The 288,358-nt window shown below is 43.7% G+C and overlaps 3 protein-coding genes, 1 non-coding gene and 1 pseudogene across 15 annotated transcripts; 3 read left to right on the forward strand and 2 right to left on the reverse strand.

Moving 5' to 3' along the window:
• Positions 1–25,297: 25,297 nt before the first annotated feature.
• Positions 25,298–122,725, forward strand: TPD52L1 (TPD52 like 1). Of its 12 annotated transcripts, XM_077902275.1 has the most exons (9): positions 25,305–25,411; positions 30,100–30,262; positions 88,864–88,979; positions 98,125–98,273; positions 108,483–108,584; positions 112,356–112,433; positions 114,036–114,074; positions 117,110–117,170; positions 121,869–122,725. In XM_077902275.1, exons 3-9 carry the CDS (start codon positions 88,932–88,934, stop codon positions 121,995–121,997), a joined length of 606 nt encoding a protein of 201 aa, XP_077758401.1. In that variant the 5' UTR covers positions 25,305–25,411; positions 30,100–30,262; positions 88,864–88,931; the 3' UTR covers positions 121,998–122,725. The 12 variants fall into 12 exon arrangements, with proteins under 12 accessions (XP_077758381.1, XP_077758385.1, XP_077758393.1 ...); XM_077902255.1 differs by lacking the exon at positions 30,100–30,262 and having other exon boundaries at positions 25,298–25,411; XM_077902259.1 differs by lacking the exon at positions 30,100–30,262 and having other exon boundaries at positions 25,298–25,411; positions 112,419–112,433.
• Positions 122,726–127,634: 4,909 nt separating this feature from the next.
• On the reverse strand, positions 127,635–153,289 carry HDDC2 (HD domain containing 2). The gene is made up of 6 exons (XM_077902345.1): positions 153,111–153,289; positions 152,260–152,381; positions 150,133–150,235; positions 144,530–144,598; positions 132,171–132,309; positions 127,635–127,999 (listed from the first exon to the last, which is right to left on the reverse strand). The coding sequence occupies exons 1-6, from the start codon at positions 153,204–153,206 to the stop codon at positions 127,902–127,904; spliced, it is 627 nt and encodes a 208-aa protein (XP_077758471.1). The 5' UTR covers positions 153,207–153,289; the 3' UTR covers positions 127,635–127,901.
• Positions 153,290–154,581: 1,292 nt separating this feature from the next.
• LOC144319363 (uncharacterized) lies at positions 154,582–194,633 on the forward strand. Its single transcript, XM_077907746.1, has 10 exons — positions 154,582–154,701; positions 155,619–155,705; positions 160,293–160,661; positions 161,436–161,744; positions 163,248–163,428; positions 163,828–163,940; positions 164,256–164,300; positions 164,779–164,886; positions 165,733–165,842; positions 193,245–194,633. Exons 1-5 carry the CDS (start codon positions 154,582–154,584, stop codon positions 163,272–163,274), a joined length of 912 nt encoding a protein of 303 aa, XP_077763872.1. The 3' UTR covers positions 163,275–163,428; positions 163,828–163,940; positions 164,256–164,300; positions 164,779–164,886; positions 165,733–165,842; positions 193,245–194,633.
• Positions 164,788–164,890, reverse strand: LOC144289406 (U6 spliceosomal RNA). The gene has a single exon (XR_013357293.1). It is a non-coding gene; the product is annotated as a U6 spliceosomal RNA (small nuclear RNA).
• Positions 194,634–232,602: 37,969 nt separating the features above from the next.
• On the forward strand, positions 232,603–232,737 carry LOC144289530 (U2 spliceosomal RNA; annotated as a pseudogene).
• The last annotated feature ends 55,621 nt before the right edge of the window (positions 232,738–288,358 follow it).

Here is a 288,358-nt window from a genome sequence, read left to right on the forward strand (position 1 = left end):
ACTGGTGCCAGGCAAGGATTTCGACAATGGATTCCTATCTTGAATTCTTTGACTAATTTGGTTGGTGATACTAGGTTAGCCACATACCTAAAATAAGGAGTGCAATGGCGATCTCTAAGGTCTCTTTCAGCAGTTCAATTTGGATCTGTGTAACTGATTTTTAAAGTTAGTTCAAATGATCCAATTCTAGCCTTTCTCCAACCCGGACAGACCATGTCAAGCGCCTGTGTCTTTCTACAGGCTGGTTCCCTATCTTCTCCTGCTCCACTGAACATCTCCTCCTCCATGCTCCTCAGGCCCAGCATCCTCTCCCACAGAATACCATCCTGGCCGTGCCACATGGGACACATCACCGTGGCCTCCACTGTTGAACATTCTTTGCAAATCACTACTGAACACAGCACTTTGTATTTGTTTCCCAGCGCTGACATAACAAAGTACCACAAGCTGGATGGCATAAAACAACAGAAACGTATCCTCTCACATTTCTGGAGACCGAAGTACAAAATTAAAGCTTCAGTGGGTTGGTTCCTTCTGGAGGCCCTGAGGAAGACTGTTTCATGCCTCTCTCTCGTGTCCGGTAGTTGCCAGCAATCCTTGGTATTCTTTGACTTGTGTTGTCTTCACTTCAGTCATTGGATTCAAGGCCCACTCTTGTCTAGTACGGCCTTTTAGGGGGCCGAATTGTATCCCCCAAAATTCACAGGTTGAAATCCTAACCCCCAGCACCTTAGAATGAGACCGTATTTGGAGGTACAGCTTATAATGAGGTAATTAAGGTAAAATGAAATCATATGGGTGGGTCCTAATCCAACATGAAATAAAATTAGAGCAACATGATGACATCTTGTTGCTTCCTTGCCAGCCAGGAGGAGACTACAACCCTATGGTTATCAGACTGAATATAAGACACTTAATTAAATTTTAGTTTTAGATGAACTACCATTACTTTTAGTATAAATATGTTTCAAATATTTAATTTATGATATATATTATACATATCCTATATCATATATATGTGTCCCCTTATGCATATGTATATATATGTATAAATATGCATACCATGCATAATAGAAAGAACATAGACATTTGATCCAGATAGACAAGTTACAAATTTAGGCTCTCCTTTTTAGCTCAGGGAACTAGAAGTTACTTAACCTCTTTGCACCTCAAATTCTTCATCTGTAAAATTAGAATACGCTTACCTAGAAGGGTTGTTGCAGGATTAAAATGCCTGGTAGGTGGTGCCTCAGTAATTAGAACACTGTCTGATGTGCAGAGATCAATGGCTCAACAAATATTTTTGAAGAAGTAAAAAAATACTTTCCCCTCTTTCCTATATGGAGTTCTCTAGAAACTTGAGATATTTTCTGGTCAGCCCTAAGACAGGATCCAAGCTAGGCCACCATGCAATCTATGGAGTAGCCCAGACTTCCACTTGGAAAACCCGCTCCACATCCTCTGTTTCCCAGAATAACCTAGTTCTAGGATGCAGGGAATTCTTTACGATGAACAACCCATTTGATACAAGCATTGTTTTCCTTCTAAAAAATGTGATTGCTTGTTACAGTACAATGGCAGCAACATTTTACATTAAAATTGGAAAGTCACCTAACCTTTCAGAACCTGACTCCAACTGCTCCCTTCTACTTGTGGCGGTGATCCTAACTAATTTAAGTGAGTCTAAGCAGTTAAATAGCAATACAGGTGGACCCCATCTCTCTAAAAAATCATTTGAGTGGCACATTTATTACCTAGAACTGGGATCAAATTTTTCTATCTCCTTTCACAGTATGCATTTTTGTGTAGTCACTTGATAATAGTGAAAAATAAAGATGGAAGTACTGTTTATGGACCTGAGGCTGTTTCTTTGCAGAAATAAAAATCATCGTAAAAGAAGATATTTTTTCCTCATGTTTCTATTGCAACGATGGGTTTTGTTCTTGGCTTGGATTTCTAACCATGAAATTCACATCAGCTAAATGTGATGGTCTGGGTAGTGTCAAGAGGCCTGGATTCTACTTTCTGTTGGTGGGCGCTGTGACCTTGGCAGCAATAGGTAATAGAATCAAACTACAGCAATTAAAAACCTCCTTCAGCATTTTGCAAAGTTAGATCTTAAACAACTGCACAACGGAAATAAGTATACTGTGGATACTGTTCTTACAGGAGGCCCAGAGGAGTGCACACTGAACGGAAACTCCCTTCTCCCTTCCCTCAAGCAAATTACTCTTGACCCAGAGAATGTTATTAACAGTCCCGGGGTTGTAATTGTGACCCTAAATTAATATGCTTCTTATCCGGACCAGTAATTCAACATCCAATTCACACATCTTGGCTTGCCAAATTAGAATTTTGGTTTGCCAAGTTAGACGTGATTGCATACTTTAAGACGTTGTAAAGCTAGTTTCTCTTAGCTGATCTATTATTTAAACTGGGTACAGGAAGTGCCAGGATGAGGAGGACAGCCCCCAAGAAATCATCCAGGCCTTCCACGGAGGAGGTTGGATGATTTCCCCCTTTCCCCAGCGGCACAGAGGCCCTTTCAAGGGCCAGAAATAGATCCCCTATTGAGCCTCTGTTTATCTCCTCTGACCATAAAAAGCAGCTGGCCCTGCAGGAAAGGCTGGCGGCTGCAATTAACTCCAGGAGGCCGTAAGCCGAATCCGAGCAACAGAATAAAGACTGCTCAAAGAACTTTAGGAGTCATGTTGCTAGCTCCTTGCTAGAACCATTCAGTCCTCCTCTAAGGAAATCTGTGACCTAAACCCCACACACATCACTGTAAAATTTCCTGTGGCCACCAGAAGCACTCAGAATCATTCCATTATTCTTGGAGCTGCTTCATGAGGACTATTTATTGACGATCCACTACACAGCTAAATACCAATGCCATTTGGTTTGATGAAAAACATTTTTGAAAGACTCCATTGAGGGGTCCCTGGTTGGCTCAGTCAGAAGAGCAAGCAACTCTTGATCTTGAGGTCATGAGTTCAAGCCCTATGTTGAGTGTAGAGATTACTAAAAACTAAATAAATAAACTTAAAAAAAAAAGAATGGATTGATCCAGTTCTCACCTTTCATTACTTGGTATTTAAACTTTGCTCAGTATTAGGCTATAATTAATAATTACAAAAATAGAAAGCAGAATCAGGGGTTTGTGTTTTTTTCTTGTTTTGTTTTGCTTTGTTTTGTTTTTTAGATTTTATTTTTTGAGAGTGCACACAATTTGGGTGGGGCGGCAGGGGGGAAGGGAGAGGGACAAGCAGACTCCCTGCTGAGTGTGGAGCATGACCCCATCCCAGGATCCTGAGATCATGACCTGAGCCTAAGGCAGATGCTTACCCTTCTGACTGAGCCATGCGGGCAACCCCAGAATCAGATTTTTTAAGGCCACTGAAGTCAATAAGAGGTTTCTATTGGAACACTTCATACATTATTGCTAAAAAATTATCAGGTCGTTAAGACACAGCGTTAAATATCTCTCATATCTTTGCTAAGAGCCCTTAAGAACACTCTTCTTGTTTATATTCCATACAAATGAATTAATATAGGTCTGAAAAATTGCAATAATCCAATTCATTAGACATATGACCAGGAGCAGAACAGAGAAGTATCAATTGCAAACAACCTGAAACCTATTTCTAGATGGCTGCTTCAACTTAACTTGGTGCTATTACTCTTAAATAAACCCAAAAGGGTTTATCAAAAACTGCTTTGAGGCTGAACAAAAGTGCTTAAAGCTTCAGGTAGCCATGTTTTATTATAAAATTCTAGCTCTTTGCATCATACTTTTATTCCATCTGCCTAAAATGTGTTTTATAAGACAAAAGTAGGGGTGCCTGAGAGGCTCAGGTCTGCTCGGGGTCCTGGGATCGAGCCCCACCTTAAGCCCCCTGCTCAGCAAGAAGCCTGCTTCTCTCTCTCCCTCTGTTGTTGCCCCTGTTTGTGCTCTCTTCTTTCTCACTCAAATAAACAAATAAAATTTTTAAAAAATAAAAATAAATGTTCTGAGGGGTACTAGTGTAAACCCCCTACAAGGGATCCTTTCTCATGGAACACAACAAAAAAATCCAACCACCTGAAAAAGTTGAGAATAAACAAGATCAATCAGAATGTGGTGGGGAGTCAAAATGTGGAGATGCAATCCTCACGGTGGAGAGGGTCTCAGTTCTTGTCCACTAATGATTTTGCCCCAAAGGCATGCTTGTAGAGGGTAGCTGCTGGCATCCCAGTGGAACCGTCTGCCATCTTTATCTGCCTTCAGAACTACAGAAAGAAGACAGGGCAAAGGGGATCCCTGGAGGGGAGAAAGCTGGAAAAAGAAGAAATGAATGAAAAGAGGAAGTCTCAGCACAGAAACAGAAATCGTTAAAAACAGAACCAAATGAAAACTTCAGCATTGAAAAATGTGGTATCTGGAAAAATCTGCTGGATGAGTTCAAGAGTGTAATGGAAATAGCAAAGGGTCAGTAAACTTGAGGATAGGTTAATAAAAATTATTTTATCTAAAGAACAGAAAAAAAGAAGATTGAAGAAAAATGTATAGAATCTTAAGGATCTGTGGGACAATATAAAAGTTCTAATGTATATGTACTTGGAGTTCTAGGCAGAGAGAAGAGTTTACAAAGGAACATGACAAAACTTCTCGGAAAATGTTAACTCAGTGGTAAATGATACACATGTGGAAACTCATTGACTTGTATACCTTATAATTAAATATAGGGCTTTAACGTCAATTGTATGTCAACGAACCTGTCAAAAAGTTTTTAATTTACATATACCCATAAAAAAAGAAAAGAAATGTCTTTCTTTTGCTTCAAATTCTATTTTTTTTTTAATTGGGAAAAATTGGGGGCATCTGGGTGGCTCAGTCAGCTAAGTGTTTGCTTTTAGCTCAGGTCATGATCTCTGGATCCTGGGATCTAGCCCCTGGTCAGGCTTTCTGCTCAGCAGGGAGTCTGCATTTCCCTCTCCCTCTGCCCCTCCCTCCTGCTCATTCTCTCTGTCTCTCACACTCTGTCTCTCAAATAAATAAATAAAATCTTTAAAAAATATTTTTAATTGGGAAAAAATAAAATTATTTTGTTCTATATAAGTAACTTAAATATGATATTACTCATCTGGTTATGTATTGGGGTATTTTCCATTAAAAATTTAAAGATTTGAATTTTATATTTGTCTTCTTTATTTTGTGTGGTTAAAGTATTTCTTTTTTTAAATTTTATTTGAATTAGCATGCCTCAGTATGAAGTTTTTGATTCCTGACTATTTGAAAGAGAAGGAAAAACACAAAAGTAATCAGAAATCAGTAATCAGAAATAACTGTCTTATACTTAAAGAGTTCAAACCTAAGTCAAAAATTATATGACCCAACCTATAATCCAGAATGAATATGGAGTAATTCAAATACAGATGTGAAAATAGGCTTAATCAAAATATTTTGCTATTATAATATTATGACAATTATTTCCAAAACCATTTCCACTGTTTGAATTTTGTGTGTTGGGGCACCTGGGTGGCTCACCATTAAGCATCTGACTCTTGGTTTCTGGCTCAGGTCCTAATCTTAGGATCATGAGATCGAGTTCCTCAATTGGGCTCCATGCTCAGCACAGAGTCTGCTGGAGATTCTCTCTCTGCCCCTTCCCCAACCTGAGTGCTCGCACTCGCTTTCTCTCTCTCTCTAAAATAGATGAATAAATAAATTCTTTAAAAAAAAATAATTTTTTGTGTCCTTAAATGTATTACCTCCATGATGTGACAATAAGAACCTATATTTTGTGGATGTGGGTGGGAAAAATACGGTGTACTGATTAAGCATATTTTTGTTTGTCTTTGATACTTTGCTGTTATATAAACCTTAAATAGAAGAAGCTCAAGGCAATTAATTTTGTATACCTTATATCACAAATATTTTCTCTTTCTTACAGGAACCGTTTGGATTTTATCACATTTAACTGTCTTTTTCTCTATTAGAAGTTATAGTCTAAGACAAATAATCTTCATTTGCTGTTAAACCAAAAAAAAGCAAATTTAATATATTGTAGATATAAATTTGATAGCCTTGTCAGTATTGCTGGTGCTAATTAAAATTCATCAAATCATCATCGGGTAGCTTTAGTAATAAGCCTAGTCTCTCAGGCTATACCTGGAAAAAAAACAGAGCCCAAGATTAGATCTTCGGTAAAAAGTTCTTGAAGGTAATTAGATCTTGAAGGTAATAGTTTGAGAAGTAAATCCAAGAAACAGAGGTGAGCAGCTGGTGGGATGACACAGGAAAGAAAGGAAAGCCTCCTATTCACAGACGCGTTGTCAAGGTGGTCGCCTCTGCAGGCGCTGTGCTCAATCCCACAGGACACTCTAAGGAGCCATGAAGAATGAGTTTCAGAGTTGCCCACCCAAAGACAGAAGAAGAGATCTGGGTTCACCTTCTCTGATCCCCATTTGTCGAGGGTTGCTCTCTGGAACAATAACTCCTTTATCCTTTCATGCTTGTACATGAATCTCAAGGGCCCGGCAGTCTCCACAGAGCATCTAAAGTAGAGACTCCCAAGAGAACTCCCAAGATGGAAACCAGGTTACGCTTGCCAGCAGCTGATTCCCTTTGGGTGGTGGAGGTGAAAGGATGGGCTAAGGAGATGTGGGAACATGAGAGGCATCGATACAGAGTTATGGGATGAATATACCAACAAGAAGGGAAAGAAGACAATTTTTCAGACATTTTAGGCAAGAAAAACTACACTAACCTTCAACACACACTCATTTGTGTGTTTCTGTGTGCATGTTCTGGAGCTGGCTTCCATCACCTTGGGAGAGTCGATTATTTCACCTTTTCCAAACTCCATGTTCGGTAACATCAAGTAGATAATTGGAAATCAGCAAAGATAGGAGTGTTTGTATTACAGAATTGGCAAACTTTGCAAACCAGAGCATTTTGGAAATTTTTCAGAGGGTGGGAGTAGGGAAATGGTGCAGAGAGCTGGTTTAACAGCACAGCACTGCTGTGTGTGTCTGTGCATGTGTGTGCATTACACATAGACTTACATGAAAAAGACGTAACTTATTTGTACATCGTATCTGGTAAAATAATAAAAACAAAAATTTAAAAATAATGATTTCTTGGTTCTGTAATAGAAATTAGCCATGGGAACATTTCTGTGAATAAATAGACTTGAAAATGTGAATAAATAGTAATGCTACCACCCACCAACCCACAGATTAAATAGGAAAGAGAACAAGAACATTAGTTCAGATAATAGTCATAATTCTTACCCCTTATTATGGGATTAATCTAATCATATTCCTCTGAAATTCATATGTTGAAATACTACCCCCCAGGATCTCAGAATATGACTGTATTTGGAGACATGGCCTTTAACAGATTAAGTTCAAATGAGGCCATTAGGGTGGGCCCTCATCCAACATGACTGGCGTCCTTATAAGAAGAGGAGATGGAGACACAGAGGGAAGACCACCTGAAGGCACATGGAGAACAGGGCACTCGGTAAGTCAAGAAGAGAGGCTGCAGTAGAAACCAATCCTGCCAATACCTTGATCCCAGACTTCAGACTTCCAAAACTGTGCGAAGATAAATTTCTGTTGTTTGACCCAGTCTGTGGTTTTTTTTATGGCAGATCTTCCCACCCTAATAACCTCTTCCAGTCCATGTCTGCCTTGACAGTCGGAGGTAGGGATAGTACTTCGGCGGCCAGCCCCACTCAGCCCTGGAGGGAAGGCCTGAGACAGTCTATTTCTGCCTGACTGGTGCATTCATGAGAGTTACCATCCCTTCAAGGTGGGGACCACACAATTCAACTAGTCCTCCGGTCCTTTCAAGTTTCTCATTATATAGCAAGTGTATTGGGTGCCTGGGTGGCTCAGTTGGTTGAGTGTCTGACTCTCGATTTTGGCTCAGACCACGATCTCGGGGTCTTGAGATCAAGCCCCACATTGGGCTCTGTGCTCAGTGCAGAGTCTGCTTGGGATTCTCTCTCTCCCTCTCCCTCTGCTCCTCCCCCAACTTGAGAAAGCATGTGTGCTCTCTCTCTCTTGCTCATTCACTCTCTCTCTCTCTCTTAAATAAATTAAATTGAACTTAAAAACCCAACAGGTATATAATTAGAGAAATTCGAACCAAAACCACAGTGAGATACCCCCCCATGCCTGTTAGAATGGCTATTACCAAAAAGGTAAGAAATGTCAATTATCAGTGAAGATGTGTGGAAAAAGGAGTACCTGTGAGTTGTTGGTAGGCTTGTAAATTGGTGCAGCCACTATGGAAAACAGTAAGGAGGTTCCTTAAAGCATTAAAAATAGGACTACCCTATTATCCAGCCACTCTACTCCTGGAAATACACCCAAAGGAAACAAAAACACTGCATCAAAGAGATATCTGTACTCTCATATATATACCAGAATTATTTATAATAGCCAAGACATGGAGACACAACTTCAGTGTCTACTGACAAACGGATGGAAAAATAAGTTGTGGTATATATATGTACAACAGAATATTATTCAACCCTTAAAAAGAAGGAAATCCTGCCATTTGTGACAACACGGATGGAGCCTGAGAACATAATGCTACATGAAATAAGTCATACAGAGAAAGACAAACCCTGTATAATATCACTTTTGTGCAGAATCAAAAACAACAAGCAGGTCATAGAAAAAGAGATCTGATTTGTGATTAGATGAAGGCGATCAAAAGGTACAAGATTCTTCTGGTTATAAAATAAGTAAGTCCTAGGGAGGTGATGCACAGCATTATAACCATAGGTAACACCACTGTAGAATATATTTGAAAGGAGTTAACAGAGTAAATCCCGAGTTCTTGTTGCAATGGAAAAAACATATATTTTTTTGGTGTCGAGGGAGAGGATCTACATGAGACAATAGATGTTAACTAAACCTCTGGTAATCATTTTACAAAATCTATAACTTAAATCCTTATGCTATATACCTTAAACTTACACAACGCTGTAGGTCAATTATATCTCAATAAAACTGGAAAAACAAAACAAGTATGCTTTTCCTGTGCAGACATAACCATTTTTGGCCTAAATTCAAACAACTGAACTCATCATATTGCTTATAACTTCTTATAGCTTGTAGGCTCTTGCTTATAACTTAGGATCTGCACATTTCAAAACAATTTAGAGGACAATCTCATTATCAAAGGTAGAAAGGCTTGTTACAGGGAAATATTTGTTCAGAGCGCCAGAACACGCAAATGGGACAAACCTGTGCAAAGGCCAATGCTTCGGTTCTATAGTGATCTTTGCAGTCAGGAACCAAGGCTGCTCTAGTCACGTTTTTTTCCTAGGCTATTTATTACTAAAGTAAATATTCTAATGTAGGACTACTATCACATTTAAAATTTTAAGATTTAAAATTCTTACATGATATTTCTACTGTAATATAAAATAAAATGGAAGTTTTTGTGGCAAATACCCAAGATTCTAGTGAAATGCTCTTAGCAGCATAAATATTGGCTGAATCGAGACAGAGTTATTAAACCATAATAATTATAGCTATTACCCTGGAATCTCTCTTTGGTTCATTTTCTCTCTGTCTTTTTTTAATAGAGCACTCACTTTCTTGGTCTTGAGGCAAAGGTATTTTAATCCTCGCATCTCTAGAATAACCCTGAGTCATGTGATCAACGATGGCTTTAGGTTTGTTCCAGTAGGAACACCAGAGGGCTCCCAATCACAAGCTAGTGGCTCATTCTCTTAATTATTTTTTTTCTGATAAATATATATAAATACAGACATTTTTCTCACCAGCTCTAAGCACATGAATTTGTGATGTAAACTGTAAAATTACACTGCCTTAACCATGTAATCCTGGGCAACATTAGTCTCTCTAAGCCTGTTTCTTCACCAAATATAAGGAATGCAATATAATCCACAGGGTTACAGCAAATTATAATTGAGATCTCCTATATCAAAGCCTTCCTTAGCACAGGGCATGAAACAATGTGGAATTCCAAAGATCAGATCAAAACAAAACAAAAAAATAAACAATGTCCTTTATCTGAATTGCTTACCCATACGATGGAGGTGATAACAGCTCATTTTAAGGGGTATTGTGAGGAATACATGAGTTTAAGTATGTAAATTGCCTAGCAAAATGTTTTAAACCAAACTAGTAGTCAAGGAAGTAGAGCTATTAACCCCTGCTGGATTTGTTTCTCTTGAGCTAAGGCCATCTTTTACAAGCATATGTTTTCAAGTGCTTGTGATTGGGAGCCCTCTGGTGTTCCTACTGGACACTACAAATCTTGAATAGGGAGGTGTTAAGCTGATTTCCATCAGTATTTCCTCAAAGCCTTATCATTTACATGCTATCTTGCCATAACCTAATGAGCCGTTACTTATTTACTATTTTTTTTAAACTCATTTATTCCCTAAGAAAAAAAATCAATATATTTTTTCAAAACCAGGTTTCTTTTATCATAAATGGAAAACCAGCGTGCTTTAAGCATGTATAATTACACTTCATATAGAATTATTAATATAGAAGATTTCAATTTCAGTAGCAACCAGAATAATATCTCTTACAACAGTTTAGGGTACCTTATTTTTTATCAATATATTTCATTTATTGACAAAGGAAGGCTTCACAAAAGGAACCAGTTTAAAAAAAAAAACAAAACAGAATCCTAAACAATTATGAGACATTAATTGGATGGACAAGCAGACAAAGACCTTTCCCAACACAGATTAAAATACAAGTAAAGTGGCACCTGGGTGGCTCAGTGAGTTAAGCATCTGCCTTCGGCTCAGGTCATGATCCCAGGGTCCAGGGATCAAGCCCTGTGTCAGGCTCTCTGCTCAGTGGGGAGCCTGTTTCTCCCTCTCCCCCTGCCTGCCCCTCCCCTTGCTTGTGCTCTCTCTCTCTCATTGTAAAATAAATAAGTAAAATCTTTAAAAAATAAAAATAAAAATAAAATACAAGTAAAGATACAAAGTTGTGGAAACACTGAGTCATCGGGGAAGCTACAAGATGTTACAAATGCACCCAAAGTGCAAGTGAGTGATTGGCTGGAAGCAGAGGGCAAGAAGAGAGGGAGGGCCTGACCATAGCAAGGAAGGCCCCCTGTGTCATACAGAAGACTGCAAACTTATTTCACGTAAAGTCTCCTTTTCCCAAGAATGGAGTTCCATGAGATTTTAGTAAATGTTTTCCCTCACCAGCCCCTAAATATGTATGCGGCCGGTGGGAGTGGGTGGGTGTGTGAGTATGTAGTGTCAGTTTGGGGAAATTCTGAGTTTGTCCAATTTAAGCAGCATTTTCAACTGCAGGAATTGTCACAGCACTGTAAAACTCTAAGAGGGAATTACAATATGCAGATTTCCCAATATGTTTAATCTTGGATTAGTTTTTTTAATATTGTCTTATTTGTATGTATTTTTTTTTTATTTTTTATTTTTTAAGTAGGCTCCATGCCCAATGTGGGGCTTGAACTCATGACCCAGATATCAAGAGTCAATATTCTACCAACGGACCCAGCCTTACTTGTCTTTATTTATTTTAGGGACAATGTATATAATATCAGAGGGAATAAATTTTGAGAAATGCCCCTACATGATGGAGAGTTTTTTTTTAATATAAAACAGTAATAACATGATTAGATTTGCATTTTAGAAAGATCATTGGTAACAGTATGTTGGCTGAATGGAAGGAAAAAAGAGAAAAACCAGAGGCTGCCAAATGAATCACCAATGATCCACGTGTAGAAAACATAACACAATCACTACATGTCATGAATTTTAAACTAGGAGAGCTAAACAGTTTTGGGGCATTACAAATTTGAAGGCAGCAATTTGTGCCACTAAAAGGGAAGAATACTTGCGAAATAAAATAATGGACCTCACTGGAAGCAATGACAGCCTCGACTTCTCAGAATGATGTAGAAAGCAAAGAAAGCATCGTACCTTCTCAGCGGGATGGCCAGCAGATCTGAGTGACAGCAAATAGAGACTCATGATGATAGAAACGAAAGGCCTACCAAATGCTCAACGGCAACACACAGATAATAGACAAAATTATTTCCTTTGTATCTGAATAACTATGTTGTGTCCTTCAAAATCCTCTTGCTGCTTCTGGAGAAGATGACAGATGTAGTAGGGGCAGCAGTTTAGCTTCCGACGTAGAGGACCACGGTTGTGAATCTTCCCATTGTGAGTGACCAGAACGAGAGTGAGCCTGTGAGTGTGTGCGTGTGTCAGCCTGGGGCAGCACTCTGGCACAAGTGGGTTGGAGATCGGGGAGGTGGAGTGAAAAAGAATAATAAGGCAGAAAGCAAAACTCCTTGAATATAGGAGTAAAAAGGGGAGGAAATCTTTCTTTTTTTTTTTTTTTAATCTCCAGGACATTGAATTGTTCAAGCAGTTTGACGAACCCTGTTTGTTCTCAAATTGATTTTATTTCCCAGCATTTAGAGGGGCAGCTATACTCATTTGACAGTTAAGGGGAATAATTGCCCATTTTCCTTACTAAACCAGTTTGAGATGGCACATTGCTTGAGAACTCCTTCGGCTTGTCAGGTCGTGTTCATTTTCCAAAGGAATACTTCAGCTGTTGACCCAGCTCACGGACACAGCAGTCCTCTTCTTGCTTCTCTGAAAAAGGTGATTGGTTAACAAATAGCAATCTGTTAGATGCACAAGAAGCGAAGAATCTTAGTACAGATGTAAAGTCAGCATTTTTTTCATCAAATTCTTCAGCTGATAATATGTAACCCTTATTTCAAGTGAAGTTTATCCATTAAATTTGGTTTTCACTGTGCATTTTATTGAGTATTCCTTAATATTATTCCAGAATAAACTTTGATAGTAATGTTTTGACGGTCCCCAGGAACGGAGAGTAACAAGGTTAGAGGCTATCTGGTATGTGTGTTTAGAATAGAGGCTAAGGAATTGAAGCTGGGTTCATATCCCAGCTCCACTGTTAGTAGCTGTCTGACGTCAGCCAGCCAAATAACCCGAGACTCAGTTTGTATGTCTGTAGATGAGGATAATAATAGCAGAGACAATAGAAGAGAATTGGTATTTAAAATGATTAATGACTTAGTATTCTCCAGGCTTGATTGAAGAATAGCATCACAAACCCAACCATAAACATAATGAAATCCAGAGACAAATATTGAGAAGTCTCAGAACAAAATGTCAAAGAAACAGAGATTATATCAAAAGAGGCCAGAATAAAAACAGAGGTGACTTACCGAGTAATAAAATTAGTGTAGTAGCTAACTTTTCAATTGGAGCAATAAAAGCCATAGACATGGAATAATATTTTAATAGGCTGAAACAAATTGATTTTCAACCTGGGATTAAAAGACAAATTTTCTTTCAGAGGCCACTGAGAAAGGGACTTCTAAAAATGTACATGATCGCAGAGGTAAGATCTGAGAAGCAAAAAAAAAAAAAAAAAAAAAGATTAAAAAAAATGAAAAAAAATAAAACAGCAATAATGTTTAACCTAAAAGTTAAAAATAACATGACAAAGCTAAAATAATGGAATACAATTGATATAAAGTGGATAGAATTGATTGGTTAAAGCTTTCTAAATTCTCTATATTATGCGGAAGGATAAAGGTATTACCTAACATTAGTTTTTCTTAAATATATGTGTTAAAATATGAAAGATAATCTCTAAAAGAGTAGAAATGTGTATGTACTTAAAATGACAAGGAAGTGGAATAAATAGAAACAGAAGATCCAGAACAAAAATTAGAATAAAATGTATACAATAAGATGACAGAAATAAATTAAAACATGAATAATCACAATCAACATTAAGGGAATAGATTCTTAGGTATAACAAGAAAAACATTTGGCAGCTGGGGCAGCACTCTGGCACAAGTGGGTTGGAGATTGAGGAGGTGGAATAAGAAAAGAATAATAAAGATTTTTTACAAGACATGACAGCAAAAGGTTGAAACTAAAAGTTGGAAAAATTTATATCAAATAAATACAAACCCAAAGAAATCTAGCATATTAATATTTGTTAAAACAGATTTCTGAAGCAAAATAAAGAACACTTAAGTCAGGATAAAAGATTAAATTCACTGGAAAGATGTAACAACTCTAAATAGGAGACATTAGCCACTATATCACGATAGTGAAAAGCTTTAATACACAACTCAGTAAATGCTTGAATGCACAGAAAAGAATCAGAATATAAAAGATCTTTACAACGTAATGAACAAGTTTGATCTAAAGAACGTGTAGATATTAATGAATGAGAGTACATACATTCCTTTAAACATATGTGGAAAATTTACAAATATTGACTATACATTTGTTAGGTGATACGGTATGAGACAACAAATTTCAAAGCAGTCAAGTCATAAAGACTACATTTGTTAAACACAATATAGTTACACTGGAAATAGAAAACACAAAGATCATTTAATAAGACCCCATATATTTAAATTTTAAAAACATAATTCTGAAAAAAGTCTTATGTCAAAAAAGAAATAAAAATTAAAACTTAAGGGGATCCCTGGGTGGCACAGCAGTTTAGTGCCTGCCTTTGGCCCAGGGCGCGATCCTGGAGACCTGGGATCGAGTCCCACGTCGGGCTCCCTGCATGGAGCCTGCTTCTCCCTCTGCCTGTGTCTCTGCCTCTCTCTCTCTCTCTCTGTGTGACTATCATAAATAAATAAAATTTAAAAAAATTAAAACTTAAAATGACTTAGAACTGAATCATAATAAAAACACTGGATAGCAAATTTCGAGCTATCAGTATAGTGATGTTTAGAAGGGAATACATAACTTCATTTGTATGTGTTAGAAAAAAGAAAAGCAAGCATGAAGGAGCTACTCATTCAAGTTGAGAAGTCAGAAATACAACAGAGAATAATCCATGATGTGGAAGAAAGCAATTCCTACTAATAGCAATAGTAGGAATTAATGAGGGAGATCACCAAAAGAAACATTCTATTTAGATAAAAAATATTCATGGAAATAAGCAGACTGATGAAATTTGTGAGATAATTATGAAGATCAATACTGATAATATTAACTCATTCTATTACCTAGCTTTTACAATTTACGAAGCATTTTTACATATTGGCACAGATACAGAGAAGAGTCTTAAACACTGTTAGAGAATATGAGCAGAAGTGAAAACAATCTTTAAAGTAATTTAGAGGGTTTTTTGGGGGAGGGAGGGTAGGGGAAGGGCAGAGAATCCTAAGCAGGCTCTGTCTACTCCCAGCACAGAGCCTGACTCGGGACTTGAGACCGTGACCTGAGCTGGAACCACTTCATTGACCGGACCATCCAGGTGCCCCAAATAATTTGGAGTTTTATCATCAAATTGAATATTTTATATCCTTCTACTCCTGAGTATACACTTCAACAACAATGTTATAAAATTACACCAAAATAAGTTTACAAAAATGTACATAGTAGCCCCGTTTTATGATAAGCAAAAATAAGGAACAAATGACATTGGAGTGGAAAAGGAATATAAAAATTATATTACATATTTAACCCAACCAATATAACACCTGCTTCTTTCCTTAATGTAATTTTTAAAATTTAAATTAAAAATTAAATTTTTGAATTAAATAAATTAAATTTAAATTTAACAAAATAAAATTTAAATTAATGTTTTAAATTTAATGTAATTTTCTAAGCTTTACATTGAATTTTTAAATTACATTTTTATTTATTTAGTATTATTTTTTTTATTGGAGTTCAATTTGCCAACATATAACATATCACCCAGTGCTCATCCTGTCAAGTGCCCCCCTCAGTGCCCATCACCCAGTCTTAAATTATATTTTTAAATTAAAAATTAGTTTTTAAATTAAATTTATATTTAATTAAATTTTTTAAATTAAAAACGAATACGTGTTCATTAAAGCATAACTAGAAAAACACAGAACCCAAAGTACTCATAACACAATCATGATTAACATGGACTTCCTTCAGTTGTTTAGACACATAGTTTCCCCAGCTTTCAACATGGTTGGACTACATTTTGGTTATAATTTTTATGTTGGTTTTTTATTTAGAGAATCTCGTCTCATATTCCTTTGCATGCTACCAGATAGTTTTTATTGTATTATCAGTTCCTTGGAATTGTAATTTTAAAGGGCATTCCTCTTGCTCTTCCTCTTGACACCACTATCAGTAGATCCACCTCCTTCTTAAGTTGGTTGTAGGTGCCTGATGTCCTGTTGTGATGATAATTTGCATTTCCTTGATTTCCAGTGAATCTGAATATTTTTTATTGATTTGTTGGTCATTTTTATTTCCTCTCCTTGAATTGCCTTTTTGTTATGTTGGCCCATTTTTATTGGGCTAATATCTATTTGTTCTGCTTTGTGGTGCCTAAATTGTTCATTCTAACTCTAAGGTTTGATGGTGATTTTACTCTCTTCCCAGACAATGTAAGAAACTTAGAATGCTGAAACTCCTGACATACATAAAATTGTGTGCTATTTTAAAATGCCATACATATGTTAAACCCTGCAGAGCATTATTTTTTACTATATTACGCAATGTTTATTGTGCTTTATTACTCTTATTCACCATTTGTTTTTCATTCCATTCTACATTTATCATTCTACCTATCATTTTTATTCATTTTCTTTTTTCCTGAATAGCATCCTTTCCTATTTCCTGAAAATTTGACAGTCAGCTCCCATAGCCAGTACAAGCTAGCTCCAGCACTCCACTGGTTTCATTTCTATATTTTCTGAAGTCCAATCATCCATGGATTCCTGGGTTCGATCTTGATTGATTAAGTATTACACACACTCACACACACATGCACTTAATATACCATTGAATTTTATTTGCCTTCCTTTTATTTAGAACTTTTACATTAATAGTAATAATTTTGCATAATTTTCTTTCCTAGGACTGTCCTGTTGTGTTTTGGTATCGAAGTTATAGATATATAGATCTTTTCAAGTCTAGAAAGTTCATACCTTTTCCTATTGTTCTTGTTAATTTCCAACTTGCTAATTTGGCTTATTTTGATGATTAGAAGTTTTAATTTTTGAAGCCAAATATGTTCCTCTTTTTCCTTATAATTTCTTTCACATCTAACCTTTGAAAGTACTCCACAAACCTTAAAAGTTAATGAGTAGTCAGTTATATTTTCTTCTAGTTTTTCTTTTTTTTTAAGATTTTATTTATTTGAGATAGAGAGTGAGAGAGAGCACAAGCAGCAGGAAGGAGCAGAGGCAGAGGGAGAAGTAGGCTCCCTGCTGAGCGTGCAACTCAATCCCAAAACCCTGAGATTACAACCTGAGCCAAAGGCAGATGCCTAACTGACTGAGCCACCCAGTCACCCTCTTCTAGTCTTTCTTAGCTTAAAAAATTTTGGTATTTTAGTTTCCACAGAATTAATTTTGATGCATGAGGTGAAAAAAATGTATTAGTTGAAATTTTCAAAGTTCCTCCTCATCAGAACCTTAAGAAAAATGATAAAAATTCTTGGATTTTTTTTTAATTTTAAAGATGAACTTTTAAAAATGTACCAAAAACCATTTCACAGATTTTCACAATAAAACAGGATTATTTTATGCTTAAACAACTTTTTTCACTTATGAGATTAACTTATAACAATTCTGTATCCATGAGCAATAAAATAAAACGTACAGGGGCACCTGGATGGCTCAGTCAGTTAAGTTTTGGACTCTTGGATTCGGCTTAGGTCATGATCTCAGGGTGGTAAGATCCAGCTTCAAGCCCTGCATGGATGGGGCTTGCAGCTCAGTGTGGAGTTTGCTTGAGATTCTCTCCCTCCTCCCTCTCTCTGGCCCTGCCCTTGTGCATGCTCTCTCCCTTCCCCTCTCTAAAATAAATAAATAAATAAATAAATAAATAAATAAATAAATAAATAAATAAAATCTTTTAAAATAAGATAAAATTTACAGATTTTTTTTAAACCTAGAATATGTGCTTGACTGGAATTAGTAAATGTAAAACGTAGATAATTCCTGAGTTAGTTATGACTTAATACCACATAGGATGTGTTTAACTTACTAATTTTTCCCATACAATTTGCTTCAACTTATTGCAGGAAAGTTCTCTAGAGAAATAGATTTCCTCTCCCATATGAGGAGGACTACCTACCAAAAAACGAGAACTTCTAAGAAAGATCTCATGAAAATGTTTTTTTTCTCTGCACAATTCTGTAAGCACATTTTCCCTGGTGGCCTTCATTTAAAAGTGTAAATATTGGAGTATTTTTAAAAAGATTTTATTTATTTACTCATGAGAGACACAGAGAGGGGCAGAGACATGGGCAGAGGGAGAAGCAGGCTCCATGCAGGGAGCCCGATGTGGGACTTGATTCCGGGACCCTGGGATCACACCCTAAGCCGGAGGCAGATGCATAACTGCTGAGCCACCCAGGCATCCCAAATATTAGAATATTAAATATTAAAATATCAGAATATTCGAGGAATTGATATTTATGGAGTTTCAAAATGATCCTTTTGAAAATGGGTTTATTTTCTCCTTCCTCCACAGATACGTGAGAATGTTGTGCAATACGCCTTTCTTCAAATTCAAGTTTAAGTCGTTTCATCCCATTTTATAGATTGCCAATAACATTGTTCACTTACTCACATCCCTCGCAGAGCTTTCTGACTGGATCTCCGTTGAGACACGGGTACCTACCAGGCGCGTCCTTGACCTGGGCCTAAACTGGTATAACACAGCTTATGGTGGTGGGTTGTTACCAACCTCCAGCATAGTTGTTATGATGAATTTGTATTGTCTATCCTATTTACTTACGACCCAGTTTAGATTAGTTCCCAGTGTGAAAGTCACTTTGACGTCTTGGAAAATCACTGTTGTGGCCACTCAACAAACACTCCTTTGCCTTTTGCATTGCCGCTTGTCATCTATCCCAGAACTGCGGACGATGGATGCGTGTGCTGTCAAGACATCACCCCGACTTCTGCTTACCAAAATAAATGAGCCTCCTGGCTCTTTGCACTATCCCTGAGGACCTTATCAATAATCTTGGGGAGGTTCTACTTAACCTTTCTCTAATTTTTCAATGTCACTCATACACAATGAAGCCAGGGGTGCACATTGTGTCTGAAAAAGAATTGGAGAGCACCTGACTTCCTGTTGTTCTTGAATGAGAATGGTGTGGCAATACCCACTGATCTAGAGGTCAGGCTCCACGAGGGCAGCCGCTAGAAGCACCGCCGCTAACCGCCAGAGCCCTCTACTCACCAGCTAGCTGGAAAGAAATTGCACTTTTGAATAAATAAGTCAAGAATCTTCGAAAGAACGAGCAAACCGAGTGGTGAGGGAATTGGCTGCATGGTAGAGGCCTTCAGCTTCTCTTCCTGACCCTTTGTGCGTCTCTCTTGGAGTTCTCTTGTCTCCATCACGCCCACCAAGTGCTGTGCTGGTCTAGCCCTGCTGACAGCACTTTGCTTTTCTTTCTTCCCTTAGTGCTACTGAAAGAGTCGAACGTTTCCGAAAGGAAACATACTCCATGCTAAGCAGGAAAAAATACCCAAAGGTAAACCAAAGTAATGCAAGCAGCCTGAAAAGAGCCAATTTTGCAAACTATAGGTTCTGGAACCTATGAAAGCCACGTGCTAATGACAAGATGACTGGTGCAGGCCTAGGCTTGTTTCTATGCTCTCGATTCCTTGTGTCCGATGGTCTCAGTCCAGCCTGAAGGCCCACATAAGTAACGTCTTCCCAATCCTCTTTGATGCCCCTCTCTCAGGAAAAGAGTTTGGGCTCAAAACACTGTCACTCGAAGGTCAAGTGTATCATTGGGGGACGCCTGGGTGGCTCAGTGGTTGAGCGTCTGCCTTGGGCTTAGGGTGTGATCCCAGGGTCCTGGGATCGAGTCCCACATCAGGCTTCCCGCAGGGAGCCTGCTTCTCCCTCTGTCTGTGTCTCTGCCTCTCTCTGGGTCTCTTATGAATAAATGAATAAAATCTTAAAAAAAAAAAAAAAAGGTATCATTGGGCAGAACTGATAATGGATTGGTTTAACCTTAAAAATAAACAAAACCTTCTAGTACTTTCCTTGTACAGAGTTACAGGGCAATAAGCACATCATTCCTCCTGCCTTCTCCTGTTCTTCTTTCTCCTTAGGAATAAGGTAAAAGCCCTCTCAGTCCTTTCTCAGACAATGCATCTGTTTAGGCAGTAAATCAGGAATGACTGATGGACGGAAAGAGACAAGACATTTCTTTGTAGAAATGATGGGCAAAGCCCCGTCCTGGTGAAGCCTGGGGGCAGAGCTGTACTGTAGGCCTCACTGTACCACGCGGGGCAATCACTTTTATTCAGGATGATTCTGCATCTTCAAGGGAGAGTTGATGCCATGGTTCTCCTCTGGGGATGACTTTGGAGGAGAAAATCGGCATCTTCTGGAGCCACGCTCCGTAGTCACCACTGAGGAGTCGCTGCTGGCATCCAGCGAGGGGAGGCCAACGATGCTCCTATGCACCTTCCAACCCAAAAAAGTGGGTCACCAAGTGTTAGCCGTGCCGCGGGTGACAAGCCCTGCGCTGAGATCTTAGAAAACTAATACGTTTCGGGGTGTTTTAGAGATCGCTATTTAAAACTGAGTCCATTTTAAAGTTGTAAAGGCCTCGGGAATGAGCTTTAGTATTCACGTGTGGAGGAACCGGAGAGGATAGGCCCCTTCATAACGAAGAAGAAGCATCTGGATCCTCTGAGCGTCCACGCATAGCTTAGGGCTCCAGGGCCTGTCTCCGGAAATCCTGGAGGAACTTGGAAAAAAGCAGATGCGTCCAACAGGTTTCTGCAAAGAATTTTATATGGCGTAAGCGATTTATTGAGGGGTAACAAGGTTTTTGAAGGATAAACACAAAATGTTTGTGCTTTTCCCTCAACTGGCTTGGAGAAGGCTCCCTTACGGGCAGCTGGTTCTGGTTCCTTCCTCTCCGTTAGCTGCAGCGACCAGAGCGCTCCTATGTTGCTACATGATCTTCTCTTCTTCTGAGTCTCTAAGTAAACCTCTTCTCCCTCCTCTCAGCCCTGCTTGGACCCCCCCCCCCCCCCCCCCCCGTGTTGGAGAGTTACAGGGGAAAAGCTGGTCTGATGTGCTGGCCCTCCTGTCTTCCAGGAACCAGCTCCTCTTCGCAGAGTGTGCGGTGGGGACGGACAGGACGACCCACAGCTCAGTGACTCTAGACTTCAGCGGGTGAGGCTGCCCCGTCCCCGGTGGCCCCTGGCCGATGGCCTCAGGCCGCACTCCTCTGAGGTTCACTTCTTGGCTCCCTGCTTCAGGGGTCCTGGCAAGACCACACCCGCTCATTTCCAGTGGCTTCCACGGCCAAGCCCTGGCAGGTGGACCAGCGTGGGAGCCACAGGGCAGCCCCCCTGAGGCCTGGGGCAGCACGATGAGGGGCCGACAGCGCTCCTCCGGCAGGCAGAGCCCCCACACAGCCCCTGCCTCTCCCCAGGGCAGCCCTAGAACCTTCCATGGGGATTTGGCTGCACTGCTTCCTTCGTTTGCAGAGTCTCTGTCTCGCCAATCTCCTGGGAATGGTGGCTCACTAGCTAGTTCTCTCTCCCCCAACGCACGTTCAGAAGTACTTACTGGATATATTCAAGAATATTCACACCCCACAAGGCACTCACGGGGACCCCGAGGGGTCTTCCTATACCACTGGGGGGGGGGGGTTGGAAGTTCAAAGTGACACCCACTCTGTTCCTAACACTTCTCACACTATGTGGCCATCGGATTTCAAGGCCGGCCTTCCTTGCTCTGATGAGCGTAGGGAAGGGAAGGGAAGACACAGCCGGGTCGAAACTCTCCGTCGAACTTCTCTTCCCTCCCCAGTTCCCCTGGAAGCAGGGAGCAGGGGAAAAAAGAAAAAAGAAAAAAGAAAAAAAAGGAAAAAAGTCCTTACTCTGCTTGCTCACATTTCTTTTTCATCATTTTCTGTTGAGCGGGGTGGCAACTTTTTAAATTTAAAAGCTACGAATTTCGTACCTTTCATCTTTGCGCCATGGGCATTTTCTAAAACGGCCATTCTCAATCTTGGAAGCATATTAATATTACCTAGACAGCTTTTCAGAAAATAAATCAGAATATCTGGGGAGCAAGGCCCGGCTCTTAGAAATGCGTAGGAACCCCTCAAGTGGCGACGGTGCACAAGAGGGTGGGAAGCACTGCTCTAGAAACACAGAGGCCCAGGGGGCTGGGAGGGAAAGAAGGTATCAATGAACAGCTCATATAGCGTCCTGCCGCAAAATGCAGACGCCCAGGCACAGAGAGGCTAAGAAGCTTGCTGCGGGTTACACAGCGAGTAATTTCCAGGGCAAAGGTCTAAGAAAGGGCGCCCCAAAGCCCACGTTCTCCTCCAGAGTAGTAAGTGGTAAGGGGCACGAGCCAGAGGGGCACACTCCATCTGTCCTTTCTTCCTCCCTCCTCCTCCACCGCCCAAGGGCCCCCCCAGCGTCTTAGGCAACAGGGGACCAGAACTGGATCAGGCAAGGACTGCTGAAGGCGGCTTCCCTTTGGACATTTGAGACCCCCCAGCGAGTCAGCAGAAAGATTCAATTCTGGAAGGGCAGGCCAGCTCGTCACTGGCTTAATCCAACACCCACCCGTTGTGTCCCATGCGGGAGAGCTACCAGAGGTCGGCAACAAGAGTCAGGATGGCTGTTTCACTAAATTTTAAGGGAGTTAAGAAAATTCACCATCACGAGTGACAAGGAAATGGAAGGACAAGCCATACTGTCCCTTGGCTAAGCCATTACTTGGGGGCTAGCACAGCCCAGCCCGTTCATTCTTTCATCCTTCGAGACACCGCTGGTGCAAACATCCTCACCTTCTTCCGTCTCCCCACGGCCGGAGTTGGGGGAACTTCCTCACCGCCTACAAGCACACTGGCTGACCTCTGGCTCGCCACTCACCACCCGGCCTGCATTCCAAGGTATCTGTCTCCCCTTCTCACCAGACCATGAGCTCCCTGGGGAAGAGGGAGCGTGTCCTTGACCCGTCCCCTTAGCCTCTAGCACAGTCCCTGGCACGGAGAATATATTCAATAAGTATTTCTGAACAACTATTAATATGTTATGATCATGAACGTGGTAAAAGACATTAAGCGGGTAGTAGCTTCCAATCTGGTGAATCAGAAAAATGACTCCCAACTTAGATGAAGGTTAGGTGACCCAAGCTTTTGAAAAAGCTCCACGTCACAATTGGAAGTCATCCTAACCTGGTGCTTAATTTCCAGGGTAGAGAGGACCAGAACAACCGGATGGACCCTAAAAGTGATTTAATCAGTGGTGCTGATTACTTGCAGCATCCAGGGTCACTTATCACCAGAAGCCTGTGCTTGGCGTTCCGTAGAGCGATTTTTGTGTCGACAATTACAGACCAGAGGCTTTTTAACAAACGAAAGACAATGACATATTTATACATGTGCCACGAAGTCATGAGTGTACCTTTTTCCAAGTAAAAATGTAAGACTCTGTGTCTATTAGTCTGTACTTTCACAGTAACTTGAGCATGGAGGAAATAGAACCTACTAGCGAGTTGCTTATTCAATACACTTTTTTTTTTTTTTTTTTTAGAGAGAGTGAGCTAGAGAGTAAGAGAGGGGGGTGGGGGGGCAGAGGGAGAGAGAGAATTGTGAGGAGGCTTCGCAGGCAGCAGAGAACCCCTCTTGGGGCTCGATCTCTCAGCCCTGAGATCATGACCTGGGCCGAAATCGAGAGTCAGACACTTGCCTGACTCAGCCACCCAGGCACCCCGATAAATCTTCTGTGAGCTATGAATCTGCACAACACTTTTCGGCAGGAAACGGGGAGGGGTTGGTATAGGACACATTCTTAGCCCTGACGGACTTCAAGATCTATTTCATGGAGGAAAAAAAATCTGAAAAAGATTTTTCGTTTTACAGATGGAGATTGTGGAGATGTGAAGAGAGGTTCCTGAGGCCCAAAGGAAGACCCGAAAAGGCCAGACGTGAGCTGACACTTCTTCCCCGCCGTCTGTCCTGCTCACACTGCCAGGCCGGGCGTGCAACACAGCTGCCAGTGTGCAGTCTTTTCTCTGAAAATGTGACTGCTTCATCATTGACCTACAGGAACGGCTTATCGGTTTTGAATTAGAAAATACGCACGGCCTTAATGCTTAGTATGTGCGGACTCCACGTCTGTGGATTTGCCTCATGATTAAGATTCATTTGTGACAGTAGGATGGGTGCAGGGCTTTCACGGCCTGCACAGGCCTGGGCGGCAGAGGCCGGGGCCACGCAGGGCAGAGCCCTCCCTTGCTTCAGCCCCACGCGCACAGGCGCTCTTGCACAGGCCGCAGGCACACCGTTTTTTGGTGTTTTTATGGGGGGAGTGAGCTGATTTTGCTGTTTGAAAAATGGCTCCTGTGAAATGCTGTTCAGTTAAATCAGCTTAATAGGTTTCCCTGGGGGGTCAGTTCTTTTTTTCTCTCTCTCTCTATATATATTTAAAGATTTTATTTATTTATTCATGAGAGACACACAGAGAGAGAGGGGCAGGGACACAGGCAGAGGGAGAAGCAGGCTCCGCGCAGGGAGCCCCATGCGGGAGTCGATCCCGGGACCCCGGGGTCACGCCCTGGGCCGAGGGCAGCTCAAGCACTGAGGCACCCGGGGATCCCGGGGGTCGGTTCTAAGGCGTGGCCTGCGCCCCGAGCCCGCGGGTCCACGGAGCATGGACAAGGGCGCTCTGAGCAGAAGCCGCGGAAGACAAGGCTCCGTGTTGGTCGCTGGACACAAACGGGGCGCGGCGGGTCCCAGGAGCCCAGGAGCCAGACTCCGCTTTCCTACCGGGAGTGACAGCTCAGGGCTGTAAAGACACGGTTCCTGCTCCCACCCGGGGCGGGGGTGCCCGGGGCGCGGGGGGAGCAGAGGGCTAAGGGTGCGGGGGGTGCGGGGGCAGCGTGGGGGGCGCAGGAGGCGCGGGGGGGTGCCCGGGGGCGCCGGGGGGGGGGGCGCGGAGGGCGCGGAGATGCCCGGGGCGCGGGGAAGGTGGGGGCGCCCAGGCCTCGGGGGGCGCGGAGGTGCCCGGGGAGCGGGGAAGGTGGGGGCGCCCAGGCCTCGGGGTGCCCGGGGCGCGGGGTCGCGGGTCGCGCACCTGCAGGGCTGAGCGCGGCTTGGCCCGAGTGGGCGCGGGCGGCGTCGCGCGCGGAGCGGCCGGCAGGTGGCGCCGGGCTCCCCGCGTGGCGGGGCGGCGGGCTGGGCGCCGGGGAACCGCCGGGCCGGCCCCCACCGGGTCCACGCGGGCGCCCGCGAGCGCGCAGGGGGAGGGCGGGGGCGGGCGGGCGCGGCGGGGCCAGCTGCTCCCTGGGCTCGGGCGCCGCCGCCGGCTCCTCGGGAAGCGCCCGCGCCGCGGAGTCGGAGGCGGCCACGATGGAGGCGCAGGCTCGAGGTGAGTGTCCCCGCGCCCGCAACTCCGCGCCCCCCGCCCCGCGCCCCGCGCCCCGCGCCCCGGGCTGGGGGCGACCTGGGGCCCCGCTGGCAGAGCGCGCCCGCCCGGCCTCGCGGCCCCGGGACCTGTTGTGCGGCGTCCGGGGTCGGCGACGGGGCCCCGGCCTGGGAGGGGGGGTTGGGGGGAGCGGGGGAGCGTCCCGGCCCAAGTTGGCTGGAGCCTCCGCGGAGACCCGGGACTCCCCCTACCCCGGGGTCCTACCCGCCCGGGGTCCCCCTCCGACCCGGGGTCGCCCCCCCCCGCCCCGAGGTCGCCCCAGGGCCCTCCCCGCCCCGGGGTCCCCCCTCCGCCCTTGGGTCGCCCCCCCGCCCCGGGGTACCCCCTGCCCCGAGGTCGCACCCTCGCCCCGAGGCCGCCCCCCTCCGCCCCGGGGTCCCCCCTCCGCCCTTGGGTCGCCCCCCCCCCGGGGTACCCCCCGCCCCGAGGTCGCCCCCTCGCCCCGAGGCCGCCCCCCTCCGCCCCGGGTCCCCTCTCCGCCCTGGGGTCGCCCCCCCGCCCCGAGGCCGCCCCCCTCCGCCCCGGGGTCACCGGCACTGCCCCCGCCTCCCCCCCGCGCCGCCGCGATGGTCGCCCGCCCCCGACCTCCGAGCGAGAGCCGCGTGGGCAGGTGCAGAGAGGGGCACAGGTGGGCGGACTGCGGCTGCGGGCGCGAGTCGGCGACTGGGGGGCCCTCGGGCCGGAGCCCCTCAGCGCTGCGCCGCCCGCACCGCGAGCCGTTCTGCAAAGGCTCTTAAAAGAAGTAAAAGCCCATTTACAAAATAAAAAAACAAATAAAGGCAAGAGAGGTTCGGGATCCTCTGCGCTTCGCCCTCTAGGGGCGGAAGCTTCCTGAATGGGAAGGACTTGGCTGGGTCCGGACCTGGGCCTGGAGCCACCCAACAGGTTTGCTGCCAGGATTGCAGTTGCCTGAACAGGACGAACCATCCCGAACCATCCCGGCTTGTTCCATCAGCCAAGTTTCTGCGCACAGAGCGGCCGCTTCCTGGACCCTCCCCCTCCATCCCCCCTCCCTCCCCTCCTCCCTCCCCTCCTCCATCCTCCCCTCCATCCCCCTCCATCCCCCCTCCATTCCCCCTCCATCCCCCCCTCCACCCCCAACCCCCCCCCCCCCCGAAGGGAGAATTCAACCCAGGGTGGGTGGGGGGCTGTGGATCAATTGAGGCAGCGGCGGGGCTGGAGGCCTTCAGTCCTGGGCTGAAGCAGGTGCAATAACCCTGGGGCTTGCAGCCTGCCCCACACATTAGAATGATTTGCAGAGTGTCCACTAGGGACCCATCGGGGATCAGTCACCTGCCGATCTCCGGGGCCTGGGCGCCTGCTTCGAGGCCTCCCGGGTCATCGGTTCTTCACTGAGGTTGGAGACAGCGAGGCTGCAGGTGGGACCCGCTGGGGTCATGGGGTGGCTCGTCTTTGGAGGTTGACTTAACACATATTCCAGCGCTTTCTCTGCTTTTGCCGAGTCCTGAGCTGGGGAGAGCAAACACAGACTTGACTCCTGCTTCCTGAGGTTTATAGGAGAGGAAGTGACCGCAGTGAACTTGATAATTATTGATAAATAAAATGTCAGGTTGCCGCGGTGTCAATGCCAGGGAGGCGGCCGCGTGGCTCAGCGAGAGCCTGAGTCTGGCCCAGTGGGCGAGCATCAAAACAGCGAAGATGGTTTACTTTGCCCTCAAAGTGTCTGTTCTTTGGGCTTCACGCTGGTTGAGTGGCTTCGGCCCTGGGGTCCCATGAGGTTCTCAGTCCCCTTTTCCGAGGGGAAGCCAGCAGGGTGCGGGAATTCCTGGTGCCGCCAGGTAGGCGGGGTACATGCGGGGAGTGCCCCACTCCCACTCAAAGCCTGCCACTTACCCACCTCCCCATTTATCTGTCCCCTACCCCCTCGGCCACTCTTCCCTTCCCCTTAGGAGTGGGTGGGATCTGAGTGGGTGGGGAGCCCAAGTTTTAAAGGGCAAGTGAAGTTGCCTAGGGAGATTTGGGCTAGGGTGATGGGCAGCCAGGAGGAGGAGAAAGAACAGATTTAAGAAAGAAAGAAAGACTTAGGGAGAAAAATCAGGTAACTTGGAACAGGTATGTAGGATGACGGTACCAAGGCTGACTCTGATTCTCTACTTTTGCAATCAGATGGATGATATTTGCCTCTTAAGTCCTCATTTTCCCTGTACTTGGAGTTCTTCATTTTCAGCCTTTTTTTTTTTTTTTTTTGGCGGGGGGGGGGGGTCATTTAAGAAGTAGACCTATTAGGTTCTTTAAGAAAACTTTTCACAAATGGTTTATGCGGAGGGGAAAATGTTCTTACCACTTGGCACGTGTTTCTGGCCAAATGAATTGCCTCTTAGATTCGAAGAGACTCCTGTGGTTTCCTAAGTGCAAGTTTCTATCATCGGCACGGTTTATTTTAGAATTATCCAGTGTGGGAGTGGCTTGTTTTGTTGCCTCCTGACCCAGAAAAAAGCAAAATTGAGTGAGATTGAGTCGGCACTGCCACTGGGATGTTCCCTAGTACTTTCCAGAAGACTGCATGGTTTGTACGCGTAGCCCGATAAGTGCAGCCGCAGGTTCTTTCGGAAACTTTTCCATGAGTGAAATTCTGCAAATATGTTCTTAAGACTTTGTAAAATAATAGATTACTTCCAGCAAAATAAGAAGACATTCTCGGAAGTTGACAGAACAGAAAACATAAGAGGCAGGGCTATGCACTGAATGATTCTCTATGAGAAGTTCCTGGAGGACAATGTGGAATGACGAGCCCACAGGAGGCCACCATTCCCAGTTGCTTTCCTGGCACGAGAGAATTTTGCATTAATAAACTTGGTATATTAGAGACTTTGGTTAGGAATGTGGCATTTTTGTGAAACCTTGTGGTAATCCTTTGAAATAAAAATTCCTGATCTTTTTAGACTACCGTTCAGTATTCCATTAGGAATAGGAAATAGGAAATAACTTTGTGCATGTCTTTCTTAGTGTCTTTAATGTGAAAAGGAAAATTTTCTGTCCACTTAACACTGATATATATTTAGATTAATAATTGTGTTAGTTTTGGGGCACCCGGGTGACTCAGTTGCTTTAGCGTCCAACTTCATTTCAGCTCAGGTCATGATCTCAGGGCTGTGAGGTTCTCTCCTTCTCCTGCCCCTCTCTCTCTAAAAAATGATTTTAAAAAAATTGTATAAGTTTCCTGTGACCGCTCTAGCAAATTACTACAAATGTACTGGCTTAAAACAATAGAAATTTATTCTCAACCGTTCTGAGGGCTGAAGTCCAAGATCACTACCACTGCACCACAGTTAAACTGTCAGCAGGGCTTTGCTCCTCTGGAAGCTCTAAGAATGGATTCCTTGCGTCTTCCAGGTTCTGGTGGCTGCCGGTGTTCCTCGGCCACATCTCTGCAGCCTTGGCCTTGGGGGTCTCATTGCCTTCTCTATCAGGTCTCCCTCTGTCTTTTATAAGAATGCTTGTGATTCATTTAGAGCCCGCCTGGGTAATCCAGGAGACTCCCCATATCCCAAGATCTTAAATAATCACCTCTGCAAAGACCCCTTTCCCACATGAAGTAACATTTACAGGCTCCAAGGATTGGGACCTGATACCTTTGGGGGGGGGGTCATTATTCAGCCTACTACAGTAACATTTTTTATAGTAAGTCTACTGAGGAAGATTCTCAGAAATCTGTAAATGATGTAAAGTTATAAATGTCAGAGTAATCTGACCTGTTTGCAGGTTCCATTCAAGCGACAACGTCTTGTGTAACTTGGTTCACAGGACATTTATTTACGCTCACCTCGTTCCAGCAAGAACGTGTGGCAGTTCATACACGTATAAAAGACACAGCGAGATCATGGAAATTAGGAACAGGTGAATGACAATATGGATCAGAACAGAAAATGAGGCAAGGAACGAAGCCGTAGAAAACTGAGTACACTTATATCAGTTTTCTTAAGATTGCATGAAAAACAAAGTCTTGCTTTATAAACAAAGTAAGTTATTTTGTTAGAAAACAATAGAATAATCCCTCTTCTCTGTGCCAAATGGCAACAGGTTAAGTCTCTTAGGTTGGAGGGATCAGATTACTTAGGGAAAAGATTTGTTTAGTATATTTCAGGGACAATAATCATAAACCTCAAACTATGCAAGGTAGGTGTTACATCTTTTGATTTATGATTTTTTAAAAAAAGATTTTTATTTATTTATTCATGAGAGATACAGAGAGAGAGAGAGAGAGAGAGAGAGAGAGGCAGAGGCTCCATGCAGGGAGCCCAAATCGGGACTCGATCCGAGGACCCCGGGATCACGCCCTGAGCCAAAAGCAGACGCTCAATCACTGAGCCCCCCAGGTGCCCCTAAATAAAAATTTTAAAATAGGTAGTATTGTATTCATTATTAAAGTCAGTCATTTGCAGCATATCTTATACTGTTATTTTAATTAAAATTCTTATAAAATCGAATCATAGAAATGATAATTAGAGTATATTGGAACCTTTTTCACATCGTCTGCCCAAATATACTTCTTGTTTTCTTAAAACTTTGGGTGGCCAGATCTGAGAAGTTGCTTGAAAAAAAAGCGTACGCAAGAGAGTCCATTTTTGTGACCTGTGACAAGGTTTTTTTTTTTTTTTTTTTTATGATAGTCACACACAGAGAGAGAGAGAGAGAGAGGGGCAGACACAGGCAGAGGGAGAAGCAGGCTCCATGCACCAGGAGCCCGATGTGGGACTCGATCCCGGGTCTCCAGGATCACGCCCTGGGCCAAAGGCAGGCGCTAAACCGCTGCGCCACCCAGGGATCCCCAAGGTTTGTTACTTAGTGAGATGCAGTAAATAATAAGTAAGTGCTTCGGCAAATATTGATTTGTTAAACATTTCAACAAGCATTTATTGATTACTGTAGTAATCGCAAATACTGAACAAGCACTTACTACTACCAAGAGGCAACAGGGGATGGTGGTTAAGATTCCAGAATCAGAGCAAACTGCCCTTAATTTTGTCATTGTCGCTTATCGTGAATATGACCCTGAACAAGTTGCTAGGTCTCTCTGGGCCTTGGTTCCCATGCATTAAGTGAGAATAATAATAGTGCCTCTATGTTAGGACTGCATGGAGGATTTAAGGAGCAAATACATGCAAGATGCTTAAAACAGCTCCCGGCCCAGGCTAAGTACCATATAAATGTTGGCTGTTGCTCTTAGTAGCATATACCAGGCGCTTTGCGTGCGTTACCTTGTTGAATTCCTACAGGAACACCGTAGGATAGATACCATTACGTTGAGCTCCTCTTGTAGAAGGGAAACTAAAGGCAGAAAAAATTAAGTGTGGAAGGAAAAACTCAACTCCAGGTCTGCGTGAGTCCAGAGCATGAGCTTCACCACCTCACCGCTACACCGGCTCCGCAGTTACGTGCTGGACAGCATATGCCAGCGGAAGACAAAGATGAATTTGTCATCTTTCCTGGGAGGATAGCTCAGAAGAGCCATCCCCATGGGTAATGCACACAGAACTGATGAGATTACATATTCCCATCCCAATGGGATTTTTTTCGAATACTAGACTGCTGAATACTAGAACTCATTCACATTGCGGGGCGACAATAACTGTAATATTTTAGTGGGGTTCTTTTTTTTAAGATTTTATTTATTTACTCATGAGAGACACAGAGAGAAAAGCAGAGACACAGGCAGAGGGAGAAGCAGGCTCCCTGCAGGGAGCCCGATGCGGGACTCGATCCCAGGACCCTGGGATCACGGCCTGAGCCCAAGGCAGACGGTCAACTGCTGAGCCACCCAGGTGCCCCAATGGGATTCTTTTTTTTAACACCAGATGCCATGTTATACGCTAAAAGACTGTGTTATTTAATGAATAAAATGAAATCCTGAGGAAGATGGTGTTCTTTTCATTTTGCAAGTAAGGACGCTGAATGACAGAGGAGTTACTCAACTTTCTCCAGTTCGTACAGCTTGGATGTGTTAGAGCCCGGATTTGAAATCTGGAAGTTTGACTTCATACACTGGGATTTTAACCACTGTTCCGTGCTACCTCCTTAAATTGGCACGCGTGAGCAGTCAGTGTGCAGAGTTACAAATAATAGATTTTGCTTCATATTCATATGGTCTGTGGGGGGGCGTGTTAAAGGGCAGGATTTAATGGCACTGCCCATCCCACATATGGGCAGGGTCTAGGTCTGAAAGAATAGGACCGGAATTCCTGAGGTCTGCAAGTGTAAGCCCCATAGGGGTGCCTGGGTGGCTCAGTGCTTGAGCATCTGCCTTTGGCCCAGGGCATGATCCTGGGGTTCTGGGATCGAGTCCCGCATCAGCTCCTGCATGGAGCCTGCTTCTCCCTCTGCCTATGTCTCTGCCTCTCTATTTCTCTTGTGTCTCTCATGAATAAATAAATAATTTTTTTAAAAAAAATTATAATATGGCCAGCTGGGAGTGGGAGTCGGGTGGGGTGGTGATGTGCTCATCTATCAACAACTTGCTGTTTTCGTTCTGCTTTCAAGATGAATTCTCTTAAGTCGCGAGCCATGTGGTTCTTAGAACCACTATAGAATTTTAATTACTAGCTGCAAGGAAAAGCCAGTTCAAAGGTGGGACGGTTCATATATGATACTGCCCTTGGTGTTCCTTCATATCAGTGATCTCAGGACTGCAGAACAAATAAAAGACGTTAGGATGTGCATCTCGTTTCCAGAAAGTCGGATGCTGGCTGAAAGGACTAATCTCAATGAGTACCCCAAAAAGTAAGGCTCTTTCTAGTCTCATGAGTATTGTAATTACGTGTTAGCGTGAATATGTTTCATTTATTTAGCTGTCTCCCAAGCATATTAGTGCAATGCCTACCTTAACCAGGTACCTGGTAGGGAAAAAGGAAGAGTCGGTGGGCTTGTCCTTGAGCTACCGTAGCGATTTCGATGCTAAATTTTTGTGGTCTCAAGTGGCAAAAAGAGGGCATCAGCCTCAGTCCTCCCCCTGGCTTGCTCTCCGTGTATGCAGATGTTCACTATTCCTGCGGGTCTGGAGTGTCCCCAACACCCTGAAGCCACCTCTTTGATTTACTGAGGATGCAGTAAAGAACACATAAAGGGTGATCCCAGACTGTGGATGTTCAAGCCCGTCATTTTACCTTTCGTTGGAATATTTAAGAAATGCAATGTATTTAAGATGTGTGTATTAAATCAAGAGTCATCCTTAATGCACCAGGGAAGGCAATGAAACATATTAAATGAATCTGAGTTGGCTAAAAGAACGCTGTGGGTCCTCAAGGAAGGATAAATTTTAGATGGTTTCTCACAGCACGAGTTTACATGCGTTGCATTTTGACGCAGAGGAAATGAAATCCCAAAATACAACCACAAATATTCAAGGATACCCTTTCGTCGCCAATGTCTCGCTTCGTTCTCGAAAGACAAAAACCTGGCTCTTCGCTATTAGTGCTACGGCCAGATAACGTGCCGTGCACTGAAAATGTATGCGTATGTTATGCTTCCTCTCCAAATTTACCTGCGGTTATTTGCACCCTACAAAGTACATTTTTCTGATGTGTATCTGACATAGAGAATCCTGCAACCCCTTGGAAACGGCAAAATGCATTTTTCTTACCATGAGACATTTCTTTTGTCGGTCACCAGCAAGTGCCTCGTGAAGGACCCTGGAACGTGGAGCAGATTCATTCAAAAGAAAAAGTTTGGGTGGTGGGAGGGGATCTCTTCAAATCTCTTTGATTTCTGAGTCTCAAGCCATCGGATATTTGTTTTTTTCTCTGATTTTCCCTCTTGTAGACGAATGAGCTGAAAGGAGCAATAATGAGAGCTGAAAAGAAAATTGCCTGTTTTCCAACATGTTGGCTTCCAAGGGGGATTCATTTCTACATGAAGCCCTCGCAGAAAGATGGGGTCCCCTTACTTAAAAGAATTAGAGCAGGCCGCGAGCAAAGTGCAGTCCTTGGTCCCTGTTATTCCATTTTTGACACCCAGGGCCCCACCTGGAAGTTCCAACACATCCATGCTTCCTGCAAGGTTTATTTCAAAAGATTGGAAGACTTTTACAAGGACTTATCGCTTCTGCACATTTTTCCCAGTCCAGGAAGCACATTACTGGCAAGGAAAATACCTATTAATTGTGGGCCCACTGGGTACCAGGCAGGGTTCCAGTCATTGAAGAGATGCTCGCTGCACGGGTTCCCAGAGTCCACTCTCGATGACACTGTCCCTGAAAGAGGGAGGGAAGCATATGGTGAAGATGAGGGCTTGCATTTGTTTTTTTGTTTTCCCCCCACCGTGACAGTTTAGAGTATGTGAGGAAATAAGAACACACAATCAGAAATTTTTTGAAATGGGATCTTGCGATTTTGAAAAATCTGCATGCAGAAGATGTGAGGCTTAGGGCCCACCTGCGGGAGGGAAGGTGGGTGGTTACTTCCTGGCAACACCCCACACGTGCACTTGACAAGATTCCTTTTGCACCTTGGAGAAGAGCTTGGCCCCTCTGGCCAGAAACTTGTGTTTGTAGGCGCCAGAGAGGAAGGCCTCGCATTTACTAATAAATAGTCTAATACATTTGAAAAGCAAGTATTGTATAGAAAAAAAAGAAAGTGAGGTGGATTGGGTAAACAGTAAGCAGATGCCAAACGGATACCTGGAAAGAGATTCAGATATACGTTCGAAAAGTATTGGGGTCACAGTATTGCCAGTAGCTCCCCCACTTAACTTCTTATGGGTATTGATGATGCCAGGTCGTCGAGCACAGTGGTCAAGAAAGAATTTTATGGTGCACGAAGGTGCTTTCATCGTAGCACAGGACAGGACGTGGGCGAGGAGTGGCCGATTGCATGCTTTAGAGTCGAGAGAGAGAACGGGTCTCTAAAGGGATTTCTCCCCATCAAAGAGGAGCTCTAGGGTCCCAAAGTCTGGACCTGTGTCGAGCTAAAGTGGCTTGTAGTCCTCGCTGGTGAAACAACATCACGAAGGCGGCCGTGGGTTCCGTGAGGGGTGTCCCGCTCAGCCTGTCGCAGGGGTTCGTCAGTGGGCTGCAGGTTGTGAGGAAATTTAATTTTCGAGACATTCCTCTTGCCTTTGTCCTCCTCGTCGGTGATGTTACGGGGTTGCTGCCTTCAGGGAAGAATTCTGAGCCCATCACAGATCACTGGTGTCCAGCACCTACCCTTTATTATCTTGCTATTGACGTGAGATGTTGGAGTCTAGGAGCTCACAATCGAGAAGGAACTCTTGAGACGTCTTTGTTGCCAAAAAAAGAGAAAAAAAAAAAGGTTTTATTAATGCACAGAGATGGGAAGTGCACCACCCCTGCACTGGAGTGGTGAGGAGTGGCTGATTTTATACTCTCAAGTTGGAAGGGAGCAGGGATAGTGTCTCTAAGGACTTTGGAAGCGAGTTTCCAGGGCCCTGAGGGGTCTCGTTTACTCTTCTCTAGTAAACTCTTAAGTCGTGAGACCCTTCAGATGTGTGTCAGTGGGCTGGGTGCTTGGGAGGGCGATTGCTAACAGCATCTCTTGGGGGTGGGGTGGGTAGAGATAAAGGAAGGTTCCAAAGAGATTTTCATACATTGAAGGAGACGCCCAGGGTCTTGGAAGTTGGCCTAATGTCAGGCTAAGGTTGTCATTTGCCTCTGGCCAGGTGGTAAGGTGCAGGCAGTTGAGTCCCTGGAGGAAGGCCACGCTGCCTGTCCCAAATACTCGTCAACGGGTGCTAAGTTGTAAGGAAGTTTAATTTTTTCCTTTTTTGCCTTTGTTCTACACATCACTATCCCCCCAATCTTACGATTAGGTCCAGATACAACTTTTGATGACCTTTGCTCACGGAGGCCGTTATAAAAGAAAATTCAACCGAGCAAATTTGAAGGTGTAAGTGGCTGTTTCCAACACTTCATGAATTAGGCTGTATCCCAGTTGGCGAGTAGAGAGGGGCTCCAAGGGGCTGTGTAAAAGCCTTTGGAAGGTTTTATAGACATAAGGGGGTGGGGGAGGAAAAAGGACATTTCGAGCAAAGAGTGGATCGGTTCAGGCAAGGTCACCTTCCCCATCTGTGGGGGTCGGAAGAGGTCCATCAGGCGATTACCCCACTCACGTTGACGTGTAACTCCAGACTAACTGGTTAAAGGTTATATTGGGGGAAGAGGCTGAAAATGCAATTTAGGTGAGGTAGTAAGTCCTGACGTGCTGGTGTGGGGCTTGGTGAAAGCAACTTCATTGGCGTTGTCTCTCTTTTTTAACAAGGGTAAAAATGCATTTACATTTGTCTTCATCCCACATTTTATGAACTTTGATCCAGGAATTCACGACATGTACAGGTACGAAACCTACCTTCCTGTGGACATCTGAGCTCTGGGAAAGAAAGAACTTGGTGCCATGTCCTGTTTGATTCATGAGGGCCTCGATATCCTCTGCTCTCCGGCAATGCCCTGTGCCTGACGCCACGGACCTGGACTGTGTCCTCCTTACATCTTTGTCTCTTCTACTTGTCCCTTTTCCAAGGCTGAGGGAAGATAAATATTTTAGATTAATGTAATGGGACCTATTCTATTTGATGGAGGCATGATGGTCCCATAATAACTTTGAATTTGGGTTCCAGTTGAGTTGAAGAAAGAGAAAATCAGCTCTCCCTCTTTTAAAAAAAAATCAGTTTTGATTTATCTTTCCTTTTTCAAGATTTTTATTTATTTATCTGACAGAGCACAAGCAGGGGGAGCAGCAGGCAGAGGGAGAGGGAGAAGCAGGCTCTCCACTGAGCAGGGACCCCAACTCGGGGCTGGATCCCAGGACCCCAGCCTTGTGACCTGAACCAAAGGCAGACATTTAACTGACCCTGGTCACCCAGGCGCCCCTTATCTTTTTTTAAAAAATATTTATTTATTTGAGAGAGAGAGCACAGGTGCACACGTGTGCCAGTGTGAGCAGGGGAAGAAGCAGCGAGGAGGGAGACAAAGAGGAAAGACCCTAGAACCGGAGACTGAGCCCGATCCCAGGACCCTGAGATCGGGGCCTGAGCTGAAACCAAGAGTCACTCAACAGACTCTCCCTCCCTCTTAAAAAAAAAAAAAAATCCAGTGATCACTTCTCAGTCCTCATCTTAGTTGACCTACCAGCACCACTTTGCATAGATGCCCCCTGCTTCTCCTTGAAGTGCTTTGTTCTCTTGGGTTCCAGGGCATCCATCGACCCCCTTCCTACCGCCGCCCCCAAGCCCAGTCTCAGTCTCCTTTGTGTTTCTGTCTGTACTTCCCTCCCTTGTGAGCTCTTCAGGACTCACACTTCTAAACTCCATCCAGACACTACCAGCTCCCGAACTTCTTTCTGATTCCCCTCAACCTCAGACTACCCACTTGATACGTCTGCATGAGCCTAACAAGTATCTGGACCTTACATGACTGACATTGAACTTCTGGTCTCCTTCCTCCAACATATTGTTGGTTCTCCCAAGGTTATCCCCTTGTCCGTGGATGGCAACTCTGTGTCAAAGGCAGAAGCCCAAAGCCCAAGAGGTTTTTGTTTTGGGGAGGGGGGTGTTCTGATTGTAGCCCATCCCCAGTCTGTCATGCCAGTTCCACTTCCAAATAGTTGAACAGTTTCCCACCCCTCTGTCGACACTGCCGTGGCCCAGGCCACCATCACCTCTCATCTGGTTTCCATAAGAGTTTCCTAGTTGGTCTCCCTGCTTTGGCCCTGGCCTGTCTCTCCAGTCCATTCCCAACATGGTAACCAGAGGGATCCTCCCAAAACCTTTGGTCCCATGCCACTCCTCCCTCGGAAACCCTGTGATAACTCCTCATTTTGTTCAGAATAACGAGCAGAGTCCTCCCATTGGCTGGAAGGAAGGCTACTTCGTGATCTAGATTTCCCTTCCTCCCCCGGTTACTTCCCTGAGCGCAGGTCCCAGCGCCCGCCTTGGTATTTCCCTTTGCTTGGTCTTCAGCGCCTCTTAATTTACTGATCCATCTGCCTCAAAAACTCCTCCTCAGACACCGTGCTGACTTGCGGTGTCCTCTTCTGGCCAGCACCTGGCCCCTGGACCCCTGTTGTCAGGAGAGAGTTCTCTATAGCTTGCTCAAGGTTCTGCACCGCTGGTCCTCTGAGCAAAGGCATTAACAGCTAATTTTCTCTGCACGGTCTTTGCAGGGATGTTTTGCGTAGCAGGCAGCCTCGGAGAGTAGAGGCTGTCTCCCGAGGGGCAGATTGATTTACCGTCCAGGGTACTAAGGATCAAGTCCGTGTCTCGGGACCAGGAGTTGGGCAGACTTGCTAGCAGCCACTGTATGAAGGCAGGGCCTCCTAATCTCAGTGTTACCTTCCCAAAACACACCCCGCCGTGTAAACAGGCAACACCTGACCCCCATCCTGTCACCCTTCTGGAATTAGGGCTCAAGGAGCTGATGCAGTGATGTTACTATGGCTACTGCTGTGGCTGTGAGTAATTGTCTCTTTCCTGTGATCCAGGCGTCTTGGGTCTTCTGCCAAGATCTGTGAAAACTGGCAGGCCCATTTCCTTGCTTGTGCGAGTAGGGGAAAATCTGACCCTTCATAATCCTTGACCCCTTTCCTGAGCCATTAGTTCTGGAGGGTCCTGTTGTAGCCTTCGTCTGTCTGAGCCTTGCTGAGTATGTCCATAGGCCCACCTAGAACCCACGCTTCCTCTTCTAGACCGTACTCTGGATACCTGGGCCCCCAGAATTCTCTGTGCAAAGAGCCCTCCGTGTTGCGTCACCAGGCTTGCATGTGCCTTCCATGGGCAGACCACGCTGCCAGTATGTACATTCCTAATCCTGAGGGACTGGGAGATGGCGGTGGGAGGGGCTTGGACATGCAAACTGAGGTACAGGGTCTTGAAGTGTGATCCCTTGACCAGCACCGTCCCTTTTACCTGGGAACTTGTTAGAAATGCAAATTCCCACCCTAGACCTACTACATTAGAAACCTGGGGGTAGGACCCTCTGTGTTTTAGCATACCTTCCAGATGATTCTGATGCACACTCCTCGATACCGGTTCCGTTGCTAACTCACTGGACTAGGCCATCCACATGCCTGTGCATAAAGGGTGTTTATGGTGGACAGACCCTCAGATAACCCCAGGACTTCTAACTTCTGGTATTCCCACCTGTGTCTAATCCTCCCCCCTAGATTTCAGACAGGACCTGTGACTTGCTTCTAGCCAATAGGACATGACAGACATGATGGCGTGATACCCTCCTCGCTCATGTTATTTTAATAAGACTTGGTTGGGCAGACTGGAGGCAAGACTCTTCTTGTGGGTTGATGAACTAAGTAGCCGTGTATTAAGCTGCTGTTCCTTGAAGCAAGTTTGCTCCCATTTCAATGGGGAAAGTTTGCAATCATCAACATTTTTAATCTCAAATGTCATTCCCTGAAATTTTACTCCTGGAGCTTGGTACTTTGCATTTAGTCAGTGACTGTGTACTTCTCCAGGCTGAAGAGGGCCTGTGGTCCATGGCGGAGAAGCCAAGAGGAATAAGCTAGATGCAAGGAAAAGAAAGGCTCTGTCATAGAAAGGGACCCTAGGCCACAAGGATTGGGATTCATGTTCCGTTTCAGTCACTCCTTAGGTACGTGCTCTTGGCCTCCCTCACATCTCCGCTAGCTGGCTCCTCCACTAAGTGGTGGAGGTGGTGGCCGCTCCTTGGGCTTTGGGATGACCAGACACAATGCACGTGAGGCGGTAGGGTGACAGGTGAATGAGCCCCAGTCCTTCCTCTGCGAGCTGACCGTCCTATTTTTGTTGTAGTAATTAGGTGTCGTACCTTTCATGCATTCTTTTCCCGGAAAACTCTCTGGATTTTTGTACACCACCTACCACAAAGTTAAAAATAGCCTGCCGGAGCTTCGGAGAGATGAGTAGGTTGGAGATAGAAATAACTATACAAAGTTGATAGAATCTGGACATCTGGCCCACGTGTGAAATTGTTTTCTGAAGGAAGCATCAGTTTTGCCCCCCAGAGTGCACTGACGGATGATAAATATTTTAAATGGTTGCTCTTTGGGTCCTTCTGCATTTACCTGGATGAAAGGTTAACGATGCACGTAGCCAACCTTCAAAGCAACATTCGTTGTTTGGACACAATCTGAGGATGAAGAGGTTAAAAAAAAATTTTTTTTATCTTCCCCTTGCTTCTCTCGTAACAATTTAATAAGTCTTTGGAGAAGATGCCGCAGAACTCGTCTGCTCAGTTGGCAGATCTTATTTCTGGTGTCTGATAGCCGGGAGGCCGAGGCCCGCAGCACAGGAGCCAGAGGAGCGCGGAGCGTGGACACGGTTGTGCGCGCTGCAAGGTGGCGCTGAAAACCCTGGTGTCTGTTGCTTAGCAGCGTGGGGTTTGAGATGTCTCCATCTTCTGCAAAGCTTCTAATGACAACTGTAGATTTCTGCTCTTGCCATTTTAATGTTAAAAAAAAAGGCACAAATGAAAACTTGCAGTATACATATGTGTGTGTATATATTTACACATATAATAGAATAATAATAGTAATAATAATGATTTGAGCAGGTGCTGCTGACCCAAGATTTTCAACTGCACTGAAAATTGCACTTGTGAACGTGGCCCATTACCATCTCCTTTACTTTGCCTTATTTTTCTTTGTAGCGCTGTGGCCTTTTATATTATGCACGATTCTTTTCTTTTTCTCCCAATGAGCATTAGGTTCTGTGCAGTCAGAGACTTCGACTGTGGTCTTTATGGCCATATCACCAGTGTCTAGAAAAGGACTCATTCGTGGATGGCGCTACATAAATACTTAGGGGAAAACGATGAATGAATGGTGTTGAGTAAATGCCATCATATGTGACCCTGGCAGGTGGAGATGGGGGGGGAGGTGAATATTATAAATGTTGTTTTATAAGAAATTAATGTTTAAAAAAATTTTTTTAAAGATTTTATGTATTTATTCATGAGAGACCCAGAGAGAGGCAGAGACACAGGCAGAGGGAGAAACAGGCTCCCGATGGGGAGCTCTATGGGGGACTCGATTCCAGGACCCGGGATCGCGCCCTGAGCCCAAGACAGATGCTCAACCACTGAGCCACCCAGGCACCCCAGAAATTAATGTTGTTTTTTTTTTAAATTGTATTTTAACTCATCATCAAAGCTCCCCAAATGCAAGAAGTGCTAGGACAATAGTAAGGGGTCTCAGTACTGCTCCAAGGTCAGTGTCATTCCTGATGGTGAAATCTTGGAGATGATACTGAACCTTGGGAGTCGGGCTGTGTCAACCTAAATACGGAAGCCGGGATAGAGCTAAGTTGCACGTTTTAAGGAAAAGGGAGTGAGGGGGGATCTGCAGGGGATCAGGGGAACTTGGGGGCGCAGGGTGGAAGGGGCACACAGAAACTGAATCCTTCAGGGACAAAAAAAAGAGAGAGAGAGAGAGAGAGAGAGAGAGAAAGACCGCGGGAGGGAAGGAGATGCCTGAGGGCCGAGGGAGAGAGACTTGGAACCAGAGCTGCTGCCTCTAATGATGTTTGCCCAGGAGAAGCTATAAATCCCCACCTGGCTTCCCCTGTGATATCTTTAGTGAATTCTGCATTGCTCATTCAAATTTTCTGTGTAAATAAGACTTTTGTTGTGGGACAGCTCAAAAGAAAAGAGGTCACTGGATACCTGATGTATATTTTACCAAGAAATAGGTATTCCGTTTCTCCCGACCTCCACTGAACAAATGGGGAGCAAATACTGAGACTCCCAGCGTGAGATGTGCAGGTGAACCGTGGCCTTTGGGTGTCTGTGTTTTCCCAGCTGTCCTGGGGTGGGGGTCCCAACAAGGTGGAAGAAGGGATGAGGAGGAGAGCTTCATTTCGATCCCACTGGGAGTGGCTTGCATGAGCAGATGATTATCAGCGCAGTTGAAAATCTCGGGTCAGCAACACCTGTTCAAATTATTATTATTTTAAAAGATTTTATTTATTCATTCATGAGAGACACACACACAGAGAGAGAGAGAGAGAGAGAGAGAGAGGCCGAGACACAGGCAGAGGGAGAAGCAGGCTCCCTGCAGGGAACCCGATGTGGGACTCGATCCCAGGACCCTGGGATCACTCCTTGAGCCAAAGGCAGATGCTCAACCACAGAGCCCCCAAATGCCCCCTGTTCAAATTATTTTAACTGAACAGATGAACATCTCCTTTATCGGAATAGAAGCGACAATAATTTGGTGGCGTTTTCTCTTATAATGCACACGTGGCCTGCTCTGCTTGGCTGATTTCTAAAGATCGAGGAGAAAATACATCTGTATTCTTGCATTGCTTGAAAACATTATCCTGCAGGCTGCAAGCGGGGACCGAATAAATCTTGAAAACGCTTCCCTCCTTCCCTGCGTGCGCCACCTCCCCCAAGATCGTGCTGACGGCCTGCCAAGGTTTGAAATATTGATGACTGTGATGAATCCATTCATCTCCAAATTTCACTGACCTTTCGGTGGAGAGTATTTTTAGCTTTGTGGGGAATTTAGGGCAGAGGAAATCTACAGAAATGTCAGGTGATGTGGCAGTGTTCTCTCAGTGTTCTAGAACCGACGATGGCTTCCGTAGGATGAATACTTGAGTCATCCTTCACCTTGTGCCGATGAGGTAGGGTGGCCCATTTTTAAGTAAGATGCCAAGAAATGACTGAGTAACTTAACACAATGTTCCTGTAAAATCTGATCTTCATATGAACGGATGTAATGATCCTGGTAACTAATTGTGTGTTTAGGTCCTACGTAAAGGCTGCCAATGTGCTGTTAAACGGCTCTGACATCCTCCCAGACACGGTAAAGGTCGCTATGAATACTGTAGATTTTGGAGCCCTGAGCCATACTCATCAGCACGTTGGTGGGTGGTGGCTAGACCTGGGGGCTGGCTCACCACTGGCTATTTTTCACTGACTCCCTCCTTTCCACTTCCCATGTGAGAACATTCGCTCCCATTCGCCTCGAATGCTGGTTCCCCCACCTTTTGACTTGGCAGGTCCCTTTCTGCTGATGGACTCCTTTGTTCTCCCCATGCCCGTAATCCCCTTCCTCTCAACCCCCGCAGCGTTTTGAATCTGTCTTATGTCCTGAAGGCACAAGTGTCATAATCTAGGGTTCCAGAGACTGTCGTGCAGTCTCATCTTGTAGATGAAAGTGCTCCAGAGGATTAGGGGATTGATCGGCTGAGGCTGGTTTCTTTTAAGTGAGGGCACGGAGCAAGAGCTTGGGTGGTCTGTGCGCCACGTGGCCTGCCACCTTCTGCGGTGCACTGGGGTGACTTGTACCTCTCTGTCTTGTTGAAAAGACTCTTTTGAAAGTTTATTGTTAATGTAATAGTTAGCATTTCATTTGTTAAAGTCAGCTTCTGAAATCTTAATTTAATTTAATTTAATTTAATTTTATTTTATTTATTTATTTATGATAGTCACACAGAGAGAGAGAGAGAGAGAGAGGCAGAGACACAGGCAGAGGGAGGAGTAGGCTCCATGCACCGGGAGCCCGATGTGGGATTCGATCCCCGGGTCTCCAGGATCACGCCCTGGGCCAAAGACAGGCGCTAAACCGCTGCGCCACCCAGGGATCCCAATTTTATTATTTTTTTAAGATTCTTAATGTATTTATTCATGAAAGACACAGAGAGAGAGGCAGAGACACAGGCAGAAGGAGAAGCAGGCTCCCTGTGGAGACTCGATCCCGGGACCCCGGGTCATGCCCTGAGCCCAAGGCAGTCGCTCAACCACTGAGCCACCCAGGCATACGAAAACTTAATTTTTAAGTACAGCTTATAAAGTCTTATTCTCTTGATAAAATTAGCAAATGTCAATACATTCTTTCAAAGGAGCTTTGTAAAAAAATAAAAATAAAAATAAAAAATAAAAAACTAAAGGAGCTTTGTAAATGCTATACAAATTAAGCTCATGTGCTCCATTTCGTATTTAAGTACTTGAGTTTTCTAATTGACTAGCCTTCCCAAGTACTTAAACCTCATAAATCTAAAAATGCAAGCTGTCAGTACAGTAAACGTAGAATTCTCTTCAATGTTCCGACATTACTTACGAACGTAGCCGAATTTCCACTTAACCATCACATTAAATCAGCTGACCTACTCAAACCCTTAAAATTGTGACTCTAAGTCAGACGGTCTCTCAATAGGCCAAGGTCTTTCATATGTGATAGAAAATACCAAATATTTGGATGCATTTCACAAAAACGCTAGTTCTTTTGGGGTTTCATTCATCTTTTTTTCATCCATTCATTGCTTCATCCAGTAACCACTGAAAGGATCTGCGTGCTGGTGTCCTTCTCGGCCAGGAAAGCATGGGCCAGAGGATGAGAATTTCTGCCCCCGGGAAGTTCCCCTTCCTGGGAAGAGGGCAGAGAACCAACAGAACAAACGAATGAGGGACGGAGTAGGACAGATGTCGGCCGACGCTAAGGAAAACGATAAATGGATGAAAGAGGGGCTGTGGAAGCGGGGCGACCACGGGGGTGCTGTAGATGGTCCTGCGGGGCTCAACTGGGCACCGAGCGGGGGGTCAGCGGAGCGACCTTTGCAGCCGAGCGAGGGGCCTGTGGGCTGGCGCAGGCCTGGGCTCCGCCGCTGGGCCCCAAAGGCCGGGGCTGGACGCCTGTGACTCCCCCAGGGAAGGCCTGAGACCCCTGCATCCCTTGATCGATGTCGCATCACTGTGGCTCTTCCCGAACAGGTGACTTCCCAGCAGCCGGGGAGACGTTCGACATGGCCCCAGGCCCTTGGCACTCCTCGGACCACCATGTCCTAGCGGTGTCCCGATGGCACTCTGGTGGCCCTTGTGCTTGGGGCCCGCGGCCTCGGTGGTGGTGGGGTGGCGGGGGCTGGGGGGCCGGTCCGCCCCCCAGCACCCCCGGCCTCCGGCCCTTGGCCCACCAGCGCTCGGCGGTGCTAATCTTCCTTTGTGTTAGTAGATGAAGATTCCTTGGAAGATTGCCCCAAACATTTCACGAGCAGATCATCCGTTTTCCCCTTTCTATTTCTATTCCTGTCATTTCCCTCTGTATTTCCTTTTTTTGCCTATTTCGTTATTTATGATAGTGAGAATTCTGCTACTGTTTTGTTTTTACGCTGCTGATAACGTCATTGTCCTTTGATTGTGTGTATTTAAGGTTCGGGCTCTTTGTCACAGGATAAGCGTCAGGGTAGTTGAATGATCTTTCATTCCTTTCTTTTCACTCTTGTACTAACTTCTTTTTTTTGTTTTCCTATTCCTTCAATTTACCCACTCTGAATACCTGTGATCTTCCTATGGACAGAAATGCCGAGAAGGCAGCTCTTACTTAAAGTGAGTCTTGTCTTTCTTTTTTTTTTTTTTTTTCTTTTTTTAAAGATTCTATTTATTCATGAGAGACCCAGAGAGAGAGGCAGAGACACAGGCAGAGGGAGAAGCAGGCTCCCTGCAGGGACCCCCATGCGGGACTCCATCCCAGAACCCTGTGATCATGACCTGAGTCAAAGGCAAATGCTCAACCACCGAGCCACCCAGGGGCCCCTAAATGAGTCTTTTTTGCTCTCCTACATGATACTGTTAGTTAAGCATTCTAGGAAATTTGGAAATGGTTTTAACAGGGCTGTGCTGCTCTGGGGAGAAGCATCTCATGCACAGTCTGGTCGAGGGAGGATGTCTGAAGCCATTTCAGTAAGGAAAGTCACCTTCTACCTGGAGTTTGAGCACACCTGAATCCACCACTGGCCGAAACTCGGACACCATCCTGACACCACCTCTGTCCCCACCTTGAGCCCATAGCTCTGGTTAGTGCTGTTCCTCAGTTCATCCTCCGTCAAATGGGTGACCGTTACACTGAGGCTTTGAGAATCATCAAAGTCTCCCTCTGTCCTTTAAAATAACCACCGTACAACTCCTGTTTTATTCGTACGTAGTTATTAGTTCATCATATATACTATTCTAAGCCAATTTGACTCCTTTAGGGATGAAAGGGAGAAAGGAGGAAAGGAAGAAAAAGAAAGGCAGGCTGTACTAGTACATTTTCAAAGATGGATTTATTGGCAAGTGAATATTTTTCTGCAAGTACCTACCACCTGCCATGGTGGATTGGCACAGTTAGTGCCAAGCATGCTTTATAACTTTTTTAAATTGAGTATAATCTTACTTTAAATTTCGAAGGTCCTGAAATTACTGACACATTAGAATTTGCTAATTAAATGTGGTACATGGTTTTTCCGTAAATAAACTTTGTGCATGTACGTCTATATATATATATATATATATGGCTATAACCATTCAGTTGTTTCTTGATCAGAGAACATAAAGGAGAGTGTTAATTACCACGTTCTGGATAATTACATTTACAGCTGAAAATACAAAATGAGACTGTTTAGCATCTACATAAGATTCTGTTTCCTGGTCCTCCTAATGATATATTCAGGTATCGAGAAGGTTTTGTATTTTCTTGCTCAGAGTTCTTTTAAATAAACAGAATCCAACCAGCTTCCTGCTCTGGGAGCCCACAGAGTCACAGCCAAATAACTAGCTGTTAGCATAACCCTTTATATTAGCTAAATGCTTTTTGGTACATCTAATTGTGAGTATTCCTAGTACCTTCTGGTAGAGTGGAGGAGGCTGGTGTTGCTCTTGTGCAAATGACTGGCTAGAACCAGAAAAGGGGAGAAGGATGGCTTAGAATAATCTTAGAAGTTGGGTTCAAGTCTACAGTTGTTTTTTCTCTTTAAGATCTGGAAAGGTGAGGAGTGCCTGGCTGGCTCTGTCCATGGAGTGTGAGGAGGCTCTTGATCTTGTCCGAGATCAAGCCCCACTTTGAGTTTAGAAATTACTTAAAATTTTTAAAAAATAATAATATTTATTTATTTATTTATTTATTTATTTTTAAAATAATAATATTTAAAAAGAAGATCCAAAAAGGCGAAGAAGCTGATGACAGTGAACCAAGTAAATAAATAGGTCATAATTTTTAAATTTATACCCTGTAGCAATTAATTAGCAAACCTGATAATATATGATCTAAATGACTGGCAGACCTAATGATACCAAGTAGACGTACTGAAAGCAAGATCAAAATTTGGGAAAATGGGGAGGTTAGAATACAAGTATCTCTTCAGGAGATCTTAGGAATAATAAAAAATAACAAACTCATCTGTCTAAGAGACTCAAGAAACATTTCAGTCAAGATACAACCAAGAACTAAGGCAGTTGGGGAGTCCAGCAATCGTGTTGAGGCCAACAAGCTATTTTTACCTAGTTATATACCTGCTGTGTAGTTTCTACAGGAAAAAGAGGGAGAAGAAACCGAACCAAGATTTAATCAGCATCATGGGATTTAAATATTAGACCATGGATAGCTATAGAATTTGGTATTTTATGCTAGCCCTGAAGGCAGACCTAGTTAGAAGCATATGTTATTTTATAATATTTTTTTACTGACAAACATTTGGTGAATGTCTTGTGTGCTGTGCGACGTCTAGATTCTGGGGAGATGATAATGAACTAGAACAGATGCTAAAATGTGTCAGCGCAGATAACTGAACATCCAGGCCTTAACAGTTTACCTTGGAATCTTTCGACAGACTCTCTCGTCTTCCAACTTGACAAAGGCCAGGATTTTCCAGGAGAACTGGAGTGAGTCAATATTGGGTAGTCTACTGATTCCAGGGTCTAAGTCTCGGGGACATTGGGAAGTTGGGCTTCATTTGGAAAGTTGATTTTGGACTGCTGCTCTCCCGGTGACTCCTGTGTAGATCACCCATTCGAGGCAGTTCTTATGGACAAGGCTGCCTCTAGGACACTGGTGTAGGAGGGCTTCGGATCTAATGGCCAAGAAAGAATTCTTGAGACATCTTCTGTGCAAAAAGGTAGTTTCATTGAAACACGGGGACAGGACCCATCGGCAGAAAGAGCTGCCCTGGTGTCATGAGGAGTGACTGATGATATACCTTTTTTTCTTTTTTCTTTTTTTTTAAATCCACGAGAGACAGAGAGAAGCAGAGACACAGGCAGAGGGAGAAGCAGGCTCCCTGTGGGGAACCTGCTGTGGGACTCGATCCCAGGACCCCGGGATCATGACCTGAGCCAAAGGCAGACGCTCAATCATGGAGCCTCCCAGGTGCCCCTGATTATATACTTTCAAATTGGGAGGGAGTTAGGGGGAGTGGTGAGTCTCTAAGGGATTTTGGAAGCAAGGCTCCCAGGACCTTGAGGGGGCTAGCTATTGTTAGGAAAAGGTCATTTATTAGCGTCTAATAAAACCTTAGTCATGAGGCCCTCCAGATGTATATCAGTCGGTCCTGTGTTTGGAGAATGGGTGCCAACGTGTATCTTGATATGGGGATAAAGGTAATGGAAGTTTCCAAAGGAATTTTTATATGTTAAAGTAGACTTACAGGATCTTAGGGGGTTGAGATAATGTTAGGCTAAGATTGCCTTTTGCCCTTAGCAAAGTATTAACATGGAGGCCAGTTTAACATGTATCAACATTCCTGGAGGAATGTCACCCTGCCTGTTTCAAGGACTTACCAGTGGGCTGCAAGTAGTAAGGAAATTTGATTCTGCCTTTTGCCTTCTTTTTTCCCACATCAGACAGTACCGGGTTTAAGGAGGTACCGTGGTGTTCCTCTGCAGCTGTACCTTATGGAAACCAATTAAACGTCATGACCAGCATCCCTAGGAAGGTTGGTAGGCATAGATGCTGAGTCACTGCCAGGGACCTTTATTTAGCCAATATTTGCAAATGTGTGTTACTTGGCTGGGCGTTGTCCAAACCAAATTAAATAGCAATTGTGACTTCTCCAAGGCAGATGTGCAAACATCAGAAACACGTAAAGGCACGGGGGAAGTGTGTAAACCCTGAACAAACGCACAGTGCTATGTCACTTTGGGCCACATGTAAGTACAAGCTGCCTTATTTTGGAAGTCGTGAGCTGAAGTCGTGAGCGAGGTGTTGTAGGAGTTGCATTTTTTAGAGAGTGAGGTGGAAAGAAGTGGCTCCCTCTGTAATAGGGGAGGATGGTTGAGGGGGTGGTTTCTGAGAGTTGGTTGAAGGTAGAAAGGGAGGGGACCTGCCATCTGGATACGTGATGTCGTTCCAGGTGTTGGGATGGGTGCTTCTTAAAGTAGCCTTTGTTTTGGGAGTACATCAAGGCGACATAAAATTCATCTGGCTGAGAAGAGCTGAGGGAGTGAGGGTGTGAGGAGCACTGACTTGGCTGTCAGGCATCATCAAGGTTTTCTCACCTCAGGGCCCCGGACAGTAGCTAAGTAAGCGTTGCCATACAGGATCCCATTTAATCTTCTCCAGAACACAGCTGCACGGTAGTTGACAGGGTCTCTGCTTCACAGATGAGTAAATGGAGGCCTAGAGAGCTTAAGCATCTTGTGCACCAAGGACTTCAAAATCATCATGGGGATCCCTGGGTGGTTAAGTGGTTTAGCACCGCCTTCCACCCAGGGCGTGATCCTGGAGACCCGGGATCGAGTCCCACATTGGGCTCCCTGCATGGGGCCTGCTTCTCCCTCTGCCTGTGTCTCTGCCTCTCTCTCTCTCTCTCTCTGTCTCTCATGAATAAATAAATAAAATCTTAAGAAAAAAAACCATCATGTGGGTACACATGTGTTTATATGCCACATGGAGTACACACACACAAATACATATTGTGGGGATTAAGCATGCAGGGAATGTTATTTTGAGTACTTTGTGCCTATCACTGTGTTAAAAACTATGAGCACAGCCAAAAAGACAAATTCCCCCCTTTCTGAGGAATTTCCAATAGAATCCAGTCCTTATATAATAAGTGGGAATGAAAAGAGAATAGGAGTGAAAAGAATACTTGGAAAGTAGCCTTAAAGGTACATGTGAAACAGTGGAGCATCCCAAAGGTGCAGGGTGGCCAGCCTGGGTCAGGACTGTGCAGGAGAACCTCTTGGAGGGGTGAGCTTGGACCCAGGTTATTGTAATTAGAAACGACGGGATATAAATACATGAAAGAAGCATAGAGGAAGGGTGTCTAGTAAAGGGCCCTGATTAGAGAAGCACATCATGATGTTGTTGAGATTTCCCTTTGTTGACTCCACTGGAAGATCTTCAGGGAAGTACTTTTGATGAAAATCATGGGAAAGTATCACTGAATTGTATGAGAAGGAAATTGGAAAGAATTTTTGAAATCCGTGAAGGTGATTATAGATCAGTAAGACAGGGATCAAGTCTTTTTTCTGCAAAGCCCATTCCCTGGCAAGTTGGTTAACGCTCAACTGTTGGTTCAATGTAACAAATATTGATAGTGCTTAGGAATGTTTAATACGGGAGCTCAATAAGGATTCTCGACATAGAGGAGACATTGAAAAGGAAACTGTCTAAAACCAAAAGTACTAAACTAGCATTATCTCAGCAAAATTTGGAAGCTGTATGAGGAGAAAGATCCAGGAAGTATCACTTGAGGTCCAATTGCAGAAGACAGAACCTCTGTGTTTATTTTAAACAGGAAGGAATTTGCTACCGAGTCCTAATCAAGGGCCACAGAATCGTTGTATGGTTGAAGTAGTAAACTCTCGACTTTAGGGAACAACTGTTTAAGCTGCTCCCCAGGACTGGGGCCCAGTGTTGCTGCTGTTACAGCTACTGTTAAAAAGCAGCTGGGATCAAGAAACCATGGACATCGGGACCTGCCTTGTCGCCAAGCTGCAGCTCCTGCCATTGGTTCCAGAACTACTGCACCTGCTCCTGTCTATACCAGTAAAGTGGATGGGTCACTCCATGGTGTTACAGGGGAGCACTGGGACCTCAGCCACAGAAAGCCGATGACTCCAACACTGTGTTTGGCTGCAGCAGCAGCAGCAGAAGTGGCCAAAAAGTGGTGTCTCCCTTGCTGTTCTCACAAATCTCCCAAGAAAGTTTCGAACTGACTGAACCAAAGTTACAAGGGACCCTCTGGCTCTGAGATTGTCAGCTGCTGGGACTTTGCAATAGAGGCCAGCATATCCACATGCAGAGGGAGTCCGAGCTCTCGTCTCACAAGAACAAGAGGGAAACAATGTAGGAACGATATGTCTGGAAGGAAGAAATAGTTGGCATTTAGTTTGTGTAAGATAGCAAATATTTGATTTTCCCTGATTCCCAGTATTAGGTGTTTTGTTTTCAGGTATCTGAAGGGAAAGCAACAACTTGCAGAATTGAAAAAATTAGTAGAACTTTTGGATTAACAAGAAAAAAAGGGATGAAAGAAATGCTATCAAGCCAGCAAAATAGTAAAGAGAGAGAGAGAGAGAGAGAAAAGGTGACCTAAATTGTAAATACAAAATAAAAAAAATCAAGCACACCATTGTTATATTAAAAACTAAAAGGTCTAAATACACCTATGTAAGGACTGTTGAATTAACAATAAAAGTGTGGAAAAGAGTTGCTGCAAGAAACACACTTAAGCAATATTTTTTAAGAGTTGAGAGGGAAAAGGGATAAATACATGAGGCAAAATATACAAGGCAAAGAACAAACAAAAATATGAAGAACAATAATTATGTTGGAAAGAAAGCACGGAACAGTAAAAAGAGGCACAATTTGTAAGGTCACAAACCATCCCCACACTGCAGGGCAACTAGAAATACATAATCAGAAGCTATACAATTGCAGAGAGAACTGCTTACTAGTTCTGTTTCGTAGCGGTGTATTTTAATGAGTAGATAGTAGGTTATAGGCAAAGACAGAAAGCCCTGACCTAACAGGATGTATTATAGGACTTTACGTTCTTTCCCTAACTCTGTTAGTGCCACGAAACTTAGAAAAATTAGTGAAGAAAAAGAAAATGAGTGAAGTACTTGGCCCAAAGAATAGCTCTAAAACTTAAGAGCTTTTGCAGACCATATTCTTTAATTACTGTCTGACAAAATGAGAAACAAATATTAAAGCATAATGCTGATTTTTAACAACTTGGAAATTAAGAAGCACACTTGAGTGAGAGGTAAAATCACAATGAAATTGAACTGAACTACCTAGAAAAATAGTAAAAGGAGAACCCTCCAAAATCTGTGAGACACAGTAACTACAAATAATGAAAGTTAATTATTACGAAGCTAGGGGAAAAAAAAATGTGAAAAGAGAGAATTTTAAAATGTGGAAGCAGAAATTAATGAAATAGAAAACAGCAACACCAATAATAGTATGAAAGGTTAAATAAATCCAAAGGTGAATTTTTGAAAAGGTGCAAGCCTTTTGAGAACCTGCTTCCAGAAAAGGTAGAGCAAAGTGAGAAATGAAGAAAGAAACATAACTAAAATACTGAAGACATGTTAGAAGTAGGCGAATACGATGTCTCAATTTTTTGGAAACTAAACTTGAAACCTAGAGCAGGGATCTGCAAACTTTTTCCATAAAGGGACAGATAGTACACATTTTAGGTTTCCGTTAGAGCTACTCTGTCCTGCCAGGGTAACACAAAAGGAGCCACAGACACAAGTGGGTGTGGCTGTGAATCAATTAAACTCTATTGACAAAAAGAGACAGTGGAGGGCGCGTGGATGGCACAGTCGGTTAGGCGTCCAACTCTTGGTTTCCGCTCAGGTCATGATCTCAGTGTGGTCAGATCGAGCCCAGCAATGGGCTCCTTGTTCAGCGTGGAGTCTGCTTGAGATTCTCTTTCTCTCTCAAAAAAAATAAATAAATAAAATCTTAAAAAAGAAAAAAAGGGCAATGGGCCAGATTTGGCCTGTGAGCCATAGTTTGCTGAGCCCTGAATGAGAGAAAATATAGCAATATATAAATTACTGAAATCGATCCAAGGAGAATTTAAAACTTCAATAGATGAATGAATAACTGGATTTAATGTAAATCCATTAAAAGTCCCAGCAAAGATATTTTAGATTTAGAGAAGCTGCTCTTAGAGTACTTAAAAGAATGAATGTGTGAGGTTAGATGAAGCATTATGATAAAGACAACTGGGTGGAGGTGGGAGTTGCCTTATGGGCTCTTAATATATACTATAGAGTCACTCTCATCAGAGCAGCATGATATTGACACCATAGGTTAGCACCACAAATGGAGTCCAGAGTGGATCTTAGAAGATTCTAGAATTTCCTATATGCAGTTTCAGTGAGAACTATGCTTTATTTAATATCAAGTGCTTGTACGATTGACTATCTCAAAAAAATAAAGCTTGGTGCTTATTCTGTGTTTTCCAAAATTTATATAGATGAGAAGTTTTACTAGGAAAATAATATAATGCAAGTATTAAAAGGAAAGTGAAGTGACCTTGTACCATGTAATAACTAGAGAGGCTATTTTAACCAAGAGGAAACCTAGAAGGTCAAAAAGAAAAAATTAAAAAAAAAACCCAGAAAAATAATAATCACTTTATCCCATATAAAATTTAAAAATATTTGCATGGCTAAAGATGTCAAATTCAATAGGCAAAGAGTAAGTGAGGGAAGAATTTCATCACATATAGCAGTTAATTGATTAATATAAAAAAAATCTAATGACTTGATATGCCAATAGAAAAACAGGATGGAAAGTAATTGGGATGGAAAATGTATTGGAAAAGCAAATCCAGTTGGCCAGCAGCACGTTATAATGCCAATTATCAGTGCTTACGTTAATCATGCTAGGGAGGGGATCCCTGGGTGGCTCAGTGGTTTAGCGCCGCCTTTGGCCCAGGGCGTGATCCTGGAGACCTGGGATGAGTCCCACATTGGGCTCCCTGCACGGAGCCTGCTTCTCCCTCCTCCTGTGTCTCTGCCTCTCTCTCTCTCTCTCTCTATGTCTATCATAAATAAATAAATCTTAAAAAAAAAATCATGCTAAGGAAACGTGGACTTCCGTAACGTGGTACTGTTACATACCTTGGACAGGCAAAAAGTTAAAAGCACAGTAACGCGAATTGCTGAGAAGGGTGGAAAAAGGAAATACTTGCACGTGTCGCTAGTGGAAACGTGAATTGTTCCGTCTCTTTAGAAAACCGTCGGGCAACATCTACTAAAACTTAAATTCTTCTCTCTCGGAATTTTTGGAATTAAAACTCTTTGCTTACGTAATGATCCATGATGCACAAATATATTCATTGCAGCACTGGCGATGGTAGGCACCTCCCCATCCAGAAAAAAGTGGAATGAATAGATGTCCGTGAACCGGGCAGTGTTTGAACACCCGCCGTCTTTGCTCGTGATGGAATGTTCAGCCGGCGCGTCCAGAGGGAGTCACAGCTGCGCCGCGGGCGCACATAGTCCTTATGAACCGTTGACGTAAACATAGCAGGATGCAGAGCATGTAAATCACGATGCTCTTTTTGTCAGACCCTTGGCCAGAAAGTGCATGTGTTTGTGTAACTGCATATATGCACATGCACACACACACACACGCGCGTGCACACACACCTTAAGGTGTTACCCTAAGTCCAGAGACTGTGCGGACGCCTTGGTATGTTCGCCTCCTCGTAGACCAAGGCTTTTGGCCGAGTCGAGGCCCACAGGCTGTTAGCTGGGCGTGGAGGAGGGGCTGAGGGGGGCATCTCACATTTAAGGAAAAGCAGTGGAGATTTTGCTCGGGAAGCTTCCATTGAGGACGTGGCCAAGGTTTCCCGGCCTCGCCCACGGGCCGCGACCTCCCGGGTCCCCAGCTCGGGCCTTCGTGGCTGGGGGTGCAAACCGTCCCCCAGGGAGCGTCGCGGTGCCCCGGTGCCCCAGGTCCATTGAGTAATCCGTGTCGTTGACTTGTTGTCTGAGGGGAGAGGCGCGGCGTTCATCATCTTCTCCTGTGGCCACGGGCCACCCGGCCGCCACCTCCTGTTTATCCGCACCCTTGCCTCGAGTGTCATCGGGGAGCGGGTCAGGCGTGCGGGACACGCGGCTGAGGTGTGCAAACCCAAGAATTCAATGGCCTTCCTAGAAGTGTCTTCAAACCTTAGTGCAGAGGAACAGACACGTTGTGCTATGCTGGGGGTGCGTGTGCATGTGTAGCAGGTGCATGTGTAGCGTGTGTGTGTGTGTGTGTGTGTGTGAGTGTGAGTGTTAAGACGATGAACTGCAACAGGATTTCCTGAGACGTCCCTTGCCCTTATTATGTGCACACCTAATAATTTTCACTCTGTTCTAGTCTGTTCTGTTTCTTTTAAAAAAATGTTTTAAAAAAATGCTGGTCACGGCCCATCAGGCTGACTTAGCGACCCACCTGCAGTTTGGAAAAAAAAAAAAAAAATTCCATCAGGGCATCGCTGCCAATCCTGCAGGCATGGCCTTCCGTGGCCGGATTCCCCCGGCGCTGGGAGGCGGCCTCTTGGGTGGGGGGGGAGTCCGAGGACGAGCCTCCCCTGACTTTGTTCGCCGGTGGGGCTAGCTGACGCGAAAGACGTCCCGATGGATTCCGATAGATTCCGTAACACGGTTGCACGTCTCAGGCAAAGCATTGTGATAACTTGCAGAGAATTAGCTTAAAATGGGCACATTGATTTTTTTTTTTTTTTTTTTATTGCAGTGAGAGATGCCTTAGGTGGCTGACTTGCCCCCAGCTGCTGGACCTGTCACGTGAAGGCTGGTCATCCTATTATTAATAGAAGTCCTTTAGGTTGATATCACCCCCGCCCTAAGCATTCTTAGGTTATCTTTGCCAACTGAGATTTTAAAATTCTCTGCTCCGATTAGAAAAAAAAAAGAGGAATTTCCCTATCAGACTGAACAACAAATAGTTACAGTCTTTAAAGTAACTACCCTAGGTGGGCCAACTGCTAAGTTAATCCTTCCTGGGGACCAGGAGAGAGCAGGTGTGCGCTCCGTTCCGGATGCAGGACTTACGTGCCCATGAGCACGGGGGTGGCTTAGGTGCAGACACGTAGAAGTGAAAGCATAAAGTAAAACCTGACTTGTACTGTGACGGCAAAGAAACGTGTTGTTGCATCTACCGGGGTTGGGAGCAAAGAATTTCCAAAAGGAGGCGGAAAATGGACTCTGCATCCTATGGCATCCTATGGCTTTACCTGATCTAAGAGGGTAGAGAAAACATTCTTAGGGATCCATTAAGAAAGAAAGGCTGTCCTACAGCCGCGGCCTTGACTTTGCAATCTGCCTTAGGTTTTTTCCTCTAGTGGTTGCCACTGATGCCTTTGATTTTGCGGGTGTTGTCAATGGAGCAGAGGTGAGGACTGGCACCCTCCCTCTTCCTGGGACTTTTCCATGGTCTCCTCTCACCCGTGTCCCTGGTGTTCCCTTCTCTCTGTGGAGCAGCACCGCATCCGGTATGGCAGGAGCGTGGTTTTAACTCCTTACTTACATGAGTATTTGAGATACCCTGAGCCACTTTTTTGCTTTGTTTAGTAAGCCTCACGGAGAGAAGTATGTAAGGAGAAGCGACAGCCGCAATCGTGTACGGCTGACAAAACACAGAACAGAAAGAGTGCGCTGAGTTACGGGAAGTCGCGTTGTAGGGCCTCCTAGAATTTCCCTTCCTCTTTCCTCCCTTCCCTGACTCTTTCTCTCAAGAGTGGGGGGTTAGGAGAGAAAGGAAGTATAGAGAGAGCTCTCGGCTCCTGAGACATGCGGCACTTTTTTTCCATGGCTGAAGCCCATTAATGTCAAAGTCACTGCAAGTGCCAGACTGGAAATAGTGTCGGTGAACTATATATTGGTCAAGATTCGAACTCTCTCTTCCAGCTGTGACGTTGTGAATGGCAAGAATTAATGTGCTTTCCTTGGTTGGTAGGGCTGCCAAATAATAAGACACCAAACGTGGGAGCCGTTCCAGGTGAAGCCGGCGGTTAGCCCCGGTGCTCCGGTCTGCAGGAGGAGTCCAGGTCTTTCTCTCGGAAAACAGCGCTGCAGTAGCTGGCACGTGGGGGTCACCGCCAGCCTCAAACCGACGGCAGGAAATCGATGAGACCGAGAGCCATCAGCCGTACATCAGCGTGCTTTAGGGTTTTCATGATGTACTCAATGTACTCTCTTTCACTGTACACCAAGGGGACAATCTGGAACCATCCATTTCTGCTGTCTCCAGTCTACTTGTAGATTAGGGATTTGTATTATATGATGTTATATGGAATCTTGATAAGATTTTAAATCCAAATGCCTTCCAAAACTATAATCGACGTTTTCTTAAAAATTGAGTATTCCTCACTGACCTTGACGGTTTTGTTCTTGGGGGGGGGGGGCGGTGTGCACGTGTGGGTGTGTGTGTGTCTTTGGTTATTTTGTTCAAGTTCTATTTTCTCCATTTCTTTATTCCTGGTAATACTCCTAGTGGGCAGTTTTGCAGAAGAACAAATTGTCCTTTGACACTTGCATCTCACCCATTGTCCACTTGGTTCTTGTGTTTCTGAGGGCACGGGAGGCAGGTTTTCCACAGGTTCCATCAGAATATAGATTTAATTCTTTTTCTTTCATTCCAAAAGAAAATGGGGAAGGGATCATGATGTGGTTAAGGCTGGGTGAATGGTATTATTTCTTCCAACTGAAATGGAGTGGAGGATCCCAGCTGCCATCGATATGACTGGTGCCGCATGGGAGGTGCCTGAGAACCTCAGTGTCTTCCATGCCGCTGGCTTGTTGTCAGATGTCGTTTGTCAAAATAGAGAAACAGGGTGTAGGTGCTCAGAGCGTGTCTCTCTCCCTGCCATCTGAGGAGGGAGGAAGTTCTGGACAAAGGAAGAAATGAACAACTGTGGGACATCTCTGTCGTTTGTCCTCTTGAAATAGCAGGTACCTGATTTTTTTCTTCCTCCTTCTGTTCATTAGACGGTAGCAGAGCTCGTCGTGATGAACACTTTTTTTTTTTTAACAAGGCACGTTCAGAGACAAAAAGAACCACTATTCACATGGTAAAATAACAGATGGAACTTGCTACTCGAAGGCAGAATTGAAGTAGAATCATGAAAGATTTAAGGCGAATTATGAATGGAGGCGACTGTGTACCACCAGCTTTCCTGGTGACTCTTGGAGGAGAAAACCGTTCCCCTGGTCATTGTTCCCTCGGGGCCTCTGTTGTAGGAAAATAGTGTGTTTGTGGCAGAGTGGGCATGGCTTTTGACTCCCAAGTGGAAATTTTTGTCTTCCTGCTGAACCTGGCTCAGCTCTCAGGACACGAGACATTTAGCTCTAGGCATGTGACTGTTGCCTCGTCATACTGGCATCTGGCCTTAATGCCAAGGGTTTCAGGATGCAGCTGGTCCTAGCAACATGAAGTTCCCTTGGGTTAATCCATAGCAATCAGAATTTTGAGAGACAGAGAGAGAGAGAGAGAGAGAGAGAAAGAAAGAAAGAAAGAAGGGAGGGAGGAAAGGAAGGAAGAAAAGCAAGCAGACAAGCAAGCAAGAAAGAAAGGAAGAAAGGAAGGAAGGAAGGAAGGAACAGAGGAAGGAAGGGAGAAGGAAGGAAGGAAGGGAAGGAAGGGTGGAAGGAAGGAAGGAAAGAAAGAAAGAAAGGAGGGAGGGAGGGAGGAAAGGAAGGAAGAAAAGCAAGCAAGCAAGAAAGAAAGGAAGGAAGGAAGAAACGGAGGAAGGAAGGGAGAAGGAAGGAAGAAAAAGAAAGAAAGAAGAAAGAAAGAAAGAAAGAAAGAAAGAAAGAAAGAAAGAAAGAAAGAAAGAAAGAAAAGAAAGAAAGAGGAGGGAGGGAGGGAGGGAGGAAGGAAAGAGAAAGAAAGAACGAAAGAAAGAAGAAAGAAAGAAAGAAAGAAAGAAAGAAAGAAAGAAAGAAAGAAAGAAAGAAAGAAAGAAAAGAGAAAAGAGAAGAGAAGAGAAAGGAGGGAGGGAGGGAGGAGGGCAGTCCTGCTTTCCCTGAGCTGTCAGGGCCTTGAACTCTGCTCTCCCTCGGGGCGGGGAGATGGACATGGCCTGCGATGCGGCTCATTGAGGCTTCGGGGGGACCGCGCTGCCCGGGGGACACCTGCGCAGCGCCCCGTGGGGAGGGAGGGGGCTCCTTTCCTTGGCGGCCCCCCTGCTGCCGTCTTCGTTCCTAAGGGAATCAGTATCTGTCTTCACTGCCTTCGTGAGCCGCTCAGGGGGGCTCACCCCGCTTCTGCGCTTCCCTGGGAGCCCAGAGAGGGGGACTGTGGACGGCGGTGCCCTCGCCCCAGCCCTGGGCCGCGGCGCCTCCCACGGCCTGCACCTGCCACACTCGCGTGCACGTGCCTCCGGACGCAGCCGGCCCGCGTGGCCACGGTGCCGAGAGCCACTCTGTCACGAGGTCCCACCCTGACTCCTGGGAACGTTTTATTAGCGTGCACGTTGCTCTTGGCAGATGTGTAAGGAGGAGGCCGCTGCCGGCGGGCGGCTTAGGGTGTCGCGGCCGCATCTCCCCTGTCCCTGGTGCGGGGCGGCGTCCTAGTGCCATCGGCCCGAGCGACCCTTACAGGTGCTTTCTGTGACCTCCTCCGTCTCACCGATGAGGGAAGGGAAGCTTCAGGAAGATCATAAATAAGACGGTCAGGATGGTGTTGTTAGGACCCGATTGGGGCCTGTCGTGCGTCCTCCGAGGCTGTGCTCTCCAGTCATCGGGGGAGTGGCGGGAGGGGGCGAGGTGTCCCCGGGCTGTGTGGCAAAAGGACTTGGGGGGAGGACCTTTCTCCAGCTGCTGATGCTTACAGTGCCCTTCCCCGTCCCCGTCCCCGTGGCGCCCCCCCCCCATTCCTCATGCTCCCCCGGGAGGCAGGCTGCGGGTCTGTCCCCACCACCAAAGGTCACTGCCACACGGCACCTCTGCTCCAGAGGGAAGTGGCTGAGACCCTTGGGCTAGACGACAGCCCACGAACCCCCAGACCGGATTTCCTGCGGCCTCCTGGGTGGAGCCCCCTCTGGGATGGCACAACTTTGGGTGGCCGCGCAGCTGCGGGGTGACACAGCCGGTGGAAGGTGGCTCCCGTGGGCGTGAAAGCCACGTGTATATAAAAGATAGGAAACGTGTTTGTCAAAGGCACATAGAGAGACTTGCCTATACGACACGCATGCATGAGGACACATACGTGCGGGAGAAAACCCGTATTAAAAGCACGCTTACAGTAGGCCCTAGGCGTGCGTTGCCTGCCCTAGCTGCAGCATCAGTGCTCCGGGGGTGCAGTTACTCTGCGTTCACTCCTGGGGCTCTTCCTGGAGCCCTAGAGTGAGCTGGGGGGCCTGGAGCGAGTGGCCTCCAAGGAGCCCGCGACCCAAGGCCTTCTGCTTCTCCCGAGGATAACGCGGGCAGTTCAGTTTGCACAGGAGTTGGCTTGGGTCGTCCTGGTTCGACGGACGGGAGAATTCTGTGGGGCAGGGAAGGAAAAAATTCCTACAAGGCCTCGTGCTTTTTCGTCCCCACGAGCTGACTTAATGCCTTGGCATTAAGGGCAGATGCCAGTATGACGAGCTGACTCGGAACCACCTTTGGAGTTCAAGGCCGTTTACTCCGTTACAGGGTTCATGTGAAGTGGGCCGGTTTCCCTGCCCTCAGCCACTGCGAGGTCACCATCCATTGGAAAGGGCGGTTGATAGCGGGGAATGACTGGGAAGAAATAGTAAGTCTGCATTCTTGGCATTCCAGGGCTTTTTATTTAACAGGACAGAGCTCTGGGACTCAGTCCCTGAAGTCATCTGTTAAGTACATCCTGCACCAGGAAGTCCTGGGGTTTTTTCCTGTAGGCACACCCCTTAGCCTGTCATTCCCCGGCTCAGAAAACCTCCTGTGCTTCTCCGTTGCTCCATTCTGTCCACTTGACATGGAATTCCAAGCTCTCCTTGATCTAGACCAAATGTCCTTTTGGGCACATTTCTTACCACCACCTTCTAGAAGCCTCGCCCCACCTGGTCAAGCAACTCAAACCACACCTGAGCTTTCTCAGGTCATTTTTTTTTTTTTTTAAGATTGTATTTATTTACTCATGAGAGACAGAGAGAGGCAGAGACACAGGCAGAGGGAGAAGCAGGCTCCCTGCAGGGAGCACGATGTGGGACTTGATCCCAGGACCCCGGGGTCACGACCTGAGCTGAAGGGAGATGCTCCACCCCGAGCCCCCCGGGCCTCCCAACCTTACGGCTTTGAACTGTTGCCTTTCCCTGAAAATTTCTTTTTTTCTTTTTTTTTTCAAGTTTTACATGGCAGCTCTTTTTTTGGAGTCAGCACAGCTGTCCCATATAAGAGAGGTGTTGGTGGTCTCGTGTTTTGACAGAGACTCTGTTTCCGGTCACTGCCCCCCTGTTGTGCCACAGGCACGACCACAACCAGGGAAGTTGCTTGTCTGCCGTCATGGGTCTCAAGCTTCCTGAGAGCAAGGACCTGTCTGTTCTGATAATCATTGTATTGCCAAGGCTCAGAATGGTGCCAGACTCGGTGCCACTTCGGTCATACTATTTTATTTAAAATCAGTGGTTTTCAACACTGGCTGCCCATCAGGGTCACCTGTGGGACTTGAGAAAAGCAAAGATGTGCAAGGTCGACCTCAAAGATTCCAACTCATTTGGCTGGGGAAGAAGCCCTTAAATTGGGCTATAAATGTATGAATCATCAAAGGCTCAGGAAAACAAGGAAAGATAAACTTTCCATAGCTTCCAAAGCTGTGGTTGTTGTAAGACTTTCTACATTTTATTTTAAATCCTCCTCTCATACCCTTAATCCTTGCGGCTGTCACGGAGAGATAATAAGAAGATCCAACATGAACTTACATGAGCCACGGGAACATCTGGGGCAGTTCCAAAGTTTTAATTATGGTTTCAGTAACGTGAGAGCTTAATTATAGTGTTAATGTTAAAACAAGTTTGGGTATGTTGCCCTACAAATAAAGGGATTGTAAATAACTATCATCTGGGCTTTAGTCTCATTGCAAGACCAACAGTTGCCAGATTATTTTAAAGAAACGTACTACATGTTACGTGGTTATTTCTCTTCTAGCTCATATAAAGCACATAATATTGAATACCTTGAAATTATGCTTATTTTATCTGTAATATCTTCTACTTCGGTGTTTACCAGTCTATTAAAACTGTACCACAGATTTCCGTGAAAATAGAATTTTTCTTTTTTCCCTTGTATTTGTGCTTTTGATATCAGACTTTACTCTTCGGCTCCCCACCTCCCCCCTCACCAGAATATCTTAACACATTTGTGACATGCTGTCCCTCTGATTTTACGTATGAGACACCGAGGTGAGAGTGAATGAGAATCTCGCTCAGAGCCACATAGTCTGTTTGGTGGCAGGTTCCAGCATTGGAGTTCCTCCCCCTTCGTATCACAGGTGTTGTCATATTCCTAAATCATTAGGCGGGGAAGTTGAAACGACCGAATATCAATTTTCATCAATGTAGAGATAGAAATTAGGGACAGCGATACCCAACCATACAAATTAATGTACCTAGAACCCCTGGCCTAGTGCCTGACATGGGATGAACGCAAGTGTCCAGTCTCTCCCATCAGCCAGAACTGTGGATGTTGACTGTGGTTTCCTCGTTCCCCACTGGACATGGTTTTGCCCTGCTGGGGACGTTGGACAATATCTGGAGACAGGTGTGTGTGTGTGTGTGTGTGTGTGTGTATTTAAAGATTTTATGTATTTGAGAGAGCCTGTGCGCACAAGTCAGGGCAGAGGCAGAGGGAGAGGGACAAGGAGACTTCCCGCTGCCAACACGGGGCTCGGGGCTTGATCCCAGGACCCTGGGATCATGAGCAGAGCTGAAGTCAGACACTCAACAGACTGAGCCAGCCAGGTGGCCTTGGAGACAGTCGATAATCATGACTGGGGAGAAGGATCCTGCTGGCGTCTGTCTGGCAGAGGCTGTGTGTACTACTACTCGGGCCACCAGTGCACAGCAGACAGTCCTCTGACCCAAAATATCAGACAGTGTCGGGGCTGAGAAAGCCACCCAGCTGGAGGTCAGAGCCAAAAGGGACGAGGTTGGCTTCATCTGTAGGAAAAAGAACATGTTAACCTACTAACATAACCAACCTCTCCTGGCGTTTAGAGACAAAGAGCCTGTAGAACCTAGACACTGCCGTGAAACTAAATCTTAGAACCTGATGAAAGAAGACGTCTCCTTAATTCTAAACAGAAAGTAAAGGGTTTTTTTGTTTGTTTGTTTTTTCATTGAAATAAGCAATCCTAACCACTCAACTGGGGTATGGAGCTATGGATTGGAGGATCTACGGCTGGATTTTGTGGGCTTTAATCTTGACCAATAATATAGCCTAAAAACAATTTTTTTTACTAGATTTGAATGATTTACTATAAATCATTATGATGGCTGCATGACACCCAGGACCAAAAGTCAAGTGTTAAATTCTGTGTTTAGAGACTTATTTCAACTCAACTGGAACTCTCAAGGAAAAAGACACCAAGTTGAGCTTGCCTTAAATATACCAGTAAAATGTGCTGGACTCTCTTACATCACAAGAGAGTGGAAATGAGATGTTGATGAAAATTTTAAAATGACTTAATTTATAAGAAGGCTTTGGAGTCAAAGGCCAGTTTTAAGGCTTCGACTTGTGTTTTTACATTGTTCTGTTGTTAGGGGAAGCCTCCTTGGTGGGGGGATCACCACCCAACGGCCTGGTCGGGCTACCAGGAGAGCCTGCAGCCCCTGCCAGGTGAACAGGTGCTAGTCTGTGTTAACTTCCGAGATCCCACCTTTCTAAAGGAACATACATTTCACAGCCACTGATTATTATTAAAACCCTTTTTATTTTCAGACTCTAGTTTTTTTAGTTTTGCTTCTCAACTGGGAAGGATTTTAAAAGCAGACCTGGGCCCCTTCATGCTTCTGTGTTTTTAGCATGCCATAAATTCCATTAATAAATTCTTAGAGTATGTTCTTCTATTTAAAAAAAAAAAATAGTCCTAGTTTTGGTCATCTGTTAAAAATATGTTGAAAATGGATTGCATGTGTACAAAATTGTACTGGCCACAGATCCGGATACATATTTTCTTTGAAAAGTGCTGTTATCAGCAATGTTTTCAGAGAATAGAGACAAAAGGTATACACAATTTCTCAACATAACGTGAGCAATTCAACATGACCTCATTTTTAAATGCTCCTCATTGATCCTTCTTCTATCTCCAGAGTGAAAAGGCTGTGTGTGTGAGGGTAGGACAGTTCAGAAGCTTCCGATGACTTATGATTACAGTGGGGATGTGAGCACTGTCTGAGACAGGAGGGCAGGAACTTTGGGACTGTGTGCCCCTACCTGGCCGGTCACCAAACACACTGTCTCCTGAGTCACCTTCTAAAATCTGGGCCCACTTTGCCTGGTTCTGGTTTGCTTGGTTTGCATAGGTTAAGATGTATCCATTCATTTTCCTTCACTCACTTTGTATTTTAAATAAAATCGCTCATGATTTAGAAGAGTGTGCATTTGCTCATGATTTATTTTATTTTTTTATTCATAAATTTATTTTTTATTGGAGTTCAATTTGCCAAGATATAGCATAACACCCAGTGCTCATCCCATCAAGTGCCCCCGCTCAGTGCCCGGCACCCAGTCACCCCCACCCCCTGCCCACCTCCCCTTCCACCACCCCTAGTTCATTTCCCAGAGTTAGGAGTCTCTCATGTTCTGTCTCCCTTTCTGATATTTCCCACTCATTTTTTCTCCTTTCCCCTTTATTCCCTTTCACTATTTTTTATATTCCCCAAATGAATGAGACCATATAATGCTTGTCCTTCTCCAATTGACTTGTTTCACTCAGCTCATGATTTAGAAGAGTGTACATTTGCCTCCCGTTACTACCAAAACTCTTCAAAACGAATTAATGAACGACTTACACAGTACACATGTTGTCCTTTGGTGATAACATTGAGACTCATCTATTCTTTCTACCCTTGTCTGTATATAAATCTATCTTTTTTGAGTATGGATTTTTTTTTTAATGGCCTTTGACTTCAATTTTTAGTTGCAATTTATAAGATAGTTTCTCTTCCAAACCTGTGCTACTCTTGCTCAGAAAGAACGTACTGATCCCACGATCCTTGTTTTTTTCCTATATTTGGATATATATTCCTATATTTGAATATATATATTCCTATATTTGGCTGGAGGGTCCAATAATACTCGATGAGTCACAGGACATAAAATTGTCCTTCATTTTATTCGATACTGTATTCACTTATTCATCAGTAGGTTTGAGCACCTATTACATGCCACAACTGTGCTAAGTGCTAGAGAATCTGACACGATTAAGATGGTATCTCTACTCTTGCAGAGTTATTTCATAGGTGAGGCCTCATCGGTGTTCAACTCAGTGTGGTACATGCTACAACCAGTGAGAACAGGTAAGACCCATGAGGAAGCAGTTACTTGAGAGAAGAGCTTCCCAGTGTAGGAACTCTTTGATGGCTTTGAGCATGAAGCCAAATTGGATACATGAAGATGGTTGGAAAAGCCGTGACTTGCCAAAGAGTGACATGAGTAGAGGAATGGGAGCAGAGAGCCCCCAGTGCTTTGAGAACGATAGTGAACTGGTGTGGCTGGTGAGGAGACTCCATGGTGGGAAAGGCTGAAGGGCCCTGTGCACAAGGGCTCAGCCTAACATCGATGCTCTGCCAAGAGGGTTAGCTTTCACACTTTGCCAAGTGAAAAGCCACCAAAGGCTCTACTGTGATGTGATAGGCCGGGTTATCTTTCAGCGGGATAGAGGTGACGTCGTGGCCCAAAGGATCCCGATCTAGAAAGATCTCCCATTTTTTTTCTTAACATGTTTACTTTAGAAAATTTGAAGTGTAAGGACAGGAGTTGGATGTGAATGAAAAAAAATCACCTCTAAGTTCACTTACCAGTTATGTTTATTATAAAGATTTTTGTGGATTTTCTTCTTGTCTTTTTCTATGCATAGAAAAATATGCATCTTATATAATATTTGATACAAAATTTGAAACTACAGACTTGCATCCTTTTAAGTTGACATGATACTTTGAGCTTGTAATGTTATCATTAATTGTTTTTCGGGAAAATGATTTTTTTGTGATGCATAATGTTCCCGTTTGTGGACTTAGAAAGTATGTGAATAGTCCACCGTTTTGGGAGATATGACACATTTCACCTCTTTTGTCATTGTCTGTCTTCATTGTTTGTCTTCAATCTGGTTAACTGAACATCCCAGTTAATATGGGTAAAGCGTAATAATACCACATCAGTGATATAGTGTATCTGTTTACAATTCAAGAAGGTTATCTTCAGCTGAAAAATAATGATAATTAATAAATGTTAGTTGACTTGAAAGGAGATGCTTTGGTGGTTAGGGTAATTTGAATTAGTTATTAGGAAGGACTCCTTTACTATAATAATTGTGACACAGGGCACCTGGGTGGCTCAGTGGTTGAGCATCTGCCTTTGGCTCAGGTCATGATCCCGGGGTCCTGGGATCAAATTTCGCATTAGGCTCCCCAGAGGGAGCCTCCTTCTCCCTCTGCCTGTGTCTCTGAGGCCTCTCTCTCTGTGTCTCTCACGAATAAATAAATAAAATATTTAAAAGAATAATAATTGTGAGACAGTATTTGTGACCACAGGACTCCTGAACCTATAGTCTCACTTTGCAGATATTTTGAACATAAAGAACAAGGCAGGATTTAAGTACCATTTTTCTTGCCATGATTGAGTATGATAAGGCAGTATCTTATGGCTGTCCTTGAGATTTTCAACTTGTGTACTCCTTTACATTTTTGTTTATATTTAAAATTTAACTCAAAATAGAAATTTTGAAAAATGTCACCAGTTACGTGCTATCTTAGTGCTTTCAGGCTTCTGTAACAGAAATACCATAGACCCCATGTCTTAAACAACAGAAATTTATTTCTCACAGTTCTGGAGACTGGGAAGTCCAAGATCAAGCCTCTGGCAGATTCCATGTCTGGTGAGAGCCAGCTTCTTGGTTCATGGCCAAAAGATGGCCATCTTTACTCTGGAGAGCTCTGTGGGCTTTCTTTATAAGGAATTAGTCTCATTCATGAGGACTCCCCCCACATGACTTAATCATATTGGAGTTATGATGACAATGTATGAATTTTGGGAAAACATATTCGGTCCATTGTACATGCTCACAGTAACCAGTCAGGTAATATAGAGGTCTGTAAAGCAGAGTTAATGTTTTCCCTATCCAGTCTCACCAGCATATCTTTTCTCACCATTCTCAGTGCTCATACAAACACAAAGACGGTCATGTTTACATGGATTGCATACTGGCTATTAGTCCCAAGGGAGCTAAATATTGTGCAACACTTTACCGACAGAAGAGACAGAGCAGGAGCAGCTTCAGTAGTGTGCCTTCCACCCTCAGGGCTAGCACACCCCACCCCCCCACCTGCCCACTGCAGCTGACTCAGGGTGTGTGGCCTCTGTGTAACCCTCTTGTTTCTACCACTACCAACGATGAAGTGAAATACTCCAACACCCCCCCCACCCCACCCATGGAGTCTGAAATACTGAAAGCTGGGTGCGCCTGAGGGCCAATGATGTATACAAAAGGGCACTCACTGAGCCTAAAATAGGGGAAGATGATCCCCCACAAGGTGATAAGCCCTGCACAGGCCTAGTGGACTATTTACATCTTGGTAAGCAAGGGTTTCAGGCCCAAAGCCCTTTCTTAGGTGGACAAGTGGGGGTCCAAAGACTGTAGGAGACTACCTTTCCCAACAATTTATTGCTCTCTCTCCCCAGATGCAGCATGTGTAAACATGACTCGGATGCTTGCTTTACACAGTTAGCAATACGCAATGGGCATTCCTTCTGGTCAGTGCACATCCATCCAGTTAATTATTTTTAATGACTGAGAAATAGTACACATTGTGGGTCTTCTGTATGGGGTTCAGTTGTTCAGCTTCTGATAGATATCCACAGTTTTGTCTTTTTCTACCACTGCCAACAAGGCTACAGTAAGTTTTTGAAACCAACCTAATTAGGTCTGCTTTTCTTTCTTTTTCTTTTTCTTTTTTTTTCCCCTGTAAGATTGATTCTCAAGAGTGGGATGGTAGGGTCAAAGGCTCTCCCAATCAGCTGCACCTTCCAGAAGCCAGTGATGAATTAGAGGACCTAGTTCTCCACAACCTTGCCAACACAGGCTGTTGTCCAACTTTTGCATTTTTGCCAATCTCTTAGATGAAAAATGGCATATTTTTGTGATTTCAATTTGCATTCTCCTTATTCTTGTTAAAAGGTTGTCTTTTCATGCTTTATTTAGCCATTGTATTTTCCTGTATGTGACTTGCCTTAAATTTTTCTAATTCTTGCATATTTTTGCTGAACATTGCATGACTCAGAAACACATATTTCTATCTTCTTTAGCATTTATTTTCCTACCCAGATTTCAGGAGAAAAAGATTTTTCTCCTGGACATTGTCAATAGCAGCTATTTGAAATGTTAAACATTTGATAAGCAAACTTGGAGAAATGTGGATGTTACTGAACTGGTTGCTTAGAGTAAAGGGCTGCCCATACCTCTGAACAGTGCTTTTTTAAATGACCAGGCTTCTAACAAGAATGTTCAGTGGGAAAAGACAGACTCTTCAATAAATGCCTGGAAAGTTGGACAGCCATATGCAAAAGAATGAAATTAGACTACTTTCTTAAACTATATACAGGTAATAAGCACAAAATGGATTAAAGACCTAACTGTGAGACCTGAAACCATAAATCTACCTAAAGAAAACATTGGCAATAATATCTTGGACATTGGCCTTAGCAACATTTTTCTAGTTATGACTCCTCAGGAAAGGGAAACAAAAGCAAAAATAAACTTCTGGGACTACAACCAAAATAAAAAACTTTTGCACAACAAAGAAAACCATCAACAAAACAAAAAGGCAATGTCCTGAATGGAAGAAGATATTTGCAAATGATATATCTGATAAGAGATTAATATTCAAAATATATAAAGAACTTACACAACTCAATATTAAATTTTCCAAAAATCTGACTAAAAAAAAATGAGCAGAGTACCTAAATAGATATTTTTCCTAAGAAGACATATAGATGGCAAACAGACTCATGAGAAAATGCTCAATGTCACTAAGCATCAGGGAAATGCAAATCAAAACCACACTGAGGTGTGACCTCACACCCTTCTGAATAGCTAATATCAAAAAAATAAGAAATAACAAATATTAGCAGGGATATGGAGAAAAGGGAGCCCTTGTGGCCTGTTGGTGGGAATGTAAGTTGATACAGCCACTGTGGAAAACAGTATGGAGTTTCCTCAAAAAACTAAAAATAGAAATACCATATGATCCAGTAATTTCACTACTGGATATTTATCCAAAGAAAATGAAAACATTACATCAAAAGGATACTTACACACCTATATTTATTGCAGTGTTGTTTACAATAGCCAAGATATGGAAACAATTCAAGTGTCTACCGATAGATGAATAGGTAAAGAGGATGTGGTATATATGTGCGTGTGTGTGTGTATGTATAAATATATATATTTATGGGTATATATTTATATATATACTCATAAAAATGAGATCTTGCCATTTGTGACAACATGGATGGACATAAGAGAGTTATTAGGCTCAGTGAGATACATCAGACAAGAAAGACATACCATGTGATTTCACTTACATGTGAAATCTAAAAAACAAATGAACAAACAGAAGCAGAATCATAAATACAGAGAACCACCCTTCTGGTGATTGCTAGAAGGTAAGGAGAGAGGTGGACGGGATTAAGATATACAGACTTCCCTCCAGTGATGTGTCTAGTAAGGAGTGCTGCAGCCAAGGTCAAAGAGGTTGCTGCTTGTGTTCTCCTCTAGGATTTTGATGGTTTCACATTTAGCTCTTTCATTAATTTTGAATTTATTTTTGTGCCTGGTGTAAGAAAATGGTACAGTTTCATTCTTCTGCATGTTGCCGTCCCGTTTTCCCAACACCATTTGTTGAAGAGACGGTCTTTTTTTCCCATTGGGTATTCTTTTCTGCTTTGATGAAGATTAGTAGACCATGGAGGTACGGGTCCATTTATGGGTTTTCTACTCTACACTTACAGTGGTAAGAATGACTTAATGTGAGTACCTGGGTGGCTCAGCGGTTTAGCGCCTGCCTTCAGCCCAGGGTGTGATCCTGGAGGCCTGGGATCGAGTCGGGCTCCCTGCATGGGGCCTGCTTCTCCCTCTGCCTGTGTCTCTGCCTCTCTCCCTCTGTGTCTCTCATGAATAAGTAAATGAAATCTTAAAAAAAAAAAAAAAAAAGAATGACTTAATGTACACAAGTGCTGAATTACTAGGTTGTATACCTGAAACTAATATAGCATTATATGTCAACCATACTTCATTTAAAAATAATAAATAAAAGATATATAAGTAAAAATAAAGGCCAGGGCTCTGAAAATGACTGAGGTACCAACAGACAGGGGTCTAGCCTACACCCAAGCCTCACCCTCCTAACCCTCGTGGTAGACTTGATATTGTGTAAGGACTAGAGACCCTTAAGAAGCTAAGATCTGTCTGAGGAGGACTTTCTTACTCTCTACTCTTTTCTTTAAATATACCTTGGGAATAAAAGTTATACTTGGCTCTGCTTCATGTTCATAGCAGATGTCTTCCATTGAAAAGTAATGGTTTTTACTCATTTTCCTGAACTCATCCTATAAGATGTCCCAGCGCCTTCCAAAGCCCAGAAGACAATCAGAGAATGATGGAGGATGGGACTGTAGTTTGTCCAGCAAAGCTGTCCGCATGTGTAGCTTGTGTCGTCCTCACAGCCTCACGGATTGGAGGAGATGAGAAACTGGTCCCAGAGCCCTGACTGTCTCTCAGGACAACTCACCAAGTAAACGAATATTTCTGATGATGTAAGAAGAAGAGGGGGAAAGGGAGAAAAGGAGAAGAAATTGCTTTTGATTTTTTTTTTACGTGAGTGTACCTTTCTAATGATGATGATGATGATGGAGACTTTCTTACTCAAAATCTAAGGCTGGATGTACAGTTCGGAGGTTTATCTTCTGTCCAGATTGGCTTTCTTTTCCCACATTCCCTGAGTGGTAGATTTGAATATGTGTATATGAGTGGCAGAGGATGAAATGAGGATGGAGATACAGAGAAAAGGATGATTTAAAGCTTAAGAAAGATGGTGTACCAATTTGTGGTTTGTCTGTACACATTCCTGCAGTAATTTTATTTTTCCTCATGTAATGTAGGAGTTTATTCAAAGGAGGAAGTTCCTAGAGTCTCTCCATCATAAATTTAGCTGTGTTTTGCTTTTTCATAACTGTTTGTTTAGGTTTTTTACCCACAGATTTGTGGCTGCTGTGACTTTATTTTTGGATTGTTTTGGTCTGAGTTCCAGATTATGCTGGGTGTGTCTATACTGTGGTGCATCAAACTGTGCCTTTAAAGAGTAGCAAATAAAAGTTTGAAATGGGAAGAACTTCTCAAATGCCTTGATCTTACACTTGAAATGTAGGTGATTGGAAAAGCTGAGGTCTGTGATAAATATTTTACATCTTTTAATTCCAAATTGGCTTAGTGTTTTCCTCTGTGGTTTTGAAATGCTCATAACTAGCAGGAGCCATTGGTGTGGACACGGCCATGTGACCTCATGTGAGGCATAAAAGCTCAGGTCTGTGCCGCTTACTCTTTGTGCTTCATTTTGGCTCCACTTGGAGTGAAGTTCAGAAGCAGCCACTGGGAGGACCCCATCCACCCCATCTTCTGTAAGGAATTTATACTTCTTTATTTCTGGCTCTCATTTCAGAAAACCTGATGTCTTCTATACTTGTTTTCTTGATCTACTTACAAAGCAGTTTTTAAAACTTTTTCTACAGTAGTCACCATTAATAAAGTTTTCTTTCATTGATGTGCTCTAAACATAAGTGAACATGGAGATTGGAAGGTATAACACAACTGCATCCTGGTGACTTGAAGAGACACCGATCTACCACAAACAGTCCCAGGTATATATCGGTTTTCAACTTGTCAGGATGTTGGATAAGATTCTGCTCTGAGTGTCTGTTAACCAAATTCCAGCAAACATTCTGGCATCACCTGTCATGTATTGAAGATCCTAATTCATCTTAATCTTTCTCACTTTACTGTTTACAAGGAAGTAGACTTAGACTTTCCAAGGCCTTCGGATTTGTTTTATCTGGGAATATAAAGGTATAAACTCAGACAGAACATTGGTAAAATGAAGGCTGGCCTTTGGCTTAATGTGTTCCTTGAAGGGATGAGATGTGATGACAAAATGGAATGACAATATGGGTACAGCTGATGTGTGCTGATTGTGACTTCTCTCAGGTGTTATTGGCTACTCTTGTCAATGGCCATTGTGTTACTTGTAAGCCTTGGCCATTCTGTCTTCAATGCTACAAAAAGAGAGATGCTCCCCTGGCTGAGTGGTGCCAGCTCCCCCTCCACTGACCTTGCAAGATCCATTACACTGAGAACATCTGTTGGACACATCCATTTATTGAGCACCTACTGTATGCCTAGGTATTGCTCAAGCTGGTGGTAAAAGGGCAATTCTAGCTATTGATAATGTACTTAAAGTAGTAGTATTTTAACAAAGAAAAAGGGTCCTTAAGAAAAAAGCTGAGGTAAAATTCTTAGATTTCAAATATTGAAAACTGCAGGTCTAATTATCCCCTCTTGGAAGAACCAAAGGAGTTGGGGTTCTCTTAATCTGGCCCAACCATTACTGTAATTATTAGTGTTCATACCGGTCTGAATCAAAATAAATATTCATTCTACAAACAACTCCCTTTGTACTGAAAAAGAATGAAGCATTCCGGTCTCAGTCTATAGCCAGTGAATCTGGTCCTCCATCTGTCCTATTTCCTGCCCTTTTGTGCTAAAGGTGACCCCCCTCCATTGCTGTCTGTGGAGAAGTGAGATTATGGCCCACCACCTGTTTTTGTAAATAAAGTTTTATTTTCTGGATCCCAGCCACAAAAAAAAAAATCTAATTTGTAGGCATTTGAATAGTAAGGTCATGATAGCTAGTTAAAGTATTCCACAAACATTTGCTGAGCATCTAATATTAACAGTGTGTAAAGTACCTCATAATCTAGAGGAAGAGAATGACAATGAATCATACAATGAAAATACAGCATAGGAGCCACAATATCTTGAAGCCACAATATCTACCTTTCTTTACTCTTCTCGATGCTTACCAAATAATCTTCTGCTGTTCATTTGGTTTCTCAAGGAGATTTTGTTCTGAGGAAGTAAAGAACAAGAGATTTGCCTTAAGACATTGGGCCTACTTGGGAAGTCATTCTTCCAAGAGATTTGTTAGTAGAGACTCATCTAAGAGCCTGATCACCCACTATGTGAACCAGTGGAAAATTTCTGGACCTAACAAACCACAGATGACCATTTAGAATATGACATCTCTAACTCTGCCACAAACCTGGGGATCCCAACCTGAATGGCCAGCTGATCTTACACAAGAATTGAAGCTGTGTGTGTCTGAATGCAGTGACATTTTCTGTAGTTAGCTCAGTAAAATGATACCATGAAGCAAACCACTCCCAGAACCCTAGATGGTGCCACCGTAGCCGTAGGACAAGCACATTCTGTCCATTGCCCCAAATTCCCACAGTTCTCCAGGCCTTCAGGAACACCTTAAAGGCATGGGTTGGGCATGAGACCAGGAAAGTCTTGGATAAGTGGGGCCAGCTCTCTGACAAGAGTAGGAGTCCTTGTCAGATCTTAGCCAATAATTTAGGTTATGTGGATCCCTAATTGGTTTGAGTGTCTTGAAGATAGCCTGCCCTTCAGGGCCATGTACCTTCTATACTTTATGCTGTCTTTAGAATTCTTTTGAATTTTGGTGACCTCATCAATACACAACGAACCCGAAAATTTTATATCAATGGTGTATTTCCTTTTGCAGTCAGCAGACATTCACCTTGTGTATATAGATGAATGAGAAATGGAAGGAAATGTTGCCATATACTTGTAGATTCTCTGTCTGTAATGGCATATCACGTCCATCTTTAGGCAAAGTTAGGTCTTGGCCAGTCACAAATTTTTCTTTAGAGATTAGAGCCAATTTTAATCAGCATCTAATTATGTGGATTATTAGCTAAGTAGCATATTAAAAAAACAATTCTGGAAGCATGAAGTAATAGGGATTCAAGTTACTACAACCTCAGAAACATCTTCAGATAAAACACTTAGTAAAAAGCATAAAATCCTTATGATTAGTAGACTCTCAAGCTGAGCATTACAGAGGACTTCTTTTTTTAGCGACATTATTAAATGAAACTAAAGCTTTAGAAAACAATGCTATTAATAGTGGTGACTCATATGTTCTTCATATTTAAGAAGGACAGTAAACTTTTATAGGACAGCATCTGAGAGATTTTCTTTACAGAATTGTTTAACTATAATTATGATTAAAATATCATATTATGTATTTTAGTGCAATTTATAATGCAAGTTGTAATGTAGCTTATACTCCATACAGTACTTAGTAGTAATTTATATATAGTGACATATATAATGATATATATAGAATGCAAAAAAGTCAACATTTGAGATCAATTTAAGACACACAACGTGTTACTTGTTCTCCTAGTGTTGTTGGCAACTTGGTAGGATTCTTAGAAGGGAAACAGAAAGGAGGAGAGAGAGAGAGAGGCTTTTGAGGATGAAGGAAGAGCACGAAAGTATAGGACTGAATAGAGTGTAACGGAGGGACACTGCATGTGACAGCCTGGCTCATTTCAAGGCCTTAACGGGAAATTCCTAGCCAGGCTAGTTGGAATCATCACTTGCAGCCAGCCGTGGGAGGCTTTGGATGCTAGCATAAGAATTTTCAATTTTAGGCTGGAAGCAGTTCCATCCATTGAATATTTTTTGAACTAAGTTTTGACAAGATGAAAGTAATGTGTTCAAAATATTAATTTGAGTGTTGTGTAGATTGGGTTGTGTTTAAAGAGTGCAAGCAAGGTGATAAAATTTAGCTAAGATTGCAGTAGTCTGAGTGTATAGTGATAAAAGCCTAAATCACTGTCATAGCAATGAAAGTGTAAAAGGATAGACAAACATGACAGACGACGAAGGATGTTGAAGGGGCATCAAGAGGACTTGATGGTTTGACTTTCTGTCCCAGGGGATTGATTCGACAAACATTAGTTGAGCAACTCCTCAATGAGAGGGTTGGGGAGATGAAAACCCCCTGGACTCTTCCCAGTGCTCAGTAGTGGGGAGCCTGCGTATTTTAAAGCTTCAGACCTTGGCCGTCAGCAAACCCCAGTCTTGCTGAGCAGAGGTTTTCTGGAGAGTTTTCTGGGATGGGTTAGAGAGACATCTTAGTTCCTGTCTGACTTGTGCGTGAAGGGTTGTGGTCAAGTTGCAAATGCGTGAACTGCGTAAACTGATGGATTCACGTTCAGATCTTAAGTCCCTCACTCATCAACCATGTGAGGTTGGATACATTATTTAAATTCCTGAACTATCATTTCTTAATTTGAAAAATGATAAAGTACTACCTGTGGAAGATTCTCCATATGTCTTGCATTTCTGCCTGTCTTGCAAGCAGAGATGTGCATGTGGCCTTTTTTCTGGACAATTCTTTTTGGGGATATTTATAGGGAACAGTCTTGGGATGTGGAGATGGTGTCTCTTTCTAGAGCAGAAGTCAGGTTTGCGCATTGTCCAGTAGAGTAAAGATAACGTCTCCCTCCAGGGCAGAGGTTGGGCAGGTTTGCTGACTGCCTATTATAAAAGATTTGGATTCCCTGAGCCCAAGGTTCTTTAGCTGCAAACCCACGCTGTGCCTATTTTCCATACATGCCCTTCCATGTCACCCCCCTGGGGACTTAATGGCAAGTGGCACAAACTTGAACATGATGTTTGTGCTGCTTATTGTGCTCAGAGCTTCTGATCAGGAGTCATAGGTCTCCTGCTATCATCTAGGAAATTAGCAGGCTCACTTGTTAGATGATGAGTTGGATGGCATATGAGACCTTTTTAATCTCAACGCCACCTGCCTAGTGTGTTTCTGGGGAGGATGAGACAAGATACAGCATGTAGCACACCCAGCACCTACCATGTGGTTAAGAAGAAAGCATTTATTCTACTTTTTCCCTTAAGAGAGTCATTGACCAGCTGCTGAGAGAAAGTTTTCACAGTGACAGCAGCATTTATTGCCTTTTTGATATGGTTTCAGGGTCAAGGCACATCCTTCATGTAGTCTCAGGATACGTTTTGGTGTGATTCTGTGAGAGGGACCCAAAAGTGTTTGAGAACAGATTAGTGTGGTGCCTGGTTGCAGCTGAGCATCTGGTGTTATTCACTAACTTCTCTCAAGGCCAAGAGGTATCATAGAGAGCAACAAGTGCAGCTTGATAGCAGTTCTGTATACCTTTTGTTAGGATTGCGCTGGGATAAGGAAGGGTAAATGTGGTTCATCTAAGATGGTTATCTGTGAGGAAGGAAAGGGGGTTGGGGCGTGAGGAGGAGGAGAGAAACTGCTGGCTCCTCAGAGAATCCAAAAGAGAAGATGGAAGAAGGTGGCCCTACAAGAAGAGTTGATGTTTCCCAAGAGAGGTTGGCCATCCTTTGAGCATCTGTAGTCACTTTTGCACACATGAGTGTGATATTCAGTGATCGATCTTAAGTCACTCTTTTGAGAGACGTTCTCTCATCGGTGGCTCTAGGCACAGCTAGTACACTTCGCTCTTGGCTGTGGTCCACCGTCACATCGTCATGCTAGGAATGCAGGGCTGCCAAGGTGAACAAGACTGGCTCTCTGTCATTTGCTGGCTTACCTTCTGGTACAGGAGATAAAGCATGTAGCAGAATAGACCCAACACCGGGGGACAGTGGCGATTACCTGAGGGAGGTATGGGCACTAATACTGTGCAGTGTGATGACTAGACCAGTGCTGACAGCATTGCCAGGCAGGGGTGGTGCTGGGGGCCAGAGCCCTCAGAGTCTTCAGAGTCCACCCTGACTCTTCCTCCAGGCCCTTTGGTCTGATCAAAGATGGCAGGATGCTGTACAGAGTCCGGCCCTTGGACCGTAGCTCAAAACCAGTAGGAGCTTGCACAGAGCTGCTGTGGGTCACTGCTGAGAACTTCCTCCAGGCTCTTAGAATCTCCTCTCTACCCTGTGCCAGCTTTTCTTATTTCAGACACAACCTTGAACTTTGAGACTGGACTTTACCTGTGTCAGGCTTCTTGGAAAGCAGCCCACTTGTTTTAGATACTTTCCTTTAGGCTCATCCTCTGGTAACCCCAACACCACCCATGGCCACATAACACAATGCAGCCATGGTTCTGACTTGGCCAGTGCTGTCAGGAAGCACTAGCTGTGAAGAGCTAGGCATGGTGAGCCTGGCCCCAAACATTAGAGAACACCCCTCTGTCATTTCTCAGGCCAGGTAAAGAGAGAGCACACTCCTAAAGACAAGCCCACAGTTGTGGGGTAGACCACTCAGGAAACTCTAGGAATCCAGTACTGTACCCTCACCTCTGGGAAATTCCTGATTAGCCTCCCCAGTGTGTTTAAATATTCCCAAAGATGTCTTGGGCTTTTCTGGTTAGCCCAGATTCTTGTTTTCTCTGTGCATGTATGTAGATGTTTCCAGATAGACTATGGAAAAGCCAAACCTTATGGACCAGATCAGCCTTCAGAACCCAAATAGAAACCCTAGTCCAACAGTTGCTAGTTACAGTTGCATCTATCTCAGAAAATTCTACTGCCTGGAACAATGCTGCTGGGTCTGTAAGTGGGTTGAGTGTGGCTCTGTGACTGCTGCCCCCCCCCCCGCCGCCAACTCTTGCCGTTTGAAAGTGAAGGGGGCCGGGCTCTGGGCTTGCAGCATTTAGCCTCCTAAACCATTTACATAGAGAAGATCTTAAAGACTATACAAATGACAAAGTGACTTCATGTGTAGAGGAAGTTTGGGGAAAAAATGATTTATCAGACTTCTAATTAATTTGTTTCAAGGTCATTGACTGCACATCATTGAAGTCATGGAGTTAAAATTTGGTAGAGGGTTCATAATGATCTCTTTGTCCTGAATCTCATAATATTACTGTCTCTGTTTAACTTGAGAGAGAGAGAGAGAGAGAGAGTGTGTGTGTGTGTGTGTGTGTGTGTGTGTGAAAAAGAGAAAGAGACATTTGGGCTAGCTCAAATGGAACCGAAGTTTATTTTAATGATAAGGAGAAAGCTCATGGAAATTCCGAAGTCAAACAACTGGCCTCAGGACAGGTAGGTTTGTGAGTTCCATGAAAGCAAAGACCTGGGATCCCTGGGTGGCGCAGCGGTTTGGCGCCTGCCTTTGGCCCAGGGCGCGATCCTGGAGACCCGGGATCGAATCCCACATCGGGCTCCCGGTGCGTGGAGCCTGCTTCTCCCTCTGCCTGTGTCTCTGCCCCTCTCTCTCTCTGTGACTATCATGAATAAATAAATAAAATCTTTAAAAAAAAAAAAAAGAAAGAAAGCAAAGACCTGCACGGCACGCGGTAGATGTTCGATAAACATTTGTTTGTATTTATTTATTTATTTATTTATTTATTTATTTTTGATAAACATTTGTTGAATGAATGAGCAATGAACAAACACAGGACTGAAGGCGGCTGTGAGGAAGATTGGGGCCCACACTCTACTAATTTTGCTAGTACCTGGTGTAACCTCGTTCCGCCAACCCATCCTTTGTCTCGTAGTTTAAAATCTCAAGAGAGGAATCCAGAGGCTACTTCTGAGTCAGGAGTTCATCCCTGTCCATGAAGCAATGGCCAGACAGGGTAGAGCCATAGGAGCAGAGGGCTCCTTCTAGGGAGGGGACAGAGGGTAAGCAGCATGAGGGTTTGGGTTTCTGCAGGACATCCACTTTGCGTGTCATTGCGTGCTAGCTCTACTGGTGTTACTTCAGGTAGAGATGTGAGTGACTAGTCTCTATAGTGAAATTCTTTTAGCATCTTGAGGACAGAATAGTAGCTTCTATTTTTTTTTTCCTCTCAGAGCACTTGAGTTTCATAAATAATTCTGATCAAGGAAGAATTCACTCAAGTGTGACTGGATTGGGTGCTATAAGATGTGCTAACCGATTACTATTTACCAGGCACTGTGCTAGTATTTTGCAAAACTGTAAGTCCTGACAACCTGCTTGTGTGTGTAGACATTATTATCCCCATTTCACAAAAGACAAGACCAGGTTTCCAATGATCATAGTTATAGAGTTGAAAAGGGTGGAGCTGGAATTCTTCCTAAGACTAGTTTCCCCCAAAGGGGTCTCTTCCCAATATGCTGTATTCTTGCAATCACCTGATGAATCATTAATCAAACTCTTGGGATGAATTTGCCAAGACAAAGCCTGGGCTCTTCCACAAGCCATTAATTAGTCAGCTAGAGGTAAAGAGGCTTAAGGAGCATGACAAACAGGTGAGTATGCAGTTGTGGTTTGGATATGGGTTTGGGCAAACTAGCTCTAGACACATTACAGGATCAGCTGGGGACTTTTTTTTTTAAGATTTTATTTATTTACTCATGAGAGACACAGAGAGGCAGAGACACAGGCAGAGGGAGAAGCAGACTCCCTGAGGGGAGCCTGATGTGGGATCGAGTCCCAGGACCCTAGGATCACGACCTGACCCAAAGGCAGATGCTCAACCACTAAGCCACCCAGGTGTCCCAGTTGGGGACCTTTGATACAGTCTGGTTTCAGATGAGATTTTAAAAAGATGAGGAGGGAAAGTTTTCTGGGGCACCTGGCTGGCTCAGTTGGTGGACTCTTGATCCTGGGGTTATGGGTTCAAGCCCCCACATTGGGTGTAGAACTTACTTAAAAATAAAATCTTAAAAAAAAAAGTCTGAAAAAAAAATCATGTTGCAAAATAGCATGATCTCATTCTTTTAAAGAATATTTATTTAAGGGATCTCTACACCCAACGTGGGGCTTGAACTCCTGGCTCCAAGATCAAGAGCTGCATGTCCTTCTGACTGAGCCAGCCAGGCACCTTTGATCTCATTTTCAATTATATGGAGATCTCTAAATATACATATATAAGATATATTTGATTTTTTATATGTATATATATCTATATATCAGATTCTTAAAATCTAAGATGTCGAAGATTCTAAGATACCTATTGTTTTATATGCCACCACAGAAAGAAAATGCTGCTAACACTGATTGTAAGAGACATCCCGATTTCAGAGATGTTAACATGTGAGGGGGCGTGGGAAATGGGCTGCAATAGAGGAAGAGATCTGGAAAGATGTACATGAAGTTTCCACAGTGGTGATCTCTGGAGAGTAGAGAGTATTATTTGTCTTTCATCATTGCTTGTCTGTGTATGCAAGTTTCGTACATGCCACTCCGTCCCTGCTCCATTCTTCACCCCTACTCAAGGGCTAGAAGAAGGTGGTCTCAGCCCCGGCAGAAGTAATTATAAAATCTATTGGCATATCACGCACTAGGGTTCAAGCCTTGGTTTTATGAACTGGGGGTATAAAGCTCCCATTATTCTTAGCCTTTGAGGCTACTGCCAAAACTCCAGGACAAGAGGAAAAAACACATGTAAAGCCTTATATACTGGATGTGTGATTCAGTAAGAGGCTAGATGCAAGTTGCTAGTATATGAATGGGAAGCAGTCCAAAGATGGGGGTGCATAAGAAATAATATCTAGGTTTGGGTGGTAGGTCTAACATGCAGAGAGGATTCTAATAAATAAATTTGTTTAATTTATATCTTTAATTTCCACCCTCCTCGAATTAACATGTGGTTAGTTTTTTGTGCACTTTAAGATAACCATAAATCCAAGAGTGAGATTAGCTCAGGAGTTTTTCCCAGAGAGAATAAATGGAGGTATTTTGAAGTTTTATGCGAAAAGAATGTCTGCAGTTATTTTCACCAAACATCGTGGTGAAAATATAAGTAATAAACATTACGGTCTTAAATTTATTTTGTAAACAAGGGTGAATTTTCATTTGTTTTATTGCATTCCCTCTTTTTTTTAAGTCCTGGAATAATATTTTCAAAAATTTTTTTAAGTCCTGGAATAATTTTGTATTCTTTTTGAAAATACACACTTTTCTTCCTTTGCTTGGTTCCACAGCCATATTTATTTGTTAATTCCTTAGTGTGGGTGTACACACCAATACCTGCAAGATTATTTTGCCATTTAAAAGAAATTCTGTGACTTTTATATATTTGCCACAATGCAGGATATGGGGTCGTTCATCTGAAGTCATGGTTTGTAACCATTTTAACTCCTAGCTGTCTGTGCTCCTTCAATCATGTGCATGAAGCCATAACCTAATCCACTGGAGAGCTCAACAAGATGCATTGAAAGTATATTGATACTGGGATGCCTGGGTGGCCCGGTCAGTTAAGTGTATGACTCTTGGTTTTGGCTCAGGTCGTGATCTCAGGGTCTTAATCTCAGGAATCTCAGGGTCGTGAGGTCAAACCCTGTGTTGGGCTCCGTTCTCATCACAGAGTCTGCTTGAGACTGCCTCTCCTTCTCCCTCTGCCCCACCCTGCATGCCAGCATGCTCTTTTCTCTCTCCCAAATGAATGAATAAATCTTAAAAAAAAAAAAAAAAGTATATGGATGCCAATGAGCAATTTCGTTTCAAGGTTGAAGGAGGCATTTTAATCCAAAGCTCATTTCTTGATTTGTACTTGTCAGCATTTGTTTCCTTTTCATCATATGCTTGTAGGACAGGGAAGGATGTAGGCCCTGGAGTCAGACTAGCCTAACTTCGAGGGCAGCAATTTGCAAATGAGTCAGACCCTGAACCCGGGTTCATAAGTGAAGATCCCCATCAACAAGGCTGGGACCAGCCCATCGTCATTCTCTGCTGGATCTGCCTTGGTATATTGTGTCATTCAGCCCTACAAGTGGGACTTGAATGAGTTATCATGGCCAATTGAAGGTGAAAGCAGGCATTTGGTGGCATTTGACAACTACCTGGGATCTACCTGTTTCCCAGAGATGTGCCTGGCCAATGGAGAAGCACAACTCCTGCCTTAGAGTCAGACCTGTGGATTTTTGTTTACCCTTATTAAATGTCTACATATTTTATTACATACAAATGAAAGTAAGATGGCTGTCTAGGTACAAAATACTCCTATAGCAAGATCACAAAATGTATTCACACTATGCCCTTCCCCCCCCCTTTTTTTTGAGCGAGCCTGAGGGAAGGGGGGCAGAGGGAGAGACAGGGTCCCAAGCAGGCTCCATGCTCAGCACAGAGCCTGACACGGGGCTCGCCCTCATAACCCTGAGATCCTGACTCTGAGCCAAGATCAAGAGTTAAGAGTCGGACGCTGAACCGATTGAACCACTCAGGTGCCCCCAACCCTACCCCCAATATGTCTTGGTGTACAGACATGTGCTCCTTTTTTTTTTAAACCTATGCTTTGGGCTTTGGGTAGTGGAGAAGAAAAAAATAGGTTTAGTCCATTCCAATGGACTGCTTTTTAAAACCTGTTTTAAATAATATTCATCTCCTCAGTTAAATTGTCCTGCAGCTCAGATTTCTCCTTTTTCAGCTCCCCCTTTGCCTTGTCCTGATTAAGGAGGCGTCTGGTATGTGGAAACAGGAAGGGTCCAGGTAGTGTTTTGTTTTCTCTGCTGGCCCTTCAGCCAGGACTATGACGTCCTCTGATGCCGACATCTTCTGTGGATATTATTCATGAGCTTGTCTTCCCTTGGCTGGGGTTGGGCCCTGCAGCCCTTCCAAGCTGAGTTAGCCTCAGTTTGGTTCTCGGTGGCAGATTCTCTCCACCTCCCCAGCAACTCCAGCCCGAACTGCAGGGGTACCAACCCCGTACCAAGGTGACAGTTTTCTCCCTGAGTCCCTGTGGGGAGTCCTGGGCCCCAGGCATGGTTAGCTGACTGCAGAAGTGGGAATTAGGGAACTAAACCACAAGGGCTGGTGCCCAACCTCCCAGCCCCTGTTGCTTTTACAGGGATGTGGCTGTGCTCCTGGTTGGTGTGGGATGGCCTGAAAGATTTTTCTACCTAGAGCCCAAAAGGGAGATTGGGACAAGCTTCTGGAAGCAGATGAATGGCATGCTCAATGGGGGTGCTTCATTCAAGGGAGTTTAGTGAAGGGACCACTGGAACGACAGGAAGAGTTAAGGGAAACCAGGAGGGAGTGTTGAAGCACGTCAGGACGACAATGGCAGGGAGTCTCCACAGTCCTTAGGTGGGAGGAGAGGGTCAGGTTCTGGGAGCTTGATAACAGCTGAGCTGTGGAGGAGGACCACCTAAGTGCAGGTGTGGTCCTTGGTCGTGAAAAAAGCCAAAACTGCACCATGCCGCCTGGCAGGGAGGGAGGCAGCCCCTAGCCCTTCTTCTCTTCTCCAGGGTCCCTCTGGGGCTCCCCACTGGCCAGTGCTGGGTGGGTGAGAAAATCATATTGATGTAATCCTCAGGTGGGTCTCCAGGGTGCAGAGCAGAGCGGAGAAGAGGAAGGAGTGGAGTGGGTCTGTAGGGGCAAACAGAACCTCCAGAGCCCAACAAGGAAGGCTGAACATGCACATCTCCCAGCATCCCTCTCCTTCCCTCTCCCTTCCCTCTCCCCACCATCCCCCAGGATGGACCAGAAGGCACATACATCCTTGGTAAATCCTAATACAGCGTGTACCTATGGGGAGCCCCCTGGCCTGGGTGTCCTGGGCGTCCTGGGCTTGGCTTCTGCTATGTGAAGAGGGAAAGGAAAATGTGAAAAACATCCCTTCCTTAGAAAATTGCCTTTGTTGCAAAGTATTTGTCTTCCTGGCAAACCCAATTTCAAATGACAAGAATTTCAATATGAATCCTTTTGTGTGGGAGTCTTTTGCTCCTCTGCGTCACCTCAGACAGGTGGATGCCTTAGACCAGCTAGGAAAATATTCTTGCAGACCCAAAAGAGAAGATAGCACATTAATATTTTTTAAAAGATTGATTTATTTTAGAGAGCACAGTGGAGAGGAGGGGGATGGTGGCATGGGGAGAGGGAGAGAGAGTCCCAAGCAGACTCTGCACTGAGCATGGAGCTGGACACGGGATTTGATCTCAGGATGCAAGGTCATGACCTGAGCAGAAACCAGTAGACCGCTTAACTGACTGCACCACCCAGGTGCCCCAACACGGTAATATTTTGTAAAACGATTACTCCCAGTTTCACCAATATGCTACTGTGGTTTGTATGGAAATTGAAGACATTTGGGACATTTTCATGTGTCTTATCTGATGTAACATATTTAATTTTAACAACAGTTCCACAAGGTATCAGTTTAACAGATGAGATCATTGAGATCAAGTGTATTCCGCCGTTAGTGGCAAACCCACAGATAGGTAGGAGCCCAGATCTCCTGCCTCCCAGACCAAGGGGGCATAGTTTGCACATCAGGAAAGGGAACCAAATTCATGAAGTTGCGTGCATGCATAGTGTACTGGTGTCTGCCAAAAATTTTGTCTCGGAGTGATTTTTGCCCACTAATAATTGCTTTTATGAAAACTATTTTTAATCTCCTTGAGTACCTGCTTCCATAGGGACTAGGTCATGTTATATTGATTGTGCTGTCCTCTCACGTTCTTGTCTCTCACTTGGTGTCTCTTACTGGTGGCTTCTATTTTCCCTCCCCATCCTGACTGACTTTCACTGGTGAATCCCATCTTTCTTCAACTCCTCTTTCATCTGCTCCTTGATTCTGGAATTATCCTCTGACCCCATGGTTGGATGACTGCTTCCCTAACCCAGTGAGTGGAGCATTTTCCGCTGAACACGGCAGGCCGTGTTTTCATTTTGTTTGGGTTTATATGGTCCCCCCGGGCTAAGCTGTGTGACTCAGAGAACACTCATCAGAAGAGGCCGATGCAGGGAAATTGAGGCATTAATAGGAAAAGAAGATGGGGAAGTGGCATTTCATTTCAAGAATAAGAATGAAGAAGGTAACTGGTCCAGTTAGACCTCATCTCACCCGCAGCCTGGCCTCCAAGCAGATTTCCTGAATGGCTGCTTTCTGGGAGTGAGACTTTGCAAAGATCCGTGATGTTGCCTTGGAGGGGCACATGCGGTGGCACATCAGAGCCCCAGGTGAGCACAGGATATCTCACCTCGTAAGCTTTACGTTGTTTTCCCCTGAAAAGAAGTTAACCTCCTGGATCTGGGTCTCTGCCTTTCCCTAAATTCATTAGAAGTTTCCCAACTCACTTGTTACCAACTAAAATAGATTCTGAATTATTGTTTTGTCCTAGAATATAAGAAGGTGCTAAAGATGTTTGATGTCGTCTTAAGTAGCTGCCCACGTCCTCTCACACTGTCAAGAGAGGGGAAGATGGAGAATTTGCATACCAGCTAAGTTTAAGCAGTATTTGTTCAGTTCCTGGGCCCAGCTGAGTTAGGGAGCCAGAGTACCTTAGAGCTTCCTCCCGTGGTTGGGGGCAGCCTACCTTCTGTGTCCATCTCTTAAATCTGTGCTTGGACACATGAAAAAGTGCTCCTCATCACTTGTCATCAGGGAAGTACAAATCAAAACCACAGTGGGAAAAATTAGAAAGACAAACCATAAGAGACCCCTAACTCTGGGAAACCAACAAAAGTTTACAGAAGGGGAAGAGGGCGGGGAGATGGGGTGACTGGGTAACGGGCACTGAGGGGGGCACTTGATGGGATGAGCGCTGGGTGTTATACTATATGTGGGCAAATTGAGTTTAAATAAAATATTTTTAGAAATCGGTGCAACATTATTGTCCTGAGTCTACAGGTAGTCTCACAGGTTGCTGATGTCTGCATAAAACTGACGCAGTCTTTCTGAGTGAAAATTAGGCAGTTGTTTTCAAAAATGTTCTTGCCCCTTGACTCTGTGATCGAGTGTATAGGATTTTGCTTGATGGTTTGTTTGACAAGGCGATGTTTGCTGTGGCTTCCCAGGAAATGGGGTAAGTTATCAATCACACACGAGACAAAGTACTGTGTGACCATCAAAAATATATCAACGCGGCTGTGTTTTTAGACATAAGGGACGTTCACGATGCCCTATTGAATACATCAGATTCACAGCAGTAAGTGCACATAAGTATATACAAGAGAACGTATACTTTTGCATAGAAGAAATAACCAGAAAGGACAGACCAAAATGATACTTGTTTCTGGGCAGTGCGATTAACAGTAATTGTAGTCCATGACGGATAATTTTATTTTTCTGTCTTCTGCAATGAAGAGGCATTACTCATGGAAAAGAAAATTATCGTAGCATCGAAACTGGCCTCCGGAGTAGAGAGATGGGACAAGGTGCTGCTGAACTTGGATCAGCGAGGCCAGCAGGGTGCCGCGCTCACTGATGTGGCCGGTGTATCAGCAGGTGCTGATGGCCCGTCGTTGCTCCAGAATAAGGATGTGCGTGTGAGGGACTCAAAAGTGGGGCCAGCCTGAGAAGCACTTTGCAGATTGGTTCATCTCCTTGCTCTCTTTACCTCTAATGTCCTGACACTGTAGGCTAATTGCTTACCTTTAATGTTGACTTTAGAGAAAAATCTATTTTTTTTTATGATAGTCACACAGAGAGAGAGAGAGAGAGGCAGAGACACAGGCAGAGGGAGAAGCAGGCTCCATGCACTGGGAGCCCGACGTGGGATTCAATCCCGGGTCTCCAGGATCGCGCCCTGGGCCAAAGGCAGGCGCCAAACCACTGCGCCACCCAGGGATCCCGAAAAATCTATTTTTAATTGTCTTATCCCATAATATACACAGGCAAAAGAATATTTACAAAATAAAAGGTAGAAGAAATACTCAGATGCAGAAATGCAGAGTCCCAGAAGTGGAGCGTGACCATCAGATCCTGGGGAGGCGCCCGCTGCCATCTGCACCCAGCCCGCCTCAGAGAAGAAAACCCGGTCCTGGATCATTTTGATCGCAGTCTTGCTTTTCTTTATGATTTTATTTGTAGACAATATTTTAGTTAGTTTTGTCTGTTTGGGGTTTTACCTTATGATTCTTCTGCAACTTGTGCTTTTCACTCTGAATCTTGTTGGTGAGTTCCGTCCCCGGAGCGTGTGGGGTCGTTCACTCCCTGCACGTGGTCAGGTGCTGGGAGGAGGGGGTGCCCAGGGGGCTTCTGTGCATCCTCCTGGTCCTGGGCTTCGGCTGCCATGAGAGTTCTTGCCGGTGACCTCGGTGCCGATTTATATGTAGGTGTGGATGGGCTGGATGGAAGGGGGTGCGCACCCCACAGATCACGGTAGCTTATTTTCCAAGTTACTCGTCTCTCTTTAGGATTCTTGCCAGCAGCATATGAGAGTTTCCATCCTCCACGTACTCATCAAATTTGATAATGTCAGCCTTTGGACTTTTTACTAATCCAGTGGGTGTGAAATGATTTAATTTGTGTTTCCCAGAACATCGGAGAGGCTGAGCATATTTTCTTGGGTTTGTTAACCATTTGCGATTTCTTCCTACAGCGAATTCTGTTTTGGATCTATTGGGTTATTTCTGTGCTTTATTTTTTTTTAAAGATTTTATTTATTTATTCATGATGGGGGGGGCAGAAACACAGGCAGAGGGAGAAGCTGGCTCCATGCAGGGAGCCCGACGGGGGACTCGATCCCGGGACCCCAGGGTCACGCCCTGGGCCGAAGGCAGGTGCTGAACCACTGAGCCACCCAGGGATCCCCCTATTTTTGTGCTTTAAACTGGTCTAAGAATTATTTTTTATTCTGGTAACTTGTCCTTTGCTAGTTACACATGAGAGATATATTGCTTCTTCTAATTAGTAGCATGTCTTTTAATTTTCCAGTGGGTTTGATGAAAAGACATCTGTAATTTTATTCACCCTACTTTTTTCATGATATGCCTTTTTTTGGTGTCTTGTTTAAGAAGTCCCTTCCGACCTAGTGATTCATAAATCCTGTTGTCTGCCTTTTTTTTTAAAGATGTTATTTATTTATCCATGAGAGACCCAGAGGGAGAGGCAGAGACACAGGCAGAGGGAGAAGCGGGCTCCCTGCGGGGATCTCCATGGGGGACACGATCCCAGGACCCCAGGGTCACGACCCGAGCTGAAGGCAGACACTCAACCACTAAACCACCTGGGCGTCCCAATCTTATTGTCTTCTAAAATGTTTATAATTTAATCTTTGTGAATCATGTGAAGGTGTCCAATCTTAATTTTTCTACATGGAGGGCTGTTTGCTCCAGGACAGCTTACTAAGAGACCTTCCTCTCCCCATGGATGTGTAGATGCCAGGTCTGTCATAAGTTGTGTCCTACAGGAAGCTTCCACGTATGTGGAGGACTGTTTGCTGGATCCTCCAGAGAACATAGGTGTTTGAGTTCTCCAGATGCCAAGGGGCTCTCCTAGAGAGCATCTTTTTTTTTTTTTTTTTTTTACCAAAAGCCATTTTTCTCACTGGACAAGTTAGAAGTTGTAGTGCCCCGGGGTTGGTCTGGGCCACAGTGATGTCCTCGAGCACCTGGGCACTTCCCTTGTTCCCTCCGCCAGAATCAGCCTGCATTGATTCCTCACAGCTGCTGCTGCCCCAGGTTTCGCATCCACATTCCGTCCATATCCGAAGTGGGAAGGTTTACAATGCTGTGCCATCTCTGGGTCCTCGTGGACCACCCAAGTACTGTACACTCGGGTTGCCAGCTCCCACACAGTCCCCCTCGGGAGTAGGGACCCAGGGAGGCCCTTGCGGCTGCGCATTCAACAGCTGAGGCTGCTTTGCTTGCCCCCCAGATCCCCGTGGGGAGCGACGCTCTTGATTTTCTCTTCTCCTTGCTCTCAGGGTGCAGCCCCGTGGGGATGCGGGTTTATGGGAATGTGGGTTTATGTACAAGTCCCCCACCTTAAACCCTTCTCCTTGGGTGGCCCGAGGCTTTGTCCTCTGCACCCCAGGGGCCAGTGAGCGCCAAAGCGGGAGGCCATCTGGGTGGCAAATGCGGAACCCATGAGAGCTTCTTTGGTTTGCACCTCTGGCTTCCCACCTGGACTTAGTTATTGGGCTTCTTAATATTCCTTACTTGCTTGGCAGCTGATCACAAATTTAGATAGTCGGGGTTGGGGATCCCTGGGTGGCTCAGCGGTTAAGTGTCTGCCTTTGGCCCAGGGTGTGATCCTGGGGTCCTGGGATGGAGTCCCACATTGGGCTCGCTGCAGGGAGCCTGCTTCTCCCCCTGCCTGTGTCTCTGCCTCTCTCTCTCTTTCTGTGTTTCTCATGAATAAATAAATAAAATCTTAAATAAAAAAAAAAAAGAAAGTTGGTTTTTTTTTTCCTGGAATTTTTAATTATTTTTTATTTTTTAAAGATCCCATTCATTTGTGTGTGTGAGAAAGAGAGAGAAAGAGAGAGCACACACAGGGGTAGGGGAGCCAGAGAGGGAGAAGCAGACTCTGCGCTGAGCAGGGAGCCCAACGCGGGGCTCCATCCTAGGAGCCTGAGACCATGACCTGAGTCACAGGGAGACGCCTAACCGACTGAGCCACCCCAGTGTCCCAGGAGATTTTAGCTGTTTTTGAGCAGGAAGGTCGGGCTGGTTCTCCAGACTGTGGAAACAGGAGTCGGCTAATTTTTTTTAATCGCATTATGTTTTATCAATCTTGTCTAAAGGTTTGTTGGAGACCGAACCATTGCAAGGACGAGATGAAGACACGGTAGCCAGTGCTGACTTCTCTAGCATGCTGTCCGAGGAGGAAAGAGAAGAGTTAAAGGCAGAATTAGTTCAGGTATGTTTAGTCGTCCTACTGTTGTTCTGTGTCTCTCAGGATCTGAGGAGTTCATGTGAGTTTTGTGTGAGTCCCATGGTACAATTATGTTGTCTTTCCTGCATTTATGTATTGAGGAAGTGCCAGCGGGGATGGAAGGGGCAGAGGGAGAGAGAGAATCTTAAGCAGGCTCCATACCCAGCCCAAAGCTCCACAGGGGGCTTGATCTCATGACCTTGAGATCATGACCTGAGCTGAAATCAAGAACCAACACTTAACTGACTGGCCACCACCGTATTGTCTTTCATTTAATAAAATTTAATAAATGATATATTGTAAGGTGATTAATTTTTTTTCTAGGGTGTTTTTGTACTGCTAGTTGTCCATTACCCACTGGTTAGAGTAAAAAAAAAAGGATACTAATGTTGCTTAAGCAACAGTGGCAAGTAGCTGTAAATATGCACCTCTTATTCTTTTTTATTTTAAGATTTTATTTATTTATTCATGACAGAGAGAGAGAGAGAGAGGCAGAGACACAGGCAGAGGGAGAAGCAGGCTCCATACAGGGGGCCCAATGCCGGACTTGATCCCAAGACCCCGGGATCACGCCCTGAGCCAAAGGCAGACGCTCAACTGCTGAGCCACCCAGGTGTCCCTGCACCTCTTACTGTTTTTAATTTTGCAGTATTATGGGAACAGTACTCACTCACAGAGCTGATGAATTCCTCCAAGACCTTGGTATAGGTAGCGGTGCAAGCTCCTATTTAAGAGCGGTTTTTGCTTTAGGTCAGCAACTTAGCTCAACAAATACTTTGAAGTGGTTTATTTTTTGTAACGAAAAAAAAAATCAATCATAGAAGCAACTGGATTTCTTACACTGTGTGCTCGTCTGCAGAAGGACCCAACACTGGGGGCGGCAGCAAGGAAAGCTGTGAGGAATCCAGGTTTCCTTAGATCTTGTGTCGTCGCTTCGGGCATCCGGACTTAGAGGTGGGGAGGATGCCTGGCCCACTAGGAATACAGTTGCTAAAGCCATTTGTTGGCAGCACCCACTAAGCCTTAAATACTTCGCTAAGGAACAGTTATGTTGTAGGAGAAAAGCACTGGATAAAGGGAGCTTTTCGAATAGGGTAAGCAGTAGGGCCAGAGAGAGGAGGCCCATATCCCTCCCCATTCTGCATCCCTGCATCCGAGGGCACAGAGCTCCTGGTCCGGCTGGAAGCAAGTCTCTGGGCTCGATCGCAGGCTGAGGATACAGCTTTGAGCATCACCGTATCCTCACCCCGCTTTGTCTGCTCCAGACTCCTCAAGCTCTCATGTTCCGGTGGTGTTTGTTTATGATGATATTAAAGACTTCTCAGGTGTCCTCGCAAAGCACACCCGAAAATAACTGCTTTGTGAAATGCAAGAGCAGCTTGTTCTCCTGGTACAGCAGAAATGATTTCAGTAAGCGCAGGGCCTCCAGGCAGGTAGCCCGGTCCTTTGGCTGGCTGGGCCTGCGGCCGCTGATCTAGAACCACCCAGTGTACTTCCAGTTGGCCACACTTGCTGGCACACGCGGGCCGAAGTCAGCGGCGACGGACAGCGTCCTAGCTCTGTGTTTTCATAAGGCCCGGAATTCTGGTTCATGCCGTGTGTTCACGTCAGTTGTGGTGTCCGAAGTTAGGCTCTGCTCAGTGGTGTGAGCTCGCCGATTCTAAGCTAACAGTTAATTCCTTCACTGTTACAGTCCAAGTTTAAGTTCTGTACTTAAACCTCTGTAGCAGGCCGACCTTTATAAAATGCCTTTGGTTTTCTGGGTTCTGGAACTGCTGGGGTCTGTATGCACATGCACGCACACACATACATATTTAAATTACAAATTTTTATATTTTTATTTTTTAATATTTATTTATTCATGAGACACAGAGAGGCGGAGCCACAGGCAGAGGGAGGAGCAGGCTCCCTGCAGGGAGCCCCATGCGGGACCCGATCCCAGGACCCCGGGATCACGCCCTGAGTCAAAGATGCTCAGCCACTGAGCCACTCAGGCATCCCCACACCTCTGTTTTCTGTGTGCGCTCTTTATTTTCTAAACATTCAGCAGTGAGCACACGCATTACTTTTCTAGTCAAGAAAAAGTGAGCCTTGGTTTTAAGTGGATGCCTCTGTGATACAAAAAACCCAATGGTGCTTCCGGAAACTCCTGTCTGGTTCGGCCACATTACTGAGCTTCCAGCACCTCTCATTACTAGGACTCTTCAGCCTGACTTCTGAAAATAACACAGACCCCGTTCCTATGTTCGAGCTACCAGGATGCATGTTCTCATCCTTTAGGATGCTTCCTGTCTCTTATTTCTGGGTTGTTCAGAGATGAAGAAGTACCGCATAGTATTGCCAGGGTGGCATCGTGACTTCCAGAGGCACGAGGGCGCAGCTGTGTGCCCCCAGGCCCAGTCCATCGCGCGGGAAGTGTATCTGATGTTTTTTCTCTTCACGTTTCCACCGCTTCTCCCTCTGCTTCGGTCCACCTCTGCATATTAATGCTCATCCTTTCCTTGAGTTGGCTTTCCCTGCCCTCCAGCAAATGCACGCTGCAGCTGCTGTGTGCGTGTGCCTGCGTGCCTCCACGAGCGTGTACACACACACGCACACGTTCACACACATGTGCATACACACTCATACTCATATACCCACTCCAAACCAGGTTCTTTCCAGATCAGATTCACATTCAGACACGCTCGGATGCTAGTGTTTCATTACAACAAGGACACACAGAGAGCAATCTCGGCAGTCCCACAAGTGGCCCTCCAGAGACCAGAGCCATCTGTTGGATGGCCCAGCTCCCCTGCCTCAGCTCTCCACAGACATCCTTCCTGGGCCCCTGGTCGCAAGCAACTGCCCTCTGTGCCTGAGGGAAGATCCTACTGGATCCATTGGCCACTTGGGCAACAGGACACCTCACAGGCCAGCCCGTTAGACTGGCTTGGAGGCAGGCAGTCGTGATGGCCATGACCCCAAAGTGAGAGGTCTGCATCCAGACCTCTCTGACTCCTTTGCTTACAAGAGGCCTCAGGGCATGCCAGGGATCCAGTCTCCTCTTCAGTGTCCTCCGAGTCCCCCACCGGTTCGTGCCTATGCTGGATTCCTCCCCACTGCTTTATCCTGCACTGTTTTGTTGTTCGATTCCCGTGAGGTGGCCCTTATACTTGGAGCAAACTCACAACTCCACTTGTCCACACAGCCCACGTATTGTCGTGTGCTACCAAGTGTTAGCAAGAGGAAGATCTGTCCTTTTGTCGGAACCATAAAGTAAGCCAGTATTGCCCAAAAGGCTACATCTTAGATGGACTCTGTGTCGTGAAAGAGGAATCTGTTAACACAATTTAATCTTTTATGATTTTGGTCATGCAATATGTGTGTTTTTAAGTTTCTTCGTTGTCAGGCCAGTATCACCTCTGATCTGGTGCAGTGGTCTGCGTATAGAAAGTATGCAATTAAGGTTTATAATTAACTTGAATTATTTTATACGTTAAAGAAATATTTACTTTTTTTTAAGTTTATTTATTTATTCTTTTTAGCAGCCTCTGTACCCCACATGGGGCTCAAACCCATGACTCCAAGACTAAGAGTCACATGTTCTATCAACTGAGCCGACCAGGTCCTCCAAAATATTTGCATTTTGAAATACTGGAAGTTGAATACGCATTCTTACACACCTTACCAGTATATAAAGAAATAATATTTTGTTTCAGCTGTTTGTTCTCATTAGCTCCTGACATGACCTCATCATGACCTGAGCCAAAGGCAGATGCTTAGCCAACTGAGCCACCCAGGCGTCCCTGCAATTTGGCTGGGCTTTTGAAAAGGATAAAGTGCTAGCATTAGCACTGTAAATTTATGATTATATAACCATCAAACACTGCCAACATCCTCTAGATAAAATGACTCAAGAAAAATAAGCATTAATAGGAGGTGGAAAAATACCAGGCAATATTATTAAGTAAGCAAAGCCTCTTTTCAGGCTCCCTTCATCCTTCTTTGGGTTCGTCTCGCTTCCTGTGGTGTGAGGTGCCCCCAGGAAGAACACACAGTTCCCTCAAGCCACCTGTCTCATAGACTGATAGAGAAGTGCCTTAGGCTCTTGGTCTTTCTCTCCTAGTTCCTTCTTCCAAGGCCTTCGTTCTTTCTGGACTGAATCGTGAACAACTGAAGTGTTAATAATCAGCAATGTCTTGCTGTAATACGCTTCTGTGTTAGAGCCCTCCAGAGAAGCAGAACCAATAGGGTATATGTACATGGAAAGAGATTTGTTACAAAGGAATTGGCTGATGTGATGATGGAGGCTGACAATCACCAGATCTATAGTCAGCAAGCTGGAGAACCAGGGGACCTGATGGTGTGGCTCCAGTCTGAAGGCCAGCAGGCTCAAGGCCTAAAAACAGCTGATGGTACAGTTTAAATATGAAGGAAGAGGAAAAACAATGTCCCAACTCAAATACAGTCAGACAAGAAGAGTCCCTATGAACTGAAGGAGGGTCAGCCTTTTTCTTCTATTTAGGACTTCAATCGATGTGTTGATGTCCACCCACTTTGGGAAGACAATCTGCCCTACCCAGTCTTCCAATTCTTCCAATTCAATTGATAATCTTATGCAGAAACACCCTCATGGGCACACGCAGCATTATATTTGGCCAGATGTCTGGGCATCCCATGGCCAAGTCAAGTTGACACATAAAAATAATCACCACCCTCTCTCAAGGAGTATCTGGATTTTTTTTTTTTTTTTTTGAGTATCTGGATTTTAATCTTAGTTCTTAGGAGTCTCAGCCAGAGGCATGATTACCCAGGAGAGGAAGCTGGCACTGAAGTAGTGTGTGCAAGACACCAAATAGTCTTACTCCTAAGCATCATACTGATGATTTAATAGTTTATGAAAGTATTTCTTTGTCCGGATAGAAGTAAGATTTTTTTTTTTATGTAATCTAGCATAAAATAGGAAGGTAAGTTTTCAATCTTCTAACGTAAATTTCATTTTGAAGGTAATTCATTAGCTAATTCAGGTTAAGTCATATGTTTTTGCATTTTTTTATTGAGGTATAAAATTAACTGTTTTAATATAAAATTAGCTGTTTTAAAGTGAACCATTCAGCGGCATTTGTTATACTTACAATGTGGTGTAACTACCACCTCTAGTTCCAAACTATTTTTAGCACCCGAAAAAGAAAACCCATACTCTTTGTGCAGTTGCTTCCTATTTTCCCCTCTGCATTCTGTATCTCTGCATTTACTGTTCTGTGTATTTCATGTAATAGATGGCCTTTTGTGTTTGGCTTCTTTCATGTAGCCTACGTTTTTGATATTCTTCCATGTTGTAGCGTGTCTCAATACTTCAGTCCTTTCCGTGGCTGAATAATGCTCCTTTTTGGTGTATACTGCAATAGTTTATCTCTTCATCCTTTGATGGGTATTTCGGCTATTTTCACATCTGGCTGCTGTGAATGGTGCTGTTATGAACATGTGTCTATGTGTATTTGTTTATATTCTTTGGGGAATATACCTGGGAGTGGAATTGTTGGGTCACATGGTAATTCTTCGTTTAACTTTTTAAGAAACTACCGGACGGTTTTCCACAGTGGCTGAGCCATTTTACATTCCTACCGGCAGCATACAAGGATTCCAGTTTTGCTACATCCTCACCAACACTTGTCATGTGCCTGTTAATTCATATTTAAATAGCCAAGTCTAAATATGTAGTCTTGGGTGTAAATATTTGTCATCCAAGGAGATCTTCTAGGGAGTCAAGAAACCAAAGAACCGGACTATTAGTTTATAATAAAGAAATGATTAATTTAAAATTAAGGGAGAAAGGATATATTCAATACTTTAGTTAATGACTTACCTGCACTCCACCTCATCCCAACAGGAATTTGATGTGGCTTATGGAGGTACTTACAGTATTGGCTTTCCACCACCTGCATCAGAGTACCTGGGAGCGTTTGTTGAATAATGTAGATAGCCTGACCCTACAAAATTGAAGATACCAGAATCTTCGGGCATTAAAAGGGGCATATATCTGGAATCTGCATTTTAATACGCCCTATGAGTGACATTTATGTAAACTGAAATTGAGAACCATTGGTGTAACTAGGCCAAAAAAATCTCATTAGTCAAATGAAGGGTGGACTCTCACCATGAGCATCATTTAAAATATTTGTGATTAAAGACTTTGCCGTGAGGCAGAACTGTCTGCTCTGTGGAAAGAGATGTGTGGTTCTCATTTTCATTGTTGCAAGCTAATATAATTTAAGATTATGTGTTTTTTTCAATTTCTGGATTTGCTTACAGATTTTTTTGGCATATATTTAGATCGCCGGTAATTATACTGAAAGCTTCAAGAAGTGTGGGTCTCAACATTTCATTGAAATGATAAGAATTTCATTAAAGAACCTGAGAATAGATCCACCTGAGTAACTGAGTTCATGTTTCCATCATTAGAAGTCTGTTCCTTATAAATGCTTTTTAATGTATGCTTCCGTATTTAAAATATTAGGTGTGGGACTTCATTATTCTTTCTTTAGGTTGGTGTTTGGTGAACTGGTCACTTCAGTGTTTCTACCTATCACTTTTTTGGGATCAAGGATTTCATTAGAAAACTCTGAGTCCCTTATTCACCTCCCTCAAATAACTAATGAACTAATGAATTCACCTCCCTCAAATAACTAAGGATTTCATTAGAAAACTCTGAGTCCCTTATTCACCTCCCCCAATTTTGAATAAATTTCTAGGGTCCCCTAGATATGAGGTTGAGAGTATCAAGATGTGTAAGCCTCTTTCCTCTTCTCTACATCTGTAATTTCTTTCTGCCAGTTAAAAATTGTCCGATTATTTTTATTACACGGTGAAAACTAGTCATAACCAAGTCGTTAAAAAATCCAAGACTCTCAATAATTTCAGTCACTCAGTACATACTATTTATGCAAAAGATAGCAGAAAAGGTCTTTTCTACAGAATTAAAAGGCTGACATGAAGCATGACATCTTCTACAGAAAGAGAGCCAGAGATGCAACCTTGAGAAATACTAGGCCACAGATTAAACACAAAAGGACACATTGACAAAGATGAAAAAGTGGAATGTGACATGATTGCCAAAAGAATAGAGGGTTTAAAATAACTGTGCATTCTCATTTAATGGGGAGAGTAAAAGCACGACCCCCTTTGGTGGTCCCCGAGTAGACTCCTCTCGCAGCAATGAGTATATGTCTGCATACCGAAGACCCGCGCAACAAGAAAGGACGGAGCGCTCTTGACTGTAACATGTTCACCGAATGTGTAATTCATTTTAGAAAAGTTTCTGTGAAGCATTAGAAAACTGTCCCATAAACATAAAAAAATGAATAATGCTAGATTACTAGGACATTTGCTGATATTGAAAACTCCAAGAGATAGTTCTTTTCTACCATCCTGTTTAAGATGCTTCTGACTCCAAATTTTGCCCATTTTGCTTAAGTGATCATTTGTGTCTCTGACACTTCACAACGCTATTTTGATCTGTCCACCAGTGGGGTAAAGTCTTCCTTGCATGAGTAAAAAGGCTAATATGTGCAAAGGTACTTGTCTTTCTTGAGATGCTTTTCCAACAGCTAGGTCTCTGCTGACCCAAGGAACACATTTGCATGATGACTGATGGTGTTAGTGTAAATGTGGTTTGTGGTCAGAAGTAGAGCGATATTTTGGATGTAAATGAGACACAGCTGCCAGTTTTTAAAAATAAGAAATCTAGTAAGAATGTCAGGTTTTTTTATGACCTCTATGCTTGTGGGATACTAAGGAAGTACTAGGAGTTCTCTTCTGGCTTCACGAAGTCACAGTCATTTATACTTTTCAGAAAACAATGATGTAAAACCTTAAGTAAAAACTTAATGATGTAAAAACTTATTACCAGGGCAGTACATTATAAAATCTGACAATAAAAAAAAATCTGACAATTGGAATCGAAAACTTTGTGGAGTTTCAGATTGATTTTCACAGGTTAGACTAGCACTCTCTAAAATCTGGGCATTTTACTGAACGGCTTTGTTAAAAATTACATTGCAAGATCAGTTTTTTTTGTGTATGACTTATTTTATAACTGTCAGTTTGTACCTTTTGACCTTCTTCACCCGTTTCACCCACCATCACCCCCACTCCTTACCTCTGGTGACCACCGATCTCTTCTCTGTATCTATGAGCTTCTTTTCATTTGCTTTGTGTTTTTTTGTGTGTTTTTTTTTTTTATTCCACATATAAATGTGGTATGTGGACCTAGGAGAGAGGACCTACAAAGAGGACTTAGGAAACTTTTGGAGGTGATGGATATGTTTGCTTTCTTGATTGCGGTGATAACTTCACAAGACACACGTGTCAAAACTCTCAGACTATACACTTTAAATGTGGGCAGTTTATGGAAATCCACTACATGTCAATAAATTATTAAAAAGAAACAAATCACATTCTTACATATGTCCTTTCCCCCCTAGTTCCTCCCTTCCTGAAGTATTAGCTTGGCCAAACTGTGGTGTCTGGCCTGTCTGTGCCTACAGCACTGCAGCTATTGTGAATGTGTGATTGGCAAACAATAAACACACAATACTGACTAGTGACACTTGAAGTTGCTTATGGGAGAAAGGAAAACAGTACAAAACCAATATTTTTTATTCAAAAATTATATCTAAGTGCAAATTTTATTAAAAAAAAAAAAAAACACTTGGGAGGGTGCCTGGGAGGCCCAGTTGGTTTAGCAGATGACTCTTGTTCTCAGCTCAGGTCTCGATCTCAGGGTTGTGAGTCCAAGCCCTGCTTTTTTTTTTTTTTTTTTTAAACGTTTGGAAGATTAGAAGCCAAAAAATTAAGTGGTGGCTATTTCCTAGTGGATTGTAGGTAATTATTCTTGTTTATATTTTGCTGTATGAATGAGTTTTTTTTTATAAGGAGCAGTGATTACTTTTACAATCATTAAAACTAAAAAAAACCTAGTTTCTATTTTAAAATGTCAGACTGTCATCTCTATGGGATGCGTTTGCTATAGGCAGGCATGGGCCTGGTAATACAGGGGTGCAGGGGGTTGCTGTGGAGCACCGAGAGCTTTGCAGGTGTACATTTCAGCGGGTCTCACATCTTTCCACACCATGTTCCTTCCCACCTGTAGCTAGAAGACGAAATTACAACATTACGGCAAGTTTTATCAGCGAAAGAAAGGCATCTGGTGGAGATAAAACAAAAACTCGGCATGAACCTGATGAATGAATTAAAACAGAACTTCAGCAAAAGCTGGCATGACATGCAGACCACTACCGCGTAAGTATATCAGTAGAATTTTTTAAAAAATCACTTAGCCTGCTGTCTCTCACCTCTTCTGTTTTTTTTTTCCCCTATGAGGCTGATTCGGTACTTGTGACTAGGAAAAATATTTTCTCTAGAAGGAAAATAAATATGAATAATCATTAAATACGTTGTATGATGCAGACTCTACAAAGTAGCTTCCTGAAATTAAATTGTTCACCAGTCGGCTTTTAATGGGTTTGTTTTTTTTTTTTCCTCTCTATTGTATATTTTCAAGCATTTGTTAAATATATGTCTTTTCTTTGTGTTTTCTCATGCAATTCTAAAGGGACAGGTGCTTTTTCCTCAGGTTACTTGGCATTCACTATTCACTACAGATTTTCAGTTTCTAAAATGAATGGTTGGCAGTTGCAGTACAGACTCGTTTGTCCCTTACTTCAAAAAGAAAAGCTTGGGGGCAGCCCGCGTGGCTCAGCGGTTTAGCGCCGCCTTCATCCCAGGGCGTGATCCCAGAGACCTGGGATCGAGTCCCGCATCGGGCTCCTTGCATGGAGCCTGCTTCTCCCTCTGCCTGTGTCTCTGCCTCTCTCTGTCTCTCATGAATAAATAAATAAATAAAATCTTTAAAAAAATAAAAAAGAAGAAGAGCTTATACTTTGGGGATGTGCTTTTCATCCCTTCTACTCTAGGGAATATTTAGAGCTGGGGTAAGGCCATGTGAAATGATAGAAAAATATGTGTGTGTGTGTGTGTGTGTGTGTGTGTGTGTAATGCTCTCTGTCCCTGGTTCTTGATACCAAGTCTCTAAATCCCTTGGCATTTCCAGGGTGGTAGCAGTATCCTTTGTTCTAATGAAGTGATTCTCAATGGCTCTGGGATGGGGGCGCTGGTCACCAGCAAGACCATTCCATGATTAGAAGCTTGGACTTGCAGCCGTCTGCCCTGTCCTCCAGATTGGGGAGAGGGTGCTAGAAATGGAGTTAATGACTGGTCAGACCTATATGATGAAGCTTCCATAAAAATCCCCCAAAACATGGTGTCCAGAGAGCTTCCGGGTTGAGGAACCCATGAAGGTGCTGGGAGAAGGCGCACCAGGAGAGAGCATGGAAACCCCACAGCCTTCCCCACATGCCTTGCCCTGTATCCTCTCGGGTCTGTATCCTCTGTCATATGCTTTCCTAATAAACCAGTCATCTAGTAAGTCAACCATTTCTCCTGAGTTCCGTAAGCCGCTCTAGCAAATCAGTCAAACTTGAGAAGGACGTCACGGGAACCTCCGATTTATTGTCCCCCGGTCAGAAGCACCCAGCTGACACATATTGGCATCTGAAGTAGGATGGGGGGGGCAGTCTTGTAGGATTGAGCCCTTAACCTGTAGGATCTGACCCTGTCACAGGAAGGCAGTGTCTTAAGCGTTGGACACCCAGCTGGTGTCACAGAATTGCCTGGTGAGGGAAAACCCATGCCTCTGGTGTCGGCCGCGTTGTGAGTGCGGTGGTCGGCCTGGGAGCAGAGGAGACACCGGAAGAGGGAGTTTTTCCTGCTCACACCCCAGAAATGTTTTTGGCTTTCCCGTTATCTTTTGGTCTGATATCAGGCAAAGTTACAGAGTAACTTCGGGTGTTCTACAATCATAAGTTTATTGGATTACTTTTTAAATTACGTGAGATATTCAGCTATTGTGGTGCTTTTCTGATGATTTAGGATATTTTGCACGTCAGGTGTTCTTGTATCAAAGGGAAGAAGGTGCCCACATCATGATGTAATCTTTCTTGTTTTTTGTGAGGCGGGGGGGGGGGCGGGGGGGTAGGGGCTGCTGGAGAAAGTTCCTATCTTGGCCCTAACATCCGCCCGCAGTTTTTAGCTCTGTGTTTTGCGTTTTCTTCCCTGCCATGAATCCGTCAGATGGTAAAGATACTACATTCCCCGTATTTTAGTGGAAATCAACTTTTCTCCTTGCGGGTCCTTGTGTCCCCGAGCAGATAGGCCGGGCGGTCAGCGTGAGAGCCAGTGATGGACGGCAGTGACTCAGGTTTGCTGGGGGCCGGCTTTGCCTGCTGGTTCCTGGAAACTAAGACCGAAGACCTTCGTGAAGGTGTCCTTCGTTTTGGGAGTTCCATCTAGAAGGCACGTGATCTCCCCGTTCTGCTTCCCCTGGCTTCCGTGCAAAGGAGAATGTCCTTTTCCCCTGTCACAGCCTGGTAGTCCCGTCTGCTCCTGTGCTAACCCGGGGGCCCATCCGGACGGCGTCAGAGCACGGCCGGGCAGGGCAGGATGAGCCAGGAAGCCCATCACGTGGTCTCCGGAGGCAAATGAGCCTTCCCGGCCCGAGGGTGACAAGTATAGGAGGCGACGAGGGACCACACGGTGTTATCAACGTAGTAGAGCGCAGCAGTCTGTGAACGACCTCCCATAACGGACCGCTGGATCTTAGGCACTAAATTAAAGGAGCCTCCCTGTCAGCGTTGGCTTCCACCTTGGCCCTTGGGTGGCTTCTGTTGAGTTGCCGGCCCTGACAGGGTGAGGCCCAGCGAGCTCCTGCACCCTGGCCCCCGGCGCCTCCTGTCGCACTGATCTGAGCTTCCTCCTGGGCGCAGGCCAGGCGGGGTCCCGTGCGTGGCCTCCCTGAGCTCGCTGCGGGGGTGTGCACGGACCAGAGGGCAGGCCGACCCCTAAGGCTCTAGCTGCTGAAGGGAGGGAGGGCAGAGGGCACGGCAGGCCTGCTGGGGACAGGGTGGGGAGCCACTCACGGTCCTCCCGACACATGGAATCAGTGAGGAGGGAGGGTGGCCAGCTTCCCCTCCTCATGTCGTCTCTGGTTTTCTCATATTTGAAAAACAAGTTGGTTTTCTAGTCAGAAGGTGTAGTTAGTATCAAGCCTTTTTTTTGTTGTTTTTTTTAAAAGATTTTACTTATTTATTCATGAGAGACACACACAGAGAGAGAGGCCGAGACCCAGGCAGAGGGAGAAGCAGGCCCCATGCAGGGAGCCCGACGTGGGACTCGATCCCCGGACCCCGGGGTCACGACCTGAGCTGAAGACTCAACCGCTGAGCCCCCAGGGGCCCCAGGGGCCAGTTTTTTGTCAAATGAACAGATTATTCCCCAGGGTTATGGGGCGGACAGACTAGTCAGGAACACCGGTGGGTTTTTGTCTTCGTGGATTTTGCAAGTGGTCCCGGGGAGCGCGCTCCACAGCGAGTGTGAGGCCTGAGGCGAAGGACAGGCCAGTGGCCCGTGGGGGGGGCGCCCCTGGCCATGGCCCCGGGGGGTGTTCCGCGGAGCTCCGAAGGCCGAGTGGGAGCTGCATGAGCCCCCCGCGGGGGGCACCCTGTGGTGCCGGGGAGAGGAGGCTCCCGGGGCCTCGGGGTTTCTGTTAACAGAGTCACCGACTCCACAGGCGCGACAAGGCCGTCCCAAGGGTCGTGCGGTCTCTACGAGTCATGATGACCCGGCGGCTCGCGGGGCCCTCGGCTGCGGGCTTCCCCCGGTGCACGGAGCTCCCACCTCCGGAGCCCTCGAAAGGGAAATGAGGGCAGCCCGGGGGGCTCAGACGGGGAATGGGCCTCCTGCGCTGCCCAGGTCCGACCGTAGTGAGGGACAGCGAGGGGACGGGCCTGGAGGCCTGGGGTTCCCCGCAGGTTGGGGGGTGGCAGACGAGGGCTGCCGAGGGATCGGGCGGGGGCAGCTGGTGGCGCCTGCCTGGGACGGGCCAGTTGGGACTGTCTCCAGCGGTGGGCCCGTAGCATCGAGGCCGAGCCCGGGGCCTGGACCCAGTTGCTTGGATCGAAGTCCTGGGTCCCCGGCGTCGGTGAGGGGAGATCCGATTGGTGTCTGTCTCACGGGTAGTGAGGGCTCCGTGAGTTCGTACTTGGAAAGGAGGCAGAGCGGTGTCTGACACTTCGTAGGCCTGTTGGCTATTCTAGAAAACAAGTGTGGTGGGCAGACCCAAGAGCTGCGTTTTGGGTTTGTGTGTCAAGAGGGCAACTTGGAGGAGGAAGAGCCAGGGATGAAAATGGACGTGGGGAGTCATCTGCATGGTGATGTCACTGAAAGCTCCAGGGCTAGCCTTCCTCAGAGAGTATTTAGTAAGTGGACCCCTCGCTCTTTTAGGAATGATGTGAACCATCCTTTGTAAGGAAAAATAAGTCCTTCAGAGGGAGGCACAGGTGTATCAGTAACATAACTTCAGGGGCGCACCTTTCCCCGCCCTCTTCGTGGCCACTGAGAGAGGAGGGAAGCCTTATTCCCGTGGTGGTGGTGGTGGGTCTTGGTTGGAGGATCTGTTTTCCCCCTTGAATTCACCAAATCCCTGCTGTTTGGGCCCTGGTACCCGTTCCAGGACAACATCTACACCTCACAGGATGAAAATTTTGATGTGAGGGAATGAGGAGCTGGGTGGGGTTCGGTTGTGTAGAATTAAATTTCAAAGCACTAAAAAGAATTTCAGCTGTCAGAGGATTGAAGGTGATTCCCAGAGGCAATACTTTGCATACTGATTAAGCAATCATGACCTATTTAGTTTGATTTATACTGAAAAGAAAAATCTATGATATGTTAATGAAGGATCTTGGCATATCTTAGCCTGTGGTAGGATTCAAGTAGAAATAGGACTGTGTGAGTAGAAATAATTACACAGCATACCGAAATTACCTCTTTATGGAAAAATACAGTAGCAGGTCAAAAGATTATCTGTTTTCTGGAGTTTGTTGTCGCCATTGTTTTTGTCATACTTTTGTATTGCTTTGATTTGAAAGCAGCTAAGAACATACACTAAAAATTCCTACCACCTCCTTTTTTTTTTGTTGTTTTTGGGGGGTTTTGTTGTTGTTTGTTCTCTGCTGCTCTCTCTGTGTGTGTGTGTGTGTGTGTGTGTGTGTGTGTGTGTGTGTTGTCTTTAGGCTTTAAAGAAGCATGGGGAGGTGGGTGACTTCGGGGTGTTAGAGGTAGGGAGGCCACAGGAGGAGAAATGGAATCTCTTCTGTAGGGCGAAGGAGTAGGAATTCAGAAATGCAACATTCCCATGGGCTATTCAAACTGATAGGCTTTACTGTAATAAGTGTTCAGCCTCTGCGAACCCAGGTCATTCCTCGACTAATAACCTCCCCACACACACACACACATACACCCCGAGCTGTACCATAGACCACATGGTAGGTCTGCCAAGGGGAGAAGGTTTTGGAAAGGAATTTAAACCACTGCATCCCTTTGGAGCTATTAATAACTTCATCCTGTATAAAGAAGAGTAAAATGCAGCATTAAACAAAATGCACACGCCTTAAAAATTGAAGTTTCACTTATGATTATTTACCCTTTGGTTTTTTTTGTGCTCCTGTGACTTCCAAACCATTCTAGTCAGTCATGATTGTTACCTCCTTTTTACTAGAAGCCTGTTGCAGCACCGTTGAGTTTGGAAGTACCAGTGAAGATTAAAGACCTAATTTCAAAAGACGCACATAGTCCATCTCTCAGGCAGCTGCTTATTCTGCTTACCTTTTGGCTTTCATCTTACCACACAAGGCAGGAAATAGACTCTTCTTTTCCAGGTTCAAGTCGTAAATCTGTTTTGGTAACATGTGCCGGGAACCTTCGGAAGAAAATAAGCCCAAATACTTGTGTATCTTTGGTGAGATGCTGCAGGGGCACCTGTTATAAAATAACCATCTTTCTAAAGTCCCTTAGTAGAAAATGGATTTGTGCTATAAAACATCTGCTCGTAAAAAGACTTTGAATTTTTAATTTTTCTGTGTAAAAAAAGTTGCTTTAAGTCGAAACATCTTAGAAGATATGCTTTCTCCTTTTGATTATTAACACTGCTTTCAAATCAGTAAGTCATGACAAGATGAGCTGCATGAAAAGTCAATAGAATGCCTTTTATTTGGCTTGCAGAGAACCTAACCCCTTATTCCCAAAGATTCCCTTGTCAGTGTGCCAGCCATATAGTTAGCCTGTCCTGGCCCTTGAGTGGTATCCGTTCCTTAAAGAAGATGTGGCTTAGGGGCACCTGGGTGGTGCAGTCAGATAAGCATCCAGTCCTTGGTCTCGGCTCTGGCCCTGACCTCAAGGTCATGAGATCGAGCCCCACATTGGGCTCAGCACTCAGCAGGGCGTCTGCTTGAGATTCCCCTTTTCCCTCTGCCCTTCCTGCTTGTGCTCTCAATCCCTCTCTCTCTCTTTCTCTCTCTCTCAAATAAATAAATTTAAAAAAAAAGAAAAAGAAAAAGATGCGGCATATGTACACATATCATTCAGGCATGACCAAGAAGGGAATCCTGCCTTTGAACAGCGTGGACAAACCTCGAGGGCATTATTCTAAGCAAGAGAAGTTATACAGAGAAGAACAGCTACTGTGTGGTATCGCTCATAAGTGGAATCTTAGAAAAAAAAATTTTTTTAGAAAGTCAAATTCTTAGAAGCTGAGAGTGGAAGGGTGGCTGCTAGGGGCAGTGCACGGGGGCTGTAGGCAAAGGTTGAAGGTCGGTCAATGTAAACTTCCAGTTATAAGATGAATGAAGGTCCGAGAATCTAATGTATAAAGGGTGGCTCTAGTTGATACCTGTGTTGTATAATTGAAGTTTGCAAAGAGAGTAGCACTTAAATGTTCTCACCAAAGTATATATAAGAATGTGTGAAGTGATGGGTGTGTTAATTAACTAAGTGGGAGGAATCCTTCCACAATGTATGCATATGGCAAATCATCACAATGTACAATTTAAATATCTTACAATTTTGTCATTCATACCTCAGTAAAGCTGAAAAAAAAAAAAAAAAAAAGAAAGAAAGAAAAAAAAAAAACCCAGACTATCCATTCCAGCCAATCTCTGGAAAGTAAAGCCTAGGTTCCCATTGACTTTCATCAAAATGTAGGAAGTTTACTTAGGCCCTAAATAAAAAAATCTCCCAGTAAGAAGTCTTCAGTGAGTTCATACATATAAAATAGTAAGTGTGAGCTACTATTAGCAGTTACATTTTTGCCAGAAAAAGGTTCAGCCCTGAACCAGATTCCAGCCTTCTTGGGAACTGCAGATGGATGACCAGAAAAGCTGACATTTGCTGGAATTGCCTGTGAGCCCACGAGGACAGATTCCTTCCCTCGCCGCCCCGCTCCGTGGTGCTCTTGCAGAGTCCTCCTGCCTCTACACCTGTAGCTGGACTCGGGCAACCGGCCTGGACTCTTGTTTCCTTCCTCTGGCCTCCTGTGGCTCTTGCTCTGGCATATTCAGGCCCCGGGGACCCACGGATGATGAACGAGATGCAGCCCCTGCCTTCAGGAAGTTCGGGCAGGTCACAGAGACAGACTCGAAAACCATTATTGCCACCGAGTGAAAAATGTGTCTGGGAAGAGCTGTGCAGAGCGGGTCACAGGAACGCAGAGGCGAGGCACACAGGGCCGACTCCTTGGAGCATCTCGTCCCATCGTTCCGCCTTCCCCTGCGCAGCGGAAGCCACCTCAGGGTGCCGTAGCACTTTGACTTTTATTTAAGGAGAATGTGTTAGCCTCCTGTTTCATCAATTATGTAACTTGGGCAATGGTGTAACTTTGCATTTAGCTTAAAAGAAGAGACATCATCGAAAATGCTAATAAATACGGTTTCCATTTAAGTGACAGGGTTGTCAGGTCCATCAGAAGGTGGGTGTCTAAGTTGTTTTTCGTTATTTGAATATTATCCAATGTAATTTTATATGATAGGCTTGAAAAAGAGTTTTAAGTATTAGTACAGACCGTGTAGCAAATTCCATGGCATAATGAAGGGAGTAAGATGGAAATACAGTGACATCCTTTAGGGTCTTCAGTGGCCCGACGGGAGGGTCTTTCTTCACGACGTGGGCGCCCAGCCTCTAGACAGGGATGGTGTATAGTTCCTCGTTCAGTTTGCAGATCGAGCCCAATGAGAACGTCGCGTAAGGTTACACGGTCTGTGCAATACCCGACTCCGGAGGGCCCTTCCCTTACCCCGGGATGTGAGTGGTGCTTCTTAGAGCTTTTAAGTGCTCTGAGCCCAGTGGCCTGTTTTCTCATCGGATCCCCGGTTACTTTGTTCTGGGAAACCCACTTCTTCACATATAACCCTTTCTCATCACCCACCCCTCTCAATCTCTTTCCCTCGATGATTGGTCTGTGGTGTTCGTAGAGTGGCTAGTAGTGGTTTTTGAGAAACGTGGTAGTTAGTCTAGGAGGGAGAGATGTAAAAATGGGGGAACAGAAGTGCATCTTAGAGATCTTAAAACGCAGTCCTATCACTTTTCTCGGCAAATACTCGAGCGAGAGGCAGCTGACCTAACTCCCCTTCGGATGTCTGCCGTCATCTCCAAGGCAAGGAGTCCCAGCCCTGTCTTTGTCTTGAAAGAGTCACACAGTTCTCCTGGGCCTCAGCCCCATCATCTGCAGTATGAAGAAATTGGACTCTAGCGCCTTTCCGATTTAACATGACGTAATTTTCAGAAATAAAGAGTCACCAGGCTATGAATCTCTCTCTGATGCTCCTTTGAGCTCTCTGTAGGGTTGAATTCACACTTGGAAATTTCACGCAGGTGTAGAGTTGGCGTTTTTCACGGTGAGGCCTTACTGACACTAATACTTGACCAGAGTAGCCAGCGCCCCTGCGTACCCACCACACACGGTGCTAGAGGGGTGTGTTCAAGCATAAAGTAGCCGGCGCTTACCCCTTACCATAGGTGCTTCTCCCTGCCCAGCTGTTTTTGAATTAAGCTGTCGAACTCAGAATGTGCTATGCCCACAAGGGTTCGAAAGTACCTCATGTCAAAATTCACAGCACTCTCAAATATATGAAGTTAAACTACGGGGAACAATTCACAAAGGAAATTAAATATTTGCTCTAATTGCAAGAAATTCCTTTAGATATGCAAAAGCCACACAAGAAGGATTTCTCTGATTAATAGCAGGTCCCGGCCTCATGCAAAGGTCACAGATGTTGCAGGGTCCTTTCTTTCTTCTCTTTCTTTCTTTTCTTTCTTTCTTTCTTTCTTTCTTTCTTTCTTTCTTTCTTTCTTTCTTTCTTTCTTTCTTTCTTTCTTTCTTTCTTTCTTTCTTTCTTTCTTTCTTTTCCCTTCCCTTGAGCCTCCTTTCAGGCCAAACAGAGTCAACACTGGGTGGATACTCAGTGCACTGTCTCCCCTCTCTTTTCCGTGGCTCCGTTTTCTACCCATGTTCCCCCATCCCCTCCAGAGCTCTCCTGGATTTTGCCGACACCCGCTTGGCCACGGCTCCAGGCATCTCTGGCCCTGGTAGACAGCAGAGGGTGGCTTTCACAATCTTACTAGGGGCGCAGGCTTTGGTCTTTTTAATTTTTCAAAGTGGGGGATTGCAATACAACAAAACCCTTTTCTAGCCAGATTTGATGGGGGTCGAGTGACAGCAGCTAGAGCAGAGGTCTTAAGGCCGGTTGGGGCTGAGTATGTCCGTGGACTGGCGAGGAGGTCTGGGCGGCCGGAGCAGGGTGAGCAAGTGGGAGGGAGACACAAGAGAAGGGCAAGAGGACCAGCCTGTGTGAGATCATCGTGAGGCCTGTCGTATGGACTTGGACTTTGACTCTGAGTCCTCAAGGAGTCAGTCTAGTGGCAACGTAGGCCTATGAATGGACAATGGCAGTACTGTATTCCTAGAACTGTTTTGAAAAAAGTCACTAAGCTAAGATCATGTGCCCTTCGTAGTCCCAGCCATAAATATTAGAAAAACAAGCTAAATACTAGTTATACTTGGCCCTTTTCTGGTAAATTTTACCCACTTGAGCAGTAAAAGCTGAATCTTCACATTGAAATATACATTTTCTAGTTTCCGCGTTACCTTCGATGGCTAAACTCTTTCCTTGCCAGTGTCTCTTCGTAGAATTAAAACACTTCTTTAGGAATAACTGTGCTCAAACAAACAAACAACAAACAAACAAACAAAAAAAGAATGTGCTCTCAGAGCACTGCTGCTTGTGATTGCACATCTCATCTGCACATCGGATCTGCACGTCACACTTGCGTGTGAATATCTTTCCTCACCAATTCAGATTTAATGGTCCGACTTTCCCACTGATGAGCAGCCGCCAATCCATCATCCCCAGACAATGAATAGAACCAGTAACTTCTGTGGATCGTCTTCTTCCTAAATCTGTTTAGAACAGGAATTTTCAAAGTAAGGAGGGAGAAGGATGGCGAACGCTCTGTGGGTGATCATGACGTACAAACCATGTTTCCATTGTTCTGTTTTGCTTCTAGCTACAAGAAGACACATGAAACCCTGAGTCACGCTGGGCAGAAGGCGACTGCAGCTTTCAGCAACGTTGGGACGGCCATCAGCAAGAAGTTTGGAGACATGAGGTACTGCGGGAGAGAACCATGGGGATGGTGCTAGTAAGCCTTGGCCTTCTGAGGGAAGGGGAGCTTTCTCTATTGGCTGGTCTTCCTAATGTATCCTTTTTTCATTGGATTAAAATTTTATGTGGCTGATTGTGATTAGTGACTGAGATAAATTTTTACGATGGAGAATTTTCTGCCAGCAGGTCTGCTTAGTGAGCCTGGTCCCAACCATGTGTCCTTTCCAGTAGGACATGACCTAGTAAAAATGGAAGATCCAGGGTTCCTTTAATTCCCAGATCTCAAAAGAATGCAGCACGTACTGAATTTTATTCATGAAAATTTAAACAGTAAGTTAAAATATGCATTCAGTGGAATATTCTCTGATAAACTATTCTAGGTTACATTTTTGTATACATCCACTTAGGATACTTTTTTTCTATGCTGAATACATACATATTTATTCTTTTATTCCAGAAAGCTTCGTGGTATATAATCCTTGCACATTTTGGTTATTTTCAGTATTTCATGATTATATAAAGTTAGGGTGAACATCAAGATTTTGAACTGAGAACCAAACGTCCTCATTATAAGTGCCCGAAACACAATGCACTTTTGGCCATTTTTATTTTTTATATTATGTTTTAGTAAGTTATCTCATATGGAAGTGTTAAATCTTTTTTTGCTTGTTTAAATACCTATCTTAATTTATTTTGAATTTGGTGATATGCTTAGAAGATATTTTGTTACAAATGAACTTTATTTTTCTCTCTAGAAATCAAATTAATTTTTTTCTAAAGATTTTATTTATTTATTCATGAGAGACACAGAGAGAGAGAGACAGAGACAATAGGCAGAGGGAGAAGCAGGCTCCCTGCAGGAAGCCTGATGCAGGACTTGGTACTCGATCCCAGGACCCCAGGATCACTGGGATCACCCCTTGAGCTGCAGGCAGACGCTCAACCACTGAGCTACCCAGACACCCCTCAAATTCGTTTTTTAAAAACTTCTGAAATTTCTTCCTTTTAAAAAAACTGCATATAATTTCACTGGATTCTTAAACTATTTCTTTATTACCCTACAACTTTGATACCTAGAGGCAAATCTTTATATTGTGGTTATTTTGGGCTTCATAAATTACTGGATTGTGCCCATGTATTATCTTAATAAGTTGGCTTTCATGAGGCTGGAGTTAAGTAAGTACAGGTGCATGAATCTGAGTACATTCTTTTATCTTCATATTTATTAATAATGCTATAATGAAAAGCAACTGAAATTTTTCAGTGGCTACATGGGATGAATAGGTAAACCTATTATTAAATAACCCTAATTTTATTACAGATAAATTTGCTGTCATGTCAATGGCATTAAAGCATTTACCTAAACTAATAAAATAATATCTGAAAACAGAAAATACCCTATTACATCCTATTACCTCTTATATACAAGAAACTATATTTAGTTTCTTGTTATTTATTATATTATACCAATATATTTATATTTACCAATATATTTAAATATGCCTTATTATACCCTATTACCTGTTATATCCAAGAAAATACATTTTGCCATGTTTATAAAACTTGCTCTCCACATGCTTGGTTGAAACCTTTCACTGGAACACTAGGACCACAGCATGATACTGGAGGGTTATTTCTCCCAATTTAGGGGACTCTAACAAAACATCTCTGAAGCTTTTTTAAAGTACATATTTCCAGATTCCACCTCTCTGAAATCGTGCCTCAGTGCATCTTGGGTGGAGCCTAGGAAGCTGCATTTGTTGTTTTGTGTGTTTTTAAAAATATTTTATATGTTTGGCAGAGAGAGAGCATGCAAGCACAAGCAGTGGGAGTGGCAGGCAGAGGGAGAGGGAGAAGCAGGCTCCCCATTGAACAGGGCGCCCGATGTGGGGCTCCATGGCAGGACCCTGGGATCATGACCTGAGCCGAAGGCAGACGCTTAACAAACTAAGCCACCAGGCACCCCTAGGAATCTGCATTTGTAACAAACTGTTAAGTGGTTCCACTTCAGGTGGTCAGGTTATGAGGCTGCGTGTCACTTAGCTCACCTGTACCCAGGTGGTTTCAGCTATGAAATGGGGATAAAGCTAACAACATCATCAGGTTGTTATAAAAGTTGTAGAAGAGAGCCTGCCATTTATTAAGCACTCAATAAATGCCACTTTTTGTCCTTATTAAGTGACTGTCTCAGTTACAAGGTGACCCCACATGTTGGAAATGAGGGGAATGTCCATTAACAGGAGTGCACTGTAGTACTTCATAGAGGTTTTTTTGTTCATTTTCCTAAGTGGAAAAACGTGAAAGCTGTTTCATATATCCACTATGTTAACATATCCACGTTCATACACCAATTGGTTAGAACATCCAGGTTGTGTTGACTTCTTTTTCTTTAGTTTTAGCGTGGCTTTGTTTTAGGGTAATGAATGATCTATTTTCCAAAAGTTTCAAACTTCTCATTAATTGTTTCTCTATGTGGAGGATACAATACTTTCATTATAAACTGTAGCTAAAAATACTGGGAAGTGTAGCCTATGTTACTGGAGACTCCAATACGGTCTTGTAATATGTTGTAGAATTTGCAAAATTCAGACTTACATTTTTCTCAGACTATAACATCTAACATATATCACTAAGGATAGATCTCTGTGAAAGCAAGAAGTTTTGCAAAAAATCTTTAGTTTTAAATTATGCTAGAACAAGTGATGTATCTGAAAATCAGATTTGAAAATTACTTAAATGCAGTATCATAAAGATTCTTAAATAAGAAAACTATAAGTTTTTATTTTTCATTTAAATTGATTGGCCAGTTTATAAAATGTAGAGAAATTTTAAAATTCTATCATATTTTACTTCGAACTCCTTGTTAGTTTAAAACATCGTATTATCCTATATTCTAGTTATACTATAAAATTCTTTTGTGTGTTCTGAGAAACGATTTTTGAACTTGTTCAAAAAGATTGCCAGCAAAATTCAGGTACCTGGAAGGAAAAACCATACCTCCCAGTTTTTCTTTGAAATTATTACAAGTTAATACTTAACAGACTTTAAAACCCTAGAACTTGAGCCTTTTCATAAGTTAATGAAAAGCACTATGTAAGAATTTAAACTGATAGGTTTTCTAAAAACACCTCATATTTTTCAAGTGGAGTCTCATTTTCTCCTGATTGCCGTTGACTGAAGTCCCCTTTGTCCTGTCAAGGGACTGCCCCCCTCTCTTTCTCTACCTGTAAAATCACATTTTTAACGGCTGCTGAACTGAAACTGCAAAGTTAAAACGAGGACACATGAAAGTACTCTGCAGACCTGCAAGCTCTTGGAATCGTTTTTACCATAATACTGGCATCTTCTTGGAACTTCTCAGGCATTTGTTCAAGCCACGTGTGAACTAGTGGAGATGAGGCTCTTTGGAGGAGACAGAGACGTTTGTTAGGGACGCCTGGGGGGCTCAGCGGTTGAGCATCTGCCTTCAGCTTAGGCGGTGACCCAGGGGTCCTGGGATCGAATCCCGCATCGGGCTCCCCGCAGGGAGCCTGCTTCTCCCTCTGCCTGTGTCTCTGCCTCTCTCTCTGTGTCTCTCGTGAATAAATAAATGAAATCTTAAAAAAAAAAAAAAAAAAAAAAGAATCTTGCTAGAGTCCAGGCATCTCCATAGAGCCATGAGAAGGATAGTTAGAAGCACAGCTTATAACAGGTTGGTACAGTAATTGTTAAGACACATTGAAAAGGAATAAGAAACGGAGTCCCGTCCTCTCTGCTCTGGGGCTCTGGGGGGCAGGTGCACCGCGGCCCTGCTAACTCTGCTCCTGCTCTCTCCTGTGCTGCGCTGCGCTGGCTGCAGGTCTCACTCCATCGGGTAAGCGCTGCATCTGCGGCCTGTGGGCCCCTTGCTGCCCCCTTCCACCCCAGGGCCCCCAGCTCCCTCCACTGTGGGTGTGCCTCAGCCAAAACCCTAGATCCCTTTCCCGGAGACTGCCCATCACCAGGGAGTTACAGACCATAGGCCATCGAATGTGTGTGGATTTATTTAAGCCTGTATCTCTCGCCTTTCCGAATCACGTATACCGGTTTCAATTGCTGAGCAGTCTCTTAGGAATCCCTTCCTACATCCTCAGTCCTTCCTGCATTGGCAGAGTTCCTTAGAATTGAAAGAAGTTTAAAAAAAGGAAACCGGAAAAAAAGTTGAGAGTTGTGGGGTTTTCTGAGACTCGTGAAAGGTGAGCTGCAGACACAGAAAAATATTTTGTCTAGATTGTCGTGTTTTTCTGAACTTCCTGTAACTGTTTCTTAAGTTGGATGGTTCACCTTCCCCTTACTGTACCATCTGAAGTGGAAGAGGAGAAAGGTCCCGAGAAGACCACCCGTGTTAGGAAGTGTGCCATCGTCCTATTAAACCTGCCCTTCACTGGAATCTTATTCTATACTTGGGGGTGGGGGTGGGGATTTTTTTTTTCCCTAAGAAAATTGCCTGTATTGAAAGAGATGAATAGATTGATAATGCTGATGAATTTCTTTTAGTAATTCCTTTTTAAATGCCATTTCTGAGAAACATTTGCCTAGTGTCTGAGTAAGACCATAAGGACTCCCTGAATTTCTTCGGCCTTCTCTTTCTGAGTTCTAGTAGAGTGCTGCTCATACGATGACCTCAGTGGCTATGGTTGGGGAAGGGTGAGGAGTTTGATCCCTTGCTGTGAGCATCTTGGGAGGAGAGAAGCAGGCATGGTGTTGGAAAGGGTGTTGGGGGGCAGTGCTCTCCCTGCATGGACCCCATCTGTGGCGCTTCCTCCCTCTGCCCGGCCTGATTTCTGACGGAATTCACAAAGACATAGCAGGCGATCCATCAGAAGAAAGATGCACCAGCCACCGTAGGACTGGTACAGTGAGAAGGCTGAGCCTCTTAGGCTCCTCCGCAGCGTTGGTGTATTTGTCCCAAATGTCCTAGAGAGGAGAAGTGCGTGGCCCCGTGTTGGACTGCGTGGGTTGTGGTGACCTCCCTCCTGTTTCCTTGAATGTCTTATGTTAACTGCATGCATTCGTCTGGAGAGTTGCTCTACCCTGGAACGGCTAGCTCTTGCCTGCCAGGCTCTGCTTGGCACAGCCCTCCCCCTCTTCCACACGAGGGAAGGGAGCGGGAGTGGGACCTGGGGACGACGTCCACGGGCTCCGGGGCACGCCTGGAGAACCCAGACATCCTCCCCACGTCTCCTGGCCTGCAGGCAACTCACAGGAAGTCACGTACCATCCAACTCAGACAGTGTGCTCCTCCTTGGGGCCCTCGAAAGCTGACCGTGGCCCATCCTACCCAACAAAAGCAACCGTCGCCTTGGTGGGGTGGGCGAGGACTACTTCAGTTGACACTGCTGTTTTAGAACTGCCACTGGCGAGTTTCTCATGTACTTATGTTATGCTGTCTTCTTTTTTCTTTTTTTTTCCCTCCTAATCTGCTCTTGCCCTGAAGCTACTCCATTCGCCATTCCATAAGTATGCCTGCTATGAGGTAATGTGTACAAATTACTTTATCTAATATCAATGCAGAATGTGTATGACGTGTTACTTTGTTGATATTTACTTTGGGGGGTTCCCCCCCACCCCCACCCACCCCCACCCACCTCCCACCTGCAGTGTGAAAGGAAATGCAGTGACTGGAATGCCTTATTCTCTCTCCTGACGGCCTTTAGGAGAACAGGCTGACGTTTCTGTCGCAGCAGGTATGATAGGCCTCAGCTTTTGACCACACACACTGGTTTAACTCCAGGGTCTCCTGTGACCAGAGACAAGCTACTTACCTGTCTCAACGTCCACTCTCTTACCTGTCATGTGACATCAAGTAACCTGTGTGAAGCACTTTCTTAGCCAGCATGCCTGCAGACGCAGAAGTACGTGCCTTATCTCAGCAGAATTAAACGCAAGCCTGGGAGAAAGGTTAAATGAAAGGAATCACAGACTCCCAGGACGACAGTCGTAGGAAGGATAGCGCCAGGATTTGTTAAGGTAGATGTTAGGGTGAGGTGTCTGTTAAGCATTGAGAATGTCGTTAAAATTACCAGCTGGATGAAAACTCCTGAGAAACACATTCCCCCCTCAGAGTTTGCATAGCTGAGTGAGGCCATCGGATCAAAGCACCCTAATAATAGTGATAGGATATGGAAGGATGAATGTCAGATGCGGGGGTCAGGAGATGCTTATGGTAGCCCAGCTGTGCCAAGAAGGAACTCTGCAGCCTTGAGAACATCACCTCAGTGACATCAGTTTCATTATATTTAAAATAAGAGGCTAAAACCAGATTTACTGCTCTTCCCATTGCTCCTGCCTTGGGCTGCTTGGGGGGATGCAGGGGGTAACTCATAGGCCGCCATCGAGCCTCCAAGGCCCTCCCGCACTTCAGTCCGAGCTGTGCCCCTTTCCCCTGTTTTGTAGAATATAATTGTGCTGTGATGTGTTAGAGGAGTGGTTTGGGTTGCTCTAAATAGCCTGAGATCACTGCAGCCAAATTCTTTCTACGGTCATTTGTGGTTGTGTGTGATCTGATTAAATATGAGTAAACAGTTTCTCCCTGTTCCCCAGCACACATTCTGGTGTAGTTTAATTCGAAGAATGTCTGTTTTATTATCCTGATGATGTTTCTTCCACCCTGAGGTTATATGGTGACTTTGGAAATTTAGCCACAGTATTTGATTCCCTAACTTGGTGGTAAATCAGGGAGCAAAGATTCAGGATTGCACGGCCCATCTTTGAATGACTGGCACCCCCTAGCATAAAAACACTCCAATTGAGTAGTGCAGCCTGCAGCTCTGAGCTTCTTTATTTGTGAGCTTTGAAGTCTGGGTGTCCAAAGAAGGGCTTGCAAAAAATTAACATGGTTTTGCTCTGTGAATCCATCTAGTGGCATATGAGTCAAATGTAGTCCTCATGATCTTGCCTGAAATTAACTTTAAAAAAAAGCTTTTACTCAGCTAACAGAAGCCCATGAACCACTGGTCTGAACTGACTGGCCACTCTGGGCCTAACTGATCAGGGATAGTCAGGCATGTGAGTGGGCTTGCCCACATAAAACCTGCAGGGGAAGTAAAGGGCCAATACATATATATAACCTTGAGTCATTCAGGTGCAAATTCACTAATATTTCATCACGAAACAGCAATATTATGGAGGATCACTCATAGGAATTTGACTCACGCTTGCATTGTTGACAAGCTGTGATGTCATACGTGGGCCGTCTGAGCTCACCGTTGTCAGTTCGTACAAAATAATGCAAATGCATTTCTGACCATCTGGAGTGTCAGAGTCTCTAGAGATCATCTCTAACAAAACCAAATTCAGTAAAAAAACATTAACTACCTTAGATCCTCTTGGTAGTGTTAGAACCGTGCTTCATTCCACACCATACCAAGAAGCCCATATAGTAGAGCCAGTCTCCCTTATAAAATTCCTCCAGGCCATTCCTCTTGTTTCATTTTGCCTGCACTCAAGAGAAAATAACAGGTGGCTTATCGAATATCATCACTTTCAGTTGAATTATTTGACCTGAAAATGATGGCAGTCATGGTTGCTGAATGCTGATGAATGCTGATATGGATGCGAGATTCAAGATACAGTTTTAGTTCCTTCGTGGTTCCTGTTTCTTTTGTTGGACCCAAGGATTATCTATTTTAATGGTAATGATATCATTAAATCATGTCATGTGCCCAAATCCAGTATAGGAAACCAAAAAGCACCAGATGAAGCATCTAGTGCTTCAAGTAACAAGATGATGTACGTAGAGTATTTAACACAATGAATGAGTCACAGACAAAAATGTCAGTAGACTGCAAAGATTTTGTTTGGTAAGAGAACAAAACATATATCCTCTTTAGGAGGAAAAATAACATGTGCTCCTAACAAATACCATTTTGATCAAGCATTAGACAAGTAATAGGTATATTTCCACCTAAAATAATGAAAGTGTTGACTTTCAGAAGCGCTGCTTCATGGAAATTGACAAAATGATTACTTTTTAAGGCATGGGAAAGAAAAATTTATGAACCTTTTTTCCTTAGCTCTGTGTCTGGTCTCACACTTACTGAAATAAATAACTTTAAAATTCCAAGTGGGAAAACTCTAACATGACATTCTTCAGATAGACTTTGCTTTCCATTGCTTACAAAATACAAAAACAAAACCACAAAACAAACGAGTTGGGAATGGAGTGCTGTGATAGAAACAGTTAATTAGCAAATGACAAACGAAGCTATCATTCTTTTGACTCATTGGAAGTGATTTCCAGTGCACCTTGGAATTATTAACAACTGTGTCATTAACGAAGGCTGTACTATTTATTTTATGACTATTTTACTTAGAAAATTTCCATGTCAGGTTGTGGTTTGTGGATCTAACCTAGCAGAGATGAAAAATACACTTTAAAGCATGGTTGGCGAACCGGCAGCTGGCTCTGGTGCAGAGATGATGTTTACAAATAAGAGCAGAAAGCCAGGCAGCTCGGTTGCTAAGACAGCTGTGTCTCTGGAGCTGACCTCTCTTTTTTTGTTATTTTAGGAATTCTCCTACTTTCAAATCATTTGAGGAGAGGGTTGAGACAACTGTCACAAGCCTTAAGGTACAGATGAAGTGAATTTTGTGTCATGGGGTCTGTGAATCAGGACAGCTTAGTCATGGTGGTGGTTAGTTCGGAAGGCGGGGCCGCCAGCAATTGGTGCAGCCAGGAGGGCAGCCTTGCACAGAGTCCATCTGTTTCTTCACGTATATGTCTGTCGGTAAAACCAGTACTGGATGGTGTTGCTGGACCCTCACAGAGTTGTTCACGTAAACCATCCAGGGGTGATTACCTGTTGAGAATGAACTGGGATGTGTGTTCACATGTTCTCAGGTTAGAAAAACTCTCTTCGTGCTGTCCCCTGGAAAACATAGGGTATGTGAGAGAGGTCTGTAGGGTAGGATCAAGGATATGGGAATTCTGAATTCAGAGTGTAGGGAAGGGCCTGTAGCCGCTCACAGCCCCTCTGGTTTGCACGTGGGCTAGCAGAAAGCAAAGCCGGCTCCATGCATTCCAGCGCCCCCTTCCTCCCCTCAGCTGCCTGGGCTTGTTTACTCTGTGCACATACTGAGCACAGCACAGCATGACCATCGCCGAGGGAAAATAAAACTGAGTCACACCGTGCATTCTTTTGTAATAATGCATTTGATCCCCCAGGTTTAAACTGAAAATATGCCTCTTTGATGGGAGGTGCTAAAAAAAATATATTCATTGAATTTATTGTATGAGTGTAGATGTAGATGAGCTCATCTGCAGAGGAAGAAAGCCCAAATAAAACTAGTCTTAAAATGTATGGAACTTTCAAAACAGGGGAAAAAAAATCCTTGAAACTACTAAGATAATGTTTTGGAAGGTATCACCTACACAGTGACTTAAATACATCTTGATGTTCTTATCCGTATTTTGTGGACAATCCATTTCTGTATTTCCCTGTCTGGGAAAATGAAAAGTGCAGATGATCTTTAACCAGATCAAAAGCAGGTGCACGCACACGCCGGGTCTCCAGCTGCTTCTGAATCCTCTGTCGTCATGTGCTGCTCATAAGTCTGTGAGGTTGTGAGGTATTCCTCACTAGAGGTCCTGTGTGCTCTTACTGATTTGGACTTGGAGAGTCTTTCCTCTTAGGGGAGGCTCTTTCACAGAGTCTCCTACTTTTCTACAGTATCAGGCCTGTGATTAGATGTTTAAGGCCAGGAATGAGGTTATTACTCAGCCCCTACGATGCCTTGCTTTCCCTTACCAGCAGTTTGTAGTTGTGCAGTTTCGCCAGCCTGCTGGTCAACACCACTAATTGAGGATTTAGGGACCAGTGGGAGGCACTGAATTGCCCCCGTGTCTAGGGAAAACTTTTGAGAAAAGGAGGGACGTGCAGGGCCTCGAACACTTCTCCTGCTAGAATATTAAGTTTCAAAGCTTGAGGGTTCAGAAAATCCTGCAAGTTAATTTCTCAACATTTGGTTCTCAGCCTCAGACAAAGGAAGATGGATTCTGTTGCTCGTTAGACCAGTTCTGACATAGGAGAAGTTGTACTTTTTAGGTTTTCTTTAGAAGAAGGAGATAAGAAGAAGCAAAAGAAGAATAAAGAACAACCTATTTCCCTTTGCTTTTAGGAAGCGCTGGTAAGCTCACAGCTCACATATAACTTAAGTGTTTGATCCATACTCAGCTTCTCTCACTTTTCTCACTTTGTTGGGATGGGAGGTATAGAGCCTGCCTCCTCCTCCAGACATGCACTAAACTAACTCAGCTGAGCAGATTCTAGCTTGTGTCAAGATTTCCTTCAAGTGTCTGCATGATTGTCCCCGGGCTTAACAAGACTCACATCCCACCCACCTCCTGTGTCACAGTTGATGCCTACTTCCTCTTTTTCTGCCCACCCAGGCAATAGAGAATAAATAGCTAATAATTGTGCTTTGTGTAAAACTTCCCACTCATTCAGTAATTGCAAAGTTCTCATTTTTTTTCCTTCCAGACTAAATAATAGATGGTTAACCCTTCTTTCTATAGTTTATTTGCCACATAGTTTTGTGTTCTAAATTTTCTCCAGAATTTCTATAAAGTTCTTCAGTTATGGGTCCTGAGGCCGTTTCCAGCTGACACACACATCAGTGAGGATGAGTCAGTAAGGAAATGCCTCGCACATACTGCTTTAAGCTTGATTTTTAAAACACAGCTCGCAAGGAATAATGTTTATATTTGTGTTCCATTAGAAATAATGTTCTCCGCGAAGGGAGGTCCATTCTTGCCATCGTCTCACACGATCTGTCACACACCATGTGGCATTTCTACCCAATTGATTGTTCTTCCTTTATATCCAGTTCTGTGGATAGCTTGATGTTCCATGAAAATTTTCCATTTCATCTTACCTAAAATTTCATCCTTTTTTGCCTATATCCTTGTAATACATCACTGTCTTACCTGAAGGCATCTCAGCTGGCTTCACCTATACTATACCCCGTGAGCACACTTTCTATTTTATCTAAAACAAGCAACCACACCAAGAACCAGCTCCTGTCAAACCATATGTGTTATGTGCTACCATGTTCCAGGGAATCATCGATAACTACATCCCTTCCAACCATTCTGATCATTCAACCTTCCAGTCATTCTTTGAACCATGTCAAGCAGACCACATTTTAAGTGCGCCTCTTTTTGATGAATACTTTGCATGGCCTGATTTAAAACCTTAAGAAAAAGACAAGATACACTTAATTGTTCTTTGTGTCCTCTCTGCCAGCCATATTATTACGAGAGATTAGGCGGGCCAACTCAATAATTCAAATCGAGTGTTATGTAAACCACAATCATAGTTTTGGGGATAAAGTGACAAATGCTTGGATGAAGAGCCATTATGAGGGGAAGGGTCCAGAAGAGGTTTATTGTTCACATCTTTCCTGAAGCAACTCCTCACCTAAAGATTGCTGTGTACAATCATGCAACCCACATGGTTGGGGAACCAGGAAACCTCTTTATTCCACTCAACCCACTTGGCTAGAAAGCCCCTTTATTGCACTCACCTTTAAATTGCTTTATTTTAAAACGATTCCCTCCTTTATTCTTCCATTTTGATTTGAGAAAAATCAAGAACTGGGAGAAGAGAAAGCAACAAAGCCCAAGAGAAAACAACAGTAATTGGAATTCATTTGATTCCAAACTGTGTGTGGCTTCTGTTGCAAAACAGAATGCAATATAATAAACAGAAGAATGGGGACTCTTAGTAGATTACATTGAATTAATCTTGTTTCTCTCTGGAAAGAAAGAAATATAGTGAAAAATCACAGAGTTGAAAGCAACCCCTGCTTCTTCCTGGGGCTGAGATGACACAGAGTGGAGGAGGAGTCAATGCTCAGTGGCAGAGGTCTGCAAATTAAGGCCTGCGGGCCAAATCCAGCTGGTTGCCTATTTTTGAATGGCATGTAAGCTAAGAATGGTTTTTATATTTTTTTAATGGTTGAAAAAAAAATCAAAGGAAGAATGCTATTTTGTGACGTGTTAAGTTAAAATTAAATTACATGAAATTCACATTTCTGTGTCCATACATACGGTCTTCTGGGAACACAGCCATGCTCATTGACTTGTGTGTTGTTTTTGGCTGCTGTGTACAATGTTTAATTTGAGTATTTGTGACAAAGACTGTAATTCCTAAGCTGAAAATATATATTATCTGTCACTTTCCAGAATGAGTTTTCTGACCCTAAGCAGAGTGGAAAATTCGACTTTAAGAATTGAATTTAAAGAGGCAGAGAGGGATTTTAGTGACAATCAGAGTAAAGTGTGTGCTTGTTTTTAATAAGACTTGCAGGAAGCACTAAATATTCTTTCGAAGGACTTTTTAGTAAGGAATTTTTCAAAACATTTTAACCATATTTCTTATAAATTGATTTCTTCTTGATTCTAATCCTTATTACCAACGACAAGCACACAAAAAGCGAGCCTCCTAAAGCATCATAACTTTGTATTTCAAGGCATATCCCTCCTTTAAGGGCAACTAGAAAGATGTCAAGTGGCCAGTGCTTAGATTTGAGTCCTGTGTACCTCTCTCAACAGAGACCAGAACCCTGTTCAATTGAGCCGCGCAGCCTTTTTTGAAAGACATTTGTCAGGAATCCAGATAGCCTTTCTAAGTCCCAGCAGAAATCCCAAATTGCAGTCGCTTAAGATGTCTACACCCTGGGATCCCTGGGTGGCGCAGCGGTTTGGCGCCTGCCTTTGGCCCAGGGCGCGATCCTGGAGACCCGGGATCGAATCCCACGTCGGGCTCCCGGTGCATGGAGCCTGTTTCTCCCTCTGCCTGTGTCTCTGCCTCTCTCTCTCTCTCTCTGTGTGACTATCATAAAAAAAAAAAAAAAAAAAAAAAAAAAAGAAATTAAAAAAAAAAAAAAAGATGTCTACACCCTTTAAGCCGAGGGAATTTGTCGAAAATCCAGTTCTGTTTCGATTACATCTGTTCTCAGGGTCATGTGTCGACAGTGCAAATCCACAGATCTGGACACGCTCATGGAGGGATCGAGATTTTTAGATGTAGGAGGCGTAAAGGGAGCCCTCCAAAATTGCACAGAATCGAAGTTTTGGATCCTACCCCAGATGCCAAACACGAATGGCATTCTAGCACCCTGCCTAAAGGAAACTAACTTCTCGACACCCTTTACGTTCCCTTTCAAGAAAAGCAAAACTATTTCTGAACCTGAGAGCAGTGAGTCTTGCATCAACACATCGGGGACCTGGGGAACTAATTGCACGTTTGCATCTCTGCCCTTTCAGACGAAAGTAGGCGGCGCGACCCCCGGCGGAGGCAGCTTCGAAGAGGTGCTCAGCTCCACCGCACAGGCCAGCGCGCAGAGCTCGGGGGGCGGGCCGCGGCGGGCCGAGGAGGAGGAGCTGCAGTGCTAGGACCGCCCCCTGCGGCCCAGCCCCGCCCCCTGCGGTCCTGGCCACGCCCCCGCCTCCTGCGGCCCGGCCCCGCCCCCTGTGGTCCTGGCCCCCCGCTTCCTGCGGCCCTGGCCCCGCCTCCTGCAGCCCTGGCCCCGCCTCCTGCAGCCCTGGCCCCGCCTCCTGCGGCCCCGGCCCCGCCTCCTGCGGCCCCGGCCCCGCCTCCTGTGGCCCTGGCCCCGCCTCCTGCGGCCCCGGCCCCGCCTCCTGTGGCCCCAGCCCCGCCCCCACCCCGGGAAAACCCAGGCCTTGACCTCGTTCTTCCAATGGCCTCTCCGCGGAGTTTAATAAAAGCATTTGCACTTTGAATTTGTGTTAATGATGGACCACGTGACCGTCACATGCAGCATCCGTAGACTGATGTCAGCATGTCCCCACCTGGGCAGGTACACAACGGGTCGGGTCGGAGGCCTTGTCTGTGTGTCATTCAGCCTCCTACTTTCCTGACCGTAGCTATGAATGATCGGCTTCGGTGTTTGCTCGGCCCCCTCCAGGACGTGCTTGCCTTTGAAGGCCGAGCCTGGACGCCCCCTTCCAGGCCAGTCAGTGGGCGGGATGGTGGTTTTTCTGACCCTCTTCCAGCACCGGGATGGGCTCGCTGCAAAGGCCCTCAGACTGCCTGTGGTCGCCCTCACTTGCACCAGTGATGTGTGTTTGTTTAAGCAATTAAAGTAATCGGTTTTAACGAAGACTTTGAATTCTTCATTTCTGCGCGTCTTCAGGGCTGGTAATGACTTTAAAAGGTGGTAGCTATGAGTCTGCAGATGCTATTTTATGTTTTTAAAAGATTTTTATTTGAGAGAGCACAAGCGGGGAAGGGGAGGGTGCAGATGGAGAGGGAGAAGCTGACCCCCTTGCTGAACAGGGAGCTCCCGCCCTAATGCAATGCTTTTTTTTTTTTCTTTTTAAGATTTTATTTATTATTTATTCATGAGAGACATAGAGAGACACCGAGACATAGGCAAAGGGAGAAGGAGGCTTCCTGGAGGGAACCTGATTTGAAACTCTGTCCCAGGACCCCGGGACCATGACCTGAGCCAAAGGCAGATCCCATCCCAGATCCCACTGGATCTCAACCACTGAGCCACCCAGATGCCCCTGCAATAATGCTATTTTAAATCAAGTCTACTGCTAACTTGGTGAACATAAGAGGATGCATAAGTAACTATAACCTCAGCGACCCTACCAATTCTAAAATTCTAATTTAAGGTAGAGTAGTAAACTCAGGTAAGGGAGATCTGAAAGGGGGTGGCCAGAAAATGGGAGAAACAGAATTCTGCATCCCCTTTCATTTTGCAAATTGTTCACATGAATAAAAAGGCATCCTGTTAGTACGATCAGATTTCTGTAGAAATTTTTACCTTCCACATCATATGCTTCTCTTCTTCTAAATGGGACCGTACATTTGTTACCAGGTAGTAGACACACATCCTATAGATGCAATTTTTCAATGAACACAGAATTGATCTACTAACATAAAGCACAATTTAATATATATGTGTGTGTGTGTGTATATATATATATATACACATATATACATATATATGTTACCCATGGAATATATATTCGTATTTATTCATTTTTTTTAATTTGCTGTTAGAAATGGATATGTAGTGAGTGATACAGTGAAATAAACCCAGTCTAAAAAATTCCATTCAAATTAATGGAGCAGACAATCTACACATCTAACTTAAAATCTAATTAGTTCAAAGCCACATAATCTCTGAGGCTAAGATTTTAGCAGGGATAGGTATGTGTCTATAATCTTGAATCAGAGTGGACAGTGAAGCCCTGCCAGTAGGATCATTGGCATTCTCCCTAATTTAACCTTCCATCATGTTGGTGGAAGCCAGACCCTGTCCCGCTGGCTTGTGACTTGCTCTCCCACTGCTGCAAGTTGGTGTCCGTCTCTCTGTGCTCAATCTGAGGTTGCCTGGCTTGCTGGAAATTGTCACCTTTTATGAACTCACTTCCCGATCGCGTCCTTTGTGACTCCACTCAGCACACCGCGCCACATAAAAAAAGCAGAGTCACGGTGCTGTGAACAAGTATCTACATCCACCAACTGATTTCTGCCCAGATAAGTGTCAGCCTTACTATCTGAAAACATAGTATTAACAGTGGATAGAAAAGCAGTCAAGATAATTAGTGTTAATGCCTGAAAGCTTCAAATACATTTTGTCCTCTTTATCTTAAACCATTCTTCAAAAGTTTGAATTTCATCAGTTTTATAAAAACGATACTCGTGTCAGCTCTCTTATCCAAAAGGGTTTCATTGATGATTATACCCTCTGATCCGGGAGTGAGATAAAGGACCATGACATGAGTGATCTTTCATCCGACTACATGGAGAAGTCACATTCCTGCAGTTGCTGGTAGGTGCGTAGTCTTGGCGTAGACGTTCCCTTTCCTCTGTGCCCGGTCACTCAATGGCTGCCTGTTTCTCCCCTGCTTGGCCTGTGTGCAAGCTCATCCTGATTTGACTGTCCCTGGAGTCTTCCTGTTATGTCCAGCTGGGCTTGGTTCACATGCAGTTTTAAAGTGTTTCCCCAAGTGCTAGAAGGTATTTGCATGCCACAGGCATAACCATTTATTGAAAAATCAAAATGACATCAGGTCAATACCACGCACCCAAAATTATTTCACAACCCCCCTCCCCCAGATCTCAATACCCTAGAATTCCAGTGTGAATTGTGATTACAAAATGAGCTGGCTTAAAACAAACAACTAAGATCTGTAATGTAACCATTTGCTGCTTTTTTTTTTTTTTTTTTTTTTTTTTTTTACCATTTGCTGCTTTTTAAACACCACTGTTTGATGGAAAACACTCGTAAATTTACGCTACAACTTTATCTTACAACTCACATCTCCTGAAGACTATGTCTATTGGTAGGTCATGTCAGCAAAGCAATCTGCCCCTTACTCTGAATTACACGTTTTCTTTTTAAATATTTTATTAATTTATTCATGAGAGACAGAGAGAGAGAGAGAGGCAGAGACACGGGCAGAGGGAGAAGCAGGCTCCATGCAGGGAGCTGGATGTGGGACTCGATCCCAGGACCCCAGGATCATGACCTGAGCCGAAGGCAGACGCTCAGCCACGGAGCCACCCAGGCATCACAGAATTACACATTTTCTTATAGAGCTGTTCTCGAACCATGGAAAACAAAACTGCATGCTTTATTACAGAACGTCTCCATAGACCATGCCATTCAGTGGTCAATGTGAAGAAAACACTGGAAGTCTAAGCTGCTGCTCTGTCACTGTTCACTGTTTCAAAGTTACCTTGTTGGCCTGAAACCAACCTCACTGCGAAACAGTGCGTAAGGTGGTCCTGAACTTCAGCTGCGACAGTCCTCCCTCTCACTTACCAAATGGAGTATGGGTGGGTGCGTGAAAGGATGGCCTTAGGGTGAAAAAGTGATTTCAATATGAAATGTAAAAAAATGGCTCCGACCCTGGTGTTCAGATACAATTTCAAACTATAATATTTAGCAAAAGCTTATGGTTACTTTTGATAATCTCTAAAGAATGGTAAAATTCTTTATTTTTCACATCTATCTGACTTTTAGTTCGTACCATGAAGAGTATGTGTCAAGATAATCCAAAAATAAGATGATCATAAGTCTCCCACAGGATTCATCCCAAGCTCACTGTGAGTATGAAGACTGGCAAATTACTTAAATAAAACTGCTGGTAGGGAGGATGCTTTTCCACAAGGCACGTCGTCAGTCACCTATCCCAGAGCACTTAGCCCTACCAGACTGGGATGAACAGGTTGGACATTCTGTGAGAATTGACATTTTTCAAACGGAAGGGCATTGAGAATTGTGTTAAGAGCTGATGAAATGCCAGTCCCCAAGGGAGAAACAAGGAACTGTTTGAAAAAGAACACCTGCACCCCCATCCCAGCAAGCCCCGGGGCCAGACGGGGTGGGGGGGTTGCCAGCCTGGGCTGTGCCCCCTCCATCCATCCTTCCCTGCAGCCCAGCCTTTCCACCCTCTCCTTTTGAGTAGGGGATGGTCTCTCTCCCTCATTGCAAGGAGGTAAATTCTTTTTTGTGAAGTTCAATCCAGTAATAATTTTTTGCACCACATCATAATTATAGGGTTTGTTATTCAGAAGCTCCATTCCAGGCAAGTAACAGGTATCTTCCAAGAGAAAAACAAAAAATTTTTAAGTGATAATGCGGAAATATTTGTGGACCTGGCTGGTGAATTCAATGGCTGTCTTTTTCTATTGATCGTCATTGTGTTCTTTATTAAATGGTATTTATAGCACCATTACATTTTCTTTCTTTTTAAACCTATTACCCCAGTGAAGAAGGTTTAGATTTTTTTTTTAAGATTTTATTTATTTATTCATGAGAGACACAGAGAGAGAGAGGGAGAGACACAGACAGGAGAAGCAGGCTCCCTATGGGGAGCCTGACACGGGACTCGATCCTGGGACCCGGTGATCACACCCTGGGCCGAAGGCAGACGCTCAACCGCTGAGCCAACCAGGCATCCTGGAAGGTTTAGAATTAACTCTGACCCTGTTAGGTAGATGGAAAGCTGAGATAATGACCAGTAGATGACCAGTAGTATTAAGTCTGACCCAGTAGAGGCTTCTTAGTCTACGGATTCATGAAAATTACAGCAGGCAAAACATCCCAAGCAAAACTCTAGGGCCACAGGAAATCTGGTTATAAATATTTGAACTTTTATCTGTGATTATTTTAGGTATATTTTCATGCCAGGAGGGGAAAAAAAAAAAAAAGCCCTGCAAAATTCTGATGGATGCAATGGTATTTTGAAGCAAAGCAGCACTGCTCTTTTCAACACAGAGCAGCTATACGTACACGTGTGTTGCTTCTGAAGAGATCATGCACTTTGCTTCCTGCAGATTGGGTCTCCATGGATACTGTGAAGAGTTTCCAAAGAAACGCTGCCTAGAATATTCCCACCATGCCAAGCTAGCAGGCCTTCACATGGAGACTGACATTCAAATTAAAGGGACCGGACTGATGGCTTCCCACCAAAATACGGGGCAGGTTTGCCTGGATAGTGTTCTTCTCACCACTGAGTGGTTGTGCATTGTTGAAAGGCAAGCAGGGCAGGTTACTTACCCGATGAAAGGAAACGAAGGGGAGAAACTAGGTCTGATGTGGTCCCCACATAAGGTGCGGTGACCCCAGTAATACTCTTCTTCCGATTACAGATTTCTTACCTGGTGATCGATGTTCTTATAAATCGAGATCTGAGAATTTACAAATTGGGGAAAAAATGCAGAGAGAAGACAAGAAAAATATACAGAGGAAGACACTGTATACCTGAATTTATATCCCCAAATGGAGAAAAGGATTAGAGGGAGAGGCAGGTTACCTGTTACCAGGTTTACAAATCTCTGATCAGGGGCCTGAAGCAGGTCACAGAGAAAAGAACAATGTGGCTCTGCGGACGATGCATTCCTTTCCTCAGCACTGTGTCAACTCAAGAACCTGTTCATAATTTTCCGTCATTCCATGAATCTGGCCTTCGGGGTGGTAGGTTATAACTTTAGAATAAAACGATTTAGAATAAAATGATTTAAAATCTCCAATGAATAGTCCAAAGTTTAAGGTTTTAAAGATGTATTTATTTAGTTCATAAGCAGCTCCCCCCACTACCCCCCAGTCTTCATCCAGGGAATTTTCCAGGACCACATCCTGCTCGCAGCTTCTTTTATTATCCAGACTGTATTGTGTTTCTTGCTGGAGTCCAAGCAATGGAAAACAAACGGACTCACGTCTGGGGGGAATCAAAGCAAAAGCAGCAAAACATGACACGTGAGAGGGAAAAACACGACACCCGTCGCAGGAGGGCCGCAGCAGGGAGCACATGTCAAGAACTCGGCTCACGGGCGGCAGCAGCTATGCTGGCGTTTCTTTCTGCCTCGAGTTCAGAAACCAGCTGGACTATCTCGGGGTGACTGAACTTTCCTGCAAGGCAAGAAGACAGGGAACAAGGTGTTGACAAGGAAATCCATCCGTGCGTCCAGCTCGATCCCAGGCTTGGCTCCACCCCGTGACTCAGTCCAACCATTCCAGGTCCCGGAGAGGGGATCACTCAGAGCTGATGACCCCAGGGGCCACGGGGCACTGGGGATGAGAGCCCGACAAAGGAGTGGCCCATGAGGCAGAGCGAGGGGAAGCCACCCCGGGCAGCCTGAGTGCTCCCAGTGGGGGCCAGACGCTCACGGAGGACAGCAGCCAGAGCACTGAACGCAGCCCCTGCCCCTTCCGCACCTGCGGTTGGGAGGGACAAGGCACCTACATATAAAAAGACTAGCGGGAAGACAGACGGCCTAGGCCGTGCCCGGATGCAAACGTGCCTCATGCAGACACTTGTACACGACAGCCCACGGATCCGGGCTGTCCCCGCCACTCAGTGCTCCCAGATTTCTGCCCCAGGCAGCCACCAACCTACGAGCCACCTTGGGCTGAAAGTAGCTGGCCCAGGGGAATACCAAACTCACCATCTCTCCCCTGGTTTGGGTTTTTTTTTGCCAGTGCCTTTGTTTAACTCTGTTCAGTTACTCCCTATGCTCGGCCTCCTCTGAACGTTCCCTTCACTTGTTTCTCCTGAGGTCTGGCTCACCCTGAGGACACGGCTCTCCCCGCAGCCCTGTCACACAGTGGCTCTTGTCCCTGGGCCTGGGTCTGCCCTCCGAGCTCCCCACTGCCTCCAGGCTGCCCTCTGCCCCGTTCTGGAAAGGTCAAGCTATCACGACTATTCCCACCGTCCTACCAAAGTGGCTCCCATCAAGGACGCAGACTTAGCTGCATGCGGCTGAATCTGCAGACACCTAACTCCCCCCATCCTCCCCCTCCTCCCCATCTAGCGGCAACTCCACTGTTTTACAGGTGCTCAGACCAAAATCCTCGGACGTCTCTCATAAACACCCCCCCACAATCCTGTCCACCTTCATCCTCAGGATATATCCAGAATCTGACTAGTCCTTCCTTTCTCTACCACTACCATCCTGGCTCAAAGCACTATCATTTCTCACTAGGATACACCAATGGCCCCCAGCTGGTCTCCCTGCTTCCAGCCCACATGACCCTTCCAAGACACAAGTCAGATCACACTGGCCCTGTGGTCCACCTTCTCCAGGGGCTCCCCATCTCGCCCAGAGCACAGGCCAACCTCCTGAGCTGGCCGCCGGGCCTCAGCCCACTTCTCCATGACCCTCTCTTCTCCTCTACCCCCACCAGCCACACTGGCCTCCATGCTGTTCCTCCATACAACAGAGTTTCAAAAAGAAAAAGAAAAAAAAAAAAAAAGCCTTAAGTGGTGATTGAATTAGAAAAATAAAAATGTTATCAAACTAAAGCCTTTAAGTCCCCTTCAAAATCCTCAGAAGCCTGTCACCTGGCTCAGTGGGTAGAGCGTGCAACTCTGGATCTTGGGGTCGTGAGTTCGAGCCCCACGCTGGGGTACCGTCTACTTAAAAAAATAAATCTTCGGGATCCCTGGGTGGCGCAGCGGTTTGGCGCCTGCCTTGGGCCCAGGACGTGATCCTGGAGACCCGGGATCGAATCCCACGTCGGGCTCCCGGTGCATGGAGCCTGCTTCTCCCTCTGCCTGTGTCTCTGCCTCTCTTTCTCTCTCTCTCTCTCTGTGACTATCATAAATAAATAAAAATTAAAAAATAAATAAATAAATAAATAAATAAATAAATAAATAAATAAATAAATAAATCTTCGAGGGTCACAGTGTACATCTTCCTCTCTCCCTAACGAAGCTTGTTTTTTCTTCAAGCGTTATTGGGATGACTAAGAAACCACTCCTTACACCAGTTGCATTACTCACAATTATTAATTTCCTAATAGAGGCGTGCACCACCGTGGAAAGTAAAGTGAATTTTCATCTCAACTCAGTGGCGGGCACATCACCTTCTTTCTCAGCTCGTTTCTTCCTCGATAAGATGTGGAGTTTGAACCAGAGGACCCTTCAGGCTCCCACATTTTTTTGATTCTTCTAGTAGTTTCACGTTTCATTTTTTTCTTTTTCATTGTGAGTGTGCCAAAGTGGAAGATGACCGTGTCAAAATGCAAAGCACCACGCAAACATGACTGGTACTTTATAGTTACGTTATTGGTGACGTATGCTATCTGGGAACCCAGCCGGTGCCTACGATGGGTTGGCAAACCTTTTCTGCAGAGAGTGAGACAGTAAATACTTCAGGCTCTGTGACCTATGCGGTCTGTGTTGCCAACTACTCAGTTCTACTCGATTCTGTTGCTGTGGTTTAAAAGCAGTAGAGACAACACACAGAGAATGAGTGTGGCTCTTTCAATAAAACTGTACCTACACAAACAAGCAGCAGCCCAGCCTGGCCATAGTCTGCTGCTCCCTCGTTCACAATGCTCTTCTATTTAACTGAGGTCAAATACTTCTGAGCACCACCTGTATCAAAGACAGAGGAGACTAACCTGGTCTTGGCCCCCAAACAGCTTACTCTGGGGTAGGGTGAGCTACTGGGGGTTTTGGGAAGGGCCCTAACAAGGAACACTGCTATGGAGAAGGCAAGTCAGACTGTCACGACCCTATGGCAAGTTCTGGACCAAACGCAGATTGAGCGACTAGAAGGGAACGCCTGCCTAATTTCGACAGGGAGGATTAGAAAAGGAGACCGGGGAGGCGAGTGGCCGCAGACTGCAGAGCCTTTTGGCCACTCCAAAGTGTCAAGGTCTTACTTTTTAGGAAGGGGAAAGCCAGAGAAGTTTAACAGATGGAGGTGTGATAAGACCTGTGTCTGCAGACACGCAGGACAGACACGGACGGTGAGCCTGGCTGGCCGAGTTAGGAGGTAACGACCACCATCCAATGCAGGAGTGACCGGGGCCTTGTCTGAGGCAGAGGCAGGGGGCTGGAGAAGAGGGAAGGGAAATCGAATCAACCTCCCAACCATGTGCATCGTATTCTGAAGCACAGCCTGTGGGCCAGGGGCCCTGCAAGATCCGGAGAGGTCCCAGATGGGCGCCCTCGGGCCGTGCTCTCAGGGGAGCCGGGGCCCAGGAGACACGGAGCTGTGCTCAGGCAGCAGCCCGTGCCTCTGCAGCGCGCTCAGCCTCTCTGGAGGCTCTCTGGGGGCTCAGAAGGGAGACAGCGAAGGTCCACTGCCCGGTATTATTCCAGCTACGTCACAGGAGCCAACCCCCTGGATCTTCAAATGCCCCCATAAAGTAGATTCTGTAGTTATCCTTATTTTTGTTTTTATTTTATTTTATTTTTAAATAAAGATTGTATTTATTTATTCATGAGAGATACACACAGAGAGAGGCAGAGACACAGGCAGAGGGAGACACAGGCTCCATGTGGGGAGCCCAATGCAGGATTCGATCCTGGGTCTCCAGGATCACGCCCTGGGCCGAAGGCGGCGCTAAACTGCTGAGCCACCCGGGCTGCCTGTTATCCTTATTTTTAAAAGATTTTTTAAATTTAACGTAATCTCTATACCCAACATGGGGCTCAAACTTACGACCCTGAGATCAAGAGTTGCATGCTCTACCGATGGAGCCAGCGGGCGCCCCTAGAATTAGCCTTATTTTAAAAATACAGGAACTAAGGCCCAGAGCGAGGTCAAGTCATTAGCTGGAGGTTACATGGGTTGTATGTGGCAGAACCAGAACCAGCTGGGCTCCAGGGCGTGCTAGGAAGCACCATACGGACAATGGTGGCCTCGATGGTGTGGGGTTCTCTACTTTTACAATTTTTCTACCTCCGTCTTTCATGACTTGGCTTCTGTAAAGCACTTCCATCTACATTCTCTCTGTCTCTCTCTCTCTCATCTCAAAATCCACCTATGACTCAAGTAGGGTAAGCCTTATGGTTTCTGTTTTCCAGAGAGGCCAGGAGGCCACCCGAGGGCACACAGGCAGGTGTCGACGTGAACCTGGCTCGCTGCTCAGGCCCCAGGGTGGTGACGCTCTCACCACCAGGCACCAGACTGCCTCCCACCATGAAGCCCACCATCTCCCTCTTAGGTGCTCCATGGGAAAGTGTCATTGGACGGCACCAACAGCAGATCTCACGAAGGCGACATCAGCCACCATGCTAAGGGTCAGCCCAGCTACGATGGTGTTTACTGAAAACAGCACAGAGTACCTGCCGTGGAATCAAAGAAGTCCTGCAGCCTCCCAGGTTTGTTCTCAGCGTCTTCATACTCAGATGCCTGCAGGATCATCTCACATTGGTCCAGCTGCTTCACGAATTTAGCTTCTGCGCTAGATTGGTTCTCATACTCCTGAGTAAAGGCACAATGAGAGCAACATGATGAGAGCGGCAGGGCAGGCATTCCAGAAGATTCTTATTCTGGTCCTGAAGTCAGAGTCCCAGCTAAGGGAACATTCTGTACTGGCCAGCCCTCCCGACCACATGCAAACCCTCCAGAGATACGCTCGTCTGTGCCTCCCCCTTACTATCAGCACCCCGCGCAAGGATGAGCTGGTGATTCCGTGGAGTCCCCCAGATGCCTCGAAAGTCTCATCTGTTCATAGCGACACTCCCGACATTTTTCTTCCCATCTGGGACCTTGTCTTCCTTTCAGGATCATTATTACTCCTTCCACCTGAGTCATGGATGTCTTTTTAACTTCAAGCTACTATTTCATCTCCTGCTTCTCCAATGATTTCCCTCCTAGTTCAGAAGGGCCAGGCTTCCTTTTCCTTTTTAAATGTCCTTTTGAATGTCTAGCCTTCTCATTGAATTTGGGCTGCCCCTTTACACTGGAAATCTCTGTCCTTGCTTTCCAAACAGAGAAGATTTCACCAAGTCCCCCTGGGTCGTGATTCTGGAGGACACGGCCAGGATCTGTGGGTTCTACGTGCAATGGCCTGTGTGCACGCACGTGTTGGTGACAGGGAAGTGGTGAAGGCCGTGGATGGGGAGCAGCTTTTTTACCTTTCCTCTTGCTTTTGGTCCCTCTCCCCTCAGTGCAAGCCTGAAACAAAAAGCTACAGGAGGGCTGCTTCTTAGAGCGTGACACATGTCACATAACTGCAAGTCCCAATTAATACTATATAGAATCGTTTTTCTATTAAGACCAAAGTGTTCCCAACTGGCTTCCCTGCAAAGCTCTCATTTGTAATTCCACCCCAGATGTGTTTGGATAATGAACCTGTCATGCTTTCTTGGCAGGGGGATGTGATGTGAATCACTTAAGGTTTCTCGGTTTTTATTAGATGCCTTATTCTTATAAAGGCAGCTATATGGATTTTGATAGAGCTGAAAATTGTACAGGGAAATCGTTTCAATATGAAACCAAATACATTTTGTTTCATTTCAAAGGCACTTAAAAATAATTGCTTTTATTTAAACGCTTATTCACATTTATAATTATATATTTATATTTAATAAATTCAAGTCCATTGCTCAACAAAGAAGTGGAATATACTCTATGCATAGCAGTCCAGGATTTTTCTCTATTGAAAGTGAGAAAAAAAAGATTTCAAGACCATTAGGAAATGACCACACACTGTATAACAAATTCCAGTGAAATTACATGTTTCTTTTAAAAATATAAATTGTTGGGTTTTTCCTCAAAAAATAATGGTACAGGCATCTCCCAATTTCATTTTCCACCAGTGAGGCAGCACCAGGAAAACAGTGTGGCCAATAGGGTTCTAGAAGTAAGATGACCCCACGGATCTTTGGGGAATGTACTGCAAGTGGTTTCTCATGACAGGAAGCAGAAACAATGGCAGGAGCAAGAGGAGAGAGAAGAGGCTGAAGGGGGGAGGACGAGCCTTGCAGTTTGTGATCAAGGGTTTCAGCTCCTCCGGCAGCTACTGGACATCACTGAAAGGTTTCAGGCCAGAAGGGTCATGATCAGATTTGCACTGTGGAAAGGTCATTCTACCTTCAGAGTGGAAAAGAGTAGACTGGAAGGAGAGAAATCAGGCTCTGAGACTGTAGCAGCAGAGAAGCCAGGAGAATCTGTCTGGGCCTCATCTCGTGGCAATGAAGATGTGACAAGTGGGAGGATCTGAGAACCACTAAGGAGGAAGAAGTGAACCAAAATGTGAACAGGAACAAAAGAAAGAGCTGAAAATGACATTCTTGTTTCTGGCATGCATAACTCAAGAGGGAGCAGAGGGGGGAAAGGGGCCTCCAAAACTGACCGAGCAAAGAGACAATAGAACCAAAACCTAATGAACAGCATTTATAACAAAACTATGTGACATAGCATTACCACGCATCGCCTCCAGCCCCAAGCCCTGGCTTCAATCAGCAGGAGCAACAGGGCATCTGATGGATCCGAGACTAGGAGAACCTCCCAACAACCAACAGGGGTGCTGCACTAGCTGCTGGTGCAAGCCCAGCACTGGTGGGTGCACCAGCCTGACCTGCTCTGCTGGGGCTCCCCCCGCCGGGACAGGGGGCCCCCAGGAAGAGAAACTGCTGGAGGTGGAACCAAAATTGAGTAGGGTGAAGGTAACAAGAAGAAAAGAAAAAGTCCAGATAGAAGTGAGGAAAGAGGGGCACCTGGGTGGCTCAGTGGCCTTCAGCTCAGGGTGTGATCCCTGGGTCCTGGGATTGAGCCCCGCATCGGGTTCCCCAGAGAGCCTGCTTCTCCCTCTGTCTCTCTCTCGGTGTCTCTCATGAATAAATAAAATAAAATCTTTACCTCCCCCCCCAAAAAAAAGTGCAGAAAGAAGACAAAACCAGGGAAATCTCTGAAAGCAAGCCACCATACAATTTAACACCACATTTAAAAACGAAACAGATGAGGAAGCTCTGTGAAATTCAAAAAAGTTATCTGGGGGCGCCTGACTCAGTTGGTTAAACATCTGACTCTTGGTTTCAGCTCAGGTCATGATCTCAGGGTGGTGTGATTGCGCCCTGCGTCGGGTTCCACACTCAGTGCAGAATCAGCTCAAGATACTCTCTCCCCCTCCCCTCTCAAATAAATCTCAAAAAAAAAAAAGTTATCTGAACCAAGTTTTGTTCCAAAAGTTCAGGAATACTGATTAGGTATCAGAATGAGCAATAAAAAAAGATCAGAGGTCAGATCTCATACAAGCCTACCAGAAGATAAAGAGAACAAGGAACAAAATGACATCTCTACAGGTGATTCACATCAGAAAGACATTCTTATTTTTTTTTAAAGGACCAAATCTGTAAGAAAACTACTTCAAAAAGAACTATAAGATGCTAAGCAAATGGGAAGACATGAAAGAACCATATAAAAAACATCAGAGATAAAAGACAAAGTCATTTTCATAGTGAAGGCTAAGCAAATACACAGGGACTTTTAAATATGATAAATAGTAGCTTAAGAGAAATGGAAATTGAAAAGGAAGTTAGGTTTAAAAGTTTAAAAGTAAAAAAAATAAAAAATAAAAAATAAAAGTTTAAAAGTCAAAAAGAAATGAAGATAATTTAAAGGATCCGAGGGAAGGTGACAAATATTCAAAAAGGCAAAGAAGAACCAACACACAGACATGTTGGAGTTTTGGAGGAAAAAAAAAAAGAAACCAAAGTGAAAGAAAAACTATATTCAAAAACATTTTCTTGAAATTAAAATTTCTTTTTTTTTTTTTATATTGAAAACACACACCAAGTAGCTAAGGATACTAACCCAGAAGGACCAACACCAAGACACATTCTAATAAAATCATATCTATGAAAAAAGTCCTTTGGACACCTATGCAGAGAGAGCATCTGACATATAAGGGAAATAAAATTATCATCAAATTTTGACGATAACGCTTTGTGACCAAAGAGAACGGGAGTAATGTACTGACCTTGCAGTGTAGAGAACAGAGACAAGACTTAGAGCATATTGTTCCTGTGAGCCCTTCTTGAAGAATCTACAAGAGAACAAGTTTCAGCCAGCCCAAACGACCAGGAAACCTGCCAAAAGGACTGGGAGTGAGCATCAAAGGTGCTTGCAGAACTAAGACTCAACGAGGTATAAGAAACAGTATATAATAGTTCAATGTTCTGACAATCTAAAGTACAATCTAGATAGAGTACAACTATTAAAAAAATACAGGAAGAAAACAGGATAGGAAAAACAATTTTTTAAAAGATTTATTTCTTGAAGAGAGAGAGTGTGGCAGAGAGAAAGAGAGAGCGAGCACGAGCAGGGAGGAGGAGTAGAGAGAGGAGGAGAAGCAGATCCCCCCCACCCTGCGCAGGGAGCCTGATGCAGTGATGCGGTATTCGATCCCAGGACCCTGAGCTGAAGGCAGACGCTTCACCAGCTGAGCCACCCAGACAAAACAATTTTTTAGACTGTTTTCAGTACCTGGAATTGATGATGGTGGCATATACACAATTGTTATCCTGAGACATGTATGTGTATAGCAAAGGACCAAGCCTACACAGTCAGGATTCCTTGAGAGGAAGAAAGGACAATATAGAAGAGGGTAAGACACACCATAAAGGAGGTTAATAAGTAAACCCCGTGCAGTACTATATTCGAATTGGAAATGTCACCATGAACCCACGAGGCGTACACAGATACCCTAGCTATCCCAGCTCTGTCCAGTAAAAAGCATAAAGACCATACCCAACTCAGCAGCAGCCAGGACCCCCGAGCGCACACCGTGGTCTTGAAGTAGCGCTGCCTACTGACACAAGGAGGCCAACCGGGACGTCTGGCCGAAGTGTGTTCGAGATGAATGAGGCTGGACTATCCTGTCATTCCCACCATCGAGGAAGCAACGACCAAAGTCAAGCATGATTCCCTCATCTTTCCGATAGGAGCTGCAATCAAAGACTAGATGACCAAGAGGCCTCTGCTAATACAATTACTTCAACTACTAAATGAAAACGAGATAAACACACGGGTATTTTACAATTGTGCAGCCCGAAAGGATGAAGGGACGTTAAGCATCGAGAAACCCCAGCCATTCTGTGGCTCATGATGAAAGAATCCAACAGCATCTACAGTTTTGCCAGAAAAATCCAACATGAGTCTGATCCAGCCTCTGGATCCCAGTGCACCAATCTGCACAAAGTAGAACACAGGGACATGCCCTGCATCGTGAGTGTGCAACTGGCAAAACCCAGGCTTTGGACAACTCTGCGAGCCAGATGGTCTGGATTCTTCAACAGATAATTTGCAAGAAAAAGAAAGAGGTGGGGTGGGCATCAGGAGCAGAGAAGGAACTGTGGATTAAAGGAGATTCCAGGGGCGCCTGGGTGGCTCCATGGTTGAGCGTCTGCCTTCAGCTCAGGTTGTGATCCTGGGGTCCTGGGATCAAGTACCACATCAGGCTCCTGCAGGGAGCCTGCTTCTCCCTCGGCCTATGTCTCTGTCTCTCTCTCTCTGGGTCTCTCATGAATAAATAAAATCTTTAAAAATAATAATAGTGAAAATAAAGGGGATTCAAAAGGTATATGAAACTTTAAAAAAAATGGGCAGGATTGAACTAAAATGTCTTGGACGACCGCTTGAGTGATAAAACCATAAAGAAGGTGAGGCTGTGCCTGTGAACATCAGCGGTTGCCTTTGGAGGAAGGGAGGGCCTGGGCTTGGCCTGGGCATGGGAAAGGGCTTCTGGGCCGAGGGACCCTGATGCCAGATGGCAGTTACGAGGCCGTTATCCTTCCGGTAACTCACCTGCCATACACAGGTGTTGGTGTCCTTTCCTGTGCTTTATTTTTCTATAAGACAGTTTTAAAAATAATAAAAATGGTTGAAAAAAATGAGGATGCGATGAACCTACTGAGTAGGCTATTTAGGTGGTGCTGTCCGTTAGGCTGTGGGAGTCTAAGTCCGGAGCCCAGGGGGGTGACTCCCAGGAGAACACACGGCACCGTCAGAAGGTGACCAGTGAAGCCCGGGAGGAGCGCGTAGGGACAAGGCCAAGGCCAGGCCCTGGGAAGGGAACCTGGGCTCGGACCAAGTCAGCCGAGGAAGAGGAACCCGCGCACAAACTCAAGAAAGAGGAGCCAGACACTTGATGTCACGAGCACCGGGCGTTACACGCAAGTGAGGAGCCACTAACCTCTACCTCCGAAACTAGTAATACGCCCTCTGTGAATGAATCGAATTTAAATTTAAAAAATAAAAAATAAAAATTTAAAAATGGAAAATAAGAGCCAGAAAGGGACAAAGAAAATCAGGAAGGTACAATGTCACAGCCCTGAGGGATGAGAGAGCTTCACCAATGCGCAGCCACAGGTGTCAGGGGCACCGGGCAGAGAGGGCAAGGGCCTTGGGGACAGTGGGGGAGGCCGTCAGCCTGGGGAGGCCGAGAACGGAGGGGGGTAATGTGGTATCCAGGGACGTTTATTTCAAAATAAGGTAGGGAAACACCCTTCCAGAGGCTGAGAAAGTTCCCATCTGGACGCTTGTATTTCCCATGGAAGGAGGCAAGATTACCTGCCATAAAGTTGGGGGAGGAGAGGCCAACTGGTGAGTGAGGAGAGGGAGGGACAGCAGATGTGGGGCCCCTGAGGGGGTGCTGCGGGCCTGGGTGCAAGTCTAGGCCCTCCTGGGGGGACCAGCAAGGAGGGGGGCCAGCAGGCCCCTGCAGCAGCCCTCTGCAGCCCCCAGCTGAGACTGGGGAACACAAGGGGCCGAAATGGCTGGGACTGGGGTTCTGTGGAGCAACACAAGAGGGAGTTCAAGCAGCAGAGAGACACAAGTCTGGGTCCCTAAAGGGAAGGAAGGGACAAGGAGGCCACAAGCCTCCTCCCTCTTCCTTGGGGAGGGGTAGGCCCCACGAAGCCTTACAGGAAGTTTCTGTCTGGAACCTTCCACTGGCTCGCCTCCCAGGGACTCTCCCTCCGGGACCCAGGATCCTCCTGTTGCTCTGCAACCCACTCCCCAGTAACACACTGCGCCTCAACTACAAAGTATCCTTTGTAGGGAGACTTTTTTAAAGGGTGCCTTTAAAAAAAAAAAAAAAGATTTTATTTATTTATTTATGAGACACAGAGAGAGAAAGAGGCAGAGACACAGACAGAGGGAGAAGCAGGCTCCATGCAGGGAGCCCAACGTGGGACTTGATCCCGGGACCCCGGGGTCACACCCTGAGTTGAAGGCAGATGCTCCATCCCTAAGCCCCCCAGGCACCCCTAAAAGGGCATCCTTAACCCACTGTGTCTCCAACTGGCTGAGCTTCGGGTGACATGGAGAGAAGCTGCCGTGTGGGAAAGGCTCCCAGGCCAGGCGGGGTGCCAGGCGTTCTGCACAGGGAGCTCCTGCTTTGCCTTGGGACTCACCAGGATGGTTCTTTCAACTGAAAGGCAGGTGGTGGGGGGAACATCTTTCTGTGATACTCGGGAGAAAAATGAAAATGTTTTCTCTTGACTTGCTGAAATCTGATTTCGCACTTCCATGACAAAGATAAATTATAATCAAGGATGTTTAATTGCATTAAAGAGACATGACCCTGGGGGCCGACAGCTATTTATAGCAGTGAACAGCTATGATTAACATTTTAGGAATCAATCAACTGGCATTTTCTATGTAACTGGTACTTAATTCTAAGTTTCCTGGCTACAGAAGGACCATATTTTCTTAAACCCAAAGCAGAACATACAGACTGGAGACCGGAAGGATACAGCCTACCATGCGTCAGGCAATACTCCGAGTGCTTTACATGTATGCATTAATTCGACTGCCATTCGACCTATAAGATAGGTATGTGTGCTATTACTGTTGCCATTTTATAGTCGAGGATATTGAGGCGCACAGAGGTTCAGTAAGTTGCCCAAGATCACGCTGGCAGTAAACAGGGTATGTGAATCCTGGAAATTGGGTATTGAAGTCCACGTACTAACACCGAACATGAATTATAAAAACGCAGAAGTGAAAATGAGTCTGTATACAGGGTTGCACAGTGTTCTCCAAAAATCTTGATGTCTACCTGGAATCCAGGAATGTGATCTTATAAGGTCTTTACAGACGTAATCAGATTAAGATAAGGTCATACTGGATTAGGATGGGCCCTAACCCAATCAATGACTGGTGTCCTTATAAGAGGAAAAATCCGGGTGCAGATACAGACCCAGGGAGAACACCACCTGACTACAGAGGCTCAGGTTGGAGCGATGTGTCTATAAAGGAGTGCCAGAGCTAGAAGATGCCATAAACAAAGAAACAAACAAACAAACAAATAAACAGAAATAAAAACCGAAGAGGCATCTACCAGAAGCCAAGCAGAGGCAAGAAAGGACCCTTCCCTGGAGCCTTCAGAATATGGCCCTGCCGACACCTTGATTTTGGACTTCTAGTCTCCAGAACTGTGAGACAATAGATTTCTGTTGTCTAAAGCCATCCAAATTTCTGCAAATTGTTACAGCAGTGCCAGGACACCAAGAGTCTCTCACTACAAATAAGTAACCGGCGAGGTGTCCTAAACATGGTAAAACGGTAAATGCTTGCTCAGTGAACCACCACACCACATCACCATATGAAGACAATGTTGAACTAGGAGGGAGGTGTTGTCACCTGGCACCTAAGAGACCCTGGGCAAGGTACTGCTCCTTAAGCCCTGTCTTCTTGTCTGTAAACTAAAGGAGTTGGACACAGGTTTTCTTCCAGTTTTAAATTTACAAAATTTTAACAGACACAGGAAAGAATCAAAGAGACAGAATACAGAAATGATTTTAAAATAGATAAGAATACAGTAAAGTAGCCACTACATAGTACCAGAGGTATCAGAGAGAGAGGGAAAACAGAGCTACGGAGAGACAGAGAATTAGTTTTCTGGGGCTGCTATAAAAAGAACCACAAAGAGGGGCTTAGGGAACAGAAATTTATTGTCTCATAACTCTGGAGGCTACAAGTCAGAGATCAAGGTGTTGGCAGGACTGGTTCCTTCCAAGAGCTGTGAGAAAGAATCTGCCCCAGGCCCTTTTCCTTGGCTTATAGACGGCTTCCCTCATGTTCACATGGTGCTCCCCAATACATATCTGTGTCCGACTTCCCCCTCCTTTTTTTTTTTTTTTAAGATTTTATTTATTTTTTTATGAGAGACACAGAGAGAGAGGCAGAGATGCAGGCATGTAGGGAGCCCGATGCGGGACTCGATCCAAAGATTCCAGGGTCACGACCTGAGCCAAAGGTAGGCACCCAACTGCTGAGCCACCCAGGCATCCCTCCGACTTCCCCTTTTTATAAGGACACTAGTCATACTGGATTAGGACCCACCCTAATGATCCCCTTTTGAAGTGGTTACCTCTGTGTAAATCCTATCTCCCCCCCAAATTTTTTGATCCTATCTCAAAAAGAAAAACTCTCTGCAGTTACCATTTCCTATTTAGAGAAGACGTGAAATGATATATTTCCAAAAAATAAAAAATAAAAATTAAAAGAATTAAAAAAATTAAAAGAATTTTAAAAAATTAAAAATTTAAAGAATTTAAAAAAGAATTTAAAAAAGGATATATTTCAAGATGAACAAAGTCTGAAATATAATGATTAAAAAAAAGAAACCTCCTTCACAGTACCCATAAAGAAGTCCTGTCAATTCATGCAACAAGTATTTATTGCCTAATTGTGTATTATATTTTACTAAATATTGAGAATAAACTATGGAATGGAGCAAGAAAAAAAAATCCTATCTCCAAATGAGGTCTTATTGGGAGGTACAATGTGAATTTTAGGGGGACACAATTCAATCCACACTAGAAAGAGAGGAGGGGAGGGGACTATCTTCTGAGAACCGCCCAAAGCTAGGCCTTTGTGTCAGAAGATACTGTGGGCTCTGAAAAAACATGTATTGTGGAGAGTGACACTCTCGTTCTTGAAATAGAGTCTTTAATAAGCACAGGACGGGGAGAAATGGTCAAAGAAATTAGGGGCAAGTCTAATGTCTAACACTCTCTTTACAAAATAATACTCAATATTAGGGATGTACATTTTTTTTCAAATATCTAAATAAACTTATATACACTCGTGCCCACCAGCATGGGCACACGTCCATACTCATACGGAGACTTAAATAAGTGCTCAGTCTGTGCCTCTGGGGCCCTGGTGACCTTACCTCTTGACCTGAAGCAGCTACTGCGTTCATAGGGGTGTACGTGCTGGTAAAGGCGTTTAAGAGCCAAGCATACTATTCTCTGCGAATCAATTTCTATACTTATGTCTGAAAAATGCGCTGCTGCTTATATGTACATTCATCTGCGCCCTCGGGCTCTTCATAGGAACAGGAGCTCCCAACCCTTCCGGAGCGTGCAAAGATGACGTTCGTGTCAGAGAGTAAAGAAGCTCACAGTTTTCCTCCTGGGCACCAAGCAACATCCCACAGGATCACCAACAAAGCAATTTGATTCCTTGCTCTCTTCTTTTAATTAAGCTCTAGGCCGCCAGGCAGCAACAATTCTCAAGGACAGTCGCATACCAAGGCGGCCAGCTGTGCACCTGTCCTGAGATCTTGGACTTTTACAAGATCATAAAACTGTCACTCGTTTTGGGGTTATTGAGTCTCTTCGTGCTCTGTATTTTATGGTTTGTTCGTTTTTTGTTTTTTTCCCAAATCCAAAGTCTTTCTGTAATGTTTTCACTTGGAAGCTAGTTAATGAAATCAGAGAAGATTTTACAGTGAATTTCAAATCAATTAATTTTTGTAAAGTAGATTTTGCAGTAAGCTTTTTTTAGCCGGTTGTTGGTGGCTAAGTGAGAAAATAATGTAAGAGATAATGCCACCGTGTTTACGATAATTCGGCAACACAAGGGAACCAATTCTTATAAAAGGTTTTCGAATTACGCAAGTCCCTCCTTAAAGACATGAGATTAGTTTCGTAAACTCAGGGACTTTTTTTTTCTTTCAATGTACGGCGTGCAACCCAACTCCACTCCATTATTCCTCAATTCACCGTGTTCCAGAAGTTCCCTTGAAAGTACATTCTTTGGCACAAGGGGCTCTTGTCCCTGAAGCAACCGTGTTATACCTGGTAACAGAAACCACCTGAGCCAGGCTCCAGCTAGACACCAGGCATATTTTGCCAAATTTAATTATCACAATTATTCGGCCAGGCAGGCATTAACGGCTCATGATACTTTACCTTAAACCCTGTTTCAGTTTTCAGCATCTTTTTAATTTAGGAAAATAATATGGTATGTAGAGTACGTATTACGGAGAAGTCCTAGTGGGGCCTAGGGCAGACTCAGCTGCCGAACAGATGAATATTTCTAACATCAAAGCATATTGATTTTTACACCACGAGGGACAGGTCAGAGTGGGGGACAGCCTGAACAGCCTCCTGTGGACTCCGGTAAGATCCTGCTGTGTGTCGTCAAGTTAGAGCAGGTGTTTTTGTTTTGTTTTGTTTAAACTGACTCCCTGAACTTCGCAGACTCCCTAACTGTGGCTAAGGGCCTGTGGAGCTTATTATTCTCATGTTCTGGGAGCAACAAGCCAACTAGAGCCAGGTACCTGACCCAAGGGAGGTGGGATTCACATCCAGGTCTGTCTGGCAGCAAGGCCTGCTCCCTGCATCACAGCCTCCTACTGCCTCCCGAGGGAAGGACGCTTCTTCCATCCCCGAACCCAGCGACGCCCCAGAAAGCACAGCACACCACAGAATCCGGCCACTGGGTAAACAGGCCATCTCAGGAGAAACGTGCATTCAGGGGTCGACCCCGACACTTCCCTACCTGGCCCTGGGTCTTCCCAAGTCAAGGGAAGGCCTGACCCAGCATGCCAGGCAGTGGGAAGGGAACTCTGGAGGCTCTGAGGCTCAGGGGAGAGCAAGGCTGGGTGGTGGGGGGACCTGAAGACTTGGAAGGAAAGGAGGAGGATCAGCATTGGAAGGCAGCACGGGGGAGTAGGGATGGGAGGGAACCCTGGAAAGTAAGCGTGTGAGGTGAAGATCTTCGAGGCTAGGGAGCAGGGTCTGGGGGCTCAAGCGAACGAGGGCCAGAGTGGACCGCAGGGGAAGGGAGAGCAGTGGGGGCACAATGGCTTTCTTTGCTCTCTCCACTCTTCTGCCCTTTCCATCCAGCCAAGTGGCCTCCTGGTCTGCTGTGCAGCACTGGGAAGGGAGGGAGCACCCACAGGGCCCAGGCTCTGGCCTGGCATCACGGCCGCACTTCACCTGGCCCCAACTCGACTCCAAACAAGTCTTCAGACTTTCCTAGGTGGACAACAGACTCGGAGAGGGGAATACGCCCAAGGTCCAAGCCAGGGCATGGTGAGGGCCCACGTTCTTCCCAAGGACCAGAAATGGGTGGGTGGGTGTGGGGTGGGCAGGAGAGCTGGGGGGGTGGGGGCGGGTAACAGCAAAGCGACAGGAAATCCAGGGGGCTGTGGAGTCCAGATCTGTGCCAGGCACTGTGGTGTCCGGGGAAATGGGGACATTAGGAGGGAGAAAATTTTCTTTTAGCCATGAGCAATTCCTGCGGCAGCCAGGAGGCGAGAAACAGACACCCAGGGGAACCGACTAAGCTGGGGACTGCCCGTCAGGGTGCCCTAGGCCACCCGAAACCTTGGTGCGCCATGTACAGTCAATCACAACACAAAAAGGTCAAAAAGCCACGCGTCCCACATACTTACTTCCCAAAGTTCATAAAGTTCCTTCCTGAGATCCTCGGGGAGGAGCTGGCTTAGCTGCTTCATGGCCTCCTGGAATAGCAAACAGTTCTTGGGATCATGAGCACATTTACCTCGTTAACAGCCCCCCTAAGAAGGCGAGAAATGGGGCTCAACCGCTTACAAACGGCAGCTGAGTGCCCGACACCCCCCCCAAAGGGCAGCTGAGTGCCCGACCAGCTCGCGGCTCCCAAGGCGGCGGTGGGCGCAGGTGAGGGAGTCAGTGTCAGGCCCCAGCGCTTCGCCCAGCGTCCACCCTGCGGCCTGCGGCACGCCGGGCCCCGGACCCCAGACCCCGGCCACCCGCCAGGACCCCGGCCTCCCGCCAGGACCCCGGCCACCCACCCGGACCCCGGCCTCCCGCCAGGACCCTGGCCACCCACCCAGATCCCGGATCCCGGCCACCAGCCACCCACCCGGCTCCGGGGGGCTGGGCGCCCATCGCAGGCGACGGGAGCGAGGCGGGGGTCGGCGTCTGGCGGGAGGACCACAGGGGCCCCGTGCATTTCCAACACAGACACGCGGAGGCCCAGGGGGCCTGAGCGGGGCAGAGGCGCCACCCGCGTGGCAAAGCTCGGGAACGCTCTGCACACCGTCGCCCTCGCTTCCTACTGTCAACGTTCTGCCGCGGGACACGAAGCACGGAGCGCAGGGCGCTTACTGGCCTACGGACGGACAGGGCCGGCCTGAGTCTCCGGTGGGCTGAGGATGCACAGGCGGGCAGGGGCAGGGGGAGGGCGGGGCAGGGAGAGGGGCAGGGAGAGGGGCAGGGGAGGGGGAGGAGAGGGACAGGGGGAGGGGATGGGGCAGGGGTGGGGCAGGGACAGGGGGAGGGGATGGGGCAGGGACGAGGCAGGGACAGGGGAGGGGGAGGGGGCGGGCAGGGGGAGGGGCAGGCCAGGTGCAAGGGGATGGGGCGGGGGAAGGGCAGGGGAGGGAGAGGGGCAGGGGAGGCAAAGGGACAGGGGGTGGGGCAGGGACAGGAGGAGGGGGAGGGGAAGGGCGGGCAGGAGGAGAAGGAGGGGAGGGACAGGACAAGGGGAGGGGATGGGGCAGGGACGGAGCAGGGCAGGGACAGGGGGAGCGGGCGGGGGAAGGGGGAGGGCACGGGAGAGAAGGAGCATGGGGAGGGGGAAGGGCAGGGAAGGGGCAGGGGCAGGACAAGGGGGAAGGGCAGCGGAGGGGCAAGGGCAGTGGGCGGGACAGGGGCAGGGGCCGCACCACCCAGGGCATATGTAAGCCGTCCCTCGCCCTCCCTCTGCAGACTTGTCCAGGGGTGGGGACCTCGCACCTTGCACTTCCCAGGGTGGGGACCTCGCACCTCGCACATCCCGGGGTAGGGACCTTGCACCTCACACGTCCTGGGGTGAGGACCTCGCACCTTGCACCTTGCACGTCCCGGAGTGGGGACCTCACACCTCGCACGTCTGGGGGTGGGGACCTCCCACCTCGCACATCCCAGGGTAGGGACCTTGCACGTCCCGGGGTGGGGACCTCACACCTCGCATATCCCGGGGTGGGGACCTCGCACCTCGCACGTCTGGGGATGGGGACCTCGCACCTCGCACATCCTGGGGTAGGGACCTCGCACCTCGCATGTCCCGGGGTGAGGACCTCGCACCTCGCACCTCGCACGTCCCGGGGTGGGGACCTCGCACCTCACACGTCTGGGGGGTGAGGACCTCGCACCTCACACGTCCCGGGGTGAGGACCTCGCACCTCGCACCTCACACGTCCCGGGGTGGGCACCTCGCACCTTGCATGTCCCGGCGGGGGGACCCCAATGGGCGTCAGGCAGAGCTCGCAGGCCTTTCCCCAAGGAGCTGAAAACAGGTGCGCGTCATCCGCTCGCCCTGCCTGGCCTCCCGCCCTCTCCTGCACACGCAGGCCCCGTGGCCAGTCGGTGGGCAGTGGACCCACTGGGCCAGGATCTCTGCGGCCACACAGCTCACAGCCGCCACCCGCGGGCCATCTGCATGATTTGTCTAGCAGACGTTAGGGGGGAAAATGTCACCAGCCACTTCAGAGCAAACCGCAATGGCCAGTGTCACCAGGCTGCCCTCCTAAGTGCAGTCACAGCCCGGGCGGCCTGTGGCTCCAGACCGCCCGCAGTGGTGTCAGACGGGCCGTGTTTGGTGTCTGCGTCCTCCCCGGTTTCCTTTTCATCAATGGCGGTCAAACACTTCGAGAAAATCCTTGCACTTCCAAAAGTTAAAGATGTCTTTACAAACGGATTGTCTTTCCCGACGTTATTCCAGAGACAAGCATCTGTCTGTTGCTTTTGTTTGAAAAGAATGAACTAATGTGTATTCGCAGGTATATGAAAATCTCCACGCTGGGGTGACTTTATTCCTTTTGGGTGTCGCACCGGGCACCGAACACAGTGACTGGCGCCTGGCCTGACCACCGAGCAGGGAACGGACCCGCCACCCATCGTGCCAGATACTCTATTTCTACAAAGGTAGTGTGCGGCTGAAATCAACTTTTTGGGGATCACACCGGATTATGACTTACGGGCAAAGCGCCTGTTGATGAAAAACCATCACGTCCTTTAAAAAGAACAGGTAAGGAGTATGTTGTTGGTCTCTTCTTAAAAACCCGACATGGATTTTCTGGATCTATACTCTTTTTGCCGCCTTTGGTTTGATAGGATCAGATGGCCTTTCGAGACCTGTTAGGTAGTCGACGTTTCGAGATTCTGTTTGGCAAGACACGCTGCACAACCGTGCCTACGTGTTTTACACGAACCGTCAGAAAACGACTTTGCCAAATCCCGGGGTCCACGGCTGCCCTCCGGGCAGAGAGCCCTGCCCCGGCCTCTTCCTCTCTGTGGGGTTTCTCGCCTTGTCCACAGGGACCCAGGGTGCTCACGTTCCTCGCTGCCAGCACGTGGACAATCTGCCCCAAGTCCTGAGCTGGGTCTGCCTCAGCCAACGTCCTGGGGCGGTTTTGTGCAGGCAGGAGGCACCCAGAAGGCATCCCGCACCCTCTCCTGAGGCCGAGCAGTATGGGACCTCTCTGCACACCTGGGTCCCGTGGTGTCTGAGGCCCGACCCACCGAGGACTGGGGGTCGGACCCTGAGCAAGTTACATGGCCTTGTGGCCTTCGGGCTTCACTTCTGTAAAATGGGGTCAATGATGGCATCTCCCTGGAAGGGCTGGCGTGAGGATCAAAGAGGTGACCGATCCGGAGCTCATGCCCTGGGGCCCCTCATCTACACTCTACTCATCGTCCGCTACCTTTTTCAGTTTCCCTATTTTACCACATTCACTCCCCCAATAAAAGCTGGGTTCTTCTCCTTTTAACCTCATGGTCCTTCAGCGACCTTCAGGCAACTCGCACCCCGCAGACACACACCGTCCGCGATCCTGCCTCCACGCACATGACCTGCTGCTGCTGCAGCCCGGCCTCGGGGCCCTGACGCTCCCCACGAGGCGTCAATCGCCAGCTCGGGTTATAACATAAAAGTCTGTCTTTTCTTGCTTAGGATGAGGATCAGACAACAGTAGTGCTTTGGCCCTAAATTCTCTCTGCCAGGCCCTCGTTTCCCTTTGCTCTCGCTACCTCCTCTCCTCCCCGACAATCAGCCTTGAGCCAAGGAACCCTCACTTAATTATCTTACTGCACAGTTCAGACCTCCAAGTCTAGCTCACAAACGCCGCCTGCATAAAGAGTTGTTCACCTTCCAGACCTTTCTCTCTGTTCCCAAACCCTAACACGTGGCAGGAAGAGGCAAGGGGGGTATCAACACTCTTTCAGGCCTTTGGTTTCCTGTCTTGGAACCTGCGCGAGTCCTCACGATGCTTCCCCTGTCCCACCAAGTCCCCCGGGACACCCAGGAGGTACGAGGAGGCCCGAGAAGTTCTCATCACTGCCAGGATGGTGGGTCCCTCTGTCCGGGGCCCCACCAGGCCCCTCCGTGAGGTGTCACTGGCCAGGCCTCACTCCTGTCCAGACAGTAGCCAGTCTCCCCTCATCTTCACAGGCTGAGGAGCCTGCCCACGGACTCTCTCCTTTTTTTTTTTTTTTTTTTTCCCAAAAGGCTCTGACTTGCTCCTCTGTAGAGGAAGCCTCAAATTCATTATGAGCCTTCATGGGGCCAGTTGGTCTTCTCACTCTGTGTGTCACTTTACGGTCTCCAAGGACCCTCTGGTACTTCACTGCACCACGTCTTCTCCACAAAGTCCAGATTTATCCTTGAAAAAAACCATCACGCATCCTGAAATGAGCTGTATGATTAGGGAGTTTTGTCCTCATCCCTTTCTTCTACCTCGGGGCGCCACTCAACACCCTCTGGGCCGGGGCTAATTCTTCCTGCCACTCAGGATCTTGAACTAACTGGGTCTTGCATTCATTCTGCCAATCGGTCTAGGGCCTCTTTATTCACCAAGAGTCTAGACTCCTACAGAGAAGCATTTCCTCAGCTTTCTCCCTTTTACCGGCTGTCGTGATGCGGAGCCTGTATTCTGGGTCTGTACATTGGCAGGAAGAACACACTCCTTACACCGTTTCCCTTGTTCCCATAATGTCAGAATTCCTAAAGTGGTGTTCCTCGTGCATCTTCTCGTCTCTGGAGGGATAAAAGTCCTGCTGCCTACGGAACGGCCGTCTCCCCCAGCTCTGAGAACAGCTATTCAAGCCCACCTTCCCTGTTAAACCATTTTGATGAAGGATCCAGCCACTTAGCAATTTAGGACCAATGTCCTATAATAAAAGTACCTTGCAATAATCCCTCAATTGAGAAGCAGCTATTCAACATTTAAAAAAAAAGCAAAACAAAAACAAAACACCTTCTTGGATTTTCCAACTTCTGTGTCAAATATGTCTTCCTCGTTGGCCCTGGGCTCTGGATTTAGAGCCCAAACTGATGCTGATTTACTTTTTTTTTTTGATGTTCATTTCCTACTATTACAAATGTTTTTCTTCTAACCAATACGCTAAAGGACTAATTGGAAACTCACAAGTAACTATAATAATTATTATATTTGGGATTTGCAGAACTTTCCTCCAAAGAGCTCAGCCAGCCTGGAGAATTCTTTCAAGTTCTTGCAACTGCCCTCGTGCTAATGAAAGCCATACTATCCATGTCCGTATGCACGAGAACAGCAGCCAGCAGCTTCCTGACCCGGTGTCCCACGAGGCAGGCAGCAGGCGTAGTTTCCTGATCTTGTGTTAAACAAGGTTGAGAACAACCCACACCAGTGCTCTGCTCACTTCTGGAAATCCCTGCTTCTAGAAGCCAAGGCTGTAAGCCACCCAGAAGAGAGTAAGCACCAACAACGGATTCCTCAACACCCTGGGGTGACTCCGCCTCACCAGTCCTACCGGTCCACTCCGAGGCTCTTTTGTCCTGACCTCTGCGCCACCTAACCAGCTGCCTGTCCCACGAGATCCATCTGAACGTTCTCCAGCCCAGGCCCTCAAACCCTACAAATATCCTCCCCTGATTTCCCCTTTCTGAGTCACTATCAAAACTCTGTCAACAGTTTTGCATCAGGTCTAATCAACAGCTCTGCGTCACCAACGGGTCCCTCTGGTGGTCCCCTGCGGAGCAAACAGCACTGACCTCTTCTCGCCTATGCTTTTCTTCCTTGGGGATGTTATCCGCTGGTGCTATGTCCCCAACGATGCTCTCTGCCATATCATGAACCAGGGCTAGGCGTACACATCTGGCCAGGCGAGAAATGGTGAACGACCACACAGGGTTAGATTCACTGCCAGGACCTTCTCCTTTACCTGTGAAGCTGCAATTTCCTTTCCCCCTCCATCCTCACGGGGTGTTTTAATGCAGTACTTTCTAGAGTAACTCTATCCCCCTCGCCCACAACAGCTCCGATTTGAAACTGCTCGTTAATATTCAACACCGTAATACATGAATGCAGGAGAAACGGTTAGCATGCATTTTTTTTTTTTTTTAATGTCCAGTTTTTCAAATATCACTTTAAAAGGTTGATGACTTCAGATGACAAAGCCAGGAGGAGAGGATCTGGTCATAGCATTTACTTCCTGATACAAAATTCAGAAACAATCATTTCCCCAGTATGCTAGCCAGATGTCAACATGAGGCTCCTCACAGAGAGATGCGTGCACTAGGGCAGTTGTGGTTCCAAACCCAGCAACCACTCATACACTGTGTGATCTTTGCCAAGCTACTTAATTTCTTTCAAGGCTCCAATCTGTCAGCCTTCATTTTATCAGCTGTAAAAAAGGAATAGTAGGGGACACCAGGTGGCTCAGCGGTTGAGTTGAGCGTCTGCCTTTGGCTCAGGGTGTGATCCCGGGGTCCCGGGATCAAGTCCCACATGGGGCTCCTTGCATGGAGCTTGCTTCTCCTTCCTCTGCCTGTGTCTCTGCCTCTCTTTGTGTCTCTCATGAATAAATAAACGAAATATTTTTTTTTTAAAAAAAGGAACAGTAATACGTCATACGGTTGGCATAAAAACTCAGTTTGATAATGTGTGTTCCTGGCACCATGTTGATCAATAAGCAAATGCCTATAGTTACCGGTGATAATGATTAATGATGAGGATAATCACTGTCAAAGTAACAAAGGCAGGTCATGATATAAATGCCCCCGAGGGCCAGTCTGTTTCACGTGTCCACTATGTCGTAGGCAGTTCACAAGACTGTCTCATCCTCAGCCTGTCTCTGTCATCCAGTTCAAACCTCCAGCTACTCTCAGGTTCGTTATCTCTATCTGACACCACATTCGTCTTGTACTTTTTGCCAAAAATCCCACTTCCACACCATCTACAGAGTAACAGGGCTCCTCAACTCTAATGAACCTTCGCTACCATCAAACTGACGATTTATGACGTATCGTTTCCAAAACATAGCCTTAATTTCCTACCACCAGGGCTTTGGTGGCTATACCCTCCTCTCTGCACTCTGTGCCCTCTCCTTTACCAAGTCAACTCTTCAGAGCTCACCTGAGATTCCACTCTCTCTATGAAGATCAGCCAAGGACACCTGCTCTCTTCTACTAAACCCTTTTCTTAAACTCTTAATTTTTTTTTTAAAAAGTAATCCCCAAAGGCAATGTGGGGCTCGAACTCATGGCCCCAAGGTCAAGAGCCACATGCTCAACCGACAGAGCCAGCCAGGTGCTCCAACCTTGCCATCTTTTGAATATAACTTCTTCTGTGCTTTTTTATAGAAGCCAGTTGGGACCTGTGTCCTTCATGGGAGATTTACCTACTGTCCTATGTTGCTAGGAAACTTTGTCCTGTGCTCACAAAACCTTTTAAACACTTGTTGACTTTAAAAGGAGATACCTCTTTCTCAGCTACGTCTTGCACATACCCTTCCGAAAAATCACCTCACAAACAGGTGATAGTGTTCATGAAAGGGGCTAGACTAAGGCACAGAATGTACTAACACAATGACAGGATTTGAGACTTACCACACTCACTCTCGGGCCTGGAAATCCTAATATCACACTTAGGTCTGCTGGAGACCAAGGCAGGCTTTATCACTTGCCAAAAGAAAACCAGAATGTAGTTTATAACTGAAGCAATCAACACATTTAATTCCCCTTCCTACCCCCTGAACCTGTATGGGTCGCCGCAAATAGTCTCTCATTTATTTTCTCTAAGTAACCTCCGAGAATTAGATACAGGCCTCGGTCACCAGAAGCGGTGCCGAACCCACAGACCTGCAGTCCTAACAGGTGTCAGCGTCCACGGCAGCTTACCTGTCCTTGTTAAGGTGTTCATCTTTGGTCACCAGAGCCATAACTGCCATTCGGTACATGTGATCCGATACACTCTCCGGCCTCTCGACGCTTCTGTATACCCAGCCCGTCCGGGGGACTCTCTGATGAAAAGAAGAGAAAAAAGTTGATAAAAATAAATATTTAACGTGTCTGCTGTGCTCTTCGAGAGAAATCTACGGAGTAGGGTACAGAAGTAGCGTGACGGTTTCAGAAAGTATTACAGGAGGCCTCACCAACCGAATGGTCCACATCTGGAATCAAATAAGCCAGTGGGGTCAGAGAAGGAGAAAGAGGGGGGGGGGGTGAGTAAAAATAAAAATACAAAATACAAAAAGAGAAAGAGGAGAGGGAGAAATAATTCACATGTAAACACTGCAAGAGTCCAGCAGTCCTGTTACTCCGTGTTACTGGGATGGGAATTATGGGCCATACAGGAGTTCTTCAGACATTAAAAATAAAACTGTAAAGTACTGCGTTTCTCGGAACTCCAAGAGTTGGGACTTCTTGCATTTAAAGAGGCAGAACGAACGGGGCCTGTGGGGAAAGCTGCGAACCTAAGGAGCCACAGGCTTGCAGACTTGGAAGCGCAGAGGAGAGGAGCCTTTCTGGGGCTCCTGCTGCCCCCCGCGGGCTGCGGCGCGGCTGCGGGCGGAGGGGGCGCCTCGGGGCACCCCAACCCCACCCCCGCCCGGGCTCGCCCCGACACCCGGACCCCGCGCCGCCCCGGCCCGGCAGGGAGGGGGAGGCCCGCAGGCCCGGGAGGGGGGGAGGGGGGGAGGGGTGCAGCCTCCGCGGGCTGGAGCCCCCCGCGCCCCCGGCCCGCCGCTCACCTTGAGCTGCCCCACCTGCCGCAGGAACCGCAGCAGCGCCGCCGCCGACCCCGACCCCGACCCCGACCCCGACCCCGACCCCGACCCCGAGGCCATGCGTCCCGGCGCGCCGCGGGCCGGAGCTCCTCCCCTCCTCCTCCTCCCTCTCCGGCTTCTTCGCCTCTTCCCTCCTGACTCCTCCCCCTCCCTCCGGCTCTGGCCTCCTCCCTCCGTCTGTCTCCTCCCTGTCCTCCTCCCTCCCAGTCTTTCTCTTCCCCTCCTGACTCCTCCCCCCTTATGACTCCTCCCCCTCCTCTCTCCTCCTCCTCCCTCCACCCTCCCCTCCTGACTCCTCCCCCTCTTTCTCCTCTCCCTCCTCTCTCTCCTCCTTCCTCTTCCCTCCCCTTCCTGACTCCTCCCCCTCCCTCCGTCTCCTCCCTCCTTCCTCTCCCCTCCTCCCTCCGTCTCCTCCCTCTCCTCCTCCTCCCTCCCCGTCTCTCTTCCCCTCCTGACTCCTCCCCCTCCTCTCTCTCCTCCCCCTCATCCTTCCCTCTTATGACTCCTCCTCCTCTCTCCTCCTCCTCCCTCCACCCCCCTTCCTGACTCCTCCCCCTCCCTCGTCTCTCTCCTCCTCCCTCCCTCCTCTCCCCTCCTCCCTGATCTCTCCTCCCCCTCCTGCTCCTCCCTGCTCCCTCCCCTTCCTGACTCCTCCCCCCTCGTCCCTCTTCTCTCTCCCCTGCTTCCCCTGCTTCCCAGGGCCAGACCAGGCGGCTCCCTGACCCTTCTAGGAAAGCCCATTCCCCCTTCCTGCCTCCGTGGCTGCCCTCCGGCGCGGCACCGTCCCTGGCGGGTCTCGCACAGCTGGACCCTCGGAGTCTACAGGGATTGCATGGGGGGGGGCAGGCGAGGGGGGAGCAGGAGGAGGGCTGGGGGCCTGCAGGCTCAGGTCTGATGCCTGATGCGGGAGGATGGGACGAGGGGCCCGAGGAAGTACTTGGGCAGGAGAAGCAAGTTAGGAGGGTCCCCGGGCCGGGCCCCAGCTGCCCTGAACCCTCAGCCTCCCTAACATCTCCGGCGCCAGGTCCCCTCACCCCAGACGCTGGTCAGGGGGCACCTGGGAGTGACTCCCTTGGGCTCGGGGTATGATCCCGGGGTCCTGGGGTCGAGCCCCACAGAGGGCTCCAGGCCTAGTGGGGAGTCTGCGTGCAGTGGAGGTGCTCACGGAAGGCCCGGAAGGCCCGGGGTGGGGGGGGGTAATGATGAGGGCGGACTACTGGGGCAGGGAGGAGGAGGGAGGCCCTTAGGAGACTACTGACCCAGTTCCCGAGGAGATGCTTGGGCTTGGGCCGCAGTGGTAGTAGAGCCCGGGGCGAGGGGTTGTTAGTTTTGTGCACGACTCCAAGGTGGGACTAATGAGATTTGTGACAGATTGGACAGGGAGCATGAGAGAAAGAGGATGACCCCACAGAGTTTGGCCTGCCCAACTGGAAGGATGGGGTTGCTATTTAGCGATCGGGAGAAAACTGCAAGAAGAGTGAGTTGTGGGGAATCAAAGTTTGGTAACTGGGGTCACCCAACATCCAGAGTTCGGGAGATGGAGAAGAAGCAGTCAGTGAGGGGGGCTCCTGGGTGGTCCAGTGGTTGGGCATCTGCCTTCAGCTCCGGGCGTGACCCCAGGGTCCTGGGATCGAGGCCCCCCTGGGGAGCCTGCTTCTCCCTCTGCCTCTCTCTGTGTATCTCTCATGAATAAATAAATGAGATCTTTAAAGAACAAGAAAAAAAGAAGCAGTGAGTGAGGTAGGGAGAAGACTAAGGGATCACTGTGTTCTGGGAGCCCAGTGGCGAAAATACCTCGAGAAGGAAGAACTATGGTTGTCGCGTGTTGTTTGTTATGATTTTTCAAATCAACTTGTTTATGACAAAAATGAATTTTTTTTTTTTTTAAGAGTGATGTTGTTTTGGTTAAGAATGAAGTAAGGGCAGCCCGGTGGCTCAGGGGTTTAGTGCCACCTTCAGTCCAGGGCCTGATCCTGGAGACCAGGGGATTGAGTCCCATGTCCTCCCTGCATGGAGCCTGCCTCTCCCTCTGCCTGTCTCTCTGTCTGTCTCTCTCTCTCTCTCTCATGAATAAACAAATAAAATCTTAAAAAAAAAAAAAAGAATAAAGTAAGCGGAGACAGGATATTGTCATCTCATCTGCAGTTGTGTATAAGCCCTCAGAGCTCGGCTGCGGAGGGGCTGCCTGAGAGCTTCTCAGTAAAAACATACAAAGAAGCTACTGCAGCACGTGGCCACTGAGACCATAAACACCAAGAGACTGCAAGGACCCTCGGAGAGCACTTGGCCTAGGCAAGGTGATTTTCTTTGCTGATCTCACCAGCTCTTAAAGATCGTGGAGCAATTAGCTCCTGCTGCTGTTTGGACAATTGTGAGCCTCAGTGGCAATAGCCATTCAGTAGCAAAACCTGAGCCAAGTGGCAGGTCAAGGAGACCCTCTTGCCCATCAATAGGGGCTTCATTGTTCCCTAGCAACACGCTCTAGCAACAGCGGACATCAGCGCTTGGTTGAGGAAACCGGCTGTCCTGAGTATCAGCTGGTATAAAGGGACACTTCAGGTAAATTTGGGCTTTATTTCTTTCATCTTCACAATAGTGTGATTAACCAACCTATCATTGGTTTGGAGTATGCTGTTTCTTTATTGGGCTTTTTTTTTTTTTTAAGATTTTATTATTCATGAGAGACCCAGAGAGCAAGGCAGAGACACAGGCAGAGGGAGAGGCAGGCTCCCTGCAGGGAGCACAGGTGGGACTCGATCCCGGGACCCCAGGATCATGACCTGAGCCAAAGGCAAATGTCCAACCACTGAACCACCCAGGTGTCCTTCTTTATTGGGTTATTAAGAACTATCATCCCATATGCTGTTGGCTTACAAAATTCCTACAGTGAACTTGCGATAAATGAAGAGCTGACACAGACAAGACCCAGTCTCTGAAGATAAAGTTGCCCCCCCCCGCCCCCCGCCAAGTGGTCAACCAAGTCAATGTTATGTCACAGAGGATTGAGATTTGATGACTAGACTTAGCAAATTCAGTGTCATTTGTGCTGGTGATGAGGGTAGCGACGATATAGAAGGGCACGCAGTATCCTACCTAGAGATCATTTCAGAGAAAACAGGAGTGAGTATTGCAACTCACTTCAAATAGAATGGAGCTACGAGAGGAGACGTGGGTCTTAAAAAAAGAATTATTTTTCTTTTTTTAAAAAATTTTTTAAAAATTTATTCATTTATGAAAGAGAGAGAGAGAGGGGGGCAGAGGCACAGGCAGAGGGAGAAGCAGGCTCCATGCAGGGAGCCCGACGTGGGACTCGATCCCAGGACTCCAGGATCACACCCTGAGCTGAAGGCAGACGCTCAACCACTGAGCCACCCAGGCATCCCAAAAGAAATTTCTTAAGAAAGGAGATATTGTAGTATGTGTATTTACTGACAGAGGTAATCTGGTAACGAGTAAAAACCTGATGATGTGAGAGACAAAGGAGAGAGATGCTGGAATATGGCCTTGAGTAGATAAAAGAGGATGCAGTCCAGTGTACAAGTTGAAAGATTAGCTTTAGGAATGCGGAGAATTTACCCAGTAGTACAGGAGGAAGGAGCGTATATAGGGACTAATTAATGGCAGATGTGGTCTGGGGGTTGTAGAGGTGTCTTCTGGTTGCTTCTATTTTCTCACTGAAATAGTAACTGGGTTACGTTGTAGTAACATGAAGCTTCTGTATTGCAGCCCTTTGTCACCTCAGAGGCTTGTTTCTCACTTGCTAAATATCTAGCCCTGCTGTTGAGCCCTGGGGGTGCTGCTCTAACTCATCCAGGAAGCTGGGGAGCGCTGCGTGCTCCTCTATGGTAGAGACTGGGGGTGGGGGAGAGTGCCGTCAAGCCTCTTGAAGCCTGTCCCTGGACGTGACAGAGCACCCTTCTACATGTCATCGGCCAAAATAAGCAACCCCACCATATCTGACTCTAAAGTGGGGCTGTAGTGTGCAATCTTACCATGCTTCTTGGAGGAGAGGAAACCAGAATATCTGCGAATGGAGGAGAAGGCACTGCATGGTCATGAAGAGTGAGGGCATAAGATTCTTGTTTTGGAGAGTGAGGCACCAGGAGTAAATATGACGAAGCACCAAATGAATGCCAAGGCCAGTGGGGCGTGTATTGAAAGTGGTTAGGATGAGGAACGAGAAGCTGTTTTTATGGTGCTAGGTGGTGCTAAGTGAAGGAAGGATCGGAGACCAACCCGTCAGGTCCCCTGGAGGAGAACAAAGACAAACGCAAGGTCCAGAGGAATAAGAAAGATGAGGGTGTTTGACTTGCAGAAGGATGTAATGAGGAACATTCTAGAGATGGCACGGCAAGCCAGGTGGTAAATGTACGGTGCAACCTGTATAGTCTCTTTCCCAGTGGCCTTGTCCCTTCTTTGGCCAGTGGTGCCTTGATTTCCCCATTCGTGCCAGCTTTATTTAGTCTTCATGGCTTGCTCTCCTGGTGTGTGCAATGTGCTTTACAAAATACAGGGCAGTTCTCTATGCCTTGTGTAGTGAGCTAAAGGAATGTCTCCAGCTGCCAAAGTTTTCAGGAGTTAGAAGACATTAAGGTGATGAGAAATGATGAACCCGCAGATGTGTAGTTTCTGAGAGGCCCTATTTGAGAGATGATGATGGGTTTTTTAAAATATTTTAAGATTTTACTTAAACTCAATTAATTAACGTAATGGATTACTGGTTTCAGAGGTAGAGGTCAGCGATTCGCCCGTCTTATATAACACCCAGCGATCAGATAATGGATTTTTGAGGGGCTTTCAGTATCCAAAAATAAACGGTTATGACAATTCAAAAAGTACTGTCAACGTTTTGCTTTTCTAAACTCCAAAGATTGATCAGGACCTGTAACAGGGCTTGTTCTTTCCCTGTCATCAAAACTACCAGGAAGGAAGTGACTATAGCACATGGACGAGTGGCCTCCCAGGGATGTCTGTCCGCTGATGCCCGGAGCCTGCGAATTACACGGCATAAGGGGAATAGCAGCAGTTGGAATCCAGTTTGTTAAGCAGCTAGATCTGACATGGGGGGTCATATTGGATTATCCAGACGGGCCGAATGTAGTCACAAGGATCCTTGAACGTGGGAGAGACAGAAGATTAAGTACCGGAGCGATGCCCTGTGAGAGTCTACTTGGCCATCGCTGGCTTTGAAGATGGGAGGAGGTCATGAGCCCAGCAGCCTGGGCAATCTCTACAACTCAGAAAAGGCAGGACCATTAGATTCCAGAAAGGAACGCAGCCTGGCCAACACCTTTATTTTAGCCCCGTGAGGCCTGTTTTGAACTTGTGACCTCCGGAGCTGTTAGATAATGAATTGGTGTTGGATTCAGTGTTCTAGGTTTGTGGTGATGCGTTATAGCAGGGATAGGAAACCGATAGAGCGACTAATCATGTTGGATGACCTTGACCCCTTTTTACCAATTACCCTTTTACTCTTTCTTTCTTTCTTTCTTTCTTTCTTTCTTTCTTTCTTTCTTTCTTTCTTTCTTTCTTTCTTCTTCTTTTTTATTTATTTTTTTTTTGAAGGGAAATTGGCTAGGCTGTTTGCACGCTACCAAACCAACGACTTGTTTTAAGGACCTGTTGGCCAATCTGTAGCACTGGGGGGAAATAGGCATCAATTTGCTCCTGCAGAAGGGTTGCCCATTTTAAGCCATGGGCAAGGAAAACTATTAGGCACCATGTGCCCAAGTCAGTTAGAAGGAGAGATGAAGTTGGTAGACTCTTCCTCGGGCTCAGTGCACACTTGAGGCAAATCCGTGAATATCCTGAAATTGTCTGCCAAACTGGGTCAGCTCTGAGGATGTTTCTGGCGATCAGACCCTTAAAGGGCAGAGTGAAGACATTGCTTTGGTGTAGCAGCAGCACACGACACTCCGGTCTGGGTGTTCGGCACAAGCTGCCGTGGCCAGGCCTCCGCGAGTGACGTGTGTGCAGCAGAGCTCTCCCCGTTTCAGTCCTCTCGGCCTCTCTCCGAGACGAGTCCCACGTTGCCGATGAGAGCACCGCACTGTGCACGAGCTGAGCAACTGGCCTAAGGCTCGTAGCCAGTGAACAGTGGCTGCGGACTGTTGCCCTCTGTGTCTCTGTCCCCCTGGGACATCCGCTGCCCCCCCCCGCCCCCGCAGCAGGCCATCGGTCCCTGCTTCCCATCACCGTGCGGATAAGTGAGAGCCTAGGCGTGAAGCAGCTTCCGCAAACCGTTATTTAGGTAAAATACTGGGGAAGAGAACGGATGGTGACAGATCGATTGAGAAAATTCTCCCTGACAACAATCATAAGGACGCGTTAGGAGCTGACAAAGAGCAGAGACACCAAAATCCAAGGTTTTTTGGTTTTTTTTCCCCCCTAGAGATATTCAGAGAGGAAACACTGCTTCTGCTTGCTGTATCTTTACGGATTAAAGGGAGTTAATAGTTGATCGTTACCAGGGATGCCAAGCCTCGGGGTGATTTGGCCTCAAGGGAACACATGGCCAAGTTGGGAGACTTTTTTTGGTTGTCACAGAGTGGGGGTGGCATGTAGTGGGCAGAGGCCAGGACTGCTGCTAGATTCTACAAGCACAGGCCAGGCTCCCAGCACCAAGGGTCACGAGTGCTGAGGTTAGGGAGCCATGGCCTATGTGGCCAAGGAGAAAATGCTTACAAACAAATTCCTTATTCCTTTTCCAGTAGCAGAGAACCGATGGTATGTTTATATTAAAACGAGTAAAAAAAAAAAAAAAGTTTCACATGTAACCCCTCCTTTCTTTCTTTCTTTCTTTCTTTCTTTCTTTCTTTCTTTCTTTGTAGCATAGGAAAGCTCCCAAGCGTGGCCCTGGACGGACAGGGGCATTAAAGGAAGGTGTTGACCCTTGAGATGACCTGGCAAAAGCAGAGCCAGGACCCAGCTCATGCCTGGAAGGTGTGGGAGCGAAGGAACGTCATAGAAGGAACGTTGATTCAGGAGGAGGTTGGGCTTTGTCCTGCTTTGCCACTTCTCTGGCCCGTGGCCCAGGGTAGCAGTTGCCACAAAGACGTCGGGGTGGGCTGCTTGCCCCGGAACCACAGGCCCTGAAGGCTTCCTGCTGAAGCGGCCTGTGGTGGCCGCAGGGTGGCCCTGACGTAGCCGGGGGATGTGCCTTCTTCAGCCTTCTTCCAGCGTGGCTCCAAGCCACTGGCCACTACAAGGCGTGACAGTCACCTCTGCAGTCCCCAGGGTGGCGAGCAGGTTGGGGGGGGGTGGTCTCTGTGTGGCCAAGGACGACATCCCCGTGTTGTTCTGCTCTCCACGGTCGGAGCAAACGGTTCCTCCCGCCGGTCCTCCCGGGAGGCTGCAGGTCTCCACCGACGTCCGTCTTCAGGGACCGGAGCTTTCCACGGCTCCACCGGGACCTTCAGCCGCTGTGTTGCCCCTGCCTCGTCCTCTGCGTCCGGCTCGAGCTTGGACATTCTCCGACTGCAGCAGCTCGGGCCTGAGCTCCCGAGCCGGTTGTCGGTTGGTTTTCTGAGGATGGGGACACCGGACAGAGGGGTTCCTGGGCGGGGAGGCGGGGGGGACACCGTGTGAGCTGGGGAAGCGAGGGGGGAGCCCGGGGTAGCGAGGCTGTTTGCAGGCTACCAAACCAATGACTTGTTTTAAGGACCTGTTGCCCAATCTGTAGCAGAGTGGCCCAGGCCAGGAGCTTGAGGCGTGACTCGGGGGGCCCGGGCCTGAGCCTGACCAGCGCATCCCAGCCTGGCCCGGTGCCCTCTCAGTCCCCGCAGGCTCTCTGGGCCGCACGGCCTGTGCTGGAGGCAGGTGGCAGCGTGGCTCCGGGGCAGCGGTGGGCCCGTGCGTGCCCCGGGGGCTCCCTTGCTGCCAGGCCCGCCATCCCCGGGGAGCACCCATCCAAGCATCTCTAGGCTCGTCCAGCCAGCAGGCCGACGGGGTCCGGCAGGGGGGTGTCCTGCCGAAAGACGGCAGCCCGGCCGTCACATCCTCCCAGCGCCTCCGGGTCCAAGATGCTGAGCCACGGCCGACCTGGCCTCGAGGTTGCAGGACCTGTGGCCCGGTCCTGGGGCACCCGGGTTCCCCCTGGGGCTGGGATCAGCTTGTCCTCCCAGATCCCACCCGAGACGGGCGAACGAAGGCCAGAAGGGTGGTGGCTCGGGACTTGCTGTGTCCCAGGGATGCGGGACCCCGCGTCTGCACCGCCCGACGCCTCCACCCCGTTCCAGCTTGGGGATCCTCGGCGGTGCCTGCACTCCCCGATAATCTGTCTTTCTTTAGGCTTCCACCAATGGTGACCATTTTCTTCCTGATTTTGAGAAGAGGAAAAAAAAATTTCTCCGTGCAGGCCGAGGACTCGGTTCAACTTGCAAGTCTCAGAGCATCGTGGCGTGTCCTCTGCTGCTTCGGGATCAGCCCGTTCATCGCCGCCTAGGAGCCATTGAGCTGCTCTGCAAGCACAGAGGGCCTCAAGCAGCCACCTGGCCAAGGGCTGTTGAGCAGACCGGGGTGCACACCTCCTTGTTGGGGGCACGGGGGACGGCGGCCCGTCCCCAGCCTCCGGGTGGACCCAAGGAGAGCTTGTTGCAGGTGCCTTTGGCCAGGACTCCCCGCCTCCCACAGGTGTCACCTGTAGTCTCAGAGGATGGGCACAAGGGGGCACCATCCCACCAGTGTTCTTTCTGGTTCTTTCTGGATCTGGGAACCACTGCCCTGTACTCGCTAGTTTCCACTGAGTGTCAACTTTCTGCTCTCCCCACGCTTCCCTGGCTTTTCCTATCTCCTTTCCCGTGTTTTTCTTTGGTTCTTGGGAATCTGAGGTACAGAGTTGATGGCCTCAATGATGGTGGTGACCATCATGCTAGTAGAAAACCTACAGAAACACTGATAGTGACCTGATATTGGAGGCTTATTATGTGCTAAGGGCTTTCAAGATATTATTTATTTGTTTAGTTGTTTATTTTTATTTTTTTTATAAAGATTTTATTTATCCATGAGAGATGCAGAGAGAGAGGCAGAGACACAGGCAGAGGGAGAAGCGGGCTCCATGCAAGGAGCCCCATGTCAGACTCGATCCCGGGACCCGAGGGTCACGCCCTGAGCTGAAGGCAGATGCTCAACCACTGAGCCACCTGGGCAACCCTCCAGATAGTATTTAAAAGTCTCACTGCAACTTTGCAAGGTTGTCTTCATTTTATGAACAAAGAAGCTAAGGTTCAGAGAGCTCCAGCAAACTTCCCAAGGACATACCTGCAACAAGGAGGTAAAGAGGAGCAGGGTGAAAGCAAGTTGATGCAATGTCAGGGCATTACTGGTCTTTGGAGCATTTACAGAACTTGCACATGGGGTATAGTGGGGGGAAAAACCAAACAGGAGCTCAGCCTTTGTGAAGTTCATGATCTAAAAGAGGATATGGAGTAAAAATAAAGGGGGAAAGAAGTAAAAGCAAAAATAAAGGAAAAAGAGCAAGTTATATCTGTGATGAGAATGAAAAAAAGGACACATATATATGACATTTGTAAGACTGTATATTTAAAAAGGGTGTGAGATTATTGGGAACACTTTCCAGGTGTAGAGTCAAGAAGACATCCTGAAGTTGATTCTTAGCTTGGAGTAGTTCTGAAGACAGGAGTGATAAGGTCAGAATAAAGAGCAGTTATTCTTGGGTTCAGCTCTCAAACTTGTGAATCCTTATTGTTAACTGTGGGTTTTGTTCTTTGTTGTTTTTTTGTTTGTTCATGACACTCGAATTTGCTCCATGTCCTTGGAGGTGAAGTCTCAGCTACAGCTCTATGTATAGGTGACAGAGACCTAGGTAAAATGTTTTGAGGGTTTATACACCCAAATATTCCAGGTTATCTATCCCATAGAACCATAAGAACAGCAAGAGCCAGGAATCTTCTCATACTAAAATAAATGGAGGTTTATTTGCTGGGGAGCTGAGCATCCCACCTGGGACCTTGGATATGTCACTGCATTTAATCTTAACACAACCCCGTAAGATGTGCATTAATCAGTATTCCCTCAGGACGTCGAGCTTAGGTAGGTTGTGCAAATTCACCAGAGAGTAATACTTTTTTTTTTTTTTTTTAGAAAAAGATTTCTTTTATGTATTCCTGAGAGACCCAGAGAGAGAGGCAGAGACACAGGCAGAGGGAGAAGCAGGCTCCCTGCCTGGGAGCCCGATGCAGGACTGGATCCCAGGACCCCGGGGTCATGACCTGAGCCCAAGGCAGACGCCCAACTGCTGAGCCACCCAGGCGCCCCAGCCATGGTAATTCTCACTTAAATTCGATTTATAAATTTCAAAGAATTTTCGGGTTATGCCTCCACCAGAGAGTGTAGTAACCTGGGTTAGGTCTCAGAGCAGCTAAGCGGCAGACACTGGACTCAAACCCAGAGTCCATTGCCCATTAGCCCATTGCCTTTCTCCTGCAATGGCAGCACCGCTTTATAGCAAATAATGTATTACACCACCAGTCTACCACTGGCGTTCAGAATACATCATCTCCAAGAACTTCTGTTAAAAATCAAGCATGTTATTTAGGAAGAACCGTATGAACATCAAATAACACATAAAGGCATCTGTTTTTATACCTACTTACAACTTGCTGTAAAAAGAAGAAGAATCTAAAATGCTTTTTTTTCAAATATTTTACATGAACGATTTTAGAGATACACGCAGTGATCTACATGACTATTGAGAATCAACACCTGTGTTTTTTTGCGTGTCAAAGAGAGATCTGTACTTTATCAACACAAACAGAACACAGTGGATGCATAGAGGTAAGAAATCTGTTCAAATGCAGCCTAATATCTTAGGCTGTCAGTGTTTATACAGTCCCAATCTTTCCAGTACCCTCTAAGCTGCAAACTTCTGTGAACCCAAGTGGGGGAAGAGTGGCCCCAAAGAAAGGGCCCTAGGATGGTCGTCAGTGGGTGTGGAGTAACAGGGCAAGTGTATGACGGAGTCACTGCACCGCTCTGGACCCCGGGGTCCCCATGTGTAACAGGAGGACCCCAGAAGACCTCTAAGATCCCCATCATGCTGAGGAACATTTCTTAATCTGAATTTAACATTTGGTTATTTGTTTTATTCAGCAGAAGATCCAGAATTTTTTAAGACCAGTCCAGACTGAGACACAGGTGACACATTTTCCATTGCTTTTTATTATGTTTGATGTCTTATGGAAATTTGTGATGTTTTAGGGAATTTTTTTCCATAGGTTCCCAGGAACCTAAGACCTGGGCACATCACATAAAACCAATTTCTGGCGGGGGCAAAAACAAAACAATCAAAACCCACAATAGGAAAAAAAAAAAAAAAAGAGGAAGTTAACACTGTCTGGGGCCATCATAGCAGAACCAAGAGAATATATTCTTTTAAAAAAAATTTGGGGGGATCTCTGGGTGGCCCAGCACTTTGGCGCCTGCCTTTGGCCCAGGGCGTGATCCTGGAGTCCTAGGATCGAGTCCCGAATCAGGCTCTTTGCATGGAGCCTGCTTCTCCCTCTGCCTGTGTCTCTGCCTCTGTGTGTGTGTGTGTGTGTGTGTGTGTGTGTCTCATGAATAAATAAAATCTTTAAATTTTTTAAAAATATATTCTTTAATTGAGACATTCTAGGCACTTCCTAAAAAGATGGGACGCTTCACAAATTTGCATGTCATCCTTGCACAGGGGAGACGCTCATCCTGTATTGCTCCAGTTGTAGTACGTGCGCTGCAGAGGCAGGTACCCATGGACCTTATTACTTTTTTTTAAGATTTTATTTACTTATTAATGAGAGAGAGAGAGAGACAGAGACAGAGAGGCAGAGACACAGGCAGAGGGAGAAGCAGTCTCCCTGCAGGGAGCCCGACATGGGACCCGATCCCAGGTCTCGAGGATCACACCCTGGGCTGAAGGCAGGCGCTAAACCACTGAGCCACCCAGGGATCCCAGGCACCCCACCCATGGCCCTTAAATGGGGATTCACAGATGGGGACAGAACATAGGGACAGAGGGAGCCCAGGCTTTGTTTCCAGAGCACCCACCTCCTATGCGCTCTCCCTAAGGCGGGCAGGATGGGATGCACAGTGTCAGGGACTCCGCCGCTGTTGGTGGACAAAGTCATCAGATGCTGTGCAAACAGGGAAAGGCTGGTGGACAGACAGAGCCACTGGTCCGGGGATAGGTCGTCAGACTCCGGCCCGAGGGCAGCCGCACAGGTCCCCGATGAGAGGTGGCGCTCTTCTCCAGGAGATCACCACGGCCACCTGCGGGCTGGGCCCAGGCCTGCCCCTCCTGCCCCTCCTGCTACTCGGCTACTTGCCTCTGATGGGCAGCAGATGTTCCGCATTAATGAGGGCGGGATGCATCCCTCGGATGGCAAACTCCATTCAGCAGGAAGAGAAGAAGAAAGGGTGAAAAGGAGAAGGAAGAAGGCAGAGGGTTGGGGGGAGGGAGAGAAATCCCTAGAACCTTCTGGTGTTTCGAGAAATGGTTGTACTCTCCTGGGGGCTGCCCTTAAAGCTAATTTGAACCGTTGGCTTCGGAAGGAGTGTGAGCAAGAGGTGCGCTGAGCTTTTGATTCTGCAGGTAGAAGCAGTTGGGTTTTTCGGACCCGTAGGCTGCCGCTTTGGGCTTCCGTGCATCAGCTTCCTATGGGGCTCTAGAGGAGAAGGCCAAATTCGTGGAGACTTTCAAAGGTACGAATGGTTTCTTAGTTTAAAAAAAAAAAAAATCTGGGAGTACTGTAAACAGAAATTAAAAACTTAGGATTTAATAAGCTGTGGTTCAACATCAACACAGAACTCCCAGAAAACAAGGCACAAGGATTTGGTCCCCTGGTTTGAACGGATGATTTTACAGGATGCGTCTTTTTATACCTTTCAAGTAATGAATCTCTTTGTGGTCACGAAAGAAGGCTTGGAATTTTTTTCCCTTGGCCTTGGAGCCAAGTTGGCTGCCGCTCTGTTGGCTTCCCAGGCCCGGTCGACTATCCAGCCGATGTATCAGAGTCCCCAGCTTGTGCTTGAATTCCTCCATAGATGGAGAACTCACTGTCTCTCCTGACAGCCCGCCTTGGACGGTGCTTCTTATTAGATCATTCCACTTCTATTAAAATGAAATTTGCTTCCTAAAGTCATTTCTTTTTAATTCATAAAATAAAACAATACTTCAAAGAGCATTTTGGAGCATCTGCCACATGTCAGGCCCTGTGAGGCCTTAGGAATAAAACGATAGGAAAAATATATATAGTTTAGCTGATCTTGTGGGATGTTTAGTCCCATTTGACAGATCTCAATTTTTTGCATCCTAATATTCCTGAGAAATGGGTCATGCTCCTATGGACAGCAGTGGCGCTAGATACAATCAGCCCCTGGCGAAGTCGGTATGTGGTTGATGTCCTAGCAAGTGAGTGTCCCTGCAGGCTGGTAATCCTCAGCATCTCAGCAGAGAAAGGGGTCCCTAAACGACTCGACTTACCATCACACCCTCATTGAAGAATTGCTGCTCTGAGGGTTTGATATCTGTGGAAGTCCAGTCCTGCTTCAGCAGGAGGTCAGATCAAATATCTGAAGAAAACTGTCCTCTTCCCTCCCACCGTGATCACTTCTTCCGGCTAAAGCATGCCACAGAATTCAAACTATGATTATCGCATTCCTGAAGGAAGCGATGGGCTCAAAAAACACGGTCGGTGGCAGCTGCAAAGGCATCCACACGTGTGCAAAGTGCAACTGGACCCATCAGGCCAAACCAACAGCTGAGAAAGAAGAGAGGTGATGTGCAGGGGGAGGCCTGAGCTTAGGGTCGTGCCCCGCAGATGCGATCTTCCCCAGAGAGCATCGTCTCCAGTGACCAACCGAGAGCACGGGGAACACGGATAGAGACGGAGAGGTGGAGGTGCTTAATGCCCCACCTTCTCGCCTGCCTTCGTTCTAAGGCACAACCGATTGTTCCTCGAGGGGGGTTAGAAAGCAGGTAGGGGAAAGCATGTCCTGAACCGCGGCAAAGTTAGGATTTAGAGACAGAGAAACAGAGAAAGACAGAGGTGGGGGGGCAGGGAGGAAGAGGAAAGAAAGACAAGCTAAGATAAAAATCGTTCCAGCTTATATAGCTGGAATGTTTATAATGTAAAGAGACAGCTGCATTAAAGGATTAGACCCCACTGCCTGATTAACATCATTTGATCTTTTGCTATTGAAAAGACCCTGTGTATTTTCAAAGGCAGTGGGCTTCTTAAATAAAACCAGGAGTCTGGGCTAGCAGAGAGCTGTTAAAAAAAACAAAAACAACTCACTTTTAGTTTAGCCATCTTTTTTTGTCCTACCTGCCTCATAATGTTCGGTTTCCTGCTTTTGTATTATTGGGGGGTTGCACCTAAGTCTGAAAATTGGGGCTCTGGGAAATTCGATATGGCAAAAAATAAGCATGAAAAAAATCACGATGACTTAAATTGGTCAGATCAGATTTCCCCCCCATGAATATCATCCTGGGGAGCTTCTTTTCGGTTTTGTTCTGAGTTTATTTTTTGTTTTTTATCCTTTTCTTTTCCATGGCCAACAATCACCACACAATTTCAGCGAGAGAGATTAGCACATCATTATACCATACCATTTTCATGTTATACTTTTTATCTTGTTAATCTGCGTTTTTGTGTTTTTTTTGGGGGGGGGGTTTCTTTTTTCTTTTCTTTTTTTTTTTTTTTTTTTTTTTTTGCAAGTTTCAAGTGAGATCAGAACTCTTACGGAATTAGAGACTGATCATCAGGAAGCCAAAATTTTCCATTAGCCAACATGCGGCACAACGTTGGTGGGAGGATTCGGAGCATCTCCACATCCACGCTGTCATCCCAGGGTGGCCGGGCAAAGAGGTGGGAGGGCCTCTGGTCATTTGAGAGGACCAAGCAGTCGTCATAACTGGTTCAGTCTCTGTGGCCCATTCAGCTCTTGGCATTGCTGCCAAGCCAGCCAACAAAGGAGCATTGTAATCCTGACAGTTTCCCAGCATTGACTGGACAGGCGCAGACCACCAACCAGCTCCCTACGCTTCTACTGTTCACAAGTGAGACCATGAATGGAAAAAAGTCAGTGGCAAAAATCCCACATCCTGCTGAAGTTGGTGTGTAGATGCTTTTCTAGCAAATGAGTCTCCCTCCAGGCTGGTAATCCTCATACCTGTTTCCTTTTTCTTTTGTGTTTGTTTGTTTTTAAATATAGAGTTAGCTTGAATGATAATGGATAATCTTCATTGAGGCCTACCAAAAAATTAGGTTTTGAAAAAATAAGCATAGGGCATGCAATAAAACGGAAAGTGGGAAGTGTAACAAAAGTGAAATGTCATAAATGTATAAAGGATAAATTGAGATGAGCTTCCGAGTTAAGAAGTTAGCGGTAGAAGCCACAATGATTCTTAAGAAATTGAATTTGAGGGTGTAAGAATATGGTTTTCAGGTATAAAATGGAATTGTTTTAACTCAAGTTCAAATTGTGACTACGCACCATACAGTCTGCCCTTTCTGTACACCAGGCCAAGGACATCTCCAACTCTGATTAAAAAAAAAAAAAAAGAATAAAATGTTTAAATGAAGTGTAAATTCAAAGATATTATCATATATTTACCACTGATTGTAAGTCAGGAAGTATTTTTAACAATCAGATAAAATGATCTTTTCATACATTCAATGGTAAATGTGGCAAAATTTTACTTGTTTAAATCACCTTTTCAAAAATGAGTACGGATTCCAGCAATGGGATGCCACGTTTACTTACCAGTTATCATGATATTCAAAGAAATGACAGTGCACCATGCTGGTGGTGGAGGTGAAATGAAAATTCGGTGTTTAAGCTGAACCCACAGTTTTAGAAAGCAACGTAGTCGAACCATCGTAGTACATCCGTCCCTTAGATTCCCTTAGCCTACCTCTTACAATATATTTATGTGTCTATTTATTATATACATATATGCATAATATAACATTGAAGGCAAAATAAGAAAATAAAGGCAGTTTTATTCATCAACCAAAAAAAAAAAAAAAAAAAAAACAAAAGCAAAACAAACAACTGGAAGACACAAAGCCCGCAAGCAAAATGAGAACAATAGAGTTACTTTGTAAGTGAATTGCTATCCCAAAGACCCTTTACATGATAAGATACTATGTAGCTATTAAAATGGATTGTGTCTGAGGATTCTTTTTTTTTTTTTTTTTTAAGATTTTATTTCTTTATTCATGATAGAGAGGCAGAGCGAGAAGCAGGCTCCAGGCAGGGAGCCCAATGTGAGACTCGATCCCAGGACTCCAGGATCACGCCCTGGGCCAAAGGCAGGTGCTAAACCGTTGAGCCACCCAGAGATCCCATGTCTGAGGATTCTTAATACTGTGGGAGAATGCTTATAGGAATGTTAGGTGCTGTGATTGAATAATTGGTAATGATCTTAGTGTGCAAAAGTGCAATGAAACTCTGTTGGTCATTGTCTTGGTCGGCAGGATTATGGTTGATTTTTCATTGTGACATTTCCATATTTTGAAAATCACTGCCAAAGAACATAGACCATCTTTTGTAATCATTTAAAATATTATTTAAAAAAACCAAAACACCTTTCTGCTACTGTAAAAAGACTCTCCAAACTTCTAAATGTCCATCTCCTTTATCCCTACAGATTATTTTACTAAAACATGATACAAATGACTCGATACTTTGACATGTTACCAGGAAGTCCTGCCCAGGCAAATTTGGGTGCTGAGTAGACTGACTTTGCCTTCCTTTATTTTCTTCTTGAACCACCCCTAAAAATGTACAATAGGTTAAGCAACATAACCTGGGGTTATTCTTCTCCTGCTACCCCAGGATTGCCTCTGGGCTTGTTTGAGATGGCTTATCGTGGAGAGAATGCTGAATCCCACACTGTGATAAAAAATCCAGCATGCTGGAACCTGTGCACTGGGAAATAGCTGCCTTTACGGACGGCGGAGCCACAAGATGCCCCTCATGGACGGTCTCACCAGATGTCACATGTTTGAAAACATGATGACGATCAGAGTGCTTTTGCTTTTATAACCCAACCTTTTTTCAATTGTGTCTCATGGATAATATGCAAGTGTTTTTCTACTAAACTCCAACAACTAAACTGGGTCTCACATGCAATCATTTGTTCAACTAGCAATTTTCAAACATTTGAAATGCTTGGGTTCTACGAAACTATTTAGCCCAGTGGGTAAGAGCATGAGCTTTGGAGTCACACCCAGTCTGACAGCACTAGCCTCAGGCCGAGGCAATGGGTGGTGGTCCCTGGGGATCTGTACCAGGCTCGGCACTGAGGAGTGTGCAGGGTCAAGGGGCACATTCTCCTGGAGCTCGCGCTCTTTGCATCCATGCTGCAGTTTAGGCCATCATCCAGGTACCAGGGACCCTAGAATTTTCTGCCCAACAGCTCAAGCCTAATTCCATCCTGCTCAGGCTACTTGCCAGGTCTGTTTCTCTGAAAGTGCTTTATAATGCAGGGGAATCGCTTGGAGGCTCCGAGAGGGCCAAAGGACACACCTTTTGGGGGGTGAGGATGGAGCCTGGCTGTACAGACAGGCACAGAGTCATTGTGAAAATGGAAAATGTTCAATACAGTCCCTACCACGCAGCGGATGCTTAGCAAATGTCATTTCTGACATACTTCCTTAGTATCTTATTATGTGGCATTTCTGCTTGGGATGAGGGGGGGAGAAAGCAACCATGAGAATACAAGCTTCTATAGGGGAACGCCATTTTATTTTATTTTGTTTTATTTTATTATTTTTAGTTTTATTATTATTTTTTTTAAGACAGGGAATACTTTATTCAAACCCATCAGAGAAATGGACAGCTTGGGTCTGTAACAAAGCGTTGTGTTTTAAAGCATAGGTCAGTAATTGTATATGAGAGTATACACTGCTACATACAAATTAACTGATCAGAGCACAACTTTTCAATGTTCAAAACAGAATAAGCTAGGGGAACACCATTTTAATTTTTGATATCCAAAATGGAATTCTCTTTCTTTCTTTCTTTCTTTCTTTCTTTCTTTCTTTCTTTCTTTCTTTCTTTCTTATCAGTTACTTGGCTGTTGTCCTGGCCCACTTCCAAAACTCTGTATTCAAGCTAATTACATTCCTCCCCCACTGGATAAATTATTCTTCACGTCCCCCATAAAAACCATCATGTTATACTTGTGAAACAAAATAGCTTCTGTGTCCTACCACACAAGCAAAAAATGGTTGGATTTCAGTCCATACTGTATTTCTCTGTGTGACTCATCTGGGGGCTGCACTAGGATTTATTACGGTGAGATGTGAGTTCAGTTCGATGATGCATCCGGATAACGACGGATTCCCTGCTACACGGAGCACTGTCACAGATGCGTCCTCCTGGTGACTTAATATAAGCCAGTTTTTGAAAGCATTATTTGGGTTGAGACGAAGCGGCTGTGAGCTATTGAGCTTACCTCTAAGTCCTTACTCTTCAATTTGATTTTTTTGATGCCAGAGGCCTGAGCATTTTGGGGAAACGGCTTACCAAGTGTTCTACTTTCATCCTGAATAATTAAGAGACGTGGTTTTTTAGGATAAAGCTGTTGAAACCGGAGACAAAACCACTGAGGATCCTTGGGAAGTCACCCTCCTCTTTTCCTTTGCTCTGAGCTCAGCACCACTTAGGTCCAAAATCCTTTCTTTGTTGTTTGCTTTAGGAACGTGAGCTTCATCTCTTGAGATCACGGATGGGAGCGGTGTGTGTGCTGAGTAGACTGACTTTGCCTTCCTTTATTTTCTTCTTGAACCACCCCTAAAAATGTACAATAGGTTAAGCAACATAACCTGGGGTTATTCTTCTCCTGCTACCCCAGGATTGCCTCTGGGCTTGTTTGAGATGGCTTATGTGACATCTCACCATGTTACGGTGGCACATTTTCACGAGGGCCCAGCGGCTGGGGACTCAAGGCAGCAGGGCTGAGAGCACAAGGGGCTCCCCTTTGAGGAACATCCCTGGAAACTCCATCCCTCAACCTAAACGCTTCTGAAGCCAGGTGTGTCCCCTCTACCCCCCACCACGAACTCGGCACCTGCAGTGTGTCACTTCGCTTTATCAAGACCTTTTGTCGATGACTTAAAGAAGTCTGCAGAGGATTTTCCCATTTAAGATTTCCCATCTTAGAGGGGAGAAAAGTGCAGAGCAGAAATAGCACTCAGCGTTTGTTTTGCAGAGAAGCTGCGGCCGGGCCCCCAGGGACAGCACCCTGGGCATCTCCCAAGGACGGCCGGAGCTCTGAGCTGCATCTGCAGACATAGGTGCTTTATCTTCTTTTGCGCATCCATTAGCGACACCGTCCCAAGGTGTCAAAAAAGCCTAAGGGGGGTTATTTCTCGAGACTGAAAACACTTCACAATTTTGGCATCCAACGTAGTGGCAGCGACTGTCTTCACGTTAAGCCATGTCAGCTTGACAAGTGTGTTTACAGGGACCCTCTGCCTACGGATAGTGGGGGGCCCGTACTTGGTCTTCGGGCTTCAAGCAGGAGACAGCTCTCAGAAGAGTTAGCCTTCCTGCAGGGTCCTCGGGGGAAGGGGACCCTGATGTTATGAATCAGGAGTTGGGCCTGAAGATGTGATGGTGCAGCCCCGGGGTGGGGCGGGGACCACCGTGCATCTCCGGCCCCCGAGGACCTGCTGAGTTAGTGTCCCCGCTTAGAGCCGAGGTTAACCAGCTCCATGACCGTCCCCGTCCAGGCTTTACTCTCTACACGTCCAGTCTGAAATGTGGTCTGAAATGTGAATAAAATCTTTTAAAAAAATAAAAAACAATAAAAGTCTTAAAGTTACTTAAAAAAAGAAGCCACCGCTTCTCTAACAACTCGCTGCAAAACAAAGGCAATCACTTTAAGACTTTAAAAAAACAGTCTTAAAGTCTCTTTGGAAAGATTGGCAGTGGAAATAATTTACATTAGATTATCATCCCAGTTATTGGCATTATTTTGCATACTAGATACAGCCATTTCTCCAAACTGGACTCAAATTGGTGACTCCAGAAGAGAATTCTTTTTTTTCCTTTTTTTTTTTGGATTTTATTTATTTATTCATGAGAGATGGGGGGAGGGGCAGAGGGAGAAGCAGGCTCCATGCAGGGAGTCCGACGTGGGACTCGATCCCAGAACCCCAGGATCACTCCCTGAGCCAAAGGCAGATGCTCAACCACTGAGCCCCCCAGGGGTCCCGAGAATTCTTTACTATGGTCCCAGAGTAATTGGTCGTCTACGCAATGATGTTCCACACGGTTTGGAAATGCTGTACCTTACTTCGCAGGGTGTGTCTCCCCACAGATGATGGACCATAGACATGGAAGGAAAGTTTCTGTGTTCGGATTCTCTGGCAGATTGATGTGCTTGGCACATGGGAGGTGTTCAATCCACTTCATGCTTTACCAAGTAGAGAAGGAATTGGGGTGCTTGGTAAACCAATCAGCAATCCACTTGAATGACCAGTGAATTAGGATCCAGTTCAAAGAACACCTGCTAATTTTGTGGCAACTACAGGAGCAACATGTGTGGCAGGGGAATGCTAGATCCTAGAAAAGTGAAGTCCGAGCCGGTGTGAACACCGTTTGTAACCATGGATGAGACCTGTTGAAGTTAGACTCCAGTCTGGGATGCGTGGATTGATCACTTACTAGCCATGTGCTTTGGAATAAGTTTCTTAGCTCTTTAAACTCCGTGCCTAAATTTCCTAATCAGCAGAATGAGGATGATTGTAGGCTTCATTGTGCTGTGGTGAAGATTTATTACCGCAGTGCGCACAGAACGCTTAGCATAATACTGGGAACAAAATAAATACTTCAGAAATAGAAACTTATTTTTGTTTTTTGCAAGACTTTATATATTTATTTCAGAGAGAGAGTGTGTGCTCGAGGGGAGGGGGAAGGAGAGGGAGAAGCAGACTCCCCGCAGAGCATGGAGCCCACCGTGGGACTCCATCCCAGGGCCCTGAGATCATGACCAGAGCCAAAGTCAGACGTTCAACTGACCTGAGCCACCGGGTGCCCTGAAAGTTATTTTTATTAAGAAACTCATATCACATTCTGTTATACCTCAAAAGAAGGAATATTAATAGATTGTATATACATTCCCTTTCTAAAGAATAAAAAAAGAACCCGAAGGATAACTTACATATTGTGTTTTTAGCCTTTGTTCAGGCCTTCAAGGAAGAGCAGCAGGAATTCAAAATTTCATTTAAATTTCATGAGTTTCACTGTTCTGGAATGCTCAGGAAGAGAGGGAGAATAATCGTCTCTTTTGAGCAAGCATCTCTTTCTGCTTCCCATAGTTCTCTCAGGACCACGACTGTCACTGTTTGGGCTCCAAACCCTCATTTTTAATGGACGCATCCCTCTATCCCACGACCTATCAGTCTCTGTGATCTCCTGGCAGATCCTTCCTTTCTGCTTGCATATCCACCACCACACCTGGGTGTTTAGATCACTTACGCTGACCTGTGCAGTGGTACCTGCTGCCTGCGGGTGCGGCCGGCAGCCCTCCTCTCCCCAGCCCCTGTTCCCGAGAGCCGGAGGGGGAGGAGTCGGAGTGGAACTATAGCATGAGGGCATGTGCTAAACCCAGCTCAGGAGATGCCCTGGGCCCTCTTGCCCTCACAGCTGCTTGCTCTCACCTCTCTGTGCTTCCCTTCTCAGACTCCTCTTGCCTCACCATGAGGTCACTAGGCCACCGAGGGTTGAGTATTATGGGACTTCTTGGCCCTCCCTTTTTTCTTCTTGGCCCTTTTTTGATTTAAGCTCTTGTCCTGACCCCAGTCAGGCAGACAGAGTTCTTCACACCATCCATTCATCAGGCTTCAAGCAGGAGACATTACTTGTTAGGAGTCAAGACTCCAAAGTATTAGAGGACGTGCTTTTGCTGGGCTTGGTCCCATGCACATAATTTCCCTCGGGAATGGCTCAGTGCTGTGGTCAAAAATAGTACTTGAGGATTCTGGTTCCTGGCTCAGTCGTCCCCTTTAAACTCATCCAGTCTCCAAATAGATCTTCTGTCTTCATTTGGCTCTTTCCTCAACTTCCCAGTCTAGTTTATCATCATTTCTTAAACATGACTTTCAGCTTACTATTTGCTTGCTCAAAAGTGTTTGATACCTGCCACTGATTAAGGGTAGAGACCAGATATCAGATATGTGATTCACATGGCATTCAAGGTATTTCTGGATCTGACTCCAGTTTAGCCTCCTGACTAATCTCAAAATGTTGTCTGACCTTCCCCTCCTTGTCCTTGTAAATAGCTGGTGTGACTCCCAACTATCTTATACCACCACCACTGCCACCCCTGCCGAAGCAAACCCACAGAGAGTGGAACATTGTAAATTAAGGGTATGGACCCTCCTGGAGCAAGGCTGCCTGGGTTCAAATACCAGCTTTGCCACCAACTCACTGTGCAAGCTTTATTATTTATTTTATTTCTTTAAAATATTTTTTTATTTGTGAGAGACAGAGAAAAGCATAGACACAGGCCGAAGGAGAAGCAGGCTCCATGCAGGGAGCCTGACATGGGACTCGATCCCATGTCTCCAGGATGATACCCTGGGCCAAAGGCGGCGCTAAACCACTGAGCCACCTGGGCTACCCACAAACTTTAAACATATTACTGAACTTTGTACCTTAGGTTCCTCATCTGTCAAACGGGGAAATAACAGTGCCTACCTCTGAGGGTAATTCACAGAATCAAATTAATTTAATGAGTATAAAGTCCTCTAAATCATGCCTATTGTACATAAGAGCCCCACAGTTGTTAGATATTTCTAGACTCAACTTAAAAGCTCATACCCTCGGGACACCTGGGTGGCTCAGTGGTTGAGCATCTGCCTTTGGCTCAGGCTGTGATCCCGGGATCCCAGATTGAGTCCTGTACTGGGCTCCTTGCATGGAGCCTGCTTCTCCCTCTGCCTGTGTCTCTGTCTCTCTCTGTGTGTCTCTCATGAACAAATAAATAAAATCTTAAAAAAAAAAAAAAAAAGAGCTCACACCCTCTTTGCAGGATAATTCTTTCCTACTTGGTTCTATGTTCTTTATGAGGCACTTATTAGATCCTGCCTTACGGTACTAGTCAATTTAATCAGTTTTACTAAATATCGAACACACAATAGAATATTTCTGGTGTATTTGAGAGGTGTAATGATGAACAGCAACACAAACGTCTATATCTCCATGACCAAGCTCCAGAGAATTGCCCACCTTTTAGGGAGGTGCTTGGCTCTTCCTTCTGAATCTCATCCATTTTCATCCCTGTCCCCATCCGTTATTTCCCTTCAGACATTTTTTTTCTTGAAATAATAGTAATTATCAATGCTGATGATTCAATATAAAGTTTCAAGTTTCCTTTTTTCAGAAAGCCTTTCTTGATTTACATATTTTAGCATTTGTCCTATCCCATTATTTGTTTTTTTCCCCCCTTGGGGGTTTCTATCTGCCTGTCTTCCATATCTGTTTCATGTTTGTGAGTCTTTTTTATCCTATCATTTATTTTTGAATTTTAAAATACCTTTTTAAATCTAATTCCCATAAAAATACCTTTTATAATGGCTTTATTGAAAGATAGTTCATATACCATATAATTCATCTGTTTAAAGTGTACAATTCAATGTTTTTAAAAATATATCTATGGAGTTGTGCCATCGTCATCAAAATCAATCTGGAATCTTTCATCACCCAAAAAAGAAACACTATACACAATAGCAGTCACCTCCCAATTTCCTTTCCCCTCCCCCATTTTCCTTAAGCACCCCAACCCACCCAGCCCCTAGGCAACCACTAATCTACTCTCTGTTTCTATAGATTTGCTTATTATGGACATATCAGATAAATGGAATCATAAAATATATGTGTTTTGACATGAGCTTCTTTCACTTAACATAATATTTCCAAGGTTTTTCCATGTTATAATGTGTATCAGTTATTCATTTGTTTTTATTGCTGAATAATATTCCATTGTATGGATATACCACATTTATTGATCCATTCATTCAGCAATCAATGAACATTTGAGTTGACTCCATTTTGGTCTATTATGCATAATGTTGCTACAAACATTTGTGTAGTAGTTTTTGTATAGTCATGTAGTTTCATTATTCTGGGCTGTATACCCAGGAGTAGAATTGCTGGGCCATATGGTAAACCTGTAAAACCTTTTGAGAAGTTGCCCAACTGTATTCCAAAGTAGCTGCACCATTTCACATCCCCACCAGCAGTGTATGAGGATTCCAATTTCCCCACGTCTTCATTTACACTTGTATTATTTTTGTGATTATAACAATCCTTGTAGGTTATAAAGTGATATGTCACTGTGGTTTTGCTTTTCATTTCCCTGATTGCTAATGATGTTGAGCATCTTTTCATGTTTTTTTTTCCTATTTGTCTGTCTTCTTTAGAAAAATGCATATTCAGATCTTTTGCCCATTTTTTAATTGTTTGTCTTTTTGTGTTGAGTTGGAAAAATTCTTTTTATATTCTAGATAGAAGCCCCTTATCAGATATATGATTTACAAATTAACTTTTACTCTGAGTCATCATTTCACTTTCTTTTCTTTCTTTTCTTTTTTTTTTTCATTTCACTTTCTTGATCGTGTCCTTTGAGGCACAAAAAGTTTTGACTTTGATGAAGTTGAATTTATGTTTTTCTTTTGAAATTTGTGCTTTTAGCATCATCTCTAAGAAACCATTGCCTAAACCAGGGTCTTCAAGATTTATGCCTTTGTTTTCTTCTAGGAATTTTATATTAGCTCTTACATATAAATCTCTGATCAATTTTGAGTAAATTTTCATATATGGGGTGAGGGAGGGGTTCAATTTTATTCTTTTGCAGTGTAAATATCTAGTTGTCCCAAATCACTTGTTGAAAAACCTTTTATTTCCCCCACTGAATTATCTTTGCACCTGATCGAAAATCAACTGACTGAATGGGAGGGTTTATTTCTGGACTCTTTATTCTATTGCTCTGTATGATTGCTGTATATGATTATATATTCTTATACTGTTTTCATGTAGCTTTCTGGAAAGTTTTGAATCAAGAAAGTATGAGTCCTCCACATTTGTTCTTTTTCAAGGTTTTAATTTTTTTTAATTTTATTTATTGTTTCCATTCTGGTCTCCTTGAATTTCCATATAGATATTAGAATCAGCTTGTTAATTTCTGCAAAGAAGAAGGTTTTGATTTTGTATTCTGTGATTTCTTTCATCAATGTTTTGTAGTTTTCAAAGCATATAATTTGGATTTCTTTTGTTAAATTTATTCCTAAGTATTTAATTCTTTTAAAGCTATTGTAATTACAGTTGTTTTCTTAATTTCATTTCATACTGTCCCTTGCAAATGTATAGAAACATTAGTGATTTTTGTGTATTGATTTATATCCTACAACCTTGGTGAATTTGTTTTTTAATTCTAATGGTTTTAAAATGGATTCCTTGCGATGTTCTCTTTTTTTTTTTTTTTTTTTTTTTTTTTGCGATGTTCTCTATATAAGATCATGCCATCTACAAATTGAAGTAGTGCATTTCCCTTTTTTTTTTAAAGATCTTATTTATTTATTCATGAGAGACACAGAGCGAGAGAGAGGGAGGCAGAGACATAGGCAGAGGGAGAAGCAGGCTCCATGCAGGGAGCCTGACGTGGGACTCAATCCCGGGTCTCCAGGGTCAGGCCCTGGGCCAAAGGCAGCGCTAAACCACTGAGCCACCCAGGCTGCCTGAGGTAGTGCATTTCCAATTTGGATGCCTTTTAATTCATCTTTTTTTCCTACTTGCCATGGCTAGACTCTGCAGCACAATCTTAAATAGAATTGGTGAGAGCAGAAATCCGCAGAAATCCTCTTGTTTCTCATTTTATTTTATTTATATTTTTTAAGATTTTATTTATTTATTCATGAAAGACAGACAGAGAGAGAGAGAGAGAGAGAGAGAGAAAAGCAGAGACACAGGCAGAGGGAGAAGCAGGCTCCATGAAGGGAGCCTGATGTGGGACTTGATCCCTGGACTCCAGGATCACGCCCTGGGCTGAAGGCAGGAGCTAAACCGCTGAGCCACCCAGGGATCCCCTAGTTTCTCATTTTAGAGGAAAACCATTCAGTATTTCACCATTGAGTATGATCTCAGCTGTGAGTTTTCTTTTTTCTTTTTTGTAAGATATTATTTATTTATTCATGAGAGACACAAAGAGAGAAGCAGAGACACAGGCAGAGGGAGAAGCAGACTCCCTGTGGGGAGCCCGATGCAGGACTTGATCCCAGGACCCTAGGATCACGACCTGAACCAAAGGCAGATGCTCAACCACTGAGCCACCCAGGCACCCACTTTGTTTTTAAGATTTTATTTATATATTTATTTATTCATTCATTCATCTGTGAGTTTTCATAGATGCCCTTCATTGGATTGAGGACGTTTTCTTCTATTCCTAGTTTGGTGAGTTATCTGATTCGTCCAAGACATTATCTGTTGTGTTTACTTGCTCCTGCATTCCTCCTAGCTTAGTCTTAAATTATATCATTTTTATTTTACTTCTCATTCTGTAACAATTTTTGTCACCTTTCTTTTCAAATTTTCCTTTTCTCCAATCACTTCATCTTTGAGTTTTCCCTAATTCTAATTTGTCATTCTTTTCTATCATTGTATTCATTTCGTTTATATCACTTCTAAATATATATATATATATATATATATATATATTTTTTTTTTTTTTTTTTTTACCTTTTTGTGGGCATGTCTCTTTGACAATTTTTACTGTTCGTAGGGATCTTATTTTGCTCCCTTCTCTCTCTCTCTCTCTCTCTCTCTCATTGCATAACTTTGTATGGGACTCAACTCTGCTATTTCTGATGTGAATTTTTAAGGGAAACAAATTTTCTAGTATTTTTAGAGTGGCAGTAGTTATTTTGGGAACATTTTCTAATTTTGTGATTCTTGTGCTTCTGTTCTTAGACCACTCGGCCAATCACCCCTTCTCTCTTCTGTTCTTTACATGATACTTATCTGGACCTTCTCTTTCTTTCCTTTCTGTTGTCCCTGCCTGTTCAAATGAGATTTTACCCCAATAATTTCTTCTTGTTGTGAAGCTTTGTCCTGAAAGAGTCCTTTGGTGGAACCCCCCAGGGTAAGCCGCTCTCTCAGGTGGCTGTGGGGCCCTCATTGCAAGGGTTCTTCATTCTCAGGGTGGCCAGACACCTTGCTGACTTTCCTTCCTCCTGCACAAATGATGGTCCTATGTGGGTCTTACGGCTATGGGAGCTGTGGCTCCTCATATTTTGTGGCTTGTGGGGCCTGTCTTGTTACCTAGTTTGCTGCACATGTTGTCCATGAGTTTTTGGGTTTTGTTATCAGAGTTGCCCTACAAGTTCTTTATGAGAGGATTCAAGAAGATTTAAACACCCTGCCTTCACAACTGCTATCTTCACAGAATCATTGTGAACCTCTTACTATCCTTTCTGTTTTGAGGCAGGTTATAAAAGAAGCAAATAAGTAACGCCTAACATTCTTCAGATACTTTATCAACTTCTATGTTACACATAAGTAAATATATACAGATATACCCTCATCAAAAAAGAAATCTGGTTCTGCTTTTGCAGTTCCTGAGAGGATGCTTGCTTATTTTTTTTTTTTTATTTATTTTATGATAGTCACAGAGAGAGAGAGAGGCAGAGACACAGGCAGAGGGAGAAGCAGGCTCCATGCACCGGGAGCCCGACGTGGGATTCGATCCCAGGTCTCCAGGATCGTGCCCTGGGCCAAAGGCAGGTGCGAAACCGCTGCGCCACCCAGGGATCCCGATGCTTGCTTATTAATTAGCTCTTTAAAGACAGTATTTTGGTTTTTGCTCCTCCCTATTTCTAGGAAGGACAGCACTGTCAGTATTTCCAAAGGTGAGACTTTGATATGATCTCAAACCAGAGAGGCATGTTTCATTTCTTGTCTATTCCTTCACTCAACTGCTTTTCCTCACCCATGTGACCTTGGGCCTATCCTCATTGAAAGTAGAGAATGGTGGGGTGGGGTCATGCTGTCAATATCCTCAGGGACCACTTGTCAGTCTTCTCTTTAAAAAAAAAAAAAAAAAAAAAGATTTTATTCATTTATTCATGGGGGAAGGGGATAGAGACACAGGCAGAGGGAGAAACAGGTTCCCCTCAGGAAGCCCGATGTGGGGCTTGATCCAGGGACCCCGGGATCACGCCCTGAGCCAAAGGATGACACTCAACTGCTGAGCCACCCAGGTGTCCCTTGCCAGTCTTTTCTAGGAGACTTGATAATCTTAATATCACAAATACAGACATATATGTGAATTTTGCTATCAGCTCCAGTGTTTCTTTCAATGGGTGTATCCCAACTGAGTAGTGTACTTTGGCAATACTGTGTGAATGTTAAGCAAGAATTAACCTTTGTGCTTCTAGAGCCTATTATGCATACTTTGAGAAATGATGATTCCACACTTCTAGAATACTCCTTTTGCATTCACTGAGTCCATATTTTTCCATTATTCTCTCACATAAAAAGTCATTCTCAATAATTTTATTTGTATAATGTATTTTTTCTACCTCTAAGTTAGCATGCCATTTTTCCCTGTGATTTTAGTCTGTTTCCATCTGACCACATTCTCAAATTACCACGATCACATGGAATTCAGAGCATATCCTCAAAGGCAGTAAAAAAACGGTTTTGGCCCTGAGGTATTGATATCCAGGCTTACATTCAAATATTCAATCATGCTACTGATGAAGTTAGTAAACAATGCTGAATCAAAAGTGTTCAATTGTATATTTACAATTTAATGCTACACTCTTTTATGAAACCCTTTGATGGAATAGTTGCAATACAATTGTAAAGTTGCTTCTGGAACCTGTGTAGATAGTGCCATGCTAAGCATGGAAGTGTTACCGGTCAATACTGTTGAAGGAAGGAAAGACCAAAGAAGGAAAGGGAGACAGGCACAGGCACGTAGGAACAAAGGAGGGAAGGAGCTCTGGTATGTAGATGGGTGCTAAGTGATGATATCCTGGAGTCCTTGCAAAATGCCCTTAGGGGATCCCTGGGTGGCTCAGTGGTTTAGCGCCTGCCTTTGGCCCAGGGTGTGATCCTGGAGTCCCAGGATCAAGTCCCACATCAGGATCCCTGCATGGAGCCTGCTTCTCCCTCTGCCTATGTCTCTGCCTCTTTCTCTCTCTCTGTATCTCTCATGAATAAATAAATAAAATCTTAAAAAAATACCCTTAAAAATTAATAGCTTATTTTTTAGGTGGTGCCTGGGTGGCTCAGTCAGCCAAGTGTCTGCCTTTGGTTCAGGTCATGACGTCAGGGTCCTAGGATAGAGCCTCCCCCACCCCGCCCTGCATCGGGCTCCCTGCTTTTCCCTCTCCCTCTGCCTGCTACTTTCCTGCTTGTGCTCCCTCTCTCTGTCAAATAAATAAATAAAATCTTTTTAAAAATAGCTTCTCTTTTATTCCTTTGTAGGAAAATGCTAAATGAAGGTAGCAATATTTCATTTAAGCAAACCGCTGAAGAACCCTTATGCTATACAAACAAGTGCAAAATCAGCAAATACCCTCTGCTATGGGGAAAAACTGAGAAAACCAGATTTTTTCAAAAGAAAAACTAAAGGGTTAAAACTGTGCTTTTATAGACTATCATGGTTTTAGATTAAAAGTAAGAATCGGTGAAAATATTTTATGAAGTTTACCATTTCCTTTTAAGTGGATTATGCAGATGTTCTTAAAGCTAACACATCTTCCATTAAAAAAAAAAAAAAACAACTTTCCTGGGATTCTTTTATTTTATAGCTCATCTTTGAAGCCGAATTAAGCTGTAATTGCTGTGTCACACGGAACTCTTTTCCTGTCAACAAACATTAAATCAAAAGATAAGATTTTTATTTTCAATGACTTTTGTTTATTAGGATTGTACAAATATAGTCAAACCTCATTGTGTAATGGTTTATTCTCACATGGATTCGGATACCCTGGTGACCAAAGAAGAGTTTTATTTGATAAATTGATTTCATAAGTCAGAAAGTTTGTTTCTTCCTGTTCCCAATGAGCATTACCTTACGGTTCTGCTATAAATATATGTGAGTCTGTCTTTCGGTTTTTCAAAATGAAGAGTTTAAATATAAACCCTGTAGATTTTCAAGTATCATATAATTTATTGCCCAATTCTCTTTCCGCTTGACTTAATAATTGTTGAGCTTTCAGTACTATTTAGCAAACCAAATATTCAGCTGTATGTGCTTCCTTGTCCCATGTGGCCATTCTACAAGTATTTTAGACGATCTTAAATATGATAGGTGGCCAATACCTGGGTTTCCCGTGCAGGTGCACACATCTCCACTGTGTAAATGTGTTTACTGGTTTGTCTCTTGCCTCCTTGAGGCTAGTGACCAATGTGCCCATTTCTAAGTCCCAAATGCCTAGGACTGTTCCTGGCAGAGAGGAGACATTCGATTAATATTTGTTGAGTGAAAAAAAATTTAAACTTTATGGAGGACACTAGACCTTTTTTCAGTCATGACCTTGAGTCTCATTATTTTGTGCATTATGAATAGTATTCTCTCTTTCCCAAACACTAAAACACCATGAACATTGAAGACACTAAACTATAGTAAAAATCTAGAGATAAAAGAAAACATCTCCTGACTGTTGGTGGACATATTATGTGATGGTCTTTGTACAAGGTACTCTTTGTAACCTGGCATGCAGCATTTTTCATCAGTGCATCTTACATACTGATAAGTCACTGCAATGACATCAGGAGGATGATAGGGTGGAAGGATGACTCAGCAGGGAAACACAGACATTGCTATGGAAGGTATCGATCCCATGACTCTGGAGAATGTCACAAATGGTGAAATCGTTGCTTTTGTCAGGCAGAGTTCACAATGGTTTAATAATATGTTAGACTTGGAATTATTGTATTCCCTGTGGTCATAAAATGGGTTGATCAAATTCATATCTTTATTTCCTGAATATTTTTTTTGTTAGGTTATATCTAAGAGTATAACTATGGTATTTTTTAAGCCCGTATCACTGTCATTTTCATTTTGAAACTTGGCTTTAAATGCTTGAAGAATGAGAAATAATTCGAGTATGACGGCTTTAACAAACATAGTTGCCTATGACTATGATGGGTTTGTTGTGCAAGATGGCCATGTTCTGACCAAATATCAAAACAATGATCTGGTTAGTTTTATCTGGCCATTGGCCCAGAGAAACAGATTGGGCTTCTAATTTTTCTATGACTTGATATTTTTCAATGATACTTTACCAATTCTACGAAATTTTTCCTCTTCCCAGAAGTATTGAAATATGTGATACATTTCAACGCAGAAATTCTATCTTAGGGAATTTCCTCTACAGATACAAAGGTGCCTCTGTAGAAAGGCTCATGGTCAAGGAAGTCTCCTGGAACATTGCTTGTGGTCAGAGCAGACTGCAAATATGACTGTCCATCTGCAGGGCTGTGTTTGTACAAAATATGGTACATCCTCACTATAGAGCAAAATAGTTATAGACAAAATTAAAACAAAAATTGACATATTGTATATATCCTTCTTTTCTTTTTAATGAAATATCTTGGACATTCCTTCAGGTTAATACATACAGTCATTTATTATTCTTTAGCATGGATGTACCATACTTTATTAGTATATGAAGATGAGATTAAAAGGAGAGAAGAGAATGAGGATTATTATTTTTTCTTTTATATCTCTTTGATTTGTTATAATGAGCATGTATCACTTTTGTTGTTAAGAATATAAAGTTTAAAATATGATAGTCAATGTTTTTTCAAGAAAGCTTGTTTAAATGCAAAGATTTTGGGCAGCCTGGGTGGCTCAGTGGTTTAACGTCACCTTCAGCCCAGGGCGTGATCCTGGAGTCCCGGGATCGAGTCCCATGTCTGGTTCCCTGCATGGAGCCTGCTTCTCCCTCTGCCTGTGTTTCTGCCTCTCTCTTTCTGTGTCTCTCATCAATAAGTAAATAAAATATTTAAAAAAAAAAAAAGACAAAGATTTTTAGAACTAGCTCTCTGAATATAATGAGTATTCAAGATGTTTAAATAATTTGATGACAATTTTAGGATGTGATCTTTGTTTTTGGACTCAGATCCCCAAAAAATCTCTAAGACTGATGTCATGGATCTTACAACATACCTCTTCTTCTATGGTTTTATGGTTTCAGGTTTTGCATTCAAGTCATTCCATCCATTCAGAGTCAATTTTTGTGTATGGTATGAGATAGTGATCTAGTTTCATTTTTTTTTCCAGTGGCCCTCCAGTCTTCCCAACACCATTTACTGAAGAGACTATTCTTCCTCCATTGAATATTCTTGGCACTTTTGTCATAAATTAATTGGCCACCCAAGGGTGTGTTAATTTTGGGTTCTCTATTCTCTTCCATTGGCTTATATGTTCTGTTTTTAAGGCAATACCATTCTGTTTTGATTACTATAGCTTTGTAATACAGTTTGAAATCAGGGAGCATGATGCCTCCAGTTTTGTTCTTTCTTAAGATTACTTGCTTTTTAGGGCATTTTGTGGTTCCATACATATTTTAGGATTATCTGTTTTATTTCTGTGAAAAATGCCGTTGTAATTTTCTTAGGGATTGCATTAAATCTGTAGGTTGCTTTGGATAATATGGACATTTTAACAATAGTAATTCTTCCAATTCATAGGCAAGGAATATCTTTCCATTTATTTGTGTCTTTGGTTTCTTTCATCAACATCTTAAGATTTTCAGTATATAGGTCTTTCACTTCCTTGGTTAAATTTATTCCTAGGTGTTTTATTCTTTTTTATGCAGTTATAAATGGAATTGTTTTCTTAATTTCTCTGTCTGATAGTTTGTTGTTAATATATATAAATTCAACAGGTTTTTGTATGTTGCTTTTGTGCTCTACAACTTTACTGAATTTGTTTATTAGCGCAAATAGGTTTTGGTGGAGTTTTTAGGATTTTCCATATATAGAATCATGTTGTCCACAAACAATGACAGTCGACAGTCTTATTTCTGCCTTTCCAATTTGGATGTTTTATTTCTTTTTCTTGCCTAATTGCACTAGCTAGTATTTTCTTTTTTTTTTAAATTTTTATTTATTATAGTCACACAGAGAGAGAGAGAGAGGCAGAGACATAGGCAGAGGGAGAAGCAGGCTCCATGCACCGGGAGCCTGACGTAGGATTCGATCCCGGGTCTCCAGGATCACGCCCTGGGCCAAAGGCAGGCGCTAAACTGCTGCGCCACCCAGGGATCCCCTAGTATTTTCAATACTATGTTGAATAAAAGTGGTGAGAGTGAGTATCCTTTTTACTATGGAAAACTGTTTGGAAATTTTTCAAAAAAATTAAAAATAGAGCTCCAGTATGATCTAGCAATTTTATTTAGTAGTATTTATTCAATGAAAACAAAAACAGTAATTTGAAAAGATATACACACTCCTGTGTTCATTGCAGCACTATTTACAATAGTATATGGAAACAATCAAAGTGTTCCTTGATAGATGAATGGTTAGAGAAGATGTGATATATGTAATGGAATTCTACTCAGCCATAAAAAAAGAGCGAAATCTTGCCATTTGCAGCAACTTGGATGGACTTGGAAGGTGTTATGCTAAGTGAAATAAGCTAGACAGAGAAGGTGATATGATCTCACTTACATGTGGGATCTAAAAAACAAACGAACAAAACAAAGGAACACTCATGGATATGATAACAGAGTAGTGGTCACCCGGAGGGATGAGGTTGGGCGGTGGGTGAAATGGATAAAAAGGTAACAGACTCCCAGTTGTGAAGTGAGTAGGTCATGGGGATGTGGTGTGTAGCATGGTGACTGTAGTCAACAGTATAGTAGTGCATATTTAAAGTTTGCAAAAGAATACATCTTGAACAGTTTCATCACAAGAAGAAAAACATTTCTTTTAACTTTTTAAGGTGTTGGATGGTGACTAGATTTATTGTGGTGATCATTTCATAGTGTATATGAGAGTTGAATCATTACATTGTACACCTGAAACTAATATAATGTTGTCAATTATACCTCAATAAAAAATTAACATGTAACTACAAACTAATGAATGAATACGTATTTGTTTTTAGTTTTCACAAACTAAATACAAAGTAGTTTCTAAAAATAACAAAACAAAACAAAACAAAAAAACCCAGTTCCATAAGGCTTTTAGGTAAATGCAGTAGTACTGCAACAAACACATGTTTCCAGGATTAAGGAAAATAATAATTGGGATATTTAAGTCCTGGCATTTTTTTAAGTCAGTCCCAAAACTTTATGGTCACATTTATTATGTACTTGTGCATATGGATGTATGTAGAGAGTGGTCTTTCTATAAGTGAATTGAGCAGCAGAAAAAGGAGAATGAATCCAGGAATGGCACATTGACCAAAACACCCACCATTGAACAGATAAAAATCATTCTAATTTACGTTATTCTCTTCTAGTCTTTATTCATTACATTAATACACCTTTTTCGCTGTCATTTATTACTTTGGATAGACAGTCTTGTGATTTTTCACTATTCAGATGTCACTTAAAAAATCATATTGGCATACTTTCCCTTATCATGCTGCCCTTGTGAGACAAGCATTTTAAGTGTTACAAGGAGGTGCTGTTACTATTACAAAGGTTATTATAGGAAGGATAAAAGTACTTCGTTGGGAACAGTAGCCCCATACATGAGGAAAAAATGTAGCACAGTTCCAGAAGCATTGTAACAAGAGTGGAGGGTACATAAATGATCTCAGGTTACCAGATTAGTGCAGATAATAAAAGGCAGCATGTGAATCCTAGTTCCCTCTATGGTTATAAACTGGGAAATATAGAGGAATCTGCAGCATGGTGTACTAGGAGCAGGACAGGGTGCAAACGTATCCTGTGACCTGGTTATCTGCAGAACACTGGGATTGGGTCCAGCTACTTTGATCCTCTAGAGAAGCAAGGCGGCTTCCTCATGTAAGGCTAATTTGGTGGAGTTCATAGAGAGTACAGAGTTGGGCCCTAAAGCAAGCTGCCCAGGTGACCTCAGTGCAGGGCACCCAAGGGCTTGGGCGCCTGCCATTGTCCTAATCAGAAATCCTTGATATTGCTCATATAGTGTTGTTTCTTCCCGAGATGCCGTTTTGTCACTCATCCCCAGAACAATGCTAAGGCTAACAATACTAATAATAGTAAAGTATACTGTGTTCTGATAATTTAGGGGGTTCTGTGGCTGATCCTGATATCGGCAGTAGTAATACACAGCAGGATATACGCAGTAGTAATCCTCTGTCCCTCCCAGCAGATGGTACTGTGGTTGGAAATCCTTACAGCCTTCCAGTGGAGCCATTATGCCTTTGATGCATCACTATGCCAAGGCCCAGGAGCCATGGAACATATTACCTTACTGAGAAAGGCCTGCTTAATACTGCTCTGGCACTTGCCAAAATGGTCTTCACACTGAGAGTCCCTGAGTGTGCCTTACAGAGTAATAAATTACATTACCAACAGCCGTTATGACCTCAGTGAGAGACACATGCAGCCAAGAACAGCTACATGTTACTGTCAGTTAATTAGTGTTGGTATTCATTAAAAGTGGGAGTGAGAGCCCGGAAACAATCCATTACTCATTGTGAATGGAGTCATGGGACAGCATAAAAGCTATCCAAGGAACCAGTGAAAGCCAGGACCAGGAAGCAGAATAGAGATCGACGAGTTGGTTACTTGGTTATAGTTCTTTACTCCGTGCACGCACACACACACACACTCATATGCTGAGCCCTCACTTGCACATTTGTACACACATTTTCCCTAGCTCCTATAGTTCACACTATGGTTTGAATTGTGTGCTCCCCAAAAGACATAATGAAGTCTTAACTCCCGATACCTTTGAATGTGAATGTATTGGAAATAGGCTCTTTGTGAATGGACTAAGTTAAGGATGAGGTCCTACTCAATTTGAGTGGACCCTCATCCATTTGATTGGGGTCTTTATAAGAAGAGAAAAAAGAGACTCAAGGACAAGAATGTTATGTGAAGACGTGGAGACGCATAGACGCAGAGGGAAGATGGCCAGGTGCTGATTAGGGCAGAGATGACAGTTGTCCTGCCACATACCTGGGGCTCCAAGAGGCAAAGAAGAATCCTTGGGTGGGGATGAGGCCGTGGTTGGAGGGAGCATGCTCCTGCCAACACCTTGATTTCAGGCTTCTGGCCTCCGTAAGTGTGAGACAATACATTTCTGCTGTTTTAAGCCATGAGTTTGTCCTATTTTGCTATGACAACCCCAGGAAACTAGTATCATTCACTTCTATAAAATGAACACCCTCATAGGGACGGCACTTCATGTGTGTAACTCCTGACACTCTTTCACACTCGTATTTATGTCTCACTTAAAACTATTGAAGCTTAAATGCAGTCAGTGTATGCACTCCTAACCCAGTCAGCTCTTCTCAGGCTGTCTGGTTTTGCATAAAATGAAAGGTGAGTCAGAATCGCAAGGTGGGCAACGACTAAACTTCATGAACTACTTTGGAAGTAAGGAAAATGTGCCCTTTTCCTTATGATTCCTCAACCCAGAAAACAGTTGTAATAGAATTATAGTAAAAATATTTGTTTAGAATATATCTGTCTCATTACTAACCGAGTTTTGGAACCCCGATAAACTTGCCCATAAAGGAAGTAGCCGTCTGTGGGAATTTCTAAGATGGCAGATTTTAGCCAATTTGAAATTCTGGTGGGGTCAAAATGGGAGTGCTCCCAGCAAAATTAAAATCTATGATTTTCCTGTCATTCACTGTTTCTTTGCTATGTCTTAAATAAAAAGTGTTCCAAGCAAGCATTTATTTATTATTTTTTTTAAAGATTTTATCTATTCATGAGAGACACAGAGAGAGAGACAGAGACACAGGCAGAGGGAGAAACAGGCTCCATGCAGGGAGCCCGATGTGGGACTTGATCCCGGGACCCCAGGGTCACACCCTGAGCCGAAGGCAGACGTTCAACTACTGAGCCACCTGGGGGTCCCTTAAGTGAACATTTATTTTGCTTCTTTATGATAATCCATAGTTTGCCTTCATACATATAACTGATCCAAGGCTGTAGGAGCTTGCATGTGTGTGTTAGACTCTATGCTAAGTACAAATAATGCAAAGTGGCCTTTGTCATCAGAAAGTTCATTGGCTGTAGCCGGTGCTCCCCAGTGTATACTCCTGACCGTCATACTGTTCCTTTGAGCTCCCTGCTCCTGAGTCCCACTGCCTGCTTCTACATCTCCACTTGGCTACCTTAAGGGAGTTCAGACTTACAGGAAACTAACCTTTGGATATTTCTTGTCACTCTCACTTTCTCTCGTGTTCCCTTTGGTGCCACCACCCATCCAAGTATGCATGCCGGTCAAAAACATGTACTCAGGCTTACTATCTCCAGCTCTCTTGACCTACCATTACTCTGGCTTTGTCTAATTAAACACCAGTATTTATTTTACCTCCTAGATATCTCTGGAGTCTGTGCCAATCTTGCCATGTCCTCTACCACCGGTTTAGCCCCCGTACCATGAGCCCCCCTCTAGCTTACTGCAGGAGCCTCCTACTGGCAGGAAGGATAGTAGGCAGGTCACTTCCACCCAACCTCTTTACACTGCAGCCAAAAGGATATTTTCAAAAAGCAAATCATAAGATGCCATCTGCTTGTTTAAAAGTACCGTGGTTTCACAGAGTCCTCAAGTAAATGCCTAACTTGGCCTAAAAGTCTCTAAATCTCAATCTACACTCCTCATTCCTTGTACTGAGAACACACACTCCCTTCTTATGGTGGGACAACTGTGCCATGCCGTTCCCATGTCGGAGTTCTCCACCGACTGTTTCTTTTGTCTTGGATGTTTTTCTCTCCTCTTCCCTTCCTTGAAAGCTTCCAGCTGACCACCACTCATCATTCAGATTCTGCCCAAACAACACTTCCTCAGGAAGGTCTTTCCTGATGTCCCAGCACAGATCAAGTATACCCCTGAGGGTATACTTATTGATCCTCTCTTTAATTAACAGCTCTCAATGCACGCCAGACACTCTTCTAGACACTTACACTCATCACTGCCATGAAGATAAGGCCTCTGCTTATATAAGCTTATGATTTAGTTGGAGGAAAAGACAATATACAAGTAAATGAACAAGAAACCACCAGATAATGTTAAGGTCAATGATAGAAATAAAACAGAACGAGGCATTGTGCTTCTCTGAGAAGGTGACATCTAAGCTTAGACTCGAGGGTCAAGAAGAAGCCAAGGGTATGAAATTTCACTGGAAGAACATTCCCAGCAGAGGTTCTAGTAGCAGAGGAAAGGCTCTGGAGAAAAGAAAGATGACTAGGGTGTGGGAATGAAGAGGATTAGTTTATATAGAAGAGATGATCTGAGACAGGATTATGAAGCTCAAATTACAGTGTTTGGATTGACTTTCTAATGCAATGAGAAGGGAGTTATGGGCTTTAAACAAGGAAATTATTTTCCCCCTTTTACATTTCCAGAAAAGCACTGTGGCTGCTGCATGCAGAAGGATTTTGGGGGTGTAGACATCTAAGTAGAGCCATCGATGGGGGCCCACTGCAAGGGTGCAAGTGAAAGACGGCGGCAGCTCTGACTGGGAGAGAGTAGCTCCAGGGCTGGAGGAAGATAAACAGAGGATGTTCACCGTAGATAGACGTCAGAGGAATTGCTGGTGGATTGGACGTGGGAGATAAAGGGAAGAGAAAACTCAGGGACTATTTCCTGATGAAACAGCTCGATGAATGATGGTAACAAACTGTGAGCTAGGGATTCCGACAAGGAACACGTTTGGAGATGGAGAAAACAAGAGTTCTGTTTTAGGCATGTCAAACTTGAAAGGTCTATTAGATGGCCAAGTGATCTGTCACATGAGCTGTGGTTTTGAAGAGTCTGGAATTTAGGTGACCGGTGATACCTGGAGTCACAAATTGGGAGACCATCAGCATATGCCTACTGTTAAAGCCACAGGTCTAGATAAAACATGAAGGACTCACGATGAGCTTGGGACATAATATTACTTGAAGGTGGAGCCAAGGATGAAGGACCAGTACCAGATGCTCGAAGGAGCTGCTTGCCCGTGAAAGAGGATAAAGCAAATGATGTGGGGTCAAGAAGGCCCAGAGTGAAAACGATCCCATTGACTTAATCCTGCTTTGGACGTTCTATCATTGTTGCACATTCAGCCAAGAGATCTAACCAACCCCTCTGTAATATATTTGGCAAAAATGTGAATCCTACTTCGACTATCAAACTTATGTTAACTTTTGCTGCCTATAGGAGATGATCACTGCCTTTGAGTTAACGGATCTCATTCTCATTAGTTAATGGACATACTAGTAGATTTTCCTCTGGCTCCCAATCCATAGTTTTGGTTGGTTCCTTCCTCCCTTCTTTTATATTTGAAACACTGATTAGGCAAAAGGTTAACTTCAAACATCTGAGGATCGTGGTCAACTATATTCCCAAGAACGCGTTGGACGAATCTAATGTTTGAAAGTAGGAAGCAGCATTCCCAGGATGTGGTTGGTAGTTTCATAGCTTTTCATTGAATATGAGTGTAGCTGGATATAGTTTAAAAGGCTCAGGAATCGTCAAGAGATGAAATTGGGAGAGCAGGGAGCAAGGGGGGCTAGTTAAAATATAACATAAATAATTTGCATTATCAGGCATCTTCAACCTTGGGGTGTGTGTTTGCATAAACCATTGTGTGTGTGCTTAAGGGTCAAGCCCCAGCATGCTCATTTGGGGTAGCAGAAGCTTGCATCAAAACATTCATCAAAACACAGGCTGCATTCCATTTCCACAGCCCAATATCAGGATTGCCCAGAATTACATCTTTATGCCATTAGACATCTAATGCAAAGCCATCTAGGCTTTCAGCTTTCCCTGGGGACCCCTTGGGAGGAATTTCTGCCCAGAGCCGGCAACTCAGACTGATGCTTGTCAGGAATGAACCCTGGTACAAGCTTCAGGGAGGGCTTCCGTTGTCAAAACAATAATAGCTGTAATTTTCTCTCCCTCTATTTACAGGAAACAAACTCTTCCTTCCTGTCCTCTGCCTGTAGCAGAAAATAGACAAGCCAAGCAGATGTCCAGGGATGGCGGAGGAGTACTTCGGGCTGTAGCTGCCTTGGACAGAAAACAAACCTTCAGGAGAGCCTTGGGGGTGGGAGGTTGGGGTGGGGAGAGGGAAGGTGATGCAGTGTTGTGTCCCGATTCCGAATGCAGGCAGCCCTTCTTGCCTTCTTTCTCCCCCTCCGATGCCCTTTGTGTCTTTCCAGCTCTTTCCTAACCACCATGAGCATGTGAACTAAATATGGCCAGGGAAGTCTCCAGCAGTCACGGTATTTTTAAACCCTTGTGCCTCCTGTGTGCAGACTCATGTGACGTAGATGAACCAGATCCAGAGAGTTTCTCATGGGAATCCAGGATGCTTCGCCATAACCGCTGGCTTGGGTTGTGCATGCCTTTGGCCTTGGTTAATGCGGCCCTTGGGGTTTCATTTCACATCTTTGAGACTTGGGAAGCAGCAGACCCTGTGAGTGTGGCAGGAATGTGCTGGGGAGGCTATCTTCATGGTTCCCCACAAGGATGGCCACCTTGGGTCTGTGAAAACTTGCTGGCTGGGTAACTGGAGCCCAGCCTGGGAAGGGGGTATAATACCTGGGGCATCTTAATGCGGACATGGGCCTTAGTGACAGGAAGGGGTTCTCACAACATTCGAACAGCCCTTCATGTTCAAACCCTCACTGTTGTGGCTGTCTTGTCTTGTTTTGTTGTCCTCACACATTATCCAGCTTTAGTTGTGATGTTCTATACATGCCCCATCCCTTCCCTTCCAGCATTACTGTTTATTTCTAGTTCTGATGCTCCTGTTCAGATCCTTTTCTCCACTGAAAACTTGTTTCACAATGTCCTGGAATAGAAAATATTTTTTTCTTTAAAGAAATATCTTTATTTTCAAGCAATCTCTTCATCAGTATTAAAGTATATTTGAGGATAAAACGACAGGGAAACCACTCACAAATGTACTGAGTGAGAAGGATGACCTTTAAGACAACTATCGAATAATGAAATTGTCACCACGCGTGTGGTTTCGTGCCAGAGTACGAAGTGCAGTTAGTCCTCAAAGTCACACGTTGCGCAACTCTACATGTCACTATTCACACTAAAGATTGAATTTGATGTGAGAATTTCCTGATGAGTGTCAGTCAAGCATCTTGAAGGAAGGGGCCTTTTTTCTATTTTGTGCAAAAGAACCATATGGACTAGCAGTATCCACTTTTCCTTTTTTCCCTAGTGCCCTTTACCTGCTATAATCACTGCTGTTTACTGAGTGCCGACCTTGTATCAGATGCTAATATAATCAGTGTTGTGCTTGTAATCCCAACTCTGAAAAAAAAAAAAGCTCTGGATTGCAGAGTTTGCCAATTTCCATGGTGTAAATATACCCCCTTTGGCCAAGTTCAAGCTACCAAAGTTCTTGAGAGTAAATGCGGAATGAAAAGGAGATGACCACAGTTGGTTTCCTGAGCCAGAGGGAGTCAGCTCCAGCATAGTGCTGTCAGTTTGAAGAATCAACTGCCTCAAGGGTTAATAAGCATTAGTTACTCTAGAAAGTGATACTATTCTTATTCTTTCTCATCCAGATAAGGAAACTGAGGCATTGGCAAGTCATGTCACTCTGCCCAAGATGCAGGCCAGTAAGCTATGGAGTCAGGTTTAAATCCCCGACAGCTGGACACTAGTGCCCACGCACCTCAGCCCCACATCATACTGCAAGTGGTAGTGCAAATGCTCCACAAATTATTTCCGGTTGAGGAAATGTTGATTTCAAGAAGTGTCTATGGCTTTAAGTATGGTATTTGTCAGGGTTCCACCAGAGGAAGAACCAGCAATATGTTACATATTACAGATCATGTGTATACATATATTAAGAGATTTATTGCAAGGAATTGGCTTATGCGGTTGTGGGGGCTGGCCGGGCAAGTCAGAGCTGCAGAGGGCAAGGCAATAGGAAGGGCAGGCCCAAATTTTGGAGCAGGAGCTGACACCACAGTCTGCAGGTAGAATTTCTTCCTTAGGGAAACATCAATTCTCTTTTTAGGGCCCTTCAACTGGTTGGATCAGCCTCACTCACATTATCTGGGATAATCCTCATTACATAAAGCGAACGGATTGTAGACTTTAATCACAGCTAACAAAAATACCCTCACAGAAACATCTATGTTCATGTTTGATCGAATAACTGGGGATGCTAGCCTAGCTAAATTGTCACATAAAATTTTATGAATTGAATTATGTTCCGCATAAAGTAATGTTGAGGTCTTAGCCTCTGGGTGAATGTGACTTTATTTGGAAAGAGGGTTTTTGCAGATGTAAGCAAGTTAAGATGAGGTCATATTGGAGCAGAGTGGGCCCTGAATTGAATATGACTGGTGTCCGTGTAAGAAGAGGATAAAAGTTTGGACACAGAAATATAGCGAGAAGGCCACGTGGCAACGGAAGCCAACACTGGAGTGATGGACCAACAAAACAAAGAATGCCAACAGTTCGTGGAAAACACCAGAAGACAGGAAGAAGCAAGGAAGGATCCTTCCTTAGAGTCTTCAGAGGGAGCATGGACCTGCTAACACCTTGATTATAGACTTCCGACCCCGAGATCTGTGAAACAGTAAGTTTCTGTTGTTTGAAGCCACCTAGTTTGTGGTTCTTCTTTTTTCATGATAGCCCTAGGAAATTAACCCAGTAGGGACCTTAAAGATAACAACAGATGATAATAAATCCAAATAACGTCTACTTTACCAACATCCAAAACTTCAATTTTTTAAAAAAAGTATGCTTAGCAGGATGTGGCATTCTCAGCAGTAACATCTTTGTGGGTCATTTCAAGTTTGATGTGTATCTGTAAACTAATTTGAACATTTTTTTTAAACAATATTGCATTAGTTTCAGCTATACAGCATAAAGATTCAACATTTTTATATATTATAAAGCGATCACCATGATAAGTCTACCAAATAGCTTTTATTTAATTAAATACATGATGGAATTTATACACATTTCTATCAAAACAATTACTTGTGGAAATATTTCACTTAAGCCAATAGGACTGATACTGTAAAAGCATCTTCAGCAGTGCACTGAAATAAATATTTATGGATAAATGAGGATTAAGTTCATTCAGTGCTTTCAGGGCCTGTTATTCATTCTTTGGACTTCTATTAGTGTCAACAATTCCTTTTAAGGCTAAATATGATTTGAGGGAATGGTCCAGATTGGGTCAAATTGATGTGATGGGGAACTACAATGGATTCAATTAATTTTTGCCTGTGACCTATAAACTGTTTCTGAGAGCCTTTCCCGAACAGAAGAAACAAGACCATTTTCAGTCATCATAGTAACATTAGAATAAATATAGAAACATCTCACAAGGCGATAGCTTTGAAGGGCAACAATCCTCGGCATAGCAAAGTTTGGGGGGTTTTTTGAGGGTTTTTTTGGTTTTGGTTTGGGGTTCATCCTGCAATGTTATAATCACATCTGTAATATCATGGCAGCAGGTCAAGTGAATTATCAGACTTTGATGCAATCCAGTTAAAGACATTTCACCTGGAGAGTTCTATATGGTTGTACAAGACGGAATTAGACTCGTTCCAAAATCCAAGGCTCATTCGCCCCCAGAGATTAATCGTAACATTGGAATTCTGTGCACATGGGTAGCGATGGAGTTTCCATTCTGCATATTTGATGCCTTCCACTGTATGCAATCAAGTTTCTTGAGCACTTGCTGTCTATCAACAGATACTGTTCTTTTCATTCCCGTTTGTTACATAGGAGGGAATAAATACACCTAGGTGAAGTAACTTCCTGAGCCACGACTAGGCAGTGGCAGATCTAGGATCTGATCCTAGGCGGTCTGACTACAGAGCCGTTCCTTTCAACCTTCTTGGTAGGGGAAGAGCATGGAAATCACATCCAACAACATTTAGTGCACTTCATGTGTTTCTTTAAAAGTAGTTTTTAGTCTTTAGCATCAGACCAATCACAGTGATGGAGACTTTATTTGGTGAGTGTATGGGTTGATTGTCTAAAAGCAAAGCGAAAGATAAAAATGATTTTATGCAATTAAACTACTAAAAACTGTAAAGTAAAACTAAAAACCTCACATACCCTTTAATGTTCCATCTTTACTGGGTGCCTGCTATGTGCTGTCCCCAACTACGCTATCATATCGGATCAAGGCCAAAGCAGCAACGAATGGCTAGGCCAGGTTCTGAGGAGGTGCCTCCTACTGAGTTTCATGGATGGGATGATTTCAGGAGCTCTGTAGATTCCAGCAGAAGGCCCTGCAGGCTTACTGGGTATGGATAGAGACCTGGGTCCCCTTTCTTCAGCTAAGACTCCTTGGCCTCACGACTCGTTCCCTGTGAGATGCGTTGACACTACATGATGTTACAGACATGACTGATAACCATTTCTGTTTGCATGTCTCTTTGATTCAGAAGACCAGATCAAACATTTTATTTTAGAAATGAAGAGAGGAAAGAAAGCCCTGACAAGCTCTATAAGTGGGCATTTTTAGGACATTAAACATTCAGCCGACTTTCTCCATATTTGATGCCTTACTATCTTATTTGCTTCAGAAACATGCCACAGCACAGGGGTGATACCAGAAACACTTGGACATATTTCAAATTGAATTATCTTCATTCCTTTTTATTTGAATACAGCATGAGAAAATTGAGCTCCGAAATGCTCCTCCTGGGTATGCCTTGACAAAGAGCATTCTTGTTTCCCTGCAGCCAAGAGGACTGTGAGAAAGGGCAAGAAGCGCCTGCTCTATTTTCAGGAGGAGCGCTTCACTGCAAGAGTGGGTTTTCTCATGGCTGTCACTTGACAAGGGAATTCCATGGGTCAAGCCTATAGTTAAATCAATTGCATGCCTATATGGGAAAGGCTGTGCTTATCAAGCTTTCCAGTGTAAATAACATGAGTCTGGACTCTTTCACATGCATTCAGGTATTCCAATTATTTCAAAATATGTCTTAAGATTATGGCCACCAAATATTTTGAACTCTGCTAAGGATAAAATCAATTGCACACTTTTCTAAGATACTGAAAAATTAGTTACACCCAGACTGCATCTCTACCTGTTATGGTTCATACCTCTTAGATCTGAGATGCGTCTTTCAAACATTCCTTTTAGCTGTTATACTTAGAACTAATACACCCCCTGGGCCCTAGTGGTTTGCTGCTACGGTGTTGAAATGTTCTGTTTTGTGACTGAATTTTCACTTGGTCTTAGGATTATCAACTTGGAAAAGAAACAATTCAAAATTGATTTAGGAGAAGCTAACTGCTTGGACTGAATTAACTGGCTTGTTCAATCCAATCACTCTTTTGAATATTCTAGTAGTAGATCTAATCCAGTCATCTACCTCCTCAAAAACAGGCTACCGAATAAAAATCACATGTCTCAGTCTGCTAAGATCCCACTTTTTCCTTTTTTCTATTGCTCCAGAGAAACCCATTAAGCCATAGTCATCATCTGGCCTCTATGCTTTAGGCAAAGGTAGACTGCTGTATCTCACATCCCCTGTAGAAAAACAAAGGCTCTGGTGTGCCAACATATGTAAAGTATTTTTATTTTAGAATATATGTTAAGTTAGGATTAAGTGCAGCTGCTAATAACAGAGCCTCCGAGAGTGGACTAGTTTAAGAATCTGTTGTCTTGCATTTTGAAAGTCCAGAGGTATTTAGTGCAAGGTGGTGTGGATCCTATAAAGATGTCAGGGACCCAGGCTCCTTCTCTCCTGCTGCTCTTCCGTCTGTTCTCAAGGTCATGAGTGGGCTGAGGGAGCTGGGGCTGGAGCCATTCACCTCAAGTTAGAGGAAACAACAAGAAGAGAAGGGGTGCCCCTCCTTTCTAAAGAGCCTTGAGTAGGTGCCGCACAGCACTCCCACCTCCATCTCATTACCCTGGACATGGTCACAAGGCCACATACTAGGTGGGCTAGGAAACACAATTTCTCAAATGAACACATTCAAGTTTCTGTTGTAAGTAAAAAGGAAAGATGGGTATTAGAGGTGATGAGCAAGTGCCGGACCATCAGTATTCAAACAAAAGTTATGAGAGAACATTTTGGCATCCATTCAAGATTCAATAAATCAATCTTCATTGATTAAATCAAGACACTGACCTATGCACTGAGGATTCAAAGACAAAAATAACATACTTCCTGTTCTTAGGGAAGCTATATGGTCTAATGAAGAGGATATTCACGTTCACTTCCATAGATGCTCGTGAAATAGAGATATGTGAAGATTTCTATGAGAACAACTAAGATAAGCTTCCTACTCAGGCAAAAGTGAGGGAAAGGAAGAAGTCTTTATGAAAGCCATGAAAGAAAACTTTTGGAAAGGGAGAAGTACTCTTCGGTGACAATATGTTGCTCAGAGGTCAAAGAAAGCAAAGACAGAAAAGATGTCAATCAGCCTTATTAACAAAGGAGGTCTTCAGTGAGCTTGGGGAGCATTGTTTCAGAGAAGTGGAGAGAAGACCGTCTAGTAGGGTAGGGTTAATAATGAAAGAGAGAAATATGTAGAAAACTCTTGAAGAAACCTAGCTAAAAAGAGGGAAAGAGAGGGAACATGGTAGTTAAAGAGGTCTAGGGCAGGGAGAGGTTTTTAAGGCTAGGGAAAATAGGAGAGTATTTCAATACTACCAAGAAAGTGCAAATGGGCGGAGGATGGGGGAGAAGGGAGCTTAGTTTCTGAAATGGTAGAAATAAAACTAAAATCTAATGCCAAGGCATGGCCATAAAACTGAGGAACATGTCTGGAGATGATTTCATATTTTCTGTGAAGTAGAATTTACAGTTCCAAGATACAGGAAGAGAGTCATGGAGAAGAGTGATACCTTTTAAAATAGCTATTACTGGCAACGCGACCAGCAGGAATGGATGAAGGAAAAGAAAGAGGAAGAGTGAGAAGTACAGAAGGTCATACTGTGAAAATCCCCTCCCGACCCTGTCCCCAGCCATCCAGAGCCTTACCACAAGAGGCAATTACTGTCATTAGTTTCTTGTGTATGTTTTCAGAGTATCTACACCAACACAAGCAAATACCTATACTTATCCCTTCTCCTTTTTTACACAATGGTGTATACTATACACAATATTTACCCTGCCTTCAATGACTTACATATACACAGGAGTCCTACTACTCCCCAAATCTCTGAGGTACAATTATTAACTTCTCTTCATTCCCTTCCAACCAAGGTGATCGCATTTAAAAGATGTTGTCGTGCTATAGCTGATAAGCACCCAAAGCAGAAAAATGGATTCCAGAATCCATACTGGTTTTGTATTAAATTTGCAACTGTTGGGGCACCGGGTGGCTCAATTAGTTAACCATCTGCCTTCAATTTAGGGCATGATCCTGGAGCCCAGGAATCGGGCCCCGTTTCAGATGCCCTGCTCAGCAGGGAATCTGCTTCTCTCTCTCTCTCTCTCTCTCTCTGCTCCTCTCCTTGCTCCTTCTCTCTCTCTCTCTCTTCCTCACTTTCTCTCTCCCTCAAATAAATAAATGAAATCTTTAAAAAAATTTTGCAACTTTTCTCCCAATCAGAAAATAAGTCCAAGAGAGAAATGCACTCAGAAGTTATGAGTGATGTGAATGCTCCAACTATGCTAGATGCATCAGTAAATGTCCTAGTGCTGTGTCCCATTTCTATTTTGAAATTGTGTCAAAGACCTATTGATAGGTAGCACAATTAGAAGATTCCAGTTATGTATGGCTTTCAAAAGCCACTTAACTCTGTTCTTTAGGAAGATAGCTTTCTTATGCTTCTTTCAGAAAGAAAAAAAGCTTTCTGAATCCTCTTTGCTCATTTTAGGTTACTCTCCCCCTCTGATTTACATGTCAACCTTACTGAATTACTTACCTGAATAAGCCAATGACCTTCTTCAATTGGCTACAAACTGGGTCTTTACACTTGAAACTGCCCCTAACACTGTCTCACTTAAATAACTTCTTTATCTTTCAAAACCCAGATCTAAAACTCAGATCTTAAAAAAAATAAAATAAAACTCAGATCAGTTCATTGGTTTATTCAACCAGTTCATATCAAGTGCCTGTTATGACCCAGAATGTGTCAGCCTAGAAGATAAAATGGAACAAAAGATGGGTAACGGATCTGCCTATAGGAACTTGCAGTTTAATATGGAAAAATAGAAAATAAGTGAGTAAATATATTAAGTGGAGATTGTTTTGGTTGATTTGGTAGTGGAGTGAGAGTGGAGAGAAGAAGTCAAGAGTTCCACTCTTGGGGGCATCTGGCTGGCTCAGTCGGTATAGTATTCAACTCAATCTTGGGGTCATGAGTGTGAACCCCATGATGGGTAGAGAGGTTACTTAAAGCAAAAAGAGTTCCATTTTGGCTATACGAAGTTTGAGTTGCCCAATGGATAACAAATGAGTGATGTCAGATAAGTGAGATTAGAGGAAGAGCAGAGGACTATGGTGAATAAATGTGAAGTTGTTAAGTAGATGACATTACAAGTTGAAAAATGGATGAGATCACCTAAAGAGGGAAAGAAAACACCAAAGGTAATGATCAGAGGAACTCTTAAATGTAGAGTTTAGATGCAAGAGAAACATCAAGAGTGGAGATCAAGAAGAAAAGGCCAGAGGGGTGGAAGGAAAAATCGTGTAGTAGAATGGCCCTAAATCCTACAGAAGAGTGTTTCAAGAAGAGGGCAGTGGTCACCTGTGTCAAATGCTGTTGAAAAGCTGTGTTATATGAGGCCAAAATAGCATCCAATGATTTGGCACCACAGAGGTCACCAGTGACTTTTGCCAGAGTGGAGTGCTTAGGACCAAGGCAGATAGAAGAAAGTAGAAAAGTAAGTAGATGAGGAAAAGAGTCTCCATGGACTGAACACTCTAGAACTTTTGTTCAGCAGAATAAAAGAGAAATGAGCAATTGCTGAAAGATTTTGTAGAGCAAACAAAAGGGTGCATCTTCTGAAGACTGGAGTTGCCTGAGCACATCAACATGATAGGACTTACCCCACATTCCTTCCTCCCGAAAGGCTGATGTGACCCTCAGCAGCCAGGTGAGGCCCACATCCCATGTCCTCCCAAGGTGACTCAAGCAAATCTCCCCCCAGGATGAACTACATGACACTGCGATTGTTTTGAGTGTTACCAGCATTATGGGGCTTCTGACTGCCACTCACTAGTGGTTCTCCCCTGGGAGTGTCCATCGGTTGAGTTTCCACTTAGTACTGAGCTCACCATGTCCACAGAGGGTCGATGTTCATATTCTTAGACAAATCTCTGTGTTTGGTTCAAAACATAAGGAGGCAACCAGCCATTTACCTAGAAATAGACTGACACCCTCTCCACTGACCACCTTTCCCCCCAACACACTCAGTCTGATCATGTGCTATAAAAATGAAAAACATTTTCTTGGAAAATGTTCTTCAAAATAGAAAACACTGCTTTGGTTGAAAGGTGACTTTTTTTTTTTTTTTTTTTTTTTTTTTGCACAGACACCATGTATTACATTCTCCTGGTGCCTTCACTTGTGCACAGGATGTGGGTCCAGAGAGCAAGCTCTTCCCTGGATAGACCTGAACGAGTGTGTGTGTGTACGTGTGTGTGTGTGTGTGTGTGTTTACTTCCAAGGACACCAGACTTTTCACAGGCTACTTTTTTTTTCTTTTTTTTACTGATTTCTTTGCTCCAAGAGCGAGTTTACTGGTTTTCTTTGTTCCAAGAGCGAGTCCACATCCTGACCTTTCATATGCTTGGTGTGTTCTTTTTTCTCTTTCTCCCAACAAAACGGGAGTGGCATCTTGGCAGGGCCCTGTGAGATTCGATCTGCCAGGAAGAGAAGCACCCACACAACCCTCGGTTTGTTTCTCGGACAACACGTCCTACATCGTCAGTACGTAGGTCAAGTCTGGCCTCCTCCCAGCTGTGTATACTTGATGTCAGAGTATTCTAGAAGCCTGGCAGTGATCTCAGAAGGAAGGGCTGCCTGTCAGGTCTGAGGAAACGGAATCAGACAAATAAACTGCTCCCAGGCCCTTGGGTCAGCCTACTGTGATCAGTCACCGCTCCAACAACTAACCCTTCTGTCCTCTCTTGCTACTGATTGGCCAGGTCAATGCCAGACCAGGTGAGAGAAGTGGCCACCGCGGGGGCTGCGTGCTGACAAGGAGAGTGTCACAGAGCTACAAGTGCCTCTCCATCGTCATGGCTTGAATTAAATGACTTCCTTCTCTGGGGCCAAAGGCAGGTCACGAGGGATAAAATTATCAACCCAGGAAAGAGACGATGTTTATAGCTTCTGCTACTTTTACAAAAATAGATGAAAGGAAAGATTGTTTTTTTCCACCGTTTGTAGCCTGTGAACTTCCTTAGCACTGTGTGTAACTTGCTCCTTCTTCCAGAACTAGGAGAGTCTCGTGGGGCATTGTGTGGTGCAGTGGGTGGGCGTGTTGTACATGATGCTTACGAGGCAAAGCTCTCCAGCCTAGGGAACTGCTTCCTTGTAGCATCCTCCCCTTCCTCTCTTTCTCCCTTCCTTTCTTCTCTCCTTTCCCCCTCCTTTCTCCCTCTCTCCCTTTCTTTCCACCTTTTTTTCCCATCCTTTCAGCCATACAATTTATAATTTACATACCATAAATTCGCTTGTTTTAAATATAACTTAGCAGAATTGGGCAACCATCATCACAATCCAATTTTAGAACATTTGCATCACTCCCCAGACAGCTCCTCCTGTCCATCAGCAACCACTCCTCATTCCCAACTGCAGGCAACCACTAGACTACTTGCCGTCTGGCTGGCTTCACCTTTACTGAACATTTCACATAAATGGAACCAGACATGCATTTTTGTCTGGGTGTATGTCTGGCTCCTTTCACCTAGCACAATGTTTTAAGTCTCATCCATGTTGCGGCATGTGTGAAGACTGTTTCTTCATATTGCGGAGAGTATTCCACTGTATAGACATACCACATTTTGTTTATCCATTCATTGCTTAATTGACATTTGAACTGATTCCACTTTTTGACTAAGAATGGATGGTGCCACTGTAGACATGTGTGTACAAGCATTTACGTGGACACATGTTTTGGTTTCTCTGGAGTCAGTATCTAGGAATGGAATGGTTGGGTCACGTGGTATATTTATGGTTAACATTTTGGAAACCACCAAAATGTTTTTCCAAAGTGTCTGCAAAATTTTTGAGTCCATCAGCAATGGAAGGGAGTTATAGTTTCTCCACGTGCTCACCAAGGCTTTTGGGTCACGGCCATCCTGGTGGGTGGGAAGTGGCCGCTGTTACCGTTCTTACAAGAGTTGGGTTTAGGGGACTAGGTTTTTCTGGTTGTCAAGGTGTTGTGTGGTTCTGCTAGCCTGCCAGGGCATGTTCTGAGATAAAGAGACCAAACTCTACGAGGAGGAAGTGAGGATGAAAAATGAAGCCATGGCTACCACTCTGATAGACAAGTGCTGGGAAAGGGATTATTCCTTTGGCTGATCAGTAGTAATGAACGAGTCATTACACACCCTGATGCTCCTAGAGATCAGGTATAATCAATTCATTTGGTATAATCAGTTCATCACACCTGCCTTCTTGCTTTTATACAACAAGCATTCCTTATCCCCCACTCAAGCAACACATATTGTCCATGAAAGCCCCTCAGGACATCTGGCCTTAGAGGTAGGATACAGGGCACGCCCGCCGTCAGGTTGGGCACTCCACCACTCTGGAAGGTGAAGCGTGTGGCAAGGTTCCTCTGTACCAGTTTTTCAGGCTGTATGGTAACCACGCAGAGATATTCTCATTCAAGGAGCCACTTCAGAGCCCCACCGGCTCTCCTTCCAAACAGGTGGGAGATAAGGCTCTGAAAAATTTTATCAAAAGCAAACTGGTTTTCTTTAAAAAGCTAGATGAAAAAAAAAAAAAAAACTGATAAGCTAGTCAAATGGAATGATTCTCATTTCCATTTTTCTACATACTTCTAATTTCCTGCAATTAACATTACGTGCATCTTGAGTCATCAATAAAGACTTTAGGGTGTTTTGATCCTTTTTGTGACTCCTGGGGAAGTTTTTAATCTTCTGTTCTCTTTTTAGAAGGTTTTTTTATTTTTTTTTAATCCTCATAGTAGCTTTATTTAAAGGAGCCAAAAACTGGGAAAATCCCAAATGTCCTTTAATGGGTAAATGGCTGTATATAGCCCACGGAATACTACTCAGCAATAAAAAGGAACAAAGTGCTGAAATATGCAACAACTTGGATGGATTTCAAGGGAATCATGCGAGTGAAAAAAATCCAGTGTATCATACTATGATTATATTGTTGCCAGGGGTTAGGGAAGAAGGTAGGGAAGGACTACCTGGGATTATAAAATGATAGCACAGGACAATTTTTTTTACAAGTGTTAATCGCAAAGCACCATTAATTTTCAGCCAGCTACGTCTGCGTTGTTCATGCATTTAGGATTTCCTGACGTTCTTTTAAAATTTTGTCTGTGGCTCCATGTAAATTGTTGAAAAACTCACTAGTTAAAAATGAGTATTTCTTAACATTAGTTCATATATTTTTGAGTGTTTGTCCTGGAATGATTTGAGCACTTTAAAATCAACCTTTCCCAAGCTAAGTAGCTTTAGAAAATTATAGATTTATTTCTGGCTACTTTATGTTTACATCACTTGTTTGGCCATATTTTCAACTGTTTTTCAAACACGTGTTATTTCTTATTCTTTTATTTTTTTATTCACGAAAAGAAAAATAAAACCCTCAATGGGAAAGAAGACCTGACCATTGTTATTGTGGTTCTTGATGGATATCACTGGAAAAAAAGCATACATATTGTAATTGTTTTCCTAATATTGCAAAGAAAGCAAAATCTAGAAAAGTATTACCTTAATATGCAATTAAATGAATTATGGTACATTCATTCAGGAGAATGTCATTCCATCATTTTTTATGAGAGCAAAATTGTTATGTATAAGCATAGAAAGTTGTCTCTAGTATTTTATTTTATTTATTTTTATTTTTATTTTTTAATTTTTATTTATTTATGATAGTCACAGAGAGAGAGAGAGAGGCAGAAACATAGGCAGAGGGAGAAGCAGGCTTCATGCACCGGGAGCCCGACGTGGGATTCGATCCCGGGTCTCCAGGATCGCGCCCTGGGCCAAAGGCAGGCGCTAAACCGCTGCGCCACCCAGGGATCCCTTTTCTGAGGTTTATTATTGCTTATTGCCCAATGGAAATTAAATAATCAAGTGTCCATCCTAATGCTTTCCTTGGACTTGGCTACCTAACTTGTCTCATCTCTTCCTACATCCTAGGCCATGCCCTCTTCTCCAGCAATGCAAGCCTACTTGATCTGTTTTGTGACTCTGAGCATATTTCTCCATTTCTTTAGGTCAAAACTAGTCCCTCCCATCCTTCATTGCTCACCCTCCCCAGGGAACATCCACGCCGCAGGTGGCTCTGGGCCCATGGTCTTCACTGTGGCTCACTGGGCTGCCTTGGTTCTTTCTCCTTCATTCATCACTTTGACCATTCAGCCCACATGGCCTAAAGCCACCCTGACAGCCTAAACTCAGAAAGAATACTTTTTAGGGCCATGTGGGTTTGCAACATCTTCTGGTTACAATATATTTTGGAGAATGAAATCTAGATTTTTGTCTTATATCAGATGTTTGGTAAGCAAATTAAGTCAAAAGAGCATTTCTAGGAGAATTTCATACTTAGGAAATGATGCTTGACAAATTCATATTGAAACATGTCTGTTTTTACTCTGCTTGTATTAAGCAAAGACTAAGTGCCGAAGAGAATTTTATATGTCCCTAAATTGCTCTACTTTGGAACTAAAGTAGGTATTTTTACTTATTGACCAAATTAGAAACCCTTGTTACTTAGGCTTGGTTAGTTCATTTGGCTTCTACATAGCCCCACTAAGCCCAATATTCCAATATTAGCCCATCTCCTCAGTCCTTCCATGGCTACAGATGACACAAATGCGTGCCCTTGGGCAGCAGTAGGTGTGGTAGGCTGCATGCCAGGGTCAGCATTGGAAGGAGCTTGGGAAACAGATGTAGCTGTTCCTTTGACACTTTAAAATGTCCTTTATTTTACTTTAAGTAGGTCATTCATAAATGAATAGTGTCAAAATACTATTGGACACTTCATGGGCACTTAATGGGTATTTTCAAGGCTGCATCAATTAAGCAGTCAATCATTTTGCCTATCTTTGCCAGGATATGTCAGAGGAGATAAAAGTGAAAGATATTTGGACAAATTACTAGCAATGGGTTATAATTGCCCAAGACTGAGATAAACAAGTGGTAGGTATCTTAAGGAGGGAAACATCTTCTTTTCTCTGAGAAGTTAAGAAAGTATTCATGGTGAGAGGGATTCTTGCCCCAGACTTTGACAGATGGGCAAAGTTTCAGCAAAGACGTAAAAGCTGTTTGGATAGGACACATGGTACAGAGGCAGAAAGAGCATGAGGCATTTTGAGATAATTTTCAATGGATTATTTTAACTGTAACAGGGAGTTTGAATAGAGAAGAGGCAAATAATGTTGGTAAATAACAGGGTTGCAAAGCCTTGAATGTCCCACCATGGAGCTGTACATTTTTCCTATAAAAAATAGGGAGCAGGGGATCTCTGGGTGGCTCAGCGGTTTGGCACCTGCCTTTGGCCCAGGATCGAGTCCCGCATCAGGCTCCCTGCATGGGGCCTGCTTCTCCCTCTACCAGTGTCTCTGCCTCTCCCTCTCTCTCTCTGTCTATCATGAATAAATAAATTTTAAAAATCTTTAAGAATAGGGAGCAGTCATCAAGAGTCTTTGAGATGATCGGCCTGTGACAATATGGCAACAGCATGTCCCCTGGACTGGGAGGCAGAAGGTCTAGAGAGTCAGAGAGAGCAGACCATGGCTACAGTCCAGGAGGGGAAGAGAGACCTTGCCTGAACTAGAGCCATGTTCTGGAAAAGACCAAGATGAAAGATGGGACAGAGACAGACAATGGGACTTCAGGGCGTGTAGGTGTGCAGAGCACGGGAGAGGGCAAAGTCAGGAGGACCCCAGACCTGCAAATCTGGATGGCCACGGCAATAACACAGTGAGTAACTGGAGCAGAGAAACCAACGACAGGAGAAAAAAAACATCAAGTTCAATTTTTGACGTGTCTTATTTTAAGCGACCAGAAGAGGACATTTCAGGAGGCATTTGGAAATGCATTTGCCTCAGACCAACGAAGCCTCCTTTCAAAAACAATTAATTCAGTTTCATTGGCTCAGGGTCTTTCCCTTCCCACCCAGAGAAAGCGGGCTTGAGTCTCCCTCTGAAAAGCTCCTGCGGGACCAACCTCTGCAGATCCCACCTTGGGGGGGCCAGCTGTCTGCCCGCAGTAGGACAAACGAGGTCACTAGAACTTGCGAGGAGCATCCAGGTGTCTCTGTCCGCACCTGCCAGGTGGGAGGCAGAGGCAAGTGCGCGGGCCTGGGAAGCATGGCAGGTGCCCTGGCTCCTCACTCCCACGGCCCATCGCCCATCGGGCTGCTTTCCATGCCACCCCCACCCTGGGGTGGCTCTGAGACACCCCCCCACACACACACACACACAAGGCAATAAATAGGAAGCCCTCCTGCCCCGGCAGCTTCATGCCACCAACAGACACTGTTCCAGCAGGTGCTGCTCCGAGTTCAGGGAGCGCCAACCACCAAGCCGAGGTTGCAGGAAGGGGGAGGGAAGGGGAGACGAGGGAGGGCAGGGCAGGGCAGGGCAGGGGAGGGGATGGGGGGCCTCCAGCTGCCGGCCTCCCGGGAGAACAATGCATCTGTCACCCGGTGAGTAATGGAGCAGCCGGGGCTGAAAGGGAGGCACATGTCTGTCTGGTCTTCCCACCAGGCCGCCCAGGGCACCCCCTGCTGCTCTCAGGCAAAGAGCCAGCAGCAGGGCCTTGGATGGTTCTCCACGATGAGGACGGGCAAGAACCAACAGAAGAGGAAGGGCCGGGGCGGGCTCCGGCCCCAGGAAGCCCAGGGGACGAATGCACCTGCAATTTCCCTGCACTGCTGCACGCCTGGGGTCCCCGGCCCCCTCCACCTGCCCAGGGCACCTCTTCCGGGACGGGATGCACCCTCCAGCCACCATCGGGAAGTTTGCTCTGGGTGACCCTGCCTGATGATGGCTCGGGAGCCCTGCTAACTGTGCCTCTTCCGGGCCGTGGCCCTAACCTGTGGGGGTTCAGACCCTGCCCCTACCCTGGGCTCTGACGCAGACAGTCCCTTTTGATGGCCCTGTGGCTCAATTTCCCATTTTCATCGACACTCAGATGCCCTCCAGGACATAAAGCAGAGAGAGGTAGCAGATCAGGGACTCTCACCCCCTGGGAGAAAGGTGGGGCTTAATTTTCAAGGACAAAATCCTGCTCATTACTTTTATTTTTTTTATTTTTTTAAAGATTTATTTATTTATTTATTCATGATAGACACAGATAGAGAGGCAGAGACACAGAGGAGAAGCATACAGGGAGCCTGATGCAGGACTTGATCCCGGGACTCCAGTATCTCACCCCGGGCCAAAGGCAGGCACTAAACCGCTGAGCCACCCAGGGATCCCCTGCTCATTACTTTTAAATGTAGAAATACGCACGCATGCCCTGCGCACACCCATACATGTGCTGATAGGCTAATTTCACAAGTGTATACATTTACCAATAAACTAGAGACAGCCTTTTAGGATCTGATTAAAATAAATAAACAAGACACTTTAAAACAACCAGGAGCAATTCATTTAGTGAATCTTAAGATTATTTATCCTTTTAAATATGGACCCACTAATCTCATTTCCACTTTTATTTTGTTGAACAGTCCCCAGGTGCTCTTCAATTCTCTTGAACCCAGGTCAGACTCACAAATCCTCTGTTACTGGGGTGGTGAGTAGGTTACGCAAAAGCAGCAAACCTTCATCAAGGCCTCAAAATTAAGTTAGGGACAGAACTGGAGTGGTCCCCAGGGCTCTGGATTTCCAATTCAGTGTTCTACTGAGTGCATCGCATGATTTATTCCACAACGAGATTAACAGTTTTCCAGAAGGCAAGACTGCGCCTTACATCTTCATTTCTTTCAACGCTGAGAACCGTGCCTTGTAAACAATAGGTGCCGAATAAGTATTGTTGGTGGGTAGGTTGGTTTCGTAAAAATCCAAGAAAGAAATGTGGTGAACAAAGAGAACTAAGGACTCATTTAGTGTTGCAAAGGGGGAAAGACATTCCATTACTCTGTAAAATACAAACGAAGCTGAAGAAAGAGCCAGGCAACACCATAGACAGATCAGAATGTAGGAACTTGGGTTGTGTCGGAGCCTGGTGTAGTTCAGAAAGACATTTCCATGACTGGCGAGAAGGTTGCAAGTGAGCGCACATGAGGTGAACTTCTAGAGAAGGGTAATAGATGATGATTTTGGAAAAAATTTCTGGAAAAGAAAAAGAACTTTTGGCATGATTTTGCAGCACTCTTTTAAGTAGGTCACAGATCAAAATTCCGCATGTCCAGAGTATTCAGAAATAAAATGTGATTGCTGGAAGGGACTAAAGAAATGCCGTGAAATCGTACCTCAGATGAGTGAGACGCTTGACAGGTTTGGTCAGGAAAATGTAACTGTCAAGGAGACTGAAGTGGATTAGAAAGAACACTTCGCTAAAGAGAGTTTTGGCGTGGACAGCAACCTTATCCAACTTCTGTGGACACCCAAGGAGCAAATATCTTGGCGTGAGAGGAAGAATCTCTGAAAATTGCCTCCCAATAAGGTAGGTAAGGCGTGGCCTGCGCCGTGTGGAGAACCAGAGACTACAGAAGCCGGTAAAAATACGACGGCCTACATTAAAGTTCTCTAGAAACTACCATTGTAGGCTGGAGAGGAAAGACCCAAAGGCAAAAACAGTGAAGAGGAAGAAGGGATAGAAACTGAGCCACAGAAACTTCTTAAAGAAGCGTGAAGCAACCACCACGTTCCACTTAGGTGCTTCTTTGAAAGGCTCTCTCTCTCTCTCTCTTTTAAGATTTTATTTATTTATTCATTAGAGACCCAGAGAGAGAGGCAGAGACAAAGGCAGAGGGAGAAGCAGGCTCCATGCAGGGTGCCCCATGCGGGACTCAATCCCGGGACCCAGGGTCACCCCTGAGCCCCCCGGGGCCCTGCAGGCTCTGTTGAGCTGGCCTCTCTTTGTACCACCTTGGCTCAGAAGCAAGGGCAGGCCTTCGGAGGTGGGACTCCTCCTTCTTCTTCTTTCCCTTTCATGAGAGGAGAGGAGGATGTGGACGGGACCCCGGGGAGGGCCTGGAGAAGGGGGGTCTCTTGGATGGCGAGTGCCACTTTGTGCTATGGTGCTGGAGACCCCCATTCACATGCCTGTCCAAACTGTGGGAAGGTGGCGCCCTTAGCCTTTGGGGGAGTCCGGATTCCTTCCTGCAGGAGCCCTGTGGGCTGCCCGGGGCCCTCTGCGTATGGACACAGAACCTGCAGAGCTGGGTCCTTTGCACCTGCTTTTCTGCACACGTGTCCCTGCTCTTCTCTCCCAGATACTCAGCCTCCCGTGCTGCTTTCAGATGCTGCTAGCCTCGGCCCCCCTCATGAACCTTGGACACGACCTAAGGGCCTTGGACACGACCTAGGGCCTTGGACACAACCTAAGGGCCTTGGACATGACCTAGGGCCTTGGACAAGACCTAAGGGCCTTGGACTTGACCTAAGGGGCTCGGACACGACCTAGGGCTTTGGACACGACCTAAGGGCCAGCCTTCCACACCGGCCCCAGGGTGGACAGAGCCGCGGCCTGCGTGGGAGCCCACCACTTCCAACCTCTAGCTCTGTTGCCTCCTCCATGACACAGGACAAGTCCCCTAGGATGTGAGCATCTGGGGTCATCTAGGACGTGAAGAGGACAATAAAGAGGGCCCCCCACCCCATCACAGGGCTGTCGTGGAAACCTGGGAGATGGTTTGTCAGAGGATCCATATCAGATAGTCCACAAGCAGAGGTAAATGATTTTCAGTGCCTTCCAGGGTTCGGGCAAAAAAGTCTCGCTTATATAGTGTAACTTTCTTTTATTGTCACATGTCATCTGTGTCAGAACAAGGAGACATTTTTAAGCATGTACAATATTAAGTCACGAGTGATAAAGAAAAGACATGTGGTCTACATACATTCATGCTTAAAAAAAAACCTCATGGAAGTAATATTCTGCTTGCCAACCACATGGCGAGTCTTGTTCGGATGGAATTTTAAATTTTCTTTCTTTTTCTACTTAAACTATTTCACATTTATTTATTTACACGCGTGTGGTCAGGATCTTTAGTTCAAGTAACTAGGTGTGGAGCCCCTCAAGTCCTGTTGCCTTTTGGAGCAGGAGAGTAGATACATTGTAAGACTCCCTAGTGCTTTTTCACCCCCGGGAAGCAAAATGTGGATCATGAGTTCATGGCTTTCCTTTCCGGTGTCTTCTTGTTATTGTTGTCGCTTCCGTTTGCATAGGGACGGGGGAGGGCATGCCGCAAAGATGCCTTCCAGCTCTCCCTCTTCAAAATTATGAGGGACAGTTGACTCTTTTCAAAGGAAAAAGGATGGGGAAAGGGACAAGACAGCAAAATAACCGCTGGTGGGTGATGAATAGATGGCAGTTGCATCTAAACGTGGCAAATAACTCAGGCAGCTACTTTGGAGGAAACATTCAAATAAGCTTGAATTCGGAAGAGCAAACAAGCGCAAATACATGTTGAGAAATCCTGAGAAGATAGAAATATAGGGAGGAATGCGTGTACAGTTGGAAATGAAGGACAAGGACTATGAAGGGGGAAAATAATGCTGGGTGTCGATTTGCTCTATTGTTGGAAGGGAAGGAATGCCTCATGACTGAAGTAGGGGAATAAAGCACAGAGCCCCTGAGAACAGCAGGGCAATGGGAAGCACCTGGAGGACCCAAATATGGTAAAACTCAAATGCCTAAGTGGAATGTGCAGGGTATGGGTTCTGCTGGTCCTAGAGAGCCAAAGGATAGTGAGTTATCCGCAGAAGGTAATGGCTTAGGCAGGCAGCTGACACTATAAACATTCTTAGGGCAAAATAAATAATGGAATCAGAGCGATATTATTAAGAGAAAAGAGAAGACAACTGATAAGTAAGGGAAGTCATATCAAAGAGAGAATGGGAAATGATAGAAAAAATCATTATAAAGACAACCACACATTATGGATTATTTGGTTTGGTTGGTTTGGTGGTGTGTTTGCAGGTTGGACATTCCATATATTTAAAAAAGGAAGAAGAGGGGATCCCTGGGTGGCGCAGCGGTTTGGCACCTGCCTTTGGCCCGGGGCGCGATCCTGGAGACCCGGGATCGAATCCCACGTCAGGCTCCCGGTGCATGGAGCCTGCTTCTCCCTCCTCCTGTGTCTCTGCCTCTTTCTCTCTCTCTATGTCTATCATGAATAAATAAATCTTTAAAAAAAAATAAAATAAAATAAAAATAAAAATAAAAAAGGAAGAAGAAAAGTCAGTGGCTAATTACAATGGAGAGGAGAGAGGAAGGCAACAGTACAACCAAATATGATTTAAAGATTTAAAATAGGTTTTACAAATGGATTTAAATAATATCCAAGCAATTTCCACAAGCCCTAAGAGAGGACTCTCCTTGTTACTCCAAAGAGGAGAATCACTTTGTGTGACGTGTGGGCATTTCCCAAGTTGAAACCTGCAGGGAGATTCAGATGAATCTTTAAGTCTTAAAAACAGCCAAGATATAAAAGCAGGAGCACCAGAGCAATTTGTGAGTGATGGTTTTGATAAGTAATACTTACCACATGCCAAGCGCATCTCTTGTTTGGAAATAAGAAGTTTCAAAAATATTAAAATATTTCATGTCATATAAAATCGTTGTTTTACAATCTGTGTTTCTATTTAAATAATTGTGTTTCTGTCATTATTGATTTTTAAGCTATCGGATATTGACTTTTTAGGTCCTGGGGAAGATGTCACAGGAAACTCAGAAAGTACGAAATATTATGCAACTTTTGCAATATTTGTTAAACTATCAAAGGAAATAATGATACATTTAAAAAATGTTTTGTGCCTGGTTCTCCTTTGTATGCAAAATCCCAGACCTAAGCGTCAGTCGACATACTTCGTGTTAAATTATTTCCTTCACAGTTCAATGCTTCAACTGATTTGAGTCCTGTGTTTTTAGGGGAACATGGATTTAAAAAAAAAAAAAAATCTGAGAAGTATTAGCGTTAGAGTTGTCTCTTTCCTGGTGCTCTGAAGACGTGACCAATCTCTACGTGACAGGATCACACCACAGCTCGTAGCCACTCTGTGCAATAATCTGCAAATGATAATGACTTTCCAGGGCAGGCCCACATGTGTACTTGCAGAAAGGCCCCTGTCAGCCACAGCGAGTGGCCGTGACATCTGAGAGGCGACCCGCACAACTGACACGTTGGGCAGCTCAGGAAGCCAGGTTCCAGACCCAGAGGCAAGGCCCTCTGCGTGTGACTTTGATGGGCAGGTGGTCCTCGAGGATTCGCCAAAGCAAATGGCACCAGATAGAAGGGAGCGCCATTTACCCACCAAACTGCTTAAGAAGAGGAATGCTAGGCGTAGCCCGCAACCCCAACGTGACAGCGATGCTTGGGTAAGAGCAAGCCATTTCAGAAATACCAGGAGGAAACACTTTGAGACCATTGGGAAGCATTTCGATGTGGAATGAACAAAAGAGTAAATTTGGCAAGTGAACGTGGGGTGTGGAGTGTTGACTTGTCTTCTTGAGCTGGTGTGCTTAAGGCCTTGTGAGCAGTTGATACCCTACAGACCCTGAACAAAGCGGGGAAAACTCTCTTACCTGGCATAAATAACGCTCATCTTTGCAAAAAAGAAGTTTTAAAACCTAAGAACTTATTTGGATGAAAACCTTCAAGATTCCATATAAACTTGGCCTTGGGCCATTTGTGTGGATAAATAGTGTTTTTTCACTTTACTCCCTTTTGAATTTTAAAGTTGGATAATAGAGACCTTTAGGAGCAAACCTCGGAAAGGCTAAATAACATAATCAAGAGACAGAGCTTGAACCCAAGTTCTGTGATTTCCAGGAAATTTGAGATTTCATAGGTGTATTTTCTTAACATTGTTATATAAAAAAAGAGAGGTAATATAGAACATTATATGTCAGATTAAAATGTAATAAATACATTTGTCTTTATCCTGCGTATGTGTTCAGTATATATGCATGAATCTAAGGAGTTTTGTTTTTTTAAAATACAAAATATGAGCTATTCAAAAAAATTAGATCTATCAGCTGGGAGATTTGTTTTATGTTACTCAAGACTGAGGGGTGGGGAAGGGTTGTGGAATTTGTTATTGTTTTCTGTTGTAACTAGTTATTTTTAACTGGAATAATTCCAGTCTTTTATTCATCCGTTTTGTTTTTTAGTAACTTGGGGCCTATGTAAGAATCACAATAACATTTAAAATCTGAGTATCTGTCACCATGAAGGCTGTTTAAACAGAAGGCTTTATGAAATGACAAGTGAGAAGGAAAAAATAAAAACCAGACATTCAGGGGCACCTGGGTGGCTCAGTAGGTTAAAAGTCTGCCTTTGGCTCAGGTCGTGATCCCGGGGTCCTGGGATAGAGCCTTGCATCGGATTCTCAGGGTGGGGAGCCTGCTTTTCCCTCTGCCCCCCACCCCTACTCATGCTTGCTCTCTCTCTCTCTCTCTCGCACATGCTTTCTCTCTTTCTCAAATAAATAAATAAATAAAATCTTTAAAAAACCAGACATGCAGCAAAAGCATCAACATTGATAGAAACTTGACTTCATAATTACTCTGGAGTTAAACCTTGTGACTATTCCCATAACCCTAAGTGAGTGGATGCATGTACGGCTGCACAAGAGCTTAGATCCAGAGAAATGAAATCACACCCCATTCTACGTGGCCCACATTTCCATCTTCTGTCCTTCTTCCCCTTTGCCAGTGACACGGATTGCTTTCAGTCCAGTTGGAGTCCATCCCAAAGAGGAGTCATTACACAAATTGAGGATTCTATCGATAATATTTACTGGGCACAACACAGTCTGGGCTGTGCTAACCACTGACCTGCATTTGCTCATCATGTCCTCACGATTCTAGGAGGCACCCATCTTTACTGCATTTCTAGGATTCAAATGCTCTCTCTCCCACCTCCACCAACAGTCTGACGTCTCTGAAACTAGGATACATCTTACAATGACAGGTCATTGAACTGTGCTTTCTTCGTTGTGCATAAATTCATGGTGCACCTCACAATTGATGATGTCATAGAATTGAAGACACATAGCCCTTTCCTCATTTTACAGGGTTTCAAATTAAGATTACAGAGCGTGTGAAACTAGTCCAGGGTCACATGACCAGAGGAGTCGGGCAGACTGGCACAGGGCACACCCTGGAAGCCATGCTTGTCTCCCAAACCTTTGGTCTCCATCAGTCTCCACAGCTCCTTTTGGGGACTTTTTCAAAGTATTATAGCTCTGCATCAGGAATAAGGCAGTTCATATATTCTGTGTTTAAACTCACCTCTGAGTTATATGAAAAATCAACTCTAAAAATCCAGGATTAAAAAAGACCGATTACAATTATTTTGTTTAAAAAAAAAAAAAACAAGCTGACTAGAGGGATCCCTGGGTGGCGCAGCGGTTTGGCGCCTGCCTTTGGCCCAGGGCGCGATTCTGGAGACCCGGGATCGAATCCCACGTCGGGCTCCCGGTGCATGGAGCCTGCTTCTCCCTCTGCCTATGTCTCTGCCTCTTTCTCTCTCTCTCTCTCTGTGACTATCATAAATAAATAAAAATTTAAAAAAATTAAAAATTAAAAAAAAAAAACAAGAAGAGGAAGAAGAGGGGCATCTGGCTGGCTCAGTCTGTGGAACATGCAACTCTTGATCTCAGGGTCATGAGTTCGAGCCCCACATCGGGAGTAGAGATTGCTTTTTTAAAAATGAATAAATAAAAGAAGAGGAAGAAAGAAAAAGCTGGGGGAAAAACCCAGAGTCAAACAATCACTCCTGACTTTATTTCATTCTAATTCAAACATTCAGTTTAAAGAGCTCAAATTTTAGACCAGTAAAGGTTCGCTAATCAGGAAAAAGACATTCATTTATTTAATCAAGCTCCAAATGGTAATTTGTGTTTGAGATTGTACTGAATAACCAAAAGCAGCAATTGTCTTTTGTTTTGTTTTATGTTTCTTCCTCCTTTTAACTATAAATTAAGTTGATCAGAAAGGCTTTCTGTGGTTTTGATGTAAATTTAAAATAAAAAGCACTGAGAACACGGTCACCATATTGTGGAAAGAGTGTGACTTGTGGCATCACCTCTGATAGCTCTCCATATGCTTTTATCACTCTTAAATCACTTCATTACGTGTCCAAAATATTTTGTAAACATATATACATTGAAACTTAAAGCAAAGACTTCATCATGTTTACGTTCTCTCTTTCTCTCTCTTTCTCTCTCTCGGTTCATGTTAAAACCATTCATAGGGCAAATATTTGTATTCTATAATAAACCTGCTACAAGTATATAAATAAACTTTGCTACAGTTTCAGACAATATGTTTACTTCTAAGAAGTGTTTGCATGCAAGGAATTTAGAGGGGAAATCTAAAAAAAATAAAAATAAAAATAAATTTAAAAAAAGAGGAGAGATACTGTAGACACTTATTTACTCTGGCGTTTTTATGCGAGAAAGCATTAAATCCCTTAATGATAATAAACCTACAATATCGTTTTGAGGCCAACAATTATTCAGACAGTAATCATTTTTTAATCTCCTGCCGTGCATTAGGAGATGAGCTGGGCAGCTATGTCCACAAGTGACTAAAACAGAAATTGTGCTCTCCCTGGACTCACAGCTCGGGAAACATGTAAATAGGCAACACTGTCACAGTGCTGCCTGACATCACAGACATAAAAAAAAACAAAACAAAAAAAAACAACCCACAGGAGACGTTGATTGCATTTACACTCAGTTGCACATAGATGTAGATATTGTGCCTTATTTTCAGACCGCCCGCCTTTCACTAGCTTCATTTTACGACCACTTACGAGAATCCGTAAACCACCAATTTGCTTTCTACTTCCTTGAAGCATTTTCCTTTCTTGAGTGTATTAATATCTTCGCTGATTGATTGCCCTTATTACTTACCGCCCCCCCCCAACCAGAGCTGCAAGGGAATGACATTTACAACTTCATCTCTTTAGAGGCAACATGTTCAAATCTCAATAAAAATGACCGTGTCAGCAACATGATGGAAGAGAACTAGCCATTGCTACATTCATGCTTCACAATGCGTTACGCTAGATGTGGCTGGCCATTCCCACTGCCCCCAGAGGGGACGGGGAAGTACGGCTACTTTCTCACATTTATATTAGAACACTCAAGACCCTCATTTGGTTTAAAAACTTCAAAAGGTATAAAACATTACAAAATATTAAAAAGGAACAAAGTACCTACCCCAGCTACCAGTTGCTGTCCTAGGAGAGGAGGTTGGTTGGCAGGGATATTTTAAGAATATGCAAGCAAATATTCTTTCTCCTTTTGTTCTCTCCTTCTTCCCTTCCTTCCTTTCTTATTTTAAACACATTAAACACATTTAGCAAGATAAAACTAAACTCACTGTTCATGTCCTTGAATTTCTTTCAATCAACAATAGATTTTGGAGATCTTTCCACAACAATATGTGATTGACTTTGCCATTTCTTTTGACAGCTGTATGCTATTTCCATGAATAGATATATAAGAATATATTGAATAGTCCTCGCAACATGTCCTTGTGAATGTACATGACTCATTTCACTAACGCACAAGTGTATTTGTGGGGCAAATATTTGTGGTGGAGATGCTGAGTTGAGTGACCCATGCAGTTGGAACTATAGCAGGTACTTGATTTGATCATTAAAAAGTGCCTTGGGACTCTAGTTAAAATATCCAAGAGTGACAATATCGGAATGATTTCTATAGTAACAGGAGTATCTGGTTTTCAGTTTGTCACTTTCACATTATTCATGTTTTGGTCTCTTTCCTTTGCAGACGTGATCAAAGGTTATCTGCTGAGTACAAAAGCAGAATGAAATCCAGGGAGTATGGAAAGATCTCACAATCTTAAAGATTCGTTTAAAGATATATAATTTGTAAATAGAAATGCCTATTGTACTCCACCTATGTCTTCTTTCATCTTCTTGATCATTTTGGCCACTGACGTTCAAAGCAAATCTGTCTTGAATATAGTTACTAAATTCTGTAGGACTTGGATAATCTTTTTGCATGCTTTTATAAACTGGAATTAGAGACAGCAACACAATTCAGCCTCTTGCTGTGGAAACCACAAACTTCTAAAGGGCATCCTGCCTGGACATCACTTCATAGAGAGCAAGCTCTGTCCCTTGGGCGCCTTGAAGACTACCCGCACGACTTGTTGCATCATGTGACCTTTGGCAGTAAACTTAAATTTAAACCAGAGACAAAATACGGTTTTTTTGCCTTTTACCAATTGAAATCCCTCTTATTTCTGTGTCAGCACTCTTCCCATTATTACCCCCAGCACCCCCTCTCCCCCAACCAGGTTGATCATCTAAACATTCCTGGTTTGAAACCCATGTGAAAAGAGTCAGCCTGCCCTAGAAGACCATTCGACATGGGCCATGTGGCCCAAAGAGTAATAGTTTTGTCTTAAGGAAAGAGGTGGAAAGAAAGGATATTGGTTGGCTCTTGGTCTTCATAAAGTCTATGTAATTTTCAAAGGATCATGGGAGCCTGCCTGTTCACCTTGTGGTGACCATCAGGCGGAGAATCCCCAAACGTAGATAGTTTCATGGTGCTACGTGGCCTGCTGACCTGGGTCATGAGGTGAAAATGTTGCCCAGGGATCTTCATGAACTGCCTTGAGGGAATGGGGGGAACAAGAGAGTCTATGAAGTAACATATTGTTATTCATACCTCTAACGTGGGAGCACACTCAGTGACTGAGCAGTGAAATCATCAATTTTCACCTCCTTCTATAGCTCACCATTTCCTTTCTTGACCAGGAAGACAGCTAATCTGGAGGTAATATGAGACCTAAGTAGCTAGAAAAGTCAAATTGTTTTAAATAAAAGGCATGCATGATGGCACCCTGCTTACCCAGCCCTTACTAGCCAGATCTTGCATCAGCTTTGGCTTGGGGCTCATGGGAGTGAGGGTCAGCCTAGGCCTCAAATCTCATGTGTGATATGAGAGCTAAGGCTCCTCTGAGTGGTCAAAGACTGGCCACACCGTAATAGAGGCTGAAGACCATCTTCTGTAATCAATCTCTGCCCTGTGCAGAGAAAGAGGTAAGGCGAATAATGAATATGATCCTAGGAAGCATTATCAAGGACAGAGAAGCAAACACAAAGAAGGAAGGAAGATGAATCTAAAGCATTTTAACAGAAGGAAGGACAGAGGGAAGTGGCTATGATTGGACCAGGCGGGGTGACCAATTACAGGGGTCCCTTATGAGTAGGTAAAAGCAGAAAGGGGCCTGAGATAGGAGATTATTGTTTTTTAAGTTTTGTGAAGCCAAGAAGTGAGTGAAGGGCTTTGGCATGACGTTTGTGAAGAGTAAGGGAATACATAGAAGTAAGTAGATGGGGCCTCAGTGTCTCACGGGCATATGTCTGTTCACTGTAGTGAACATGCACAGCCTCTCCAGAAGCCCCTGCTGTCCACAGAGCCTTACGGCTGACCAGGTCACACGACAGCGACAACAGCACACAACTGAGGCTGCTGGCCCAGAGAAGAGGGACACACAGTCGCTACCCTGGAAGAGGAATGTCTTGCCCAGCCCCCCTCTCCCTACACACAGTGTGGCTCACTTCTCTGGCTTCTTCTTGGGCAGGGCAGAGGGATGCCCGAGTTACCTCTTGTTCTCTTTCTCATGGGGGGATTCATGGGCCCAAACTGTTCAAGCTAACTTCGCCGGTAAGAGGGGCTCTGAGTCATTAGAAAATCACATATGGTTTCATTTCCAATGACATCTGGAAAGCAAAGGGTCAAATATCATCTCATAGAGATGTCCTGGTGAACACAGGGAATGAGCTGACTCTGAGAGATTAGTAGGGAGTGAAATAGGCAGGGCTTGCTGGGGATGGAATTTTAGTGAGGAATTAGAATAATGTTTCTTTTCCTTTCCTCCCTTTCTCAAATTACCTCTAAAAGGAGGTGTAAGGACGCAGAAAAAAAATAGGAACGGAGGGCAGAAGGAGCTACCAGAGTGATCACGAGAATTTAAATAAAATTACAACCCTCCAAAAAAGAACTGAAAATTTTGTCGACCTCATTTAACTACTTGCCTCATGTCTCAATGCCGAGTGAATTCTAAATTAGTATTATCCACTTAGAGAATCTAGAAAGAATGTCTATACCTTTACAGCATGATGTCTCTCGAGGCATAATAATTTCCATCTAATTTTACATGATCTAATAACATCAGCCTTGTCACAGTCACACAAGTGAACATCAAACTAGGAATAAAGAAAGCACATTCTTGTTAAAAGAGAAGATTTCATAGCCAGTTCCTCCTCTTCCCAGAATTGGCACTGAGAAATGTGATAGCACGGTGGAAAGCTGAAGCCGAATGCATACTCTCCCCCTCCTAGACATAGAACAACTTCCTTCAAGTCCGATGCCCCCAGCAAGGGATCCCACAGTTTTCATTAATATAATACAAAAACATATGGTTAAGAACAGAAAAAGAACATAAAGAAATGAGCAAAAGAGCTACAGAATTCAAAGAAAACACATTCCCTCGTTCATACCCACATCTAACTGCCTAAGAAATTTCAATGAAAATCAGATGTGATTTTCAGCATGTATTCCGCTTAAATAAAATATGAGTGAAATACAAGGACTTCTCTATGTGGTGGTAACAGAATTTTCTCTCCTTTTATTGGGTCATAATTGTATGCAGTTATGTGAGGATTTAAAATTTGATAACATTTGCAAACAGCTAAAGAACCCTATAAATTTCTATCCCAAGTTATGAAAATTAATTCTTACTGTTTGGGAGATGCAGATGCTATTACAAAAGAGGGAGGAGAAAAGATAGATTTTTCACCTAAACATGTACCAACCTCAAGACCTAAATTGGAAGTTGTTTTTAAGAGGGAAGAAATTCCTATCAGCTTTTTTCTTTCTTGGAATTTGTTGTTGTTGTTTTAAGTAAATTCCAGAGAAAAGTAACCCAGTCATGTGTGTGTCATGGTGGAGGTCAAGTGTACAGAAACACAGTGAAAATAAAGGCCCTGCCCGTTAGGCTCCAGATTTCTTAGAAAGCCCTGAGATCAAGAGAAAAGAATGAAATGAGGTAGGAGAGGAGGAAAGACAGGAAAGAAATAGAAATGGGAAGAGAGGAGAGAAACCCAACAAGCCAATGAATCTTGGCTTCTCACTAGTAGCTTGCTCTTCCCCCCGAACACAGCACAGCTCAGCATCACTATTCGGGAGATCGCTTGCTTTTTAATCTGAGGCTTTGGTTTCCTTTCATCTTTCTGAATTTGATCTAGTTCATGTTTACAAGGTGCTTAAGGACGGAGGACCGCAAAGACTCCCTCTAAAAAGATTAAGATCAAGAGCAGGTTGGGAAGGGTTTTCTTTTTTTGACTTCAGATCTTTGAGAATATTTTCACATTTAACTTATTTAAGGCAAAATAGAATTCCTTTACAGGAGTTGAAATCCAGGATCACAATAGCAGAGGGAAAGAATATCTATTCTGCACTCATCTGCCTGTGACTCCCAGACACGTGGGGGTAAGAATGCCAAAGAAACCCCAACCCTGCTCTTCCAAATACAGTCATTTCTTCAATCAACACATGTTCACTGAGCACCTACTACATGCCATGCATTCACTCTCCCAGGCCTGGGGATACAGCAGTAAACAAAATAGTTAAAAATCCCTGCTCTCCAAGAACTGACATTCTTGGGGGTAGGAAGTCTGGCCGCAAATTGGAGATGCCCAAGAGATCATTTACTTTAAATATTGTCATATATACTTACGTAGAATAAGTGTAAGAGGAAGATGTAATATATTTTTAAATTCTAGAATCCTGAAATCAATCTTTTAACAATTCTTGAACATTTGAGAAAATTGGCATGCCTATAAAACATAAATTTCACTAGTTTTAAAACAAATCTAAAATTATGTTGTCGGTTTGAGGAACAAAAATATGTTATATATAATCTGATTGTTTTTTTTTATTTTCAGAAAATTTTAATTTTCTTATCCGGTGATTGAAATCTCAAGTGAAACATGGATAAGGAAGAAAAAAAATATTTTTCCAATCTATTTCTTAAGCAGTGAGAAATTGGAGGGATACGTTCTTGAACATATTTCCCCCAACTTTTCTAGTTTTATTTTTTCACGTTCCTATAAAGCCTAGCCCAGTATGTTGCCTTTCACAGCTTTTCTGTGAATAAATGTTGTACTATTATTTTATGAGTGTAACACAAAATTCCTGATTAAGAGAGCACCTTAAATTCATTTTGGAAAAAAACATTTTATTGGTTTGAAGATGAAAAATAACCATATCTTATGATTTACAAAGGACTCTAATCTTTGAATCCTCCAGAACTCAAACTTTCATTTAGGAAATGGGCAGTGTTTGTAGCTTATTGCTCAAAATTTATTGGAAATGATGACATTTTTAAAATTTATAACCCATTACAGAAGACAGTTATTATAAAATTGCTTCTTTATTCTATAATTCCAGAAATTCTACATTATTAAATTACTTAAAATACGAAGTAGTCTTTTTTATTTTTATTTTTTTTGATGGCTTATGATGACTTAATTGGCAACACTTTTTCTTTGTGGAACATAAAAATAGAAAGACATTTCATACTTGATGGCAGCTTAGATCTGAGGAATTTCAGTAACCAAATGACCCAACCATTCCATGGCCCAAACAAGGTAGAAATTGTTCTCTCACTTAACAATCCAGAAACAAGTGTTGCAGGTTAGCTGGAGGCTCCATTGCTCTGTGTGATGATTCAGGGACCTGGGACTCTCCCACCTGGTTTGGACCTTCTTTGCCCCCCTCTTTGCACCGTTGAAGGTGGGTTGTTGGCATGTCTGAATCCTAGCTCATGAGAAGGTGGAAAGAGAAGAAGTGGAGAGGAAGAAATTTTCCTTTTGGGCAAGTGAGACAGAGGGGACAAGTCTTGCATCCCATTGGCGAGAACACTGTCACACCCGTTGCTGATAGCCACGTCCATGTGGTCAGGTGAATGATGTAGGCATTGTGATGTAGCATGAGGCTGCTATCAACCTAATGAGATAATAGGGGAGGATCATTTGCCTCTGGAGACAGTTGACTTTTTGCTTTGCGAATGCAAACATGGGGACGGGGTGGGGTGGAAACTATTGTATACATTTTCCCAAAGAATTGCCAAGAGATTCAATACGATCAATGACTAAACTGGTATCAGGTAGCTGTTGTCCTGTGACAAAGTAACCGAAACTTGAAGCTTAAAACAGCAAACATTTCCTGTCTCACAGTTCCAGTGGGTCGGGAATCCAGAAGTAGCTCGGCTCAGGGTCTTTTGCAAGGTTGCAGTCAAGGGGTCAGCTGGGGCTGCAGGCAACTCCATTCCCAAGATCCTGTTCCTGATTGTTGGCAGGCCTCATGTCCTTGCTGGCTGTGGGCTGAATTTGTCAGCTTCTTGCCAAATGGATTTTTCAATAGGGCAGCTCACAACATGGCAGCCAGGCTTCCCTCAGAGCAAGTGAGGAAGAGAGGAAGAGAATGAGTAAGATGGAAGTCACAGTCTTTCTAACCAAATCTCTGAAGGGGCATCGCATCCCTTCTACTCTCTTCTGTGTCAGAAGTTACTATGCCAGCCCCCCCTAAGCAGAGGGAATCATAGAAGGGTGTGAATGTTAGGTGGGGAGGATCGGTTGGAGCCCTCTTGGAGGCGGCCCACCATGGTATTCCACAGAGAAATCTGCACTGTTGGATGTTTTTCCAACAGAATGGACAATAATTGGTCATGCGAGGAACAGGCATTCACCTGCCTGAAGGTAGAAACTGATGCTATCTCAAAAGTTTCTTTACCCTGTGATTACATTCTCTGCAGTGAGATAGGTTCTTTTCTATATTCTTAGTAAATTCCTCAGACATGCTATGGTAGTTCAACCATTATTTCTTTTATTTTCACACAGAGAACAAAGTCTGACTAAGCTCCCTCTAAGCGGTATATATAGTCATTTAGAGATACACTGTGAGGCTTTGAATCCCATCCCTTAACTTACCAGCTTCTTGGTGTTTTCTCTCTGTTTTCTCATCTGAAGAATGGAAATTATATTTCTACTTACCTCACAGCATTGTTATAGGGACTAAATGAGCTAAGGGCTTAGTACAAATGAAGATATGTATTATAAGATCAATATATGTGAGGTAACTAAAGAAATTTGATCTGTCCTTTAACTACTGAGAAATTTTTTTGGAAAAAAGCAGTTCATCTTTCTTCATATGATTTCCTATATGTCAACCACCTTGACATTCTCTCTTCCCTGACTTCCTACAATGAGTCTACATCTAATGGTATGACTCGAACACCCAAGCTTCGTGGCAAGATCACGTAGGTGAGCATGGAGCCAACCAATGAGATGGGAACTTCATTCTTCTTTTGTCATATGCTAAGGTTATAGCAAGCCTTTCATCCATTTATACTATATTTATGTTTTGGAACTTGTTTCTCCCATAGTAGTCTTTTCAATCTCCATAAAACAGCTAGAATTCAAATTAGAAAAATTCATTGGATGTCTTCTTAGTTGGTTCTTTGTAGCCTTTGATATTTTTATTCAAAAAATCATATTTATTCTAGAAAAATTAGTGAAAGTAAAAAAAAGAGATAAAGAAAAAGGTAAAAAAAAAATACACCCCAATCCCAATATATATATACATATATATTTTTTTTAAAGATTTTATTTATTTATTCATGAAAGATACAGAGAGAGAGAGGCAGAGACATAGGCAGAGGGAGAAGCAGGCTCCAGGCAGGGAGCCTGACATGGGACTCGATCCTGAGACCACAGATCACGCCCCAAGCCAGGGGCAGGTGCTCAACCACTGAGCCACCAGGCATCCCCCAAAATCCCAATATTAATGATCTCTTCTTAGTTGGTTTTTATAGCTTTCTATTTTTAATTTTAAAAAAGCATACTTATTCTAGAAAAAGCAAAGTAGTTTTAAAAAAAAGTAAATAAGGGGTCCCTAGGTGTCTCAGTGAGTTAAACACCTGACTTGTTTGAGCTCAGGTCACGATCTCAGGATCCTGAGATCAAGCTCCATGTCTGGCTCCACGCTGACCATGGAGCCTGCTTAAGATTCTCCCTCTCCCTCCCTGCCTCTCACCCCTGCTCTCTCTCTCAAAAAGAAAAAGAAAAGAAAAGAAAAAAGCAAATAAGTAAGAAAAATAAAAAGAAAAGATAATACACTGATAATATATACTATATACTATATATACTATATAGAGAGAAATATGACTAACATATTTGAGTCTGTCCTGGGTTCATTTTATATATAGTCTACAAAATATAATAATATGCACTCAATTTTATAATCTGTGCTTTTTTTTTCTTTTTTTTTTCTTTTTTTACTCACTGGCCCACTGTGAGCAAGTTGATTTACTTTAACAGAAGTAAGCCAACAGATGGGAAAAACCTGTGTGCCACATAGAAGTGAAGGAGAATCCGTTCAGAGAAAACAGGGAGACGTGGAGGATAATAAGACTGGTAATAGATGAGAGAGCAAGGAGGAGGGGGCTTTGGATACCTGGGAGATGCTGGATTGGCTCTTCTTTCCCCAGGAACACGCAGATGCCTGCAACAACTTGCTCTTTACCCTGCTGGGATCAAGAGACCCAGTCAGCATGGAAGCCAGTGGCAGACTTTCTCCATGCTTCTATTTTATGCACCTGGTGACCACCCTGTGTGTACAGAAGGGGACCCTCAAGAGTACATTCTGAACACCTAATATATATACTTTCAGAATTCATCTTCATAAAGATTCCACTGATGTTTCATTGGAGGACTGAATTGAAAGAGCCAATACCTATTACAATATATCTTTTTCTTTTTTTTTTCTTAAATTTTTTTATCGGAGTTCAATTTGCCAACATATAGCATAACACCCAGTTCTCATCCTGCCAAGTGTTCCCCTCAGTGCCCATCACCCAGTCACCTCTATCCCCCGCCCACCTCCCCTTCCACTACCCCTTGTTCATCCCAGAGTTAGGTGTCTCTCATGTTTTGTCACCCTCACTGATATTTTCACTCATTTTCTCTCCTTTCCCTTTATTCCCTTTCACTAATTTTTGTATTCCCTAAATGAATGAGACCATATAATGTTTGTCCTTTTCCGATTGACTTATTTCACTCAGCATAATTCCCTCCAGGTCCATCCATATAGAAGCAAATGGTGGATATTTGTCGTTTCTAATGGCTGAGGAATATTCCATTGTATACATAGACCACAGCTTCTTTATCCATTCATCTTTTGATGGACACCGAGGCTCCTTCCACAGTTTGGCTATTGTGGACATTGCTGCCATAGACATCGGGGTGCAGGTGTCCCAGCATTTCACTGCTCTGTATCTTTGGTCTTTTTCTTCTAAAAATATCACATCTTGGGACACCTGGGTGGCTCAGTGGTCGAGTGTCTGCCTTCGGCTCAGGTTGTGATCCCAGGGCCCTGGAATCAAGTCCTGCATCAGGCTTCCCGTGGGAGCCTGCTTCTCCCTCTGCCTATGTCTCTGCCTCTCTCTGTGTGTTTCTCATGAATAAATAAAATATTTTTAAAAAATAAAAATAAAAATATCACTTCTCAAATTGAAGTCCATATAATCGGCTAATATGACATTTTTCCAACCTGAATGAAGACACTAGACTATTAAACTTGAGCTTAATAGTATATTTTCAATGAAAAGTAACTAACCCAACATTCACATTGGGCAATTTAATTTAATTTAGGTTGGCCAAGGAGAAAAAAATAGAAAAAAAAATCCCCATAAATCACTAATTTCAAGAATGAAAAAGATGTTATTCTATAGACAGAAAGTGATAAGAAAATATTATAAACAATTCTATGCTGATAAATTCAACAACTAGAGAAGCTAAGTGGGAATGATTCTAGTTAAAAATGGTAAATGTACAGAAAAGAGGGCATTTATTTGTTTTAAACCCAAAGAAACTGAAAGGGAGGGGAAGACTAAAAGACCAGAAACAACGGAAGGATCTCATTTTGAATGACTTCCCAATAAATTAAACAATGGATCATTGGCCCGGGATGAAGTAGGAAGAGGGCTGGCAATAGGAATTATTTTTCTAACAGCTAAGACTAGATTTTCTTCTTTAATGGAAAGGCAACTGATTATTGAGATAAAAAAAAAAAAAAAAAAGCAGGGGCATCTGGCTGGCTCAGCCCATGGAGTCTCTGACTCTCGATTTGGGCGTTGTAGGTTTGAGCCCCACCATGGGTGTAGAGATTATTATTATTATTTTAATCTTGAAAAAAGGGGCACCTGGGGGGCTCATTGGTTGAGCATTTGCCTTTGGCTCAGGTCATGATCTCGGGGTCCTGGGATTGAGTCTGCATCAGGCTCCCCACAGGGGCCTACTTCTCCCTCTGCCTGTGTCTCTGCCTCCCTCTCTGTGTCTCTCATGAATAAATAAATAAAATCTTTCTTAAAAAAAGCAGAAAAGCCATCCTTATATAATCCTTACAGGACTGATGATACAGAAATCTCAAAATTGGATGGGGAAAACCTTCCTCCCAGCCAGATATTACCAGTGATGTGTAGCAGAATCTTGCATGACTTCTGGCATCTAAGCAGCACAGTATCATATTGCAGCCTGATTTTTTTTTCTGCTGAAACATTGTAGTTAGAGGTTTGGATTTTACAATTCTAATCTGTTTCTGAAATGATTTCTGAAGGATTTTTACAAACAAGGCAGTTTGTTAAAGGAGTCGGTGTCTGGATGCTAAAAGGAAAGCTAAAAGGTTATATTTTCGACATTTCTGGCCAGCTGGGACATTTCCGTCACCTGGTCTTCCTAAATGCCTAGTGGCAAGTGTATTTTAATTAACGGAAGCTAAAACTGGGACCCACATGACCCATTTCACTGAAGCCCCTCACTTACCTTACAGGTGAGAAAGTCACACATCTGTCAGCTCACAGATGTTGAGTGATTGGCACATAACTAGTTAGTGACAGACCCATAATTTAAGTCACATCATCTATACCTACTAAGCGTTCTGTGCCCAATTTTGCGCCAAGTGCCTTAGTGTCACAAGAAACTCTGATGAGAAAACAGTGTCAACAAAAAGTCTTTTCCACTTTTCGTTTCTCCTGGTAAAACTGAGAGCCTGAACTGAGAGCCCTATCACAGCTCGACGGGTAGATTCGTAGAAAAACACATGGGCAAGACCATGAAAACAGCCCACACTCTTGCACATCGGCTTCTGACTCTGGGAAACTCAACACTGGTTTAAAAAATGTAGGTTTTTCTCCTTGGTGGCCCTGCAACCCTATACTTCCTTTTTCTCAGGCAGCTCTGCCTTAAAAAATCACACATCTGGAGTACTCCCGGGCTCAATGCACCAGACCTAACTCGTTTCCCACTCATAAATGGGCTCCCATAAGACCCGTGTTTTTCCAACTGAGGATCGTGACCCATTAGTGTACCATGAAATCAATTCAGTGGGTCATAACTGACGTGTTTTTTTAATTATATAAAATAGAGTGCATTCTCTCCTCTACCATTCGACCTCCACTAATATTTTAGGCTTGAAGGGGATTTTCTTTGACTTATATTGGGTATAAGGAGGAGAGGTAGTCTCTTTTCGTCCTGATTTTGTGTGCGTTAACATCCATTCTAGGTTTAGTTTACTAGGATCCCCATAAATCCTGACCAAGAAAAGTCCCTTGTAGAGGGTCCTTAAAAGAAGAGACCCTGCTTCCCTATGCACTGTTTATGCAATAATTAACTCAGGGTGCTGTCGCAGTCCTTCCAACTTGCTCCTTGCCAGGGGGCCCAGAAGCTGTGGACCTCGCAGGTAAATCGCACCCAATTGAATTCCTGCCTCTTCTGTGCAAATCAGAGTCTAAGTGTCTCCTCAGAGCCTCATGGGCTCTTTGAAGCTTTAGCTGCCAGAAAACATGGGTCTGAGAGGATGAGAATCAGCTGGAGTTCAAGAGTCAGTCTCACTCCCTCCCCATTGGAAAACCACATTGAAATATTTGTCCTCTGTGCTTTGTTCCTAAAGCAAACACTATTTAGCTAAGTATGGTGTAAAGGGTTGCCATTTGCCACAACCGATAAATAAACTGGTAACCACAATGATGAGGGAGGAGTGGGGGTATTTTGTGGTCTTGGGGGGAATTGAAAGCTCTCTTTCACTGGAGACAGGCTACAAAAGACAAAAAAATCATCAAAACAAGGAAATAAGTTGTTGTCTTAGAATAGAAGCTTTGTTGGCTGCTGTGGGAGAGCATATTTGTATTTTTAGATGATTGCTCATCAGCAGGTAAAAGAATGTGTTGCATTATTTTTCTGATAAAGAGATTAAAGGTGGAAGTATGATTCAAGTTTCATTTTCCCATTTTCTTTCATTTACTAATCTGTTTTAAAAAATTGTATTTTGGAGCCTAATACATATGGAAAAAAATAGATGACTGGCTTTTCCTGGTCAAAGCAAATTTCAAAGGGACAAAACTTTTTTTTTAAGATTTTACTTATTATTTACTTAATATTTTACTTATTCGTGAGAGACACAGAGAGAGAAGCAGAGACACAGGCAGAGGGAGAAGCAGGCTCCCTGGGGGGAGCCCGATGCGGGACTCGATCCCAGGATTCTGAGATCAGGCCCTGAGCCAAAGGCAGATGCTAACTGCTGAGCCACCCAGGCATCCCCAAAAGGGGCAAAATTTAAAAACAAAGTACTAAATAAATGATGCTGTGGGCTCAGATAAATTTAAAAATTTAGCTGTGTATAGTAGTTGCAGGTAATCTAGAAGATTAACTTGCAAGTCTTTTCTTTCTTTCTTTCTTTCTTTCTTTCTTTCTTTCTTTCTTTCTTTCTTTCTTTCTTCTTTCTTTCTTTCTTTTTTTTTTTTTTTAAAGATTTTATTGATTGATTTGACAGAGAGAGAGAAAAAGCCCATACACAGGGGGAAGGGCAAAGGGAGAAGCAGACTCACCGCTGAGCAGGCTCGATTCCAGGACCCCGGGATCATGACCTGAGCTGAAGGCAGGCACTTAACCCACTGAGCCACCAGGCGCCTCAAGTCTTTTCTATTTATGTAAACTTTTGGTTTCATGGGGATTTGGTGAAATTTGCTTTATTTGTACCTAGAGACATACAGATGAGTGCTAAAGAATTGCACCAAATAATTTTCACAGGATCAATGAATCAGGGGCATATCTAAATTTACATTCAGTTGTCTAAAATACAAAAATATGATCTTGGCAATATTTGTGTATTTTATCCATGTGTACCAGATATTTTTGAAAAGAAAAATATACTGGAAAGTTCCAAGTTCCATTTATATTAAAAACTTTTTGCATCATCTACAATTGAAATATGATTGTAAACTACGTGGGATTGTGGTAGTGTGGAGTAGCATGATTATCTCAAATGACCAGAAGTCATCTATAATGACATCTATGATACCCATAACTTAAAGCAATCTTAAATTTTTGTCCAATATAAAATTCTCAAGGTTTAAAAAGGAAAAGTCAGTGCTGTGTCTATATACACCCTTCATAATTTGATAGATTTACTTAATTACTCCTTTCAGTTCCTTTTACTTGAGAGATTTAAGCATCTTATATTTTTGTCTATTTATAAAATGCATATACAACATTTTGGTGTATATTCTCTCAGTCTTTTGTACTTTTAATATCTACATATTTGCATATGGAATATATATATATTTATGATCATACTCACTTTATAGTTTCTTGAAAATATATCGTAATTATTTGCCCATAACAGTGGAAATTGTCAGAAATGCAATTTTAAGGGTTATATTTCATCATGTAGATCTGCCCTAGTTCATTTAACCATTCTGCTGTGTTATTGGGCAGTTAGTTATTTCCAATCTCTTTTAAATAATGTGTGATGAATGCATTTGTTTAGGAATTCTTGGATTTTTCTCCCACTAACTTTTTAGAAAGAATTCCAGACAATGAAAATACTGGGGCAACCCTATTTTCCCCATTGATTAAAGGTACTTTATTATTTCTCAGCCTTTTAGCTAAGAGCAAGGGTAGTATCTGTTCTTATCAGTTTAAGATACTTTATCATATACTAGATTCTTAGATATGATCAACAACAAGGCCTATACATTCTGTCACATTGATTTATCCATTGATTTTACCACTATGTTAAATTTTTATATAAAGTTTTAACATCTAATAAAGCAAGTTCCTGCTCAGTTACCCACCCCCCTTTTGGCTAAGTTCATCTCTTTAGTGTTTTAAAAAAAGTTTAGAATAATTTTTGGTGTTCTAAAACCATACAATTTTTTAAGGAGGTGGGATTTTTATTGGAATTTGGATTAACCATGTAAATTAATTTGGGAAAAATTAGTATTTCTATGATATATCTCTTCAAGTAGCAAAACTTTCTTTTGCATTTCAAGAAATAAATGCGTTTTTTTTTAACATAGGTCTCACACACTTCTTGATACAGTATTAGTAGGTTGTTTTACTATTAGATTGTTAGACTTCTATGCTTCATATGTTTATTATCAGAATTATTTTATAACCACTTATAATTGGCATGTAGCTTTGTTAATTATTAAATTATCTTGGATTTTCTCAAAAAAATCACATTCTCTCAGGCACCTGGATGGCTCAGTAGTTGAGCGTCTGCCTTGGGCTCAGACCATGACCCTGGGGTCCTGGGATCAAATCCCACATCGGGCTCCCAACTGGGAGCCTGCTTCTCTCTCTGTCTATGTCTCTTCCTCTCTCTGTGTCTCTCATGAATAAATAAATAAAATCTTTTTTAAAAATCCATATTATCTACAGATTATGATTTACTTATTCAATGACAAATATTAAGCATCTACTCTATGCCAGCCAGAACTTCTAAGCACTGGGCACCCAATACTGGGGGGAAATGTATAGATTATGGGGGTTATGTTTCTAGCAGGAAAGAACATTTATCCAAGTTTTACTAGAATAACAAAGAAGTTAGGTTAGAGAGTGCTTACAGCAAGTGAGCAAAGAAGAGGCAACTAAAAAACAAGAGCAGGTACTAAAATTTTAGACAGAGCAAAACGCCTGATCAAAAAAGGATCTACTACATAAAGAAGTTGAAGTAAGTCAGGAAGAGTAGTAGTCAATAAGATTTTCAAAATATATGATGAGAGGCCAGATAATTGGGGTCTTTATGAGCCATAGTAACACCCTGGAGTTTTTATGTGGGGCAAGTTGGAAAAGTATTGGAAGATTTTGAGTAATAATAATAATAATAATCTGAAATGCTTCAAATAGTTATGGTTTGGCTGCTGTTGTGAGAACAGGTTTAAGAGGAGGGAAGTAAGGAGATCAGTTGGGAAGCAGAGAAGAAGCTGTGGTTCTCCCTCCATGGAGTGAGCCTTGGTTCACCGCAAAGGCACCTGTGGATGGCTCTCATATATACTGACTACTTCCTGTTTCTTTGCTTGAGAAGGGCAGCAGGGAGTACCAGGGAGCTCTACTTAGAATTGACCCACAAAGAATGGAAAAGAGAGTTGGTGCATTAAAGATGCTGGTTTCTCTCAGTGGGACGGGTCTGAGGTGTGCTCTTCAGAGTCTCAGAGGGTCCCCAGCAGAACCGAGCTCCCATGTCCCAGAGTGGGATCTCACTCTTCAATGAGGGTCCATCCACTTTCCCTAGTCCATTTTCCATCTACTTGCCATGCTTCCCGGGAGCACCCTCCTAGAGGTGGCTTTTGGGGGAATCCAAACCAAGATAGGGGTCTATCGTAGTAATCCAGGCAAGACAGGATAACAACTTGGACCTCCGTGGATCCTTCAAGTGGGAATAACTGATTTCTGCTGATTATACTGTAAAGAAGAGCTGAAAGGATTTGCTGACACATTTAATGTCAAATGTACAAGAGGAAGAGGAATCTAGATGACTAGATGACTTTTTGTCTGAGCAATTGGAAGGATAAGGTATCCACTAACTAAAATGGAATAGTGCCATCCATCTGGAAGAAACCTAGTATATGGTGTGAGGTAGCAGTAGGTTTTGTTTTTGTTTTTGTTTTTATATATGAGTTTCCAGTTGATCCAGCACCATTTACTGCCAAGACCCTCCTGTGTACATCGTCCTGCAGTATCCCTTTTGTCAAAAATCAAGTGACTGTAAATGTGGTTATTTGTCCATACTCGCTATTCTGTTCCATTAGCCTATACGTCTATTCTTACACAAATATCCCACCTTCTTATTTTCTATAAATTATAAGTCATTATATTCATCAGTGTAATTCCTCTAGCACTGTTCCTGAAAATTATTTTTTGTAACTTTATAATATCTTCAAAATTCATAATAAATCCTAGTATCTGGCATGTAATTCCCTCAACTCTATCCTTTCTGAAGATTACTTTTATAACTTTATAATAATTTTAATAATTAATGGTGTAATCCCTTCTTTTCTGTGCCTCTTGAGGTTACTCAGACCTATTTAATTTTGTCAAAATTTAGAAGCAGCTTATCACCCCCCCCCACACACACACACAGAGCTGAAATTACCAGATTTATGTTGAATTTTTAAATCAATTTGGGGAGGGACACCTGGGTGGTTCAGCAGTTGAGTGTCTGCCTTCGGCCTAGGGCATAATCCCAGAAGACCCAGGATCGGGTCCCCCCTCGGGCTCCCTGCATGGAGCCTGCTTCTCCCTCTGCCTGTGTCTCTGCCTCTTTCTGTGTATCTCTCATGAATAAATAAATAAAATTAAAAAAAATCAATTTGGGGAAAATTAACAATTTTTTAAAATATTGCACTTTCTAAGCAAGAGAATTATTTTTTAAAGTATGGAGCCCAAAGCAGGACTTGAACTCATAACCCTGACCTGAGCCGAAATCAACAGTTGGATGCTTAATCAACTGGGCCACCCAGATGCCTTGCAAATGATAACTGCTTGATAAGGTGGCCAGAGTGAAGCACTGCTGGTGTGATAGGCTCACGTGTCCCTACGAGGCAAATGAACTATTGTGTCAATTGTTAGTCAGAGCATCTTGACTGGGATGGGGATTACAGGTGTGGATAAGGGTGGAGGGATGAGCCATGGGAGTCAATGCCAAGAAAACAAGATGGAAACATGAGATCAGTGTGAACTCGGAAATTAATGGGAAAAGAATGGGAAGCTGTGATGAATCCAGGAACCAGAGAACAGATGAGGGAACACTAAGAACTAAATGGATTTAGTCTACCGAGAAACAGAGCCAGTCAGACACAGAGCCCAAGAGAAAACTCAGGGGCTGAATTTGTCAGAAAAACCAGAGATGGGGATCCTCCTCACGAATTGAGTCTACCTGTGGGTCCACAGGGCAGAGGCTCTTTGCAGCATACGCGTGACCTGAAATTCTAGCCAGTGTTCCCATGGTTCACAAGTCTATTGGAGTGAATCTGGCCTTTATTCGTTCCATTGATGAGTCATAAATGTAAGTTTGGGTGCTTCCCTGCCTCTAACAGGTCACCTAACTATTGCTCAGTTTCAATGACTATGATGTCTCTTCTGTGAAATGAGCAATTCTTTTTCTTTAAAATGGTCCTTTCTCCAATCATGAGCCCTCCAATTGAGCACACATTATTAACTTCCATTTCCCCCGTATTATGCTCTGCAATAGGAGGGAAAAAAAATCTAGTGGGAAAGGCGAAAAATAAAGCTCTGGCCTATACTCCATTCTCACCATGTATTATTTTTATAAACAATGAAAGCAGACTTCCCACCCTACAACTACAAGTGTTTCAATAAGCAAACTCTTTTCCCTTTCATTTTTCAAAGTCTCTATGGTACAGGCTGTGGTGTGTCAGACACCAGAGGTAGTCCTGTGCCAGACACCAGTTTGGCCCACACAGGCTTCAGCTGTCAACTTGTCTACAAGGAGATCTTGGCACTCTATGCTCCCGTGTCAGGCCCAGTGTCACACCAGCCGCCTCTCCTTACTGGGGAGCAAGCTGGGAGGGAGCATCTGTCCTGAGCCCAAGCATGTGAGATGGAGAATGAGTGGCAAGATGTGACACTCACTATAGCTTTCTCTCCCCCGGCTGGGGGCCTGCAGAATCCAAGACAGTAAATCTCACTATGGCGTGTGCATGGGACACAGAAGTCAACGCACTGAGGACTTCTCAGGTGCGTGCAATGTTTCACATTCTTCAACTTGATAAAATACTTGAAAAGAATAACAAAACTTTGTTTTTAAAAGCTCATGCCACTAGTCAGGCATCCGTCTTCCATTCTTGCTGGAATTGCAGGGAAATAAATCACTCTTTTATCACTATTCCCCCAAATAATTGATATGTTTTTTAAAAAAACACAAAACAAAACTTTCATGATAGTTTCACTATTTCAATTACACCAAGGGGAAGGTCGCATGGAAAACAAATGTAATCCAGTGTTGATAGTAAAACTAACAGGTCGTGTGTTTGCCAGAAAAACTATATAGTTTTAGGAACGATATAAAATAAAATAAGAGGAATTTTGAATGGTTCAGCCAACGATTGCATGGATTCAAATATAGTTCAGGTTATGTCATGTTTCCAAAACGGAAAATATTTGTACTTTTTTTTTTAAGATTTTATGTATTTGAGAGCGAGAGTGAGAAAGAGAGAATGCACTCAGTCACAGGCAATGGGGAGCAGCAGAGGGAGAGGGACAAGCAGGTTCCCCGCTGAGCCAGGAGCCCAGATGAGGGGCTTGACTGGGCAGGGAGATCTGGACAAAAGAAGGCTTGAGGAGATGGGGGTGCAGCTCCCCATGATTGTCCTGGAGCTCCAAGCGGGGCTCAATCCCAGAACCATGAGATCATGACCTGTGTTGAAGCAGATGCTTAACAAACTGAACCCCCAAGGGCCCCAGAAAATCCTAGTTCAACAGAATTTTGAAATAATGCAATTTCCATGGGAAGTGGCTACATTCCTTCCACATCCACAATGTGTTGATGACATTCCACTGCATCAGAACCGGCCATGACAGAGGCTGAACAGAGGGTTTTCCATGAAATTTGTCCCAGTAGTCTCTTCAAAGTCCTACCTGCTTTTGATCGTTCCTTTACCATCTTACCAGGCATTGGAATTCTCATTAGAATACCTTGTTTACACTAAGGCTTTATCTCCAAACTCTTAAAAAAATCACAGAAATCATGATGTCAGAAGCTACTGTCCAGAATGGGGAAGAGGCTTAGATCTTATCTTATTTGCATGCTAACGAGTTAGCCAGTCAGTTTCTTGGATGATGGCAGAAGACAGGAGACTTGGGGCATAGACAAGGAACTCAAAGACATAGCAGTGGTCAGTATTTGCTCTGGGTCCCTGAGCTCCAGTTCTCACCAGGCAATGAGAACAGGGCCAAGTCCTACTTGAACATGCACACTGGATACGTTGGAGATTCCCAAGCTTAGAGAACCAGAATATTTTATAATGGGCAACGACCCTGTCTTCCCTTTGCTATGAAAGGAGAAACCATTTTTATTATACGACAGTAAATAAACATACCTTGCTCTAGAAGGAGACACTACATCTGCTTGCCAAGGCTATTCCTGTAGACGTAAAGGCAAAAAGATAGTTTTGAACAAAAGGGCCTGTATTAACTGTTTTGTGGCTTCTGTAACTTGATGCTTTAACATCTTCAAGATGAATGCCAACTACTTTAGGTAAACAGTTGAGATTTGGGCTCACCACTGGGACTGCCCATACTCTGAGCCCTACATGAGTTTGCAAAAGCGTCACTTTTAAATGTGGTTCATCAATCCTCGAGCATCCTTCCTTGCTTTGCTTCCTCCTCCCTGTGGAAGTCACAATAGAAGTGGTTGCCTGCAGTTCCTCTCTCCTTCCCTGCCTCATGACTGACCCTGGTGTTTCTCCCCGGGGGCCTGCGTGGCATGCTACGGTTTCCCTGGGGGAAAGCATCATAAACTTTCATGACTCCAAGACAGCTGTCTCTTTGATCTGTGTATGCCCTCACTATATACCTAAATTAAGACCAAGTTATGATTAAAACACAATCCGTAACTGTAGCTCAAAACATGCAAACACATTAGAAGTCCACGGAGAGCTGTCTTCCAAAAATTCCATCTTTAAGGCTATTGATTCAAAGATGCATAAATGCCCAAATCCTTTCTAAGAGAACTCCCACAAAGCAACTCAGTATATCTTTTAAACACTTCAAACAGTCTTAATGTTATCTGCGATTCTTGCTTGCTTGGCCTTCTCTTATGCCTTGGGTCCGACAAGAATGTATATATTTGAAGGCCATTGACATGTACATTGCCCAAGCCTCTTCTCTGCTACTTTTCTCACTCCCAGAAAGTTTCTTTGCATCATTTGATTATCTCCAGTTTCCTCAACCATCCTGGTGACGTCCTGCTAAATGTAGTCTGCTTTGTCTATTTTTTAAATATACTGCTCCAAAAATATTTTAGGTGCAGTATGAATAAACAGCTCTGAATAAGTAGAATAAACTTCTAACTTATTTTTTTGCATCCTATATGGACGTGTTAACTTATTTAAAAGGTACATCACACCTCTGATGATAAAGAATCAACCATTAACCAAAGTCATTAATTCAGTTGCCCCATAACTGATTCAATCTTTCTGTCGTTGCTTTATTGGCTCTGTATTTATCTCTCAAAATTCAGTCCTAGATTCATTTTTTCCTTTTCAGTCTCTGAAAAAGCTCTCAGATTCTGAAAAACAAAATAAATTATCATTCTAAATTCAAAGCAACTTTTCAAAGCAACAAAAAAATTTAACAAGCAACTTTTATATAACTTAATCCAAGTCCTTGATTAAAATGTGGAGCAGGGGATCCCTGGGTGGCGCAGCGGTTTAGCGCCTGCCTTTGGCCCAGGGCGCGATCCTGGAGACCCGGGATCGAATCCCACGTCGGGCTCCCGGTGCATGGAGCCTGCTTCTCCCTCTGCCTGTGTCTCTGCCTCTCTCTCTCTCTCTCTGTGACTATCATAAATAAATAAAAATTAAAAAAAATAAAAAATAAAAAATAAAATAAAATGTGGAGCAGGACAGAACTTAGCATAGGGTCCTGTGAACTCAGTGAGAACTTCCCATCAGGTTTACCTTGATGAATGCCCCTTAAATATAGTTGTTCAACACAAAAGTTCATTTAACAAACCTTCTTCCAGACCTCACTTGTTTAAAAAAATTTTATTTGGAGGTCTTTGGACTATTGCATTTCTGTATTTCATCCTTCTGTCAATTTTTCTAACTAAAGAAAAGAGGTTAGTATGCTATGCCTTAATCTTGTTGAATCCATAATGGCAAAACAGTGGTCACTACTTCATTTTATCCACCATCTAGAAATGTATTAATATGTATATTTTAACATAATATATTCTATGTAATTATTATATACATATAATATCAATTATATGTATACAAGTATACATATACATATATGTACACATGTATATTATGTATGTATGCATATAATTATATATTACATATAAATATGTAAAATGTTATTAAATTATATCATTAGTGTTAATATAATATATAATAAAACCCAGACCAGATTAGATTAGTCTACTAAATTATTATGTGTATATCTTGTCTGGTGCATAATCCTGGTAGACAGCAACCATATCTAATTCTTCAGGATTTTGAGCCCCTACAGGTCCAGGACATAATGGGTTCATCTTAGGTGCTCAGTGAAAATTTTGGAATTGGAAATTTCAATTTTGGGGAATTATACATGAAAGACTGTTAAAGCTGGAAGGAATTTTGGACACAGAGAGCTAGAAAGATTGAACGACCTGCCTAGAATCACACAAGTTTCTATGTACTCATTCACAAAATGCTTCCCTCTAGCCCTGTTGCCAGGATTGTCTTACTTGGATATCCAAGATTGGTCTAAAATCTCTGTATGGGTTGCTAATAAGGCACCAAAGCCTATTATGATTGTTTGGCTTGTTGGAGCTGGTTTACATATTAAGGAAGGTACACTTTGATCCCAGAGTCTGAATAACTCCTTCTAAGACCATGTGTTGGCTCTTACATAGACACAGACATAAACAAATTCATCCCAGAGAGTCAGTGGAAGTTTTCCTTAGATATTGATGTGTATTTAGGGGCTGATGGCATATATTTAGAAGGATATCTTTCCTAATTCTTTTTTATTAGCAACTGGGATAGTGCCAAAAGTCGCAAACTGGAAGTCAGCATTTCATTAAAATGACCCAAAGAGCAAATCAATTTTTTTCTCTATCTCCGGGAAGGACTAGCTGTGATAGATTTATAAGCACAGTTAACCAGAAGGCACAGCTTCTTTGAGATGGCACTGGTCTAAGCTCTCTAATATGACTCATGGAAACAAGCAGCAGTTGTGGGCATGGCTTCCCCAGCTGGGCTTAAAAAATTCCAAGGATCTTATATGTCAACCAAACCACAGTGCTTCCCTGTCTTTCGATGTAATGATCATCGAGATCCAGTGCATTTCAAATGCACTTCTCAACGTGATTTACTTTTTAAATAAATCTTCATAAACTATTGGGATGTTTCATTAGTTTGTATATTTTCAGAGATTTTTGGGATGAGAGTGAGAGAAGGAACACCATAACATCCATCCTTTGTCCGTATGCTGTTAAGAATTCTGGAAGTACACGGCTAAGGACTTTTTGATACCCTCTTTCCTTATGTTGACTACCCCGATTTTTTTTTTTATTTATTTTTATTTTTTATTTTTTTACTACCCCGATTTTTAATTTGGAAGAGGAATTCTGGGTGATCTGGAGGTACAGTAGCACAAAGACTATATTTTGCAGGAATTTTGTTTCAAACATCTCATTGTAGCTCTGTAAATTTTCTCTCACAAAAATCCCTGGAGAGTCTTTTTTTCTGGGCTTTTCCTATTTGCAAATTTAATATTTGTCCTCCGTCCAGTAGCTATGAAAACAAGTAATATTTAAAAATATGTTTTGAGTTTTTGGAGAAAATGATGCTGGACAAGTATGTCATTTTGGAATTGACTTTTTTTTTCCTCTCAGAAGGAAGAAGCCTAGCAGTTCTTCGTACTTGAAAAACAAATGGGGCAAGGGGAGTGGCTGAAATATAAAAAAATAAACCATGTCCTTATTTTATGGAAAGAAGTCTCTCTTACCTGGGGCCACACAGGCCCTAAAACACCCAGGTTTGAGGCAATTTGGAAATGGGGAAGATGTTTCCTTGAGCTAGCGCTGCTCGCTGCCTGATGGCCAGCATCCCCATGCAGATGTCTCAGAGGCTGCTTTTGGCTGCGACATCTGGAAGTTCAGCTGCTGCAGTGACCAAACCATTTTCTAGGACAGCCCAGATGGAATGGAAAAAATTAAACCCAATTTTATTTTTATTACCATAGAACTTCTGTTTTCTCAAGTTTTGATAAAGAGCCAACTAGATCTTATTTAAAATATAAGAAAACACCCAGTACCATGGGATGGGCTTTCATATTCCAAGATAGAACCTGGAACCCATCTTTTCAACCATGTTATAAAACCCGAAACTCTAGTTCATAATGACAATGAGAGTATAGGGGAGCTGGTAGGCATCTCAAAAATAATCCAACAAAAAATTAAAAAAAAAAATCCAACAGTAAGTGTTCATGTATTTGGTTTAATGGATTAAAATAAGAAAACATCAGGAAAATGTATCAACTGTACTTACTTAATTTCTTTAAACTTTGGAAAATTCTCTTTCATCTAAGCTTATGAGTTTTCTCAATTTTTATTTATGTCATTTATTAATCTTTGAAGTGTTGTGTGTTGTGTTGGAAGTGAAACCATTTTAGCTTTTGATGATTATTTCCATAATTTGAAGTTTGATCACTTGGGTCGTTTGTCCCACGTCAACATGAAATGTTGTACTCCAGTGGCCTGTCAAAGACAAAGCATAAACGTTCCTCCACTCATCATCCCGAAACCAGGCAAGTCTTTTGCATGATTTGCAGGGCCAATAACAATAGCAAGAGGCATTCTCCACTAGTTAAATCCTTTCAAACTCCTACAGCAAGCCTGTCCCTACCCTGTCAACAAGCCCTTGGCAAATTTTAATCCAATTAATAAAGTCAATAATATAATCATTCCTTCTGATTATCTATTAAATATTATTCATAGCTAGCTATCATATGGCTTTTTGTTGTTGTTTATAATCTTCTTTCATTGGCACATCTAATTTGAACCTCTCAAAAGCCCCCTGAAATACAGTATCTTGATTCACATGTATTAGTCAGCTCAGGCTGCTATAGCAAAATGCCACAGACTAGGTGGCCCAATGGCCCAACAGAAATCTATTCTGAAGTTCTGAGACTAGAAGTCCAAGATCAAGGTGCCAAGACATTGGTTCTTGGTGAGAACTCTTCCAGACTTGCAGATGGCATCCTTTTGGCTGTGCTCTCAGCCTTTGCCCAGTATGTATCCGGGGATAGAGTTCTGTAGTGCCTCTTTCTCTTCTTATACCAGTCCTATCAGATTAGGGGTCCAACCTCATGACCTTAACTCATTTTAATTGCCTGCTAAAAGACCCTATCTCCAAACAGAGTCACCTTGGGGTATTAGTGTTTCAACCTATGGATTGGGATGAGGGGGCATGATTCAGTCTATGACATCACATTTTGCAGATAAGACAAGAATGAAAACTAGAACTAGAAGTAAAGTGTAAAGCCAGTACTTGCTTCTACATTTTTGACTCCCTATTCCTTATTTTGTTGCAGTTCTTTTGTGATGGGAAACAATAATTATGGGTTTTTATAAAGTGCCCAGGGCTTTCCAGATACTGCAAATATTTAACTGTAAACTTCTAAAACCATAAAGGCACTAGGTTTTTAAAAATAATTATGAAATGGAGAAAGATTTGCTAAAGAACCATAAAATCAAGAATCCAAAATGGAAAAAAAAAGATAAATATCACTGTATAAAACATTAAAGGCCTGTAAGACATAAAATGAATAAGAAATATGAATGTAAAGCACAGGAAAGACTGGAAAATATTTAAGACGCATATATGACAGGTAGGGGACTCATTTTCTTAATATACACAGACGTTTTATAAATCAACAGCAAAAAGACAACACTCCAAAAAATGAGCAAAAGATGTGAATAGGCAGTTCATAGAAAGAAAATATAGATGAATCAGAAACATATAAGAATAAGCTTAACTTCTCTTGTAATCAAAGAGATGCAAGTTGAAAGGACAACCAAACACTATTCTGCCCACCAACTGGCAGAGATGAAAATTGCACAGGAAAGGGATACAGAAAACTTATCCTTTTCATTACACGATTGGGGAAAATATAAATTAGTACGATTTTATAAAAGGTGACTTGGCAGTATTTGTCAAAATAAAATAAGCACATACCCTTTAATCCAGCATTTCCACATCTGAGAATAATTGAAACTTCATAAACCATCACGCACACATAAGGAAAGTTGAATATAAAAAAGTATTCAATGTAATATTGTTTGTATATTAGTTGCTTGGGCTGCCATAACAAAATGCCACACACGGGGTGGCTTAAGCAACATAAATTTATTTTCTCATGGTTTTGGAGGCTAGAAGTCCAAGATTAAGGTGATGGCAGGTTTGGTTTCTTCTGTAGTCTCTCTCCTTGGCTTGCAGATGGTTTCCTTCTTGCTGTATCTTTCCTCTCTGCCCATCTCTGGTGCCTTTCTGTGTGTCCTAATCTTTTCTTCTGAGGCCACTAGTCAGATTGGATTAGGGCCCACCATAATGGGCTTGTTTTAACTTAATTACCTCTTAAAGGTCCTATCTCCAAATATAGCCACATTCTGAGGCTGGGGGCTAGAACTTCAACATATGAATTTGGGAGGGATAGAATTAAATCCATTACAGTTTATAAGAGGGAAAAAACAAGCAAGACAATATATCCATCAACAGAGAGCTGGTTGTTATAGAATATTCATAAAATGGAATAGTATGCAATTATTAAAAAAGCACGAGTTAGAACTCTACGTGGTAAAAGACACCTAGAATGAACTGTTGAGTAAAAAGCAAATTCAGAGCAGTATGTAGAAGAATCCCTAAATTGTGAGAGGGGAAAATAGGATACGTGTATATATATCTGAAATTTCTGGAATGATACATAAGATCTTAGGTGCAGTGTGAAACTAGGATATCAGAAGATGTCTTTCTGGATTCTTTGAGTCTTTTGTAATGAACATGTGTTATTTAAAACTTTCAGAAACTACAGGTCAATGGGATGCAATTATTCCCATCCCTACATTCAAGCACCTTTGTCGTGTGACTTTACAGTTCTTCTCATTAAGTGGGTCTCTTTTTTTCAACCCTTGACTTTAGGCTGCCATGTGGTGTGAACCAAACAATACAATACAGTGGAAGTAAGGCTGTATGTACGTTTTGAGCCAGGGTGGTTTCGGCCCCATGCCAGCCAGAGACATATGAATGAGCCTACTCAAGACTGAAGGAACCACCAAATGAATGCAGCTCAAATTACCAGCCTACAGAATTGTGAGCTAAGAGGGGTTGTTATTTGAAGCCCATAAGTTCTGGGGGTTCTTTACTATGCAATAGTAGATAACTGATGTCCTAATTAATAACACGGAGCTAAAAACAATAGCATAAAGAAGTTGATGGCTTTTCAATATTTTGGATCTCCATCTTCTTTTCTGAATTTTACTGGGTTTAGTACTCAGGTGCTAGATAAATATTTGTTTAAAAACAGATGAATAAATGGGATGAAAATTGGTAGCTTCGTCCTCAAAACACACACTCCTTGACATGTAAATACGACATCACAACCCTGTTAGCCAGACTCTTCTTAGTCATAGTGATGTCTATAGATACCATAATATTTCCATTCTTCTCAGATGGAATTCTCTGAGATTACAAAACATACATAGCTTAGTCTGTAACATTAATGCAACACTGCAAATTATAGAACAATCTAGAAAATACATTAGATAGAAAGGGTGGCCTCGATACTTAAGAACCAACAAGACTATCTAAACCAACTCTGAAACATATATATGAATAGATGAATACATAAGATTATACATAACATGTATAACAAAATTGAAGTTTATGGAAAGATGTGCATGAGAGCCCTCGTGAGGGGATTAGGTTGACAGTGTGATTAGAGTGACCATCATGACCATATTTCTGACCAAAGTGAGGTTCTGATTAGACCTCACAATATGCCCACATTTCTTGACATCTCTCTTACCCCCTCTCCACCATTGCCATCATATGCGCCCACATTTTCTAAGTCCCAGATTTCTCAATTGAAACAATGAAAGTATTTCCATGTAACAGACACAACCAGAAGTCTCCCATGAGCAAAAAGATCCTGGGTTGAAATTAACGTCTTTTCAGGCCATTGTTTGTATTTCACTGAACCTTCTGTCTGATGGTCCTGTTTTACTTCCAAGAACTAAAGATTAGCCTTGAGTTTGCTCAACCCAAAGAAATCATTCTCCCTCATGTCCTTTTTACAAACTATCACTGCCAGAACTATCATTCTGGGCAAATATGGCATCCTGGAGAGATTATTGTTGATTGCCCTAGCATTTTGGCTTCGTCTTATAGAAAAGAAATGGCAAGAAGAGTGTGGTACTTAGTTCTACGCCAGAGTTTAGGGTTTTATCCCGAAGAGCTCGCTGGATGTTCTTTTGGAAAGCGATTGCTTTCTAAAAAAATGTGTGTGAGATCTGTCAGGTGATTTCATTCAGCACTACTTCTGGTCAGGAGACTGAGGTGGCCATTCATGGCATCCTGGAGCCCTGGGTTAAAGCAGTAGGGGAAGCAGTGTGCCAGCTCAAAAAGCATCTGATGTCAGAGCCTGAGACTTCTATGGGGAATGAGTAGATGGGGGTTGTTGACATTGCAATGCTTCCAACCTATATCTAGGGTTTGTGAGCTTCCCTAAACCCCATTTCCCACATATTCATAATGAGAGAATAAAACAAACACCACAAGAAGTCAATCTTAACACCCTATAATGTTGCAACTAAAGCAATCACTCTAAATTTTCTTTTTCTAAAAAAAAAAAAAATTATTTATCTATTTATTTAATTATTCATGAGACACAGAATGAGAGAGAGACAGAGACACAGGCAGAGGGAGAAGCAGGCTCCATGCAGGGATCCCGATGCAGCACTCGATCCCCCAATCCGAGATCACACCCTGAGCTGAAGACAGACACTCAACTACTAAGCCACACAGGGACCCCTCTAAATTTTCTTTTAAACACAAAAATATGGGGATCCCTGGGTGGCTCAGGGGTTTAGCGCCTGCCTTTGGCCCAGGGAGCCATCCTGGGGTCCCGGGATCCAGTACCATGTCAGATTCCCTGGAGGGAGCCTGCTTCTCCCTCTGCCTGTGTCTCTGCCTCTCTCTATGTCTATCATGAATAAATAAATAAATAAATAAATAAATAAATAAATAAATCTTAAAAAAAACACACACACACAAAAATCAGGTAGCAATGTATTCTAGCATAAATTCTAGCCTTTAGAGAAAACTTATCATATTAGAATTTTCCCCCATGATACAATTTTTTTACTCTTTTCTCAAATCTCCCTTTAAATCAAATTGTCTTCTTTAACTTGTTTGTTTTGTTTTTTTTTTTTTTTTGATGTGCAGTTGTGAGTTGTTTGCTAATAAGGACTCCCCCGCAGCCTCTTTAGCTATTCTTATCCAGTCTCCTTCCACTGGTTTCCTGCTTCTCCTCCTAGTTTATTTATGAAAGAAATGTTTCCCCAGAACAACTTGTGATTAAAGTTGCATTACTGATACTTCAGACAATTGCAAATCCTAGGACTAAGAAACTAGTCCATAGACTAGATGCCTATGACCAACTGTATTGAATCAGCACTAATTAGGCATCTAACTTAATTTGTTAATTGGACCAGAAAGGAAAAAATAAACAAACAAAAACACTCTTTACCTGCAAGACACCATGAAAGCCACAAATCAACCTGTGACTCTCTTGATAAACAAAGGAAATGAGATTTTTTAAGAGCATTTTTGGCATTAGATCTTTTAAGCACATGGATGAATTCTAAGAGGTCCTCTAGTTCTTTTCCTTCCATCAGTACTGCTTTTGATATCACTAAGACAGAGAAGTCTTATCTGTAATAGTTTATTCACTATTTTTTTGTTAACAGTTTTATTCAGAAAAAAATGTTTAGAGCATCTATTAAGTGGCATGTATGCTATCAGGACTGGGCTAAGGTGAAAAAGAAGAAAAAATGACATCTACTCATGAGGAGACAGTTAGGAAGACTGACTTGGATTTCTGAATGCTCTGAGATGGGAAAACAAGAGGAGGTACAGGTTTGAGGGAGTAGGAAATAAGTGGTTTTAACAATATTGAGTTTGTGATGCCTTTGAAGGGGCCAGTAGGCAGCTGAGTATATGGGCCTGGAGAAGCTCTGACCTATTAATATGGACACTGGAGTCACTGCCATGGGGCTATTGTAGCTGTGAGGATGGGCAAACCGCACAAGAAGACCATATGGATTGAAAACCAGACCTAGGAGAGATGCCAATTAAAAACTCAGCAGCCATTATTATTGTTCTGATGGTCTTGGTGCCCTACCCATATCTACTCCTTTAGTTTAAGAATGCTCTTTTCTTTTAGGGGCTCCTAGCTGGCTCAGTCAGTAGAGCATGCAACTTTTGATCTCAGAATTGTGAGTTCAAGCCTGATGTTGGGTGTAGAGGCTACTTAAAAATCTTTTAAAAAAAGATTTAAAAAAAAAGATTTAAAAAAAAAAAGATTTAAAAAAAAAGAAAGAATCCTTTTTTTGTTCAAACTTGAAGTAAAAATATGAATTTATGAGTTCATGGTTCTAAAAGTCCAGGATAGACTATCCTGAAGGTTGGTTGGATATAAATACTACAACACCATAGTAAGGACTTGACCTCTTTGTATCTTTCAGTTCTATTATCCTCCAAATTAGTTTCATTTTCTTTTTTTTTTTCTTTTAAAGATTATTTATTTATTTATTCATGAGAGACAGAGACAGAGAGAGGCAGAGACACAGGCAGGAGGAGAAGCAGGCTCACCACTGAGAAGGGAGCCGGACGTGGGACTCGATCCTAAGACCCAGGGATCACTACCTGAGCCAAAGGTAGACACTCAACCACTGACCCACCCACGTGCCCTGGTTTCATTTTTAAATAGGTTCTCTCCATATAGATATCCCCAGAAATGCCAAGTCCACATCCTACCAGTATCAAACTCCAAAGAAAGAAGGCTCCTCATTCCCAAAAATGCCAACTGAAGTTCCAGGATTGACTCTTACCAGACTTGTTTGGGTTATACAGTTTCTTAAACCAATGGGTGGCCAGATGGAGGGAATCCTCTGATTGGTCAGTTGAATCTCCTGGCTCCTCAGAGTAGTGCTATGAGGTCATCCCACCACTGGGACCAAGAGTCTGGGAGGAATGGCTCCCCAAAGGAAAATCAAAGAAGAAGAAAGGAAAAGACAGACAAAATAGAGATACCCTTTATCCCAAAATAGACCCTTTATACGTGCAAGGGATATAAGATGAATAAAACATAGCTTCTGGAGGTCAGAGAGGAAGATATGTAAAGAGACAAAGAGAAAGTGATGAGTACTCTAGGAAAAATACATGGAAGCATTAGAAAGTACAGCCAGGGAAAGACATAGTTATATGTTTTCTTTCTTTCTTTCTTTCTTTCTTTCTTTCTTTCTTTCTTTCTTTCTTTCTTTCTTTCTTTCTTTCTTTTTTTCTTCCTTTCTTTCTCTCTCTCTCTCTCTCTCTCTCTCTCTCTCTCTCACTTTCTTTCTTTCTTTGATTTATCCACTTATAAGAGCGAGAAAGTTAACTTGAAACTTTGGAACTTGCCTTCCAATCTGCATTTGCTACCATTTTAGATATCTGAGCCAGATTTGTCAATGAGCACCCAATGATGCTTTTCTTTCACACATCCTCAAGGCATTGGGTCAAATGTAGAAGGATCACTAGATGTAGTCCCCCTCCCAAGCCATTTATAATCCAGTTGGGAAGACTGTAAGTGAACTTTAAGTGATATTTTACAGGAGTCTAGAAAGAGGATAATCAGGAAAAATTGGAGAAGAGTTCATAGAGAATACAGAACGTGAGTCAGGTTGTCAAGATGGACGTGTTTGCTTTGTTGGAATGGAGAAGGGCGCATCCTAGCCCAGCCGAGGAAGTCAAAGGAAAGCAGAGGTGAAAAGTCTAACAGCAGTCCATCCAGCATGAAAGCATGATCCTTTCCCAGGATCTTTAGCAAACAAATAAAATTCAATGAAAATCATCTTTTTATTTCCTCGCACACACACATCCTGACTCACCAAGGCATAATTTCAGGAGGAATAAACTCATTTTTTATATATTTTTATTTTATTATTTTATTTTTTTAAGATTTTTAAAAAATTATTCATGAGACAGAGAGAGAGAGAGGCAGAGACACAGGCAGAGGGAGAAGCAGGCTCCATGCAGGGAGCCCGATGTGGGACTCGATCCCGGGATCCCAGGATCACGCCCTGAGCTGAAGGCAGATGCACCTAACCACTGAGCCAACCAGACGTCCCAAACTCATTTTTTTAAAGCTATTCTTTCCTTCCATTATTCAGCAGAAGTGGATTATCACAGAAATCGGAGTACATTTCATCCTTAAGCATAATGTGGGGAGATTTCAGGGCGTTTCCTGAGCTCCTGGGTGTAGACAGAGATTTTATGAGGGGATCTTTGAGACATGGGGATCCAGAAATATATGAAACAGGGAATGAATCATCTAGTTCAAACTTGCTGGTTTACAGCTTATAAAAAAATGATACCTAGACACATGTCAGGTGAAAACCTAAGCCTAAGATGAAAACCCAAGTCCTCTTGGTTTCTGAATTTCCTGTTCTGGAAGATCTAACTCTAATCTAGGATGAATTGATGTATATTCATTCACTCATTCCTTCCTTCCTTCCTTCATCCATTCAATTAATCTTTCCTGAGTGCCTGCTATGTGCTAGACACTACCTGGAATACGAGGGGTGATAAGGTATAAAAATAAACAAAGACAATCCTGTGAGAACAAACAAAGGAGTTTGCTCTAGCATTTAACACTTAACACGAGAGACTCTAAGGCATGTGGGGGAGAGGGAAACTATCTCTGGTGAGAAAAGGAGGAAGGCTTCAGGTGGGCTCTGATGAAAGGCTGCTGGCATGGGGAAGCGAGAGGTGCCCCAACTAGGAGGGGGCATCCTGTGTGATAGGTTTGGGGAGCAGATATTACTTTCTGCGGTTGGTTCTGAGTTGGAAGTGGGGACCCAACTAGAGAAACTGACGGCCGTTGACCTAACCCTGACCATTCTGCTGACCTTTTGGACCAAGAGATTATATGGTGTCTTCCTGAACTGGTTGCCACAGAGATGGAAGGTCAGAATGCAACTATCATACGCGGTGTGGCCATGGTCCATGTTTATAATCCGGGTCCCTGGGAGGTAACCAGAGGAGCTAAGCCTCCTCTCATGGAGTTTACAGTCTAGTACAGAAAGCAGATGATGAATAATGGTTTAATCACGCCTTAGAAAATGCTAGAAACAAAACATTCCCGGGTGCAGAAGGAGATGCCTGGCAGTGGACCTGACATACATCTAGAGGCAGGGGGTCTCCCTGAGGAGCTACTTCAGCCTGGGTCCCAGATGTTAAGGAGAAGTCACTCAGAAGAACCAAAATGCTATTGCTGCTACTACTTGTGAGGTTTGTCGGTTGTATCTGTCAACAGTAGACTATATTCTCACAAAAGGAGCATTAGTTCCCTTCTCCATCTCAGATCAGAATCAAAGGGCGACTTTTGGTTTCTCACACCAGAGCCACAAAATGAGGAGGGCTCTCATTGTGAGGGCCTATTGTGTCTTAAAACAAAACAAAAACGAACCAGAAAGAACAGCGTTTAACATGAAAATAGAACCCTGACCCTCCTTGGACTAAATGTTGTTAATCAAGTTTAAATTTAGCTCCCACACAGACTCAAAAGAAAAGGAGACAGCCAGGCCCAGAGAGGAAAAACTTCCGAGCGCCTCAGAGGCAAGGAAAACAAGCGTCAAGTCTACAAGGGCGGCCTGTAAAAACAAATGGAGGCGCCTCCAGAAAGCTCATTAGCAATCTGCAGCCCCCCGGGCTGCCTCCTGGGGGGGGGGGGGCAGGGCCACCACGGAGCCTGGGCCCACCTGCACGCTCCTGATTGTGCCCAGGCGACACCCTGGGGGTGCCAGGACAGGCCAAGGGAGGGGTGCGCAGCCAGGAAACCCCACAGGCAGGTGGAGCAAAGCCAAGAGATGGTGTCCATCATCCAATAACCGACCCTGAGGGATGGCAAGATGTGGCCACCGAGGGCCATAAGGACTTCAAGAGAGGGCCAGGGCATTGCCTTCGCACTTTTGCTCCAGCTTAGTCAATCCCCAAGCTGTTCCCATTTCTCAGAACTCGAAGGACCTCTTACTGCCAACTGGTTGTGTGGCCTTTTACGTGAGGGGAGATGAATTTTAGTTTTTAAATAAATTATTATTTTTCTTTCTAAAAAGAGGCCACCTTGAAAGTCATACAGAACTTTAAATGGATTTGTATTTTCTTTGCTCAACCGCAGCTGCGTGCTGGGACCCACTGGGAAAAGAGTGGGTACCTGTGGTTGACAACTAGTGGCACAGGCCTCCCTGTCTCAACCGCACCCCTGTGGACTCCCTATCCCCGTGGAACTCCCCCTCCCTGCAGGCTCCCCACCCCTGTGGGCTCCCATCCTTGTGGGCTCCTCATCCCCATGGACTCCTCATCCCTGTGGGCTCCCTCCAGGAAGGGCGGTGCTACAGGAATGCAAAGAGTCAAAAGTGGAAACAATGGGCATTTCTTGAGTACAAACTACCTACCATTCTTGGGTAAGAAAGGTACTGTTTATCAATCCTCTTTAATGGGATAGGAAACAGCTAACGTGGGAAGTTAAGTCACTTGCACCAGGTCCTACTATTGCAAGTGAGAGCAAGGACTTTTTCAAATACAGCACTCCCCGCCTCTCTCGGCTCCTACTTGTTAAATTAATTAAACAGCGAGGCCTTTAGACTGAAGCGGGTCAAATGCCTCAGCAGCCTATGTAAGCAAACCAAAACCTAAGCCCACAGACACCTGAAGTTAAGAATTGGAAACATAAGGACAACCGCTCCCAAATGGCCACCTCGACCTTTTCAAACAAGGTGAACGCTTAAGCATTTCCTTGCTTCGCTTTCTCCTCTGCTCCATTCAAGTCTCTCCCCTCGCTCCTGTCAGTGGAGTGTTTCTAAATACTTCCAGTTTGGCACCACCTGATTCCAGATGATTTGGGCTTAAATAAATTCTTAAAATGTGTAATATGCCTCAATTTATCTTTAATGTGCTCAAGTCTGTCCAGCCTCAAATGCTCCAGCTTTGGGGACACCATAGGGGCTGGGTGACTACCTCTCATGCACCTTTGGGAAGGGGTCTTGCACCTTGCAGCTGGTGGGATTTTTGGTCCTTTATGTTCTAGATGCTAGGATGCAGCAGTGATGAGTGGTTGAAAGGGAATGGGGGTTCTTGCAGACAGAAGGTTCTGGACAGCTGTGTGAACAGGACATTGTAGGAACTTTGACTAACAAGGCACATTAAGTATTAAAACTATAAAGGGTTTGAAATGTAATTCACAATCCCAAAATATCTTTTATAGGCAAAAGAAGGAAGAATTAACATTGAGGTCATTATCCCCAAGTATTTTTTTTTAATGTATTTTTTTTATTGGTATTGAAGACTATTGAATCTTCTCACCCAGGGCACTCGTTTGCATATGTGCTCAAAGTTCTCCAAATATTTCAGGGATCCCACTGGAAAATAATGGCCAATCTGAGAGGCCCAACTCAGGCCTGGGACCCATCATTGCTTTCACCAAAGGGGCTTCATGTTGGTCCATGCTGCACTGCCTTGATGGATTTTGTTTGAAGAAAGTTGCTCTGCCTTCAAAAAAAAAAATTTTTTTTTAAGTTTAAAACCACTGTACTAAATAAATTTAATGCCTGACTGGTGATGGCCCCTCAAAAAATATTTGTTGGCCAAGGATAGACTGCTTGAACCACAAATTATATTCTAGACCAATCATATTTAATTCTTATTTAAAATAACAACATGAGATAATATTAGAAACAGTCATGTGTTTTCATAGAAGATAAAACCATGACATTATTAATTTGGTTCAAGGTAGAAGATTAGGGAAACCATGCTGCTGTTGCCTGACCCATATGTGGGGTTAATTAGATCTCTTCAGAGCCGGCAGGAGCGTATGAGCTGTCACCCTACCCAAAATGCTTACTCAACTCACATTTTCATCTTTGGAGTCGCTATTAGACTTTTAGATGTTTTTTTGTTTGTTTGGATTTTTTTTTTTTAATTGAAAACTAATGGTCCTTGTGGTTCCTTCTACTCTGATAGAATAGGGTCATCCTCAGGCCTGTGGGAAGCCGTCTTTACCATGTAGGCGTCCTCTAGAAGCTTCCCACACTGCACACAGCAGCAGAGGTGGCTTTTGCAGACTCACCAGTTGACCCTGACATACAGGGCCCGAGAGATGCCCTGTTGGGGGGAATATGGTGCTGATGAGTAAAGAACGATGAAGTGGGAGCACTTTTCTTTTTCAAATATTTTATTTATTTATTCATGAGAGGCACAGAGAGAGAGAGAGAGAGAGAGAGAGAGGCAGAGACACAGGCAGAGGGAGGAGCAGGCTCCATGCAGGAAGCCCCACGTGGGACTCAATCCTAGGACTTCAGGGTCACGCTCTGGGCACTAAACCGCTGGGCCACCAGGGCTGCTTGGGAGCACTTTTCTTATTCAGGAAGGAAATGGCAACAGCTGCGATTTACTGAACCCTTACTAAGAACTAAGCTCTCTAAATTCACCCCTGTGAAGTTGTTACCCCAACCACTTCACAACAGGAGACTGTGTCTTGGTTAAAATGTTTAAATGTCTCTCCAGTCCAATTAAAAAGAAAATCAAGCACTTTACTCTGGATCCAAGGCCCTGAGTAATCTGGTTCATCCTTCTCTCTGACCTGATTTTTCTCTTTCCACCCTCTCCTTTGCCTGCCCTTCTCCCGTCTCCCTGGCCTTTGGCTGAAGACGCTTATTCTGGAGTTTGCTGTCCTGTTGCCCTTCCACCCTTCCCCCACATCTTTGCATGGCTGGCTTCTTCACCTCACGTGGGTCTCACTCAACCCCACCCAAGAGGCCTCACTTGTCCATCTAGTAAAGCAGCCTGCCCCTCCATGCTTCCTGGGTCATTCTCCATCTCATGATCCTGTTTTATTTTTCTTTTAAGTTTTTCTCAGGAATCTCTGAAATTTGTTTGTTTATTTGTTTATATGTTTGTTTGGCTTCTCCACCGATGGCAAACTGTCTGTTCGATGGCAAACTGTCTGGTCTGTTCAAAATGTTATGCCCAAGACCTTCATTCATATTTGTTGAGTGAATAAATGGACAGTTGAATGTTAGGTAGTTTATGCTAGATCCCACAGCTAGTGCAGGTTGAACCAGGCCATAAACCCAGGTTTGTCTGTCTCTATTCTTAGGATAGTAAACTCAGAGAAAGGGGATGCCAAGAGCGTTGGAATTCAAGACAGGATAATGCCAAGTGGCACAGCATTTCCTATTCCAGAATTCAGCTGAGGCCAGAACTACCTGGTCTAAAGTAGTTTTTCTTAAAGAGACCCAGCTGATTAGTATCAGAATCACCTGAGAAGTTATTAAAAGTGTGGTGTCTGGAGCCCCATCCTAGACCTTAGACTCTGGAGGTGCTAACCCAGAGGTCAGCATTTTTAACAAGGCTCTCAGATGTTTCTCATGGACTGTAAATTTTAAGAACCATGGACTTAAAAGAAATTTACTCCTGCCTGTACTACTTCACTTCTGTAGATAGCTGCCCACGTACATGGATATACATAACTCACATATGTTGGTTATGTGACCTTGGCAACCACCTATTTCTCAGGACAACTCACTCTTTTGGAGCAGGAATGACTCTCAGCTGGGTTAGGAAGCTGAGCCTTTCATCTGTGAGGCAGTCTTCTCCTTCAGATTTCTCACCTTCTACTAGTAGAGGCAAATGTGTTTACCTCTCTTTTCAGCAGACCAGCATGGAACTGAGTCCTTTGTGACTGCGAACATGGCTAAGGAAAGAATAATTTCAATTCAGAGTCTTTAAAAGCCTAGGAGACCTCTTGGAAAAATTGTTATTTAAGATTCTCTTATTAGTCTTGAGAGCAGGTAGGAACCGATAAACCAAATTTGGCCTTAAAAAAAAAAAAAAAAAAGGCTCCACACCCAATGTGTCACTTGAACTCAAGACTCTGAGATAAAAATCGGAAGCACTACCAACTGAGCCACCCAGTTGCCCCAATTTTTTACTTCCTAATAGACTAAAGGAAAAGTCTACAAACTCCATAAATAATGACTGTGTTTAAACCACCTAAAAAGAGCACCTTAAAGCTTGCTTTGATAATTTGATATTGAGATCCTTTTGCCCTAAACTTTCTAAGCTCTGGATGAGTTATCTCTTCTAATTTATTACTTTAACATGTCACTTATGAACACAAACGAAGCAAAGCCCTTTTGTCTGTGGAGAATCATAGCTACCAGATGGAATGATCTAAATAACAGAGCTTTTTCTATGCAGCTTGGTGCTTATTACAGAGATGGAAAATCTTATATCTGAATTCCTGTCAGTTGACCTTAATAACTTTTACTTTTCATGGAGTTGGAACATTGATTTTTGCTCAACTTGAAATCATGGGGAAAAAAGAAGTTTCACCTGAAACTTGGTGCAGAATTCTTTGTGCTTTGTAAATCACGAACATACAGCCAGGTTGGGGTAGTGTTTAGATAAAAAAATCAGACAGGAAAAGTTTTACTTATTTTCATGTTTCAGAAAAAAGTTTACAGTGCTTTACCAACACCCTATGTGTTACAGATATCAGAATGCACTCCTGGACATTTGAGTGAATAAGAATATTTTAGAGCAGAAAATCAAAGAGAAATCTTAGATATCTTGTCTGAACATAGTGGATTTGTTTCAGGGGTTTGTTAGCAACTTTTTGGAGGAGTTTTCAAAAATGCAGTTCTGTGTGTTCTGCTGTCAACTATATAGTTTTAAGATCTCTCTTGACTTGTCACTTTTTGGAAGAGATGATCTATGTCTGTCTGCCATGTCCCAGCCTCGATCCCTTCCTATGATCGTCTCCTGGTGATTCAGGACCAGCCTTTTAAAGATTTTAATTGTTTATTTGACAGAAAGAGAGAGAGAGAGACAGAGACAGAGAGAGAAAGAAATTGCAGGAGCATGGGATGGGGAGGGGCAGAGGGAGAAACAGATGTCCCGCTGAGCAGGGAGCCCAACTCTGGGGATTGAGCCAAAATCAAGAGTCAGACACTTAACAGACTGAGCCACCCAGGCGCCCAGGTCCAGCCTTTTAAGTGATGCATCCATTAGGCTATTTGGAGTTGCAAATACAGAAATTATTTCTGTTCTGCCCTTGTATTAGCTTAGGTCTCACACCGGCTTTCCACACAACAACAAAATGTCCTGCAGTGTTACCTGGAACTATGTGCTCCCTTATTTACGTCCAGAGTCAATGTTACATAAGTACATAAATGGTTTTTTTCCTTGTTTTTTTTCACCTAATATCATGTCTTGGAGGTCATCCCAAATTTTATATCTAAAGCTGCCTCACTCTTTTTTTTTTAAATGACTGCACAGCACTCCAATGTATGGAGATACAGTAATTTATATAGGGAGTTCCGTAATGATGGACATTTAGACACTATTTTTTTGATATCATGACACTGCTACAATGAATATTCACAAAGTCATGCTGTTTAGCACAAAGGCAAATATATCTCTAGGATAAATTCCTAGAAGTACAATTGCTAAATGAAAGAGTATATGCATTTTATGTTTTCTTAATATTTCACTATGAAAAATTTCAAGCACATACTAAATTGGAAGATTACAACGCGTAGAGAATGGCATCCTTGAACCCACCCTCCACCATCAACAGTTATTAGCACATGTTCAACTTTGTTCCATATCTACTGTTTTCTTTTAAAAATATAAACAAATCCAAAATTCTTTAGTATCATCTAAAGTATTCACACTTCCCCAATTATATTACAATATTTTGTATAGCTGCTTAGTTCAAATCAGGAATCAAAAAAGGTCCACACACTCATTTGATTGATATGTCTTATAAGTTTCTCTTAGTCTATAAGTTCCCTCACTCTCCTTTTCTAGTTCTTTAAAGTTTTTATTAAGGAAACCAAGTTGTAGAATTGTGCCCCTGCTGTGTCTTTGACATATTCCTTTGTCTCTCCTGTAATAGCAAAGCGGTAGTTAGAGCTAGAGGCTTGATTAGGTTTCACTTTTTGGTTTTGGTTTTGGGTTTTTGGCAGGGACATCCTATAGCTGGCACTCTGTACTTCCTACTAAATCACATCGGAAAGTACATACCTTTTTGGTTGCCTCTCTTTTTGCAACATCATTATAATCAATCAGCTGATCCATAATTGATATTATTAGCCTAATCCATCTATTACAAACTGCTCACTAACTTTCTGCTTAATAATTTTAGCAGCCCTAGATTATAATTGTCTAAGTCCACTATTTCATTAAGACTTGCAAAATGATAGAACTCTAGTTCTACCATTCTTTCTGCATTTATTCATTGAAAATCTGTAAATCTTTATAGATTTATTTGGTTACTCTGAAGTAAGCAGTATAACTGTTTATGGAAAGCAATATAACTGTTTTATTCTTTCTCATCCTTTCCCAGTTATTAGAATAATGGATTAGTTCTCCAATATCATTAATAGTATTCTGAATATGTGCGCCCTTGGCACATAGACTGTGATCTACGTACTATTTTCCTCTTAAAGAATCTAGGGCTTGAGGAAATGTCTGATTCCAGGTGTGGGGCAAGAGGTACCAGATAAAACCAGGACATGTCATCCCAAAAAAGCATGAAAGCTTTCTAAGACTACTGAACTTGCATCAAAGGGCCTTAAGAGCCAACTTGAAGGAAATCCTACTGGCTGAAGACGGAAACATTTGAATATTAAAAAAAGAATGATAATTGTAATGAATAGATATACAAAAATGTATTAAAATCAATGCTTTTATAAAGCTGCACTTAAACTCATGTGTTATCTTTGGAGGATGCATTTTTTTTTATTTTCATAAGCACATTACAGGCTTCCTAAATAGGACAATTATCAATAAAATCTCAGCAAAAGTCAAGCAAATAAATGGAATTTTATGGAGAGAGCAAAGCAATATGAAGATTAGCAGAATTTAAAGCTTTCCTAGCAGTCTAGGTGAAAATCTTTGACATGTGTTTGTTTTCTATTGTATGTGTCATGATTATAGCTCTTTTTTTTTTTTTTTTGATTATAGCTCTTATAATTTATCATTTAACCAGAAGAGCGGACTCTATTCTTGAATGGCAGCTCTTAAAGTTACTGAAAAGAGAACATTCTTAGGCCCTTTTATTCTCCAATTCATTGAAGTCACTTTCATTGGTTGAGAAACCAATTTCATTGGTTGAGAAAACTCACCTGGCTTTCTTCTATAGCATATGGGTCAATTATAAATTTAAAAGCAGCTGAATAAAAACACTGAGATGGAGAAGTCCTTAAGCCAGGTGGACTCCTAGAAGCTATACAGCTTGGTAAAGTCAACTCAACCTCTTGGCTTCCATATGATGAGGAAGGAATTGGGGTAAATTGTCTCTCATGTCCCTTCCAAATTTTAGGATGTGTCGGTTCCATGATTTGTGCCTATGCAGGGTGAGATTGTAGAGAGAAAGCTTTGCCAGTTGTCTAGAAAGAAAATTATTTGAATTAACTATCCACCTTTTGGTGATGTCTGCCTTCTGCCAGGTAAGACTGGGTTTCAGGAACTTTTCTTTCTCTTCTCTACCCCCATTCCTTTACACAGCTGCTTCCTGCCCCCCTCAAGAAGTCACTAACTCCCTTTGTGTTCAAGTTTCTCCATCTGTGAAATGCAAGGCTGAGTGCCCATCAGCCTCCCAGGGGTATTCTGTGTCTGACTCCATTACAGAGCATTCACTATGCTGAGCATTATCTACAAGCTAAGTTTGGCATTTCCTTCCTTTCCTTTCTTGATCATAATTTGATCCTAACTTCCTTGGGAGCCTCTTGTCTTTACAATTTGTCAGTAGTTCTAATCCTGTTTTAACATAATTTAGAGCTATGGTGATGCTAATGATGTCATTGATAATGAGCTGGGGATTGCCAAGAGCCTTTTAAGAAGTGTGTTCTAATAGTGAAGAAAAGAGTCCAAAAGCAAAAACAAAACAAAACAAAAAACCCCACAGCAGTAGCATAGGAAAAAGGACTCATCTACATAAAATAATTTACACAAGACAGAGTCGCCAGATAAAATACAGGACACTCAGTTAAATCTGAATTTCAGACAAACATAGAATAAATTTTTAGTGTAAGTATGTCTCGTGCAAGGGACACATCCCAAGTCCCTACTAAAAGGTTTTTTGTTGTTTATCTGAAATTCAAATTTAACTGGGTGTCCTGTATTTATATTTGTTAAATCTGGCAACCCTAACAAGCTTTCTGTTCAGCAACTTCTGTCGGAGATAAACTGAGGTTCCAGTGTGCAGCTGCGCTTTTTTTAGATCTTCCGATGTTAAACAGTGAAATACTCCAAAGTTGACGAGGGGAAGAGGTTGAAACATCCCCCCTAGTTTTACTGTTAAAAAATATGTGGGAAAACAGTAGATACCATCACACTGAACTTTGAGTGTCCATGGGTATTGGGTCCTAGGGAAAACAAAACAAAACAAGCAAACAAAAAACAACAGTTGGCATTTTGAGAGAAGTTGCAGTTCTTGTACTTTAGTAGAACCAGTGCAAAAAATGTTCTGAAGGTCATAAAAATTGTAGTTTTTGAGAGATTCCGGAGACAATACTGACAACAATGAAAGGTTGCAGTATATTTCAGAAAGACTGGCTTTAAAGCACTTAGCGCCAAGATAAGGCTGCACAATAGTGGACACAGACTCTGTGGTCACTCTGTTGGGGACCGTGTAATAGTCACACAGCAAATATCACACGGCGGGTATTTGCTTGTACACATGCTCACTGATGTTCACATGCCCCTCAGAGCACCATCAGGGACATCTGTACCCTCAGGGTTGAACTATGAGAAATGCTCAATTCACTAATGAGTGTGACAATTAGAGAATCAGCTCCTTGCAAAAACACAAACGATTTTTCTCTACTGTTCTTCGCAAATAAAATGATCAGGGAGAAATGCAAAAAAAAAAAAAAAAAAAAAGAAAGAAAAGAAAAAGAAACCCTGAGAAGTATGACTGTCATCCAATCTAGTGTAATTCAAATTCCATTGTCTAGTGCTGGTCTGTGAACTATTTGTCACCATTCGGCACCAGAAAAATTACAGAAATGAAGAGTTAGCATTTAGAAACCTTTATAGTATCCCTCAGAGAAATATCAAGTCTGTGGAATTTAGTAACAAAGAATCAGGGCTTGCATTTTGTGTATCTTTTTGTTATTGCTGGCTTCACTTGTCTAAAATTTGTTTTTGTTGTATTTCCCAACATACCAGTCATTAAAGGACTATCACATTGCAAAAAAATGAAAGCCATACTACTTTCTATGTCCTTTAAGACAATAAAGAGGGCACCTGGGTGGCTCATTGGGTTGAGCGTCGGCCTTTGACTCAGGTCATGATCCCAGAGTCCTGGGGTCGAGTCCCACATCAGGCTTCCTGCAAGGAGCCTGCTTCTCCCTCTGCCTGTCTCTCTGCCTCTTTCTCTGTATCTCTCATGAATAAATAAATACAATCTTTAGGGGGGAAAGAGACAAAAAAGAACTTCTACAATAGTGTAAATTAAAATCATTATATTCCTCAAATCAGACAATAGCTTAAATCAAAATCATATTCATCAATTCAGACTTTCAATAAATAGTTGATACCAACCAGTAACTTTGCTGGACGTTGCTGACTGAGACAGATACAGTCCTGGGGTTCCTGCTTCACAGAGTGCATTCTGGGACAGGACAGATAATAAAATCACAACAAAGTCGGTAGAAAAATACAAGGTGATGTGAGAACACACTGTAAAGGACTCCTAGCTGGTCAAAGATTCTGAGAAATATTCCCAGAGGAAATCACACACATTCTGTTAGGTGTAACTGGTCTGAAATTCAGAGAAGAGGTCTGAGCCAGAGCATTCAAATGGAACATTCATCTGGAGATGTTACTTTAGGATTTAGGAATGGATGAAATCGCCAACATGGGAGATATTAAGCGAAAGGAGGGGAGAACTGAACCTTGCAGGTCTAATAGCTGAAGATGGATTTGCAAAGGATATGGAAATAAAGTAGCCAAAGAGGTGAAGAAGTGAGGAGTTTGTGGAGGGTCTGAAGCAAACCAAGAAGATTCAGAGAAGCAAGGACTGATAGGGAATATTAAATTCTGCCAAGAGAAGAAATAAGAACTGCAAGTATACATAGTGTTCACCAAAGTGAAAGCCATGGCTCTTGGCTGGGGAAGCTCCTGGAAGCTGGTGGTAGAGGTAGGCAGTTGTTTCAGAAGCTAAGTGGGAAGGGGAAGTAAGAAAAAAAAAAAAAATAGAATGATGCTAAGCAACTTTTTCTAGAACTTTTACTGTGGATTAGAGGACAATGTAGGACTGTGTTTGGAGGGAAATATGGGTTAAAGGAAATTTTATCTTACTTTTAAGATAAGATAGCAAATATAAAGGCTGACTGAAGGGATGTTACAGGAAACAAATCTTAAGAGATAGAAGGAGGGCAGTAAGGGGCTAATCAATGGCAGTTTCCAAGGAGTTGAGAATTCCTGTCACTTACTACTCATCTCGTTTATAATTACATATACCTCTTCTCTGCTAGATTCTCACCTGCTTGAGGATAGAAACCATGTTTGTGTGGCTCATCACTGTCTGCTCAGTGCCTGGGCTATGGCTGGAACATCCAGATGCTCAGGAAATAATTGAAGAGAACCAGACACCAGTAGAGCGTGTGTGTCTTTGACACTTGGAGAGGCACTTCCTCCTCCCTGAAGAGAAGGCATGAAGGAAGATTGAGGGGGAAGGGAGAAATGTGAGGGATTTTTCCAACTGATACCTTTTATTTTCTCTCAAAATCAAAGAGTGGAAAAAAAAGGAGGGGGGTAGAAGACTTGAAGAGAATGATGTCTTGCCACTGCTGTTATGGAAAATAAGACTGACAGAGAACCAATGACCAGTAGCAAATGGCAGTCTGTGATGTAGACATAACTAAGTTGTGTTCAATGTTCCTATATGGGACACACTGCTTCGGGTCAGAAGTATCAAGGAAGTCGTGAAGGAGAACAAACTTCTGGTTGACCCTGAAAAACATGTGTCAGAGAAGGGTCAGGGTTGTGAGATGGGAGGAGCAGGGTGGGGGGCAGAAGCTCAATGATGGCATTTGGCCTTTAGGAACCTACAGGAATAGTGGCTATATTGAGCTGAAGTTCCCTTTAGGTATTGAAGGAACGGGGGGCAAGGGGTGAGGGGTCAGGAAAGGCAGTGGAGAACACGAGCACCCTTGACCATTTTATAAAATGCTTATGTTGCCTTAATGAAAGTTTCCCAACTTCATGTTAAATTCTTCTTGTTTGTTTGAGAGCCATTGGCTTAGATGATGGTGATTTGATCTGTTAGCCATTAAGGAAGCCCCAAGAATGTCTTCCACAGTCTCCCATTTCTCTTTAATTTGGGCTTTCCTGTCAAATTTCACACCTTTCTTTATAGCCACCACGCTCGTACTGCTGGTATACGAGATGCTTCCGTAATTTATTGGCACTTCAGTTCCCATGACCATTTTATTTATTTATTTATTTATTTATTTATTTATTTATTTATTTATATTATTTATATTTTATTTATTTATTTATTTATTTATTTATTTATTTATTTATTTATTTTTGTGATTTGATCCTCTACTGACCAATTTCTGACTAGACTACACATCACTGCCTCACCTCAACTCCTTTCACCGGTAACCCCAACTTCTAGACTACTTACCACTCTCTACCTTCAAATTTTAAATCTTGCCTCAATCCAGCATTTTGCCTTTTTCTGTGACTGCTGAGAACTGATGAAGAAAATTGCTCCTCTATAGAGGATGAGAACATTCACATTCACATTCACATCCAAATGCTGCTTGGAAATCTTCCCATCTTGACTCTCTCTGACTTCCCATGATATTTCTCATCCTCATTACTTTCATCTCCATCTTGCCATACTGCTGTTTTCCCTCAGAAAATAATCATTACAATTTCAGTGAAAAAAGAAAGAGACGATATAACATCTTCCCACCTTCCTTCAAGAAACTCCTCTTCCCTGCCTCTATCCCTGCCCTGCTCTACGTACAGTACACGCATGCACACAAGCACCACATGCCTGCAAAAGTATCCCCATCCCAACCATCTTTCCTTTCCCTCCTTTCTCTGTGGAAGATCTTTCTTCTCCTGCCTTCCCGGAGCCAATCCTTATGTTTGCTTTTTGATTCAATCATTACTGCCTATATCCATTTTCTATTTTTGCTGTTACAAATTACCAAAATCCAGGGCTCTAAAACAATACAAATGTATCCTCCTCATTTCTTAGGAAAAGGTTTGAAATAAAGTTCACTAGGCTCAAGTCAGTTTTCAGCAAGGCTGTTGTTTCCTTGGGGAGGCCCTGGGGAAGAATCCATTTCCTTGCCTATTTCAATGTCTAGAGACCTCCGCACCCCTTGGTTCCTGGCTCCTTCCTTGCCTCAGTGCAACCTCCCACTTCCATGGTCATGTCTCCCATTATTCATTTTGAGCCTCCTGCCTCTGTTTTATAAGGACGCTTGGGATTACAATGTGCCAATCCAGATAATCCAAGATCATCTTACTCTCAAAATCTCTAAGCACATTTGCAAAGTCCCTTCTTCATGTAAGGCAACACGTTCATAAATTCCAGGAGTTAGGACAGGACGTCTTTGTATTTTTCTGTCTATCCCACTATCTCTTCTAGAAATTTGCTTCATGGAGTCCTATCTGCTCTGCATCGTCGCTATTTCCCTCTCTGCTGGATCTATCCTCTCAGCTAGTTAACCTGCTTAAATCTCTCCTGTTTTACTTAAGTATCATCATTGACCCTCTTTTCTTTTTACTATGATGATCTAGTTGCATGATCTTAGTCCCTAATTATATCTACTGCTTATGAAAAAATGACCTCCAAGTTTTTAGCTTTCCAGTCTATCCAACTGCCTTCTGAGAATCTCCATCTGCATGGCCTCAAGGTATCTTAAACCCAGCATGTCCAAAACTGAATGCCAAAGCTGCTCTTCTCCTTCCCCTAATTCCTGGCTCGGTTACTGGTCTCTTAGTCAGCTAAATTGAGTGAGAGAATCATTTTTAAACTGTACTCTTCCCCCTGCATTTTATTGTCCACTGTGGTGGATATAATTGTGGATCTTTGCTTGCTCAATATCTATTCCAATCTCCTTTTACTGTTTCTTCCTGTACTAAAGAAGCTTGAAACCTAAACAATGACATTCCCCAGAAGCCCTTGAAGCTAGATCTGATGGTGATTCACATGCATTGTGTGAAGCTTGATTAAAAATTGAGTTTAGAAGGAAGAGAAGAAGGGCACTAGGCATACATTTTGCTGGTGCCCATTAAAACAGATAACATGATTCTTCTAGCAACCTCCAGAATCATCGTGTGATTTTTATACTCAGAGCAAGAGAAACAACTTCCTTGGCAGCCTAGTTCTGTTGTGACAATGAGAATTATTCCAGGAAGTTCAGGCTGGAATCTGATTCTTTAGTCCTTCTAAACATACTACAAACCATTTATACCCTGTTTAAAATACAGAACCTCCCCCCCCCCCCCAAAAAAAATCTCCTTTCTGCTTAAACCGGCCAAAGTGAATTTGTTTTCTGCAACTGAACCCTGCCAGATATAGTTACAAAACAATGTGGATGTTTATTCCTAAATATATGTGAAATTGATTCATGCCTATCCATCGCCTTAGTTCAGGCCTCACGGTTTCCTGTCTGGGCTATTGTAATGACCTTCTAACTGGATGAACTAATCATATCTTCTCTTATGCTTTAACTGCTTCAAAGATACTTCCTTCATAGGGATTACACCCCAAGGTCTTTATTATGGTAGGCAAATTCTTCATATCCCAGTCCCTGCCGATCCGTCCAGCCTCACTTCCTACCAAGCTGCCATGCTCATTTTATGTCCTCACCATCAGACTCCAGACACAACTCACTGGGTCGTGCCTGTGTGATCCCCCCTCTGTGCCCATCTTGCAGATCCTTAAGTTGCCTTCAAGGTCCAGTTCCAATATTTCTTTCTTTCTTTCTTTCTTTCTTTCTTTCTTTCTTTCTTTCTTTCTTTCTTTCTTTCTTTCTTCTTTCTTTCTTTCTTTCTTTCTTTCTTTTTTTTTCTTTCTTTCTTTCTTTCTTTCTTTCTTTTCTTTTTTCTTTCTTTCTTTCTTGTTCTTGTTCTTTTTTTTTTTTTTTTTTTTTGTAAAACCTTGGCTCATTTTGACAGAGGTAGACCTCCTCTTCTGTGAACTACACTATTATTCATCTGCTTCCATCTGTCTTCTGAAGGCCTCGTTTAATCCTGGAACCATGTATATTCATCTTTGTATTCCTGCACCCATCCAGGGCCTCAGTCCACATGGGGGATACACCCTCAATAAAGATTTGAGGAATGCAAAGATCAGTTACTGAAAAATGGAAGAAAACAGGAGAGCAGCAGTTCATTCACCACTATCAACAAATATTCATCAAGTGCCTCCTAAATTAGAGTTTAGAAATACGATGGTAAAAAGACATTCTTTCTTAGAACTTGCAGTCTAGGTGGGGAGACAGTTAAACAAATAAAATATTAAAAATAAATAGTGACAACTGGTAATAAGTATCCTACAAGAAGCAAACAAGGGGATAAATCGCTGAAAGCGAGATTATTTAAGGGCATTTCAGTTTAGGAGGGACCAGATTAAATCTGTATGCATCCATGGTTTAAAGGGAAACCTCACTAGAAATGAAATCCTTTGCAAGGTGTCTTGTATCCTCCCTGGGGCTGAATACTCTCAACGGTTGCCTTATTCTGCTGGCCTTGGGCTCACTAAGTCCTCATAGACTGGGATCCCTGGATGGCTCAGCAGTTTAGTGCCTGCCTTCAGCCCAGGGCGTGGTCCTGGAGTCCCGGGATCAAGTCCCACATCAGACTCTGCATGGAGCCTGCTTCTCTCTCTGTCTCTGTCTCTGCCTCTCTCTCTGTGTGTGTCTCTCATGAATAAATAAATAAAAATCTTAAAAAAAAAAAAAAAGTCCTCATAGACTATGTACTTTCTCCAGCTTGTCATCCCTTTTTTGGTAAACCCCTAACCTTTCTTTGGAAGCAAGTTTCCTCTCTGGTTCCCTCACGCTTGAATTTACTCATTCCAGAATAATGTCTTTGAGCTTCTGTAGGACAGGTCAGCATGGGGGCAAGTCAAGTCCTGACCTCTTTCAGATTTCCATGTCTGTGTAGATTATACATAAGCCTCTCAACTTCTAGTTGCTTACTGGATGTTGGCTAAGTGGCTTTCTCCCCTTCTCTCTCTCCCTTTTACACACACACACACATCTACCAAAGTTAAATATTAATTCTTAGAGTTTAAACCATAAACTTAAAAAAAAAATAAACTTTTTGCTCAAAGGCTTATAATTTGCAAGACTGTCTCTCTCACAGTAAAGCTAGGATTTCCCATTGTTACCGAGCATCTCAACGTCCCAGGTATGTGCTTCATGCTGAGGATACAGAAACAAGCACCAAATAGTCCCTACTTTCAGATACTGAGTCTCATCTACTTCAGAAAGATCTTTTGCATGTCTAACCTTTTCTCTTCACCTCTACTCCCTTAAGAAGCTGTTCTTAAGCTTGTCTCATTTTCTTTTTAAAATGCTTTTTTATTTTAATTTTAAAGTCTGTTTCCCCACCTAAACTATAAGTTTTTTGAGGGAAAGGATCCAGTTTTGCTCACCTTTTCTAAGCCTAACACAATACTCAGCAGATCAGAGATGTTCGATAGATATTTTTTTAAATCAGCATCTCTTTAGCTCAGAAAAGACCATTCAAAAGACAGTGAGTGACTTTCCAAACCCCTGTTAAATATTGAGACAAATATAAACCATCTCTTTTGCTGTTGGGATAAATGGATTTCTAAGAAGAGAAGCACAGTAATCACTTGCAATTGCAGTCTTCCTTTCAGAGTCCTTCCTTTTGTGTGTAAAAGAACTTTGTAAACAGTAAAGAGTGATCTCTATATAAATGACTATTATTATGTTATCCCTGAGACATAGCTGTGGGATCACTTGTGTCTTAAGTATCCCCCATTTCACAAACACAGATCCTGAGAGATACATTAGTGAATAACTTTTGGCCAAGCAGCCACTCAGACCAGAGCTTAATTCTTTTGATAGTAAGCAAGCATGTGAGAACTTAGTAATTTTTTTTTTTTTTTTGAGTTGCTAATGGCTTTCCTTAGGCTCCCTACCAAGGCCTAAAAGAACCCAAGGGGAGGGAGAAGTCAAGTGACTAAGGCTTGACTCCACTTCTGACTGGGTCTGGGTTAGCTCAAAGTCCCAAAGTCATGATACTTTTGGTGCCAGTCGTTGATCAAGTGAAATAATACATGCCACATCCTGCAGTCTGTGAGAACTCTGTGTGATGCCACTTCCATTTTGTCCGCAGGCCTTGTAGATCACTTGTGACAGTCACTGGGACTTCTCCTGGCTTTATAACACAAATTGGAAAGGATTAATTTATGAATGTTAAATGTATGCTAAATATATATTTAATAAGCTAAATATGTTTACAAATTCATATACTATATAAATACATATTTATAATATATATCATATGAGTTATGTTAAAGTAAAAAGATAAACTAAGTAGAATACAAATACGCCAAAGGGATGAGGAATTCCTCTATTCCATGTCTCTCAATAGTAGAAAAGGAACTGGGTCACCTGGATGGCTCAGCAGTTGAGGATCTGCCTTTGGCTCAGGGTGCGATCCTGGGGTCCTGGGATCGAGTTCCGCATTGGGCTCCCTGCAGGAAGCCTGCTTCTCCCTCTGCCTGTGTCTGCCTCTGTGTGTGTGTGTCTCATGAATAAATAAATAAAATCTTTGAAAAAAAAAAAAAGGAACTGAGTATTTTTGTAGCTTCCTTCCTTTTCATCACTCCAAACATAAAATAAATATAGAGGTCTAAATGCATGGCTACCGAAGGTCATTAAAACCTGAATCAAATGCCTTGCAGTTACGTAGTCCCGCTCGACCAGTCCTCTCCTAAAAAGATCTGTGCGTTAACTTGATGACACTTGAGTGGTAGCTAAAGCCAGTTTTGAGCTGCACTTCAGTTCACATTACGATGCTTAATTATGGCTTAATAAGCAAACAACATCAAGTGAATCCTTTCTCAGAGATTTGAAAAATCCCAGACATCGGTCTCCCTAACCTAGTCCATCATGTCTCACCCCGCCAGCGATGTACAAAATCCCGACCTAACCCAGAATCTCTTCTCCACAGTCATCCGGGGAGAGACCCGGCGCCGAGGGTTTCTAAGCTGAAGCTTGGAGTGCATTTGGATAAAAACCCAAGGAGCATCTCCCCAGGGGTCTTTAAACCCCCTGCTGCCTGTTTGCCAATGTGGTCCCCTACAACCGGGTGCGTTTCCGAAGCTTTAGGAGCAGCCGCAGCTTCTCTGCGAGGCCGAGAGTCCCGCTGCCCGGCTACACTGCCCGGCTACACCACCCGGTTCGAGGGCGTCCTGAGGCAAGGCCTGTGTCCTCTGGGCCTGAGCTGAAAGCTTTATTTGTCTTCGGTTCTGCTGGGACCCCAGACACAGAGCTGCTTTGACAACCACCCACTCTCCGAGGGGGTCACCTGTTGCCTCACCCAGGTCACGGGAGGTCAGCTTCTCAACAGGAATTTGTAAAAAAGAGGCAGGCACGGGTCTGTCCATAAAAGGATCTCTTTGAGGGTGGTAGAAAAAAAGAAGAAGAAGAAGAAGAAGAAGAAGAAGAAGAAGAAGAAAAGCAGGGCATTCTGTGTTCCCAGTTGGACCCTCTGGAACGAGGCCGCCTGAGAAGAGGCCCGTGAGCAGTGCTGACTGGAGGCCGGCCAGCAGAGGCAGCCCAGACCACTTTCACAGGACCTCTTGCTGCCACCGCTCACCCACGACAGCCCAGATTGCAGTCGGGGCGGCCACCTCCCGGCCCGGCCCCCCACCCCCAGCCCGGGAGGCTGCTGAGCAGCCCAGGGCTGTACTGGAGCAGCTGCCTCCTGATGGGATCAAGTAATTTAGGGTCAAGGACAGGAAGCCAGACTTACACAGAGGAGCAAGATGAAAAACTGACATTTGCTGATGACCTTGTGGAGCCTTGGCTCTTCTCTGCGGCCTCCCCTTGAACTGAAGAGGTCAAGGAATCCACCCAGAGCCCCTTCCCCAGCCGGCTCCCCTCAGCCCCGGGTACCTGCTGAGTGAGGATCCAGGCACATTTTGACACAAGCAGCAGGCCTGGGTGGCATGCCCGGACCTCAGCGGAGGAGGACACTGTGCCTCCCCCTGCCTTCTGGAGAGAGCTGGGCCCAGGCAGGGTGGTGGCAGGGTGGTGGGGATCAGGGGCCAGGGCCACCGGGGCGCCCCCCCCCCCCCGGGGGGGCAGCTGTGTGAGGAGCCCCACAGTTGCTGCAGGCTCATTCCTAGAGAAGACAAGAGGCCGCCTTCTCCGCCCTCCTCCTCCTCCCCAGCATCAAAGGGACCCCGGAACAGAGGAGGGGGCTTTACAGCTCAATGGGACCCCAGGGCTTCCCTCCCCCTGCCCCACTAGAGAGCCGTGCACTTAAAAAGATCGAATTTGAGACAATCCACGAGTTCAGAAACCAAAAAAGTAAGAACAAGTGAAGTCAGAAAGAGCTTCGGGGCCAGATTTTCAGGCCAATCCACTCATCTTACTCTCAAGTAGCCAACCCTTCCCTCGCCTCTGAGAGTTGTCTGAAACGGGAAGATGTTCTCTACTTCTCTGCCTGAAATGTGATGTTTCCACTTTTATATTAGAAAAGAAAAGAAAATGTGACTACTTCTAGAGAAACCTGAACATGCCACAGGATTTCGTGCCTCAGTCTTTGGGCTCGTGCTCTGTTTCTGTCCCCACAGGGCATGGATGCTGCTATCTTGCCATCCTCCAGACCTGGTTCAAATCTCCCCTTCTCGGTGAAGCCTCTGCTGCCCCCAAATATTCCCTCTTCTCTATACTCTCTAATACTCTATATGTACCACCACTACTTAGTTCTCATGCAGCTTTTTAGCTACTACCCGCGAAGCATGTATTTTAAGGCTCTTCTCCAAGCACTGCAGTGGGGAAACTTCACCAGCATCCTTAACCCATTGCTCCTGTGGCCAAGCCCAGGCATCTGTGAGGTGGCTGGAGGACACTGAGGCTACCAACCCCATGGGCGGGAGCTCCCAGTCTTGGCTCCTTTTGGTCTATACTCTAACAAGCCCATGAGTGGCTCTAAACAGCCCAGCTCCAAGCAGCCAAGAGGCAGCACGATTAAAGGCAAATCTACTCACTATCATGGGGAGGGTAGATTTGCGACCATGGCTCCCAGAAACAAACCTACCCAAGAAGATCCAGGAGGAAAACAAAGGAACCCCAGCATCATCCACAACACAGCCCCTTGTGGCACCAAGTCTTTATTAGATTTGGTGTGTGTTCTTTCAGAATCTGCACATGTTTTATTGTTGTCTGTTCAAGCCTGAAGCAGTCTTGTCTCTCTCGGCTCGCTCGCTCATCAGAGGCTGATGGATGCCAGTTACTGTTTAGCTGCTAGTAGGATGCTATTTGAATGAACCACATCTGAAGGCACTGGTGCTGGTAAAGCATCTTTTTAGTTGAATAATGTAAGACAGCACATTTGGGGAGGTGGAAGTCATGCAGTGGTAGTTCAGAAGGAAGACAAAGAGGAAACAGACCACTGACTCTGGTGGGAACCAGGGTGGTATGTGGCATCCCTCACATAGAGACAAAGATCCCAGTAAATTACCACAATGCCAAACAGAGGGCCCTGACAGACATAATGGAACCTCGTCCCTCCTTTGTCCAACATCTGAGAGGAAAATCAGAGGATGTGCTTGCGTCGTGCCCGGCCAAGAGAATGAAAAGACATGTTTAGTCTCTCGTTAAATGCATTTGAAAAACTCCTCAGGTGAAGGCAAAGAGGTCACACCCGTCCACAGTGCTGCAGCTACTACCTCCAGCTGTGGAGTCTTTCCCCTCCAGACTTCTTTACCTCCCACTGCACTCTCACTGGCTAATTCATCCAACCCCTGAAAGGCCACCCGCAAGTCTCCAAGCTGCTTGTACCTCTTCCTTCTTTAAGTTCCAATTTCTTTTCAGCAGGCCTATCTCCAGCGCCAGGAGCCTCCAGGTGCTCTGGAGCCTGCCAACTCCCCTTGGGGATGGTTGCTGCAGGGACGCGTTCCACCCCCCCTTCCACCCACAACCCACATAGTTGCATGACACCACCCGGGGAAGGGAGCACTCTCCATGCATGGTTTTGTGCAAACTTCCTTACCAGTTGCTCTTTGTCTTAATCAAGAAAGAGGGAAGGCAGGGTCGGGTACATCTGGACTTGTCTGTGCTGCAAGCTCCCAGATATTTTACGAAACCACACTGCAGGAACCAAGGGACCTTTTAGGCTATTGGATAAATTGTGAGGATCTCCTGAGCTTGTTCTCAGCCCCAATTCCCTCTTCTTCTCCCGGAGATACCTATCTCCCTGAGCTGTCTCAGGTTCAGGCTGAACTGGAGGTCAGGCTAAAGAGAGATAAGGAATCGCCAAAGGTCACTTAAACGGAACTCACACAAGGGGCTTAAAATCTGCTGAAGAAAACAGTATTCTTTCCAATGTACAAATGAAAAGGTTTTGAGGGATCCCTGGGTGGCGCAGTGGTTTGGCACCTGCCTTTGGCCCGGGGCATGATCCTGGAGACCCAGGATTGAATCCCATGTTGGGCTCCCGGTGCATGGAGCCTGCTTCTCCCTCTGCCTATGTCTCTGCCTCTTTCTCTCTCTCTCTGTGTGTGACTATCATAAATAAAAATTAAAAAAAAAAAAGAAAAGGTTTGAAAATGTTTTATGAATGAAAGGAGGTTAATGTCTTGTAATGATGAGAAACGGCCTTTGGAAAAATTCAAGTCATGGCTTTGAAATATATACATTGGACTTATGATATCCCATTGGCTCTCCGTAGGAGGTACAGTATGCATAAAGAGCCAAATGGATGCAGGGCTTCCCTCAAATGCTGGAAGTGGAAAAGTACAGAATATTTTTCAAAATAGAGCTTTGTGTTATGGAACTCTGGGGTGGTCTTCCTCAAAGCAGCCCTGAAAAGGCTCAAGATGACTTTAGGACATAGTAAAACCTAAAACAAAGGAAACCAAATAAAATCTGCAGAATCATTACATGGTAAGAAGCCAATTTCAGGCTGGGAATTTAAGAGCTGTGACCTCTGGCCATCTGTCATGCCATCCTCTGCCCTTGAGACCCCGAGTCTTGTCCTCATATAACATTGCATCTCTGACGTGCCTTGGTGACACTCATTCTTTCATTTTTGTATTCCATTTTTTCAAAAAATGTTTGAGTGCCCACCACTTCAGCGTCCTGTACTAGGTATCGTTGGATTTACACGCAATTTCTCATGTATTCCTTACAATCCCACCCAAACGAGGGAGGTACTGTTGTTGTTCCAGCCTGCAGGGGAAAAAACAGATTTCGATGGGCCAACCTTCCCAAGGATACAAATCTATTAAAGCGATTTGTCTGGGATACAAATCCAGGTGCTCTGACCCCAGAGCCCAGGTTTTAACCACCACATATTGAACAGCAGCCCTCAGGAACTTAGAGTCTAGGGGAGGAGACAAAGCCGTGTGCACTCCACGGCATTGTGCTGTGCCAGGGGAGCTTGTGATTCAAGGAAGCTGGTGAGGAGGATGACATCACCAAGAGCTGAAGTAACTGTAGGTAGCTTGGGTGGGAGGTGGGATTTGGGCTCTGCCTTGAAGGATGGGTGAGATTTTACAACTGTATTGCTATCATACCACAAACCTAAATAAAACAGAATGACCTGTGCCTGCCCTGCTCTTTCTTATGACTCAATCATGGAGTGATTTTTCAGCTGCCTTCACCAAGTCTTTGGCTAAAACACTTGAAAAGACTCCTGAACTCATTTTATCCTCTCTTCCTATGATTGCCAAATCGGTTCAAGGCCTGGTTAACACTTACCTGGAATACCTCTGCATTAGAATTTTCCTTTCCTCTGTTGCAGTGCTCCTCACTGCTAGGGCGGGAGGACATGACCTTCCTACTCCAAGCTGGTCCAAGGACCAGAAGAGGGCCTGTCAAGGCCAATAGGAAGGTCATGAGATGTGCCAGGCATGTAGGTCACGAGGACATACTATGACCCATCACATGATCTTTGTCTGGGTAAGTGATGGAAATAAGAGCAGCAGGCTGGGTTACTGACCCTCAAGCCATCATTTGGGGCCTGAGAGGTACTCAGAGCAGACAAAGACTCAGTTTGCATCTCCCTATGATTTCACTATTGTTGGGAACCACGGCCTGGACACACAGTGAAACAATACTGCGAGGTCTGCAGAGGCTGAACGAGTGCCATGCGTTAGACCGGGCATTGCGATCCTGAAGAGAGAGGTACCACTCATAACGGAGGTGGCCCATTCCCAGAAATTCAGGTTTGAGCAAGAAGCTGAAAATGATCAGTTTTATTTTTTTTTAATATTTTATTTATTTATTCATGAGAGAGAGGTAGAGACACAGGCAGAGGGAGAAGCAGGCTCCCTGCGGAGAGCCCAATGCAGGGCTGGATTCAGGGACCCCGGGGTCATACCCTGAACTGAAGGCAGAGGCTCAACTGCTGAGCCACCCGGGGTCTGAAAATGATCAGGATTTAAACAGGTGGAGAGAAGTACAAAAGGCATTTCAAGGGAGAGAATAACATACTTATTCTAGCATTTCTCAAAGTGATATCAGTAGATAAGTCATTAAAAGAGCGGTAGGAGATTTTCTTAAGATTTTATGTGTTCATTTGAGAGACAGAGAGAGCATGAGCGGGTGGAGGGTAGAGGGAGAGGGAGAAGACTCCCCACTGAGTGCAGAGGCCAATGTAGGGCTCGATCCCAAGACCCTGAGACCATGACCTGAGCCAAAGGCAGACACATGACCAATTGAGTCACCCAGGCACCCTCAAAAGATGTAGGAATTTAAATGTTCAAGGGACTAAACACAAAAGTAAACGGATATCTTCCCCACAGGACCTCTTAGGAATACTAACTGGTGATGTGTCCTGCGAGGGAAAAATATAACATGCAAGCATCTGCATCTTGGAAACTAGTGCTAAACAAAATGCTTTGTTTCTTTCATATATATAATACATGATGTCTGAACCTATATAATATATATGTGATAATAGTAAGGAAGGGACTGCTGTGGGCTGCAGGCTTGTCCTCCCAGATGTCATGTGTTTAAACCCTAAAACTTCAGATGTTAAAATCACCTCGGGATGAGATGGTGTCTGGAAGTGGGGTCTATGGGAGGTAATGAGTTCATAAGGGCGGAGCCCTCAAGATGAGATTAAGGGCTCATCTTTCTACGAGGAGCCCTGAGAGAGCTTGCTTTCCCCCTTTCTCTGCTCTCTGCCATGTAAGGACCGGGCAGGATGATGGCCATCTGGAAACGAGTAGGAGGGCCCTTCACAGAGCTCAGCCATGTGGGCACCCTCCTCCTAGTCTTGCCAGCCTCCAGAGCTGTAGGAGGTAACTTTCTATTGTCTCAGCCACCCAACCCATGGTATCTTGTTGCAGCAGCTGGCCCGGCTGAGACAGGAACTGAACCAGGATTCGAGTCCGGGGAGGGCTAGCTCCAAAACACACATTCATTTACGCAGTACTGTATTTTTCAGTGAGAATGGTGAAGGGATTTTGAAAACAAAGAAATGCAGCATCAGTAAAGGAGGAAGCGAGAGACTGAAGTGTGGACACCTGGGCTGAGGAACTGGAAGTGTGACGGAGAAGCTCACACCTAGCTCAATAGCACCAGCTTTATGTCTATTTTATCTTTTTTTTTTTTTTTTGGCTATTTTATCTTTTACCAAAGTTTTTAAGATTGTGTCAGCTGCTGTCTCTGAGGCTCTTCTTCTCTTCTGATGCAAGTTTCACACCTTCTCTGCAACTGTTCAGCTAACCCCAGGCTTGCGGGTTGGTGCTTTTTCCTTCTGTTATTATGTCCCCTTCAGATGGTTTGTCTTGCTCTAACTGTAAGCATCCTCACGTTCACACCCCTACGCATCATGCGTTTGCTCCTTATTGTTTCGTTCTCTGGAGACAGAGTCAACAATCTAATTGGAGATGTTAGTCACTGAGCTCAGAACTCGTGGCTTCTAGCCCGGTAGGTTATAATTTTGGATGCACATATGAATCACCCAAGAGCCTTTTTTAAAAAATGCAGATTCCTAGTTCCTACCCCAGACCTCCTATGTGAATCTCTAGAGATGGAATCCAGATACTCCTATTTTTAAAAGTTGCCCAGGTAAACCCATGCAACTACCCTGGCACTGGCCCAGGGCCTGCTGCTAGGAGCCATCGCTCTAGCTTCTGAGTCACTTTCCTATTATTTAGACTTTGCTGTTTTCTGGGCTTTGAGCTCAAAGCAGAATAATCCTTGACCACAGATATTTTGTTGCTGTATCTCTTTGCTTACACAGTCACCTCCCATGGCTTGGGAACACTGTGGAAAATTATCTTAGCTTGACCCTGTAGTTACAGCAATTTTAAAATCATATCATAATTATATCTCATCTGTCTCCTACACTTCCCTTGTCTGGAGCCCAAATATCTTGTCATTGCTCATGACAAGACATAAACTGCTCATGTCTTGAGTTAATCCAGAAAGAGGCACTCTTCTGTACTGGTCGACTCTTGCATTCATTTAAAACCAAAGTCAGTTATCTCTGCCTTTATTCATTTGGTCTTAACCATCTTTCTCATATTCCAAATTCACATGCTTGACTCTACAAGTCGTCATGACATGGCCCACTCTTTGTCACTAAGTTCATCTTTGTCTTCATCTGGGCTATATATGGCTCCTACCCCCATTACCAAGGATACAGACTAGAGGCCTACCGGGTATGGGTCTAATAGCAAACGTTGGGATAGTGGGAATCTGGTAGGTGAGGATGGGAAGCAGAATGGCTACATGATCCTGGGGGAGCCCAGGTCTTTTCATTACTTTCCAGTGAGAGTTCTTATTTCACGCAAATGATGCTTTGGGGGTGAGGGGTGGGGTCCTTCTTTGAGATCTCTAGCGTGAGGGTAAAGGCCTGGAGTTATTTCTTAGGGATGAAAGGGGGCTAAACTGGAGCCTTGGAAGCTTCACTGTGTTTGACGTTCCTGGGAAAAGGAGCCTGGACTAAATTTTGTCATTTCTGGGCCTGTAAGAAGGATCTATGAAACACTAGAACAAGGAGATCTATGAAACATTAGAACAGTGAGAGAACTGGCATTGTGAGGGAGAGGCCCAGCGCTCTGATAGAACACAGCAATCTAGGTGAAAGTTTAGAGGCCAGTGGCATGTGTAGAAAAACTAAATTCCAATTCCCTATGCACATGATACGAGATGAGTTTAGTGTTTGTGTAGCTACTGTGTTTCGAGGGAGTATAGTGGGAAAGACCAGGTCTGGGAGAAGCAAGAAAAGGAAACAGTCTGCAGAACATGCTAGGAAGATCCAGGAAGACCCCAAGGACTTTAAGGGTCTTCGGTTTTTGAAGTACTGTCTAGTCAGTGCTTAGTACATGTGGAAACAATGGTTGATTAGACTTTGCTCAGTTACCCTACTACTAATTTCCAGTCAAGAATTTCTCTTTCAGGGACGCCTGGGTGGCTCAGCAGTTGAACGTCTGCCTTCAGCTCAGGGAGAGATCCCAGACTCCTGGGATTGAGTCCCACATTCGGCTCCTCACAGGGAGCCTGCTTCTCCCTCTGCCTGTGTCTCTCCCTCTCTCTGTGTCTCTCATGAATTAAAAAAAAAAAAAAAAAAAAAATTAAAAAAATAAGTTAAAAGAAAAGAATTTCTCTTTCAATAGTTTTTTTTAGTTTATTTTTAAATTTTATTCTTACATTTTTTTTCAATTTAAGTTCAATTTGCCAACACATAGTATATCACCCAGTGCTCATCCCATCCAGTGCCCTCCTCAGTGCCCACCTCCTCTTTTGCTACTTTTTTTTTTTGCTTCCCAGAGTTAGGAGCCTCTCATGATTTGTCTCACCCTCCAATTTTTCCCACTCAGTTCCCCTGCCTTTTTTAAGTTATAGGAGAACTGTACACAAGACTTTTTGGAAAAAAAAAAAAGACTTTTTGGGTGTGAAATCCATAGTTCACTTGCATTTCCATATTTGCATTTTGTATATTATCCTTTTATGGAAACTCTTTGTGACCACTCCATTACAGATGTCATTTCACCTACATTTTCACTTCTCCTGGAATTATTTTTTCCACTCTCCTTGATTTAATACTAATTTCTTTTTTTTTAATTTTTAATTTTTTATTTTTTTAATTTATGATAGTCACAGAGAGAGAGAGAGAGAGAGAGGCAGAGACATAGGCAGAGGGAGAAGCAGGCTCCATGCACCGGGAGCCCAACGTGGGATTCGATCCTGGGTCTCCAGGATCACGCCCTGGGCCAAAGGCAGGCGCCAAACCGCTGCGCCACCCAGGGATCCCCTTAATACTAATTTCAATGTACAAGACTTGCAGTGTCATCAACCAAAGGAATATTAATAAGAAACGATGTCATTTACCTGGTAATGCAAAATGACTACCATGTGCCAGATCAGTGTTTATATACAAATAAAATATCTTTATTTTTTTTTTTTATTTTTTTTTTTATTTTTTTTTTTACAAATAAAATATCTTTAAAAATATATTCCAAAACTCCCACCTCCAAACTCAGGACCAGACCAGAAATGATTCTTGGTTTCAGCACATCAGTGCTCCTAAGATCAAATAAAATGTGGCTGAAAATTGAAAAATTAAACATCTAAAATGAAAATGTTTCCCTTTTCCCTTTTAAGAAAATACTTTGTTTAATTCATTCAAATGGAACAGGGAATTTCTATCCTCAACCACCACAATGCTCCTAATTTGTTAAAGATGTTTCTTCTTATGATGGGGAATCATCAGATGCAAGAATGTCAAAGCTAACCTAGGGTTTATTACAAAAATAAAAATTGCCCAATGACCTCCCCACTTCCTCTCCTTTTGGTTTCTTTATGAATGAATTCTTTAGAGAGGAACATTGCAAAGATGCTCTCAGATCTCTTGATAATATGGAACCAAACCACAGAATTAAAGTGTTTTCTAGTCCATAATCATTTTCCTCTTGATACCTTAAAACTTTAGATCAAACCAGCGAATCTTTTGCATTCATTTAATAAGGGATGTAAGAGTCTTAACAGTTTACAATTTACTAGCAGGAATTCGTTTTTACAAAAGACCTTTATTTTAAAACTATGGCAAAAGTTAGTCATTTTCAATTAGGGAAAAAAAAGTAGATTGAACACAGCTTTAAACACATTCAGCAACTTGAGCAACTCAGTTGTTTGAAAACCATGTAAATCCACGTGGCTGAAGATGAAACGTTTCTGGGATACTCACACTGGTCAAGTCACTGTTACCATGATCACAGACACGATTTCTGAGGAGAAATTTCTATGGGCATGAATTTCATGACATCCAGCAACAACCACTCAACCCTCACCTGCTGTTAACTTTGAGTGGATGTTCGTAACTATGCATCAGTAATAAGGAACTCTCAGCCTTCAATAATTATAGCAAATGTCTTGCTCAACCACTCATTCAGTATAATAATTATTATTTAATTAAATAATTAATAGATTAAATAATTAATAAATACATAATAGATTAAATAATTAAATCATCTCATTAACTGGTATAATCAGTGCGTGATTCTCCTACAGTTGGTGGACAGTTCGGTGACTATTGGTTCAGTTACATTCAGCATCTGAGAATATCAAATAAAATTGTTCTGTTTTGGTAGAGCTCATGTGAAAAATAGAACATGAAGAGAGGATACACTATATCCACATTATTAAGGAATCTAAGCATCATTAAGGCAAACCTCCTTTGGTTGATTCTTCTGGGCCCACAGTAATCTTTAGGTTGAAGGGATTACCATTGGCTTTATTTTCTTATGGAAGCTCTTCAGTGTCGACACAGAATTGTGCCCATTTGTTTCTGGAACTACAGTCCGGTGCTTTCTGGGGGACTCTCTCTAGCACGGTGCTCTTCCCTTTTCCTGTGGCCTTCAACAATCTTATCCTCTTCTCATTACATTTTCATGAGATAAGCACGTTAAGTATGTGACAGGATACTCTCCCCCAGCATGCTAATAGTTGAGAGCAATGAAAGACGTTACACATCGATTTTTTAAAAAAATTTATTTGACCCAGAGAGAGAGAGTAGTAGTGGAAGCACACAGAGGGAGAGACAGAAGCAGACTCCCCACTGAGCAAGGAGCCTGAGGATATGGGCCTTGATCCCAGGACCCCGGGATCATGACCTGAGCAGAAGGCAGACGCATAACTGACTAAGTCATCCAGGTGCCCCCAAATCATTTCTTTAAAAAGCTAAAATTCAGTTCCACTAGGTTAGTAAGAACATGCAACATGCCCACCACTAATGTAGATGCTGAGGAAAATGGAGAAGGCAGGCTCCTGTCCTCCAGGAGTTCATCAAGTAGAAGTGAAGATTCCTATACAGTGGTGTGAGGAATAGCAAAAGAGTTATGGGCCCCCTGTTTTACGACGAGACCACAGGGAGTGTTGGTTATTCCACCTGGCAAGGACAGTAAGAGTATTTGGATACACAAAGGAGAAGACATCTCCTAGCATCTCAGAATGTAAAAGAAGGTCACCAAATCCAGAGGTTTTTATGGACCTAGTCTCATAGAACCAAAAAGTTAAAAGAGAGAGAGAGAGAGATGTCAGGCTGTCCGTTTCTATTTTGTTTTTTATTTCTAAAACAAATAACCGGATAATAAGTGGGTAAGCTTTGTTGCCACCATGTGCTTTCATGCATGATCTTTTGCTATATAACAAAACTTAATGGCTCACAGCAAAAGCAGTTTGTTATTTCCCCCGGTTTTCTAGTTTGGCAGAGAATGCATGCTTCACACGGTGTCAGCTGGGATGACTGGAAAATCGAAAGGGGCCTCACTCACAGGTCAGCTTGGCGATTATCTGGGGCTGCCAGCCTAGGACACAACTTCCTCCACATGGCAATTTGGGCTTCCTCACTAGATGGCAGCTGGGCAACTAGCCTGTGAGATGAGAGTACAAGCTACAGATCTCTTAAATCCCAGCCTCTAAAGTTAAAAAGTATCAGTTTTGCTCTGTGCTGTTCCTGAATACAGGTCACAGGGCCAGACCAGATGCAAGGGGAGAAAAAATAGATTCCACCTTGCAATGGGACAGTGACAAAGTCACATTGCCAAAGATCATGTGGGATGGGCAGTACTGTTGTGACCGTGTTTGGAAATACTATCTACCACCCTCATTTAGACAGGACACTTTAAAAGTGATGTATTTAGAAGGTCATAATCTCAGACTACAGGGTAATCATTTAAATTGAATAAATCTAGCTGAATGAAAAACACTATATGGGTTATATTTTGTGGTCACTAAATACCAGAGATAACTTTATTAAGGACTACCACAGGTTCAAAGACCAGCCAAGACTTAGAGACCAATTCTTTAATGACTTAATGACTCACAAGAAATGCATCTTAACAACCCAGTGAACACTTACACAGGCATAAAACCAATCAAAATTTTCATGAATGTTGTACTTCAAGTAATTTCTTTTCTACTTTTTTTTTTTAATTTATTCATGAGAGATGCAGAGAGAGAGAGAGAGAGAGAGGCAGAGACACAGGCAGAGAGAGAAGCAGGCTTCATGCTGGAAGCCTGATGTGGGACTCAATCCCCAGACTCCAGGACCACGCCTGGGCCGAAGGCAGGAGCTAAATCACTGAGCCATCCAGGGATTCCCTCTCTTATACTTTTTACATTTCATTAAAAATAATGATGTTAATGTTCCATTAAATTAATCTCATGATTTAATAATTGGGAAATAACCACAGTCTGAATAAAAATTTTTGTTTTTGTTTAAGATTTTACTTATTTATTCATGAGAGATACAGAGGAGAGAGGCAGAGACATAGGCAGAGGAAGAACCTGGCTCCCTGTGGAGAGCCTGAGGCAGGACTTGATCCCAGGACCCCGGGGTCATGACCTGAGCCAAAGGCAGATGCTTGACTACTGAGCCACTCAGATGCCCCTGCAAAAAAAAAAAAAACAGTTCTAAACCATTCCCTCCATATTGTCTCTACTGAGCACTTTGAGTAGTAATGATAGAACTGTCTACCAAGGCAGGCTTTATTACCTTCAGTAGTTCTTATTGTTAGAAAATCATCCTTTTATTTTACTTTTTCAAAAAATTTATTTATTTTTTTAGTGATCTCTACACCCAACATGAGCCGGCCAGAAGCCTCCATCCTTTAAATTTGGGTGAAATTTGCTTCCTTGTGGCTTTTGCGTATTCTTCTTTGGGCCCAAGTTTAATTTTTCTTCCATCTGAGAGATCGCTCTTCCAGTATTAGGGAACAGCTATCATAACCCTGAAGTCAACTTGTCTTGTTACTCTCCTTCCTTTATTTCATCTTCAGAGAACAGCCTACTCTTTTTTTTTTTTTTTGAAAATATTATGATTTTATAAAACATAATTTTTTCAGTGGCTCATCAGTCTTTTTCTTTCTTTCTTTCTTTTTTCATCAGTCTTATATAACACCCAGTGCTCCTTCCATCACGTGCCCTCCTTAATGCCCATCACCCAGTTACCCCATCCTCCCACCCCTCTCCCCTCCAGCACCCCTCTGTTTGTTTCCTCTGATTAAGAGTCTCTTATGGTTTGAGACAACAGCCTTCTAAGTTCCATAGGGACGTGGATAAGAGAGTGAGCTCTGAGGTCAATCTGCCTGGATCTAAATCCCGGCTCCAACTTTTATGAGTTGTGTGGCTTTGTGTAAAGGTACTAGACTAGAGGTTAATTATAATGCCTAAATCATAAGTGACTATGAAGATTAAATAAGAGAATGTAGTAAAATGCTTAGTATGATACATAGAGAGCATTAACGTTTACAAATGATTAGATACTGTTTTCATACTTATCGCTGTTTAGTTTGTCCATACTCCATTTAAGATGTGGTACTCAAAACAGATTACCATATTCTGTGTGTTATGATCTTGTTAGATTCAGATTCCTGCTAAAAATCTGTAAAATAATGTTGTTATATTCTAATCCTGTCATCCAGGGAATAACAAAACTTTTCACCTCCCAGTCATCTGTAGAAAAAATTAGGCTATCTTCTGCACCTCATGCTGGTATTTATCATGGATAAACATGTAAGAGGAACAGGATCCAGCCAGAGCCCCCACAACATGGCACCAGAAACACTTATTGAGATACCAAATGGCAAGTCAGGATTCTCTGTATCTAATATTTTGACTCTGTACCACCCCCCCTCTCATTTTACAGGCTCTAATGAAAGATGTCATATGGATATTCTAGAGCCCAATTATTCTACATCTCCCACATTTCCCTGAAATAACATTTTGGTTATAAGCCCACCAACAAAAGAAATGGAAGCATCTATGTTACAGTCAGAAGATGTGGTTCTGTCTCCTGATTGTGAAATTTTGGGCAAAATCCAATGCAGTTTCATGGACCAGTGACTGCTCATTGATCACCTGCTGTGCATGTAAGTGCCAACTTGATACTTCCACCTTTGTGTTTAATAGGTATCTCAATATTTATGTCTCTGTATTTGTTAGGTTAATTCTATCTCTGTATTACTTAGATTAATTCTAAAAGGAGGAAGAAGAAGGAGAAAGGAGAAATAAAAAGAAACCCAAAACATCAGCAGCTTAATACCACTGAGTATGTCTGGCTCATGTAACTAACGCATGTGTTCCTGGATTGTTGGGGAGCTTTCTTCCATGTGGTGATTCAAGGAACCAGGATCACTACTGCTGGTGGTCGCCGTTTACTAGGGCCTCAGTGTCTTCTGCATCCAGCCAAGGAAATAGCAAGAGAGCACACAGAAGGCATATTTATTCCTTAAAAGCCTTGCCATCAATTCTACTCACATTGTACTGGGAAGACTGGCCATGTGGCTGTACTGAGGTGCAATGGGGATGGTGAAGGGTGGCCTCTGACTGGGCAGCTGCTTCCCTGATACAACTCTCTGAAAGGAGTACAGTCCCCACAGGACTCCTTCACCTCCTGTTACTCTCTGACCTTATCTCCTAACCTCTCCCCCAAGCTCCCCGGCTTCCCTTCCATTCCTTACACTTCCCTGCTGCCACGTTAGGGCTTTGCCTTGACTTTTCTCTCTGTCCAGAATCTCACTCCCTCACTTCTTTGACATGTCTACTCAAATGGCATCTCATCCCCGGGGCCTTCTCCGACACCTCCATTTAAATGGCACCACCCACCATTCTCTATGTCCAAGTCCTAATTTATTAACTTATTCCCCCCTTTTATGTATTTTTGTATACAAAAGAGTAAATGTATTTCATAAATCTTTCCACACTAGAATTGTTTTCAAAAAAGTGAACTTCTTTGTTAACATTTCCAACACAAATTGTTTCATCTCCTGACCAGGATGGACGCCAATTTTGCATTTTGTGGGGGTTTTTTTTTTTTGTTCTGTTTTATTTAAATTTTTCTTAAAGACCCAATTTATTTATTCATGAGAGACACAGAGAGACACAGACAGAGACATAGGTAGAGGGAGGCAGGCTCCTTGTGTGGAGCCTGACACAGGACTCGATCCCAGGACTCCAGGATCATGACTGGAACCAGAGACAGATGCTCAACCACTGAGCCACCCAGGTGCTCCAATTTTGAATTTTGGATGAAAGACTTCAAACATGTACCAGTTTTAACATTGTAAAGTTGTAGAGTAAGAATCCCAGTGGTGCCATTTTCAGAAATAATGGAAGGCTGCCAAGTTGCCAGGACAGTATTTTTGGGTGAGAACTCAAGGCAAGCTGCCATTGGGAGGTTGAAGGTGGACAGTCTGAGGCTAATCCTCATTCTCTTGACAGTGTTTTCCATGGTGCAGAGGTTTTTAATTTTGATGAAGTCCAGCTTATCATGTATTTCATTCATAGACCATGACTTTAGAGTTGTATCTAAAAAGTCATCACCATGCCAAGGTCAACTAGATTTTCTCCTATCTTCTAGGAGTTTTAGCATCTTGTACTTTCATTTAGGTCTATGATCCACTTTGAGTTAATTTTTGTGAAAAGTTTAAGGCTTATGTTTAGATTCTCTCTCTTTCTTTCTTTCTTTCTTTCTTTCTTTCTTTCTTTCTTTCTTTCTTCTTGTAGATATCCAGTTGTTTTCTTTTGTTGAAAAGTCTATCTTTTCTTCATTGTATTGCTTTTGCCCTTTTGCCAGTGATCAGGCAACTATATATGTGTCTATTTGCAGGCTCTCTATATTTTCTCTTGTGTCCCTCTATATTTTCACGTGTCTATTCTTTCTCCAATACCCATTCCACCATGATTACTATAGGTTTAGAGTCAGTCTTAAAGTTGAGTAGTATCTGTCCTCTGACTTTCTTCTTTTCCTTCAATATTATGTTGGATATTTTGAGTCTTTCACTTTTTTGAAAACAATTCTAGTGTGGAAAGATTTATGAAACACAATCTTGTGTTAGATATTTTGAGTCTTTCACCTCAATTATACTTTTTTTTTTACTTGTTTTAGTGGTTGCCTTAGAGTTTGCAATAAATGTTTACAACCAGCCCAGATCTACTTCAAATAACATTATCCTGCTTCACAGGTTATAATCACCTTATAATAATAAAATTCCTAATTCCCTCCTCACATCCATTGCTGTTATATATGTTATACATATATATATATATAGAAAGAGAGAGAGAAACAAATACATGGTTGCTATTATTCTAACTAAACTGTTACCGTTAGATCAATTAAGAGTAAGAATAAAGTTTTTATTTACCTTTTATTGTCTTACTCCTTCTCTAACGTTCTTCCTTTTTTTTTATATATAAAGTTTCTGCCTTATATTAAGGCTGGTCTATGGGCAACAAATTCATGTTTGTTTCTTTGTTTGAGAAAGTCTTTAATTTTCTTTCATTCTTAAAGTATAATTTTGCAGGATTCTAGCTTGGGAGTCTTTTTCTTTGAGCACTTGAAATATGTCACCCCACTCTCTTCTTGTTTACATAGTTTCTGAGGCAAAGTTGGATGTAATTCTTATCTTTGTTCCTCTATAGGTATGGGTTTTGTTGTTGTTGTTTTTTTTCTTTGACTTCTTTTAGGATTTTTTTTCCTTTATTTTGATTTTTCTCCAACTTGAAGATGCTATGTCCAGGGGCATTTTTTTTTTTTTTTTTTTTTTTTTTACATTTGTCTTGCCTGGTGTTCTGTGGCTTCCTGGATCTGTGGTGTGCTTTTTGACATTAATTTGGGGGAAATTCTCAGTCATTATTGCTTCAAATATCTCTTCTGTTCCTTTCCCTTTTTATTCTCCTTCTGATATTCCCATTCTACATACCCTATACTTGTGCAGTTGTCCCACAGTTCGTGGATATTTTGTACTGTTTCTTTCCCAGTCTTTATTTTCTTTTTGCTTTTCAGATTTAGGAGTTTCTAGTGCCATGTCTTCAAGCTCAGAGATCATTTTCTTATCTGTGTCCAGTCCACTAATGGGTCCATCAAAGGCATACTTCATTTCTGTTACAGTGGTTTTGGTTTCTAGCATTTTTTATTCTTCTTGGAATTTCCATCTCTGTTTGAATTATCCATCTGTTCTTGCATGTTGTCTACTTTATACATTAAAACCCCTAGCACATTAATCATAGTTGTTTTTTAATATCATGGTCTGATAATTCTAATATCTTTCCTATATCTCAGTCTGGTTCTGATCTTGCTCTATGTCTTCAAACTGTGTTTTTTGCCTTTTAAAATGCCCTTGTAATTTTCGTTGAAAGCCAGACATGATATATTATGTGAAAGAAACTCCAATAAATAGGCCTTTAGTGTTGTGGCGGTAAAGTGTGGGAGGAAGGGAAGCATTCTATGTTCCTATGATTAAATCTCAGCCTTTTAGTGAGGTTGTGCCCTTTGGTTGTGAACTTCACACAATCTTAGATGGGACAGGATGGCTGGAGGAGGCTGAGTTTAGGGTATTTCCCAAATCCAGCAGGTTAAGCTCTGGTAAAATAGTAAAAATAGTTTATCTTGAGGCCAGGCCTTCTTAAGAACAGAATACTCTGGTATATTTCAAAATGGTTCTTTTCCCCCTTCTCTTACAGGAAGCACAAGGGGATTTTTCTCTGATCTTCGTGATGAGAACCTAGTAGAGTTCCAGGAGATAAAACTCACAAAAGTGTGCCCCTCTTCCACATCCTGGGGCATTTTTAACTCATAGACTTGTCCACAGTAAGCCTCCAGCAATTCAGCAATTACAGTTCAGGTTTCCCCCTGTTCCCCCTCCCCCAGGTCCCAACAGTTTCTGCAAAAGTGGGTTTCTGCTGCAGTAAGTTTTGTTATCTCTATCAGCCTGTCTGGCTTTCCAATGTTGGGGGAAGTACTTTCCCCTATGAACTCATTTCTCTGATGCAATAAGAGTTGTTCCAAGCTCCTTATATATCAGGGTGGAAATAAGTAGTCTTCTTAATTTGTTTTTATGGCAGGTATTACTACCTGATAAGTTGGTGGTAGCTTGTTGTCTGTTTCTTTTGTTTTGTTTTTTGTTTTGTTTCCTTCCAGTCTCCCCACTGGAATGGAAGTTCCATGAGGGCAGGAAAGTATTTTGTTTTATTTATGACTATGTTGCTTGAACTCACATCAGTACCTTGACCTCTTCTAAGTTTTTCAATAAACCAGGTGCTGAGTTGAGGCTTTTAGAATAAATGAAAAAATGTCAGTTTTGGTGTTATTCCTAGTTCAGCCATGTCATTTTTATGAGGAATCTCAACCAGAAAATAAGGATAGAAAAGCCTTACTCACACAGTTCCTGTGTGATTTAAATTTGTTTAAGAATCAATATAAGGATCAGGAACAAATGTGACTTCCAGTGGGTGTTTGGGGGGTTGAGGCCACATTTCTGTGTCTGTTTTGTTTTGCCTCATTCATTTCATGTGAATTATACATATTGAAATAGAGAAAACAGACCTGAATTTACCCTGACCTCTCTGACTAATAGTTTCAAGTGGGGTAAGTTGTGGTAAATGTACTGTGTGTTTATAATGTTCAAAAAAAACTGAGTTTTAGAACAATTTTAAATTTACCCAAAAGCTGCAAAGAGAGTACAGAGAATTTCTGTATACCCATACTCAGTTTCTTCTATGATTAACATCTTACATTACTGATGCATTTGTCACAACTAATATACCAATACTGGCACATTATTAGTAACTAAACTCTATACT

This window comes from Canis aureus, chromosome 1 (genome assembly GCF_053574225.1).
Source record: "Canis aureus isolate CA01 chromosome 1, VMU_Caureus_v.1.0, whole genome shotgun sequence".
NCBI lineage: Eukaryota > Metazoa > Chordata > Mammalia > Carnivora > Canidae > Canis > Canis aureus.

Bases quoted from the DNA above. Each gene is read 5' to 3' on its own strand.
- HDDC2 (XM_077902345.1), bottom strand. From the start codon at position 153,206: ATGGCCTCGGGGTCGGGGTCGGGGTCGGGGTCGGGGTCGGGGTCGGGG. The intron at 144,599-150,132 runs GTCAGTGCTGTT...TTGCTATTCCAG, and splicing joins AAAAGCATAGGCGAGAAGAG to GAGGCCATGAAGCAGCTAAG. The intron at 128,000-132,170 runs GTACTCTGTGCT...CTTGCCTTGCAG, and splicing joins CTTCTTTGATTCCACGGCAG to GAAAGTTCAGTCACCCCGAG.
- LOC144319363 (XM_077907746.1), top strand. From the start codon at position 154,582: ATGGGGTTGCTATTTAGCGATCGGGAGAAAACTGCAAGAAGAGTGAGT. The intron at 154,702-155,618 runs GTGAGGGGGGCT...ATTGTTCCCTAG, and splicing joins AGATGGAGAAGAAGCAGTCA to CAACACGCTCTAGCAACAGC. The intron at 155,706-160,292 runs GTAAATTTGGGC...GCCCTGACGTAG, and splicing joins GGTATAAAGGGACACTTCAG to CCGGGGGATGTGCCTTCTTC.
- TPD52L1 (XM_077902255.1), top strand. The intron at 112,434-114,035 runs GTAAGCGCTGCA...CTTGCCCTGAAG, and splicing joins TGCAGGTCTCACTCCATCGG to CTACTCCATTCGCCATTCCA. The intron at 114,075-117,109 runs GTAATGTGTACA...TTGTTATTTTAG, and splicing joins ATAAGTATGCCTGCTATGAG to GAATTCTCCTACTTTCAAAT.